This window comes from Polyodon spathula, chromosome 7 (assembly GCF_017654505.1).
Source record: "Polyodon spathula isolate WHYD16114869_AA chromosome 7, ASM1765450v1, whole genome shotgun sequence".
Classification (NCBI taxonomy): domain Eukaryota; kingdom Metazoa; phylum Chordata; class Actinopteri; order Acipenseriformes; family Polyodontidae; genus Polyodon; species Polyodon spathula.
Genome location: NC_054540.1, coordinates 27,589,353 through 27,877,710, shown reverse-complemented (window position 1 = coordinate 27,877,710; position 288,358 = coordinate 27,589,353). Strand labels below are relative to the sequence as shown.

The 288,358-nt window shown below is 38.5% G+C and overlaps 10 protein-coding genes and 3 long non-coding RNA genes across 23 annotated transcripts; 6 read left to right on the top strand and 7 right to left on the bottom strand.

Moving 5' to 3' along the window:
- Positions 1-21,837: 21,837 nt before the first annotated feature.
- Positions 21,838-27,017, bottom strand: LOC121318483 (protein BTG1-like). Its single transcript, XM_041255204.1, has 2 exons — positions 26,585-27,017; positions 21,838-22,814 (listed from the first exon to the last, which is right to left on the bottom strand). The coding sequence occupies exons 1-2, from the start codon at positions 26,727-26,729 to the stop codon at positions 22,444-22,446; spliced, it is 516 nt and encodes a 171-aa protein (XP_041111138.1). The 5' UTR covers positions 26,730-27,017; the 3' UTR covers positions 21,838-22,443.
- A 68,877-nt stretch (positions 27,018-95,894) lies between these two features.
- LOC121317803 lies at positions 95,895-99,148 on the top strand. Its single transcript, XR_005950545.1, has 2 exons — positions 95,895-95,934; positions 98,567-99,148. It is a non-coding gene; the product is annotated as an uncharacterized LOC121317803 (long non-coding RNA).
- A 14,119-nt stretch (positions 99,149-113,267) lies between these two features.
- On the top strand, positions 113,268-165,789 carry LOC121318481 (stabilin-2-like). 2 transcript variants are annotated; one of them, XM_041255202.1, is made up of 69 exons: positions 113,274-113,473; positions 114,118-114,245; positions 117,579-117,694; positions 121,033-121,118; positions 121,306-121,375; positions 121,619-121,714; positions 122,904-123,026; positions 123,281-123,477; positions 123,980-124,113; positions 125,241-125,374; positions 125,876-125,958; positions 126,091-126,240; positions 128,604-128,747; positions 128,919-128,981; positions 129,232-129,348; positions 129,941-129,994; positions 130,883-130,963; positions 131,196-131,348; positions 132,349-132,408; positions 132,576-132,671; positions 132,775-132,861; positions 133,114-133,225; positions 133,568-133,748; positions 134,228-134,321; positions 134,432-134,590; positions 134,764-134,859; positions 135,371-135,466; positions 135,826-135,873; positions 136,159-136,295; positions 136,410-136,524; positions 136,934-137,011; positions 137,220-137,318; positions 137,747-137,854; positions 138,136-138,267; positions 140,425-140,553; positions 141,251-141,307; positions 141,441-141,536; positions 141,887-142,082; positions 143,475-143,570; positions 143,714-143,759; positions 144,183-144,259; positions 144,675-144,800; positions 145,412-145,485; positions 145,965-146,036; positions 146,149-146,268; positions 146,947-146,994; positions 147,328-147,411; positions 147,787-147,933; positions 148,248-148,388; positions 148,725-148,784; positions 149,153-149,329; positions 149,980-150,069; positions 150,862-151,008; positions 151,467-151,523; positions 151,921-152,047; positions 152,348-152,497; positions 153,343-153,447; positions 153,745-153,852; positions 154,403-154,593; positions 155,389-155,530; positions 155,892-156,025; positions 156,283-156,448; positions 158,525-158,631; positions 159,838-159,957; positions 160,091-160,240; positions 160,593-160,706; positions 161,026-161,157; positions 164,933-165,040; positions 165,399-165,789. In XM_041255202.1, the coding sequence occupies exons 1-69, from the start codon at positions 113,384-113,386 to the stop codon at positions 165,450-165,452; spliced, it is 7,665 nt and encodes a 2,554-aa protein (XP_041111136.1). In that variant the 5' UTR covers positions 113,274-113,383; the 3' UTR covers positions 165,453-165,789. The 2 variants fall into 2 exon arrangements, 1 of the variants encoding a protein (XP_041111136.1); XR_005950614.1 differs by lacking the exons at positions 160,091-160,240; positions 160,593-160,706; positions 161,026-161,157; positions 164,933-165,040; positions 165,399-165,789 and having other exon boundaries at positions 113,268-113,473; positions 156,283-156,375; positions 159,838-159,925.
- A 1,176-nt stretch (positions 165,790-166,965) lies between these two features.
- On the bottom strand, positions 166,966-176,802 carry nt5dc3 (5'-nucleotidase domain containing 3). The gene is made up of 14 exons (XM_041255203.1): positions 176,144-176,802; positions 174,740-174,924; positions 174,338-174,412; positions 172,735-172,790; positions 172,516-172,606; positions 171,403-171,540; positions 170,221-170,281; positions 169,967-170,069; positions 169,766-169,867; positions 169,398-169,479; positions 168,941-169,027; positions 168,542-168,682; positions 168,041-168,105; positions 166,966-167,901 (listed from the first exon to the last, which is right to left on the bottom strand). Exons 1-14 carry the CDS (start codon positions 176,463-176,465, stop codon positions 167,640-167,642), a joined length of 1,770 nt encoding a protein of 589 aa, XP_041111137.1. The 5' UTR covers positions 176,466-176,802; the 3' UTR covers positions 166,966-167,639.
- Positions 176,803-176,980: 178 nt separating this feature from the next.
- Positions 176,981-179,183, bottom strand: LOC121317802. The gene is made up of 3 exons (XR_005950544.1): positions 178,826-179,183; positions 178,115-178,242; positions 176,981-178,028 (listed from the first exon to the last, which is right to left on the bottom strand). It is a non-coding gene; the product is annotated as an uncharacterized LOC121317802 (long non-coding RNA).
- A 6,335-nt stretch (positions 179,184-185,518) lies between these two features.
- On the bottom strand, positions 185,519-188,858 carry LOC121317934. Its single transcript, XR_005950553.1, has 3 exons — positions 188,819-188,858; positions 188,415-188,492; positions 185,519-185,711 (listed from the first exon to the last, which is right to left on the bottom strand). It is a non-coding gene; the product is annotated as an uncharacterized LOC121317934 (long non-coding RNA).
- Positions 188,859-190,058: 1,200 nt separating this feature from the next.
- LOC121318480 (endoplasmin-like) lies at positions 190,059-201,546 on the top strand. 2 transcript variants are annotated; one of them, XM_041255200.1, is made up of 18 exons: positions 190,059-190,240; positions 191,599-191,701; positions 192,017-192,158; positions 192,382-192,498; positions 195,439-195,770; positions 195,858-195,969; positions 196,147-196,275; positions 196,386-196,502; positions 197,494-197,631; positions 197,992-198,069; positions 198,195-198,260; positions 198,677-198,946; positions 199,670-199,915; positions 200,001-200,137; positions 200,294-200,372; positions 200,492-200,647; positions 200,818-200,922; positions 201,272-201,546. In XM_041255200.1, the coding sequence occupies exons 1-18, from the start codon at positions 190,192-190,194 to the stop codon at positions 201,296-201,298; spliced, it is 2,403 nt and encodes an 800-aa protein (XP_041111134.1). In that variant the 5' UTR covers positions 190,059-190,191; the 3' UTR covers positions 201,299-201,546. The 2 variants fall into 2 exon arrangements, with proteins under 2 accessions (XP_041111134.1, XP_041111133.1); XM_041255199.1 differs by having other exon boundaries at positions 190,060-190,240; positions 201,269-201,546.
- Positions 201,547-206,655: 5,109 nt separating this feature from the next.
- c7h12orf73 (chromosome 7 C12orf73 homolog) lies at positions 206,656-211,051 on the bottom strand. Of its 4 annotated transcripts, XM_041255196.1 has the most exons (4): positions 210,827-211,044; positions 210,207-210,358; positions 209,521-209,641; positions 206,656-206,678 (listed from the first exon to the last, which is right to left on the bottom strand). In XM_041255196.1, the coding sequence occupies exons 2-3, from the start codon at positions 210,312-210,314 to the stop codon at positions 209,561-209,563; spliced, it is 189 nt and encodes a 62-aa protein (XP_041111130.1). In that variant the 5' UTR covers positions 210,315-210,358; positions 210,827-211,044; the 3' UTR covers positions 206,656-206,678; positions 209,521-209,560. The 4 variants fall into 4 exon arrangements, with proteins under 4 accessions (XP_041111130.1, XP_041111132.1, XP_041111131.1 ...); XM_041255198.1 differs by lacking the exon at positions 206,656-206,678 and having other exon boundaries at positions 209,302-209,641; positions 210,207-210,346; positions 210,827-211,051; XM_041255197.1 differs by lacking the exon at positions 206,656-206,678 and having other exon boundaries at positions 209,302-209,641; positions 210,877-211,049.
- Positions 211,052-211,926: 875 nt separating this feature from the next.
- On the top strand, positions 211,927-224,635 carry LOC121318478 (G/T mismatch-specific thymine DNA glycosylase-like). 2 transcript variants are annotated; one of them, XM_041255193.1, is made up of 10 exons: positions 211,927-212,257; positions 214,312-214,460; positions 214,810-215,036; positions 216,391-216,460; positions 216,772-216,907; positions 217,245-217,327; positions 218,992-219,086; positions 219,182-219,356; positions 219,582-219,710; positions 222,264-224,635. In XM_041255193.1, the coding sequence occupies exons 1-10, from the start codon at positions 212,202-212,204 to the stop codon at positions 222,404-222,406; spliced, it is 1,263 nt and encodes a 420-aa protein (XP_041111127.1). In that variant the 5' UTR covers positions 211,927-212,201; the 3' UTR covers positions 222,407-224,635. The 2 variants fall into 2 exon arrangements, with proteins under 2 accessions (XP_041111127.1, XP_041111128.1); XM_041255194.1 differs by lacking the exons at positions 211,927-212,257; positions 214,312-214,460 and adding an exon at positions 215,618-215,705 and having other exon boundaries at positions 214,948-215,036.
- Positions 224,636-225,059: 424 nt separating this feature from the next.
- Positions 225,060-227,459, bottom strand: LOC121317825 (glycosyltransferase 8 domain-containing protein 2-like; the record flags this gene model as incomplete). Its single annotated transcript, XM_041253927.1, has 5 exons — positions 225,060-225,453; positions 225,717-225,829; positions 225,907-226,073; positions 226,548-226,660; positions 227,381-227,459. Coding segments are annotated over 5 exons (645 nt in total), but the record flags the coding sequence as incomplete, so codon positions are not given.
- Positions 227,460-235,658: 8,199 nt separating this feature from the next.
- Positions 235,659-249,117, top strand: LOC121318476 (host cell factor 2-like). The gene is made up of 17 exons (XM_041255191.1): positions 235,659-235,819; positions 237,615-237,763; positions 237,992-238,152; positions 238,537-238,745; positions 239,247-239,331; positions 239,681-239,787; positions 240,123-240,311; positions 240,560-240,799; positions 241,428-241,516; positions 242,098-242,254; positions 242,743-242,883; positions 245,660-245,730; positions 246,095-246,202; positions 246,569-246,754; positions 247,313-247,604; positions 247,699-247,774; positions 248,703-249,117. The coding sequence occupies exons 1-17, from the start codon at positions 235,660-235,662 to the stop codon at positions 248,734-248,736; spliced, it is 2,454 nt and encodes an 817-aa protein (XP_041111125.1). The 5' UTR covers position 235,659; the 3' UTR covers positions 248,737-249,117.
- A 4,807-nt stretch (positions 249,118-253,924) lies between these two features.
- LOC121318475 (nuclear transcription factor Y subunit beta) lies at positions 253,925-260,846 on the bottom strand. Of its 4 annotated transcripts, none has more exons than XM_041255187.1 (7): positions 260,760-260,846; positions 259,327-259,420; positions 257,443-257,576; positions 256,984-257,181; positions 256,639-256,720; positions 254,887-254,966; positions 253,925-254,481 (listed from the first exon to the last, which is right to left on the bottom strand). In XM_041255187.1, the coding sequence occupies exons 1-7, from the start codon at positions 260,829-260,831 to the stop codon at positions 254,449-254,451; spliced, it is 693 nt and encodes a 230-aa protein (XP_041111121.1). In that variant the 5' UTR covers positions 260,832-260,846; the 3' UTR covers positions 253,925-254,448. The 4 variants fall into 4 exon arrangements, with proteins under 4 accessions (XP_041111121.1, XP_041111123.1, XP_041111124.1 ...); XM_041255189.1 differs by having other exon boundaries at positions 260,735-260,824; XM_041255190.1 differs by lacking the exon at positions 260,760-260,846 and adding an exon at positions 260,298-260,388.
- A 1,443-nt stretch (positions 260,847-262,289) lies between these two features.
- Positions 262,290-280,982, top strand: LOC121318474 (thioredoxin reductase 1, cytoplasmic-like). Of its 2 annotated transcripts, XR_005950613.1 has the most exons (18): positions 262,290-262,590; positions 264,870-265,048; positions 266,013-266,073; positions 266,578-266,687; positions 269,976-270,098; positions 270,613-270,685; positions 272,198-272,317; positions 272,476-272,618; positions 274,255-274,370; positions 274,635-274,860; positions 275,239-275,331; positions 276,064-276,140; positions 277,190-277,346; positions 277,956-278,063; positions 278,504-278,599; positions 279,159-279,293; positions 280,472-280,611; positions 280,702-280,982. XR_005950613.1 is itself a non-coding variant. In XM_041255186.1 (17 exons), exons 1-17 carry the CDS (start codon positions 262,512-262,514, stop codon positions 280,532-280,534), a joined length of 1,959 nt encoding a protein of 652 aa, XP_041111120.1. In that variant the 5' UTR covers positions 262,290-262,511; the 3' UTR covers positions 280,535-280,982. The 2 variants fall into 2 exon arrangements, 1 of the variants encoding a protein (XP_041111120.1); XM_041255186.1 differs by having other exon boundaries at positions 280,472-280,982.
- Positions 280,983-288,358: the final 7,376 nt, after the last annotated feature.

Genomic DNA, 288,358 nt, shown 5'->3' with positions numbered 1-288,358 from the left:
ACCAGAAAAAAGAAGAAATCCATTAAAACGGCAGAGGAGATTGAAATACATTTTTTGAGTGGCAAAAATTTATCGTTTGTTAAAACATTTTGTCATTTATTATGAGCCCTTGGGGCTTAAAAAAAAAAAAAAAAAAAAAAAAAAATCTGAAGGATTGGCGTTATATACTAGGGATTATATATATCCTATATATGATATATATAATATCCTATAAATATAGTATTCTATATATAGCGTATAGGATAACTTATAATATATCTATATATATCTTATTAGAAGTTGTAGATAGGTCGAGAGTCCTTGATCGTAGTCATCAAGTGTTCTTTGATATCACTTACAGGCAATAATACTCGCAATGAGAGTTACTTGAATGAAGCTCCTTTTTTTGCATGGGCAGATTGAACAAGAACCAGGCTACGAGTTAAAAATATAATAATTGTATTAAATTTTATATAGACCCAAACATATTTACTAGTCCCCATGAAAGTGAACTAGCATTCAGTAGTCACAAGGAAACTATAGGGAACTTACAGGAATAATTACTCGCAATGATGAGTTACTTGAATGAAGCTCCTTTTTTTGCATGGCAGATTGAAAGAACAGGCTTCAGGTTAAAATATAATTTGTCTTAAATTTTAGACAGACACACACAGTTGTAGTCAAAAGTTTACATACCCCAATGGAAATGTATAATTTCTAGAACTTTCTCAAAAGCAAAATTACAGGAAATCTTTTATAGCAAAAGTTTTGCTTTTGTGGATGAGGAAAAAAAAAGTTACAAGAAATAGATTTCTACAATTATTTATTTCAGTGATTTTTGCAAAACTCCAAAAATACTAAATTCAAAAGTATTTATACCCGGACAACGTAAATGAAATAGCCAGTTGAAGCACCTCTAGCAATAATAACTGCTTTTAAACCATGTGCCTCATCTGACTTAAGTCACGAGCCACCACTGATACTGAATGGTTAGGGCTGTGATTTATTCACGTTGGTTGCAGGTGTCACGGATTTCGTGACTTGCTAGTGTCCTCGATCAGCGTGACTTGTGGGGATGTTAGTAAATTGTGTTCAATCTGTATGTGATTTTATTGGAAAGTGTTTCTCATTAATATTAAATTTCACTTTAAAAAAAAAATGCATTTATCGTTTTAATTATAAATAATTACATATGTTGAACTAGATCCAACACCGTTTTGAGAAGAAAAAAAAATTCTGACTCAGACTAAGCTCTTTGATTAAATACTTATGTTATGTTAGTTAGTTATGTTAACACTTCATAAATTCAGTGTGTGTATGTACTACACTAACTGCTAGCATTCGCTGCGGGACATACATTGAACAGTTTCTTCTTTAATTGAAATTTTTGTACGTGCTGACAGTGGGGCGAATCTCTTCTCCCGCTGTACCACTGGCAGCGGAAATGCTGCCAATGGTGCGGCAGTCAGCAGACGTGCTGACAGCTCCCAGACCGGGGCAAGTCCAGCAGTGGAAAAGCTGTTGGGGTTGGTGGTCTCCAGACCTCCCCCAAGATCTCCGGCAGCGAAACTGCTGCGGGGGAAGGTGGTCTCCTGACCTCTCCCCCCTTTTTCATAGCCAGCGGCTCCCTCTGGTGGGGTTCCGGCCACACTGACCCCTACGGCCATGCAGAGCTGACTGCAACCCCTGGCAAAGCAACGTCAACCTCAGGTGAAGCGAGGCAGGCATCCTTGGGAGAAGCATGGCAGGTATCCTTGGGCGAAGCAAGGCAGGGAGTCAGGACAAGCTGGGGTGTGGGCGTTGGCCGTCTTCTCGGCCACTGCGGCCGGGCAGTTCTTCCCCGTGCTTCCCTCAGCAGCCTATGCAACACCAGCATCTATTCCTGGTCCTTCTGGTGCAGGGAGAGGCAGCTCCTGTTCCTCTCTTTGTGATGGTGGGGGAAGTGATACCAGCAGGCATTCATCCTCTGCTGGTGGAAAGGGACCCAGCAGGCATTCACCCTCTGCTGGTGGACGGGAACCCAACGGGCATTCACCCTCTGCCAGTGGAGGTGGCGGAGGCAGAGGCAGCTCCTGCTGCTCTGCTCCTGCCAGTGGAGGTGGCGGAGGCAGAGGCAGCTCCTGTCGGTGGAGGTGGCGGAGGCTTGTAGTCTCCTGCCGGTGAAGGTGGCAGAGTTCGAGGCAGCTCCTGCTGCCCTGCTCCTGCCGATGGAGGTGGCGGAGCTGTGTAATCTCCTGGCAGCGGAGGTGGGAGCAGTGTGTAGTCTATCCTTGTTACAGGGGACTGGTGCGGCTCTCCCTCCTGCTCTGGAGACAGCGATGGGACCTCTCCCTCTGGCACTGGAGACAGCAGCAACGGCTCCTCTCCCTCTCCCTCTGGAGGCAAAACCAGCAGGCATTCTTCCTCTGGTGGTGGAGACTTGGGCAGTGGACGCTCTGCCTTCCTCTTCTCTGCCTCCTCCTCACCTTCCTCTCCTGGGCCAGTTCCTCCTCACCCTCTTGGTAGGGGCAGCGCACCGCCGGGTGCCCGAACTCCCCACAGGCAAGGCACCAGCTTTGGTCCTTTGTTGTGTTTTTTTTTTTTAATGAATTTTTGCTGTTCCTGGTCTGCGTCTAGGGGGCGCTGGTAATCCGGGTTATGATACCACATGTCACAAAGACGGCTGCAATGGGTAACGTCAGATCAGAGCCAGGAAATAAACAACAGAGAGGTGGAGTTTGGTGGAGCTGAGCGAATGGTCTTGTTCAACATTCAACATTTAGTGAACAGACAGACAGAAAATAAACGGTTGTAACAAACAAAAACACAGGACACGGCCCTCGTTGCCAAAACAAAGAGAAACAAAATGGACTATACAGACAAACATGGTGAGCAGATACTTTAACTATTCTTTTTAACTTTAACTATTCTTATCATCTTTACCTCCGTCTCCAATCCCGTACTCCACTCACCGAACACACAACCCCGAGTATGTGAAAACATGTTGTTTTTGTGCAGCTGTACCGAGACTCGACTGCTAATCAATCATTCAATTCGAGTCTCAGTACAGCTGCACGTGAATTAATAAAGTGCAATTCCCCGTGCTCACATATTACTTTTTACTTGCATGTGAAGTGCTGTGCAATCCTCGGGCCTAAATACAAATATACATTTTAAACACTCGTGTTACACAGACCTGTTTATATTCTGTGTACCAATGACTTTACACAACCATTAAAACACATCACAAAATACACACAGGGGCGGGCACTTTATACATTTATACATTTCAAAAAACCTGTTACCATTTTTATATTTGTCCTTTGCCAAAGCTTTAATCAGTTTGCAAGCCTATTGAGGAACAACACTCCCTAAACAGCATTCCTTATGGTGCCTTCTGTTACTTTTACTACAGCACTGATTATCTTCAAATGTTCACCTTCTGAGAGCACACTGAGCTAACTGCTTTTATTAACCAACAATGGCCTTTCAGCACAGAGAATCCACTATGAATGAATGGCAATGAATGATAATGATTGCAATTGCAGATGATTGAAATGTGGAGGGCACTCAGGGCCTGAGTGTAAGATAAATTTGGCCAGAGGTCTTGTCCTTGTGTGCCCAACAGCTACCTGTGTGTGGCCGGCTGGAAATACATGAACAGTTACATGCTCACCAGTGCCGCAGATAGGAAGTGGCTAAGAGTCCCTCTCCACCCAAAAAGACGAGGCCGCCAAACCATGAATGTAGAATAATAAATAGCACGCTACACAGTGGCACTCTGCCACCTATCCCCCAAATATTGAATTTAATGAAAATCAGCAGCTGAGACACGGCCCGTCCCCCAGAGCATGACTGTGCTGGAGGAGAGAGCCCAGCCTCTCCAATCTGACCACGCACCCCACAGAACTAAATACGAACCGCTCAGCGCTCAGGTAAGGAAAAACTCCCTACTCACAGATTTTTTTAGGGGGAAACTTCAGGAAATCCATGGCTGGGGGCAGCCCTTCTTCCAGGCTCTAAGCGGAAGCGCTTGGCTGAGCAGCCGAAACAAAAAGAAGTGACAAGAAAGAATAACACACAGAGCTTTTATGTACTTGCTGATGACGTTTTGGTTAGGGGCGGATTCTCCTTCCAGAAAAGCAACCAAGTTTACAATTCTGGCTTTTAAAAACATTTTGCAATGTCTCTTTTGTCAATTTTTACGCAGCTTGTCTGTATCTTCTTAGAATTGCCTGAAGTGCATGTGACCATTTAACTATTTTGCAATCGCAATCAGGCAGTGCCAACTGATAATGATAAATATGTGATTTAATGCCACACTAACAGCTGTCCTTTCAGTTTGTGCATCGTGGATACAGCCCATTTAGATTTATCAGTGTAAACAGTGGTCTAAGAATATCCCTTCTGCTCAGTCAGTGGAAAATATTGAATACAACTGGCCCCCAAAGACACAGATAAGGGCTCGATGTCTCTCATTAGGTGAATATGAAGTTGTGTAACAAAATTAGGCATGGCTGACAGTCTCCCTAAATAACAGTTAAGGGAACAAAATTAGCAGTTAAGGGAACTAAAACTCAATTTTGTTTTACTTTTGGGACTGTGGAGTTGCTGATTTGTGTGCTTTACACCCTTGATTTACACTTTACATAGATGGTAAGATAAATTATTTAAAACACTTCCATTTTCTTTTTCTAATTATTTTACCCCTGATTTTTCTCCCCAATATTTTAGAATGCCCCCTTATGTTCCCTCACCGCAGCAATTCCCCACACAGTTCGGGAGAACATTTCACAGAACTCCTGCAAAGGTGGATAGGGAATGGAGTGCTTGTGGGACTTGGGCGACAGAGTGTTGGTGACAAAGTCGAACAGCCAGGACAGGTCACCTACTGCTTGAAGATCCGCTAGCTGCTTGAGCGGTTGTGGCAAGTAAGGTCGACATGGATAGAGGAAATCCCACACACACACACACACACACCCCCTCGGTGGAGGACCTGTCCCGGCAGCTTGCCTGGTGGTAGGGAGACCCGGCTACCCCGAGGGGACAGAAAGGTACCCGGATCTGGAAAAGAAAAAGATCTGTCCGTAGAACTGACCTCCATCAGGGCTGAGCCCTGAAGTGAGGGCCGGGCACCCGCTGAATGCCTGCGTTACCTGGAGGAAAATGGGAGAGGGTTAAGAGAAAGGCGTGTAGATTAGAGCCTCACTGAGGCTAAAGCGCATGAGCAGGTGTGACTGGGGCTCCCCTCTGACCTACTAGGAACCTGGACAGCAGAGCCAGGCCCAGCCAGGGGAGTGAGAATCACTTCCCCCCCAAAAATGGACCCCTGGCTCCCCGCAAATCCGCACCCGCGGGACAGGAAAAAACTGCATGCCGCTCACTCAAATGTGAACTGGAAAACAAAAAGGACATGGAGAGGTTAGTAGGGACAGGCTATGGATTGGAGGCAGTCCGCGCTGTGGAGAGGAACACACACAGCACACACATACACACACACACACACACACACACACACACACACACACACACACACACACCCAGCAGGAGGAAACCTCTGGTGGACCTGGCGAAGAGGGGTACTTACCAAGGATTGATGGGCAGCTGCAATGTCCAAAGAAGTTGTTCTGATATAGGTCTCTACGGCAGAAGACCACGTCCCGGGTATTTAATAGTGTGTTGATTAACCCCTGCTCGTGCAGCTAAGGTGGCAGCGCCAGAAGGAATGAGGAGAATAGGACTGGGAAGGAAATTTTGCTTTTGTCAGGAGGGTGCAGAGGTGGGAAGAGAACCAACACAAAATGAAACACAAGAGCAGGAAATAGTGCACTTAAATAGGGAAGTTAAATAGGGAAGAAAGAGAGATTGACAGATGGTACAGTCAGAGGGGATCCCCGGCGCTGCACAAACCCCGCCCAGAAACCAGCGAGAGCACATTGCCAGTTATTGGGAGCAGCTGGGGTGACAGCTGCCAAGTCATCCCCCGCCTGAAAGCGAATATACCGAAAATGCGTCCGCTTCCCTTCCCCCAGCCGAATATCATCAGTAAGGACAGAACGGTGAGTGCCTTTTACAGCGTTTCCAGAACTAAGCCATAAGGCTACATTTAATTGATCATTTTATGAGGAATAAATACATACTTCGATGATATACCTGCATTTACGAATGTCTTCAGTAAATCATAAGATTAACCGGCAAATGTCTGAAAAGCAATCTATTTCTTCATAACTTCAGACATTTACCAGTAAGATTTGGTAAATCGCAAGAGTAAGTGGTAAATGTCTGAAAAGATATTTACTGTCTTTTTTGGTAAATCTTCACATTTACCGGTAAAACTTAACATTGACCAGATTCTGATTTTTACCGTTTATATATATATATATATATATATATATATATATATATATATATATATATATATATATATATATATAATATACATATATTCATAATTTCGTGTAACCTGGGGATTAAACCCTTAAACCCCTAATCACTGTCCATCTGTGATTAGGTTTTCCATTGTACATTCCAGTTTACATGTAAGGTACACTATTATATATATACTGTATATACTATATATATATATATATATATATATATATATATCTATATCTATATCATATATATATATATACTATACAAATGTCATACAGTATATATGCAGTATAATTTGTGACTGCCATACAGCAATCCACAAATGAAGTGATTCTAGGTTTCAAATATGTGGATCTATGAAGTGTATTTATTTTGCTATCTTTTCTTGTACTGGCTTCACAGGATGCTACACATACTAAGACACAGTAACAAAAATAAACCCAAGATTCAGATTATAAAGTAGCACTATGCTACACTATAAGACTTTAGATGGAAAATAAACCTAAATTGCTTTTCCTATTCCGTCATTGCAACCGAGCAATGTTCTCAATATCCGACTTAAAGTCTACAATTCAAGGCTTATACAGCAGGCACAGCGGTAATTATGAGAAATATGATGGCATGTAGCTCTGTTCCTTTATTGTTCAAAGTAAATAGGCCAATAGGAAACATACGTCTGAGAAATGTTATAAAGTAAAGCAGTGCCCAAAGATGAACAGCTGCTAATGCACCGAAACTCAAAACCATCTGGGACTGATTTGAAAGCCTGTCCTAATAGCTACTGCCCCTGTAAAAGTGTTTTAAGGTAGGACTGAGAACTACAGTTCATGGCTACTCGTATGACTAGCCACTGTTTCTGTTCATATAAAGGAGCCCTTCTGTAAAATGGCCTGATTCTTTTCAGTTTGGTTATATATATATATATATATATATATATATATATATATATATATATATATATATATATATATGTTAGGAGTTTCGCTGCCCAACTTTTTGATATGTAGTTGTGACAAAGTGGCTGATGAAGTGGAACAGGTGTAGCGGTGATGCGGTGCAGGAGTGACAGGCAGACAGCGGTAATCCAGTGAAAAAGTGTTTTATTTATAATCCAGGTCTGGTGACCATAAAATAATAAATCCCCGGCAATACACAACAATGTGTAAAGCGCAGGGATAACAAAAACAGGGCACAGTCCTGAACAGAAACAAACACACGGTCACCAGTCCTGGGTGAGTGCAGTCGTGCTGGTGGTCAGTACAAACACGGGTAGTGTGGTGTGCAGTGGTGCTCTGGACAGTGCTAACCCTTGGTGACAGCTCCGGAGGTGTGCTTTAACTGTCTAGAGGTGCAAAACACAGACAATTAACAATACAGACACAATAACACACAACATGTATTTCTTTAACACTGAGAACTCCTCTCTCGATCCTTCTCTCTCCAAACATTTACCCAAACGAAGCATTACCCTAGCCCCTATATGTAATCCTGCATGACATCTAGGTAAACAGTTGCAGCTTCCTTATTACTTGCAGCTGCCCCTCTTTTAACTTTCAGGTCAATACGGTCTTACAACAGAGTCTCGCTTCTTTCCAGGCTGACCGACTTCCCAGTCCCGGAAACGAACTGTCAGGCCAGCCCTTCCAGATACTTCTCCTTCCGTTCTTTAGCGCCCTCACATGTCGGGAGGGAGATTTATCACCAGAACTCATTATCTTTCTGTCACAGTTGTACATAGCTTTCTCAAGGGAGCCTGTGTTTAAATCAAAACATTGGCAGTATTTATAGGTGTTTGACGGCATGACAACTTTGTTACTGTTTATATTCAAATCCATGAATTATTCTTACATGATAACGATGTTCTATATATTGTGACATCATTTTTACTTATATCTTTAAATCTATATTAATTCTAATTAACATTATTTTATATAAACTTTTATATTATCATGCAATGCTGGCTCTGAGGATCAGCCTTGATTTGGCCTCCCCAGCGTATGAGCATATATATATATATATATATATATATATATATATATTATATATATATATAAAAACCTACTCATACTGCCACACTCCCTCTCAGTGTGCACTTATAACCATATTTGTATTTGTTTGTTATCATAAGAGATCAAACAAAATGGTAATACATCTCACAACTACAACTTCCACTAAGCCTGCAAAACCCAGCTTCTCTCAAAGATCGCTCCTGTACCACAGGTTTAACCATCACATGCCATTTCTGGTTGGGATCTAAAGAAAACTAAAGAAACTTATTAAGAGGAAATGAGTGTCACCACTATACAGTGCCTTGCAAAAGTATTCAGACCCCTGACCAATTCTCTCATCTTACCGAATTACGTATAGTACATTGAAATTTTGTTCTGCTTGATATTTTATTTTTAAACACTGAAACTCAGAATCAATTATTGTAAGGTGACATTTGTTTTATGTTGAGCTGTTACTCAAAAAGTACCATCTGAAAGCACGTCTGGAGTTTGCCAGAAAGCATGAGAGTGACCCAGCTGCGATGTGGGAAAAAGGTTTTGTGGTCAGATGAGACCAAGATAGAGCTTTTTGGCCAAAACTCAAAGCGCTCTGTGTGGCGCAAACCTAACACTGCCCATGCCTCAAGACACACCATCCCTACAGTGAAGTGGGGTGGTGGCAGCATCATGCTGTGGGGATGCTTCTCATCAGCAAGGACTGGGCATCTTGTTACAATTGAAGGAAGAATGGATGGAGCAAAATACAGGAAAAAACTGCAAGAGAATCTGCTTCAGTCCGCTAAAAAACTGAAGCTTGGGAGGAAATTCACCTTTCAGCGGGATAATGATCCCAAGCACAAGGCCAAAGCAACATTGGAGTGGCTCAAGAACAAAAAGGTGAATGTCCTACAGTGGCCTAGTCAAAGTCCTGGTCTCAATCCCATTGAGAATCTGTGGCACTATTTGAAAATTGCGGTCCACAAGCGTCGTCCAAACAACCTGGAGCAAATCTGCCAAGAAGAATGGGCCAAAATCATTCCGACACTGTGTGCAAAGCTGGTACATACTTACCCCAAAAGACTTAAAGCTGTTATTGCAGCGAAAGGTGGCTCTACCAAATATTAATGTGTGGGGGTTGAATACTTATGCAAGCAAGATATTTCAGTTTTTTATTTTTCTTAAAAATATTTCCCAACATAAAACCAATGTCACCTTCAAATAATTGATTTTGAGTTTAAGTGTTTTAAAACAAAATATCGAACAGAACGAAATTTCAATGTACCATTTGTAATTCAGCAATATGAGAGAATTGGTCTGGGGTCTGAATACTTTTGCAAGACATTGTATATGTGATACCCACATACCCGGATATACAACATAAAAACTGTGCTTTCCACTGCAGGCAGACAGAAGAAACAGGCAGAAGAAAAACAAGCGCAACAAAACAAAACAAAAAATTAAACCCATTATTTGAATATGTATGCTGAGCATTTTGGAATGTGTGTTCTTTCTATTGTGTTTTCTAAAATAGACATGGAGAGAATTGAACACCAGTAGCAGTAGTTAGACGATTCAATGATTCGATGAACTCCTATGTGCCCTGACTTCTTGTCTCTGCAAAGGGCTTAGTCACGTGATAGCAGCGTGGGGAGTGCTTCCAGGTCTCTGCAGGCCTCTCAGGCTCATCTTCCTCTGCAAGGGAGAAGAAACTGGAATGTGAGCTCTGGGAGAAGGCACTGACAGGCAGTGAGTGACCGTGGGTGAACATGCAGCTGCTGCTAGTGCATTAACCCAGGAAGACAAAGCCAAAAAATAACAGAGAAAAGAGTTCTGTGTGCCAGCAGATCCAGTCTCAGTACTGAAATCAGCAAAGTTTTTACAGAGAACTCGGAAAACAAACAAACTTCATCTACTACTTTTTAAGGTTCAATTAAGGTTGCAGTGTGTTTTTTTTTTTTTTTTTTTTTTTAATCTTACCTTAAAATGTAGTCCTTGTTGTCTGCTTAAAACATTCTTCCATATTTAAGCCTTCTATTCAACTTAAATTTATCTTGTAAACAGTCCTGTCCAGTACTGATACTAAGTTCATATTGAGCTGCTATTTCCAACATAAGCTTATAAGGTAACAACCAGATGTAAAACTGTTTTTAAAAATGAATGTGCCACTACATCTCCATGTTTAACAAACATATTTCATGACTTCTCAGTATATTTAATCTACTTAAAAATAAATAAACTGTCATGACAGTGAAAATGTCTTTACATAAGATTTTGTGTTTTATTTCCTAATTGAACTGGTGCTAACAGCATTTTATTTTTAATTATTAGTAAATCTATTAAAAAAAACATTCATCTTAAATATTAACATTCCTGTATACATGTAAATGGTCATTTTAAAACACATATTAGGGAAAATTTAATTTTAATATATAATATTATATATAATATATATATATATAATATATATAATATATATATATAATTATGAATATACTGTAATAAGGAATTTCATGTTGCAAAATATAATGATATTTTGTGTCATCCAGTGGTTTAGTACATTGACCCACACAAAGCACATCCTCATGGTGGGCCGTATATATGGATCCCACCACCCACCCCCAACCCACACTACCGCCTCCGCACCACCGCCCCCACCCAGTACCCCCCTACAACCACCACGTCACTTGACACACACACCACAGAAGAAACAACCCACAAACAACCCGCACCCACAGCCACGTGGTCGCCCCACCCCCCACCCACAACCCCCACCCATCGACCCGAGACAGACCAGGCCTAGACGGTGCCGGGCTGCTCTGTCTGTGCAAGTATCGACACAGGCACCTGCATGACCTGTCCTTTAAGATCACACAGTCAGTCGTCAAGAACAAGCTTAAGAATTGGTGTGACTAGAACGCAACCAAAGACAATATACACTTACGGTAATGTTTCCACTTTTTCAGCAACTCGAAGCAGCAGTCACAGTTCTTAAAAGGTTCAAGTCTAGCTATACAACTACATTAACCCTTTGGGACCTATGGCCTTTGAGGATTTTGTCTTTTAAGAGTTATATCAGGAACTACTTTTTAAAAAAGGAGAGGCTTCATATCCCCTCCCATGCCACATCACCATTCTGTCAGGACAAGATGGATACACTGAAAATCCAGATTGTCCTTTCTTTGTTTTCTGAAAATCTCCAAAATGTTACATCAAAGACATAAAAACAAATATACTAACATAAAGGGAGCTGTACTGGCCAGTACTGAAGAAAAATAATAGAAATTACAAATGCTAGACCCAGCAAAACTCCAATAAATGAAACACTTATAAACATTCCACATTATTCACAGAACCACGTCATTTTATATTCGTGACTGGACTCTGACACACAGCCTAATATATAATTCGTTTTTAGTCAAAGAATACACCAGCCATTCTATTGCTTTGTTTAGTTCATTCAGCAGGCTCATTTGTCTGGATTAACAGCATGAAGGTTTATTTTGGAGGGAATAACTACACTGGGCACAGCGAGTACATTTTTAGCCAGACCTCCCAGAACAGTCATGTACAGTAGTACAGGGCTGTGAAAGCATGCAGACCATGTGACATTACAGAGGGAGGTGGGATGATATACATTTCACTCCTAATAAGGCTGGGACAGATTCATTCATGTCTGCGCCTCAGTTTAGCCAGAGGGAATGTAATTGACTCTCACTATGCCTGTAGAAACTATTTAGTAGCTGTCAGTATAACTGCCAGTAGACCTGCTAGAACTTTTTGTTGTATAACAAATATGATAAACCAGACCTATGTACTAAAGTTTAACAGTTTATAATTTAGAGAACTGTCTGTGCTAGGCCTGGAGACCTTACAATCTGTGAAATTATGCTGAATTCTGCAAGAAATATTTTGACGTGTGTGAGTTGAAATGGGCAATAGAAAGCATTTAAAAGTCCTGGTTTGTACAAAAAAAGTCACAAACTAATACAGTATTATAAGCTTTATTGGATAATTTTGACAACTATACTTCTCAGCTCTAACTTTGCGCTGCAACACAACTTCAAAGTTATTATTAGGCTTATATTAATACTACTAATGTTTTTGATTGTGTGTATCTAATTGATTGTTATTTCTGGAGTTCAACTGTGAACCATGCCCTACATGAAATTGGTTCTGCATGAGGTTTTTTCTTTTTTTTTTTTAGATGAGCAAAATGGAGACGCAGTATGTGGTTGTTGCTGCAGTTCTGAAGAGGCTTGTGTTTTGTGCTGAAGTTCTATAAGTGTGTACTTCCTCACTGGTAGTTCAGTATCTCTGTTTATCATTTGCTATATTTTGATACTGTGAAGCAAGCACATGTGGTAACTTAAAAACCAAAAACAGGAAACAGCTGAATAGCCTTGTGCATGTGTTCGTTTTCAGTTAAAGACAAAAAAAAAACAAAAACAAAGCTGATAAATGATGCTCTGTTTAGAGACCTTCAGCTTTAAATAGGTCAGTGTTTAAACAAGAAACTGTGAAAGGTTGTCTGCCCTTTTGTATCTTTGGGACTACAAAGTGCTTCCAATTTGTGCGTGCACAATACTTGAGTCTGTCAGTTTAAAAAGAGAGAGATAGTCACAGCAGTAATGGTAATGTATAAATGCAGAACTTAATGCAGTACTGTTTGTTCTGGGAGCAAGTTGTCTTAGTGTGGGTTGAATATCGAAAGGTGTTTTGTTTACCTCGTGGAGTCAGTTTTATGATACATGGTAGTAGATAAACAATTTACAGTAGTTTCACTGAAATACCCTGGAACATTGCCAAATTACCTATACATATATATATAATTAAAATGAGTATTATTCTACCTAGCTAACCAAATAAAATAATGCACCAGGCCAATTGTAGAAAACAAATCAAACTTGACAATTACATTTTTTTTTCTCAAATTTTGCAGTGTGTGAATCATTCTGTATATAAGTGGAATAAAAGTAACAGAACATAAAGATCTATGCGTTCATTGCTAAATGTTAATATGAACTGTAAAACTTATAACAGGCTATTGTCACTAGCAGATTCAGAATCGTTTCAAACTACAACTAGGTTAAAGGCACAACAGCAAGGAAAAACATGTTTTATGAAGATCATATGAAATTTGTTTTGAATCAACCTGGATTCTTCAAAATGAGTCATAGAGCCTACTGCTAGCTTTGAGTAAGTTTTAGATTTTTGATAGACACCTAGGTGGATGAACAGATCTCAAGTGTATTGGTAAAACTCATGTGTCATCAGAAAGAATAAAGTACATACATATCTCTGTTGATTTAGAAAGTTAATAGTAAAGTAAATAACAGGTTCCAGGAAATTACAGCAATTTTCATAAACACACAAACACTATTCAAATTCTTCCCTTAATCTTCCATTTATTGGCATACACTACACGTCAACGGGCAAGGCAGTGATGACACAAAAAAGCTCTGAGACTAGAAGAAAACTAAATAAGTTTAGTCAACACAAGTTATTAAAATACAATAACTAACTAATCTGCATTTCGGTGATGAGGGGTTAGTCCTCTTCTTAAGTTTCACTGTTGAAAGTTTCCTAAATGCTGAAACTGCCCTCAATGACAGTGAGACAAGCTTTTCTCACCGTTAAACACCTCACTGTGGTCTTGTCAGTCAGGGGTGTTGTTAAAAGATGGGTAAGACTGGGTGGAGAGGTTTTTCACCATATGAGCTCATACCCATTTTGAGCCATTGCATTTAAAATGCTTAACCCCTGAAGACAAATTACTAGAATATTTTTTTTCAAAAGAGTGATGCCTGACTTAGACTTGAGTATAAAAAATATTTGAATTATTAAAGTAGGATTAAAAGTGCGGCTCAAACATATGTTCTGTTTAAGTACTGTGCAGTATGTCTCACCTGGAAGCAGCTCAATAAGTAGCACATACACGTGTGGGACTTCTGGTTGTTTGCTTCAACCTGCTTAACCTAAAGCAGTGTGAGGCTTTTGTTACTTGTTTATGGGAAATGGACACACATTTTAAGAGATACCCTCCTATGCACATCAGCAGTAAAACACATAAATCAGCACAAAGTCAAACTAATACAAATGGGTCCTCTTAAAACCTAGTCTGCATACAGTACTTACAGCCCTTCCCTTGTTTAAAGTCCCAACTTTGATATATATACATACATACAGCTGTACTAATCGAAACACCTTAGCAGCACCTCTCATTGAAGTTTATTCAGGATAAGCCAACAACTACCAATTAAAAGCTGAGGTAGGTTTGCAAAACTGGTTTAAAGCAGCACCTTTGTTTGTACAGCAAATGTTTTCCGACTTTCAAGCCAAATTAGGGGTGTATTACAGAGCTGAAGATGATAGGCTGTGGAAGTTGCAGAAGGATAAGAGAACTTAGGTTGTTTTGTTATGGAAAATTACTGTTTTTGAATACCACTATTTGTGTAAAGTTTGCAAAGTTTTTACTCTCCATTACATTTGTATTTTACACAGGTATATTTGTAGACATTACCATTCTAATATAACAAAAGCTAACAAAAGTTCAAATACATCTTTTGTTCTTTTTTCATGAATTATCGCATTCGCATACACATCTAAGAGGAAAATATTAAATGTCATATACATCAGTACAGGGCTAATATCTAACTTGCTTATAGCAAATCAGAAAGATCTGTAGTTATCCAGTCCTCTAAGGTTTTCTGATTCACTAATTAACATGAACCCTCAATTTACTTATTGGATAACTCTTGTAAGGCAGGCTGTAACATGTGATGACAAAGTGGCAGGGTCTCTGAGTCTCGAACAATTAACAGGTTTCATGATGATCCAATGAAGAAGCAGAAACTGTTAAAACAAATACATTCCTCTAAAAAGTAAATAAGACTCGGGCAGGTGAATAAACACAGCCCAGTCCTGATTATGTTACACTCTGAGAAAGGTGGAGCAGAAATTGTTCTTTAAATGCAGAATTAGGTTGTTTGCTTATGTTGGTTCCTAGATATGGAATGCATTACCACTTGACATTTATTGATTTAAAATCAGTTTTTCTGCTGTAACATAACTGGATAATGTAGGGTTTATATAGGTAAATGTATGCTGTTGTTGTCATGTTTATTTTACCAGAAGTAGTTTGTTTTTAATTTTTGTCCAAGAACTAACAATTTTCATAAAAAGCTGGATCTAGTACTTTATTTTTGAATGACACTTCGGTTTCTGTGACTAGTGTCAGCCCCAGAGTTGCCAAGCGTTACCATTTATCAATTGATGGTGCAGGGCTTTCCATAATGTTTTCTAGGCCAAGAACATATACAATCTGAATTGTGTTTTCTTTGCAGTGGACTATGTCATGCCTTAAAAGCTGGACAGAGGAGGCAAGCATATTTCACAGCAAGGGGTGTTATATGACAGCTCGGATGATTAATATAGCTGAAAGAACTGCACATCACTACAAAATATCTTAAACAAGACTATTGTTTCATAACCAGGTTCTGAAATTAATCTACAGGCCTTAAAATTTAAACACTGTGCACATTAGGACTTTCAGATGTTGGAAAGATATTTGCAAAGGTCTTTGAGAAATGTTATGGGGGATTGAGGGTTCACAATACATAATTTCAAGTGTCGTAAAAAAACAGCACACTGCCACCACAGGTATTTGTCCAAGATTCTCACACACAGGCAATTCAGTGACAGGTTCAGTAGTTTAGGTAACTGATCGGCAAGTGTTTAATTCTTTTGACAATGCAGAACAAAAAACACACTCTCAAAACAGCAAACTGCTTCTGCAGTCTAGGAAAAAGTAATTCCAGTCAACACATTAGACCAGTTAACCAGTCACAGTTTTAAGTATGGCCTTGCATAAATAGTAAATGTATGAATTCATACTCTTTAGTGATACAGGAATGTGGCTAGTATGTCTGTATTTTCAAAATTAAGACCAACCTAGAACCTCTAGAAACGAGTCTGCTTAAAAGTCTGACCTTGAGCTGCATGCAGATATCTAAACCACAAAAAAAAAAAAAAAAAAAGACACACAATAGGAAAAATTAAATAGAAAAACTGCAAATCAGGTTCATCCTGGGATTTGCCAAACATTGCAACTCACTAGCATACTCTGTCCTTTCTGGATTGTGAGCAGCCATTTCCCCACTTTTCATAAAAGGTTACTCTGGCAGTGGCTTGGTGCGCTGCTCTGGTTGCATTGTCTATCATTTCTCAGGCAGCCCAGCTGAGAAGCCACCCTTGTGATCCCTGCTTCATGTTCAGCTCAGAGTTTCTCCACTTTCTGTGCTCTTTGTTTAGTGCTGTGATTATGTGCTTTTACTGTGATAAGAGCTCAGAGGGAGGTACCCTGGCAGGAGCTTGTTTGTAATTTGTTTTGTTCTGCTGGAAACTTACCTGCATCAGCCCACCAGAAGAAAGTCAAAGAATATTTAAGTAAATGTCTAAAGATTGAAAACAAAATTCAGTGTAAACCCCTGAAGGGAAAACACTTCAGTCAAACTTCACATTTGCTGCAAACCAAAACCAGCCTGGCAGGAACACCTACAAAGCACTTAAATTAAGGCAGCTGCTTAGCTTTTGTTATAAACAAACTACCAGATTAACCAGTAAAAACTTGAATTTGATACATTGCAAAGGCATGCCTGCTTGAACAACTTTATAATGTGCAGACCGATGAAGCTGTACCCATTTAGAAAAGCAAAGAAAGAAAACATTACTGTAACCTGAAGATCTTCCTTTCCATAGAAATTAACAAAACAACATGGCATTTGAATTGTGAAAAATACAACTTCTAAAAAGATAGAGACCATCTGCAGATGATGCCAAGGATGTTTTGAGATGTGAAAAACGGAATACCATCATAAATGGAACAGATCCCAGTTGCTACCTAAACCTTATTTGATGTCACTTGAATTCAAACTTTAATAGGCCAGCTAAGTTAATTAAATGGCTATGGTATAAATGACTCTGCTAACATAATAATTATAAAGCACATTAACAAGCCAATTAAACCAAAAGCACTAATCATACCCTCATAAGATATTGCAAAATGTCAACCAAAGGAGAATATTTACAATCACAAAGGAAGAAAATGGAAATGTGCTTATTTGCAAAAATAATTTTCACGTACAAACTAACGATTGTACATGCATTTAATTGGTACTTGTCAACTAGAAGCATACTTCCCAAAACCAGGTAATTCCTATACAGAATCATCTACAACTATTGTACAGTATGTTGGTTATTATTGTACTGAGCTGCAGTTAAAGGTAGCTCAAGGTTACTGACTGTAAATGTATAATGTAATGAAAACATAGCTGAACAATGAAGTTTTAGTTGCATAATACCGCACTGCTTAAACTCATTTTTATTAATACATATTCTATATGTTAAAAACAATTATTTTTGAGAGATTGTTTAAAATATTTTAATCCATGGAAGGAGTTTAATATTTTTAGTATCCATTTTGTAGCCCCTTCCCACACAGAAGCAGGTCTTCCCTTGATCTGTGCTGAGGCACATTGCTCAGTCTCCTACTACAGCTCTTACCCTGCGGCACCTCAGATGGCAGCCATTTCCCTGGGTCTTGAAGCTGCATCCTCAAGCAGTACTTGAATTTAATCATGTGAAAAGGTTTGCTTCAGTCTTTAAGGTCCATCTACAGGTTCACTATTTGGCAGAAAACGCTCATTGTCAGAAGCCAATATTAAAGAGAATAAAAGTAATCCGTACTTTCCCAGCAGCAGAACATTGTGTAAAATATGCATACATATTTGGCCCATCGACGCTGTGGCAAGGAGTTCATGGAGTTAATATGGTCTTCTTTCTGATAAGGATAAGAACACACACTGGAACCAAGGGATTAGATATCATATTACCTTAAAAATGAGCGTTACTGTTGTATTATGCTCTCTGACCATTGGCTACACTAAAAATAGAAAATGTTATTCTTTTCAGTTTGAAAAAATAACCCATAAATGGAATGTTTGCCATTATCACTGTATTTGTAATGTCATTGTTTTTACCACCAAGACATTTCTTAGTAATTTCAATTAGGCTTTAAAAGAGAACCATTCCACTGTATTAAATTGGATGTCGCCAACTAATAGACTGCATTAGCACTGGCTTTGCTTAATCTGCAAATGCAGAGGTAATAAAAACAACAGACATACCTATGCGTTGCTTAATGAAACATGTGTGGTTTTCTGTGGTACCCAATTATTAATATAGTTCTGGTATGTTTAAATTAAGGACAGCAGGCCTAAATACAAATTTTGCATGCAAGTTCATGAAACGTATAACCATTGTGCTCACAAGCAATGAATTACTGATTCTGGAACATCCAGCTCTAGTATGTTACTTTGCAGAATTGCATTATATGCCAAGCAAAGTGTGCGAAATACAACTATTTGTTCTGGTGTCTGCTGTACAGAAGATACTGTACAGTATGTTCATCATATGAAAATAATATGGTTATCCCTGTATCCCTGGGTTTTAAAAGCCAGGAGGTCTTGACTTTGGAGAATAAAGCTAATAAATACATGAATAACAATTGCAACAAGATTATCAAAGGAATTTAAACCTACTGAGAACATCAGTCCTTACAGTTGTTAGTGTAAAAAAATAATACAGTAGAGTGGATAGCAAGGGGAGCGAACATACAGTAATGTGTTGCTGCTCCAGGCAATCTTCTCCTCTCCAAAATAGAATGCAGCAGTCCCCATTATCACTGTGTAATATTCTGAATGGCTCAGTGGATCAATGTGGCAGGATATGAACCCATTTACACTAGAGTTAAACTATGGTAAATTGTAGTTAATAAGCAAAAGCTATTAAACTGATCAGTGGTTTGTGCCCCCCCAATTTGAAATTGGTGATTAAATTGGAACAAAGGGAGGTACGGAATATAAAGGAGTACTTTATAAAGAGGGGGGTAAGGGTGGAGTAAAAACTTCCCCAGATCAAAAGGACGCCACCAAATACTATTTACAGGTACCTTTCAACAACAAACCTAAAATAGTCAAGCTACTTAAGACTGTCAATTTAGGCCTAGGAATGACAGAAGAAGCAACTGACATGCTAGTGTAGATATTTCTAGATATGTTGGGTTAGCAAATTACTTCAAGAACTTTGTTGTAAAGAATAAATTGAAAACAGACAAAAAAAATGAGAAGTTCTTTGCAAAACAATGCCAAGATAGGAAAGGTTTTATTACAGAGAGAGAAGAAAATTTCTCTTTCAAAATATAGAAATCTGTACAACTTCCTCACAATCAATTTACATGGACTGTATGCATGTACGGCAGCTCATAACTTACCCAAGGAAAAAATAAAAAGTGACCAACATTAGTTCAAGAAATAGAGAGACACTTTTTCTTGGGTATTCCAGAATTAAAAACAGCATAACCTGAAACAGAGCATGGAAATAAATCAGTCTACCCAAAGAACTTGCTTTGGTCCTTGCCAACACTCCTATGACCATGGGCCTATCTGTAGAGGGGTTAGGGGGGTTGTGCAATAGGCACTTGATACCACCCAATGCTGCAAGTTTATTAACACATCTGTTGATGTTAATGACTAACTGTGAATATCAAATACATTTCATGAGGCCTGGCCTCCACAAGGGAAATTTAAATACTTTCTCTTCATTTATATGCATTTGTAAAGCAAAAATGCATATAAAAAGTAAATTATGCATTTTAATTTGACAAATGTGCAACAAATGATTGAAGGGGTTAATTTTGCCAAATAACTGTAAAGTGTTCTTTGAATTTTAAAGCAATTATTAAATAGTTCAGGTTTTAAAAAACAATTTTGGCCAACTCTAGAATAAAAGTGTGATCAAGTGCAAATAATCAACGTGTTAAAGACAACAAAAATTCCCTGAAATTTTGGGTGAAAAACTGTATGGAAATTTCAATAAAATGTTTAGAATCTAAAGACATAAACCTAGGGCATTTTGAAATAAAGCAAAAAAATCTTGGCAGTTTGGATAAAAAGGGTTAAAAACTCATGCCATTTCCCCATGAAAAATCTCTGCAGTTTTCATCCAAAACAAAAGTGAAAATTATATTATATGATTCATGATAATGCTAGATAAGGGTATATTATGACCATTTGTAAAAGGTCTTCCAATTTCATCCTCAAACAGCAACTTGAACTAATCCTGTCTGTCTTTTCCTTCTCATTTCAAATCTTTAGATGAACTGGGTTTCATAGAAAGCATAAAAGGGTACCAGGGAAGGGACAACTCAATGGGACCTGTTTCCCATTACAATAGCTGCCATCCGTGGTCTTAGGAGCATTAACACAAATACAGGACAATCACTGGTACATACGTACACTCCAGCTGCTAAGGGCTAAGCCACAATTTAGGAAAGTACTGAAAAAGCCTGTTGCCACAGCTATCACTTTCACATTGTAATGAGACATTCAGGAACAATCTTTTAAGCGATTCAAGAAAAACAGAGAAATAAGTTCAGTGCATGCTGCTCATCTGTCAAACAAACTAAAAATGATGCATTAATTTCACAGCCAGTGTGTTTTAGCTGCCCTTATCTGATCACTGGCTGTACACATCCATATTAAAAGGAAAGCGATAGGCTGCAGTACACATTCTGCGGGGTATAATTCATAGTCAAATTAAGAGGACACTGTGGGAATAAGTAGCAAAACCATACACTGTACTAAAACATTTTATCGTTCTCATGGCAACAGGTTTTCTTAAACATTCCCTGTAAATGTCTCCTGACGCAACTGTACCCTCTGTAAAACAGTGATGGGGTGAAACTGGAATGACAGTGTTGCAATCTGTCACCCTGTCATCACATTGATGCTAGACCAAAAGACCCAAGAAGATTTACTTTAAAACACATCAGCCAAGGTTCTTCCCTTGCTTCTTCCATGCATTACACACTAATTTGCATTACCATCTCCTCCATGCCCCAGCCAGTGTGTCCCATTTAGAGCTGTATTTTTAAAACTAACAAATCACCTGAGTACAATAAACTGTTAAGTGCACAAAGTTTGGCTATACGGACATAACAATCTCCATCACAACACCCACAACAAATAAGTGATCTCGATAAAAGAGCCAGAAGCAGAGTACAGAGCACTGCAAAAGGTAAAATAAGGTCAGAAGTGGATCAGCTGGCAGTGGGAATGTGTGCTTAAAAATAAATATTTAGCACAGGAACAAATGTTTCGACATTGTGAGCCCTAAAACCCCATGTACAGCTTGCCGTTTTAAGGTCAGCAAAATATATTTAGACCAAAAGTAATCAGTACATTAGCAAACCGTGCAGTAGTGCTTGATCCTAACACCAGAGATATATGTATGTAAAGCTTCTGTGGCAACAGGCTAATTTAAAAATGTTATATATCTATATATATATTTATATATATATATCTATAATATATATATAGAGGTATATATATATATATATATAGATATATAGAGATATATATATATATATATAATATAGAGAGAGAGAGAGAGAAGAGAGAGAGAGAGAGAGAGAGAGAGAGAGGAGAGAGAGAGAGAGAGAGAGAGAGAGAGACACACACACACACATTTCTGAATGATAAGAAGTATCCTGGAACATAATGAAATTGGTCCCAGCAGTACCAGACATTAATAACTGTCAAAGGTCCAAGAAACTCACATATTGAATGGAGAGAAAATTTACAAACAACGATGAATGTCTGGTACTGATGGGACCAAGTTATGGACTTCAGGAGATGCAAGGAAATACTTCCAGGATCTTTAAACCAGTGTTCTTAAAGTGTCTTTAGCAAATGAAGACTCTAGGAAATATCCTGAAAGTAATTCCTTACTCTTAGAAAAAATATACAAAAGTGCAAAGTCTACATATATAGGCTGCCTGTATCAATTTCCAATTGTGGCAGTAGTCACTGTCATTGTTATTTCTCACATGGAAATAAGTGTCTTAGATCTTCACAGCTGCAACGTCTTGGGTTCCAGAATCCTTCCCCAAAAGGAAGCCACAAAAAAAAAAAAAAAAAAAAAAAAAAAAAAAAAAAAAAAAAAAAAGATAACCTGCAAGGTTTTCCATCCCCCAGACCACAGATTACATATCAGACTTCCATGCCTAACTGGACACAGTCATCATGTTGTATGTTTTAGAAGGGATGGTTCTGCCCAAGCGCAGTTCTTCCTTGCAGCTGAAGTGACTCTCCACCATTTGCAAGCTGCTGGACACTGGGATCTGGCTGCTGATTGCTGGCTGTGATTCGTACAGTACGCAAATGGAACCATCCTCCCCGATGCGGTAGGAGACTTCGAAGGGATCCACCCAGAGGGTGAGCTCGCTGGGGAGCAGCTGATAGAGCTGCTGGATACTTAAGCCAATTCTCTGGGCTGCCTGCCCTATCACTGGGTCCATTTTGTGGTTGATACGGATACAGCGGTAGCCTGAGCCTTTGCAGGGTCTGTCTGGGAACCAGTGATGTTTGTACTGTTCTGTAAAAAGAACACAGGAAGTTGGTTAGAAAAGTTATTGTATGAGCAACATTAATTCACCAAATGCCAGAGTTAGCAGTTTCTGGAAGAGCTGGTATTTACGTGTGAAACAAACTTTTCATCAGCTAAACAATCTGCAATGTAGGAATAGTGAAACTTCCTTCAAAAGACTGCCCTCAACAAATACAGCTTTTGGCAGAAAACACACAGTGGAGGCAACGTAAATAAATAAAAGTAAAATCACATACCCCTTTACACAGGGATGTCATGTCTAAAAGTTGTACTAAAAGACACTACCTAACACTTGCACATACAGTAGCAGGACAGGCTGCTACATTAAAGTACAGCCAGATTATCTCCAGATTGGATTTAAACCTTTGAACGTCAGGCAGACATTCTGTACCTACTCTGCTACCAATATACCCACTCATATTTTACCAGCGACAGTAGCCAACTGAATTTGCTTAGCTTCCAAATGTGACAATGCAAATTACTCATCTAGTATAAACTCAAGTGGTCATTTTTGCATTATCCTGTTAAAGCTGGACAGTAGCCACAGGCCACTAACACAAAACATATGATTACTATTTCAGCAAGCAGGTAAACTAATCTTGTAGTGGTACCTGTTTTTTATGGGCATTACATCAAAACTGAGAATGACTCTGCTATTATGTACTACAAAGTGTATATTAGTTCAGAATAAAGCGCCTGTACAGTAATTTGGAAAATGTCAGCTAAACAATTTGCACAAGGCAGAAGACTGGTAATCTATTGCTTAACTAGCTAGGCATATATTGTACATGGGTTTACTGATGGCAGTCAGAAATGTATGTTGTAGGCCAATTTGTTTTGCACATCAGATCTGACAAGTCAATACAAGTGATCTGTTTGTCTCCTCACCAACAGTCATAATTGAAAGTCAACAAAAGGTGGACATGTGAGCACAGAAAAAACAATCAACTAAATGACAGAGCAATCCAGTAAATTGTAGGGGACAAGCTCACATGCAAGTAAATGTGCCATCTTAAAAGGGCAGTCAGCTGGCTGATGAGCGTAACAAAACTTCCCCTCAAGCAAGTTTGGATCACTAATCTAAACCCCCAAAATTAAAAAATCCACCCTGGAATTTTCATATTCTTATATCCAGTCCTTCTTCCCGACTGACACCCCCCCAAAACATGTAATCGTTCATGCAGGGATCTGATAAGAACAACCATTAAAAATAGCTTTTCCTGTGACAATGCAAACTAAAACGCTAGTAATCACTCACTTTGACAATGCAAACTAAAGTGCTAGTAATCACTCATTGCCAAGCAAATGGCAGAACTGTGTGTCCCTGATCTTTCACAGAGAGGCTTATAGCTGCACACTACAGTACAGTAATCATACACCCACCATGACGAGCAGTCTCAATATATGCCCAGTAGTAGTAGGCAGTTAGTGGTACTGACTAATCGGCAACACTAGACCTAATCAAACTTGATCTATAGTACATACGGCATTTAATGCAACAAATCTGTCAAGACTTCCCAAGGATGATAGATTGGAGACTTGGTGATACTATGAAGTCTGAAGTAATCTTGCTTTGGAAACTTACTCCTCTCAAACTGTATGTAAATAGTCTTTCTCGGTCAGCTAGTTAGTTTCAAGTTCAGGAAACCTGAACATTTACCTTGGTGTCTGCTGACACGTTATAAGTGATCAAATCTACCATTCTCCCCATGTAAGCAGAAAGCTTAATTTGAGACTTACCTAAGGAGAACTGATTATGCCATCAAGCCAAGAAACAAAGAGGAAAGGGTAGTTTGTTTTTGTTTTGGCCATTTTGGTCACTGGCAGCCATGTTAAATAAACACCATTTTAGTTAGAAATTAGCAGGTTACAATCTTACCACAAAATAATATTTTTTTTGTGGCACAAACTGCTGAGGAAGTTATATATATATATATATATATATATATATATATATATATATATATATATATATATATATAGTGTGTGTTTCACATTGTAATATTATACGCTATAGGCTACATTTTTTGTAAAGTTGCGTTTATTATGTTTTGCTATTCATACAGACAAATATACACAACCAAAAAAAAAAAAAAAAAAACTATTTCTACCATCTCTATTCTAACAGAAACCTAGAATAACCAAATAAAAACAGAATTGCGTTTGCTTGCACATTACTCATGTTAAAGCTTGTGCGTAACTCACAATAAATAGGTTGCCCACAAAATAAAGGAAACTTGGAATGTTTACATGCAATGGTTGCACTGAAAGTATGTGCGCATTTCAAGATTTTACCTACGTTACAAACTACAACTGCTAACATCTAAATTCGCTTAATTGAACAGATTTTTTTAATACCTATCAGTTTCAAAATAAATGCGAATCTGTTCAAAATTGAGTTCAGTCCGAATCTAAACAAATTCAATAATTAAACTACCCACTAGGTTTCACGGTCGGCTTAAAACAGTTTTTTAAGTGTAATATTATATTATGTTAAAGCGTATATTAAAGTATGGGTTTTATATATAATATATAATCATATTAATACTATCCCAATATTCTTATATTATATATATATATATTATATAATATATTAATATATATGTATAATATACCACTGAAACTTAGTATGCATGTTTTTAGCCGCTGTTACACGGAATTCCCCTACTACTCGCGGTCGTGTAAATACAGCTATATTATAATGTAGCCTACAGAAGTAATATTTTAACACCGCTGAAAAGTTTACAGATTATGCTAAACTAAACTAATTTACTGTGGCCTCTGTGGATCTAGCGAGTTGTAAAAAGTGAACTAATCCTTCAAATAAAACAATAAATACATGTAGAAATAATTTTTAAAAAGTTATTTCAAACACAAACAAAAGTTGATCCACAGATCGTACATTAAACATAACGTAACCTGCCTGTCAAAGCCCAATGCAGCAATAGTATACTGGTCACCATGTTCATGTTTTTATTGTATACATTAAACTGCTGTGGAATCCCCCTGCTCGCTCTCCCCCCCGCCCCCATTATTTAGTATATATTTATATTGATGTAGCAATACAGGTGATATATAACATATACAACGGATTGGTCTGCAACACACAATGTAATGCGCGTAGTTTTGTCTAATTGTAGGAAAAACAATTAACTACTTCCTATTATCACTTCGCTATTATAGCATAAAAAACCCCACCAATACCAGAATCACTCACTCCTTTGTTTTCGTCTTATCAGCATTACCAAAGAATATCAAATATTTCGGTGGCTCTTGATATGAACGACAAAGCCGAGTGAATAGTGCCCTTATTAACTGTGTATACACAACATATGCATCTTTAAATACAAATCAAACAACAAAAAAAAAAAAAATATAATATAAAACACTGTCGCTATGAATCGGCAAACGTGCCTTTATAGTGAAAAACAAGTTTACAAACAAGACATGCGAAGCTTTAAACCCAAATTACCTCAAAAGTTTCTGATCCAGCTCGCAGCGAGAGAAGGTGGACATTGCGCAAGAGAAGAAGCCATTTGTGTTTACTAATCGAGTTCTCTTTCCTTCTGGTAAAATACATCACCATTTTAATATTTGTAAATTGGTTTATCCTGGGTTAAGGAAATGCTGCAGCTCCCCTATACACAAGAATTGTTCGAAACCATACTGGTCCCATTAAAATTATTATTATGTTTTTTTTTGTTTTTTTTTTTTTTTTTTTTTTGTTTGGTTGTTTTTATATTCCAACACAAACTTACCTGACAGCAGATCCTGAAGAGACTGGCTGAATGTTTGCAACTGTCGCTCATTTACGAGTCCCTTTGTCCTCAGAAATCTCGATAGAAATCCTACCGCTGCGGTGATCTCCGGTTTCATACTGGCTAGTGTATAAAGAGTATTCATTGATAAACCAAAAATAAAAGCGAGGAATAATTTTGCACAGTATCTTGCCTTTTTTTAAAGGGGGATTTGATGAGACAGGAGGTATTGGCTCCGTGGTAGGCTTGTGGGTGTTTTATTCTTGAAGAAATACGGACATTTATTATTTCATTTATTTTTGTTTAGTTCGTGAAGGGTGCTTGCCAGAAGTGAAAGATGTTAAGTACCTTAGTTGGTAAGAACTCTGTGTCACGAAAACTCATACCTACTTTTCATTCTCCGCCACCAAAGTGAACTCCAGTAACAAAAACAAGTGTTTTATACTCGGCACGCCAATCCTTCAGTGCGACGTCAGCAACAAAATGAGACCAATCATGGAATCGAACCATTGTGACGAATTTCAAGGGGAGGCGGTATTTGAAACGTCACTTATATGAATATAAACAAAGTGTGAGAGAAGGAACGCAATTTAACATTTGCACGCACTTAAATACATTTGTGGTCTAATAAATCAGTAAAAATTGTGTGAACTCACACTATTTTAATTGTGTTATAGTGATAGGGAGTGTTTTAACGGTGTATCATTCCTGTTGGAGAATATAGTATATGAAAACTATGTCTCCAAAACAGAGATGCACACATGTAGACACAGTGCATTTTAAATGTGACAGACTGGTTCTGGGGAGTGTAAAATAAATGTGTTAGTCTGGCTCCAGGTTATCAGTTATACCAATATAAATATACATATGTACATGCTATTTAAAATATATGTTTTACTACCCTACAGTAAACACATGTCTCTGAATACCTAGTGTTAGAACAGAGGAAGAAAAGGGCCTTTGTTGTACAGGGGTTAAATTAACCTTTAAAGGTCTGAAACTTTGAATATTTCTAAACCATCATGGGAGCTAAAGCAACTTTTTTGTGTCACGGTTGGTTATATTTTATATGTTTTTCTAAAAAATGTTCTGTACTGTTCTGAGGTAAAAGTTCCATTTAGCCTTACAAATCCATCCCTTACATTACCATCCCTCAGTAGTTGGGATGTTCTCGGTTTTTTAGCAAGGCCACATGCAAACAAGTATGAGGTGCCTGAGTGACAAACGCGAAATACTTGAGTACTGTAGGTCAGGGTGGTGGAGAATGTATAAAAGTGTTAGTTCAGGACTACCAAAAGTCTACCCATTAAAAAAAGTGCTCTGGTACACTTTTTTGCTGCCAGAATTTTTGGGGTAGGTAGGTCCATAATAGTCGTTTATATGGTAACTTTATATGGTACTTCAAAAAGCATTTAGTATTTACACATAATTTGACCCTCTTATTTCACCCATTGTAGATGGCTTAAAGAAAATGACCCATGTCAGGCTGTAAAAAGTGAATCTGTTGACAGGACTACACCCTGGATGGGACGCCAGTCCATTGCAGGGTACCACACACAAACAAACACTCACACAGAGGGCAATTTAGAATGACCAATCAGCCTGTCTTTGGACTGTGGGAGGAAACCGAAGTACCCGGAGAAAACCCACGCAGACACAGGGAGAAAATGCAAACATCACACAGACAGATCCCTAGGCCCGCATCAAACCTAGGACCCTGGCGCTGCAAGGCAGCAGCGCTAACCATCCTGCCACAGTGCCACCCGTAGAAATGTTCCAATCTATTATATTTATGTATATTATATAATGTGGGATTCATACTGTTAGAGGGAAATACTAGCTAAAAGTAAGTCTGTACACTGTGGATATAACAAAAGGATTTCTGTCTAAAAAATAAATAATAATAGTGCTGTGAGCATGAGGCACTGGAGCCTGAGCACAGGGAATGCTCTACGAGGGGCACTGGTATAGATGGAGGATGAGGGAGACCAAAGCTCCCAGTGCTGCGGACGGCTCTGCCAAGCTAACTGGAGAAGCCGCACCGGTGAACCTAGCGAGTATGCTGCATAGGACCTGAGGCTGGAACGCTGCACAGATCTCTCAAAAAGTTGCATCTTCCATGCCAGCGGAGGCGTGCTGCATGCCCAGGCACCAGACGGAGAGGTGCCCGTCCTCTGGAGGATGCATTCCTCCACAGTATGTGCAAGCCTGAAACTTAGGCATACTTGCTGTCAAGGTCACACCACGTGCATGAGGTGTCAAGTACCGAGGCACGAGTGAGCGAGAAAATCGATTGCTCAAGCACCGAGGGTGTCCAGAATAAGCACTGAGGCACTGATGGTGGAGAACCACCAAAAGCACGAGGGAACCGAGGCGCTGTTGTTCCTTAGGCCCCGATGGTGCAGAAAGCACCGATGGCGCTGATCAACTAGTGCATCTAACGCCAACGCCTGAGACTCTGAGGCCCAAGGGTGCAAAGCACAAAGGGTGTCTAAACATTGGAACGCTCAGGCTCTGAAAAGTGCCAAAGCACAGAGAAGCGTCTAAGTAGCGGAGTACTGAGGCACAAAGGGCGCGATGCACTAAGGGACCAGAGGCGCAGAAGCACCGGTGGCACAGAAAACCCAAGTACCGGGGCGCCGAAGCACTGAGGCTCCGAGTCACCAAGAATGTAGCGCACCGAGGTTGCAAACACTGAGGACAGGCGCCTAACCTTAACCGCATGCAGACACACAACTCGGGTAGCGTGTAACATACAGCAGGCTGGATACACAGGCTCGAGTGGCTGCGCTTAGGCAACAGAAGTGAGGTATGAAGAAGCGCACGGTGCTGCACCGGGGCGCAGCACGGGCGATAGCTTGGCTGGACCGCATGTAGTCACACAACCAGGGCAGAGCGCGACCGGAGTGGAGCACAGGCTCAAAGAGCTGCAGTAGGCATGGGCTAAACTGTTAAGAAAGAAAAAAGTTACAACCACAGAGAGATGGGTGGAGGAAGCACACATTGTCTAGTTATTATTTATTTAATTTATTTTATTTTTTTAAAAATTTAGTTGTCGCCAATTATTATTTTTATTATTTTCTCCACAATTTAGTTGTGTCCAATTATTTTTGGGGCTCAGCTCACAGCTAACACCCCTGTGCTGACTTGGGAGCGGCGAAGACGAACACACGCTGTCCTCAGAAGCATGTGCCATCAGCCGACCGCTTCTTTACACAATGCAGACCAATGATGCAGCCACCTCAGAGTTACAGCGTCGGAGGACAATGCAGCTCTGGGCAGCTTACAGGCAAGCCTGCAGGTGCCTGGCCAGACCATGGGGGTTGCTAGTGCATGGTGAGCGGAGGACCCCCTGGCCGACCTAGCTCTCCCTCTTCCTGGGTGGCGCTCGGCCAATTGGGCACCACCCCCTGGGAACTCCCGGTCATGGCCGGCAGTGATATAGCCTTGATTTGAATCTGCGATCTCCAGGCTATGGGGCACATCTGCGCGGAGCGCTTTTACTGGATGCGCCCCTCGGGAGCCCCCTATTTTTTTTTTTTTTTTAAACTGCAAGAGCAGTAGAAGAAAAAACACACAAACACACACAATAACAAAGCTGTGGGGGTAGATCAGTCATCATGTCAGACGGTTAGACTGAAAAATAGTTTTCTTTAGGCCAAGTGCACCGAGCGGACAGGCCGAGACAACTGGCGGAGTCGACTCAACAGCAGAACACGGCGGTCTCATCATTTTTTTTGCTGAAAATAGCAGGAGAAATACACACATAACAGCAGATCTGCGGGTTATAAAGCAATCTGTGACTATATAGTAGCTATATAAAATAAATGTTGATTGATTGATTGATTGATTGATATCCTAAAAGTATTGTTGGTGGTCGTCTTCGACTTGAAAGGGAACAAGAAAGTGTATAACAATTGTATGGGTGTGTAGCCCTGCTGTTTAATTGTATTGTTTGTTTATTTTTAGAACGGGGTGTCCCCCTCCGCCCCTGTGTTATTTTGTATTTGTTTATTGTATTGTGTTTTATTTTGTTTATAGATGACGGCTAACCGCAGTGTGTTTTTGTTTGTTTATTTATTGTATGACGGCGTAGCTGTGTTTAGTTTTGTTATTTTTTTGCAGCGTGGATGAGTATCCCCATCCGCATTATAAAACTCGTGCAGAAGGTAGCCATCTCCCGAATTAATTAAGTGATTAATTTGTTGCTAATCGAGAGATGGTCACCTGTATAAATACCTGCAGCTCTCCCCACCCGGGGTGGGTATATAGAGGAGGAAAGAGCGAGAGCGAAGATATTGAAAGAATTACGGACCAGTGAAGGTGATCGCTTAGCCTGACCTTAGTGTTTTGTGTTTGTTATTATTTTTGTTTAAATCTTTTATTTCTTGCTCTGTGAGCAGTGTTTATTTTTGTTTAAATATATTATTTAGTTTTGTGTTATTTAATAAAATAACGCGTCTCTCTTTGAAACTGCAGATATCTTTGTTGTTGTGCTTCCTTCTTCTGGGCTGAGTCACCACAAAGACATTTCCGGCTACAGACTTGTGCACATAACATAGTAACATTATAATGCAGGAATGAAGAATTCTATGTTTAAAACTGTACACCCAGGGAAAGCATCAACTGTATGGTACTGCAAATTGAAGGCTCAGTTCTAAAAAATAAAAAGCTTAATTCTGTAAGGTTTCCCTTCTTAAATATGTTACAGTTGGGCCATGTTGAAGCAGTTATATTTTTTAATATAGTTATCCCTGATAATTCACTTTTTACTGTGTACATTAGATTGCAAATTAGCCATGTAGTTCTGTTCAGTTATTTGTTTTGCTTATCTTTGATACAGTCTGTTTACAGACTAGTTGAATGTGTGTGTGTGTGTTTATGTGTGAAGGGTGCTTTGCAAACCTTTTCACTCAAAGTGTTTCCCACAGCACCTGCATTCTCATTGGCATTTTCAACCCATTTGTCCCCAAGCTTACATCTTTAATAATTATTCAAAATAGCAGCCTCAGAGAACATAGTGTTCCAAAAAGCAATTACAAAAACAGACTGATAAAAAGAACTGATGGGAAGTAGTGCATGGTTGCGGTGACCTATTTGCTGGGTTCTTGTTCAACATTGTAATCTAAATGTAATCTGTTTTAGTTGGTGAGAGTAACCACAACTTGTAAATACATGGTTTCCAAGAAGAGGGGTTGCTCTTAAAGGAAACAAGGCACTAAATCTATGTCCCCCATCTTACATAACCACACACATGTGGCACAAAAGCGTGTTTACCTTTTGTAACCTGGTGGAATTGCATGGACAGGTACTTTTACAAATACAAGTTATGTTTATCTGAATTAATGAAATTCTGGCACCAATGATAAGGAACCTGCGAACACTCATTGCTGTAAGCTCCCACTGCTCTGGTTATGAGTGTGCCTGGAACAGGTCGAAAAGGTATACTGACAGAAGTTCATCCTCCCGATTCTAGGAGGCACTGAAGCTAGTTGAGGGCTCTCCCTTATCAAGATCTGCCCGACTGATTCTGTCACTGTTTAGCAGCTGCCATCTTGGTAAGGAAGAAAGCAACTAGCTTCAGTGCCTCCTAGAATCGGGAGGTTGAATTTCAGTCAATACACCTTGCGACTTGATAAGAGAAGACAGGAGTGGCAGTGCTTCAGCCTCTGCCACTCCAGTTAGCCAACATTAAAAACACCTGCCCTGTGGGGATTGATGTTAGGCTGATGTTTTGAGTTTCCTAGTCTTTATTTTCACTTTGCCTCTAAGTTCATTTAACCCGCCACCATGATGCAAGAAAGTTATGCTACTACTTAATGTGAATCAGAGACACTTCAAAATAGTCACTTATGTATTGCTCTGCAATTGTTTCCAAAGCATGACCTTAACTTCTAGCATTTTGGCATCAGCAGCCCAGAAATAGGTGATGTTTTAAACTCCTGGGTCTTGATGAGGACAAGGCACCTGATCCATTAGTTGCTGAAAGGTAGCCAGAGCCCTATGTAATCACAAGCCATGCCTCAAAACCACAACATGTACCTAGAAGGAGAAGAGATCAATTTAAATGTCCTTGATTTCTGGATCGACAGAATAAATCATCTCTTTGCATCACTTCCGACTCCTCTAAAGTCAACTCTTGGCCTATACAATAGTTTGGACTATACAATGTGCCTTTATACCTGGGGGCTGTTCACATTATTAGCCTCATCAGTGCATTCATGAATCCTACAGATAGATAAAGTCATATAAATTAAAATCCTTATTACAGTTCTGAAGTGGCCATGGGGTCTATTAAACCCTTAGGTATGCTGGAATTGCTGCCTTTACAAACTAGTCATTGCTGGGTATGGTAACATTAAATGGGCTGTGTTCATTTAACTGCATGGCACTTGGCAACATGATGAATGCAGGCTATTCACAAAAAAATTCCAGTGTTTTAGTACTAACATTTCTGTGTAGGTTTTCCCCTTAATCTGCCCACACACACGGCCAATCGTGTTTAAGTACAGTGTTATTATCGTTTCAGTTTCTTTTATTTTATGAGTAATTTTTCAAAAGAGAGGAATTGACAACAGTGGAAGCGAAATTCCTCTCAGTTCTGTTTTCTGTCTAAACAAACCAAAAGCACATGTGCATATTTGTGATAGTTCATTTTTCCTTTAATAAAGTTTTATAATGTTACAATCCAGGGTTACCCAATATAGGCTTAATAAGCATTAATAATGCATTTCCACAAAAAAAAAAACATTAAATCACAGTTTTATCCCTAAACCTTTAACTCAATCCTATCCTTAAGTGTCCCAGTAGTTCAGATATTATTTTCTATTTACATATTATAGCCGAAGTCTGAATGTTCCCACAGCATCTGGTGCCAGACTAATCTACAACTAAAATAAGGGCTTAACCCTGTGTGCACTAGGACCTGTGGGTTTTTTCTGATTCTCTTATGCTTATTTCATGCAGTCTATAATATACAGTTCTCTCTATTTGGAATACATCGTGTTATCGTCTATTTGAGCAATGTTGTATTGTGCAAATGTGTTGCAATAACTAGACTACAGTGCTTGTATTGTTCTTTCTAGATTGGTCAAAGTGCTTTTCTATGCAGCAAATGTAACCAGCTGGTTTAAGATCTATTTAAATCCCTCTACATTGTCAGCCAGTTCTTGAAATGCCACTGCTGGGGACTTCAGAGCTGTTTACATTTTTTTTTTTTTTTAAATATATTTTTTAAACCAGGCAAAATATGAAACCACAAGAACATGAAGTAGAAATGTATTTACATGTCTCAGCAGATTTGTCCTTTTGCCAAACTAAATGTGTGAGAAAACTTACAATTGAAGTTATATGTTACAAAGTTGTTGTTTTTTATTGTTGTTATTTATCTTTTATTATTTGATTTGAAATACTATTAATTATGCCACAGATAGTAGGACCCCACCTGAACCCGCATAGACAGACTGTTTTTTTAAAATATGTTTGTTCAAATATCCAGGTTAAACTGGAGGCTGTAACCACAATTCTTTTCCAGACCTGAAGGCCAGGTTGGGATATTTAGGTTCAGTGTTGAGTTAGGGTTAGAGTTCAGGGTATTTCCTTATTGGTGGTTCTTAGGCCACATTGATAGTAAACTGTTATAGCTTATACTTTACTCAAAGTTTTTATGTGTTTGTCAGACTAAGAAACACTGTGTTCATGGCGGATTGTAGGGTATGGTATGAATAAGGGTAGAATATGTGTGTAGGGCAGTGAGAGGGAGGGGGTCTAATTTTTTTGCTGTTTATTTCTTCACGACAGTTCTTTATAAAGTAAGAAGCAAATGTATAATAGGTATAGTTATGGTTTGCATGTAAAATGCTCACAATTATTCAAATATGAACTAGGTGTTCAATATTTTTATAGAATAGTTAATCTACTGTACAAGGCATGTGTATTTTGACAAGTGGAGAAAATTACATTAAAAAAAAATTTTTTGCATGTTTTTGCAAAATGCAAGTTTATGGTTAACATAATTTTGGTATCCAAGTTGCTGAAATAATCTATTTACATAATTCAAAAGTTGCTTAAAAGCTACTGGTTAAATACACTACCAAAGGAATGTATTCATCTTCAAATATGACCTTATAAATCCATATAGGATCCATACTGTCCAAAATAAACACCTGAGTACAGTTTTAAAACAAGACACATCGTCTTGCAGAAACCCTGAATGAGTGTATAAGGCAAGCTGAATTCAACAGCTGAATTCAAAGCAGCCTTGAGTGAACTGAGTTCTTCTATGATTCCACTTTGCTGCTTTTCCTAGGTTACAGTTTCCCCAGGATAATAAACATTTCTATATTAGGGGTTCAATTATTAATATCCTCTGGTGGTCGAAGCTTTACATTTGGGGGAAAATCTGGAAATTAAGTAATGGACTATTTCAATAGCAGTTTTGTGAAACATGTTGGAACATGCCCAAACTGATTTCTCTGTGGACAGGTTATGTCTGGGCACACACTTTACTTGTCAAAACATGTTCTCATGCCTTCAGCTGCAGGAGGCAGACATCACTTCCTTTTGGAATTTGATGTGGTCCTCTCACAAAATATCCATCTCAAATGAAACTAAAAATAAAACCTTTTACAGCAAGTTTTGTTCATAAAGGATAGGATTCATTTACCAGTATTTATTAAGTTGAACGGGAAAAACCATAACTCGAGGTGACTGCACCGTCATGTTACACAGTCGGGCGCTTTGGTTACATCGAGGATGACAGAGTCCGCTCAGCAGGATAACTACTATGGAACACTTCACTGCAAGATGGTGCCTGTGAAGGCTTTGCCTATCCATGCCTGTCAGAAAAATCCAGTCGCCAGGAGGCCAGGACTTTGAGAGCAATAGCAGTAGCTTAAATTTATTATTCAGTGACGACCCACACAGGTAACATCCCCGTTACACAGCGTTTATCCAACTTTATATGACGAAACAAATTCTGTGGGTCTATTTTAAAGCAAGTGTAAAGTTGATGTGATTAAATCTACCATTATGTACCATACCATACCTACATTACCAATTTAATTTATATATCATCCTTAATGTACAAGCATCCCACGGTGATTTCCAAAAATATAACAAACTAAACTAAAATAAGAATACAGTTCCAAGCTGCTCGCTCAATTGCTCTAAAAGCACAAATTACAAATAAATATAGATATATGCATTCTATATTCTGTGAAATTGATTAGTGATTTGAAATAAAAAGGTGTAACTTCCATGAATATGTGTTACAAAAAAACAAAAGAACAACAAAGGATCAGGTGAATATGTTTATAAAATACCCAAGCTTTCAAAACTAGTCCAGGCCTATTTTACTCCATTATGAAATATTATTATTCTGAAGAGTCACAAGTAAACCTATCAAACCTTTCACTCCTGCCAGCCTCAAGCTTTGGAAAATAAAAACACAGAAGCCAACAGGTTCAGAGCCGTGCAGTGTGGAAGTTACTCAATTTCTTTGCAAGGCCAGCTTTGTTTAAACAGATGATAGTCTAGCTGTGTTTTCCATAATTCTGTATGTTTTATTACTATTCCATTTCAAATCTGCAGTTAATGTAATTATTCTCGAGCAGGACCTCTATTATTCTTTACCTTTGTAATTCTTTGTAATAACATCCTAATACTGTACTGGGATAAGCAACACTGTTTCAACTTCAATTCAACATATCTTCAAACATTAAATTTGTAATCCTTGAAAATATGTTACTACACCTTTTGAAATTGAGTGACTTTGAATTATGCTGAATTGGTGACTGGATCTGTTAATGGTGTTTTGTTTACGAATGCAGTTTACTGTGGATAATACCCTACCCACACTACAATAACACTGCCCAGTCAATATATTTACTTCATACACACTCCTCGTCTCAAAATATGATGATCACACATTATATAGGTAGTGTAAATAGGGGTTTATTTGCCAAATCTACAATTTTAAAATATAAGATGCATTTCAGTTAAATATTTTTATGAGGGAAGTTTATGACATTTAATAGTGTGGATCAGTTCATTGTGGTTTAGCCTGTAAATATCAAACAAGATCTGTTTAGAGGGAAATTCAACTGAAAGGTGAAAATTAAGGGAAAAAACCTCTGGCAGAGAAAAGATGAGCTTTTTTTTTTTATTAAACCCCCTTCAAATTTTGCTTCCTTTTTCTATGTTATTCTCAGCCTTGTTGTTTTTTGTCAATACAGCTCTCCTTGTAAAGTCTTGCGATTTCTGGGACAAGAATATCACCACTATTTCAGAGAGCTGGCTTTCAGAGAGGGTTGTGTTCTAGATAACAAGGTGTATTAACAGCACAGACGCCTACGATATACAGCATTAACTAGTTATTTATTAGCACGAATGAGTCATCTGCCTGTCTATTTTTTATATAACAGTATTATTTTCTGTGCCGTTCTAGGGTGAAATCATAATAAAATGTAAAAAATAAATAAACGAATATAATTTGACAAACGTAACCAAACTAAATGTGTAAAATATTAAAGCAATATAAACTATTTTCTAACAACAACTGGTATTGTTATTTTCATTTTTTGAAACAGTAAAATGTAATTTGATTTTTATACTGGGTATAAAGAGCCTCATCAATCTCTTTGAAATACCATTACATGGCAAAAACTCTTTCTAGGGCAGTTATGTAAAATAAAGAGGGTGGCTCTACAAAGAGGCTTCACATAGAGGGTAAGGGAGGGGGTACTGTGGGTGGAAGCAGCTCAGAACTTCCACTGACATGTCTAGATTAATTACAAAGCCATTCCTAGCTCGACGCCTCCACACGCTTTCCAACTGAATGTGAATTGGGCACTCAGGAAATTGGCATTGAATGGGTGGGGAAGTGGATTTGAGAAAGTACATCTCCGAGATTACATTGGAAGATTGTTTTACATACAATGTTATTGACAGTGAGTTCCTAAATCCCAAGTGATTTCTGTTGCCAATGAAAGGAGAAAGTGCTGGATGTGTACAAAACAAGAATCAATAGCAAAATACAGCTATGGCTAAAAGTTTTGCATCACCCTATAGAAAAAAAAAAATTGTTTCATAAAGTCGAATGAAACCTGCTGAATAGGCCTGATGTTACTTTAACATACTGAATTATGTAATGTTTTTTTCTTAGTTTTCCATATACTTAACGAAAAACTGACAATTTAAAAAAGTGACATTTCAAAATCTATCATAAAATACTGTACTACTATTATGGCATCTGGTAGACTTTTGCGATATCATTTGGTAGATTGCTTGATTACATGATGCTACATAAAAGATCTAAATTATGTTCAGATTTGTTTCCGTTCAGAAAAATATCTTTCCTGAATTCAGTTCACATGATTAACTATGTTTGTTTTCTATCGGCACGACACCCTCATTTTCAGTTTGTGTAAACACATGTACTTCTCTCTATTCTCCACCTTCCTAGAATCCTACTTGAAAATGACACTGCGGTGTAGTCGAGTTCACCTCTAAATTTGTGCATAATACAATCAGTACCCCAAGCCAGGGCTGACTACAAGTGTAAAATGAAATTGTCCAGAACTGCCGGCAGATACAGCTTTTAAAAATAAATTGGTGACAAATTAAAAATAACTGAGTGAATGTGTGATTCATAATTTTATTAGATGAAGAGATCAAGAAAAAAGATGAGGTGAGGATGTTATATACTGTACAGGGCATCGTGGTGATTGAAGACAGGGGGAGGATGTGATATACTATACAGGGAATGGGGTGATTGAAGTTATGCACTCGTGATGACCTTATAATCAAAAGGAATAAAAACATACATGACAGAAATAGCCCAAAAAAATAACCAAACCACCAACAACAATATTTACCCGCTAGATGCTTTCAAAACAAGACAAATTTGATTAGGAAACCATCAATCTGGCCAAGAGTATATAGCTGCAGAAGGAACACACAGGCTAGAGCACATAGGGTAGCTCACACAGAATAGCTCTCACAGGGTAGCTCATACAGGGTAGCTCTCACATGGTAGCTCTCGTAGGTTACATCACACAGGGTAGCTCACACAGGGTAGCTCTCACAGGGTAGCTCTCGCAAGGTTGCTCACACAGGGTAGCTCTCACAGGGTAGCTCACACAGGGTATCTCCCACAGGGTAGCTCACACAGGGTAGCTCTCGCAGTGTTGGTGACACAGGTTAGCTCTCACAGGGTAGCTCTCGCAGGTTAGCTCGCACATTGTAACTCTCACAGGGTAGCTCACACAGCGTAGCTCTTGCAGGGTAGCTCACAGAGGGTAGCTCTCGCAGGGTCGTTCTTGCAGGGTCACTCACACAGCGCAGCTCACACAGGGTAGCTCACACAGGGTAGCTCTTTCAGAGTAGCTCACACAGGTTAGCTCTCACAGGGTAGCTCACACAGGGTAGCTCTCGCAGGTTAGATCACACAGGGTAGCTCTCACAGGGTAGCTCACACAGTGTAGCTCTCGCAGGGTAGCTCTCACAGTGTAGCTCACACAGGGTAGCTCTCGCAGAGTAGCTCACACAGGGTAGCTCTCGCAGGGTAGCTCACGCAGGGTAGCTATTGCAGGGTAGCTCACACAGGGTAGCTCTCGCAGGGTAGCTCACACAGGGTAGCTCTCGCAGGGTAGCTCTCACAGGTTAGCTCTCACAGGGTAGCTCACACAGGGTAGCTCTCGCAGGGTAGCTCACACAGGGTCGCTCTCGTAGGGTTGGTCACATAGGTTTGCTCTAAGAGGGTATCTCAAACAGGGTAGCTCACACAGGGTAGCTCTCGCAGGGTAGCTCAAACAGGGTAGCTCACACAGGGTTGCTCTCGCAGGGTAGCTCACACAGGGTAGCTCTCATGGGGTAGCTGACACAGGGTAGCTCTCACAGGGTAGCTCACACAGGGTAGCTTACACAGGTAGCTCTCACAGAGTAGCTCACACAGGGTATCTCTCACAGGGTAGCTCACACAGGGTAGCTCTCACATGGTAGCTCTCGTAGGTTACATCACACAGGGTAGCTCTCACAGGGTAGCTCTCGCAGGGTAGCTCACACAGGGTAGGTTTCGCAAGATCGCTCACACAGCGTAACTCAGACAGGGAAGCTCATACAGAGTACTTCTCACAGGGTAGCTCACACAGTGTAGCTATCGCAGAGTAGCTCACACAGGGTAGCTCTCGCAGGGTAGCTCTCGCAGGGTAGCTCTCACAGCATAGCTCACACAGGGTAGCTCTCGCAGCATAGCTCACACATGGTAGCTCACACAGGGTAGCTCTCACAGGGTAGCTCTCGCAGGGTAGCTCACACAGGGTAGCTCTCACAGGGTCGCCCTCATAGGGTTGGTCACATAGGTTTGCTCTAAGAGGGTAGCTCTCGCAGGTTAGATCACACAGGGTAGCTTACACAGGTAGATCTCACAGCGTAGCTCTCACAGCATAGCTGACACAGGGTAGCTCTCGCAGGGTAGCTCACACAGCGTAGCTCTCACAGGGTAGCTCACACAGGGTAGGTTTCGCAAGATCGCTTACACAGCATAGCTCAGACAGGGAAGCTCATACAGGGTACTTCTCACAGGGTAGCTCACACAGTGTAGCTATCGCAGGGTAGCTCACACAGGGTAGCTCTCGCAGGGTAGCTCTCACAGCCTAGCTCACACAGGGTAGCTCTCGCAGGGTAGCTCACACAGGGTAGCTCACACAGGGTAGCTCTCACAGGGTAGCTCTCGCAGGGTAGCTCACACAGGGTAGCTCCCACAGGGTAGCTCACACAGGGTAGCTCTCACAGGGTAGCTCACACAGGGTAGCTCTCGCAGGGTAGCTCACACAGGGTAGCTCACACAGGGTAGCTCTCACAGGGTAGCTCACACAGTGTAGCTCTCACAGGGTAGCTCACACAGGGTAGCTCACACAGGGTAGCTCACACAGGGTAGCTCTCACAGGGTAGCTCACACAGGGTAGCTCTCACAGGGTAGCTCACACAGGGTAGCTCACACAGGGTAGCTCACACAGGGTAGCTCTCACAGGGTAGTAGAAGGAAGGCTTCCACAGGGTAGCTCACACAGGGTAGCTTTCGCAAGGTCGCTCACACAGCATAACTCACACAGGGTAGCTCACACAGGGTAGCTCTCACAGGGTAGCTCACACAGGGTAGCTTTCGCAAGGTCGCTCACACAGCATAACTCAGACAGGGAAGTTCATACAGAGTACTTCTCACAGGGTAGCTTACACAGGGTAGCTCACACAGGGTAGCTCTCGCAGGGTAGCTCTCATAGGTTAGCTCTCACAGCATAGCTCACACAGTGTAGCTCTCGCAGGGTAGCTCACACAGCGTAGCTCTCACAGGGTAGCTCACACAGGGTAGGTTTCGCAAGATCGCTTACACAGCATAGCTCAGACAGGGAAGCTCATACAGGGTACTTCTCACAGGGTAGCTCACACAGTGTAGCTATCGCAGGGTAGCTCTCGCAGGGTAGCTCTCACAGCCTAGCTCACACAGGGTAGCTCTCGCAGCATAGCTCACACATGGTAGCTCACACATTGTAGCTCTCACAGGGTAGCTCTCGCAGGGTAGCTCACACAGGGTAGCTCTCACAGGGTAGCTCTCACAGGGTAGCTCACACAGGGTAGCTCCCACAGGGTAGCTCACACAGGGTAGCTCTCGCAGGGTAGCTCACACATTGTAGCTCTCGCAGTCTAGTTCACACATGGTAGCTCACACAGGGTAGCTCACACAGGGTAGCTCACACAGGGTAGCTCTCACAGGGTAGCTCACACAGGGTAGCTCACACAGTGTAGCTCTCACAGGGTAGCTCTCACAGGGTAGCTCTCGCAGGGTAGCTCACACAGGGTAGCTCTCACAGGGTCGCCCTCATGGGGTTGGTCACATAGGTTTGCTCTAAGAGGGTAGCTCTCGCAGGTTAGATCACACAGGGTAGCTTACACAGGTAGATCTCACAGCGTAGCTCTCACAGCATAGCTGACACAGGGTAGCTCTCGCAGGGTAGCTCACACAGCGTAGCTCTCACAGGGTAGCTCACACAGGGTAGGTTTCGCAAGATCGCTTACACAGCATAGCTCAGACAGGGAAGCTCATACAGGGTACTTCTCACAGGGTAGCTCACACAGTGTAGTCAGGGTAGCTCACACAGGGTAGCTCACACAGCGTAGCTCTCACAGTGTAGCTCAGGGTAGCTCACACAGGGTAGCTCACACAGGGTAGCTCTCACAGGGTAGCTCTCACAGGGTAGCTCTCACAGGGTAGCTCACACAGGGTAGCTCTCACAGGGTAGCTCACACAGGGTAGCTCACACAGGGTAGCTCACACAGGGTAGCTCTCACAGGGTAGCTCACACAGGGTAGCTCACACAGGGTAGCTCACACAGGGTAGCTCACACAGGGTAGCTCACACAGGGTACAGCTCTCACAGCTCACACTCACACAGGGTAGCTCTCACAGGGTAGCTCACACAGGGTAGCTCTCACAGGGTAGCTCACACAGCATAGCTCACACAGGGTAGCTCACACAGGGTAGCTCACACAGGGTAGCTCTCACAGGGTAGCTCACACAGGGTAGCTCACACAGGGTAGCTCTCACAGGGTAGCTCACACAGGGTAGCTCACACAGGGTAGCTCACACAGGGTAGCTCAGGGTAGCTCACACAGGGTAGCTCTCACAGGGTAGCTCAGGGTAGCTCACACAGGGTAGCTCACTAGCTCACACAGGGTAGCTCTCACAGGGTAGCTCACACAGGGTAGCTCTCACAGGGTAGCTCACACAGGGTAGCTCACACAGGGTAGCTCACACAGGGTAGCTCTCACAGGGTAGCTCACACAGGGTAGCTCACACAGGGTAGCTCTCACAGGGTAGCTCTCACAGGGTAGCTCACACAGGGTAGCTCTCAGCAGCTCACACAGGGTAGCTCACACAGGGTAGCTCACACAGGGTAGCTCACACAGGGTAGCTCACACAGGGTAGCTCACACAGGGTAGCTCACACAGGGTAGCTCTCGCAGGGTAGCTCACACAGGGTAGCTCACACAGGGTAGCTCACACAGGGTAGCTCACACAGGGTAGCTCTCACAGGGTAGCTCACACAGGGTAGCTCACACAGGGTAGCTCTCACAGGGTAGCTCACACAGGGTAGCTCACACAGGGTCACACAGGGTAGCTCTCACAGGGTAGCTCAGGGGTAGCTCTCACAGGGTAGCTCACACAGGGTAGCTCACACAGGGTAGCTCACACAGGGTAGCTCTCACAGGGTAGCTCACACAGGGTAGCTCACACAGGGTAGCTCACACAGGGTAGCTCACACAGGGTAGCTCACACAGCGTAGCTCACACAGGGTAGCTCACACAGGGTAGCTCACACAGGGTAGCTCTCACAGGGTAGCTCACACAGGGTAGCTCTCACAGGGTAGCTCAGGGTAGCTCACACAGGGTAGCTCACACAGGGTAGCTCACACAGGGTAGCTCACACAGGGTAGCTCACACAGGGTAGCTCACACAGGGTAGCTCACACAGGGTAGCTCACACAGGGTAGCTCTCACAGGGTAGCTCACACAGGGTAGCTCTCACAGGGTAGCTCTCACAGGGTAGCTCACACAGGGTAGCTCTCACAGGGTAGCTCACACAGGGTAGCTCTCACAGGGTAGCTCACACAGGGTAGCTCACACAGGGTAGCTCACACAGGGTAGCTCACACAGGGTAGCTCTCACAGGGTAGCTCACACAGGGTAGCTCACACAGGGTAGCTCACACAGGATAGCTCTCACAGGGGTAGCTCACACAGGGTAGCTCACACAGGGTAGCTCACACAGGGTAGCTCTCACAGCGTAGCTCACACAGGGTAGCTCACACACGAGAGTGTGTCCCATGAAAGTACTGTCCCATATAGTGTCATCATGTCAGTGTGCTCACACATACAGGGTAGCTTCTCACGAGAGTGTCACATCGAGTGTGTCAACAGAGTAGCTCTCATCGAGTAGCTGTAGCTCTCAGTGTCCATCGAGAGGGTAGCTCCAGGGATCGAGCTGTCCCATCAGGGTGTCCATCCACAAGGTGCTCACACAGATACGAGGGTGAGCTCATCACATAGCTTTAGAGTGTCACGAGGTAGTCCACCAGTAGTGTGTCCATCGAGCTTCTCACAGGGTAGCTCACACATCGAGCTGTCCCACGGGTAGTGTCCACATCGTAGCTCAGAGAGGGTAGCTCCAGGGGTCGAGTAGCTCACACAGGGTAGCTCCCAGTGTGTCACAGCTCACACAGCTCTCACAGGGTAGCTCTCACAGGGTAGCTCTCAGGGTAGGGTAGCTCACACAGGGTAGCTCACACAGGGTAGCTCTCACAGGGTAGCTCACACAGGGTAGCTCTCACAGGGTAGCTCACACAGGGTAGCTCTCACAGGGTAGCTCACACAGGGTAGCTCTCACAGGGTAGCTCTCACAGCAGCTCACACAGGGTAGCTCAGGGTAGCTCACACAGGGTAGCTCACACAGGGTAGCTCTCGCAGGGTAGCTCTCACACAGGGTAGCAGGGTAGCTCACACAGGGTAGCTCACACAGGGTAGCTCACACAGGGTAGCTCTCACAGGGTAGCTCACACAGGGTAGCTCACAGGGTAGCTCACACAGGGTAGCTCTCACAGGGTAGCTCACACAGGGTAGCTCACACAGGGTAGCTCACACAGGGTAGCTCTCACAGGGTAGCTCTCACAGGGTAGCTCTCACAGGGTAGCTCACACAGGGTAGCTCACACAGGGTAGCTCACACAGGTAGCTCACACAGGGTAGCTCACACAGGGTAGCTGGTAGCAGGGTAGCAGGGTAGCTCACACAGGGTAGCTCACACAGGGTAGCTCACACAGGGTAGCTCTCACAGGGTAGCTCACACAGGGTAGCTCTCGCAGGGTAGCTCACACAGGGTAGCTCTCGCAGGGTAGCTCACACAGGTAGTAGCTCTCACAGGGTAGCTCACACAGGGTAGCTCACAGGGTAGCAGGGGTAGCTCTCACAGGGTAGCTCACTCATACAGCATAGCTCACACAGGGTAGCTCTCGCAGGGTAGCTCACACAGTGTAGCTCTCACAGGGTAGCTCACACAGGGTAGCTCTCACAGGGTAGCTCTCAGCGGTTATATCACACAGGGTAGCTCACACAGGGTAGCTCACACAGGGTAGCTCACACAGGGTAGCTCACACAGGGTAGCTCAGGGTAGCTCACACAGGGTAGCTCACACAGGGTAGCTCTCACAGGGTAGCTCACACAGGCTCACAGCTCTCACAGGGTAGCTCACACAGGTAGCTCTCACAGGCTCACACAGGGTAGCTCACACAGGGTAGCTCTCACAGGGTAGCTCACACAGGGTAGCTCTCACAGCATAGCTCACACAGGGTAGCTCTCGCAGCGTAGCTCACACAGGGTAGCTCCTGCAGGGTTGCTCACACAGCATAGCTCACACAGGGTAGTTCATACAGGGTAGCTCACACAGCTTCACTCACACAGGGAGGCTCACACAAGGTAGCTCACACAGGGTAGTGCTGCATGGGCAACTCATAATTTGTGGAGTGCTTTATTCACCCTCAACACCCCTACCACATGACCATAATTTTCCATGAACCTTAGGTTTAGGGTTAGCTTATTGTTATGAAACAAACTTTGTTTTAGTACTAAAATTTATCACCCTTATCATGTGATCGAGCTGTAGCATATAATGATGAAGCCTATTATGAGTTGCACACGCAGCACTACCCTATGTGAGCTACTCTGTGAGAGCTACGCTTTGGGAGCCTTCGTTCTGCAGCAATACCCCTCTGGCAGCACTGAACGTTTGAGAGATGCATCTATTAAATGATACCTCAAGTTCAATGTACAAATAAAACAGGAATTTGTATTTAGGACTACACCACGGTATACAACACTATTGAATTTGTAAACACTCCAATCAAGCATTACTGTTTAAGATCCTTTTGGCTTTAAATATTGTGTGCACCCATCGCAGCTGAGAATACACACTTGTGTTCCTCAACAGCTATGAAGTGCAATTTCAGCTGAGAATAATTATTTTCTCTTGCTTTTGTTCTGGTGCTTTGTTCTTTTTAGCCCTTTTCATTTACAGTCATAACAGCTGCATTGTCCTGACTGCAAGTCGAGCACCAAAAGTAGTTTTCAGCTAGAAAGGCTAGTGTTCACATGTCTAACTGTTCCTTTTCAAGTCGAAAATAACCATCAAGGTATGGGATATTGCCGTCAGGCAGTAGGGATTGGCTGAGCTTTATAGCAAGGCTGCCGATAGGCCTCTGCGCGACCTGCCATGTAAGCCCGCCCTCCTGGGAGCTTACTATATGCAATGCACTGAGACTCTCTTCTTCTTTTGCCTTCAGCCTTTGTAGGACAGTGAGGTGGTAAGTTTTCTCTCTGAGAGATTTACACGTGCACTCTTCGCCAGAGGGTGAGGAAAGCAGATGGGAGCCATTCCCCCTCCTCTGGGTCATCTTACCCAGACCTGTCTGTCCCACGGTCGTCTACAGCGACTCCACCTGTCAAGCTGCGGCTATCCAGGAGCCCCTCTCAGCTTACAGCTGGTCAGAGATCCCCAGACCATAGACATGCTCCGGAATGCTCACGTAGCTTGTCTATCCGACCCAGAAGCCCCTCCTCTCGCAGAGAACGCCCTCGCCGGTCACAGTCTCGTTCCTTGTCACCCCGCCATAGGGGACGCTCTCTTTCCCCTCGTCGAGGCAGGCGTTATAGGGACAAGTCAGGCCCGCCCTGGTTGTCCAACAACCCCAAGGGGTATGGGATGTAGATGCCATCTCAAGGGATGCTTCAGAAGGGGAGCCTCTCCTTGAGGAGGACAGTGTGGAAGCTGAACTAACCACCCAGCACTCAGAGCAAGACACTGAGTTGGAGGTGCTGGACACCAATGATCCCTTGTGGTCACTGGTGGAGCGAGCAACTCGCCACCTAGGGATTGAGTGGCCAGCCGTAGCATTACCTCAGCGGTCACTGTTTGAGTCGCCATCTGTACGGTCTCCACAGCCCAGGACGCTCCCAGCCTTCCCTGATTTTAGTTACAGTCCACCTGGGGGGCCCCAGCTTCTTCACCGGCAACTTCGCGGAAGGCTTCCGCTGTTTGGAAGCGAGTGATGCGGGACTGGCTTCCTTCCCACTCACAGCACAGTTATGCCGTCAAAACAATAACAAAACACACAGCGTTCCACCGTCATATATATACTAAATAAACTCAATACAATAAACAAATTAGGCAGAGGGGGAGACCCCGTTTTAAAAATAAACAAAAACTGAACAGGGCTGCTTGCCCTGTTACAATACCTTATGTTGTTTTATCACTTTCAGCATAGTGTGCTTGAGGATCTCTCATTAATGTAGTTTCCTATTCACAACACCTAAATAAATAGTTATCTGAATAATGTATTTTCAATATCTGTTTTCTTATTAATAAAATGTAGTTGAAATGCATTCATCTGTTCTAGGACGATGTTGAATGTTGTCTAGAATAGTTGCATGAATATCAAAATGTATATTCCTAAAAATGCAAAGCTTTGTGAAACGTGTCCATAATTGATAATCAACAATGCAGATAGTATGTGGGCAGGGGATTGGGTCAAAGGAAATACATTTCTGAGACAGAAGTACATTAAAATTGGAAGTAGAGCTAATACTAATACTGGATGCAGAGTACAACCTGACCACAGCCATCCTCTTGAAATGAACAATGCAGATTTGTCTTAACTCATTAGCACCCCTACCCAATAAAATAATGACTCCAGCATCTTGTCGCCGCTGCCTTGGCTCTTGGCTGGGCCTGGTCCACTGTGCGTCTCTGGAGGGAAGCAGGAGGGCACAGATGCTTGCCATGCAGGAAACCGGCATTACCTCCAGGTGCCGTCAGGAAAATCGTCCGGTCTTGATCCAGATCCAAAGAAACCACAGGGTGGCAGAACACTGAAGCAGAAATGAGTGTGACAGCAGTTAACATGAGACGAGACCGTTAGATGGCTACATGGTCTAAGGTATTGAGTACCCTGCTTTTTCTCCCTGTCTACTTTCAACAACTGCAGCCTCACTAATGCAATAGTTTTGCTTCCAATTAGTATTACATCATCAGAGTAAATTGCTAAAGAGTTAGGATTATAGCTGGTAGACTGGACAGAAACAAAAACAAAAATGCTTTAGGTAGAGGAAGTCAAATGTCTATTTGGTCAGCTTAATTACTTTTCATATAGAAAATGTAAAGCAAAATTAGTTTGTCATAGAACGGTATTTACACATTTCTTTATGAAAGCTTATGGATTACTCACATAGTTAACATTAAAATAATATATTGGAAACTAGTACTGACTGTATGTTTGTCAGTATTGCATATATAAATACACCACAAGTTAGAAAGCTACAGTATGTCATGTTAAAAAAAGCATAATCAAAAGATTAACAGGAATACACTCAACGCTAGTGCAAAATACATTTTAGGCACAGACTAGGATAACTGGGTCTACTACTAAAGAGCACTTGTATAAAAGGACCACTTTTCTTTAGAGTTGGATGAATCCCTGTTTGGTTATATTTCCCGTGTCAAATCGTTTGTAAAAACAAATCCAACACCTGTCTATAAAGACCACTCGTAGACAGTAACAATTTTGTAATTGGTATAAACTGTGTATTGCCCTGAATATCCCCTGGCAGAATAAGTTGGACAATAGCAATGCCATGAAATTTGGGAAGACATGTTTGGCAAAAACACCTTTAAGATTTCCACCTTTGCTGTTTCAAAGTGCCCTCAATGTGGTAACATTTTCACTACAGTTGCTTCCTTCTGTTTACAGAGCAAATATAAAACTGCCCTGGGGACTCTTCATGATATTTCTCTTAAGGATGTCATAGGCTGGAGCAGCAGTTTGAAAATGGCAGGATATGTTCTTTTGTGTTTCCTTGAAAATAATGAATGACCTTACATTTATAATGTTTTTTATTTATTTTTATTTTTTTTTATAAACAGATGTCACCTGTTTATAAGATATACCTCTACATCTTTTTTTGTTTTCATATATCTGAACTACCAGTGGATAAAAAAGAAAGAGCCACCCTCTTGAGCTTGCTGGTTCAAATTGGAACAATAAAATGCCACTGTACTGCTGATATCGTGCTGCTTTCTTAAAGTAATTTTCCACTAAGGTTTAGTTTAGTAGAAGAACCACAGCCTGCTTTATTTGGCCACTTTGAAAAAATATTATAAAAAAAAGCACAGCAAACAAAAGAAAAAACCCATACAGAGAGGGAATCCACCCTTCTTTTTGTGAATTTGTAGGAATTCTTCGTGGATTTTCAATTTTCATCCCAGAAATACAATTCTAGCCGTGAAAGTGCAATTTGAAGTAACGATCCAACAATTCAAATACTGTCACCTGGAAGATAATGACATTCTGGTTATTTACCACGGTCAAGACCATAGTCAAGAATAAAATGATTTTTATTATCTTTTTAAAGATGACATTGCTGCATGTAACTTCGCTTAGGGTAACTCTAAAGTGAGAATAATAGGTGCACTACTGCCTTTTATCATGTTGCATCTTCCAGGACTGTAGCCAAAAATGCTAACATACCAACAAGCTTTAGAATCGATTGTGTTGCTTGAAGAGATCATACTGCTGAAAAAGTACTTAAAGTTATTTCAAGAAGATAAGGAACATCAAAGCAAGGTCCGATACATCTTACAGTATGGTTAAAACATATATCGTCATGATAATGGCTCTTTAAATGTAACACAAAGAACATAAATGCAGAAACATTTGGTTATGACATTTTATTTAATGTGCTTTTATAGGTACAGTATGTTAGGGATGTTAATGGTGCAGACTTAATGGAAAAAAGGCTGGTCGGGGGAATTTTCTGTTTTTCGGTATGGGGAATCTATAATAATGTTGTCAGCCCTGCTGCAGAGTTGACGAAGGAGGAATGCAAAGTGAAAATGGAAACTCCTTCATAATTAAGAGATAACTGTTTAAAAATCAATACCTACTGTCCAGTACAGCATGCTTAAGTTGTTCCTTTTAGTTCCAATATGGCTAGTGCATGCATAATTGATTGTAAAGGGGTAAATAAAGAAAGAAGCACAAAAATGGGAAACCGTTCCTGTAAGTGCAATAGTTCTATAATGAGGGTAGCCTGTTTTCTGCATTTACCTGTATTATTATTATTATTATTATTATTATTATTATTATTATTATTATTATTATTATTATTATTACATAAGGTTTTGAAGTAATGCCAGGTTGCTGTTTCTTTTCTATGAATATTATACTGCATTTAAGAAGTAGGTTGTGCTGCTAGATTCCCATTAAGTGTACAATGTTGAGAAAAACATCAGACTTAATGAACTTCATAAATCTTTTTGCTCATTCACATTGGAGAAACAAAACAGTCTTTGTCACAGATGTCACAACTCTGTTATAACAAACTATGGCATAGGGGATATAAGCACAATAACATCAATTACCTGTCTACCTTTCTTAAACACTCTCAAAACAAGACTGTTGTTTTTTATGTGGTTTGCTTAGTTTATTAGTGGAATATGTTTTATTTGTTCCACAGGGTTGGTTTCCTAAACACAGGCAAATCTAATGCCTAAGCCTAGAATCCTTGAGTTTCTGTGTCTCTAAATCAGAGACTTCAGACTAACTAGTGTCGAGAGTCACCTTTTCAGATAATTTTTGATCTCAAGCATGAAAGCTTTGAAACTCATACTTGTCTGCTGGAATTATTAGTCATTTACAATTGCTAAATCAGTGAGGTTTGGGAATATCTTTAGAAAATAGCTGTTGAAGTTGGCTGTGTCACATTATTTTGGCAATACTGCCTTGTAACATTTGCTTGTGACATGTAATAATGACACTTCTGTCTACTCAAAACCAATATATTTCTATTGATTACATGTCAGCAAACTCTAATTCTCAATTAGGCCTTACTTGTTTTTTGAATATTAATCTCAGAAATATGAACAATGCTCATATGAGGCCATGTGTCTAATATTGAAGAACATCTGGGGCTGGATGGTACCAGATGATGAAATAGAAAGGAATAAAAAGGGCACAATTGGTGCTAGATCCCCTAACATTGCAGACAAACTTGTTATTTTTATTTGAAATGACCTAAAAACAACACAAGGCCTCTTTTTAAGTGCCAGCATCAGTCTCAAAGCTTCCTCAAATAATTTACAGCTAGATTATTTTTTCTGCAGTGGGTGGTTACGGTTATAGTGTGAATAGTGGAGGATCTACTATGCTTGCCATTTTTCACTGCATCATTCGGAAAATTCCTTAGAGCTGTTAGACATCCTGCTAGTGGTGCACTGTTGGTTTTGAAAGGGGTTTTGTTAATGTTATAAGCTTACATATTCAAATCTTCCAAAATGTGTGTTTTCACTTTGTTGTGTTTGACATCCGCCTTATGGTGTTCTATCGTTAAAGTATTAACAAGTTAAATAGCCAACACTTTAGACGCAGCAGACACTAGGACCATGTGACACAGTTGGAAATTAAGTGTAAACAGACTTAGGAGAGAAGGTACCGAATGGGGTTTGATGGGTCATTTTGCTTCCTCTTGTTCGTACATTTTGTCATGTTGTTATATTTATTTAAAGAATCTTGTTTTCAGTAGATTGCAAATTTTAATTATTTTTTATTGAGATATATTTACAGTCATTGCTTGCAAAGAGCGTTTCTAAAGTCAACCTTTTTGTACCTCCAAAGTTGTGTACCCCGCATAAAAAATGTTTTAAAAAAATAGCAATGAATATCAGTTCTAACTATTGTATAGACAGCCACTTAACATATTTACTTTTGACATATTTTTAGAGAAGTTTTTTTGCACATTTAAAATTAATGTTGAAATGGTCCTCAAAATAAAAAACGAGCATATTAGCTGTTCTCTCCCATGGTATTTTGAGTTGTTTTCCCAAGTATTTCTTAATCTTGTCTTCAGGGCCTTCTGGTTTTGTTAAGTAGGAAAATAAATAATAAACAGAAACCATGCAAGGGGTGACATCATCAGGATAGGAACCAAAGCAGAACATTTCCAAACCTGTTACCCTGGCTTTTTTATGTACACCAAATTTCAATTAATCTCTGAAATTAGTTTTTCAAACTGATGTTAAGCATGTTTTTGATTTGTAGTACAAAGAGAATATGTTTCCCTATTCCTGGATAAGCAATTAATCAAACCCACTGGTAGAGAAAAACTTTCCATGCCTCTAAATTCTCAAGATTTTACTCCAATGAATAACAGCATGACAGGCATGTAAAGAACGTGTGTAAAGCCACAGACTCATAACTGCACAAGGACTGACACACATCATTCAATGTGAATGGAGACAACTGCCACAGGCCTTCGTTAATTTATCTGTGATCCAGTGATATTGGTGCATGAGGAATTGTGAATACAGCAAGGGAAGCATTTGGAACATCATTTGGTTTAAGAACAGATCAAACTGCAAAGAAAAACATATTATAACGGCTTTGTTTTTTGTGATTGTTTGTGGTTAGAACATTTTTCAACTCCAAATGACCACCCCGTACATATTTAAACTAATTATCTTCTTGAAATGTCATCACTATATGAGAACTGTATTTCAAAAGTATTTTTTTTCTTGAAATTGTAGTCCTTGAACATGAACAGTCCTGGCTTTAGGGATTTTGCAATTTGATAGTAAGGATTTCCCTTACTATACTAATACTTCCGTTGTAATACCAAGAATTAAATTCAGGAAAACAGCCTACAAGCAGACTTGTTCTTTAAATACCTTAAAGAAGTGTTGCTCCTAATGGGAACAGACACTGGTATCTGCTAACACATTCTATTAAACAAAACCATGTCAGTGAAGTCAATCATCTGTATTAAAAGATATTTTATCTCCCTAAAAGGAGGTAGAAGTGAATGATTTCACAACTGTATTTTGTTGGCTCAATTTAGCTGAACAGCTGGTCGAGTCTAGAGTACTTGCCAGAAATTTAAAAGGATAATACTTTTTGCTTTTCTGTAGTGCTCCAGTTTACTCATCGTCTGTTGTTTCTCGAAACAGAAACATAGGAAAAAGGGTGCGAGCAGCAAATGAGTTGTACAGCGAATGAAGGTTTAAAATGTTTGATAATGAAAATGTTGTCATGTTATTCACATGTATTTGACATAGAGGATAAAGCTGGGTAAACCATCCATGTTGCTAAGGCTTAATACTAATAAAAGCATGTCTCCTTGTAAAGCTTATGGTACCACCAACTGAGCCACCCACCCCACCTGATGTTTCCTGGCCAACTAACCAGGCCCCTGCTTAGCTACTGAGGTCAGACAATTGGCACTCATGTAATTCTTTCAGTCCATTCCAATCTATTTCCTAATTCCAACCACAGTCATCATTAATTATTTGAAATGACAGTTTCAATTAAGCAATCGAGTTATAGAAAGTAATCACAGATAGATGAATAGTAAAGAATCAGCCAGTAGTATTCGCAAGGGTTAACTCTTAGCTTTTGAACTGTAAATGTGATTTTCCCTTGCAGTTCAGTTAACATATAATGAAGCAGATGGGAGCTGAAAAGGTTGGCTTTTTGTGTCAGTTTGTAGATTATACACTAGGCTTTTAGCATTAAATATTTAAACACAAGACATAGTTTTTTGTCAAAAATGTTTTCATAAACTATCATTTAAAGCTAGCTAAAGGCAAAAGCACTATTCTATATAGTACAGTACTGGTAGACTTTGAATGTTGTAAAAGCTGTGAACTAAATAGTGTCTGGGTTTGTCATGTTGTCATTGTTTTTAATACATACCTGCATTCATTTCCTGGTTTTAGCTATAATCCTCACTAAACCCAACGTTAGTGACTGGGTTGCAAACTGCTTTAAATAAGCAATGGCAATGTTGCCCTAATAAAAATTAAATTCAGCCTTACTACTTTAGTTTTGCACTACAAAGAGTTGCCTTATAATAAGCTAACGCTGTACTGTACATTAAGGGGCCAACACTCACTAATTATTTGAAAGCCTGTCTTTAAGTGTTCGTACAGTAGGTGTAAGGGTTTCAAAACAGGAGAACAAGCCTAAAACATTGTTTTAAAACAATTTCAAATGCACCATTAATACCACATTTTATTTAACCTATAAAAAAATAAACTGTATTTAAACATTCATGTTATTTTTATGACCTAAATAATGTTTAAATGAATGTTGTGTCTCTAAAGGGCACAGTAGGGTAGGGTTTGATAACCTTTTAATGTTTCAATTCTAAAACTCCAAATTAGTCTGAATCAGGTTATTATGGTGTTTTACAAAATGTAGTTTTTCAAGGAACAGCATGCTTGGGGGTAGATGTACTAAAGTGTTGTATCTGTTGCAATCGTTGCAAACCACATGCAAACCAGGCGGAAGTGTAGCGTAAAACGTACTAAACAAACGCAACGCTGTTAGCATCATTTTAACGAATGCTTTGCAGCCGCAGTTCTTATTTGCACTTTAGCCTTAAATTAATATGTAATTCTGGGATTTCCTGCAGAATTTTGCAAAAGCAGGGTGGAGATGAGGAGCTGAGTGGAGATGACTGCAAATGAGATGAGGAGATGATGGAGATGAGTGCAAATGAAGGATCAAAACTATTGTAATGAGATGTACTAAAGCTGCGGGCAATTGCGACACTTACAATTTTATCAGTTTGTTAAGAACTTCTGAAAGCGTGTTTTAAACAGTCGCAGTTGTTGCTGGCATTTCCCAGTCCGCTTTTTCTCATGTGTTACTAGTTGTGCTCAATGTATTTTTAGATATATATTGTAGCGCACGAATATGCTCCTTTCAAAGAAGCCACCTCTTCTGTACAGCGATATCGGCGCTATGCTTTAGTGCGAGAGGTCCCGGGTTTGCGCCCGCCCTCCGCCTGTGTGTGGATTGCCTTGCCCTCTGTGATGCGCCTGCATGCGTTAACTGAGGTCGCTACAACATATTAGTACACTATATTTTGGGAGCAACATTTTTTTTTGTAAGATTATAAGGTATTATTTTTTTTTACTTGCACTTTAAAGCCATGAAGTGAGATTCCCAAAGTTATTTACTCAAAGCCGTCCTTAAAACACATTTTTCAGAAAGGAAAAACACACTCAAAGGTTACCAAACCAGCAATAAACATTTGAGACATTTAGTTTATTGGCTTGGAAGTAGTTTTATGCAGTTTCTTATTATTTTTTATTTTTTTTAAGTATTGTATTTGGTGCTTTGTCCTTTCAGGAAACAATTCTGCTTATGACGAGATGGAGTACATTTCTTAAATGAATCTAGCCTATAGTGGTAAAAAGAAATTTTAAGTTCAGGAATTACAAAATGTTTTTCGATGTATTTATTGTTTTCTGGTTCAATCTTTTTTTTTTTTTAGATTGTACTTTGAAACTGTTGTAACTGTCGTAGATTTCAGAGTGAATCGTTTAGAAAGCACAATCTTTTATAACCTGCAGGGATTAGTCTTTTTTTAATCTCCTCAGACAAGTCACTCCAGGAACCCAACAAACAGAGCAGGTGATAGTTATTATTATTCACTTCTTTTCTACAAAATCAAGTAAAAAGAAAGCTACGACCAAAAAATAGTAATTTATTAAAGCAGCCCTCTTGTTGTAACACAACTATTTACAAATAAAAACAAACAAAATAAATAGAAATATTAATATTTGTATTGACAGGTGAACTCAACAGGGCTTTATTACCCCAACACTAATTCACCCTGAACCACAAGATACACGACTATCCCCCCTCTCTCTCTCCATACTGAGCAAAAACTTAATATTTATTTTTACAGACCCCAAATAGCTCCTTCCCTGGACTGAATTATATCAACAGGGCTTATATAAGAAAAGAAAAGGTTTTACAGGTGTACTTTATATAACAGACTCCAAAGGACAATGGAAATCAGTACTTTATAAACGAAGTACGCAGTAAACACAATTCAAAATGCTGTATAAGTGTGAACATGAGTACCCTAAATATAAACAATACAAGAAAGCTTAACTGACAAAGAACAGGAGTTTATTATTTGTACAAAACACGGCACTGTGGGCTGTACAATGTAATAAGCAGTTCAATTTTAAATATTTAAACTGTACAAAGGCTGTCCCAACAAAAACAGAACATAATAAACATGTTTTTTCTACTTGATGTCACAAATGCCACCGTGACTGTCATTTACTGTCTCGGCTGTCAGTTAATGTCTACCTGTGGAACTGAAATACTGTACATAATAATGGTATATACTTTATAAACAGGTCGGTTTTAACCAGAGAATTCCCCATTAAAACCCATGTTGTTCGGCAGGGACATGGCTCCTCAGTACGCTGTAAACAGAACTTGTTCGTTTGTTCGTAGTGTTCCTATGCTTTATAAGTTCTTATATCTTTTTTTTTTTTTTTTTTTGCTTATTTAATTTTTATTTTCTTAATTGCAAACAAAAACCAAGTTTAACAAGGTTCATTCAAATACATACATGTAAACAGCATACTTCAGTAGTCCAAATTAAATAATAATAATAAAAATAAATAAAAAATAATCCCCCCACCCTCCTTCCCAACCACCCATAAGACTGGAGAGGGTCCCCCGCTACCATCTATTATAAAATTGCCATTTGGAAGCATTCATCCAAGTCCCCATTCATTCATTCAAGTCCCCCTGTTCTTAGGCATGTCACATGTGGAGACCAAACCCTGTGAAAGTGTTCTGGTTTATGTTTGAGGTTATAGTAAATGCGGTCCAGTGGGATATAGCTAGACAACTCATTCAGCCATTGCGTTACTGTTGCGGGTTCAGCAAATCTCCACTGAACTGCTATACATTTCTTGGCTGCATACAGTGCTAAATTTACATTTTTTTTTTTTTTTCTGAAAAGAGTCACCCATCTCAAGATTACCCAATAGGCATAGCTGGGAGGAGGTTGGGAATTCTATCCCAGTATTCAGTGAAATGACCTCAATCACTCTTTCCCAAAAAGTTCTTGTTTCTTTTGATTTAAAACATATATATATATATATATATATATATATATATATATATATATATATATATATATATATATATATATTTTTTTTTTTTTTTTTTCTTTTATTAATTATTTTTACAAATATAAAATATACACATACAGAAATACACATTTCCAAATTACATATGATTGTACGGGACGGGCTCCCAATTTATATTAATGTGCTGAAGCTGATACGGAGTAGAAATATATAAATATATATAGGTCCCCCTTATAAAAGTTTCCCGTAGTAAATTCATAGCACAATGTAATAAAGCACGGTGAAAGCATGGCAAAGTTAAGGTAAGTATTGTAAAGCCCAGAAAGATATGGTAAAGCATATTAAACATGACATGACAAACCATATGTGTTGAGCTGAAGGAGTACATGAAATTTGGTCTCCCGACACTAGGAGATGCTGAACCAGCAGAGCGTTCCTTTAGCAGGATCTGCAGGACCATGATTGCTATTACACTTACAGGCTGTCATCTTGGTGAGGCAAGACAACATAAGCCACCATTAAAAACATCTATCCTCCAGGGGATTGAAGCTTGGCTGATCACAGGGACAGAGCTCTGGGTAGTAAATTAAGTGTGTTATCTCTTCTCAGATGGATAGAGGTGCAAGAGAGAGGTTAGGTGAGATGGCCTGGAAGTACCCTGGTGTATATACCCTGTGTTTTGTTACAGACTTGAGGAAAAAACCTTTTGGATGTGCTGCCAGCCTAGGAGTAGCGAAGAGAAGAACCCGGGACCACTGATTCAAAGTTTAGTTTATTTGGAGAGTCCCTGCAGCAGTCTTCACTGTGAAGCCCACCTCTGTGTTTAAATGACACTGTTTGGACTGTGTACTTGTGACAGGACAACGTCACAGCCCGGATGTTATTGGCACAGAGAGAGACTCAGAACACAGAAGTTGCAGTTTTCAAGCACTGGCGCGCACGTTTATTTACAACACAGAACAGGCAACAAACAAAAACACATTAATAAAATAAAAAGGCACAAGGGCCAAAACAAGAGGTCTATACATCAATACCGGACGAGACAGCAGGAACATGAAACACTCACCACGGACCTCCACACCAACATTGTACTAGTTTTAACTAACACCCATGATCACCCTATTCATACACCCGTGGCTGGAGTTTTAATCATTTAATCACTTATTCAATTCACAGCTCCAGCCACATTCCCACGTGTTTTGACAGGGAGAAATTTAACCCACCATGCCAACCCAATATTCCCCACCCTAATCAGCTTGTTTTTCCAATATTACAACAGCAAGAGAACATTCAAAGAGGAGATTAAATGTTTAAGAGATACAAATGGCAAAATCGTAGAGGAAGAAAAAAAAATAGCAAATATGTTAAATGATTACTTTTCACAAGTTTTTACAAAGGAAGATACTGACAACATGCCCCACATGTCATCCAGTTCCTATCCAGTTTTAAATAACTTTAGCATAACTGAGGCAGAAGTGTTAAAGGGACTAGGAGCTCTTAAAATAAACAAATCCCCTGGGCCGGATGAGATCCTCCCAGTAGTACTCAAAGAAATGAAAGAAGTAATTTACAAACCGCTAACCAAGATCATGCAGCAGTCTCTTGACACAGGGGTGGTACCGACAGACTGGAAAATTGCAAACGTAATACCGATCCACAAAAAGGGAAACAAAACTGAACCAGGTAACTACAGACCAGTAAGCCTGACTTCTATTATATGCAAACTTATGGAAACTATAATAAGAGCCAAAATGGAAAATTACCTATATGGTAACAGGGTACTGGGAGACAGTCAACATGGTTTTAGGAAAGGGAGATCGTGCCTAACTAACTTGCTTGATTTTTTTGAGGATGCAACATCGATAATGGATAATTGCAAAGCATATGACATGGTTTATTTAGATTTCCAGAAAGCTTTTGACAAAGTCCCGCACAAAAGATTAATTCTCAAACTGAACGCAGTTGGGATTCAAGGAAACACATGTACATGGATTAGGGAGTGGTTAACATGTAGAAAACAGAAAGTACTGATTAGAGGAAAAACCTCAGAATGGAGTGTGGTAACCAGCGGTGTACCACAGGGATCAGTATTAGGTCCTCTGCTATTCCTAATCTACATTAATGATTTAGATTCTGGTATAGTAAGCAAACTTGTTAAATTTGCAGACAACACAAAAGTAGGAGGAGTGGCAAACACTGTTGCAGCAGCAAAGGTCATTCAAAATGATCTAGACAAGATTCAGAACTGGGCAGACACATGGCAAATGACATTTAATAGAGAAAAGTGTAAGGTACTGCACGCAGGAAATAAAAATGTACATTATAAATATCATATGGGAGATATTGAAATTGGAGAAGGAATCTATGAAAAAGACCTAGGAGTTTTTGTTGACTCAGAAATGTCTTCATCTAGGCAATGTGGGGAAGCTATAAAAAAGGCTAACAAGATGCTCGGATACATTGTGAAAAGTGTTGAATTTAAATCAAGGGAAGTAATGTTAAAACTGTACAATGCACTTGTAAGACCTCATCTTGAATATTGTGTTCAGTTCTGGTCACCTCGCTATAAAAAAGATATTGCTGCTCTAGAAAGAGTGCAAAGAAGAGCGACCAGAATTATTCCGGGCTTAAAAGGCATGTCATATGCAGACAGGCTAAAAGAATTGAATCTGTTCAGTCTTGAACAAAGAAGACTATGTGGCGACCTAATTCAAGCATTCAAAATTCTAAAAGGTATTGACAGTGTCGACGCAAGGGACTTTTTCAGCCTGAAAAAAGAAACAAGGACCAGGGGTCACAAATGGAGTTTAGAAAAAGGGGCATTCAGAACAGAAAATAGGAGACACTTTTTTACACAGAGAATTGTGAGGGTCTGGAATCAACTCCCCAGTAATGTTGTTGAAGCTGACACCCTGGGATCCTTCAAGAAGCTGCTTGATGAGATTTTGGGATCAATAAGCTACTAACAACCAAACGAGCAAGATGGGCCGAATGGCCTCCTCTCGTTTGTAAACTTTCTTATGTTCTTATGTTCCAGATCTAGCAGACTTCTATTTTGCATAGATGCCTGCTGGAACGTTGAAGTGCTTAGCTGTGAATTATATTTTAAAATCAATCTGTGCATAAATACCGGCTTTTACCCTGAACATTCTAATCTACAACTACTCTGATAACATAAAAAACTACTTAAACAAACTTTCTGATTATGGTCTAGAGACAAGGGAAATCATGCATGAGACAGGACACCGTAATGACGGCTCATTTCACAGCTACTGGACAGCAAATCAACAGGGAAGACACGACTGGTCCACAATTCTGTCATTGGCTGGATCCAAACAACATTCTCCGTCAAAATCAGCCAGTCAGACTGCCAACTCTGTTTCAGTTCTTTCAGCACCAGCCAATCAACTCCCTTCCTGCTTATATGACGCCCCGCCTCCAACAACAAGTTTCGAGTCAGACTCAATTCAAGAATTGTGCAGATAAATTATAATAATAAAGAGTAAGACCCAAATAAATAAATGTTAGCAATAATAATAATAATAATAATAATAATAATAATAATAATAATAATAATAATAATAATAATAATAATATTACGTGCATGTCGTTGTTATATTCTAATTATGTTAGGGGCTATTTTCCTCAGCGGAATGTTAACTGACGAAATATCAGAAGTTCAAGGTAAATATAGTTTTTTTTTTTTTTTAAAAGAGAAAATAAAGAAATAAATCATTTTCTATCGTTTATCAGATGACCTTGGGCCCGTTCTTCGATCTTCGCACAATCCCCTCGCTAAATTTGTGCCTTGCAAAAAAATAGTGCTTTGGCACAAAATGAGAGATATTTCAAAACAGCATAAAGCAGTTGCGAGACATTGGAATATAGCAGTTTTTTGAGCAATTCACAAATCTTGTTTGTGCCTCGCAAAACCGTCTGCGCATTCACTACCAATATAGCAATTGCACACAACAGCCAAGCGAGAATGCAGAATGATGGACAGTCACCATCAGTAATGTGACAAGCTGCTATCATTGGTGTTGTCACAATATGTACTGATATGACAGCAGACGAGACCACACAATGTATCGTGCACACATACATACACAATTGGCTCCATAGCTAGGCAACAAGTTTTCAAATTAATGAAGTGATAAAGCCACTGTTTTATTGAATACGGACAGTATTGTATCACGAGGAAATACTATATAGGTTTCTTTAAAGGCCAGCTGATCAGACATACCTGTATGTTTTTGAAGTAAAATAAAAAAAAAGTATTTTTTTCTGAATGATTTTTTTTTTTTTTTTTTTTATAAGTCGTGCCGTGACAAAGTTTAACTGTGGTAGCACACTCTCTGATTTGTAAATGTAACGAGGTCATTAACCTACAAAGTAAACATCAATCAAGCATTTTTATATACACAATACACAGAAATGTGTTATGTTATTCATTCTACTCACCAATTTGAACATCATGATTAAGCCCAGTTTGTAAGGTTTTGAATGTCACCAGTATGGATTTTTTTCATTATGCTATTTTTTTGTAAGAATCATAATTAATTCTAAATATGCTCCCAAAATGTTAATTGTAGCCTACTATGATTTCTCAAAAAACGAACAGCCTCTGTACAATTAGCAACACCAACATTCAGCAAACTGGACAGCTGCATAAAAACGGCCAGAAATTACAGTTACAGAACTGTTTGTCCCGCCTCAGCTAACTTATGATTGGACTGCTGCAGAGAAAATACAGGCCTCTGATTGGTTGATCGTATCACTGGTCTGATTTTAGGAAAACGTTAACTGCAGCTGCCCACCCCTCACCCGTAATGCACAGCAACCTATGGAATAGCCAAATAAAGCAATGGGCCTCAAGATGGGTGTATGACATATCTATACAATTAATTTACAGATGTGCGGCAACACACAGCAAAGATAACAGACAGGACCCCCCTCCCCTCTTCATTTCTATACTTTGATGGTACACGTTGGATGCCGATATGCCTGTGGAGCAGTGAAGAACACATGTAACTGTACATGTAAACACACTACTGCTGTCCATCATATCGATACAGTGATAAAACACATAACTGATATATCATACAGCATTGAGGTACAATACAAATACATGATTTAATACTCATCATTGTCTAGTATACGTTTTGGTAGGCTGGACTTCTTTGGCTTTACACAGGTTGAAGCACTGGTATATTCTGGTATATAAGGCTATTCAATGTAAATTATATGAATATACTTTTTTAAATGAATACCTTATATGTTCCCATAGTAACTATAGCCTCAGATATCATTCTTTTTTGCATTTTAAAATCACAAATGTGCGTACTGAGGCTGGTAAAGGATCCTTTGCTTATTATGCCCCATAGTCCTGGAATGAGTTCCAGTCCAGACTAAAGCTGCAGACCCAGCTATTTTTATTGCAATTTAAGAGTAAATTGCATGATTTTGTGACTGAGAGTTGTAATTGTTTTAAAAAGTTGACTACTTTTGTGTGTTTTGATTATTGTTTTAAATGTGATTTGCCTGTGTCTTAATTGTATTTTATTGTGTATTTGTTCTTGTTGTCCGATTGACAACGTAAAAGAGGTTTTAATCTCAATGTGACTACAAGGATAATAAATAAAAATAAAATGAAAAACTTTAAGGGGAATTTAATATGTTCCTCAGCACATGCAGCAACACGGTTATGAACTGGTCGAGGTGGTGGACACAGCTGACTGGGTGATCCCCACGATATCACCTGTTACCTTCTGGAAGGTCCCGGTAGCCAGGATACACATACAGACAGACACTACTAATTGTTCAGACAAGGCACAACTGCGCAGGTTTGTTCTGGCCAGGTCATCATGCAGCATGTGGCATAGATGAGTCAAGACGATCCCTGGACATGATTTGCTCATTGCTAAGCTCCTCATATGTGTGCCGAGGCCTTTGCACCCTTTCAGCATATCTTCGCCTATGTCGGGGTTGCTGTTGCTGGGTGTGCCTTGCATCATTCACATCCACATGTAGAGGGACATGCTGCATGCTACCCACATTTCCCATTGTTGCCTATTTGTAGTCAGTGCTGGAATGGTAGTGTGCACGGAGTTAACGCAGTCCTTTTACAATCGTGTCAAAAACCTGGTTTTGTGCTTGGCGCATACCTTAGAATATACCAAAATCACGCATATTGTCAGGCATTCCCCCCATATTGCGCGATGCATACATTTTATTTCTGCACAGCGGATTGGATTGTGATGCACAAAAGGACGTTTCGAATATGGCAACTTGGCACAATTTCGGCACAACGGCCATTTGCGACGTGCCTACCCCTCTGTGCCGTGCACGAACCTTTCGAATATTGTGCCCCTTGTCTTTCGTTAGCGCCCTCGTCTATGGCTCGGGGCGCATAACTCCAGTCATGGTCATCTACGATAAGGTATAGCCCACATCGACAGGCTCGATCGCTTAATTATAACATTGGAAAACTGCAAAATTACCATAACATTTACAGTGGTAAACCTTTATAAGGGCCAGTAGAGGCATAAAACTAATATTGAGAAAGTATTGAACTTCTGGCTACAAGTCATAGTGTATGCTCTTTGGCTTAGAGTTGCTCTTTACTTGCAAAGCGAGTTTCTGACAAACACATCCCACAAGGTCACTTGAAAGGGCAATCAAGCCAGCTTCCTTTGTGACTCATTAGTCAATTTGCAAGAGACATGCATAGAAAGTTTAAGTAACCATATTACACAGTTTCTTAGCTGATAAATGCCACATTACAGTATTCTCAGATATGTAAAACATTTCTTAGTTTGCTTTTGAGAGTGGTTAACACAGCCAGTGAAGTAAAGCCAAATCAGTTGTTTCCTGTTTCCTTTTACATCGAATCTGAACCACATTTTTAATAGCATGTCAAAGACTAAGGTATTCCTCATGTCACTACAGAGGTGAACAACTGAACAAGACAAAGACTGGAAGAAATCTTAAACTAAAACATATGTAGTCCTATTTTGGCTATCAGGGCGATTGTAATAGAACAGCTGCAAGCATAATCTGCAATAAAAACTTTGGTAATGCATGAATACGGAAGCACTTTTTTGAGCATTCAAGGACATTTATTGTGAAGACATTTGCTTTGCTTTTTCAGTACACTTTGCATGTTATCCATTTAAGACAGGTTTAAACATACCTGCTTGCAAATACTCTGTAGTCACTTTTTAGTATAAAATAACTCAAATGAAAATCATTGCAGAAATGAAAGTTACATGATTTACAGTATATAAGTACTGGCTAGGACTGCAGCATAAACAGTAGTGAAATGGAATGGAATTTAAATTAGATGACCTTTCATAGTTCTATTACAATACAATGCATTAGAAGAACTGTCTAAATAATTTACCGGAGCCAAACAGAAATACTGAAGAAGTCCCCTAGTTAATAATGAAGCTCAGCAATGATTGCATTATACCAAAGCTATCTCATTAGTACAGATCTATTAAACAGATCTGTCTGTGTAAGTGATGTGATTGGGGGCATTTCCAATCCATAATAGCACAATTTTGCTATGCTTAAAATAATCACATATACAACAGATTGAGGCAAAATCTAATATACCATTATCAATATATCAACAGGCTAAATACAAAGATTTTATAATGCATGAATACATTAGGAAAATACATGTATTTATTCTGTACATGTTTTAAAGATGGTCACAGATCTGTTCATTTATTAAACAACATCCATGTATTTTTTACTAAACCTAAAAATCAATACTCAGCTACATTCTTTTTTCTATTTCAGTTTATTACTGTAAAAAGAACAGTGAATGTGGTAGGTTTAGACAGATTCTTAATTTCAACAGTAATTCCCTGTAGTCGTTTTTCCCTCGCTATCTTCTCTATACCCTATAGCCTCCAAAAACAGCTACAATGCAAATAAAACCCTGATGGGACACTACGTGCATATGAACATTAAAGGTATTAAAAATACTTCTAATCGATATGTTTGCCAAAGAGTTTTACTTAGTTTGGATAAGTGCCTGAAAAAACTCCAGCTGCCCCAAACACATACCAACAGTGGCATTATTGCTTATTACCCAATTTAGGCTTTTTATGTACCAATAGACCAGTGTAATTCAGAACTTCAGTACCCTTTCAATGTCCCACCCACATAATAGAAAAATAAACTACTTTTTGGAACAGTACTATGTATGTCAATGTCAGGATTTGTTCAGGATTATAAAAGCTCTTGCTGATGTAACCGTTTTTTATGTATGGTTTCATAATTACTGTGCTGTGTGTGTCGCACACACTGCGACCAAAACTACAGGCCCACATCCTGTTTACATTGAACTAGCCGTTACTGGTACTAGTATTCTCCTAAGGGTGGAGTTTCCCTGCAGCTCATGTTAATTTCCTGGTTAGCACATCTTTCTTTCAGTTTTGGATATTCCCATAAAGAGATATAGTATATCAGATCAAAATACGCCTAACCTTTAAGGTAAGTTGCAGTCGTGCACTGTATGAGCCATAGCTGCTGCATTGTTCCTCTGGACTTTTTTTCCTCTAATTGGAATTGAAATCTACATTAACACAAGTACTGTATGTTCCCTTTTTTATTGTTGCATCTTCTTTCCTATGTCTTGAAATTGTCATGGTCTTCATATAGCCCTACAACAGCTATCAATTTTAACTATATCAATGTTGTCCCACTTGCCTTGCATTTAAAAGGTACATTCTGTAAATGCAGTGTCCAATATTAAATACATTGCCAAAGTCTGCACTGTGATGCATCAGCTAAGCAGGGAAATTAACCATAAAAAAATCAGATATGTACCTCAGTCTGTCTCCAGGAAAACCAAAATATAAAATTTTTGTTTTACCATATTTACTTTTATATTGATGTCCTGTTTTCCATGTACAGTATGCATACACACGCATACATAACTTGCCAACGTGTTAAACAAATATTCAAGTACCAGTAGTTTTTTTAAATACTAACAACACATTAATTAGGCAAACATTATATTTAGTATTCTGGGCTTTGTTCTACCCTGCGCTCCAGGTAAGATTTTGAGTAATTGAGTAATTTACTCTCCAATTTAGACACTGTGAGTGAATGTATTTTGGGTGAGTAAAATGCATTACATTGAAGTCTTTTAATAAAACTGTATATACTTTAATGTCTAGTTATGGGGTATGCATTAACTACAACCTTACATATTAACTGTAATTGTACTTTGAGCCACTGTACAAAAACGTACAATAAAAACAAAAACAACAATCTTATTTGCTTTATTGACCACAAACAATAGGCTGTGAAGCAAATTAACAATATTTAATCAGAGTACCACAATGAATGTTTAATCTTAGGAAGAATGCAAATAACTTCTGTATGCCATACTCTGGGGTTTGCTGAAGAAAAACAGCAACTGAGTACATAGTGTGATAGATACGCAGGCAGTAATGGGGAGTAAAACCAAATCTGCTACTTCTCACAGTTCTAAGATTCAAAATTCTACCTTGCCTGAATCCTAAACATGGACATCCTCACTTCAACACAGAACCTTTGTATATGCATACTTGCCAACATTTGGAAAGCGTTCAGGGGGTGTCAAGCGCATAAAAGCACACATAGACACAAATACTCATTATCATATTATAGACCCCACCCTCCTTCAGAATCAATACATATTTTTTACTCCAGTCACTGTGAAACAAGCAGCTTCATTTTTTTTGTTGCTTTGACAGATGACGTTTTCATTTGCTGGACCCGACTTTATTTAATATATCTCTCAGAACCCTCAACACTAGGCCTCCCATGATCAATGAATGCTGTACGAAAATTAAGGGTGTGGCTAACTCCAGTCCTTCACGTTCCATTGGCTCCCACATTATACTCAAAATTATGCACATCCAATTATATTGCAGCATCAGTGATGAAACAATACACTTCTCCACTATGACTGGATATGGTATATGTCAATAAACTGAGATCTGGTCTTCTGAACACAATCCCTGCCAGCCAATGCAGTGCACAAGGGGCAGCAGCCACTAAAGAGAGAGAAAAAAAAAACAGTAGGCCTATGGCACGAGAAGAATTTCAACTGATAAATATCAGGACTTTCTTCGGGGCGCAAGACATTTGGTAGGAAATCAGGACTGTCCCGGCCATATAGGGACTGTTGGCATGTGTGGTATATGCTAAAAGAATATGGTACAAATGCTAAAAATTGCAAAAGACAAAAACAAAACATGTTTCAATTACAAGTTTCTTCAGGGGTGTAAAATACAAAATAGCACACAAGCTTTAGGATCATTAATCTTGTATGCAATACAAAAGCATAAAGTTTCCTGCTTATTTATATGGGTCACTATAGTCTGACGTGTGTTCAACAATGTGGTTTTCATTGAAAACATGGATTTTTTTGTTAAGTGTTTCTGGGAATTCTGGGCTATTATTATCAGTCCCAGCATTCTCCAGCTGCCCCATGCAGTATTCTCAAGTGCTATAAAAAACGATGCTGACAAAAAAATGTTTTTTTTTGTTGGTTTTTTTTTTTTTTTTTTTTAAAGTTCATTTGTACAACAGTCCTTGTAAATGAACATCTCCTTTCACTTTTTTTTCCCTAGATGGGTGCAGGTTCGCGTGGATGACGTCGCACCATGGAGGGCATAATATATGGTATATATAATTGGCTAGATTATTTTCCGATATTGATGTGTCACTGTCATTATCTCAAGAGAAATTATTCACAGCTCACATACTGGTCTGATTTCTCAATTGTGCTCTGCAATTGCTTCTTCTGAGATTCACGTGTGGTTCTGATCTAGCCCTGTCAGGCATTTGGCTATGAAACATTAAAGCATGTGGGTTTCAGTATCTAATTATAGTTAAATTAATAATACAAAATATTCATATATTATCAAAAAAGACAATTTAAACACATTTCCTGATTTTCAAAAGAAAGACAATTTTGCTTCCATTTTGATTCACCTGTACTGCCATAATTTCCACTTGATTTACAAAAATAATAATATTGTTTCTATTCATTCATTATAAATTGTGTCTAAATAGGCAGCGACACTTGTACTTATTAACTTAAGCACAGCCACAACAGTTGGCCAATTAAAAGCTTGATGTTGGCAGAGGGAGAGCCCAGGAGAGCAGTGCTAGTTCAGCTCCCACAAACTTCTTTGAAAACACATTACAGTTGCACAAGTCCAGAGCAGTTACATCAGGAATCCAGTCCAGATCAGAGCAGTTACATCTGGAATCCAGTCCAGAGCAGAGCAGTTACATCTGGAATCCAGTCCAGAGCAGAGCAGTTACATCTGGAATCCAGTCCAGAGCAGAGCAGTTACATCTGGAATCCAGTCCAGAGCAGAGCAGTTACATCTGGAATCCAGTCCAGAGCAGAACAGTTACATCTGGAATCCAGTCCAGAGCAGAACAGTTACATCTGGAATCCAGTCCAGAGCAGAGCAGTTACATCTGGAATCCAGTCCAGAGCAGAACAGTTACATCTGGAATCCAGTCCAGAGCAGAACAGTTACATCTGGAATCCAGTCCAGAGCAGAGCAGTTACATCTGGAATTCATACACATGCAGACATGGTTGTGGTGATCTAAAAACTAGTTGAAGGAAAAAAAATAAACTCATTTAAGATAACCTGATGCAATGGTTGCAGCAAAAGATGATAGTTGTAACGATTGCTTAATATATGTGTAATGGCAACATTGTGTAATACACTGCTGTTACAAAGTCTGTCTCCTGTTAGTGAGATGAAATGAGGTGAAAAGCTCCATATCCATGAATGCAGACAAGCCTGGCTCTTTTCCATAGTGAGACTGTACCATAGATAGACTACTCACTTTAACACAAGCCCTTATAAAAATAATACTATTATTGTGCTATAAATACATTTTGGTAATGCAGTAGTCCAATTGAATTAAGAGGAAGATCCCTAAATCCATCAAGGTACACAAAGAATTGTGCAGTTGTTCAAATGGTTTCTTCTTAAAATACATTTAAGAGGGACACAAGTATCACGTGGAAACTGACAATTTTGATGACCAGATTCAAACCTTTCAGTAAATTTTAAATATTGTTTCATGCACCTCATTGCAAAATTAAGGTTAGCTTCATTTTTATTAGTGGGATACAGATGTCCTTTGTGCCTTAACTTCAGATGCAAAACTGGATGTGCACTCCAGCTCCCAGATTTAGACATTATTGTAATTGGTATTTTTACCTCTAAATTGATATAAATTAATATTTGGAAAGAAGTTTTTTTGTTTGTTTTTTACATTTTATTTTTGTATGAACAGCAAAAAATGTATACACAGTAAAATTAACGTTTTATATACATAACAGAAATATACATTTTTTATGTAAAGTATGTACAAAATTATACACACAATGTATAAAAGAGAATACAAAAAAACATTTTTTTTTTTTTTGTAAAATGAAATACTATGTATATACTTTAGATCACTGATTGTTTCCTGTGGTATCTCCAACTCTTCTCAATGTCTTCACAGATAGATAGGGATTTTTGCATGGAACGCAATTGGTTAATAGTCATCTGATGACTTTGATCTCTCGTTCTCAACTTCAAAACGCATATGACATTACTAACACTGCCTTAGGGCATTATAACCGAGAGAAGGGATCTGAGCTGCAAATCTCAGTACAAAGGGGACGCAGCCAGAGCGCTGTGTTTTTGTTTGTTTATTTGTGTAGCAGAGGACTAGCGAGTCGGGAACTGCAGCCACGGAGCCAGCACAGACCCCACGGCATGACTAACACATAAACATAGAATAGACGGCAAACTTTGACGTACACAGATATGGCGTGGTACTGCAAGGGCTCTTTCATTTGATGTACATGTATACGTCCTGGAGCTGAAGTGGTTAAAGGATTACATGTCAATTACATGTTATTTCTGGGAAATGAGCAAATTCGTAGTACTTTGCATAAGATGTGTGCCTGGGGAAACACCCAATATCAAAGGCAATAATATAATGCAAAGTCTATCCAAATGTATAATCAATTACCTTCCTACAGATATACTGACACTTGGCTTGGTTCAGCCACCTTGAATGCCAAGTTCATACTGATGCTCACACATGTATTAGCATGTGAGCTGCAGGATAGAGTGACTTACTCTGTAGGAGATAACCACAAATCATTCCCCACAATATAGATTGGGGATGGGGTACTGTGACGGTGGAAAAGAAATTAAAGAAATACCACACCACCTCTTGTCAGAAAGCCAACTAACGACTACGCCACATAGGGAATTATGCCTTAAGAAATCGTTTTTTTGTTTTTTTTTAATAGTTTGGTCCAAGTTTAGATTTCTAGTTCTATTTGGGAGAGCAACACACTAGGAAAAAAACAGTGGAGGAATGATCGCCAGACACAGAAGCTCCACTTCCAAAATTTATTTTAAAACAGATCAAAGCAGAATAAAAAATAAAATACAAAATATTGAAGCATATAAAATACCCTGACTAGCCCCCCACCCTACTATCTGGTTTATTGGTGGTAAAGCCTGTTTCTGAAAATCACCTTTTTGTAATCAATTCTCTCCCACTAGTGGTTGCCACTAACACCACCGAACAACTGCCCAGCACTGGGGACACCACTAGCGGGAGATGGGAAACGATGTGGCAATTGCTAACCAAGGGGGTGTGGCTGAAGGTACAAAAGGGGATGTGGTCGAGCAAACTGCTCCTTTGTTATGGTTACGAGAGAACAGCTGAAGGACTGTGATATAACCGTGAGTGTTTAGTGTTTGTTTGTTTGTCGTACTAATTGTAAACATTTGTTCTTGTTAGATGGCTACCACATACCAGGAACTGTCACTTAAGGCCAGCACAAACCTGGACAACACTGCACTACTGTTCACAAATAATTCAATTTCACCACTCACACTTAAAAAGCACTCATTTTTGTCTTGTGACCGTGTTTTCGTTCTGTGTGTGTATTTACTGGGATTATTATTTCGGGACTGAACCCCGTGGGTTTTACTGAGCAGTACACATAGTTGTGTATTGCCAGTGATTATTAGTTACAGTTGTCAAGTGAGTTTGGATTATAAATAAATCATCATTGCACCATGAGCATTGTTGTTTGTCATTACTTTAGCACTGCATCACCTCTACACCGGCGCTCTGCAAACCACTTTGCCACAGGGAGTCAGCTATTTTTTTTTTCTGAGGCATGTTCCTGCCGTGGCTCTTTCCAGATGCTCCCATAGGCCCTTATGGAGACAACCCGCAGCTTGGGCACTTTAATTTATAAAAAAAAAAAAAACACAAATGATTTTAAAAAATACAAACTTAAATCAAAGTTAATTTAACTACACAGAGAAGTACCTTGTAGTTCAGTCACCTGTAACACACCTCATGTTTGTCACTTAATTTAACATATGTTTGTTGGCCAACCAATCAAGATGCTGGGTTCCCCCATTCCAGCCTTGAGAATGTGTCTGGGATGGTGGAATCCAGCACCCTGATTGGACTGGGAAGACCAATTTATTGTAGGAATAGGGAATTTCCTTAGCAAATCACTACCTAAACACAACATCTTTTGCAGATGCTTAAAAAGACTTTAGTCAACACTTTTGACTGAATTTAAGTTTCTTTTGGTATTGTTCAGCAAAAATGAATGTTTTCTTCAGCTTCCCTGCTCAAAAAGATACTAGTATAATCAGATATTCAGTTTTTTAATATTCTCATATCAGTATAATGAAACATTCAACTATAAGCTGTAAATAGACTGGAGATGGAAAAGTTGTGCATGAGCCCTTAGGCTGTTGAAAAATACATGGACTTTTTATGAGTGACTCACAACTGCTAGACCACATAAAACAATTTGATTAACTTAAATTAAAGTCAACCTGGCTGTAGCCTCCAACTATAATTCTACTGTTACATTTAGTATGTTCTCCCACAGCTTGTAACAAAACAAAAGGGAGGCCAGCTTTAGACCATTAAACACCTTGGCACTCACCCACAAAACATTAAGCATGATCTTTGCACTTTTAACAGTGGACTCTATTCAAGATTAAACTATTCTTAGCTATCCACTTTATCCTGGATAAACAAAAGCCAAATACATTTTTTCTTTTTTTCCCAAATATTGTTGATTTGTCACATTGAAGTTATTACTTACCTTATCCGCACTTCCAAAACAATTCACGAACAATACTCTTGGAAACCATGTGATTGTCATTCACCTCTTTCACAATCCTGTTTTCAACACATGATGATCATGGATTACTTAGATAGTATGAATAGAGTATGAGGGTGTCAACCGTTAGCATGTTCATGCTACAAGTTCCACTCTTAAACTGGTTACACATGTCAATTGTGAAGTCTAGTGGTGCTTTTGGCCAAAATGAACAAAGCAGGCAGAACCATTGGCAAACTCAGACCACAACATGGTGTCATTTGAAGTGCTTTTTAAAACCCCAAAAGTAATGACTAAAGCTAAGGTTTACAATTTTAGGAAGGCTAATTATGAAGGAATGAAACAGAGACTAACAGAAGTTGATTGGAGTAAAATAGAGAAAATGTCCACAGACATAGGATGGTGTTTTTTACAAATGTAGTACTAGAGGCACAAAACAATTACACCCCAAAAGTAGACAAATCTAAATCGAAAACAAAATTGCAAAAATGGTTTAATAGATCAATGTAAAAAATATATTCAGAGAAAAAAGGCACTTTACAGAGCATTTAACAGAGACCAAGAACAAAGTACACAGAAAGAGTACTTGGAACTGCAAAAAGAAGTTAGAAAGGTCAAGAGAGAGATATAAATGAGCGTTGCTAAGGGGGCTAAAATCGATGTATAAAATATACAAATGGCAAAATCATAGATGAAGAGAAAAAAATAGCAAATATATAAATGATTATGTTTCACAAGATTTTACAAAGGAGGATATTGGCAATATGCCCCACATGTCAACCTGTTCCTATCCAGTTTTAAATAACTAGCATAACAGAGTGGGGCAATGTGGCCCCACCCCTGTGAATATTTGTGTGTTATATGTTGCATGTTGTGTGTTAATGTTGGTGTATAGTCATTGGTACACGGGTTATAAATGGGTCTGTGTAACACGAGTGATTTAAAATGCATATTTGTATTTAGGCACAAGGATTGCACAGCACTTTACATGCAGGTAAAATGTAATAATATGTGAGCACGGGAAATTGCACTAGATTAATTCACGTGCAGTTGTACCGAAACTCCAACTGAATGATTGATTAGCAATTGAGTCTTGGTACAGCTGCATAAAAGCAGTATGTGTTCACTCACTCTGAGTTGAGTGTTCGGTGAGTGGAGAATGGGTGAGGGAGAGAGAGGAGATTTATATTACAATCGCTATTGCATGCTGGAAGTGACAGCACAGTACATGTGTTTTGTTCATCCACTGTTTGTCTGTCTGTCTATTAGTTTTGGCCCACGTGCTGTTTAATTTGGAACAGTGTTTGTGTTTTGTTCAACCTTTTATTTTCTGCATGTTTATTAAATACGTGCAACAGGGCATTTAATTCACCATTTCACCCCGCAGTTCTGTGTGTTTCTTTCTGGTCTGACTTCACCACTAAAGCTAGCTTGTTTACACAGAGGCAGAAGCGTTAAAAGGACTAGGAGTTTTCTTAAAATAAACAAATCCCTTGGGCCGGATGAGATCCTCCCAATAGTACTCAAGGAAATGAAAGAAGTTATTTACAAACCGCAAACCAAGATCATGCAACAGTTTCTTGACACAGGGGTTATACCTAAAAGACTGGAGAATTGCAAATGCAACAGACTCAGAAATGTCTTCATCTAGACAATGTGGGGAATGTATAGAAAAAGGCCAACAAGATGCTCAGATATATAATGAAAAGTGTTGAATTTAAATCAAGGGAAGTAATGTTAAAACTTTAAAATGCGTTAGTAAGACCTTGAATACTGTGTCCAGTTCTGGTCGCCTCACTACAAAAAGGATATTGCTGCTCTAGAAAGAATGGAAAGAAGAGCAACCAGAATTATTCCGGGTTTAAAAGGCATGTGATATGCAGACAGACTTAAATAATTAAATCTATTCAGTCTTGAACAAAAAAGATTACGTGGTGATCTAACTCAAGCATTCAAAATTCTAAAAGGTATTTACAGTGTCGACCGAAAGGACTTTTTCAACCTGGGGTCACAAATGGAGACTAGATAAAGGGGTATTCAAAACAGAAAATAGGAGGCACTTTTTTTACAGAGAACCAACTCCCCTGTAATGTTGTTTAAGTTGACACACTGGGATCCTTCAAGAAGCTGCTTGATGAGATTCTGGGATCAATAAGCTACTAACAACCAATCGAGTAAGATGAGCCAAATGGCTTCCTCTCATTTGTAAACTTTCTTAGGTTCTTAATACTTGTTGACTCTTCTTCAGGATTGGGATTTGGACAGTGTCATAAAATGCAACTCTGGCAGTCTTTAATCTTTACAATGTGCCTAGCTGATTAATTTAAAGTTCATGAAATCCAAATCCAATTCTGCTTATTTCATTCCTTTTCTGTCATTCACTTTCTGCACCAAAACCGTACATAAATATCATGGTAAATGCATAGTATAGTGTAAGAATGGTCAGCTGGAAAAAAATGTACAGGTACAAGATATAGAACAGCCAGGGCATCAAAATCGAATGCTGGAGAAACAGATTGTATTTCTGCTAGGCTAGGAGAGAAGAAAAACAGAGAACACTATGAAGAGTGGGCATTGCAGAAGAACACCCGACAAGATAAGATGAATGTCAGGTTGTAAGGTTGGATCTTATGTGTACAGAACAAAATGTTCCAAGGTAATGTCATTCAAATTTACAATTGATATCTTCTTGATACCAACACTATCCTCTGCAGTGCCAGTACCAGTCACACTCTAAATAAACACATTATTATTAATTAATGAATGCCACCTGCCTGCGATTAGTATATAACAGGGAGAAATGTTTGTTCAGGGTAGCCTCCAGTCTATGTGGACAGACGCTGTTGTTTTGTGAAGAGACCTGTATGGTTTGCGAAAAGGTAGTGTGAAAACCTTTTTGTTTGTGTATTTTGTTTATCGGTAAAACGGCTTAGTAGTCCGATAGTAGTTAGCACTGTAAAAAAAAAAAAAAAAAAAAAACTCAGTAAGTATTCCATGTGGGAGTTAGGTTTGTTTTGTTTTTTCATTTTCTTTCTGTAAATAAATTGTGTCTGGGTCTGCATTAAAAGGGCACATGAACCTGAAATGATATATATAACAAATTAGTGCACTTACCCGTCACATGCGATTTCCATTACCAGTTTTCTGATACAAAGCCCATCTCTTCAATGTTATAATGTACATGTTCACCCATCACGGCCTGCGTTTTTTTTTTTGTTTTGTTTTGTTTTTTTTCTATCATGCCAAATCAGTCTGTCTTTATTGTGCAGTTACACAGCACTTCCTCCAATTTCACATGACAAAAATACAGCAAAAACAAAGCGAACAAGACAAAGGTTATTCATAAACAGTTTTAGATACTGTGTGCAAGGGCACTGGAACTAGGCATGCTGGGGGTGCAGAAGCACCCCCTTGGCATTGCATGGCTTCCATCATGTAAAGAGGTTACAGTTTTGTTCAATGGCTTTCAGCACCCCCATTTTAAAAAGTGTTCCAGTGCCACTGCTGTGATGAATAAAAAAAAAAAAATCTGTGATCATTAATTGCTTTTGTGCATTTTTATTTGCAAGTAAGCTTTAACATTATGGCCCTATCAAGCACTATATTCTGCAATTTTGAATACTGACTTTGGATACTGTTTTTTAATTCTGGAAATTGGTGCTTTTTTAATCTTTTGCTAAATTGCATTGCCTTTTACGTTTTACGCAGTTCTGTGCATGGGTAACATTTTGATTTCATTTTGCTGTTGGGTCATTAATGGGGAATTTTACATACTACCGGATTTAAAAGTATGTATCGTATTACAGTCCATGTGCCGTCTCTTTTGGCAAGTGATATTTTCAAAATTATATCATTCTGAATTAAAATACTTCTGTTGAAAACAGTACTGTACCAACAAAGTACTAAATTTGGAGTTAGCGCGCATGTAAAGTAGTGAGCCTTTACTGCCCCCTTTACAGAGAATGCAATAAAATATGTGCACAGTATTTGGCTAGTTTACATACCATATCTTGCGATAATTTAATGTGCACGATAATGTCCGAGACTTACCTGTGATATGACTGGGCAAAAGAGAGGACTGGCTAGCAGAGTGCTGGAAAAAATTTATGAAAAAGAAATGCAGAAGTACCAATTCTGCTTCAACAGACATTATGTAGAAAAGTTGCAGAATTAGAACGCGGTGTCCGGACAGAAGTCATAAAAAGGTACTTTTCATAGCGGTTCTGCTTCTGTTTACTAAATCACATTTTCACAGCTTGCCGGTATCTTTTTTCCCCAGTTCTAGGAAAGCTGCTTCTAGTTATATCTGCCTATTTTTTATACTATAAAATACATTAAGTAATCTGTTGATTAATTGATTAAAACCATACCTGCATACTTACTGATGACTAGGAATCGTGCCGTGGGGGTAACATGTGTTGTGTAAAGTAGTATATTTCAGTATACTGGCCTACATACAATTTCTATAGATATGTTCTGGTACATTACGGTGTATAACTTTTACATTTTTACGATGTGGCCCACCAAGTGAACAGTCTTAACTTAAATGGCCCTTGCTGCCAGGTGAGTCTGACACTCCTGACCTAGACAATCAATTATCATTTCTGGACTTATTCGTTTAAACAAATTTTCATAACCAAGCAATTCAGCAAGATGTATTTATTTGTATTTAGTGAATCAGTGAATCAAACTAAGAAATCTGCTGAATTGATTCACTGAACTGAATGAATCAGACAAATCGAGTCAGTGAAAAGTAACGACCTGTACATCACTAGTTTTCAGCCCAGAAAAAGATGTTTAAATAGAGCGCCTGTCAGTGGTTAAGGCCTGGTTCCCATAGGCACTAATAAATGATCAGTTTAATGCATACACTACAATTAACATCCTTTAGTAAATATCATGTGAATACAGCTCATCTCATTATTCTGAGCTGGAAGCTCATTTAAATACATCAGCATGCATTACCATAAAAATTTTATATTCACTAATTATTTCATATTTCATTGATACTATAGTGTGAAGCATTACATTTAGTGCGCGCCATAACGTGCCAAGTATCACACGCGATAATGAATAAAATTGCAATAGTTAATACAGAAGTCATTAGCGTGCACAGTAATTGCAATCATTGTGTACCATAAGGTTTAATGCCCTTTGGTAAATGAGGCCCATAGTCTTTTCTGCTATGTATTTTTGACATTGTATCTTTTTTGTGTTCCCTGAAAAAAGACAAGGCTTAGAACTGGCCAATATGAAATAATCAGATATGTGTCACACTCATTTAACCACCACTGAAGTCAAAATTTTATAGGGTGGGATATGTGAGTGCTGACTGTATAATGTAGATTTAATAAGGTATTACAAAAAGAAATTTAGCTGGATGATCCATGTTCATTAATAGCCTACAATAGTCTTAAAACAGTTAGTTTATTAACATTAAGTCAACCCTAAGTAACAAACATTACAAAATAATGTGTGCCGTATGTTTAACACCCCTGCTCTAGAGCCTATGTTAGAAATACAAATAGTAAGTAAGAGAGCTGGTTGATAGGAATTGCTAAAATCACAGAAAATGTATTATAGAGTTTGCAAAGTGTAAATAAACTGTGTGATGTCAAAGGGGCTTCAGTTTCTAATTCAGCCTTCTGACAGCAGTGCTAGCCAAATTATTATTTAGAGATATCTCAAATTAATGTATAGATATCTCTAAATCATTCCCAGATATCTCAAAATATTTGAAGATATATTAAAATATTTAAAGAAATCTCTAAATCATTCTAAGATATCTCAAATACATTTAGATAAATATAAATGTTTTTAAATCATTTTTAGATATCTCCTAAATCGTTTAGAGATCGCAAAATACCTTCTTGTTCATTTAGAGATATCTCTAAATCAGGGGTTCCCAAACTATTTTTGCTGCACCCCCTTCAGTGATTTTTTTTTGCTGCCCCCCCCCCCCCTTTCACTAAACAGTAGTTTATTTAGAAAAGTATAATTTTCCTAAAATAACATTGTGACGTCACATGTAAAATGAAAACAGGCTCCACACAAGCAGTAGCTTTGTGCTTGAATTCAGCAGTTTATTAGTACAGGTCAAATAAACAGTTAAGGACCACGCCAAAGCAAAACAAACTAATTCACTCTAGGTCTCATTCTCACTGAGACAGCCTCTGTCACTCACATGCACAACTGCACTCAGACACACACTCCTATTTATCTCTTTGCATTAAACCACACCTTCACCAATCCTGGGCATGACATTTGAACCCCAATCTCCAGCTAGCATTCTTGGGGTGCAAATGCATGTCCAGGATTGGTGAACACAGACAGACTGGCAACTAACACTTCCCCCACCCCACCTCCCATACTAGCAAGTGGCATGGCACAGCAAAACATTGTGTAACACAGAAACATAAAAGACAAACAAATGGGACAGTTAATAAGTCCTACAGCGATGGAAATTGCAGCGTTGTTATAATATTGTAGCGTTGTGTGTGCTGTAGGTTCTACCAGGATACAATTCAGCTGGGACAGTGACACAGGTGCAACATTTAAATAAACGACTCATGTTTAATCGTTATTAATTTTGTAAGATGGATACACTTCAGTACAACCACTTTTCATAATTTAAATGAGAACGTGGAGGATTTAAAAGCCCATTTAATTGTTTCACAGCCAAACCCCATAAATTAAACTTATTGTACTATTATTATTACAGTATTGTTAGTACCTGTGTCTCTGTGGTGTTCCTTTTCCCTGATGCTCCCATTTGAGAGCTTTATTGATTCATGGTACTGAGGTTTCAGGGAAAATTGAATGGAATTAAAAACGTGTCATCCTACTCCCTATACATGTGTGTGTGTGTGGGTGTAGAGTGTGCATGGCAACGGATGATGTCATCCCGACGATCAATTGTACATTTTAGTGAGATTCCCTGAGAGCATTTTGTTCAGTTCCCTGAACTGAGCTCAAGTGATAATCACATGTCCTTTAAGACACTTGTGCCTGAGTCAGGTCAGAAGTCATTGTGATGTGAAACACCTTTTCATGGTATTCTTGATGTTATTCTTAGTATTTCATTGTTTCCCCTCCATCCCCAATAGCAGTAGCCAGTTGAGTTGTATTTCAACAATAATAACCAGAGAGTATTACTTGAGATTATGGACAGTTTGGCAGGAGTGAGAACTGGTCCATGATAATTCCTTACTGTAGGTAGAGGACATTGCGATTTATATTTTTGTGAAGATATGGAATGTATTTCAGTTAGCTTTATTTGTTAGGTATTTTAAATTTTGTATTGTTCCCGCTGGGTGAAAATAGTTCCTTAAAATTATGTCTAGTTTTTTTTTTTTTTTCGTGATGCATAAATAAATTACTTTCAGCTTCTGCAAGTTTTCTGTCCATTGACATATTATCCATTGGCTGTTTTGTCACTGAATCAATATCACAATTAGATTTTCAGTGTAACACGATTTGTGGAATACTGCAACTAATCTGCAGCATTTTGTTGATGGACACTAACGCAGGAATAATGAAGAATCGTCCTGCTCAGGTGAATTTAATAGGGTCCAGTGGCAACGATGGATCGTGGGTGACATCAGACCAGGAAATACAGAAACACACAGTACTACAGGTGAAGCGCTGATGCGTGGATTTATCAGAAAACAAAACATTTTCAAAACAAAATGGCACAATGGCCAAAACAAACAGACAGTAAATTTAAACACTAAACACACAAGTGCTAATCGATTGCTAATCATTCAATCTGACTTCGGCACAGTCTGCACGTCAACAATTTGGCAGGGAAGACAATTAATCCTTCCCTGCCAACCTAAAACCACAGTTCCCAAATACATATATACATTTTAAATCATCCATGCTGCATAACCCAAACCATACAAAATAACACAAAACATAAAATACGCACAGGGGCGGGAAGTACCCTGTCACAGGTCCATACTCTGTGTCAGCTATAATGAGAGCTATGCAGAACAAGAAATGTTATAAAAAAACATATAACATAAGTATACAAAAGAAGAGAAGCACTCTACAGTAATTTGTGTTAATGAAGTTTAATTATCATGCAGGAATTTCACATTTTACAATGCTGTATGGAAACAGATACATTATTGTACCAAGAATTGTTGCATCATTATTGAAGGAAATGAAAACAGATCCCCAGCCCTGCAGACAGATGTATAACTGACAAAAAACATGTTAAAACAGTAAAAGTAAGCCAAGGAGAAGAGCAATCAATTAATTTATGTTTCTGAAGTCTGGTTACAAAGCAGGCTTCTTTACATGTTCTGGGAAAGCCCTTAACTGCTGTTTTGGTTGTTTAGTTTACCATAATGGTCTTATTGTTTGTTTTTATTAAATGGGGAAATGAAAGAGAAGCAAATGAGTAATGAAGCTTAATATGTGTTAGGATCTATCGCATGATGAGATGTTATGGGCTAATAAGGCTCAGTTTATTTTTAATGCTGTACAACTATTATGCAACAAGTATGCATTGCTGTTATGGAGCTTAGACATTTTTTAATTGATGTAGCTTACATATCAGTTGTGATATATGGGAATTAATGACATATTTAAAATAATATTGTTGTGTTCCTGGGAAGGCGGAGGGAGGGTTCAGCGTTATGTTTGGAGTTAGGGTTTTGGTGAGAGTAGGGTGGAGGTCAGTACAGAATATTTCTGCAATAACTTGGTAGAGCATGTAAAGCAATATTTTCAGTTTGGCTCCTGCAAACAAGCATTGCGATATATATATATATATATATAATATATTTATATATATATATATCTATAATATAATATATATATATAATATATATATATAATTGGGGTTCACGATCCATTTCTGGAAGTGTTAATAAAACGGAGTCTAGACAATTATTTTACGACCGATCTGGGTTTGTGAAGTCATTTAAACACTTCAGTAAATGTAATATATATATATATATATATATATATATATATTATATATATATATATATATATAATATATATATATATATATTATTCATTGGTAGTTCATTAGACATTGCAAGTAAAAATCAGTGCTATACAAATTCATAATTATTTAATGTAAAGATTGAGTGCAGTAGGGTTAATGTCCTTGACAAAACAGCATCAACTATCACTGAAATATTAAAGATAGCATCAAGATATCTGCATCAGTTCACTGTATGTGGGCTGTTTCATAATTGCAGCTGCACTGTAATTATTACACCTCACACTGTAATTTGCATGCCAGTTAAAGTGAAAGTCAGATGTTTTATTGTTGTGTAAAAAGAGTGGGAATACAAGCTTTTATTCAACATGTTATATTAACAGAAAATAAATATTGCATCTGTAGATTTGATTTAAAGGAAACACAGCTTCCTGTAATTAGTTCTAAAGCCAGCCAGCCAGCCAGCAATGGTCATTTCAGTGGCCTTGGAATAAATATAATGTGTCAGGTAAAACAACGGCAAAGAAGTGATAGTATATTGCAATAGGTCACCAGTGTTTTTTTTTTTTTTTAATTCCTTTATGATTTGATAATGAACTAAGAACATTTTACAACTGTGGTACTATTCCACCAATGGTTCAAACCATTGTACAGGTTGCTGCTGTCAAACTGTCATCGGCACTTAGTATAGAAGCTGTAGTGACCTGGAGAGAGGCTGAAAGAGGTAAATGAGAGCAAGTGATATAGCAGGCACTGTTATAATGTTACCGTACTAGACAAATTGAGGGTTAAGTTAGATAGTTAACCACAGAAGTAGATGATTTATGTAACGGGGCAAGTTCATTAAAAAATATTGAAGTTTATCTTAATAGGCTTATAGTGTGCTTAATTAGACACCTCCTCCAAGACACCACGAGGTAGATAGCAAGATACAACAGAACCAACTAAGGCCGTTTCTTTTGAAGATCACTTGGTAAGAGACCATGGACACAATTCAGAGAAGGTCATTATGGCAGAAGTAGTTATATTATTTCACATTGGTTAATTTACTCCCAATTTAGTATTCTCAGTAGGTTGCTATTGGTATGCCTAAGATAACAAAATACTAAATGTATCACTAATGAAATGTTATTTTATATAACTTTTTCACTACCCAATGATTAGACCTAATGCATCTAATTAAGCATATTATTAGCATAATTATCCAACCAGTCTCATAAATTTGAGGTGATAGTTTACCAAAAAAAAAAAAACTATGGTTAAATAAAATAAGGAAAAGGCATATTTTAATGATTTCCTGTATAAAAGACATAAAAGAGATGTGCTTTCATCCCAAGAGCTCAGCTAAATTATTTTTTATATCAGTGCAAATGACTACATTTCCTTTTATACCAGGTGTTTATTATTTTTAAGAGGCTACAAGGTATTAGAAAGTGAGTCCCTTCATTTTAATCACTTATGGAAGGTCTTGAAATGACACACAGAGAGCTCAGGTATTCAGATGAAATGCCAAACAAAGTTTTATTTACAACCAAACAAACAAAAATACTGGTCAAAATTAAATGGGTATTGTGCCTTTAAATACAGACAACTGTACGTATTTCTTAAACCGATTTCTGTTCGGTGGCAGGATGCAGGATTCCTGCTGCCCAAAGTTATTGCTCTGCGATGTTCTGAACCAATAGGTATGTGCTTAGGCTGCAGGAGATAGAAAACAGGAAAGATTATTTCACCATTGAAGACATATGTGGTGGCACTTCCCCAATCCCAGGAACACTGTCGCGACCTGTGGAGAGGCTGCCCCTTATCCCATTGCCTGGGGATATCAACAAAAACTGGCAGTTTAGTCTTGTGGCTTATGCAAACTAATGATTTCATTTACATCTTGCACTCAGTTATTATCTTCCACCTGTTTGCTTGACCTAAATAAAAATTCTTATCAAAATAATAAGGAAATGAGTACAGTAGCTTCAGCTTGATGCATTGTATACTACAAAATAAGGCATTGCTGTATTTTTCTGTCACCCCCAACAAGGGTTCAGACATTCTTTGGTTCCTTGTTGCCATAGAACAGTTGATATCATGTAATAAATGTCAGCATGTTGGCAAGGTTTGGTGGTCTAGACATCTAACAATTTGGGGTAAGGTCATTCAAGAGTCAGTATCTCACATAGAACCACATATATGTCAGTCTTTTTAATTCTTTCAACTGCTACATACAACACCTATACAAGCAGCCCTCCTACACCTGACCCAAGTGGATCTGTCACTGAGCTTTTCAAACCCTTTACAATCTGCACAACAGTCAGACACCATACAAAACTTAGAGAATCAACCCCATTCCCTTCTTTACTGCAACCACATGTAATACAGTTCATTCTCTGTGACAGCAATGCATGGCCTTGATAACAAATAGACATTTAGAGAGTCATTAAACTAAACAGTAAACCTCATTCATGACTGTGAATGTGTGGCCCATGATTTCAACCCGCAGTTATGTGACTGAGCTTAGAGATAACTGGCTTGTGACGCACATGTTGTTATTGCTAATGGAGATTTGAGTCAGTCTGAAGAATCTTCAAGTGTAAAAAGCGGGGCACTAGGTGGGAGCAATCAGCGCTTTGTTGGAACCAGTGCCTGGGAGGCAGGCTTAGGTCTTTTTAAAGAGCACAACATTTCCATCTGAGAAAATGTTCCAAAACAAATCATGCAATTGTACTGCACTTTGCAACAAGCTTTTGAAGATAAATAACTGTGCCAGTCTTGTAAACCCAACAACTACATTGTTTGCTGCTAATTAAAAACTACTGAATGTAAAAATGTTAGTAAAAAGTAAAAATCAATAAATAAACAAAATCCTTTTCTTTGCAGTATTTCTCCTCTGGTTTAATTATTGCTGCTTATAACAGCATTTACTGTAAAGAGACCTACAATTTGAAACACTTTCTATTTGTATTTGTTTCTGTGGAGGAAGGTTTATCTGAGGGGCACTAGCCTTCTTCCTTTTTACTGACCCATTTAAAGGGTACATAAGTACCTTTTTATTTTGTTGTGTTACATGTTCCCATGTGTTGCTACAACTGTTTACGTAAGCTGTGTGTATTGTTTTAACATATTTATTTTTTATTTTTTGGAATTTTTGACCACTTTTTTAAAACTTTTAAATTGCATCCCCTGCCTCAAGATGGCTTCCCATGAACCTTTCAGAACTACATTTCCCATCATCCTCCTGCTCACATATGTAACAGATGGATTTACCAGTGAGCAAGAGGTTGATGGGAAATGTAGTTCTAAGAGGTAATTGCAGGTACATGGGAAGCCAGTAAGTGCAATTTAAAAGTTTTTAAAAAGTGATCAAAATGTAAATAAATAAATAAAACAAAACACACCCCTTATGTAAACAGTTGTATCAACACATGGGAACATGTAACACAAAAAAATAAAAAGGTCCTTATGTACCCTTTAATACCATTTAGAGCAACTTTTAATTTTTAGAACTTTGGAACTTCTCTGAAGGCATAACACTACAGATCACTCTTCTCCTTCTCACGGAGTCTCCCAGTGTTGATAACCTTAATTATTAATCAAAATAAATAGATAGACAGGAGGTTAACATAGTACCCTCTACAGTAAGTAGGCCAGGAAAACCAAAGTGTCCCTGAGTTGCTGAGATCTGTCAATGTATATATGGTTAAAGTCTACCCTGATCAAAACAAACAGATCTATATGGGTTCCTGTATACAGTTCCTGTATTGGATGGCCGCTGAAACTAAATCTACATCAAACTTTGCTGTGCAACTACTTTAGTTGCATAACCAATTTGCTACCAAAGTAAATGCTCCACTTTGGCTACTGGACAGTAACAGCAAGCAACTTGGGGAAAACAGCTTGGGAGAGAGGATTGTATTATGTTTCTCATCAGACTTGTTTAAGGATGACTGACTTGTGACTGTAATTAAACAGCTTGCCTCCTCTATTCTAAGCTTTGATGTGTTAATACATGGCAGGCATATTATTTTCAAATTCTTGGAAAATAAACTTTAACTAGCTGCACTGGCTTTATGGGTTCCTTGACACAATACAAATAAATGAATAATGAACAGAAGTGTTTTTCCTTGTATACAAATTGTTATCAATACATGTACATGCTCTAACTGTAACTCTGACATTGATTGGCTTTAACTCCCACAAAATTACTTCTTGCACTATAACACTCTCAGGTTGAGTGTGTTCTTGACACATAAGACAGGGTGTGTTAAAATAAATGCTTTTTTATGGAATAAATAGAAGCAATTACATGTTTGTGGGGATAAAGCATGTCTTAAATGTTGTTAAAGGTGCCAACCACAGTCACTTCTAATTTAAAGGCTCCTTCCTGCATCTTATATCATTACAATTTTTGTTCCTCTCAGAAAATGTCCATTTGTATTTGTACATACACCCACCCCTTGTTATATTGTCCCTTGCTATACTCCGGATTCAGATATATAGCAGTCCTGGAGTTGGCTCCCCATTTTTACTGTCTAACTGCATATGCCTTAGCTGCAATATACATAGGCACTTAGAATTACTGTTGTTTTTTTTATTTCATACTGCACATCACAAACAAAAATATACAAAACAATTAAAAACAAAGCATTAATATTGTACTGTTATCATATACACACGTATTGCACAGTAACACAAAGCAAATTAAATATCTTCTTGCTGAAGCGGTTTTTATTTTAGCCAACAAGGTGTTCACGTGTGGCAGCAATGCACTAGCAAAAGCCACAAGGCAGTGACGTCAGCTCCCTAGCAACAAGCCTCCTATGTTGGGAATGGATTATTTCAATGCAGCAGGTTTGTGCAGTTGAGAAAGGAAGACTCATTAAATTGACTGGAGACTAAAGTTGATGAGAGGCAATTACCGTCCGCTCTACGAATTAAAATGTTCTGCTGCTTTTTATACAAAAAAATGAGAAAAAAACTATTTGCGTAGAGGATTTATATTGGAGACTGACGCCTCCGATAAAACGAGGGAGTGGTTGTATAGTATTTGTTAGCCTATTTGTTTTTCTATGGGTCTCTCGCTATAGCGCGGTCCTCGATATATAGCGGATTTATATTTATACACCCGCGATATATCGAGAGGGTGATGTAGTTCAAAATAGGGCCCAGTGGAACTACATCTTAAAATACTGTGAACAGCAGTAATTAATATATGTCAACTAACAATCTCTATTATGCAGAGTCAGCTATAATGTTAAATACAGAAAAAAAGACACAATTGAAGCTAACTACTTTATACTTTTTGAGGTTCAGAACTTACCAGTACCAGTGCTAAAATGCAATCTGTCCTATAATTACCTATTAAAATATCTAACACTGACAGTTATAAATTGTACCTGTTCAATTTCCTTTCCTTTGTGTGTTTTGCAAATAAAGCCCTTAGGACAAAGACTTTGATGTCTGTACGTTATGGAGTAATGTTTGTCTTGAAGAATTGTTATATCCAACAATACCTGAAATAAGGGAACTTTGTCATCCTGAGCTTTAGAAAGTGCCTACTCCTTCCAGTACCTCAATGCAGTCCATCATTATTAGTGTTTTATCTGTTTCTCTCCAACCGTGGAAATTACCCCCTCTCCATTACCGACGGTGAATAATAACTATAGAGAAACTCAACCTTTTAGGGGCCTTCAGAAACAAGTGCAGCTTGGAGTCTATTCTAGTCTTCATTGGGTTTTTATATGTTTTACAAAAGCCAAAATAACTTGCAGCTCAGATTCCTTCTCTCCCCGTCACAAACCCTGATTAGAGGGCATTACTCTGTGCTGGTGCCCTGGAGTGGATCTTTCTGATTGGTGGATTAAAGTTCTCATACATTCTTTCTGCCACTTTAGGCATGGTCAGATGAGATATATGCCCATGGTAAGCAGACTATGGCTGGTTGAGGTGATCGACGGACTGAGACTCTGGCAACAAAAGATAAATTACTAAAAGATGGCACTTCCTAAATCCTCCAAATTCTGGTTTATCACAGAATTCTGCAATTTGCTAAATAAATAAAGATGGGGAGCCAGCTGAGCAGCTTCTGTTTCTGACAGACTGTCGGATGGCAGTTTGGTAAAGCTTGGACCAGTGTTCCTTTATCTTACTTGGCCGCGTTCATCAAGCAACAATCAGTTTATGGCCCTTTAGATTTAGAGGTATCACCTGTAGCTTTAATCACATTTTGACATCACATAACAGAGCTGGGACTGATTGACAGCAAATAAAATTTATGATAGCAGATTGAGTTTCTTGAAATTAAGGATCTATATATAAATGTAAGCCATATTGCATTGTAATGAATGATAACCTCTATGATAATCCATAAGCTACAGAACTACAGTATTTAACATGTAGTCATATATAAATATATAACAGATATGTTTGCTTGCTGTTGAAAAATGTAAGTGTTTGATAAAAGACCAACACAGTGCACACCATGATGAAGATATTATCCAATAAGACTGCTTGGTATTTCATCATTGAATACATCAATGACTAAGACAAGGTGATGATGTATTTGTTGCATATGCAGAACTGAGACATCACCACCCCCCCCATCCCCCACCCCCCACCCCCACCATGTACCATGGGTTCTGGACCTCCCTACTATAAGGGATGAGAATATTCTTGCTTATTGAGGCAAGGATATTTACAGCTATGATGAAGTTAGGATGACTGCAGAGCCTCACAGGATGAGTTTTGGAAATGAGGCAGGTGGATGATGAGTGTCCTAGTTGTTGATTGTAGAGTGTGAGAGAGCTTAGGCGACTCACTCAATAGCATTACTCGGCAATCACAGGAAGTATAGGTAGTTTGAGAGATTAGCTTTTGTTCCATAATGGGAAGACACAAGCACTTTCATGCACATCTTTAAAAAACACAACACATTTACTGCGAAGCTTTCTATGCTCATATTAATCATACAAAACAAAGTCTTTCAACAAAACATTTGTCTACTTTTCTTAGTTCCTTATAGTTTTACCTCACTACAGTAGCTTACTAGCTTCCCTCACAAAATTGCACAAGACTGGAGCAGAAACTGTTGTTTGAAATCTCAAGAGAAGATGTTTATGAAAACTTAAATGTTTAAATGCTATTAAATGCTTTCTGGTTATTATAGCATTTGTGGATTAGTGTTTAAAGTTGTGGATAATGTACACGCTTTTATACCTGACATTTTTCAGGGTTAGTTGACTATGCCAACAAAGAGGTCACTCAGACCCCATGTTCAGCTGGAAATGTGATTATTTAGTTAATGAGTTATATATTCAAGGATTAAGGGTAGAAAAAATATTGTGCCATAAATGTTTGCTCTGTTAATTCTAAATGGCTGTGAGCAAGCAAAACAAGTTATCCTTAAATTACCATTTTTAAATTAATTTAATAGCCTGCTTTTTCATTGATCGAATACATTTGGACCACACGAACAATTGTGCAAAATGTAACATGACAGATCCGCGAGTGCTGGACTATACTAAATGTTTACTGCACTAAATGTCTTTGTCGCTCTGCTGTTGGGGGTGACTAACTCAGAGGAAAGTGCATGCTATCCATAAAATGCCTTGATAGAAATACATTTCAGCTGTGTTCCAACACCTGAAATAGATAATTTCTCTTCTTTTTTTGTGTGACTTCAGTGGGTTATGATAGGGTATGGAGGTACAGCCAGAAAAAAAGCAACATATTATAGTTCCTGTCTATGTATGCTGCTTAGGAATGACCTTTTAATGTATACAGTATGTTTCCATAGAAAACAGCTGCTGAGTTTTAAAATATAATGTGTTAGTTGCCCCGTACCAAGATTTACTCTTAGAGCATTCAAGAAAGGAACATTTCTCTAAAAGTCATGCAGTTGGAACCCATGTGTGAAAGGATAATACAGTACTGTAAGAGGAAGACAAAGCATGTGAGCTGTAACAGACACACCAAGTCATACTTGTCCATGCAGGATATTGTGAACAACAGAAGGAATCACGATGACCAACAGTATCTTTGCAACTAACCTTCATACTTTTTAATAAACAATTTTACAGTTTTAGTAACCTCAGTTTTGTGGAGGTCTAAAAATGCTGTCAATCAACCTGTGGAATGTAGCATTAAGACGATTAAGAAATGTGCCCATGCCCCTAAATGTAAAATATAAGCATAAGCAAGAATTTTCAGTGACTTTATGGTTGCAAAAAAAAATGTAAAATGACTTAAACATTCTGAGGACAAACCAATGTTCTATGAGTTAGTAATACATTGAATACTTCTGAAGTATATACTGTTCTAAAAATGCCATTAGGATACCAATAAGACACCAGTGCCACTAGAAGCATTCGTTTGCCATTGAAGATCAGTCAGAACTTATTTTTTGTTTTCTTTGTTTTGTTTTCTCGGTTAAACAGATACACATTGCTCAAGTGGTGGGTTTTTATTGTTACTTGTGTTTGTATTATTTTTATTATTTCTAGCACGAATTTAACACATTTCCCAGTTGCGAGAAAACAAAAATAAATGTGCAAGCTGGCCCATAGTCTTTCCTTTGTTTCACATATTGTAAACAGATTTCACTTCGTCCAGGCTTGGTTTCAACATAGCTCAGCTGTGAATAACTAAAGTTGTTTTCTAGTTGCTCGTAGCCTTTGTGTTGTCTGAATTTGGTTGGAAAAATCCCCACAAAGTCAGCTTCCGATTTCCTCGCTTTCTATGCGGCTGTAGATATTTCTGTTTCCACTACCTGCCTGTTGTTGCTATTGCACAAGACTGCAAAGTATCAAATATTCCTCAGCTTAACTTGTCTTTGGAGCCATTAGTGTAACTAGATATGTGGGTGTTGGACCAGTGCGATTTTATTCCCTTGCTTAGCCCCCTTACACCTGTTAACTGACAAGTAAATCAGTTATTTAAATGCCTCACGGTATGCAACATTTGTAAATAGAGACTGTCTTCATGCTGCTTTCATTTTGACAGCTGCACCACAGTACTGTAAAACATTAATGTCTTGCCTGCAAACTTTTCACCAATTATGCTTTTATTAAAAATCACAAAATAAGCATGCCTCACAAATAAGTGTCCATAGTGGGACAGCTGCAAAAAACTGCTGTTTTACAGTAGGTGGTGTTGTGCTTAATCATACTGTACAAATTGTATTTTTAAATGCACTACCATGGGACTATGGGGGTTATCTGCTATATATTATATTTTCCACTGAATAACCTTTAGGCAACTGATAGGTATCATTTTCACAGGCCCCTAAAAGGACATTAAAACAAAGTGTACTGCAGAAGTGGCATTAACATTCTTGCTGAGATAACATTGTAGAGACTTTGCTCAGGAAGTCTGCAGTGTGGCCCGGGAAGGGTTCTGGAAGCTAAAAGTAAGATAATAAGAAATTCGAATGATTTACTGTAATATTTAACCAAATGTGGAACTCACAGTCTGTACTCTGTAATTGAAACACATGAGATAATTGCACATTTGTATATGCTACTTATTGAGTGTGATTGTGAATGAGAATGTACTGACTTGACGGTTCGATGTGTGATTCCTGGCAGGCAGCTTGCGTTACAAATGTACCCTTGCACTTTTTCCATATTTTCAATGAGAATCATCTCCATTTCGTTTGGAAAGCAAATACTAATAAACAGAAATGAAGGTATTGTGCATCATCTATATGCCAATACATGGTGCACAGCCAGAAGCAGTTCTAGACATTGAGGCTGTCAGTATCCTGCAGCTTCTCCGTTCTTTGAATGTACATGAAAAAGAAGGCACCAGAAACAGTCATATGGAAGGTCAGAAAATGTGGAAAATAAATTGCAAGTTCATGTCCGTCAGAATTTGTGTGCAGTTGGGGTTTGGTTAAGGTCTATGATATGGGATTAGGGATTTAGGTTCCTGTATACTTAAATACATACTTTTGAATTTCTGAAGTCATACATATAGCGACAGTATTTTTTGGCTGACATCTCAGTGTTGTTGTCAAAATGAAGCAACTTGATTTTTTTTTATAAATCATGCTTTTTACTGGCATCAAGGTTCATAATGTAATACCCTGTATGGAAAACTGTGTAAGAAATGCAGGTAGTGTAACTAAAATAAGAACAAAAATATATCAGTGTCAGTAAAACAGGTAAACCCCACTTTGTTTTCTCTCAATGCAATAGTTGTTACAACAACATCACTAGAACCGATTTCCATTACATTAGCACTTAAACTTCATGCTGATATTGGACTCGGCTCTCACCAAGATAAGCAACAACCAAGACCTAGCTTTTACTGTAAAAAAATGTGATCCATCTGCCTTTCCTTCCATCTGATGAAGATATCCTTCTGCCTGGTGTTGTTGGCTGGTCTAATGCTAGCTCCAGGGATCAGCATATTTTGCCTCTAGCACACAAGGGCTGCAATGCTGGCTCCAGAGATCAACCATAGTGCGGCCTCCCTAGCACATCAGCATGATAACCGCCTGGATTGATCCGAGTTGGGTACTACTGTGGGGTCTTCAAGTGGGTGCCTTCCATCCTTAGCGTTTCGTCGACTAGCCCACGATGCCTCAAGAGGGCTCGATGGTGAACATGGCATCCCAGTATCACCACCCTCCATCCCCCACTCAGCTAAGCCCAGCTTACTTACCTTCCTTTCCATCGACGTTGCCCTAGATGAGTTTTGGTTTTAATACTTTTTCTTGGTGGTTGCTCCCCTGGATGGAGGAATATTGTTCTTCATGTCATATCACTGGAATTGTCTTCCAATGCTAAGGCCAAAGTAAACCATCCTTGGCTAAGACCCACCTTACATCCTGTCAAAATGGAGAACATCTTAAACATAGCTTAAATTAAACAGCCATACTAAGATTCCGAAAAGAAAAGACGTATTATAAAATTAGTTTTTTGGGGAGTTTGCTGGGACTCTAGGATAGGACAGAGGAGGCAGAAACAAGCTGTTAGTGGGACAGTAGCAGGCGGAGAGAGCTAGACTTAGAGAAGCGGGCTGCCGGCCCGGACTTCTGAATAGGCAGTGGCCTGGATTGAAAGAGATCCCCGACTGGGGAGCCGTCCTACTCAGAGGAGAGGGCTCGGTCTCGCAGGCTGCTGACCCACAGGATCTGAAAACACAAGAAAGCTTGACTTGGCAGAGTCAACTCCTGGGTCAAAAGAATGTCTTGGCACTGCTGGTACCTGAAAGGAAGTGACAGTAGAGGGTTCCCTGGCCTATCTGATGCTGCCCTCGAATGAGGTGATACACTGCCACCAAAGCCGGAACAGAGTAGCATCCTGCAGGGAACCTGTAAAGAAACAGAGTTGATGGGTAGGTTGGGACTCGAGCACTGGGACAGTAAAGCAGGCCACGTCCCAAAATGTTAGGGATAGGATAGAGCCTCAATGTGATGAAGTAAGATAAGTGCATGAGCTGCGAAAGGATAGTGTGGTCGGGGCTCCCCTCTGACTCGCTTGTTAAACAACCTCTCTTTAACAAATGTTGAAGAAGCATAGCTTGACCTAAGGTCAGGGAAGTGAGGCTCACTTACTCCTTGGGAACCAAGAAAGAGATGCCATGCTTTTAAGGCGAGGGTAAAATGTCCAAGATTTTTGAAGGAATGCCGTTACTGTTCAGAAACACCTTTGCAGTATCAATGCCGCCAAGCATTTTAAACTCAATTAACTCCCATGCCTAACCTCAGGAATTAAAGAATAAGGGAGTGAGCACAAAGAGACACACCAACATGTGTTCTAGCCTGTACCTTGGAGAATACATGCAATCTCCCTAACTGTCTCCTGCAAATCAGGTTTCATGCATAGTCAATGCTTTATACTGTATGCCAAGGCTCTAAGCATTACATAAATCAGCTGCTCAATGTTAGGGTGTAAAAAGGCAATAAACAGCAGTGGGTTAGGAGGTGGAGTAGAAGGGTAGAGTTTAGAAACACTTGAAATGGGAGTCCTGAAAGTAAGGCTGTGTCCAAAGGTTCGTGCGCTAGCCAGGGATTCAAACATTGTTTTAAACCTTCGAAGGTTCGTTAGATTGGTTCACGCACTGTATGTTTTGTTTTTCTTCTTCCCGTTAACAGAAACTGTTCTGTAAATCACACATTAAGTGTCACACACATGCAAAATTCAGTCTTTTGATTCGTATAATACATATTATAAACAAAAGTACAAAATATTTTAATTTCGACAAGCCCCTCCAGCTCGTGTTAACCAGAAGCAAATTTCTTCATTCGCCAGCCCAACAGCAAAGCACTGCATAGTGTAAGCTGTATTGAAAGAAATGTCTTGAAACACTGCTGTTTGGGATTTTTCTGTTAAATGCCTAGGCAACCAAAAAAGAAATAAAAAAAAAAAAAAAATACAAACTGCGCAAGCGACTCGTATAATGGCGGCATAACCAATCTCTGGGGTCACTTGACAAGTGCAAGTTCATGTTATTTAGTATTATTAATATTTGGAGTAGTAGTAAAATGTGACCGATAAGCTTCTTGGAATGGTGACTAAAGCTTTGTCCGCTGCAGTTGGAACTGCTGAAATGCAAGCTTACTGTATAGATCGCAAGCAGCATCAATTACGTGTACATAAACAATATGTATTTTTATTTAAATGATTAAAACATGATTACTGTTCTATATAACATTTTTAAACTACATGTTAATGTTTTATTCAATTTATATGAATTACCTGTAAAATAGGCTTTGATCAAATATAAACAAGTAGCTATGATGATGTCACCAATAAATTATGCAAAAGAGTACCATCGACTGTTCAAACCTTCCCTCAGGAAGGTGTTCCGAACCTTTTGAAGGTCAAAACATACCCTTCGTTGCAGTCCTGTCTGAAAGAACAACACTTCGTAATGATTGTCTTTTTATCAATTATCAGTAACTAGGTTGATGTGCCAGAAAATCACGCTACAGTTTGTCTCTATATACAGCTCCTCTGCCCTGCTCAGTCTTGCTACCACACCAGACACATGTGGTGAAATACTTTGAAGAATGCATTATGGGCATCAACAGTTTACTCAAAGTCTCCACTAGTGTTTTCTACAATTATAACAACGTTAACTTGCATAAAGGAAAAACTGAGTTAAATAGCTTGCATCACTTGATTTTCAAGGTGTAGTATCAGAAGCATAAATCAACAAGTACAGAGAAACATCTGTAATTGACAAACTCAGGACTGGAAGACCCAAAAAGCTGTCTAATAAGGATGAGCAATACTTGAAATAATATCCTTAAGGAATAGAAAGACGACAAGCGTTGAATTGACAACAGAACTGGCAGAAGACACGTGTTGTTGTCCATCAAATCAACAGTACGAAGGTCACTCTTGAAATCAGGACTTGAATGTGTTGCAGTAAGAATACCTTTGTTATGAAAGGGGAACAAGACTAAAAGGCTAAAATATGCACAAGAACACAGAAATTGGACTATGGAACAATTGTCAAAGGTACTTTGGCGACATCCGAGTAACTAATGTTAATGAAATATTTAATCTTTAATCTCATTAACTGTGTTCCTGAAACAAATAACCATTTTCACAACTCAGAGCAAGGACAGAGCAAACATAGTGCTCATTCTTCAATAAAGAAATAGGTCTATGCCAAACAATATATTCATATCGACAATAAGGCATCAAAACAAATGAGGCCCAAAAGTTACTTTTTTCTCTGTATTCTTGAAATGCCTACAGCCCTGAAATTTCCAACATGTTTATAAGTAAACAAAAATATATTTTAAAATTAAAGTAAAAAATTGTGTGGGACTCAATACTCCTTTTTTAAAAACACATTCTTTTATGCAATATGGCATTGTGGTCTGCTTTGCAAATGGCAAGAACACCTACAGCAAGGGGGCCCAACTAGCAGGTTTTATAGGTCTCTTTAAATCTCCAGCTGCTTAGAGTAAGAAAAAATGGTTGAATGTGTCAAGTTAAGCAAATAATTAATTCAAATTAGGAAATTAAGGGCTCAGGTGGAACTAAAACTAGAAACCTCCCAGCCCTCCATGTTTGGCCTCGAGAGTACTTCTCTATACATTAACATAGGAAAGGTTACAAATGAGAGGCCATTCGGCCCATCTTGCTCATTTGGTTGTTAGTGGCTTATTAATCCCAGAATCTCAAGCAGCTGCTTGATGGATCCCAGGGTGTCAGCTTCAACAAAATATTACTAACACTATATCAGCTGCTGTACTGAACACAGTTTCTGATTCAGGTATACACAAATAGTGCTTTGCTAGCAGTGGAAGTTCCGATTCATGCATTTTTATCATTTTTAAAGCATTTCCACTTAAAGGCAGGGGTTATTTTTCTTTATTTTGCAACTTCCTCATTGGCTCTCTCACTGGATGATTTCAGTTCCTGTTTCACTATGAAGACGTCTCCAAATAGTCCACTTAGTGGCCTCGTTATTTTTGGAGGAGGGACTTAATCTGAAACTGCAAATGAGTCCACCATCTGTCTGCTATGAGGAACACACTAATGACGTAAACAACATTTCACCCAGGAGGTGAGGTAAAGTAAATAAATGGTCACGCACAGTCCCACGTCGCTTTATTTCTCAGTAAGCTATGTTGCATTATCATTGTGTTTACTTAAGTTGCAGTGCATTTGTATCGGTACGAATGATTCCTTATCGATTGAACTAAACCTAAACAGTCTGGATTGATATGTCGTCCATATCGGTGAATCGTTACAGCACTACTGCTGATTAACTTTGAACCACACGTTTTTCTTATTGTGTTGTTTGTACTTTAATTGTTTTTCTTATATATTGCTGTAATAAAAAAAAAAAAAAGAGTGTGTTCTAGAAATGCGTTCGAGTTCATCTGTGCCCTTGCCCTATAATAACCCGTATTTTATATAACTTGTTTTTGTCATAATGTTCTAGGGAAAGGGATGGTTTATTCAGAGGGCCGAGCTTCGAGGGAGTGATCTGACCAATTACTCTCTCGCACACAGAAGCCTAACTTGGTAAGTTATAAAAGGACGGAGTTCTCCCCTGCTCTGATGAGAGTCAGCCGTGAGGATTAGCGCGCAGTCCTGCTCTATTTTTTGGAGACAGCCGCTTTCTCTTACCAGGGTCGAAGGGCTCTCCCGATCTGCTTGGAAGGGTAAGAATTAGTTCAGTTGCGTCTCATGGATTGTATTGATCTGTGATTAATATAATCTTTGTATGTAACCTTGTTAGGTTGTGTCCCGTTAGGGATATTGTTATTCGCAGTATAGCATCTGTGTATGTAACCGTGTGTGTGTGTGTGTGTGTGAAATAAAGGACCTTTTGAAATTTCTCTGAAGTAATTGTCTTATTTACTTCCACATCAACTTCCTTTTAAATTTAAAGTAATTAAAATTTCACACAACAATTGCAATTGTTTTTTCTCATGACCCCCATGTAAAGGAGGCCTGGGTCTCACTGCGTAAATCTCCAGGTTAAATAAAAATATAGATTTGGCGTGGCTCTGGGTAATGCAACAATTGTCAATGTAGCTAGGGCCATCTGAAGCTGGTGCGTTTATTTGTATACTATAGAAATTCTCTTCCAAACACGTTTTATCCGAAACCCTTTCTTATCCAAACTACCAGTTACTGACACACTTGTGGTATCTCCAGACTTGCATACATGCTCTGTCAGAAAAGGAAAGAGGATGGAAATAGTTGAGTCTGTTATGATTTACAGTGTCTGTAGAACTGTTTTTACAAAGTGGCCCCCTTTATATCTGAACACCAGTTTAAACAGACAATATCAAATGTTACCAGTTTCTACTGTATATTTATATTATTGCAGGAAATCGTGACAAACTGTCCTGCAAAGTGTGAAAGATCTTCAGTGCCAAGACATTACAATCTATCAGCTGTTTCAACTGCAAACTCCTCCACACACATATATAATTAGTAAAATAGCAGGGAGAGGGTCAGATTCTTCCCTTCTAAAAAAAATTTAAACTTAATTGTGGAATGATCACCTGCACCTGGGTATAAATGTAAATTAGAGCCAGGTGTAGGGTTTAAAAAGAAATCAGCCAGTCTGTGCAAGGCTGCTGTGAGGAGAGCCCGACTGAGGGTGTATTCAGTCATACAAAACAGTAGTGTGTAAAACCATTTTAATTTGTGGTTTAAACCAAATCTGTGTATTTTGTTAGTTGGTAAACAGCTTAGCCGTCTGTCATGTTAGAATAGGTTCCTGACGTGTATAGTCAGCACTCCAAAGTTGAGCTAGATTTTTGTTAATTTTTGTGTAAATATTAAAAATAAAGCATAAGCACTCTTAAAACTTCATTTCAGGGCTAGGTCGGCCAGGGTGTCTTCTGCTTACCGTGCACCAGCGACCCCTGTGGTCTGGTCAAGCGCCTGCAGGCTTGCCTGTAAGCTGCCCAGAGCTGCATTGTCCTCCGAAGCTGTTGCTTGGGGTGGCTGCATGGTGAGTCTGCAGTGTGTAAAGATGTAGCGGGCTGACGGCACATGCTTCATCTTCGCCCCTCCCGAGTCAGCACAGGGGTAGTAGTGGTGAACTGAGCCTAAAAATAATTGGACATTAATAAATTGGGGAGAAAATAATAAAATAATTGGCGATGACTAAATTAAAAAAAATAAGCAATTCCTTAAAATAGTTACACACAAGTTAAAATACACACACGATACACATTGCCTTAACACAGAGCATGGAGGTTAGTAATAATTTGAATTTAGTACTTATCTACACAGAATACTTCAAGGCTACAAAATAGCACAACAGAGAGAACGTCTCAATGCAATTAAATGGAAGCCGGTTTTCAAGCTCTCGCCATAAAACAAACCAACAGTCCTCGCATCTCCCACTGCCGCCACACTCCGATCACAAAAAAAAAACTTCTCCCTCCTCCTGAAATGGGGGTTTACTCAGTTTAAATACTTTTTGCCTACAGAGAGAACTATTAGAACACTTAAACAGCCGGTGTTCTCAGCTGGCACTTCATCTTAAAGGTATAGTATGCACTTCATAGACATGGGTTCTGCATCTATATATTACACAGTATGTGTGGGTTCCAAGGCCTCTCTGAAATATTTTAAGTAGCAGCAACTGCTGGTACAATCAGTCATCGCCCTTTAATTATTGTCAGCAAATACCTCCATAGTCTTATTTAAAACAGCTGACATACTACAAATTCAGTTGTAGTTGCAGGAGGATTAAGGGAGTTGCTTTACTAGACTTAAGCTTCAGCTCAAGGAGAATAAAAAAGACTTTGGTGCTCCCTGTCTTTTATTAAAGGCACTGCAGGTAACTGACTTGTGTTTTTAATGTATCCATTTTCTTTGCGTGGCATAAGTATATAACTGACATGAAATTACCCATTTATTGAAGTTAAGGTATAGGGATGCTCATGTTCCATGTAAACATATCGAATGTTTATAATATATTGTTTTCTGCTACAGCAAAAATCAAATGCCCTTCTATACTATGCATTTTAACTGCACAATTGATTTCAACCAGTGTAGAATTGCTAATGGTTAGGACCCTACTTGAGAAGCACACCTGTGGTCTAATTAAACTACATTATTTATTGGGGAATACTTCTATTGTGGACTCTAATACCCAATCAAAAAGAAGCTACGTAGCAACAGTAATTAGCCATTAGGTTTTTTAATACTATTTTTTTCCTTTTCATACGATTACATTTCCTCACTGCATGATTATTATAATGTAACTACATTTCAATAAATATGTAACTGCATATAAAGCATTACCGTTTATTCTTTCTTTCTCAGGTTGAAATGAAGCTGGCAGCAGTCCATGGTTTCTGGCTCATCTTTCCCTGGAAGTATGGCAGGGCAGCAGGGGCTGGGCTGAACCAGCACAACGTGTCCACGCCTGCAAACTTGCATTTCCCAGCACAAACAAGAGCCCACCTGAGAAGACCTCAGTCATTCCCAACTGCTGCCACTGAGCTTCCAACTGGAATATGAATGTCAATTGGGGCATTCCAGCTAGAGGCTTTATAAAAGTGAAGCTGCAACAAGAACTGGAGGAAATGGTTTAGTCTGACCTAAAGCAATCAAGTTAGCATCAATGGAAAATAAAACAATGTGGTATAAATATGTCAGTTATCCGAGAGAACTGCGATTTGGCATCCCTCCTCACCATTTGTGTTGTAACACAACATTAGAGACGGTAACCTCCAATAGGTGTACGCTAAGGCACGTTGATATCTGAAGCAATGAAATCTGTCAATGAGAACAAACCATACATTTTGATCAAATGTACCTTCTGTTTAAGAAGCAAAGCCATAACATTGATGTTAAGAATGTTAACAGATAATCGGAGTTTTTTTTTTTTTTTTTTTTTTAAATCTCAGAAGCTAAAGAGTAAGAGAAAATGCAATTAGAGGAATTCACCAAACAATTGATTATAAACAGGGTATTGGGTTGTGGAGTTCCGTCGTAATTTTAAAAAGCTCAATATATAAAAAACACTCCCGACCAAGCTGACTTATCTAATTTCCATCCCATCACCAATCACAATTTCTCTCCAATCTTTCGAAAGGGCTGTAGCAATCAGCTGATGAAACATCTCACGGATAACAATCAGCTTGAATCTCTACAGTCTGGCTTCCAGCCGCATCACAGTACTGAAACTGCTCTGTTCCAGATTGTGAATCTCCTGCTTAATACTGATGCTGGTGCTCCTTCTGTGCTAGTCCTCCTTGACGTAATAGATGCTTCTGACACCATGGTATTGTTCTTGACCACCTTCAGAAGTATGCCGAGATCTCTGGTACCTGTCTCTCCTGGATGTCCTCTTACCTATCTGGACACATGCAGTCTGTTTTCTATGCTGGGCGCAGCGGTGTCGCAAACCCAGTCACTTGTGGTGTCCCCCCCCCCAAGGATCTGTTTTTGGGCCCCTTCTCCAATATTAACATGCTTCCCTTGGGTCACCTCATCCACCAACACAGCTTCATGTTTCATGCCTATGCTGACGACACACAGCTCTACTTAAAACGCGACCCTGGAAGACCCTCTATAATAGTATAGCTCTTGGCTTGCACTCAAGACAGAGGCCTGGATGTCTGCCAATTTTCATCAGCTGAACAGTAGCAAATCTGAACTCCTAGTAGGATCTAAAACCCAACTTAAGAATCTCAATATAGCTGCCCTGAACCTTGGAAACCGTATGCTGCTGCCTTCCCCCACAGTACGAAGTCTTGGGGGGAGTTCTTGACAGCAATATCTCCTTTGATACCCACATTTCCTCCATGGTCAAATCATCTTTCTACCATCTTTGAAACATCTCCAAAATCCGTCCCTACCTTTCCCTCCCAGATGCAGAAATACTATGTTATGCATTTGTCTCCTCTCGACTTGATACTGCAATTCTCTATATGGTGGTCTCGCGGCATGCACCATAAGCCGACTGCAGCTAGTTCACAATGCTGCTGCGGATCCTTAACAGATGTAAAAAACGTGATCACACCCCCCCCCCCCCATCTCATCTTGCCCAAAGTAAAGGATTACTTTCAAAATTTTCCTGCTCACCTACAATGCCCTTCATCACACAGGTCCCGAGTACCTCTTCAAATTGTTGTCCCGCTATGTCCCTGCCCACAAGCTGAGGTCCTCCAACTCTGGCCTGCTTGTTATCACCAAGCAAAAGTGCACCACACCTGGAGAACACTCATTCAGCTTCAAGGCTCCAACTCTTTGGAACTCCCTTCCATCATTGGTGCCATCATAAGAAAATAAATTCCAAGCAATATATATAGGGCTTACAGTATTTTCTTTTTAACCAAAAAAAAATTTATAAAATGCACATTAAGAGTTGTATGTAGTAAGCTGTGGCAAAATATTCCCCAGAGAGTGTAAATGACTAATGGGGTTTCATTTATTTAATCCGTGCTGTCCGTTTTTACCCACGCCAGATAATCATAAATCAGCATTTTATGTGAAGTGCATGACAAATGTACAATTTTAAATTAAGTTTACAAAAATTATATACAAAATAGATATTCGATTATTTTTGATTTCCATTTGGCTGCTGCTCGCAGGTGAGAGAGCATCCTCGCTGTTTGCTAGTAGTTTTCATATCAGCAAATTATGCTTCCATTTATTTTTCTTGATCTCGTTATCATGCAAGTTCCCCTTATCAACTCGCTGAGACAGGAAGTGATGTATGCGACCTGTGATAATTAAGCTTTGTAATGAGAAACATGTTCATTAATGACCTCATACTTAATTTCAAAGCATTAACGAATTCATTTAATGAACACATTATTTGAAAATCACTTGATGCTAAAGCTTGTTACTATACCACGAGTTCAATACAATAACACTGGTGTTTTTAAATCCTGCCAACTATGTCTTCTGTGGGCACAGGCTCCATATTTGCCTGGTTGTAAACATAAAATACAGTGCATGGTATTAAGTCATAGTCCATTGTGCTGCTAGGAACTGTAACCAAACTATTTTAACAGTGTTTGTACGCATTAAGACCGACTAAACATGAAATAGTACTTTACTGTGGACAATGAGCTGGATTAATTAAAATGTTTGAGTACGGTTCTCAAGATCAGTAGCTTCAAATTACATGTCCTTTTGTAATGCTCCCTTCCCTTTATGTAAGGTTTGTCATTCTGAGTGGTAATGAATATTGGAATTTGTTACTGTGAGAGACAAATCTAACTTATTTTAAAAAGCAGCAACCAAAATGAGTTATGGTTATGTCCTTCTCCTCTTATGTCCATGTTATGAGTTTCCTGTATGTGGTCACGTTCCTCATTTCTTTGTAGAAGATTCACTCAGGGCTGCGCTGGCAACCATTTCTTTGGGTTACAGTGGTCTCAGCAGTCTTTTTCTGTCACTCAACATGTGATAGAACAGTCCTGTATCTAAAGAAGCCTGTTCACCTGTATTTTTTTTCTTCATGGTGGCACAATTGATTATACAGAGAATTATAGGAAATTATTAAAAAAAAAAAAAAAAAAAAAAAAAAAATCCAACAATGAGTAAGGTTCAGGGTTCGGGTTTAGGATTTGTGGAATGTTATAATATTCTACCATCTGTGTATATACACATTGCTTGCTTGAGATTCATGCGGATTGTATTATGTGAATATACCCGAAATCAATAAATAGTGTCAAAACAGAGTACAATGCTTTGCATTTGTTGGAGTGCTCACACATTCATTACTGCCTCCAGACATGTGCTGCAATTCTCCCACCTGCACAGCACATTCCTGCTTCAGCAGAAGAGCGGGGGTGCATGTTAATGTTCATTATGAAATTATTCCTTTTAAATGAAAAGTATGAACATTTCTGTAGTATTCCAGAGGCACTTGCATAATCTAAACCTGGCAATACTTTCAAACAAAACAAATTTCATACAGCTAATTTGTCAGCAAACTAAAAGGCAACAAGAAAAGGTCATTTGTGGTGTGTGCTCCCTCTTTCAGAACAAAGGTACTATTATATGATGTATACCATTTGAATATTTCCATGCATACACATGCCTTTAAGTCAAATTATATATCCAATATGACAAAGTGGGGTAAGTTTTGTCATTTGCAAGGCCTTTTCAAACTGTCTTCTAGTAAACATGAAGTACTCTCACAACAAAACAGGGTGTAAACAGAACAGTGCCTGTATATTTATTCTCACACAAAAAATATAATAAAAGCCTAATTCCACCAGGTGTGCTAAACTAAACTTTGCTCCATTTTTTAACTAATACCAGACAGCTACCTGTTTACCAGTCACAAAACACATATACTTTTAAAAGTAGTCAACACTATACCTTCTCTTACTGTTTCCCACAGGTCTCCTTTCAGGCATTAGCCTTAACACAGACCCAGACCAATTATTTTGACCTGCTTATATATCCGCCTGCTTAATCACAGGCAGGTGTCCCTCATTAAATTAGAGCCAGGTGTAACTCATCCTGGCTCACTCCCATGGCATTCTAGGGGATGTAGTCCTGCACCAACCCCTGGACTACATCTTTCCTCCCCCTACTCTGCCACACCATACAGTAATAATAACTTGATGATGTTATGAGCACACCTTAAATGTACAGTAAAGTCAAGCCCATTTAATAACACTCCTGGTAATTAACAACCTCAATATATTATCACCACATTGAAATGTCACAAGCAGTGCTTTGTTGTATCAATACTTATTTTGCTTACTGTAGTTTGTAATGTTATCAATGACAGGTATCATTCAGATTGGTCCTATATTCTTTTCTCCACAGTTGCAATACAGAGGAAATACTCTGAAATACTGTTGTTAGGATTCAAGGGGTGCTGCTTTTGATTCTTTGTTCTTTTAACATAGACTTTCAGCTGTACGAAAGAAATCATCCTTCAATACTACTGCCACCTAGATTTTTTTTTTTTTCAAGTTCTTGCATTTGAAGCAGTAATTATTTGTAAAAAATCACTGGTGATATGTTTAAATTTTAGCAATACAAGTATGTCATTGTCTTTCCTCACCCCATCTTCTCCCTTTTATTAGGATTATTGTTGGTCAAATTCCAATACTGTAGATAATTAGATAAATGGTTATTAATAATGTATGTGTTGATCAGCCCCATTTTATACTACTAAAGCCTGCTTCCTGTGCTGTGTGTTTTCTGTTAAAAGTTAATACACTTCAGTAACCACTAGAGGGCAATCTATTCCAGAAACTAGACTTAAAGCTAATGTTCCATTTGAGAACTGCATGTTTTTCAAAAGCAGGTGGGTGAAAAGTTTATTTTGGTATTTTGGAAAATTGCTTTAACAGTTAGCATATTTTATAATACTGGATTTTCTTATACAGAGTCAGTATAGCCTGCAGCAACTGCTGTTTTATTAACCTAAGTACTCTGTAATGCACAGGTTCCTGGATACTTAAGAGCTAACTACAGCCATACATGAGAAGATAATAGTCTTGCAACTCGGTGAAATCTGAGACGAAGTTGAGGATGCTATAATGCTGAGGGAGTCTGTTGTCTCCATGTACACAAGATACTAAGTAAAGCGTCACTTTCCATCTGAGTTTACTTCAGCCAAATCAGTCATTCAGCTCAGCGACAGCCTGCATAATATGACGTCAATGGACCCATTATGACATTTGTTTATCCAGTCTGCACTCTATCACTGGAACAAGGTGTAAAGGATTAGGAATTCTAATGACAGTGAATGTCAAAGAGACCACTTCTCATATAATTATAACTACCGTGTATTGGCTACAGCTGGGAATCAACATTACAATATTTTGAAATAGCCTTAAACAAACCATTAGCTTAAAACCAGTGACTTAAATCTGGAAACCAAATCCAATTCCAGTCCACATTTTTGTTCCAATCATTTCTTAGATAGATGCACCTGGTGTACATACAGTAGAATAAGATGTAGGTCCTGGAATTGATCTCCCCTGTGAAAGCTCTAACATACTGTTGTACAAAAAACAGATCTTTATGGTAAAGCTCAGTACAAATAATGGAGAACCATGGTAAAGTATGACAAATACAGGGTAGGATTGTGAAATATAATACATTTTTTCACAGTTTTTGTGAAAGTAAAGTGATGTCCTTAAAGCATTTACTGTAGTTCACATTAAATCCTTAAATTGCTATATCAATCTGGAGACTCACAGGTGACATAAATAAGGCCACATATTTAGATGTCTCATCCCATCTTACTTCTAAAATGATGAAGTATCGCAGCACATATTTAGTTGCAAGAAGGATAAGTAATGGGTGCAGCAGAAGTGTAACAAACAGAAGCATGTGTAAGAGGTATTGACAGTGTCGACCCAAGGGACTTTTTCAGCCTGAAAAAAGAAACAAGGACCAGGGGTCACAAATGGAGATTAGACAAAGGGGCATTCAGAATAGAAAATAGGAGGCACTTTTTTACACAGAGAATTGTGAGGGTCTGGAATCAACTCCCCAGTAATGTTGTTGAAGCTGACACCCTGGGATCCTTCAAGAAGCTGCTTGATGAGATTTTGGGATCAATAAGCTACTAACAACCAAACGAGCAAAATGGGCCGAATGGCCTCCTCTCGTTTGTAAACTTTCTTATGTTCTTATAACTGTATGTGAGGCCCTGTGGCAAAGTGCCCCGCCCCTGGGCTATTTATTTGTGTTGTATGTTATGTGTAGTGTGTTAATGTTGGTGTATAGTCATTGGTACACAGGATATAAATGGGTCTGTATAATGCAAGTGTTTAAAATGTATATTTGTATTTAGGCACGAGGATTGCACAGCTCTTCACGTGCAAGTAAAAAGTAATAATATGTGAGCACGGGGAATTGCACTTTATTAATTCACGTGCAGTTGTACCGCGACTCCAATTGAATGATTGATTAGCAATCGAATCTCGGTACAGCTGCATAAAAGCTGCATGTTTTCACCCACTCGGGGTTGTGTGTTCGGTGAATGGAGAACGGAATTGGAGACGGAGGTAATGAGAATAAGAATAGTTAAAGTATCAGCTCAAGGTGTTTGTCTCTTTGTTTTGGCTGCCAGTGCCTTGTCCTGTTTTTTGTACTGTTTTATTTTATAATAATAAACTGTGCAGCCGCACATCCATTTATCATTCCATCTCGCAGTACTGTGTGTTTCTTCTGGTCTGACGTCCCCACTACAGCTGTCTTTGTCACAGGCCCATTCGATCCAACGCCTCAGATCCACCTGGTTGATCTTGCTGGTTGCTTTGCTCCCCCCTGTGGGCTACAAGAGTAGACCATTCCTCTTCAGGCTTCTTCATGTTTAGATGTCAACAAGTGAGGAACTGTGCAGCATACTCGCAGAACTGCAAGAGGGAGAGTGAATCTGTCAGTGCCATATAAATAGAAATAGTGTGACCTGAAATGTCAGATCCTGTTGCATATTATAAAGTAAGTCAGAAAATATCATTACTGTTATGCAAACAAATAACATGTCTTGCGTTTTATTGTGGATTGTACAAATGCAGGTACCAGAATACGCCTTCTGTCCCGCATGTGATTAATACAAAAGGTGTACTGTTTAAACGTCTGCTATTGTTTGTGCTGTGCTACTTTTATCATCTGTGAACAAGGAAATGACTTCCAGGATGTTTCAGCACTTTTCCTGAGGCCTTTCCTATCACCTAAAACCTTCATCAGCTGATTGTATCAGCACTGTGATGTGACACATGAAAGTGCTTCTGTGATTGAACTTTGCTGTTTTGTTCATTGTAGTGTGTATTACATGGGTCTACTAGAAATTACAATGGAACATTAACACTGCTAGAACGAAGAGAGCTTTTTCAAACAAACAAAGTTGAACTTTTTTCTGACCCCTATGACTGGGTTGTAGACTGGCTGGTTTTGGGGAAGTGCATGGGTAGTGTAAGATGTGCAGCGTTGGGTTTATGACAACCACCAGAGCGAAAACTGTGTAAGGAAGCCAACAAACAAGGAATGCCACAACCATAGCGAGGACCTTGATCACTGCACATGCTTCCTCCTCAGGGCTTGGCTTCCCTCCCAGATGTTTGATTTTTTTGGTTCAACAGGAAGCAGACAGTGAAGTTATATCATGCTGAGCTGTTGATAACTGTAATGTCCCCCTATTCACCATGCTGGGTGGCTGATAGATCTCTTAGTCTGGTTAACAACTGTTTGGTAGGTAGTTTTAACCTTTTCAGACAATATTATGTATGACGTATATTATTCCATTTTGATGCCTATAATAGGAAACTAACTGCTTTATAACTTATCAATGCATTTCATTAGTTTATTTACCTGTATGGCTTTATATTGAAGTGTTAACATGTTCACTGAGTTTAAGAATTTAATGTTACAATATAAGTAACATAATTAATTTGCAGTCAGTATGAAACCTCAACATGCGCTGAGCAGATTAAGATCCTTGTAGAACACACACTTGGTTGTACAGTAGTTCAAAGTAACACTGTAGCTACAATGGAAGGCTCTTTTATTAAAGATTGTGCACTATTTATCGAGATTACTCATGACTTCAAAGTAATGTTGCATTTTACCCCCTGAAAATACATTTTACTCTCTGTGTTCAAATTAGAGGGTAAGTTACTCCCAAACCCAAAACCTTATCTGGAGTGCTGTCTGGAGGCAGAACAAAATGAGGAATCCATGGGGTTTCGATATTCCAAGGGAATACGCTCCAGAGCCATTGACACAAAAACAAGATGAATTTAGGAATTTAGGAATTTTTATTTAACTTCTGGAAAATTATATGTTTGCCTTCATCAGGACCCTTGTCATTGTAGGTAATTTTAATTACAGGTATTATACAGTAGACATTTGTTGAGATTATGAACTACGTAATATCTCTGTCTGGTAGAAGCAACTACAGAAAACATGTTTCCAAACATGTTTCCGAATCAAGCTATTCATACTCTGAACTGCAAAAACCAGTAAAGTTTGATTGGGATTCACAGCTAAGTTACAGCATTATCTTCAAATAATCAAATATCCAGTGTGTTTGGCTTCACATTAACTGACTCATTTTATATTTTTATAAATTTAAAAAAAATATGCTAGAATTTTTATCTTTTTGAAGCTCAAATATAATAACCTCTTTCAATATACACTATATGTATAATACTGAAAAATGAGCATTAGCACATAAAAAAAAATACCTTGAAGAATGGATTGGAATGAAATGTTTTTAAAAGTACACTTCAGTATAAACTTTTTATTCTTTTTGTAGAAGGACTTTCCTAAGCAGACATTGAAAATGGATAAGCTCGTTGAGTATATACATTTAGTACTTAAGAAGAAGATATTGGAAATGAATGTGGCTTTGAACATTTACTGTGTGAGCTGTTCAGAAGATATTTTCCATACAGGAACTAAAGAAGAAAGATGGTCTATTGAGCAATTTAGGAATATAATAGAAGCTATCTTATTAACATAATTTAGCATAAGATGAGTCATTTTACCATGAATAATTTAATCACATATTGTTTCACTTTTGTCCTGTACACCTTTTCAGGCCTTACCATTAGAAAGGCCAAATTGCTTAATTCTTTGTGCCTTCTTTTAATATAAAATACAAGGTCTAAAATAAACTTTCTTGTGCTGTTTTCTGTTTATTATATACTGTACAATACACAATTATCACTGACTGTTTTTAGGCATCTGTGGCAGAGCAAAGCTCTGCCCTTTTTTAATTGGCAGGGATGGGGTTAATTTCCCCTACCTGCCTGGGTTTATTATGTTCAGGTGGCTGGGGTTGATTAGTTGATTAGATTAACTTAATTAATGATCAATCAGCACCCAGCCACCTGACATAAAAGAAGGCCTCTGCTTCTCATCTGGGATGAGGGAGCTGAGGAAGCAGGTTGGTGTTTGTGGGGTTTTTGTGATTTGTGAATTTTACCTCCAGTGAAGGCATTGCCCAGCCTGAAAACCTTTATTTTTGTAAGTTTGTTTTTTGTACTGTTTTTTTGTGTTTAAATCCCTTTATTTTGCCCTTGTGCACTTTTATTTTGTGTTTATTTATAATGTATATATTTTTTTGAACTGCAGTCTGTCTGGGCCGCTATCCACTCACCAGCCTGCCACAGCATCCCAAGTAAAAGCTAAAGAAAACAACCTTTTTAATTATTACAGAGCCTTTTTACACTTAAATGTGTGTGTTTTCACTGAAGATACCAGGCAATGTGTTATCCATTCAAACTGGTAAACCTGCTCATTTGGCTGTGTAGTGGCCTTCAATATATGGAGACTAATTTTGCTTTGAAAAGCCATTAAACATAATTTATGTATGGCTGAGTGAGAGAGATGCTTAGCAGGATTGGAAGTAGGTGTTTATTTGTACATACAAATGTTTTTAAAGCAGAATAAACCTTGTAAACATGGACAGGGGATTGAAAGTTCCTCAAGCCTGATTAACGCTTCTGAAATCCTGTTAACATATATTTAAAAGTTGTCATTTCAGCTGAAACTGCCCTTTTGAAGATCAGCTATCAACACTTCAGTAGATACCATCTTATGGGAAGGAAGTGAGAGCCAGAAAGCCCTTGAGCCATGAATTGTGTGGAGATCTCAGTCTCTTATCAGACAGGAATTGGGATGAGAAGAGATTTTAACACATTTTCTATGCAGATAATTCTACAATAACCCATTCTGACAGATTTGGCCTAAATGTAAATGTGGTCAACCCAGTTAACTGTATATAATTGAACGAGAAATTAGAAAGCAACTGCATCCGTGCTATCTTTTACTTCTTACCTCTTTCACATTGCTGGCACGCTATTTGAAATCCCAAATCCAACTTAGCATTGCATTGCGTCTAATATGTTTGGTCTCCCTTGGTAAACTACCTGTCAGCAATGCTAATCAGAATTCTATCACTTAAATTGGACACAAATAGACATGCATTTTTACAAAAAAGTATTTTTCCCCATATGAACTGTTAAGAGAGCTGCAATATTATGTGTAATGTTGAATAATTAGCCCTGCACATCAAATTAATTTTCCATACAGCCATCTGAAATGTCTTTGTTTCAGTAAGTTTGTATCAGATGGCCTGTAATTCTGTATTAGATAGCATGCATCAGATGGAAATGACATAACATTAAAATTAGCTGTAAAGTCTATTAATCTTATTTAACTATATATTATGAAAAATATAGTATACAGTGTTTTATAATCTACAATTTGGTTAGCCTATGGGGATAGGGGCTCAATAAATACATTTGTATATCTTGGGGGGAGGAAAAAAAAAAAGCACTTACCAAAGTACTTGATAGCAAATCCTTGGAAGGTACAGAACTTCTCGCCCAAGAAGAAATAGCCCTTGCAGTTGGTGGCTGGCACAATCAAGGACCCACAGACAGCAATTGCTAAGTTGGAAAATGACAGGATGAAGATGCTGATGGGATTGCGCAGGGGTGGGTTCTTCAAGGCGACTGCAATGATCAGCACGTTATTAAATATGGAGAAGACTGTTAGCAGAACCTTTGCGTATTTTGGGGGGCTGGAGCTGGAGTTCCTCCCTTTTGTCATCCCGCTACAATGACCTGTCAGTGTCAGTCACCCTATTTAAACTTTAGCCAACTCCCTAATTCTTGTCTGGCTTTTCAGTTTCCTCCATCCTACCTTCCTCCTCCACTTGCTGCATCACCTCTGCAACAGTCTCTGGGGGCAAGTGAAGCTCACTTCCCAAATTTAGAGGCCGACAGCATCATCTCGCCCTCTGAGAGGAAGATTTTGACTGGACAGAGGAGACCCAGGACCAAAGCCTTTTACATTCTCTTGCTTAAATCTATTAATTTGCACCCGTGCCAGTCTCCCCCTTTGGAGAGCAAAACTTGCCCCCTACTTTCGAGCCTGTCATTGACTGAACTTATTGAAGGTGGCTTTTACAGCTGAGGGGGGACAATCCTGGCCATTTCTATGTGTTTATTTCTTTATTCTCTTTTCCAGAGCTTTTGTTCTCCCTGCAAAGATCACAAGGTTCTCCATGTCACCTCGGAGCATCAGCTGAGTCTGACCTCTCTCAGTGAGCCTGGGAGACCTTAGTTTGTCTTCTATCCTTCTAGTTTCCTGACCTGGGGTAGATGGTTGGCTTCACTGTGGCCATCTCCAACATGTCCACTGGGGTACTATTGTCCTCCATGGCTGGGCAGTTGGACAGGAATTGACTGAGGGATATTTGTGTTAGAGCACAAGGCAGCTATGTATATAACTCACACGATCACTTGGTTTGAATGTTTTGACTCCACTCTTTCCTTTAATATATGTATTGGTGCTAAACCACTGGATTAATGCAGCAGCTGTTTTTCTATTATATTGAGGACAGAGTGTATTCCATAAAATAAATGAAGTTTTGATCCAGTACTTATAGGTTTAGAATCAGTATCGATTATATATTCAATTTGGTATTGCTGTGACTGTACAGTATCTGCAATACTTTTTGCCATAAAAACCCATGTATGTGATTTTCATTCCTTTTTGTTGTTTTTAAAAGAAAAAAGTACCCTCTAGTGGTCTTAGGAATAGCTACAGTTGGACTGAATTTGAAAAGTGGGGTTTATAGTTAAGTTTTCATACCCTGGCTCACTAATCAAGTTGATGTGTGCCTTCTACATTGAAATGCATGGCTGTATTAGTGTAAAAACACTTATGGAATCTGTAGTCAAAATAATTATACATAACATACCTATAATAAGTAACATTTTTTGTTTACTCACAGCTGGTGCAAGAGACATGCAAAAAAAATAACATAACAACCTTTACAAACAAGAGGAGGCAATTCAGCCCATCTAAGCTTGTTTGGTTCTTAGTAGCTGATTGATTTCAAAACTTGGTCTAGCTGGGTCTTAAATGATCCAAGTGGTTTCTGCCTCAACACCATGACTGGGTAGCCCATTCCATCCCCTTAGCACTCTGTGTAAAGAAGTGTCTCCTTCCCTCTGTCATCCTGTCCTAACACATGTGATACTAATATTACATTTTCTATTGGACTTGTTCTCGAGTTCGTTTTTTTTTTTTTTTTGGATTGATTTTCATGATTTGTTTTGTTTAATGTTAAAGAGGAACAAACTCAAAGTTTTATTAAATCAGTAGATGATGCTGCCACTCTTAGTACAGTATATCAGAGCAGGTGGGTATAAAATGAGAAAAGACTAATTTACAATATTGCTTTCCTGCTTCAGAGCTGCCAGATTTTTTATTATTTTTTTTCTACTAAAACTATTGACCTTATGGATGTATTTCAAGGACAGAGAACAATTGGAATAAAGTGTGTCTCAAGTGAAATGACTTCCTGTCCTGAGTAAAGGAGGTTGGGGGAGTGTTGTTTGTGAGCCAGTATGGGGAGAGCAGTAACTGTTGTGCAGAAATACAACTATTAATATCTGTCAGGATACAGCATCACTAACACCAGCTAGAGTTTAATTAAAATAAATAAATGCACTCCATTACATTGAACGTAAAGTACAGCGAGTTACTGTATAATACAAGACATAAGTATGGTCTTGGAGGACAAAGAGTCCATATATAATAATAGTAAAAATAGCAATAAGTAGCTATAAATCTTATAAGTATTATTAACTTCAGTAAGTCTTCATATTATTTCAATCCAGTTACATTTTCTGCTTTTTGCTTTTAAGTTTCAATGTGTGACTTTCTTTGCACCTTTTTGTGGAACTCATTTTATTACTTGTTTCAGTGGTGCCTGGGTTATTGCTCTGGTGCTGTTTGTACCACACAAACACTCAACACACAAAACCATTATTTTTTAATAGGAAAAACAACAATTATGACTCTAAAATAAATACATCAAGAAGCTGCTATAAGGATAGCTGCGCCATAATTAAAACTGAATTCTAAGGTGAGTGTTAGAAGCATGAACAAAAACTACTTCCTGCTCAAACAAATATTTTTGCAGCGAAGGTTGGCCTCATTTTGTCTCTGAAAGTAAAAATAAAATTGTCATGAAAAACCAACAATAAATCACTTATAAAAGTTCACTGTGGTGTAGCAAAACCATTATATATGACAACTCAAGTGGAAATAGACAGTTAAATTAGGTTTCTGATATGCATAAATAGTGCTCTATGACTAATGTTATTTTCTTCTTTTACTGCCCTATTCAATCAAACTTAGTCAAATGTTAATGGTATGAATATGAACTAAGCAGCTGCTAACTGGACTTACAGCATTATATATCCTCACATGTTGCTACAACTGTTTCTTTCATTGTTAACACCCTGACAACGTATTGAACATAACTTTAAAATCTGTTTCAAAGCTCTTTTCAAAATGGCAGCTCTAGTCCACTGGGTTTGAGAACTGTCCTCTAAATCACTGCAGGAAGAGTGATAAAAAAATATTTAAAAAAAACATAACAAGTGCTCTGGCTTTTCTGTTCCATACCACATCATAGAGCGTTATTGCTGTGTTACCGGTTTGACAATGTGGGCAATAATCCTTAAACTATCAGTGCACTAGAATGGCCCTTTTGAAAAGAGCTTTGAAACATACTTTAAAGTTCTAAGTCTAAAAAGTTGTCAGGATGTTAACAATAAAATGAAAAATTACAGGTAAATTATTCAAACATTTATAGCAAAACGTGAAGATGTATAACGCTATATTTTCGTAACCCCGCTACTTTTTAATTGGTTTCTTGTTCATAGTTTTATAACTACATGAGAACTGGGCCCAATAAGACTTCAAAAGAAAGAAATAAACAAAGCAAAGCACCAAAATATTCGATTTTATCCAAAAGCGAATACATGGTCAAGCCCATGACAAAGCAAAAAAAAATATCTTGAGACATGGGAGCATCTTGACAGTGCACTTTTACTAATGTGTAAGGAAATCCTGCCATTCTTTGCGTTCTGGGACCCTCTCAGGTTTGTTTAAACAGAAAACAGGCATTTTTGGGTACTTTTCCTGTCCGTTGAGAGTTTTGACCATTGAGTGTCGAAAGCGCTTTGGTTCTTTGCACAGGAAAAGAAGCAGGCTAGGAGGATGTTAAAAAGCAGCGGGAAGCAGAGTTGGTGTACTCAATATTAAGATCCACCCAAAGAAGAGCCAGCTCAGCAGCAACACGTATCTCATCAACCTGTGGCACTTACCTCAACCATGGGCAGAAACAGCTTTCAAACTTCTTTCTTTTTATTATTTATGATGTGGCATTGCAGTGATTCATTAGCATTCTCCTCCAGACAAGGGGTAAGTTCTAATTATTTTTGCACATTTTAAGAAAACTAATTATCTTAAAGCAGAAGAAAAAATAGTTTAATCAAAGGCAGTTCCTCCTTTATCCTGCTTATGTTGGAGCAAATATGTACCAGTATTGTACAAGCGCTGCCTTGCTTGCTATCAGCATAGCATGGAAATGTACAACAGCAGTGTTTTCAGAGTATGTGAAACATATTGATCAAATTTTCTAAATACATTTCTGCGTGGAGAAAATGTATGTTAATCATGTCAAACTAGGTAGAACTGGTGAATTGTTTCACATAACATAAGCATTGTTTTCCCCTTGCAAAAACTTTACAGGTGAAAACAGATTGAAAATTAGGTTAATTATCTTTTAAATATATGAAATTACAAATCTATTGCATGTGGTAAACCTCACCCTGTAAATGCCTGCCATTGTCGATTCGTATTACATGAAATCCTTGAAGAAGGAAATACGTTCATAATAAACCAATATGCAGATACTTCATTTTTTGTAAACCTGTGATTGATGAAAACAAATTGGATTCTGAGGTGACCAGATAAAGGAATACAGTACTTGTACGCTTCAAAGGGCAAAAGCGTATGGTGCTGGTAATACTGTTTATGTAATGGTTGGTGTCTTCCATTAACAGAACAGATGTGACAAGAAAACTCTTATCAATGCCAAAACTGCATGCCAATCATGTACCGTCTCTCAAGAAGTAGACTGTCTTGCTGGTTACCTCAAGCAGACACAAGGAATTGGGAACCGAGACTGCAGGTAAGGATACTAACACCAGTTTGGGTGGGGAATGGAGCAACAGGCCCCTATTGTAAAAGAAACATTTCCTCTCCTGCTTAATTTTATAGTTTTGTTCTGGCACACATTAAGATTTTAGTAATATCTTATTAGGAGTAGCACAAAGCAGGGATAGCTCAAAGTACTGTAAACAGCAGTGTTGTAAAATCCCTCCATTGCTAAATTGGCATTCGTCAAGCCTGGGTTCATGGAAGATCTTCAGTCTATATGCACAAACAGAATTGTCCTGTAATTGTGTGTGCAAGCTTGCGTCATACATAGGAGTCAATTTTAAATCACTCTTCCTGCAGTGATTTAGAGGACAGATCTCACACCCCAGTGCACTAAAATGGCCATTTTGAAAACAGCTTTGAAACAGATTTTTAAAATTATAAGTGTAACAGTATTTAATACTCACACCATTCAAATCAATTCAAAAAGCTGATCCCTCAGGTTGTATGTGTTATTACAGAAAGATAATACACCAAAGAAGCTCAGTTGCACTGTTAAAGGTGTTAGTTTCCATAAAATAGTAGTTTTATAAGGATTTCAGTGATGCTGGTATTAAGATAGGTCACTGTTAGGATCAGTGGGATACACCCATACTGTTTTATTGTGAGAATTGTTTTGATGTTTCCTTCTGTAAAAGTGTGTGATTTAGGTAAGATTTTCTGGATTTATTTGAAAATATGTAAACACAAGATTGTGATCTCAAGTGCAATGTGACATTCTGGTTGACTCAGTAAAGCCTCTGATTTGATAATGAATAGCAAAAGGATTGGGACTGCAATTCCTCATTACAATGTGGTTTTGTGAGATTCTGCCTTTGCAAAACACAATTCTCCAAAGAGAAAGCCATTCTTGTGACTATAAATTACAGTACTTTAACCGATAAATGTTTGTAGTGTTCTGCTTATAAGTATGTGTGCATTTATGTATGTATATATAGTGACCAAGATGGCCTTATTTTGGTTTCATGCCCCTATAAAAACATGACCCAGAATCTGAACATGATTTTTCAGCTCTTTATTTGCACACTTATTTTTAAACAACTAAATAATCCAAAACAAATAACTAAATAAACACCTAACTCTTCCATGCACTTACAACACATTTATCCAGGTTCCCTGACTAACATGCAGGACAGCTAAGCTGTTTACCTGGCATAAAATACAAAAACACAAAGTACCTTATTTTTCTTTATTCGACTGTCTCTCCTTCAGCCGGACTGCACAGAAGGGTTCTTCTGTTAGCCTGTGTTCAGAATTAACTAACACTGAGGTTTATGGCCCAGAGAAACAGTTATAGGCAACTGGCTCTAATTTAATAATAATGAGGCCAAATGCCAAAACAATACAACAATTACCAATTACTAATTAAACAATTAACTCAAACTAAACAATTTAGGCTGGCAGGGAGGCTTTTAACCCAGTCCCTGCCACAAAATACATATATTTACGCTTGCTATGCTCCTGTCCTGCCACAATATATAATGATAATTGATAATACCAAAGATCTTTGATATACACAAGATAGTCAACTCCGCCTTTAATTCCGTCCCTGTCGAACTGGTGCATCATGGGAATCCAAAGAGTCCCAGTAGCGATTTTCTATATAATGTAAAATCTGTCTCATTTGCTATTCCAAGCCTTCTCTTTTTAAAACGATTGTATTTTTAAACATGATTCACAATCATTGTATTCACCTGGCCTGACAAGAGCTTTTTATTGCCGAAGTTCTGTCAGAAATTGCCACTGTCATGCATATTCAGGAGCAGTCAAGATTGGGGCGTGGTTTTGTTCGGCTTGGAAACGGGTAGATTAGGCCTATTATTAGGCTTCCAGACCCATAGGACTGGGAAGCTGCTGCTGCTTCTTCTTCTTCTTCTTCTTCTTCTTCTTCTTCTTCTTCTTCTTCTTCTTCTTCTTCTTCTTCCCACCAAAAGTTGCCTGAAAACTCACGAAATTCAGAAGGATGGTAGATGCTTATGGGAAGTTGTTAAATGTTAATTGAACATATGTCGTATCACATGGTTTGGCCACCATGTTGGATTGAAAAAAAACATTTTGCCAAAATGTAAAAATGTGTTTTTCAAAAACGACTTATTGCAGTGTACTTGTTGAGGGATAGTCCAAGATTAACTGGTGTTCGTAAGAAGCAGATAGGTTGTGTGGACAGATGTCATAATCACAAACTACAAAGGTATTCTTCTCCCAAACCTCTAGTCCAATTGAACCAAAAATCTGCACAAATGATCCTAGTATGGTTGTCTTTAAGATTTGGTCAAAGGAAGTTGCTACAATAAAAAACATGATGGCCACGTTGGATGACATCATCAACATACAAAACTGGCTTACAAAAACCTTTGTCTCTGAAACCGCTAGTCCAATTGAACCAAAAAACTGCACACATAGTCCTAGTGTGGTTGTCTTTAAACACTGTTCAAGGGAAGTTGCTACAATATAAAACATGGCGGCCATGTTGGATGACATCATAAACATACAAAACTGGCTAAGAACTCCTTATAGATTGCAGATAGGACCATGGTTACTATGGAACACATAAAGTATGCTCTATAAAAAAAAGTCTTTGCCTGTGACCTTTGACCTCTCCTAAAGGTCAAATGTAAAACTGGCTTATAACTCCTGAGACAGTGCACATAGGGTCATGGTTACTATGTAATAATGGCATTCTGCATTATTTGCTAAAGTGTTTGGTACTGGTACTGTTACTGGTACTGGAAGCTGTAAAGTTGCTGGCAACTCTAGTAATTATTATTATTGCAATCACTACTACAAATAGTACTAATTAATTGTGGCAACACAGTAAAAAAAAAAAAAAAAAAAAAAAAATCTATCCCTTTTCACTTTTCCACAGGATGATCTTTTGTAAGCTTTTCAAGTCCTGAATTCAGCTTTGTATTTATATACAGTAGATGCTTCTAGATACATATATATTAGATATATATATATATATATATATATATATATATATATATATATATATATATATATATAGATAGATAGATAGATAGATAGATAGATAGATAGATAGATAGATAAAGATTGGCGTAACAGACATGGGAACCACCATGGTTAAAAATTTAAATAAATAAACCTTTAAAAAAAAAAAGTTAAACCAAATGGTAACCTTTTTATATCTCAAATAAAGTACAGAATAAAACCTGAAAATCTGAACCCCCAAATGTTGAGCAAGCAGCTAAACTGTAATTGTTTTAATAATGTGTTTCAATGCATTATCACAATTTCATTTTTGTTCTAGTGTATTTATCACAGCCTATTCGTGTGTTTCTAGGTATATATACAAAATACAGAACTTCAGCCTTTCCCTCAGTGGGTGCAGTCATGTGTGTGCTAAGGAGTTCCTGGATCCACATTGCTGTCCAGGACACTGGGGGTCAGACTGCATGGGTAAGTGTCCCAGGTGGTTTTACAGGGGGAAGAACCAAACAAGCAAGCAATCAGTCACAAAATCAATCACAAAACACTTTACAAGATAGTGAGAAACAATACATATTACATTAGAAAGTGAAAACAATGCAATACATTAAATACAATGCAATACAAGGCCTAATAACAACACATTAAATACAAGCCTAGGATGTGAGTTCTAAACATTGTGGATGCATGTGTCATACAGAGTCATAACATATAGTGAAAAATCTAAAATAGCAAGTTAGACAACAGCTAATAACTGACATCAGGCTTAAAGATCATGGAAAGCAAAAGAGAACAAGTGGGTCTTGAGAGTTGATTTGAAGCGAGCGACAGTGGGAGCTTCACACACTAAAGCTGGGAGAGAGTTCCAGAGAGTCGGAGCCATGAAGCTAAAAGAGCTCTCTCCAAGTGTGGCACACTTTTGCTTGCGTATCACAAGCAAGCCAGAGTCAAAGGACCTCAGCTTGCTGGCAGGGACATAGCGGGTCAGCAGGTTGGAGAGATACTCTGGACCTGTGTGATGAAGGGCATTGCAGGTAAGCAGGAGAATTTTGAAAGTAATCCTGAACTTAACAGGTAGCCAGTGCAGTTGGGCAAGATGGGGGGTGATGTGATAGCATTTTTTACATCTGGTAAGGATCCTAGCAGCGGCATTCTGAACATGCTGCAATTGGTTTATGGCGCATGACAGAAGATCACCATAGAGAGAGTTGCAGTAGTCAAGTCAAGAAGAGACAAATGCATGACAGAGTATCTCTGCATCTGGGAGGAAAAGATAGAGGCAGACCTTTGAGATGTTATGGAGGTGATAGAAGGAAGATTTGACCACGAGGAGATTTGGGCATCAAGGGAGAGGTTACTATCCAGAAGTAGACCAAGGCTTCGTACAGTGGGGAAGGCAGCAGCAGACAGTTTCCGAGGATCAGGGCCGTAATATTGAGATTCTTAAGTTAACTTTTCGATCCAACTAGAAGTAGTTCACATTTGTTAGTGTTGAGCTGAAGAAAATTGGCAGACATCCAGGCCTCGATGTCTTGGATGCAAGCTGAGAGCCGGACCTTGGCAAAGGGACATCCAGGGTCGAGCTTTAGGTAGAGCTGGGTGTCATCTGCGTAGGAATGAAACGTGAGGCTATGTTGGCAGATGAGGTGACCCAAGGGAAGCATGCAGATGAGAGAAGAGGCCCAAGAACAGACCCTTGAAGGACACCACAGGTGACCGGGTTTGTGTCACCACTGCTTCCATCATAGAAGACAGACAGCATGGGACCAGATAGGTAAGAGGACAGCCAGGAGAGACAGGTTCCAGAGATCCCAGCATACTTCTGAAGGTGGTCAACAAGAATGTTATGATCTATGTTATCAAAAGCAGCAGTTTTAGGTCAAGGAGGAGAAGGACAGAGGGAACAGCAGCCTTAGCATTAAGCAGAAGATCATTTACAATCCGGAGCAGAGCAGTTTCGGTACTGTGATGCGGAAGGAAGCCAGACTGCAGAGATTCAAGCAGGCATCTCTATGCAACAGTATTATCTTTGATTTAAGTTGCAATGAGTGAACTATGAATGTGTTTTATTGGATGAAGTGCAGTATGTGGAACCTGCAAGTACTCTACAATCAAAGTGCAATAAATTTGTATAAAGTGATTAGACTGCAGTTAGAATATACAGTATAATATTGTGATTGCAAATTTGATGAGCTACAGCAAATAAAAGGTTTTGCAGATCACAGATTGAAAAGATTTCACCGTGTCACAGTTTTAAAAAGACAACCACTGGAACAATAGCTGTGTCCCACAACTGGGGTATAACTGAGTTAAGAAACATTTTGTAAAAAGTGAATGGTCTGCTGAGATTTTCAGTGTTAGCTTTCACAAAAGACCTATATTGTTCGTTGTGTTGTTTTAATAATGAACACTTGTGACAATTTTTTTTAAAGGATGTGTGTCCTACAAATCATAGTCTGAGCACACTTCCTCAGCAGCAGAAAAATATAGCAGCACTTCACTTCCAGGAATGTGCTGACAGATTTGATGCATAGGGGTAACATCCATTGCTTCCTTAAAAGATAAACTTGTAGCACACCAATTATGAAGAGGTGATCTCTGTGAAAATAAATAGGTAATTGCACAGGTTATGTTTATTCTTTAAAATGTCTACAGTGATTAATGGAGTCGAATGTTAAATGTGAAGGTTTAGAAGGACTGGGAACTGAAGCTTGATTGGGTCAGTAAACTACATACTGTATAAATAATTCTCCATAGTGTACATACTCTACTGACACCATGTTGTGCAAAGGATCCTGTATTGATAGACTTGTTTTAATGTATGATGAGATGTACAGTAAATCTATTTCTGAATAGCCATTAAAGATAATATGCAAAAGACAAAAACAATATTTCCATTATTTCAAAGTGGCATGCTATTTGCTCTTGCAGTTAAGTTAGACCCCATTATTACTAGAGATGGCAGCACAATCAAATTGGAATGCATGTTGCAAGGGGGCCTTGATAGGATAGCACAATGGTACTGCAATGCAGAATATTTAAATGCTGCCATAATGGTACCATTCTACCAAAGGTCTATACCATTGACATGTGCACAAAAGTTTAAAGAAACTTCCACTGTCACTGTCCATCCTGTGACTGCTCACTGAGTATACACAAGAGTTAACTTTCCATTCCTGTTTATCATTGATCAAGCACACAGAAAACAGCGTTCTGTATCCTGATGTAAACTTGTGAAATAAATTTGGCACATTTGTCGAGCTCAAAGAACGCTAATATGCAGTTCTGGTTTTGTGTGCTTGCTCAGATCCAATTTCCTAATGGAATTCAGTGTTTAATCTACAGGAAGTTGTTTGATGACCACCCAACAGCATTGGAAGACAGGAAGTTGGTAATTGGACACACTCTAGTTTGTGAATGTGTTGCACTGCTGATAAGAGGGGGTCCTGAGAAGAAAAAAGCAACAAGAAAGAAAAGTGAAGAGTGACCCCTTAGACCTGAGACCGCTTGTGTCAGCGGTTCACCAAGTTTTTATACTTCCCTTCGGTTAAGGGTTTTTGAGTGAATAGGAAAATGGGAACGTGATTTATTATATATGGGATTTTGGTGTCACCAGATAGAAAATAAATAACAATTATATAAAAAAAAACTGTAGTAAAATTTTCTTTATGCTTGACATCATGTTTCTATTTTACCTAAGTGAAAAAAGACTATGTTCTTTGGATCGGTAGGATGCAGTCGAATTCGACCTGTAATATTTGTAGATGTAATATCATAAGAAAGCAGATCTTTTGTATATTTGCATTCAGAGTGCCCGGGTGGAGCTGCGACTCCCTGCAGTAACCGGGGGAATTGTTCTGAAGGTGTGGCAGGCAATGGTACATGCTCTTGTTCGGTGAGCCCTATTTAATTCATTAGTAACTATGAGGTGTTCAACACCACTCAATATCATGTATTTTTGTTCTTTTTTTTTTGTAAGTTATTACAGTTCATGAAATGTAGCTGTTGGTCACATGAAACTATCAGAATTAGTCAGGGCCTCTAAACTTGTATCGATCTTCGATCCTTTTTCAACTCTGCAGGCAGGGTTTGGAGGTACTGCCTGTGAAAGGTGTGCTGAAGAGAACATCTATGGGTCTGACTGCAATTCAGGTGAGGTACTAACACCAACTTAATATGAAAAAATACTTTTTTGTATACCCTGTAAGAAGTAGTTAGCTTAGCTATATTCAAGCAACACTTATATATGACTTATACTGTAAAAGAGATATTTTTTTCATACCCTTTTGTTGAAAGTTCAAGTCATAGTATACCATAGCAATATAGTATGTCCTGTGGAGTACACTGTTGATAAATCAAATATATATATATATTTGTGTGATTTTTTTTCTCCAGTCTGTGAGTGTTTGCATGGACTGTGCAACAGCGGTATCACTGGTGATGGGAAATGCACCTGTTTTTCGGGGTACAGGGGACCAAAATGTGATCAACGTAAGCATTGTCAATGACATTTATTTTTTTTATTTTTTTTTACAGTTCTCATAAAATTAATGTATTATTAATATGTAATTTTATATTGACATGCATTTATTGTTTTTCATTAGAGCAGCCAATTCTTCAGTACATTTTTATTTTTAAAGTATAATGCTGTATGTCTCAACTCACTGGTTGTATCACCGGTATTTGCACACAAATCAATACTATGCCCTGAGCTATTGGGGGGTGGGGTATTATCTTTATAGATCCCCTTTACAGTACTCAAGAAACATTTTAAACTTATATTTGTGAGGAGAGATAGCCCTCAACATATGAAAGGTTACTCTCCTAATTAATAATCAGCAGCCTACAATTACAATCTAGTTGTTTGTCGTGGTGTGCATGTCATTCTCATCCTGCTGGATCCTCCATCTCTGTCCTCTGTCTTGCCAAATGACTGGTCAATTGCCCAATTACCAAAGAAAGGTTTTCATGTATCATGCACAATCTAGTCTATGATTCATTCTCACTGTGGAGGTGTCCTTAACTATAAAAAAGATGAGTGCACTACAACTCAATATGTTTTCATTTCTGTCTACAAGATAGTAGTTACTGTAAATAGTTTTTTTTTTCACTTAATGTAAATGCAGCTCCCTTGACCTCCTCAAACTGTTGTTGCCTAGCAGCATTGCAGTGAGTTGTCAATATCAAGAGTTTCTGAGACTTCATTCCTAAGTTTTACTTATTTTAGGTGTTTCAGTGACATACCATAATAGAGATGAAGCGAAATACTCTGATAATCTAGAACAAAACTTGCCATCATTTTCAGAATATATCCCAGTGTATAATTTGCATAACAGGCTTTAGTTACTGTACATCTCTTGTATAACATGCTCCTCCAACTCTTGTATGCTTCCCAACCTCAAATAACATAATGTACCATATAGAACAGTACTAACACCTGAATATAGTGTGTAACCTGATAGAACATACAGAAACTCATAAACGGGACCAGGTTATATTCACAAAATCACCATACTAGAGCAACATTAGGCTGCCTAAAAGCCATCAATATAGTAAGAACTTTAAGACTGCAGTAATATTATGATAATTAATGTTTTATTCAGAATCTGATTTACAAGAAGAAATAAAACACACAGCTGCAAAGGACCCAACAACAATGCTGAAGTGTTTTGTTTTTTAGCCATTCCTGAGTGTGCAGACCTGGAGTGCCCTGACAAGGCCCGGTGTATTGAAGATGCAGTAAGCGGGAAGCTGGTGTGTAAATGCTTGCCTGATCATGAGGGAGATGGAAAAAACTGTAAACGTGAGTATTCTAGTCTAGAAGTGTGATTTTGTCTAAGGCATAGCTAATCATCATTTGACCATAGAAAGTAATTTTAGTAACAGTAGTACATAAAATAAACATGTTATATTTGTTACAACACCGTCTTGTTTAAGTTTAATACGAAAGTAAAATCACACCTAGTTCTAAGATATTTCCTGCTCTGTTCTCAAACATTTTATGGCTTTTTTAGTGGAAAATATATTTACTTTTTTTTAATCTTTTGTCTTTTTCAGCCATTAATCCGTGCCTGAAACAGGTCTGTCACCGAAATGCCAACTGTGCCCATCTTGGTCCAAATCAACACCAGTGTACATGCTATGAAGGTTACCAAGGTGATGGGCAGGTCTGCATGCCAGTGGATCCATGCCAAATTAGTTTTGGAAACTGTCCTCCAGACTCCTCAGTTTGCATATATGACGGCCCCGGAAAGGTTTGTTTCTTACCACTGCTATAAACTCAAAAACATATTTTATGTTGCCTATGAATCTATTAGATATACTGTATTTTAAGAATGGTATGCAAGTATTGTGGATCTTTCTTGAACGGGCACTTTGTTGTGTCTCATGGGTTTATTTACAAAGAGCTGTTTTGGTCTTTCAACGCATGGTAATGATGTGGTAATTTTCACCCTAGGTATCCATTCACATTTAGGTTTCCTCAGATGTGAAAATATAGAAAGATAACCAGGTTACAAATTGCCTTCAGCAATTAGAATATAATATAAAAAGTTTGAATAATTACATGTTGGCAATACATTGTGATGAAGATCTAAAATGAAACATTCCATTGCCATGCTGACTCCACAGTTTTCTGTTTAATTGCATCTTTTTTAATTAACTTGTCTCAAGTGACTAATTTGCATGTTGGCTCTCCATAACTCACTAGTCGTAGTAGAGTTCAAATGTTGATGTGCATATGCATTTTTCCTCCAGTCTCACTGTCAATGCAAAGAGGGTTTTGAGAATCTGGTACCAGGAATTGGATGCAGTCTTACTGACGTTTGCAAGACAAACAACCCCTGCAGTAAAAATGCAAACTGCTCAACTATTGACCCAGGAACGACTGAGTAAGTCATCCTTAGTGAATGGGAGATTTAGCTGGATTGTGCAAGGGTTGCATGTTCCCAGTTCGGTTTGGCACAGTGTGACGGGGTACACCTTGCTCCTGTGTGTTTGTGTTATTTCATATTTGTTTATTATTATTATGGTTTATGTATTATATATGACGGCGAAAAGCACTTATTGTTGTTTAAATGTAGGGTGCGGAAAAGCCGTCCGCCATTAAGAGTTATATTATAGTTTTGTGTGATTAAGCACCTCTCGTGTAAATGCGTGACTGTCGGCTAGTAATTATTGAATTAGCTGACAGTCACGCATACTTAGTAAACTCATGCAGACTATGGCCGAGGGGTTAATATAATAATTAATAGCCAGTTAACCCCTCAGCTATAGTATAAAAGACCCTCAGCTTTGGAGTGTGTAAGGCGGAACGGGTTGTGAAAACTATTACTGTCTACTGTCTACTGTCATTGCTAGTTTTTACTAGCATACTACTTGCTACTATTTGTGTTCTGTGTTTGTTTATTTTGGCGCACGTGTCGTTTATTTTGTTTATTTAAGTCTTTTTTTAATTATAATTTTGTTAAGTAAAAGCTGAGTGCCATTGCGTCTACATATATCTGTAATATAGCTTTAAATTCTGCAAACAACTCTCCGTTCCTACTATAGTAATTTTATTCTCGTTTTAAATGTTTCTTAAAATCTCGCAAGCTGAGTGGGGTGGGTTTAAAGTATTCAGATCGAATCAGTGATAAATAGGAAGGAGGTTTATTTTTTTTTAATGGAAAGGGGGTGAAGTCAACGTGAATTGAGAGACCATTTCCAATGTTTTTCCAGTGTTTATTGGCTATACACCGATTCCATTTTTTTAAAATCAGTTTTTATCAGTTAAAACCAAAATTCAGAAGCCCTATGTAAATGCATATGCATCCCATAAAATGTAAAGAAACAGGCAAATCATAATCACCTCAAAATTTGGAAGGGTGTTTTTTTTGGGTTCATACTATAGTCATTTTAGAACTTCTCATCCACCCATGTCCGAAGTGTTGCTTAAACAATATATTGTTAGATATTCTTCAGTTCTGTTGTTTTATCCACCTTTATAAAGAAATCCATTTTGCTCTTTTATTTACAGATGTACATGCAATAAGGGGTATGTGGGTAATGGTAAAACTTGCTATGGAAGCATCATTGAGAGACTAAGAGAGCTGAACACAGAACCAGAGGGGAAATGGACGGGGCAGCTGTCCAGTGCAATAACATTATTTGGTATGTTCAATACAGCTTTAGCTAAGGCTGCAGAAATTCACACTTAAGTATGAACTCAAAATGTGAATTATTAGTTAATCAAATTTCACATATTAAATCATAACCTTTCTAATGTGCCGGTATTTGAGATTTTAATGCAGTGTAATACCAACCTAAACTTTGCATTAATATGGATCTATATACTATTCAAAATTAATTCAGATCAAGCACTACCTCCACAAATATTTTGTATTCATTTCATATATATTATAAGTCTCCAGCAGGTGGTGTTGGTGTGTATACTGAGAGAATCCCATTTTCCCCAGATGTGCAGATGATGGTTATCATCAACATATGATGGTTTTGCAACTATACCCCTCTTCAATTAGTACCTGCACTATGAAGCTATACTCTTGTTATTGCCTTTGCTACCATCTTATGGTTAACTGTTCTATTTCTGTTTTTAATATTATGCGCCTTCCTGTTTTAGGTGTCCTACTAACCGGTTGCTACTCTTTTCAGATTCTTCCTTATCCTGGCCATTAAAATCACTTGGACCTTTCACCATATTCGTCCCTATAAACAAGGGATTCAAGGGAACTTCAGTAAGTTGCGGGGAGGGGTGTGGGAGTGTATATTAAACACGTCTGTATTGCGAATGTGGGTATGCTAAAATTGTCATGTATGCCTATACAGTGACAATCAATGATCAGAACCTGTCTGCTTTTTTTCTGCAGATGAAGTCTCTGATGGACAATCTGTTAAATGCTCAGTATCTCTCAAAGCTACATGTGATTGCCGGAGAGCTGAATATAGAGACGTTGAAGAAGAGTGATATCTACTACACCCTGACTGGGAAGTCTGGGGAAACAGTCTTCAGTACTGAAGTAAGAACATTAACAGTTTTTTCACCTGACCACCGCGTTGGTCTACAACTACTTGGCGATCCTATTCAGGGCCGTAACAAGAGCTGACAGTCTACCAAGGTCAAACTTAGGTTTCAAGCTATAGCTGGCAGTATTTACAATACAATTTTACGTTTCCATAGAGCCTGCGTGCTTAACAACAGAATAATATACTGTATATGAAATCTGATAAAAGCTATTGAATCCCCTAATATTCTGAGAAATAGAATTCTATAGATGAGGGGCATAGTAACTGAAAAGCCCTGGTACCATATAATATAACATACATACACTCCTGTATATGTTATTCTGAAAGCTGTTTCAAAATATAGAGCACAAAAACGACACTGCATAATATAAAACACAGGCCTTCCAGTTTTAAAATAGAGATACTGTAAGTACATTTCAGCATGCTAAGAACTCCTCAAAATACAGCAACTCAATGTACAGAAGTTATTAACCAAAAAAGGCAGTTAACATTTAATAAAACTTTTTTTAGTAACACTAATAATAATATATTTTATTTATATAGCAACTTAAATTTTGTGACTTACCTTGAGATGCACACAAGTAATAACAAAGGTTAAATCAAATACAGAAGACAACAACAAAGTCCAAAACTAACTACAAAATGAAACAGTACAATTTCTAAGTGTGAGAAAATACCTTCTGCTCTGGCTTCACCTTCTTCTTCTCTAAATCACAAAGCTGCCCTGCCACCTTACTATAAGAAAACACAGATACATATTAAGATGGATATAGACTTGCCTAAATCAGCACGTTTCCAAAGTACCTTTAGTTTTAGCTACACTAGAATTTTAGTTTTCACATATCGTCCGAAAGACTGAGCATGAACAGGAAAGCAAGTGTCTGAGTCAGGATTTGAACGGGGAAACGCCAAGGGTGCAGGCCCTTTTCTTTAGCCGCTGGGTCACGCAGCCTCATCCTTTATCGTTAAAAAAATAAATAAATGCAATATGGCACTGTAACTGGTCATTCTGAACACATTCCAAGACTAGTTGTGAGTCTAATTTGGTTTTGAAAGTGCAGCCCACTCGCCATAATATAGAAGTAAGTATTTTTATTTAAATGGTTTAAAATAAGTCATCTGATAAGATAAATAAACACATAACATAAATCAACAACACTGAAATCAATCTATATGGCCCGGCGGTACGGCATAACAGGTATATGAAAAATACAATGACCTTTACTTTTTAAACATCGCCCTCCTGACTCGGACTCTTATAGTTACTTAATCAATACAGTAAAATAACCGCCACTTCATTACTGCTCGCCGTCGAAATATGAGCATTCTCATTGGATGCTTGCGTGCTCAGCTCATCCAATCACCAAGTGAAATCAATGCTTTTTTTCAACGCTGCTTTGACTGCTTGGTATTTACTATTCAACCTCAAGATCTATCTTACACAGCAAACCAACGGAGAAACTTAAGTAGTCTTTATGTACTTTACCAGAATTTTTACATGAACATCAGCGTTTATGATACAAAAAAAATGAGGACACGACCTCTGTGTCCTAATAGCTAGTTATGGCTTGATCCTATTGATCACTAATCCTAGTCTAGACACCTTAATTAGTCTTCAGGACTAGGCTGTATTTATATTGTGCATTGTATTGAGACAACCAACAGAGCTACCCCCTCTACATTCCCTGCAGTGGCCCCATGGATAGCAGCCCTTTCTCAAGACCCCATTCTGAGGAAGGAAGCAAAGGAAACATGCTGTACTCTGCTGTGGTCCCAGATTCCTTCCTGTGTGCAATAGTTTTAAAAAATAAAAGGAAAAAGAAAACAGATTAATACTTTTGGTTTGTTAAAAATGGCAATATACATAGTCTTAACAAACTTAGCCGATCATGGCTCATGATTTCCACTTCTATCAAAAAATAACATGTACACCACGTCTCAGTGGTGTGTGTGTATATATATATATATATATATATATATATATATATATATATATATATATATATATAATTTATTCATTTATTCAAGCTGTTATACCAGTATAAACTGTGGCTTGAGGTTAAAGTGCTGTGATGCAAATTGTATCAAATTAGTATCTGGATTTTAGGTTCAGACTGAATCTTTATAAGTTTTTTAGGTTTTAGGATTCAGACTCTGGCTTCCTGCACATCTACTTTTTTTCCAGATTACGTTACTGTGCAGAATTCTGAGGGCTCGAGTATCACAGTGTTTTGAGCATTAAACAAAAAAAAGATTAAGCCCTTGTTAAGTTTTCATGGTTGACATTTCTGTGAAAGATCAAGTAATTAAGTTGCCTGGATAATCTTGTGACCTGGCCTTTGGTTTTTCTTTTAAGGACCAGCAGGTAAAAATCAGGATACACGGGAGCAAGAAGAAAGGGAATATTTTGCAAGGGGATATTGTCGCATCCAACGGGCTGATTCACATTGTCAGCAAGCTCATGGACAATGTGGAACCCACTGTGGAGAGTGAAAAGGAGGTAAGCCAGCGAGCTACATTATTTATTTCCAATTTACCGTGTTTCCTTTTAGAAATCAAACAGGTACAAATGTTGCTTATGGTCTTGAGATTTAAAAAATACATAAATTTATGTAAAGGTGGCATAAAGTTGCATATAGCAACACATTTATTTAATCTGTTTCTTTTCTAGGAGAATCTAATGACAATACTTGCAGACAATGGGAAATTCAACAGGTTCCGATCATTATTACAGGTAACCTTCTTAAAAGTGACATTACAATAATTAACAGTAATACAAAAACTGTAGAATTGTAGATTGTTATATAGACATCTCTTGTTTAAACAGACATGTGTTATTCAGTATAAAGTATATGGGAACACATCTAATTCCAAGAGTGAAATAAAGTGTTTATTATATTTGTAAAAAGAAAAAAAAAAACCAAGCATTATAGAAACTACCTTAGGACTATTGTGTTTTATTTAGACTCTTCCGTTTCTTGTAGAAAATCAATGTTGCTCACCTTCTGGAGCAGACTGGACCTTACACTGTATTTGCACCAACTAATGGAGCTTTGGAGACCATGGAGGAGAGAACTCTAGAGTACCTGCTATCATCAGAGGTATCAAGTGACATCTCTACTCTGTCTAAACAGTATGCAGTGTGGCTCAGCCTCGCTATAGTTATAAGTTATAACGCAGCTGCACTCTCGGATCCAGTTTCTTTCCTGTAATGTAAAATTCACGTTATTCTGAACTTGATTAAAGCTACTAGCTGTCCTGTCCCTTAATCTATTAAACAACAGCACACACTTTGAAAAGTGCCAGCATGTTGCTTAGCTGCTGTGTAAACATCATATCTGAGACCAGAACAAAAGTATTTCATCACTGACATGAATATGAAATGTATCTTAAGGGAATGTCACAGCATACTGTACTGTACTAGAATTCCCAAAACCTTTGACTCCTGAGAGTATTAAGGTTAGGCTGTGTATGTCCTTAGATACCTTTTTTTTATTTAAAATTGTATTAGTAGTGAGTTGGGTTTTTTTGTATTATTATTATTATTATTATTATTATTATTATTATTATTATTATTATTATTATTATTATTATTATTATTATTATTATTATACATGTTCACTAATTTAACATGGTAAGATTTGTAGTTTTCTGTGTAATTTGTAATATGAATGGGTTTCTTTTTTGTCCTAGGGTTCTAATAAACTTCTGGAACTGTTAAGAAATCACATTGTCCCATCTGTTGAGGTACATTTTATTAGTATTATATTTTTTCAATTAAATCCCTTCAACAAAATCGAATATATGTATTTGTTGCATTCAATAAACACTTTAAAAGAAATTGAAGAAAATTAGGCAATTATTTTGACATGGCCTATAGATAATGTGACCATATGGCGTCGTGTTCACCAGGACAGTTTGGGATAGCTCAGGCTTTTCAACTCACAACCCAATGCATTCTGGTAAGCGTAGTCCTGCTTCTCTTAAAGGAAAGAATGGTACCTGAAACAGGTAAAACATACCAGAATGCCGTGGATTGAAAAGCCTGAACTGTCCCAAACTGTCCTGGTGAACACAGAGCCATATGGTCACCTTACCTATAGAAATCATGTACTCCAAGCTGCACCTATATCCTCATACACACACTGGAACAAGTATTCCCAATCCACTTTATTTCTTTTCTTAGTACAAGGGTGATCGTTATGCTCATTCACCAACTTATGTATGAATTCACTTTGTGAACAAGTGTATACTGGGGAGTACTGAGATCTTGTTTCAGGTGTAGGGTTAAAGTTATTGTGCTAAGCCACGAGTAGCAAAATAGAGATTACCTCATTTTTTTTGCTTTGTTGATTCATTAGAAGTGATTGACAATGACCACCCTTGTTAAAATGTAGGTCTAAATGTATTATTACATTTCTTTAAAATACTAAAGCTGTGCACGTCTCTGTAAACTGTATCTTAGCTCATCACCATTATGCCAATGTGACTTGTTATCATTAATCTGATAATAAAATAAACTGTTACTACAGAATAGGAGGCCTTTTAATTGGACCAAGCCTGGATCTTTTAACTTGTGCTTTTCCTTTGTTTGTTTCTTCTCACATTTATAATCTTTTTCATTCCCGCTTTCAGTTGGAAGTTGTCAGCATTGTATCGTCTCCTAGATTGACCACAATGGCCAACCAAGTTTTAACATTCAACATCACTAATAATGTAAGTAGATAATGACGTTTATTAAGGGCTAATGAGATGTTGTACTGTACCTAAGTTGATATGTGCTTTCTGACTTTCTATTAATATGTAACATGTATCATTTACAATAGCTGTATGGGTACCCTAATATATGTGTCTCGTGCACAGTGATGGTACCCCAGGTATAAATACCTGTACAGCTCCTAGTGTCACCATGATAGTTGCAAATCCCCTCTTTCTGTTTTCTAAACAGGGACAAATGTTAGTGAATGGAGAGGTGGTCCTTGAGGCTGACATTCAAGCTAGAAATGGACGTCTTTACTCCTTGGATGGAGTTTTGATTCCTCCCTCCATCATCCCGGTTTTACCACACAGGTGTGATGTAACTGAGTCTCAGGTTAAAATGGTAAGTTCAGAATACAAGTGATTCATTCTGCATCTCTAATAGAAGTGGTCAAACTTGCTCCGAATAAGTTACAAATCAGTTTTGTGTTTCATGTTATCCACCATGATGGTTGGAATTTGTGATTTGCCATCTCATTTATAAATGATAACTTTTATTAACAATGCTTAGTACATTGTAGTAACATTTAGCAAAACCACATCAAAGAATAGCCAAGAATGGTAAAAACGTGGTAAAGCAAAGGGATGGAATGAGTAACATAGTATAATAGTAGATTGTGAAATTGTGATGCAGATTTACCATAACTTGTATCATCCTCTCGTTGTGAGCAGGAGTTTCATACAGATTTGGATTAGATTGCACATAAATAGCATGCTTGGTCTGAACAAGTTTAAATCTGTCACTTGTCTTATATTTTATTAGTATTTGGTCAGGACAATCTTGCATTAAATAACCACCTTTATTATAATATCAGATTTTACAGATTTCCAAAAACACTGAACCCAAACAATGGTTGAAGAAAAGTAAAAATAGTTGGAGCACAGCCTTCTTTCGGAGCCTCCCGGAGCTGCCTGCTAAAATAAAAATCAATAAAATAATAAATCTATGCGACGTGTTCATCCCAGTAAACAAAAAATATTCAGCAGAGGAACATCATACACCCCCCACACCCCCCTTCCCACTCCAAACAAGGCTGGGAGTGAGGTGGTGATGACTGGGGAGCTGGTGACAATTCGAAAGCAGTGCAGGTCTGAGTTTGCAAAGTAGGAATATATACCTATAGGATGATGGGAACATGCCAGTAATTGACTTGTAGATTGACCAATGAAATGTACTAGGCACTTGTATTAACGATACTATAGATTTCCTGCCTGAAAACTTCACAAACTTTATATTCTTAATAGTTGCTGGGCTTGAGTGATATCCAGAATACAATTTGACCTTAGTGTTTCTCATGCCCCTGTCTGTAGTTGCCTGAATGTGCTGGGATTTTATTTTACAGGGTACCTGTGTCAGTTGTTCAAGGGTCACTCGAACTTCCTGTACTTCTGGGGTGGCTACAGTAAGTGCCTTGTTCTGTTTTGCTTGCATAATTTTTCAATAATTACTCGTAAACTGAGACATACCAGCAGCGTAAACATTATTGGTTCAATACTAGGGAGGCAAAACAATAAATGATAATGTTTTTTTGAAGCTGCAGTCTCCTAATTGGGATCTTCTGTGTTACAGGACACATTCAAGAGAGGCTGTGTTTTCACTCCAAATGTATTAGGATTGAACACCCCAGCCTTGGGGTGTGCTCAGTACTGCAATGAAACCACAACAGTAAGGACATCGACAGAAGAGTCCCTTTCCAGACCAGTTGTACAGTGGACACAGTATTTTGAAGTCTGAATATCTATAATCTTATTGAATTTTTTTATATCAGGTGCCTCTTTGCTGCAAAGGTTTCTATGGGCCTGACTGTAGCCCTTGCCCTGGAGGCTTTACAAACCCCTGCTCCGGGCATGGCCAGGTAATTCAATGGGCACACACTGCTATGATAATCTCTTCTTCTGTATCCCTTCTGCTGCTATCTCTTTGTGCAATACATTTTGTAAAGGCCTGGTGCTAATAATAGTGGAAGTTACAACTTAGACCCAGCTAATCTGCTTGATCGCAAACTTTGCCCCCAAATACTTTCAAATGTGTTTTATTGTATTGTACTATCTTCATTCAACTGTAATGGCGTACACATGAAAAAACTATTTGTATATGTTTCCGGCAGTGCATGGATGGAATCAGTGGGAATGGGACTTGTATATGTGAAGAAAACTTCAGGGGATCCCGATGTCAATTGTGTTCAAGCCATGAGAAATACGGACCTAACTGTGATAAAAGTAAGCCTGGCATTTTAATAGCATCTTTTACAACTCAATTTTAAATACTTACTCTATTGAGATAACATCTTATTTCCAGCAGGTCCTGCTTATTCCAGCTGGTTCTAAATACAGTAAGGTGAAATGGGTTAATCCCCAAGTGGCCAAAGCCAACTGAGTAAAGATAAATATTTAATCACAGACTACCCCTTGGGTATTAAAGTATCCTTTTCCATCTTAAAGTTAAATGATATATTTTTAATTGAAGGCTGATTTATGACAATTTTAAAAAGGCATTGTAAAAAGATGTCCATTGTTGAAGGTACATCTCACTAGTCATCATGCCTGTTTTCTGTGCTGCAGAATGTCCTTGTATTCATGGAGAATGTGACAATCGCCCGGAGAGCAGCGGTGCTTGTAAAGAAGGCACGTGCCAGTCTGACTATACTGGTAAATTTTGTGAGAGGCACACAAGTCCATGTGGTCCTAGAGTCCAGTTTTGTCATGCGCATGCCAACTGTGACTACAGCAGTGGAACAGTCAGGTAGGACTTCAAACTTTAAGCTTATTGGTACATGATGCCAGCTTGATGGTACTTCATTATTTAGTACATGATTCCAGCTTTGGGAAGTTTTTGTTTGCTTTATAGGTAGAGTTATTCCATCTGTGCCTGAAGATCCAAGTTCTAGTCAAGTTTCAGAAATTGCCTGTTGATCAAATATCTTCTAACATCTTACCGTGTATTTCTACAATCTCCTCATTGCCTTTCACTTTGTTGGAAATTCACAAAGCTATTTACAGTACTCAACAGCACCATGTTTTCTCAATGGAAAGAACACCCACTAAAGTTATTATTAAACCTGAAATAAACAGCTTAGAATCGAGTGTTTATTTCTAGTTTAGTAATATTAACAGCTGTTTATCTTTTCAGAGAAAAAAATATGCAACTCTAGTTTAGAAAATTAGAATTGTGTGTACTTTACTCTAGCACTGCATAATAACAGCTTGCTAATTTATTCTCAGCTGTGTCTGCAAACAAGGCTATCAGGGAGATGGAACGACCTGCGAAGAGATAGATCCCTGCTCCAACCCTGAACGAGGGGGCTGCAGTGTCAATGTATGTATTCTTTTAAAAAAAATAAAGTAGTTTAGTTTTTTCACTAGCATGTGTCTGAATTATGCATACTGGTCAGTAGGGATTTTAACCCTCTTGCTGGATGTTTTCAGGCAAAGTGCATTAAAACCGGTCCCGGGACCCACATCTGCCAGTGCCTTGTGGGGTGGAGGGCTGACGGAGATGAGTGTCAGGCGATCAATAACTGCATGGAGCCAGACAGGGGCGGCTGCCATGAGAACGCCAACTGTATCTATATTGGACCTGGACAGGTAACTGAGCAAGAATATCACCCCACTTTTGCTATTTTACCTGTCTCCCGACATTTAACACCTTGCACAGAATTTTAAAAAGGTATCGCAAAAAGATTTTAGATAAGCAAAAGCTATGAATGTTTTGTAAAGTACAAAAATATTATTATTATTATTATTATTTTAATCAACAGAGTGACTGTGAGTGTAAGACTGGTTACCGTGGAAATGGGATAGAATGTGAACCAGTAAATCCATGTGTTGAAGAAAATGGGGGATGTCATTACATGGTGAGTTTCCTTTAAGTTACAATGTTATTTCAACTTCTACACTCCACTTCAGTTGTCTAGTGCAAATGTTTTCCTCTGTTGCATCATTATTTAATAAGTTAGTAAAATATTCATTTTCTTCAGAGGTTACAGCCAGTGTTTTTCTCGTGTCCTAAAATTATATTTACTGTATTTGCTTAGACATACTGCATATGAAACATACTATAGTGTGCAAAAATATTGCAACGGTGCAGCTGAAATGCAGTGCCAGCACTGTTTCTTTACAAAGCACATTACTGTCTTCATACACCACTTCATACGCCACAAATCATATACAAAAATGCATATATAAATACAGCGTACTAAAGAAATTTCTGTGATAAAATAGTTTTAAATATTAAAACATTACGGTACCCAACAAAGATACAGTTTGATCACTTCAGGTGTAAAACATGAATTGCAACCTTGTCTTTCAGTTAGATTTATGACAATTGTGATATCTGAACAATCATTGGCTGTGTTATTTTACCAGGCAACCTGTAAATATCTGTCACCTGGAACTTGGAACTGTGTCTGCCAGGAGGGCTTTGTTGGAGATGGGAAGATTTGCTACGGAAATGTGGCCACAGTAACTACAGAATTATAAGATCTAAATGAACTTTTGTTACTTCTACATCATAATGTACATTATGTGTGTGTGTGTGTGTGTGTGTGTGTGTTTCTGTGTGTGGGAGGGACTTGTTTACCACACATACTGAACTCAGAGATCTCACTCTGTAAAGGCTGACTACTACTATAGCTTTTATCTATAGCTGATAAATAATACTGCTAACAGCACACTTGAGGTGCTCATATTGATAGATAAACACTACCTGACAAATGTGATTCAAGCTAGATCTAAATACAAGGTTCACTCTCTAGGTGTAAATAATAGAGAATGTATCAAACTTTAAAATCCATTTATTTAAATATTTGTATTTCCTACAGGAGCTGTCTACTGTACCAGATGCGGTTGAGTTTAGCAAGTGGGTCAATGTAAGTACTGTAATCCCTGTCTACCAGGCTACCTGTTTTCTTGTTTTGGATAGGACTCCAAACCAAGTGACCCATCTGGGCATAACATCCTACTACATTTTACCAAGGTAAAAGCACAGCAGAGTGTATTATTAAGCATGGTATAGGACAGATAGCACAGTAAAGTGCAGATACTGTAGGCATGGTAAAGTTTTAATCAAAAAGTGCCTGGTAAAAGAAGGGTAAAACTGGTAAATGTTTATAAGGGAACTTTTGAATAATCTCTTTGTTTTCTGCATTACGGAGGCTGCCAAGATCTATGAAAAACTCTCAGAAGATACAAACCGCACAGTCTTTGTGCCCTCTGAGAGTGCCATTGAGAAAATGAACAAGGAAGATAAAGACTTTTGGACCTCAAATGAAAACCTGCCTAGTTTAATCAAGTAAGTGATACTGTATTCATTGCAAGACTTAGTGATACTATATTCTTTGTAAGACTTCCTGTGGTGTCATTTTTCATGATGTATCAATTGTATTTGAATGTGCTCTTCTCCTAGGTATCACATGGTGCTGGGTATTTACAAACTGGGGGATCTACAAAACCTGTCTTCATCCTCAATGCTGCTCACTTCACTGCATAGGAACTCTCTACATGTCTCAAAGAGAAATGAGGCAAGTCCTTTGAGACAGTGTGATGGCAATGTACTGTATAATACCTGAACAGATCTGAATAGACGTATCAGGGATATCACATAAAGGGCAACTTGAATGATCTAAACAGTGGCAGAGCTTAACACTGCCACTCTTTTTACCTCTTTCCCCAGGGATGATTAATTGACAAACATCAAGTTTGTTAATTTTAGGACCAGCCATATTACTATTGAATGAAAAATGTGTCAGCTCTTTAAAGATATGAATGAACAATTTAAACAATTTATTCTATGTTTATATATAAAGATGGACAAGCAAGCAACATTATTACATTTATTCACCCAAACTTGGAAACCTTTGACATTAAAAATGGTATTGTTTAACCCACACATTTTTTACTTTTTATAACATGTTCCATTTTTTTCAACAGAGTACTATAATTGAAGATGCTGCTATAATTGCTTCTAATATCGCAGCGACCAATGGTGTGATCCACATTATTGATAAGGTAAGGAACACCTTTTTTTGTTTCGAGCCAAGTCATTTAATGTATTTAAAGATAAACCAGTAAGTCAAGTAGTGCTGGTGTACTAATATGAACTGTATATAGTTATTTTATATCACTTAGGCAGAGGTAGCCCCTCCCTATGAGAGCTTTGTGTGAACATCGTCACATATTTTACTATTTTCCTTCCTTTTTAATGCTCTTATTTTAGGTGTTGACCCCAAATAGAGGACAGAGTGAAGCTTTACCTGATCTACTGACGCAGCTAGACCAGATGCCAGAGTGCTCCATTTTCAGAGGCTATATCATAGTGAGTTCAGTGCACTGTTTGCATGGATTATTTATTTCTCTTTGTAAGACTCACTATTTGCCTCTTGATTTACTTTGCATTGTGATGTATATTGGTGCACTTGAAAGGTGCTGATTGGCGGCGCTGGAGACAGTGGCACAGTGGCACCAATGTTCTATTAATCCACGGAACAGTGGTAGCATGAGCCGTGGCAATGCTTACTCTTCTTCTGCGGTCAAGAAGTTCAGTCTCCTATAACCATGCAATTCTTAACCTCTCTGCCAGTTACCTGAATTGTGTGAGGGTTTGTGATGTCAGCTATTGTACACCAGGGGCAAAACTGAAACCACCTTTTAAGTCTGATATGAAAAGCTTGTGCAGTAACACACTCTGCCACCTAGCCCTAACAAAACTGGCCTTGTATAATCAGGCTCACATTTTTATTGCAGCAATACAGTCTGGCAAAAGAAATAGAAGGTTCTTCAGCCTACACTGTGTTTGTCCCAAGTAATAACGTCATTGAATCTTTTCTCAAGGAGAATGGATCCATCACCCTGGTATGTATTGCTGAGCATAACTGATAGAATTCTTCTGAATGCAGGGGCATGCGACATCAACTATCCTGTCATTCATTTTTATATTAATCCGTCACATTTTATATTTATTCTGTAAGTGCTCTATACAATGAGTCACAAGTAATACATCTGTGGGAAGGGGAGGCTCCATGGTTAGATTCCATATACATTTAGAGGCCTTTTTTGGGTAAATATAACTGGAATTTTCAAAAATGTTAATTGAATGGAATGTAGATTTACACAGGGTTGCCTTTTCTTGCCAGGATGAAAGCCATATTAGGTACCATATTGTGCTGTCTGAGAAGTTAAAGAAGCAGGACTTGCAGAATGGAATCCATAAAGAGACATTGTTAGGATTTTCCTATCAACTAGGATTCTTTCTCAGAGAGAGTCAGGTAAGTTAATGAACAATTGATCATATGATTCATTATATATATATATATATAAAATGTGCAGTTTTGTCACACAACACAATGCCACAGATGTCTCAAGTTTTGAGGAAGCGTGCAATTGGCATGCAGACTGCAGGAATGTCCACCAGAGCTGTTGCCAGAGAATTGAATGTGCATTTATCTACCATAAGCCGCCTCCAACGTCGTTTTAGAGAATTTAGCAGTACCTCCAACCGGCCTCACAACAGACCACATGTAACCACGCCAGCCCAGGACCTCCACATCCGGCTTCTTTACCTGCGGGATTGCACAACCGAAGAATTTCTGCGCAAATTGTCAGAAACCGTCTCAGGGAAGCTCATCTGCGTCCTCATCGTCCTCACCAGGGTCTTGACCTGACTGCAGTTCGGCATCGTAACTGACTTCAGTGGGCAAATGCTCACCTTTGATGGCCACTGGCACGCTGGAGAAGTGTGCTCTTCACGGATGAATCCCGGTTTCAACTGTACCAGGCAGATGGCAGACAGCGTGTTTGGCGTCATGTGGGCCTGCGGTTTGCTGATGTCAATAGAGTGCCCAATGGGGTTACGGTATTGCCATTTTATCGATGGCAATTTGAACGCACAGAGATACCGTGATGAGATCCTGAGGCCCATTGTCGCGCCATTCATCCGCCGCCATCACCTCATGTTTCAGCATGATAATGCACGGCCCCATGTCACAAGGATCTGTACACAATTCCTGGAAGCTGAAAATGTCCCAGTTCTTCCATGGCCTGCATACTCACCAGACGTGTCACCCATTGAGCATATTTGGGATGCTCTGGATCGACGTGTATGACAGCGCGTTCCAGTTCCCGCCAATATCCAGCAACTTTGCACGGCCATATTTTTGTTCAATGTGTGTGTGTGTGTGTGTGTGTGTGTGTATATATATATATATATATACACACACACACACACTGCTGTGCAAAAGTCTTAGATATGTTACATTTTTCTACTCTGATGTATTATGAGCATCAGCAATTTGCTCAAAGCCTCCACTAGCATTTTCTACTGTTATAACAACCTTGACTTGCATAAAGAAGGAAAAACATTGAGTGTAATAGCTCGCATCACTCAATTTTCAAGGTGTGGTATCTGAAGCATAATCAACAAGTACAGAGAAACATCATATGTAGTTGATAAACCCAGGACTGGAAGACACAAAAAGCTGTCTAACAAGGATGAGCAATACTTGAAGATAATATGCTTAAACAATAGAAAGAAGGCACAGACACCGTTGTCCATCAAATCAACTGTATGAAGGTTACTCTTGAAATCAGAACTTAAAGGATGTGTTGCAGTAAAAATACCTCTGTTAAGAAAGGGGAACAAGACTAAAAGGCTAAAATATGCAGAAGAACACAAATTGGAATATGGAACAATGGTCAGAGGTGCTTTGGACTGTTGATGGCTCCTTTTTTTCGGGCTCTAGAGATGGCGATGCTTCTTCCACATATTCTGGAGATGGCACTGCTTCTCATGGGTTGCGGAGACAGCGGGGCATCTCCTTCCTTATCTCTTGCTGTCTGTATCAAAGCTGTCTGCAGCAGTGGCCTTATCAAAACCCTTAACTCGCTTCCTTTCTTTCTTTTTACACACAGAAAAAAAAATGAAATGTCCACATTCCCCATGCTGGAGACCTTTTTCACTGTCTAAGTAGAAATAAAGTACTTGAAAATCACATGCAGTTTCACAAATGTTCACTATATATCCCAAAGATCAGCCTGCTTCCAGTAGCAGTCATAGTTTTGGGTCAATTTCTGCTCTCAGTGAGTCTGTCAAAGCCACCACAGGTGTGGGTGACAAGTCTTTAAAAGTCTGGTACCTGCAAAAATTTAAATCTTGTTAGCAGGGCTTCCATCTGTACATTCTCATTCCCATCATCAGTGGGCAAACTTCAAATAAATTAAACTGTTTTCTATCAAAGAGCCATCCACCTCTGCCGCATACACCTTTCACTCAAAAGGGAAAACAGGTTTTAGGGTCACTCGTGACAGCCCCCAGATGTATGATATTGTTTTGATGGCTTACTTATGACATTTGTGATATGTTCAGTCCTTTTAGCCTAAAATCAATTTTAATGACGTGTTTTTTTTTCCTGCCTCATTCCCCACAGCTTTTTGTAAATGATGCTCAGGTGAACTACACAGATGTTGAGACCAGCAGGGGAGTGATCCACGGGCTGGGGAAAGTGTTGCAGGTCCAGAGAAACAGGTGTGACCAGAAAACCTCCACCAACACGCAGGTACCACTCAGCATCTTTCTGGATTTGTATTCTGGTATAAACACATAGCTGAGGGCACTCATGTAACACAGTAGCCTGAAGACAGTTTTGTCGAAGTTTGTCTGCCTAAATTTATCTTCACTGGGTCATATTTCCAAAGTGTTACTAAAAAGTAAAAAACTCCTTGTAACAGCATAGCATCAGGAATGAGACTCGGAGACCAGAAAACTGCAGTTTAAAGTGCTGAGTGCACGTTTATTAACAAACAAACAAATAAACAGGCACAAGGGCTAAAATAAAAGGTTCAACAAAACAATTTGGCTGTCAGGTTGGACATTCGCCTTCACTGACAAGTTCTCCACAGCACAGCATATAAGGGGGTGCCTGTTAAACCCTCTTTACCCCCTAAGCCGGAGTGACTGTTCCCCTTTTGGAACTCCTCTACAGAGGGTGGCCCCAATGCTGGCAGCGGTGCTAGGCCCATCCAGCGGTGGCGAAGCTGGGAGTGGCGTGGAGCACTCCAGCAGTGGCAGCACAAGCCATGGCACGGGGCATACCCACAGCAGCAGCGCAGGCCACCACAAGGGGTAGCCAGGCAGTGCAGCCTATGGCACAGGGCTCTCTGACAGCACAGCCCATTAAACAATGAAATCAGCAACATGCTAGGACTGATTCTCGGAGTAAAGGATAATGTACAGACTTTCTTTTTTTCTTGAAGGGGAAGTGTGCAGCCTGCCACTTGAAGGCAGATTGCCCTTTAGGGACAGAAGCTGTGGTAAGTTATGTCCAGATTATGTTGTGTTGTGCAACTTACTCCCTGATGTCTTGAAGCATACATCTTGGACTGACTGATAAACTTTTGTTTTTCGTACCACTTTATAACTATTTTTCTTTGTTTTGCTCAATAGGCTGGAAAGAGTACCAACTGTATTAACAGTCGCTACATCTTGGGAACAAGGTTCATGTACTTTGGCTGCAGACCTGTGTGTGTGAACACTATAATTGTAAGTGACCATTGTATTATTCTCTCTACACCACAATGTCATTTACCAATTTTTCTATACAATTTGCTGCAACCCAGTTACCAATCACTACTACTTACTGAGCTTCAAAAGGTAAAGAGCATAGAACTCATGGAAGCAATTTACATTCCCAATCATTAAGAACTGGAAACAATAAGAAAATGTATTGAACTCTTCTGTGTACTATATGACAGAAAGCATGAGCTCTACAACGTATACAACGAATGAGTGATTTAACATAAATTCCAATGAAAAAGTTATGTTATCCATATTGAAACCATGAGATGTTGACTGTAATGGTTTGAAACAGGATTCCCATGTTTGTTTTTCAGAAGAGAGACTGCTGTACTGGTTTCTTTGGGGCGCAGTGTGAGTCGTGCCCAGGGGTAGCAGGCAGGCCCTGCTTTGGAAACGGAGTCTGCCAGGATGGGGTTAATGGAACTGGGGTGTGCAATTGTAAACAGGGCTTTACCGGGACAGCCTGTGAAAACTGCGAAACAGGGAAATATGGACCCAGTTGTGACCAAGGTGCAGCCTTATTCATTCTACACCCAGGGATATGTAAAAGATGGGCGATAATAAAATCATCTCCTCTCTGACCAACATGTGTTAATATTGCTGTGTGCAAATGGCAGCTGTAGTGACTCAATCTGACCACTTCATGACTGTTGTTTTATGTTCTTTCAATTTAATGTGCAGTGTGTGTTGCATTATGAAGATACTTTGTTTATTTTGTAGTTGTTACCAGGGATAAATATAACCTTGAATTTCATAGAACAGAGGGTCACAATACCAGTGTTGGATATTTATTTTGTCTGAGAGAATTTTTTTTTTTTTTTCATAACCCAAATAAATGCAGTACATAAAGGGGGTGATGTAAGGATACACACAAAGTGAATTGCGGGTGCAAAACCCCCATAATCGTGTTTAGCAGTCGTAAAGTTTGATTTTACTGGCCGCTAAAAATGCGGGATCTGGATACTAAGTGGGCACAAACATTATAATGTAATGTAAGGATTTTGCCTTGCGCTTAGGCAATTGCTGACCCTCAAAAAACTTTACACCTCTTCTTACGAAGTGCAAACCATTGTAGAAGCGAGTAACTAAGAGCTGTATATAAGCACACATCTGCAGAGACCTGTCATTGGCTTCAGGATGCTGTGGTTCACTTCCTGATGTGGTGACACTGGCTCTTGTTGAGGAGAAACAGGAACATGTTCAGAGGAGAAGGTCAAGACGAAGAAGACCCTGCATATTCAATCCCAGGGTCACTTTGTTTGGGATGCTGGAAGATGCGGTGCTAAAGCGTTATTGTCTCGCTCCCCAGGTCATCCTTGACTTCATAGCTGAATTGAGGGATGAGCTAGACCCCAGCATCAATCTAGGCACTGTTATCCCTGCACATGTGGAAGTGTTGTGTTCTGTACACTACGCAGCCTCTGGTTCCTTTTGGAACACAGTTGGAATGTCTGGAGGGATAACCCAATCCACCTTTTCCAGAGTGCTAGGCACATTTCTGGATGCCCTGCAACAAAGGTTAGGCCAATACATATCATCCCCTAAGGATACTAGCATAACTGATGTTGGCCGAGGCTTTTCCAAGCAACTCTGTTTCATGCTGAGTGATCTCAGCCATAAGGATTCTCAGCTCCTTCTCAGAAAGCTTTTCTTTTTTGTGCGCCAAGAGGACTTTGCTGCCCTTGTGACATTTTTTTTTGGTTTGTATTTTCGTACTTCACAAAAGCCAAACGGTGTCTACGGCCCTCTGTACTCCTAACTCTGCAAGTGCGGCTGCTAAATAGACCGGTGCTATCATTGAGACCTTCATTATCAAAATTTCTGATTATTATTTGTGCGTGTTGAAAATGGTTTACTGAAATTGATGTATTTTTCTTTGTGTTTTCTTTATATCCCTTCTAGAATGTGCCTGCATTCATGGGCTTTGCAGCGACGGGCCCAGTGGGGACGGAACATGTGAATGTGATGTGGGGTGGAGAGGTGTTACCTGTGACAACAGTAAGAATCAGCCCCTGGCTGCCAATACATGATTCATTCTTATTGTTATATTGTCTCTACTGACACTTGAACTACATGGTATATTGTTTTCACTCCAGGTCTAAGCATTCTAAGATTCTTTTTTTTTTTTTTTTTTTTTTTAGAAATTACGCAAGATATATGCAACAACACCTGCCACACAAGTGCTAAGTATGTTTTTATGTTAAGTATGCACACTCTTTCTTTTATTTAAAAAAATATTGTTGTTATTGGGTGATTGAAAGCAGTACACCTTCAGTTCAGAATAGTACTGTGGGGTGAGGGAGGAAATTACATTTGCTAAGTGTATCAAATGCTTACAGTGTGCTGTGTGGTATGTATAGGGTTTAAGTATATCATCAATTGGAGTGCTTAACTGCTGGTGTGGGGTTGAATAGTGTAGTGGTGAGGCTGGTCAGTTTAGGTAGCAATATGGAATGTATAGGTTTCTTTAATCAATATAGATATTGTAGGGAACTTCACATGTCTTGAATTAAATACTGAAAGCAAAGCTTGTAATTAACAGGATAACGTATCTGAAACTGAATTCCAGTGGTAAGTCATTCCTAAACATTCTCATGTCTTTCCGCTCAGCTGCCTCATCAATTCTGATGGTACTTCTTATTGTAAGTGTGCTGCTGGATTCAAAGGGAACGGCACATCCTGTGCAGGCAAGTACCTGTTGATTTTCAGTATCCTATTTACAGACTCGAGGTTAAACTGCTGTATAAAAATTACAAGAGGGAGCCTGTTTATTTAACATTTTAATTGTGTTCCACAATCTGGATACATTACAAAGATAAGATTTGAAGAAGAAATGTTGTGCTTGTAAGGGTCTACTGGTGTAAACATTCACTTGTCCAGCTAGCTCAAACATCCAACGCATTCTTGAATTAAACAATGTATCGCAAGACTCGAAGGTACAAACCATTTTTACAAGTTCAGGGTCAGGTCTACTCTCCTGGCATGTGGCCAACCAAACCGTTGGGGTCACTAGTGACTTAAAGGGGGAACAGTAATATACAATAGAGGCAGAATTATATAACAAGGTTTATTAGATGCTGTAATGCGTTTTTCTTCTTGCAGCCTTAGATGCCTGTGAAAGCAGTAATGGAGGTTGTTCACCTAACGCACTCTGTAAGAGAACCACCCCAGGGAAACGAGTGTGTGTCTGCAATGCAGGGTACACTGGCGATGGGGTTGTTTGTCTTGGTAGGTATGGTGTGCAATGCAATACAGTCTGTTATACACCTCAAAACTTATACACTACATTGACTATATTGTTATTCTTCCTTATTCATATATAATTCTTGATCCCATATGAACTTGTGTCAGCCAAAGCTAATTTTAGAAAACACTGCTGCACACATGTTTGTATATTAAACAAGATTCATTCAGTAGAACAGCAGTTGGCACAAATGTTGGCATCAAAAAGTTGTTGTACCACAGTATGCTAAAATAACTTTTTAACATTAAAACAGTGATACAACAACATTTTAGTTTGTTTGAATTGCCATACAAAATAGCCATGTACTTTCAGCAGGGAACCACTCTTGAAGATACTTGACCAATTTAGGGTATGCCACAGTTAATAGCATTACTTATTTCTCGTATAAATCCTGACCGAATTTCAATCAGCCCTTATTGACATTTGGATACATTTATCTTACCAAATGTTTGTATATAAATCAGAGATTTTTATTATTATTATTATTATTATTATTATTATTATTATTATTATTATTATTATTATTATTATAGTAGTAGTAGTAGTAGTAGTAGTAGTAGTAGTAGTAGTATTATTATTATTTTATTTCTTAAAGAAATCAACCCTTGTTTGGTTAACAACGGAGGATGCCATTTGAATGCTGAGTGCACCCACACTGGACCAAATCAGGTTAGTGCAAACTGTTTAAACTCATTACAGCTTCACAGTCAGGGTGGTCAAAGAACCTAAGCCTTTTAAATAGCATTGTCTGCTTCTGAATCCAACATGCTCACCAATAGCATGGGTAATTACCATTTTCATCCACAGCATCATGTCTTACACAGAAACACGGTTCTCCATTGAGGCAACTACTGTGACCCTCTTATTATAATTCAGTCATTCTGTTTTCCCATCCCTTATTAAAGTTTACTATGGTATTTTTGCAGTTTTACTGTGCTTTTCCTATGGTTATACTATGCATTTACCACAGTTTACCCTGGTTTGACATGTTTATTCATATGCTTTACCATACCTCATTATTCTTTACAATGTCTTCACTATGCTTTATTAGACTTTGCTATGCTTTTACTATGGTACACTTTTAAAGGGGATTTTAAAAAGCTGCCTACTCTTCTAAAGTCTAATTGTCCCCAGTGTATTATTTGCAGTCTGCCTGCAATTGCATCAGTGGTTATTCTGGAGATGGGATAATGTGTAACTCCATCAACCCCTGTGTTAAGGTAAGTTTTTATTTACATTCTTCCAATATGTTGTATCCTTCTAGTAGGGTTATAGTAACTTGAAAAGGGAACAATTAATCAACTGCTTCTCATTGTCCGACTTACTTTATAGAAAAATGGGGGCTGTAGTGAGTTTGCCATCTGTAACCATACCGGCCCAGCTGAAAGAAACTGCACCTGCAAGTCCGAATACATTGGTGATGGATTCAAATGTAAAGGCACAGTCCACAAGGTACAGCTTCCATCCAAGTTAGGCAGTGGTCAGGGGGAGTAGAGGAGAAGGGATATTCAAGGCTACAAAAACATACAAAAATTATAAAATCCTTTTTTTTTTTTTTTTTTTTTTTTTTTAACTTTATGCTACTGTATACATGTATGACTACAGCTAAAACCCGGAACTGAATAATAAAGTTTGGAGCTGATATTAAACCTGACCTTATTCTGATAAAACAAAATAATACCTTCCTGACCTGTTTTGTACCTGTATTAGCTACACAGGCCTAGGTCATGTTACTGGCTCAAAGCATGTCAGACAGTAGGGGAAGCAGCTGATTGGTTATTGACAGGATAGGTCATTGAAGGGGTGAGGACAATTTTACCCTTCTGGTGAAATGACCAGTAAAGTGCAACACAAGATTTGAGCCCTATGTTAAAAAACAGAAACGAAGCACATAACAGGTGCGGTTTATGAAATAATTCTGTTAGCTACACTCCCTTTCAATGTCCCTAGCTACTGTACTTGAGCCATTGTAATACAGAGCAGTCAACTATGCAGAATCAAAGAACAGCCACCAGAAAATAACCCTACTTTCATGAATCTCAGTACAGTGGCTGGGTTCTAATTAGTAATTGATAAGCATATTATTTTTAAAGGATGCCTCAATTCTACTTTTTTTTATTTTTTTTACAGGAGCTGTCATTGAACCCCATCACCTCTCATTACTTTTTTCAACTACAGGTAGTTCATTTGTTTTATTTCCAATTATGAGATATTACTATGTATGTGTGTACTGGAGAATTTACCCATTTTGTTTGCTTAATGCATAGATAATATTTGGTATTGTACTGTTTTTTTTTTTTTTTTCCAAAACCTTTTTTCTTTTGCACAAAAATGTGTTTTTGTGGGTGTGTGCGTATATAATATATGGGTATATATTATATATATAATATATATATATATATATATATATATATATATATATTATATATGGCGATAGGCAGATACATACATACATGTGTGTGTATAATTTTTTGCATTCACCTAATTTGCACATTATTTTCTCTATTTCAGGCCAATGCAGTGAGAGACCTTGCTGGCCAAGGCCCCTTCACTGTCTTTGTTCCCACCTCACGCGCCTTCAAAAATGAAGCAAATGTGAGTTTATGGGAACAAAGTGAGAATGTCTGTCAGATTTGTCAACCAGTGCGCTATAGGTTTGCCATGTAATCTGTATTTAACTAAAGCGCATGAGAGAAACTTAACATTAAAATGTGGCTAAGTTAGTGGTATTTGTAAGCAATAACACAAGCATGGCAGGGTATGGTGTATTACGCAACTACTGCACACCCTGTCATTTGCCATTGCTGATGTATTTCATACCCCTATTTTTAATTGTATTTTTTGTGCAAGTGCACTGCTACTAATGGCATCTCTGGTTGGACTCTACCCACACTCACATGATAGAAGGCTCCTTAGGTAAGTGGTTACAGTCACAGCTATTTCTTTCTTCTTGTTCTTTCTGTCGTATAGATAAAGCAATGGGGTACTAGAGGATTGATGCCCCAGATTCTCCGCTATCATATGGTGGCTTGCAGTCAGTTGCAACCCAGTGAGCTGAACAAAACCAAGAATGTCACAAGCCTCCAGGGAGAACTCATTACCATCTCCTACTCCCAGGTAACCCAGTCTAAAAAATGAATACCAGTGTAGAATATAGAAACACAATATAAAATGAAATGTATAGACCTTAACATCTAACATTGCACATACAAACCATGTTATAACAATGTGATTCATTTTATTTTCCTGTGCTATGCAGTACTTTACTTAATGTTGGATAATGCATGCTCCAACTGTGTCTAAAATGTATTTTATCGTTGATCAAAGTAAGGGAATTATTTCAAGGTTAAGTCTGAATACTATATTGTACTGTATATCTATTCATAATGCCTGTAGTTACTGAATGCATAAATGCTCTTTTCTCTTCGCAGGATTCCATAGTTTTAAACAATAAAGCCAAGATATTGTCAAGCGACATATTAAGCTCCAATGGCATAATCCATACAATAGACAAAGTGCTGGTTCCTGAGAGCCTGCAAATCATTACTACAGGCGTGTCTGGTTCCAAACTGGTTTGTATTTGTTAGTTCACGTTGTACAGTACTTTGTATGACTAAATAACATTGTTTATATGGCTTTATATATGTAGCTTTTCTGTTCTGTGCGCTACATCTCAGGCTTTGCAGTTTATCTCTATTAGGTTTCTTATTATATTTGTACAAATATTTGAAATCTATTTGACCATTTCATATAAAGTTTTAGTTACTACTGTAGATTAAGCTAAATAAACTGATTCATCTTTGTTTTAAGTGACAAAGGCACCATAGCAGCACTGAAGTTACAATTTTAGCATACCTGTATTTGATTATAAATGTCTTTAATCTGCTTTAACTTCTATCTTTTTGCAGGAAAATCTGACCACAGTCGCAGAACATCAGGGATATTCAACATTCAGTAAACTACTCCAAGTTAGTATCCTTACTGATGTCTATTAAATTTAGTTTATTTTACGAGTGCAAATCATTATGTTGAGGACTATAAAGAAAAAGGTATTTGCCACCAAATGCCAATTTGATATCTTAGATTTAGGAGTGGGGGATTTAAATATCTTTAAAGGCCATCTCTCAGTCTAGAAAATGTTACAAAGGTGTTTTTTTTTGTTTTTTTTTTAAAGCTTTATCGGTGATACATCTAGACCAATGCTGTAATTACAGTCACAGCTTAATCATCTCTTAGTGGGTTTATAAAGAAATATTGATCTGTCTGAAGTCTATGTCTAAACACAGACGTGTTGTAAACTGCAGGGTCTTGATGGTTTTTTGTCCTCTTCTTTCAGGACACTGACATGCTGGGCCTTATAAACAATCCCATCCACCAGCCTGTCACCCTGTTCTGGCCTACAAACAGAGCAATGGCGGCCCTGCCCAAGGATCAGAAAGACTTCCTTTACAGCAAAGAAAACCTAAACAAACTGATTGAATACCTTAAATACCACATTATCAGAGATGGCAATGTAACATTTTATATAAATTACTAATATGTACTGCTTATGCATGCATGTTTGTCTGTCTGTCTGTCTCTACAGTGATGTCCAGAAGAATATACAGTGCTCACTCTTTATAACACTATAGTGGGGAGCCATAGTTACAAGACCGTGATATTTGTGTTCCACCTTATAACGAGTATAAAAGGCCTACTGTAATGGCATCACGACCCTACTGTTATAACCTATTCCATACTATGAGGCGCGTATAAAGGGTGAGCATTGTATGTGGAATATGAGTCAGACAAAGTAAGATTTGGTTTCATGTTAATGTAAACATTTTCACTTTCCTCCTCCTCCATAATACTGAAATCAACATAAGACACATACTTACCTCTCAGCTACAGAGTTTGCACTTTAGTTAAATATTTGTCTGCAATAATTTCAATGGGTTGAGCTGCTAATTCATTACAACTGCTGCTGCAGGTTCTCTCCCTTGGCAAATACCTGGTGGTCAAATCCTATCATTATTTCTTAAAGTTTAAGAACAGAATCCAGAAATCATTTTTTTTTTTTTTTAAACAATTTAATGCATATGCTATTATAATACAGGAACAACTGTAATAATAAAAACTGCAGTTTAGCAGTGTTACTATCATTCTGCATTTCTGTTTAAACAGATTTTAGCCTCAGACCTTCCCAATTCAGAAGCACTGAAGACCCTTCAGGGATCAGACCTACGTGTTAACTGTGGAGATGAAGACAATATTGTAAGTTGCAAATGACAGAATCTGATGTATTCATTTCACTTACTCACTATTGCAATGTAGAATGGAAATGTATTGGTAATGTTAAACCAGTTTGCTGGAGATGACTTTGGCTTAAGTAGAGTTGCTTAGGTAACAGGTTTAAAATGATTGGAAAGAAAACCATGTGCAGAAATGTATTGAAAAGGAAATAGGGTAGGATGGTTAGTGGTTGATTGTACTTGAATAAAGTAGCAGCTGAATGGCTAATTTCTATTGACAATTAGTAAGATAACAAAAACAGACTGTACTCACGTATATTCTGGGCCTACTATGATATAAATACCAGGCCTGGAGGCGACGCAAACAGAGAAACTCCAGTACCTCCAGGCATCGTGGACCATCAGTGTAGCCTCCGAGGCTATCTCTAGCATAACAAAGTAATTAATTCCATGTTTACCTTAATTCATAAACCTTACAAAAAAGTGAAAAATATTTATTAAATAGTTATAATATTTATAAAGTTTATCATTACCCAACGGAACCTGTAGAGGGATGCAAAAAAGCATATTACCAATTACATACCCCTACGTGTTGAGACAAACATCATTTTTTCATGTGTACCTTACTAAATATAATTTAGACTAAACAAAATAAAATAAGGAAGCCTTTTTCAACCATCAGTACTACATCAAAATGAACCTTTTATCATTTAACTGTTTTTTAATGATGCTGAATTGTCTCTAAATACATTTAAAACAATGTTTGCTCATATTTTTTATTACCAGTACAATGTATTGTATTATTCTTTTATAGGGAGCACTCTTCCTAAACAACAGAAAATGTAGGATCGTTCAGAGACAGCTGGAGTTCAGTGGTGGGATTGCTCATGGCATTGACTGCATGCTAACACCCCCTAGTGTTGGAGGCCGGTGTGACGTGCTAGATGCTGTTGAGATAATGGTCAGTGTTCCCAATGTCTTCGAGAAAGCTACAAAACATCTAAATTGGGTAGTGCTCTAAGCTATAGATAACATTATTATCCATTTTATGTGGAGCATACTTGTCCAGTAATAATGGTCACAAATTCATAATTAATTTCAACTGAATACCACAGGAATAACACCTGCATATTTTACGCACTTCCTCTGGGTTCTGAAATAATTCATTTTTAATTGAGCCCTGTTAATTCACGTGGATTTAATTATCCATATTAATTCCATGTTTCTTTGTAACAAAAGATGTTATAGATAAAATGGCTATCAATTTCTGGTGTGGCAAACTATCTCCATGTAACCATCATGGTGTGAAAAATGCATAGTGACTATAGAGCTACAAAATCCAGGGCTGAATTCATGAATGTTAATGAATGAAACCACTGACCATTTTAGAAAATCTAATTACATTATTTTCCATACTAGGGGGATTGTGGCCCGTGTTATAAAGTGCCACCTTGCCCCGCAGGGAGCAAACCACAGGTAAGCTACCAGAACCTTTTTTGATGTATCCTTTTAAAGTATATGTATCTTAATAACAAATTACAGTAGGTCAGACTCTTAGGATGGAAACCAAATTAGATGAAAAACATCTGGTTCTGTTATTTGAGGCTATCCTGGTATGCAAAAAATACAAATTGGGAGAATTCTAATTGCCATCACAATCAGTTAACTTGATTTGTCTTTGATTGGTATGGATTGTATGCATTCTAGTGTTTTGCCATTTCATTGGCTTTACACATTTTACTGATGGATGGTGGTTCTTACAGCGTGTTTGTTTTATCACTGTAACAGTAGATGTTTTTTTTTTTTTATCTGAGCAAAAATACTGCACTAATAATTATAATGTGGACACTTCTCTCAACATTTCACTGCACAGAAAACAACAAAGAACTGTGTCTACTCCCCACTCTTCAAGAAGAGTTTTGATGGGTGCCAGCAGATATGCTCATTCGTCATCTGGAGGTTCAAATGCTGCCCTGGCTACTTCGGCATTGACTGCCAAGGTGATAGATTTTATTTATATAATTTGCTTGAATATGGTTTCAAAGGAACCTGAGCTACACTTACCTGAAAGATGTGCTAAAGACAATAAGACATCACATGTATCTTTTTACTGTTGAGGAATTCTACTGTCTGACTTCATTTTTTAAACCAAAAAAAATAAATTAATGAACTTGTAATTTACGAGTACTAGTAAATAAATAATCCAAACACATCATCATCAAGCAGCATTATAATTATTTTAGAAAATATGCATGTAGGAATCCATGTGATATTAAGTGATACCGTTTTGTCTCGAGTAGCCTGCCCTGGGGGCCCTGAAGCCCCCTGCAACAGCCATGGAAGGTGTGATGAGGGGAAGGAAGGAAGAGGAGCATGCACCTGCAACACAGGCTTCTACGGCGTGGCCTGTGAACTCTGTGCCCCAGGGCGATATGGACCGAACTGTCAAGGTAATATTTATCAGTAATTGTGCCTCACCTTAAAAATGTGTGAAATTAGAAAACAGTAATAAAAAATAAATAAATAGTGCGTATACAGTACAATTAACTGTCAATACGGCAAAAGCTTATGGGGAAATGTCACAAGGCTGGCTGAGTGGTGATGTCACACCCGGAACAATAACACACAAGACAGACATAGATAAACAGACAGAAAATAAAAAGGTTGTAACAAAACACTGACACCAAAACAGGGCACGGCACTTGCGGCCAAAATAAATAGACAAACAAAACTCACTAACAGCAAAACAAGCGGACGAACATTAAACAAACAAGTACCGTGCTGGCCTTCCAGCACAACTTAACAATTGCTATTTCTCTCTTACAATATTTTAACTCTCTAATCATGAACACATAACCCTCAGTGAGTGAAAACATGCTGCTTTTATGCAGCTGTACCGAGACTCTATTGCTAATCAAGCATTCAGTTGGAGTCTCGGTACAACCGTACGTGAATCAATCTAGTGAATTTCCTGTGCTCACATATGATTACATTTTACCTGCACGTGAAGTGCTGTGCAGTCCTTGTGCCTACATACAAATATACATTTTAGACCCACTCATGTTACACAGACCCATGTATATCCCGCGTACCAATGACTATACATCAACATTAACATACAACATAAAACACAAACAAATAGCACAGAGGCGGGGCACTTTGCCACAGGAAACAATCCTTGGCACAGTACAGTTGAGGATATTGTGCAGTCGTGTGTAAATGCAGAATTGGTTTACAGTTTAACTGATGCTGCTTGACCCTGTAGTTTACATTATTAGTTGTGTTTCTTTCCTAGTCTGTAACTGTACAGAACATGGAACGTGTGATGAAGGGAACAAAGGAACTGGGGCATGTTTCTGTGAGAAGGGATGGACAGGACCACTCTGTGAAACCCAGCTAGGTGAAGAGCAGTTCAGAATGCTGTATGCCTGCTGAATAATCCATCTGAAAAACTTAAAATATACTGCACATGCATTTGATTATCTTTCAGATATCTTCAGAATTAACAAAAATAAGAAATTATTATTATTATTATTATTATTATTATTATTATTATTATTATTATTATTATTATTATTGATAGTCCTGATATTTTCTTCATTTTCTGTTTTATTGCTAGATTTCTGTGATCGTATCACTTTACTCAATCCCATAAATGATTGCTTATGCTAAACTGATGTCTGGCTCTGTTTCTCAGCTGTGACCCCAGTTTGCTCCCCATCCTGTTCCAACTCTGCTGTGTGCAAGGGGAACAATACCTGTGAGTGCAGGCCGTTGTACGAGGGAGATGGAAGAACATGCACAGGTTGGTCCAACTCAGGTGGAGACTTAAATGGAATGAGCTGCAGTGTACTCATGTAGTTCATTGGTTCAAGTTGAAATGAAATGCTGTATGCTGTACTGGTATTTCATTTTACGACATGCTAACATGCAACTTCATAGCAAATTCCTAATTATTTTTGTATACAGCTAGTTTTCTAGACCTTTTTTTCACTTTGACTCTGGTCCATTTTTTTACCATCATGTGATTGTTTTATTTCCTGTGCTCTTGAAATTATGGCCCCACCTCACCTGAGCTTCGCTTTCCGTGCTACACGTTAGTCTTTTGTGGGGTCCTAATTCCTTGCTGTGCAGGAAGGGAATATGTAGTGTGGTGTCAGGTTAAATGGACTTTACTTTAGTGAAAATAAATTCAGAAAAACAAAACAGAAGAATGATAAGAGATTTTCCTAAAGTTGTCCTGCCAATGAGAGGTAATACGTGTTTATTAATGCTTGGTTGGTACTCTTTTAAACTGTGAACAATCAAAGCCTGCTGATTTCTGGGAGTTCTGAGCACTGTTCTTTTATCTGTAGTTGTGAACCTGTGCCAGCAGCAGAATGGCAGGTGTGCCAAGGAGGCACACTGCACCCAGAAGGGGGTGACTGTGACCTGTAGCTGTCCCAAGGGGTACTCCGGTGATGGGTATACTTGTGTAGCTATCGACCCCTGCGTTACCGACAACGGGGAGTGCCACGAACATGCCACCTGTACCATGACAGGCCCGGTAGGTGACCGAGATGTCAGCAAAAAAGAGGGCAACTGCTACCATTTGGGACAGCTCATTTTTTCTAATTAAAGATATAAAAAAAAAACTAATCCTGGAGGTTCAGATGCTTACAATCACTTTAAAGTGGTTCTGTCAAAACTGCATATTTGAGTGCTATGTAGCCGATAACAAGGTGAAAACATGTAAGATTTATGGAACTATTTTATTTATTTACTTACTTAATTGTTGCCAGTTATTTTCTCCCAATTTGAAATGCCCAATTATTATTTCACCGTACTGAGTTCACTGCTACCCCCCTGTGCTGACTTGGGAGTGGCGAAGATGAACACATGCTGTCCTCTTCTTTACACACTGCGGATTCACCATGCAGCCACCTCAGAGCTACAGCGTTGGAGGACAGCACAGCTCTGAGTAGCTTACAGGCATGCCCGCAGGTGGCCGGCCAGACTACAGGGGTCGCTGGTGCGCAGTGAGCTGAGGACACCCTGGCCGACCTAAACCATCCTGCACTCACGCAGAGTGCCTTTACTGGATGCGCCACTTATGGAACTATTTTGTTAGCTACAATTCAATTAATGTTACAGTTGAATAGCAAAGTAAAATGTAGTGAAAAGCATGGTGAATCATAAACTGGCACTGTAAACACACAGTTTGGTTTGCATCTAATATATAAGAAAGCTGAAGCAGACTGCAGCGGGTTATTATTATTAGGAAAAAGCAACAGTGTCTTCATTATAAATTTAAAGAAGTAGAGGATTGATGTTGAATGTGCCGATGTGGTCTGTGAAACAGAACAAGAGAGTGTGTGAGTGCAAGAGCGGCTACATCGGGGACGGGGAAGACTGCGCAGTGAAAGAGCTACCCATCAACCGCTGTGCACAGAACAACGGGCAGTGCCACACTGATGCCATCTGCACTGATCTACACTTTGAAGGTAGGAAACTCAAGTAGGGTCAGATAGTCACCCAGCTACTGACTACATGCTGAACAGCTGCTTTCTAGAGCACTTTTGGGGTTTGCGTTTCTTTTTTACTGGTTTGTACATAGCTTCTGTATTCTATTAGAAATGGTTTATTGGTGTTTTATTGAATTAAGTATGATCACGATACTCAAATCTATGTTCTAGGCTATGTCAACATGTACATTTAAATAACAATAATATAACATTTCTATAAGACAAATTTATGTGGCAAACTTACTAATTTCACACGAATAACAAAAATGTCTAAGTTCATTATGATTGTCAACTCCCTATGACAGCGACAGTGCCTGCTAAACGTGTCTTCTCATTGCAGACAGCACCGTGGGAGTTTTCCTTCTCCGCTCCCCTCAAGGCCAGTACAAACTTGTGTATGAAGCAGCCCAGGAAGGCTGCAGGCAAGAGGGGGCAACAATCGCCACATACAATCAGCTCTCCTACGCTCAACAGGTTTAGTATACTTTATCCATATCTTTCACATATGAAAGTATAGCAGCATTGAAGTGATTAAACATCACTCGAAGGACTGTCATAGACTTCACAGATTAAACACCTTAAGCAAACTACAGAGTCATATATTATTTCTCAGGATAGCACCTCCCCCTAGGTTTTAATGTTCCACCTCAATTAACTACAGTACTAAAAACAAAAATTTCCACCTTACCATTCTAAGATCTATAACTGTTGTTTTTTCTTTACCTCTCTAGGCTGGATTCCACATGTGTGCAGCAGGTTGGCTGGCAGCCGAGCGGGTGGCTTACCCGACTGCCTACTCCAACCCCAAATGTGGCTTCGGCCAGGTGGGGATCGTGGACTACAAAGTTCGGTCCAACCTTAGCGAAACCTGGGATGCGTATTGCTACCGAATGAAGAGTGAGAAATGGGGTGGGGGGGGGGGGGGGGGGGGGGGGGGGTTGCTAATAAAGGGGTAGTAGACATCAGTAGGGTCTTGCTTCAGTAGAGTGAGCTGAAAGCTATGAAAACTAAATCTTGGAATAATGTAGCAAATGAGTTCCAGGTTCCAATTTGGTCACATATTATTATGTGATCCCCGATGATTTGGCCACACTAGTGCCATATTAAGGATGCAAGTGCTCTGGGGCCTGATCCCATGCCACATTGAAACACGGTTCCACTGTTCTGTAACCATATGGCATATATTTTTTTTTTTTATTTAGTAAGGTGAGAAGATCATGTTACAATGAAACTTCTTTATAATTTATTGTTAGAATATTGCATATCCCTTAAATTGGAATATACAGTTGTAGTCAAAAGTTTACATACCCTAATGGAAATGTATAATTTCTAGAAATTTAGGAATATATAGGATATAGGAATATTTGTAGCAAAGGTTTTGCCTTTGTGGATGAAGAAAACAAGTTACAAGAAATAACTTTTTTGCAAAACTCCAAAAATGCTACTTCAAAAGTGTTCATACCCTGACAATGAAAATTAAATTAATAGCTATTTGAGAAACCTTTAGCAATAATAACTTTTAAACGATTAGGATACTTGTCCACGAGATGTTGGCATGATTCTTTAGTGATTTTTGACCATTGTTCAGTGCAGAATTGTTCCAGTTCATTCAAATTCCGAGGACTTCTCTTGGGCACAGCCTTTTTCAACTCATACCAAAGACTCTCAATTGGATTTAGATCAGGACTTTGACTAGGTCATTCCAGAATGTTGATTTTAGTTCTTCTTTAACCATTCTGAAGTAGATTTTGATGTATGCTTTGGATCGTTGTTGTGCTGGAACATCCAGTTGCGCTTTAAACTGAGTTTTGTAGCGGAGGGCTTCAGATTGGTCGATATCGTTTGGTGTGCTATCGAATCCATTTTACCATGTATTGGAAAAATATTTCCTGTGCCATTAGGGGAATAACAGCCCCATAGAAGGACATTACCATCTCCATGCTGGACAGTAGGTACAGTGTTTTTTTCTTTGTACGCTTCTCTTTGACTTTCTCCAAATGTAATGACTATCAGCATGACCAAATAGCTTGATTTTTTTTCATCACTCCACAAAACCTTTGACCTGAACTCATATCCATCATTCAATTGCCGTTTTGTAAACTTTAAGCAATTGTCCTTGTGACATTTTCCTAAGAGTGGCTTTTTCCTTGGCCTGCGACCATTGAGACCTTCTCCATGCAATACTCAATCTATGGTTGAAATGGAAACTCCAGTTCCACTTCCAGCCAATTCACTTGGAATATCTTTGGCAGTCAATCTCGGATTGTCATTAACCTTCCTCACAATTCTTCTACTTGTTCTTGGTGAAAGAACCTTCTTCCAGACCGAGGGAGTTTTGTGACAGTACCATGAGTCTTCTACTACTTGATAATAGAAACAATAGTTGAAATTGGGATACTAAAATGCTTGGAAATCCTTCTCCAGCTTTATGACAATAAATCATTTTCTGCCTAGCTCTTTATTTTTTCCCATATTGACCTATCGGTAATGACAGCAATCATCCTATGCCTAACCCTTTTATACTCTCTGAGAATGCTCACCTATAAGCCAGCATTTTCTAAACTTTTTCTAGAATTAGGTCTGTATTATCATATTGAAAGTTCTAGCATCTTGTAGACAATACTATCATAGCATTAAATGGGTATACATACTTTTGAATTAGCATGTTTTAAAAAGTTTTTTTGCAAAAAGAAAATGCTTAAATAAATAACTGTAGACATTTTTTTTTTCCTCATCCACAAAAGCAAAACTTTTGCTACAAAAGATTTTTTCCTAAAATTCTTTGTTTTTCAAGAAATTTCTGAAAATTATAAATTTCCATTAGGATATGTAAACTACAACTGTATAACTTAAATAAAGGGGTGTTTTCAACACAACTTAATAAAGGCATCACCTTTGTCTTGTGGAGGTGTTCTAATATAGCTCTCTAGAGTGCACTGCTGTCCTGACCATGTGTTTCTGTCTCGTCCACAGATGTGCAGTGTGCTTGTAAGCCTGGCTACATAGGTGATGGCTACTCCTGCAGTGGGAATCTTCTTCAAGTCCTAACAGCGAACCTCATTTTCTCCAATTTCCTGAGTGTAAGTATCTGTAGCAGGTATGAGGCTGTTCCTTTATTAAAAAATAGAAGAAAATAAAGCTTGACAGGGCTTAAAGGGCTGCCAGTTATCTAAGTTGATTTGATATACACCCACCCCTCATTATACTGCCCCTCGCTATACTGCGGATTCAGATATCGCAGTCCTGGAGTTGGCTCCCCATTTTTACAGTCTTAACTGCGCATGCTTTAGCTGCAATAAACATAGGCAATTTCACTCAGAATTACTGTTAGTTTTATTTTGTACTGCACATCACAATCAAAAATATACAAAACAATTAAAAACAAAGCATTCATATTATACTGTTTTATACATACGCATTGCACAATAAGACAAAGCAAATTAAATATCTATGTTGAAGCTGTTTTTATTTTAACCAACGAGGTGTTCACTTGTGGCAGCAGTGCACTAGCAAAAGACCTGGGCAGTGACGACAGCTCCCTAGCAACAAGCCTCCTGTGTTGGGAATGGATTCTTTCAATGCAGTGGGTTTGTGTATTTGAGAAAGGAGAAGAAGACTCATGAAATTAATTGGAGACTAAAGTTGATAAGAAGCAATTAACCTCCGCAGTACGAATTAATACAGTGTGCTGCTTTTTATATAAAAAATGAGAAAACGCGGGTTGCGTAGAGGATTTATACTGGACCCTGAAACCCCCGATAAAACAAGGCGGTGATTGTAAAATATTTACTTTTTAGCCTAATTGTTTTTCTATGGGTCTCTCGCTATGTCGCGGCCCTCGATATATAGCAGATTTATACAGGACCCTGACACCCATGATATATCGAGTGGGTGCTGTACATTACAAGCTGATAATCGGAGCTCAGAGATTCCAGTGGACTTTCTGACCTCTCTGACTGTCAGCGGGGTAAAATCAGCATGTATCTTATTTCCCAGTACTGTATTTTAATACAATATATAGCTATAAAAAAAGTACAGCTAATATAATGTGACATCATTTCCAACTGATACAAATGGTCAGATACAAAGAAATTTCAGATGGCTATATCACATCAATACCAAGGTCTATTATGTATTATATTATGCACTGCACATGTAGAGTGACAGCTCTCCTCTTATGTGTATACTCTATTGCATTTGTTACTGTAAAAGTCAGGGAGTTAAGATATATGGTCAACTCAATGCGATCACCATAACGGTTCACAGTCACATATTCTCTAATTCAGCAAATTCTGACGTACTCCAACAACTCGCGGCATGGAGAAGAATTTGTAAACTGCCTCAGCAACCTGACGATCCAGGCTACCCTCTTTGTGCCTGACAACAGTGTACTGAATGAGAACGAGGTGAGTGACCAAGTCAGGATGAAAAACAAGCATCATTTTCATCAGAATTAACAACTGCAGTGTTTGAAGTATGTTGTGCTATAAATAGGCACCAGACACCACAGGATCATGTTTTTCTATTTTCTGTGAACAGACGCTCTCTGAACAGGATATTGAGTACCATCTCTCTGATGGCAATGCCATCTATTTTGGGGATCTCACTAATGGAAGCAAGATCCCTACTCGGCTTGGACACAGTCTCCTTATTTCAGGCTTCACTGACCTTCAGAACACAAGCTTGAATGTAAGTTCAGCACCGTAACGGAGGTTCTGATAAAAACTGCTTATAAATGTTTAGTCTCACACCTATTATGTTATACAGGGGATTGTTTCATCTTGCTATTGAAACATGCTTGTAAATACCTTATTAAAATCATCATTATCAGTAACCTTTTCATTATCAATTTAATAATTGAGTAACTTATTTGCAATGATTCCGGCATGTATGTCCTATGGATAGTTACATTTATCAAATTTAACCTCTGACATTTTTGTCCTGAGCATTACTAAGAATAAATCACTATATTCTAAAAGTTGAAACTATACAGATTTGTGACTTTTTTTGTTTAGTCCAACTTCTATCCTTTGTTTCCTAGAGCACCACCAGGTATGTAAATGACCGATACATAACAGACTGGGATATACTGGCCGCAAATGGAATAATCCACGTCATCCAGGAACCATTACGAGCCCCACCTCCAAAGCCTGCAGTAAGTAGTTTAGTGGGGAGCAGTATGCTAATACTAGAGATCCTGGTGCTAAAGTGATCAGAGGGGATGTACAGGAGACAGCGTAATCATCACAAATGCACACTGTATTTTCATTTTATCATCCCAGTATTGGAAAGTGGTCCTCTGGAATTGAGCAGACTCAAAACACTCGTATACATGAGAATGACGAAAGGGCCTGTTTGGGACTGTACATTAACCTTAGTAAGCTTTTATACAGGGCTACCCTTTTTAAAATGTGTGTTGTGTGATTACCTCCTCTCCCTGTATGAATTTTCAGTGCTGTTTGTTGTCCTTTCAGCTCCATGCATCTCACAAAGCCGGAATCAGTGTGGGGCTCTTCCTGACAGTGGTACTGATAGGGCTGGTCGGGTTTGCGGCCTACCACTACTACTCACGCAGAAGCAGGCCCTTCCAATTCCACTACTTCAAGGTAGGAGATTTATCAGCTATTGACTCTTTCAGCACCAAGTAACTTTATACAAATACTGCCATAAATAAAATAAAAAATAGTTTGCCCTTCAATATCTTATACAGTGCCTGTAGAAAGTCTACACCCCCTTTCAAAATGTTCACCTTTTGTTGCCTTATAGCCTGAAATTAAAATGCATTAAAATAGTTTTGTGGGTTTTTTTTTATTTACCTACACATCCTGCCCCACAACTTCCAAGTGAAAAAAATATTCTAGAAATTTGCAGAAAATTAATTAAAAAAAAAAAAAAATGAAATAGCTTGGTTGGATAAGTGTCCAGCCCCCTTGTAATAGAAATCCTAAATTAGCTCAAGTGTAACCAATCACCTTCAAAATCACACACCAAGTTACGTGGCCTCCACCAGTGTTAAATTGTAGTGATTCACATGATTTCAGGATAAATTCAGCAGTTCCTGTAGGTTCCCTCTGTTGAGTAGTGCATTTCAAAGCAAAGACTCAACCATAAGCACCAAGGATCTTTCAAAAGAACTCTGGGACAAAGTTGTTGAAAGGCACAGATCAGGGGATGGGTATAAAAAAATATCAAAGGCCTTGAATATCCCTTGGAGCATGGTCAAGACGATTATTAAGATGTAGAAGGTGTATGCTACCACCAAGACCCTGCCTAGATCAGGCTGTCCTACCAAACTGGATGACTGAGCAAGAAAGAGACTTCTAAGAGGCTACCAAGAGCAACTTTGCAAGAACTACATACTTTTATGGCCAAGACTGGTCAAAGTGTGCATGTGACAGCAATATCCCAAGCACTCCACAAATCTGGCCTGTATTTTACTCAAGAAAGCCACCTTGAATCCCGTTTGAAGTATGCAAAAAAACACACAGGAGATTCTTTAACTATGTGGCAAAAAGGTTTGTGGTCTGACGAAACTAAAATGGAACATTTTGACCTAAATGCAAAGCGTTATGTTTGGCACAAACCCAGCACAGCACATCACTCAAAGAACACCATACCTACTGTGAAGCATGGTGGTGGCAGCATCATGTTATGGGGGTGTTTCTCATCAGTAGGAACTGGGTAATTTGTTAGGATAGAAGGGAAAATGAATGGAGCAAAGTACAGAGAAGTCCTTGAGTAAAGCCTGCTGCCCTCTGCAAGAAAGCTGAAACTAGGACGGAAGTTCAGCTTTCAGCATGACAAATACCCAAAGCACACAGCCAAAGCTACACTGGAGTGGCTAAGGAAAAAAAAGGTAAATGTCCTTGAGTGGTCCAGTCAGAGCCCCGACCTAAATCCAATCGAAAATTTGTGGCATGACTTGAATATTGCTGTCCATCAACGCTCCCAAAGGAACTTGACAGAGCTTGAACAGTTTTGTAAAGAAGAATGGTCAAATATTGCCATTTAAATGCATGAAACTCTGAGGCACTGACACAACAAAATGTGAAACTAGTTCAAGGGGGTATAGACTTTCTATAGACACTGTAGATATTTAACTAATAAAAGTATGTTAGGTTACTTGTCTGTTTTGACTACTAGACCTGTCTGCAGTGTTTGAAAAGTTGAGCATCGAACATGGTAGTATAATATACCATACCATAAAAGGGGTACCAGGGTAAAATGTTGTGGTACTACTAAACATAAAATGTTACCCTGGTGTATTTATGATTTTCCATTACATGAGAGTAGATGTAAAACTTCATGCTGATTTGAACTCGGCTCTCGCCAAGATAAGCACCAAGTAAGATGTACCTTTGTAGTAAAGTAATGTGATCTATCTGCATTTCCATCCATTTGTGTTGTTTTCCATCTGATGATGTAGATATCCTTCTGTCTGGTGTTGATTGCTGAAGTGTAATGCTGCTTCCAGGGATCAGCTCATTTTGCCTCCCCATTGCATCAGCACACACAAGGGCTACGATGCTGGCTCCGGGGATCAACCACAGTGCGGTCTCCCCAGCGCATCAGCATGATAACCGTTTGGATTGAGCTAAGTAGGATACATTTCTGGGGTCTTCAAGTGGGCACCTTCCATCCTCGATGTTTCGTCAACTAGCCCATGACACCTCAAGTCTTGCCAGCCGATCTTGCGTTGTTCCACACTCTGCCATCTCATCCATTCGTCCTGCTTGGCCTGGGAAACGGCCTTTACACACCTGATCCTATCCTCCTGCTTTTGCACCTCATTGACTACCAGCTTCCTCCGTTGAGCTGGGGTTGCCTTGTGCCATGTAGAAGCAGCTGAACTGAGACCAAACCTCCTTTTCCATGTTGAACTTGCCCCATAATATCTCCGATTCGAAGGGCAGCCTTATCATCTTCCACAGCTTTCTTTGCCGCCCATTTTCTTCCAGTTTTCAACACAGGTGCTGCCTCCCTTATGCATTTGTCACGTGAATCTACTAATGTCATTTCCAGTCGGACTTTGGTGCACTTAAACTCCTCGGTTAGAGCAGAGATTGGTAGCTGCAGTATTCCTTTACCATAAAGTCCCACTCTGCTGAGGCAGTGTGGAACTCCCAACCATTTCCTGATGTATGAACTGATTAAAGCTTCCAGCTTCTCAACTGTTGTCAGTGTCTTGGCAGTAGACCAAACTGAAAGCACCAGAGTTTCAGCTTGCCCGGTAAATCGCTTCTGTCTATGCTCTTCAACCCTTCCACTGCTTGTTGTCTAACGTCTCCCACATGACCTGTGTCCTTTAGATCCCCGTCGTACCTTCTCCCTAGACTTTTCACTGGCTTCTCGGACACTGTTGGTATTGCCTCACCATTAGTATAGAACATTTTCTCTACTACTTTACCTTTAATTATAGAGATGCTCCTTGATTTAGTGGGTTTGAATTGCATTCGTGCCCATTCAATGTTATTTGGTTAATTTGCCCAATAACCGATTAATGCAGGCTACTGTTGTAGTCACTGTTGTCATGTCATCCATGTATGCTCGAATTGGTGGTAGTCGCATTCCAGAAGCCAAGTGCTCTCCTCCCGCTACCCATTTTGATGCCCTAATAATTACTTCTATTGCCTGTGGAGAAATGGTACATCCTGCCATTATTCCAACTTCTAGGCATTGCCATGTAGTGCTGAATTCTGAAGTTGAAAAACTAAATTGCAAATCTCCAAAGTAGGCTTTCACTAAATTTGTTATTGTCATCGGTACGCTTAAAAAATCAAATGCTGCCCAAAGAAGTTCATGTGGCACTGAACCATATTCATTAGCCAAATCCAGGAATGTCACATGGAACTCCTCTCCTTTTTAGCTGATTGAATTTGTTGCCAGATTACACTGATGTGTTCTAAGCATCCTGGGAAACCTGGAATGCCTGCTTTTTGTACTGAAGTGTCAATGAAGCAGTTCTTTAATAGGAAGGTTGACAATCTTTGAGTAATAATGCTGAAGAAAATCTTGCCTTTTACGTTTAATAGGGAAATAGGACGAAACTGACCGATGCTTGTAGAATCTTTTTCTTTCGGTATAAAGACTCCACCTGCTCGGCACCATGCTCTTGGTACAACCTGTTTTTCCTCAATTTCCACAGGATTTGTAGAACTCCAGAAGCACTCTTGTACACTCTGTATGGAACTACATTAGGCCCTGGAGATGATGATGCCCTTACTTTTTTAGTGCTTTGGTGCTGTGTAAAATACAAGCTGATTTTCATCCACTCAAGGTCAGAGCTTCCAGGAAGTCCACTAACGGATAGCTGCTCTGAAATCTTGTGGACATACATATTTGATACGGTAGTTATCTTTTACACTCTGCTTTTCCCTGCAGTCAGATGAAGGTGAACACGTTGCCCCAATTGATGTCGATCCAAGTATCTGCAACCCGATGTATGAGGCAGTGTTCTCCCCACACAGCAGAGACTTCAACGCAGTTACAGTGAGTTGCAGGAAGGACTGCACTGCATCTGATAATATTAGAGGGAATCAATAAGGGAATGCTTCCCCAGCCACACGTAAGGGGTAGCTATTCCCAATAAACTGGATGAAGGGCACAGTTAGTTAAGCTGGGAGCAACACTTTCCATTTGTTCATAATTAACCCATTTCATACAATATATCATTATTATGGTGATATTAAGACTGATTAAACCAGCCCAGCCAAAATGAAGTCTGTATTTCTTGGAAAACCTTAAAGTCAGTTTGGGAAAAAAAAAATATATATATTACACATACTTGGCTAAAACATTGCATGCTAACTTTCTGGTCTAATTTGCTTTGCTTATTTTTCTCTTGCAGGATAAACACCAGGTTGCAAACAGTGGTCCATATGATCTGCTTCAGGATAGTTGAACATTCAAACCTGGAACTTTGACCCTCAACTTCCCCAGCCTTCAAAGACAGCATAATGCACACCAGCTGTATCAGTTCTGCATGACTCACAATAACACTGTAACCACTTGTAGTCTGTAGAGCGTGATGTTGTAGGGTTCATCATAATACATTATGCCTGCATGGCAAGAAGGTTACTCCAGTACGAGATGGACATGTCGTTTCTGCTTGCTTGAGGAATAAGCACAGTTACACAATTAGAGTGAACCAGCTTACCTCCTTCAGTGCTGTAACAATGTAACGTACCTGTATGTCCTGGACTTTAAATCAGTCATTTCGGAATATTTTCAATGAATAAAGCATATGCTGTTTCACTTGAATATGAATTCAGACTTCACTAACTACAAATATTGAAAAAAAAAAGATTTTAATACCAAGCACTGTTTGTCTTTTACTTCAATTTCAATGGTTGTCACGGGGCTACTAAATATAACAAAAGCAGACACACAGATCAGTCACACTGTAAATAATGATCGCAAATTAATTTAAATTATGAACATGGTCAATATTTTAGCAGTATAACTAGGGAATAGAAGATTTCCATGGGTTAACCATGTACATTTAAAGTCATATTTATTTGTAGCCATTATTTTAAAAACCAACAGAAAATTCCCACAATGTAATGAGGCGTCTACTTTTATTTACATCAGCTACTTGAATGTTAAGCTTTGCGTTTGTTTTTTCAAGATTACAAATACACTGAAGTTACAGATATATACAACAGTGCAAAACAGTACAAGTCTAGTCGCACTTCTCTCATCATCCACAAACACACAAAAACTTTTCTTTTGGTATATTTATGCATGTGGCAGGTGTGTCGGCGTCAACACCAGCACTCTGTGGCTCATGGCAGTACAATCTTGTTAACCATTACCTTCTAAACGCACACTCGCAGAGTGGCCCGATTTCCACAAAATAGCATGGTGCAAATCTATGAACAGATCCCAACAAAACTACAGTAATAGTGATAAAAGACAAGAAATGTTTCACTATAGACTTTGAACACTGCAAGATAAAATTGTACCTTACAATTTATAGTGTATATCTCTTCAAATGAAGCTCATGAAATGAGTTCAGCAAACTGGATCACTTTAAAATAGTACATATCTCCACAGCCAAGACAAACACTTAAAAACTGTTATCTGTTTATATGTAACATTGCTTCATGTCCTTGTGCCAAAAGCACCTCACTCAAACACATTTTAAATACAAAACACTCCACAATAAGTAAACTAATCAATAAAATACACTTTTTATCTGTCATATCTTCAAGGTGCCATCATATACAGTATGTTATGGAACTGAATAACAGTACACCAAAAAACAGAGTAAAAAAAAATACTTTTACATACAATTTAAGCTCTAATAGACACTGATTTCAATAAACAATTTATCATTTTTAAACTATGTAGTATTTAGTAGTATTTTATTATATTTAATAGAAGTGTTACAGAACACCCTGAAAAGTTTGTAAGAAACATTGTTACCTTTGCTGTGTCCCGTGTTGTCCATTCTGCATCGTTATATTTTTAAACATATTGCTGACTCTTGAAATTTGTAATCACACACCAGGGTTAAAAATCAAGTGGGCAATACATTTCTCAACATTTACTCAGTAGCATTCACCAGGAGAAAAAAAGATCTCTAAGGATCGCAGTGTATCCAGATCACACTCCCTCCTGCAACAATGCTGGTTTCCTGTTCCCACAAATATGCCACTCATTTCCATCAGAGCACCAGCATTATTGCAGAAAGGAGCATATGCCAGTGTTTGCAAGACTAATTCTCTTTCTCCTGATAAACATTCCTGAGTAAATTTAATCTTAAATTTCCTAGTTGATTTACTAGGGAATAAGTAAAATAAATAAATAAATAAATAAATGCTGTGATTAGACAAAATGGGATACTGCAAGGGTAAAGCAATGTGTTTATTGTAAACACTGCAGGGTGTTCTGTAACACTAAACCAACTAATCAATTAAAGCTCATTTCTGTTTTTAATTGACTTAAAACCTTAAATCATTTACTTACTTTTTAAGTGCCTAAAAGACAGGTTTACCTGGGCTTCCCTTGAAATCTATTTATAGAATCTCCTTTTAAATGGTTCCAGTAAAACCACTGAAGCCACTTCCTAGGTCACTTAAATTGTTTATTTGATCTGAGCCATTTCGGTAAGGAAAGGGGTTTTAGACGTCCCGGCACACACCTGGTCGGACCAGACCGAAGCCTCGTGCTGCAAGGGGTTGCGCCGGGGGAAGAAGGTGTGGTGCAGGTCATAGTTGAGCAGGCAGCTGAGAGATGCCATGTATATATCGGCAAATCTGGAGAGGCGGCGAGAGAAGTAGGTGGGGTTGTGGTACGTCCTAAAGAGGCTCCCAAACTGACTGTTAAAGATATTCTTCGTCCTCAATCTGCGGTCAAGAAAACAAGTCTGTAAAATTGTACATAATAGATTGGATTTGCCTAATTGCCCCCAGATGCACAATGTTTCCGTTTCATTCAACATGCCAACAGTTGACATTTCTATTGATTACTTCCAACAGCACTCACCTCATGACTTCTCTTTCCTGGATCCATTGCTTCAAAACCATTTGGGATTCTGCGTCTCTGTGCACCTTGAGAGCAGAAACACAATAACGAAGTTTAAATATTAACGACAAAGGAGCTTCATTTTAAATGAAGGTGGCTGTCGCTATTTGCCAATCTGGGATTCTTGTGAAACAACACTGCTGTATCTTGTCCACTACATACCAGAGTTACTAAGTCACAAAACAAATTACATTTTCCCCCCATTAAGGTGACAATATTTCTGTTATCCATAACACATTATAAAGATCACTACTGCTCTTACCAAAATTTATACTATGAAATTTATACTCAGCTGGTTTGAACTACTACTCTGCAATGCAGTGCAGCAAGTGTTGGGTTTCAGTATTTCCAAGTCACACTGACACACAGGGTACAGCAATTCCTGAGCCGCTGTGAATTAGCAGCGTGGTATAGCTTTCTAGAAAGTAAAACAGGACACACATCCCTCCCTCCCAGACTGACCTGCATACGCTCCAGGAGCCCAGTGAGTCCCTGCAGCCAGGTCATGAGGTGTACGTACTCCTTTGTGTTCATGATCTTGATCTCTGACCTGAGCTCGGGAATAATGGCACCAGTCCGCCAGCCATGCTTCAGAGTCAGGTCCTGTTTAGCAAGGAGGCAGTCAGATATCAGGGCACCGGTGCTACCCAGCTGTGAATCTGGGACTCAAAACTAGAACAGCAGCTTGATGGCATTAAAAAATAAAATAAAAATACAAAAATAAAAAACAAAAATAAAATAAAAAAAACTGGCACAACATAACTAATGCCAAACTTAATGTGGCCATAGAAGAGGGTCATAAAGATGTGCTGTATTTTAATTCGATAATAGCCACAATCAGATCGGGTTTGGACTACTCACTGCTAGATCACTGTAGATGTGATCTCCGAAATAAAGCACTTTGGAACCTCTCCAGCCTGTCAGCCTCAGGAATTCATACAGATTGCCCTGTAGGAAACACAGTGTCTCAGTAACAACCCTCCTGTTGATGTATGATAATATGGCTCTTATCAGCTGTTATATAAAGCAATAAGGACAGCCTGGTATTCTGTACTGTTAAGTTGTATATGTTAAGGTCTGTTGTCTGCAGCATTAGGGTCATTACCTTGAGTTTGGCTCGCAACCTTTGACATAAAAAAACATGCATGTGAGTGCACTGTAATAGCATTATAGGCATTGCTAGAACACATACTTTCCTATACCATTAGATACTAAAGTAGTTGGTTTTAAAGTAAATCAGATATTCTTCCAATTAATTTGTAAATCAAGCCAAAAATAAAATTGCAAGAGGCCACAAGGTTGAGAACTGCGATTCTACCTGCTTGTAAATCTGTCCTTTTTCTAATCGATGAATCCTGTCCCACAACAGCATCCCTTTGTGATTTACTCTTCGAAACGGTCTGCAAAAGGAAAGTTTCAACACTACAAATCAAAAAACCATCAACAAGCATTAAAGACTGGGATCGATTTGTGCAATCCAAACACCACTCCCCTTTAACTTCATTCAGGTGTTTTTCTTCAGAAGCCACAGACAAACACAGAAGAGGTCTATGTTTACAAGGGTTTAAGAATAACAGGATCTTCTGCTGATGAATTATCATTAAATTGTTCTATTAAACTTTAAAGAATGCCAAGTACCTTTAACAGAGTAATCAGATTATTATACAAACAGACTTGTAAACTGACTTGCGCTTGTCGTTGAAAAAACCAGGCTTGTCCGCCTGCACTATGACAACATCAAAAAGGTCTCTCCAGTCCTTTCCTACAATGTAGTTCATCCCTCGGTCCCTGGAAAAACAACAGTGTGGAAATGAGTGGTAGATACCATGACAGTAAAGAGCACTCAGAAGACAAACAGAAAGGTTAGTAAAATAGAGTCTCACTTACACAAAATCAAAGGGGCTGTTCGTAATGAGAAACATCTTCTTCTTGTTTTCTGCTAGCTTCCTCAGCACAGCATGGGTCTGCTCACCATAGCAGATATACTTTTCTAGAGAAGGGAGAAGTTAGGTTATTCAGCTTTACACCATGGCATATAGGTTAGCATTAAGAACCTAAGCATCATAAAACTAAAGAAGAAGAAGAAGAAGAAGAATACATATTATTTACACTAGATACAGACGGAGGAATAAACCACTTACCAATATCTGCTTCCACAGCTCGGTACATTATTCCCTTCACGTGGACGTCCCCAATGGCCTCCTGGTGGGTTTAAAAGATAGAAATTCATTATACGTACACTTACATGCATTTGTCACATATAAACAGTCTCTGCACCGGAACAAACAAAAAGGTGAAATTTACAACACCAGGGAATCCTTGTGGACTGCATAAACCACGTATTTCCGGGGGTAATTCCAGAACAACTAGGTAGGTGGTTTATCAAGCAAGTAACAAAAAATATATTACAGGGGAATGTATTAACACCACAGACAGTGGAGCTATTGACGACTGGTTTTTGGATTTGGAATTCCGCAAACTTAACCAAAATTCAGATCAATGGAATCACACTTTTCAGAAGTCAATCAAACCTGTAGTTCAGGTTGGACTGTTACCAGCTCACAGCTGTTCTGAAACCTGAGAAAGTCTCGGTGTTTCTCATTTCAAGAGTGAAGAGGTTAGCAGTTAAGCAAGGGTCAGTTTTCCCTCAGGGCTGGTGTTTTGCTGCTTTGCCACTTTGAACAGCGAAATGGAAGTTTATAAGGGAGCTTGGATTCAAAAGATAGAGAAGCCCAGCTGGAAACTGCTTAACTTCATTACATAACACATATAGCCCTAAAACAGTATCAAATAGGAGTGTAAACAAGGCCTTTTGTTGACCCCAACTGGCTTGAAAAAATTTAATTTCTAGAAAACTCTAAATTTGTCAACTCATTGAGGACACAGTTCTCAAAGCTTTTCTGTGTTAAAGTGTCTGTAAAATCCCTTATTGGTCTCATCCTTTTAAAAGCAAACCCTGTCTGGAGAGGTTACCATGCCAGTACAAGCTCATATAAGCAGTGCCGATTGTAATGCATATTCCCCAGGGAACAGGACCGAGATCCATATTTTCCAAACGTTTACTCCCCTCTTTAATTAACTCCTATTTTTTGAAAGAGATAAAATGTCTGTTATTTTACAAAACTACATCCAGACAAGTAAATAACAGAACTCTCAAAGTGTTTGCATCTCATGTTGTAACACTGACATGATTTTTTCTATTTTTTTTTTTTTTTTTTTTTAAATAAGAGTTAATTAAAAATGGAAGAAACACATTGAAAATATGGCCCAGAGACCCTGAGCATTTCACACTGCACCTCAAAGCAGACTGAACAACAATGCACCTTGACATCTTTGTAGAGGTGAACAGGTTCGTAGTCAATGTTGTGTTTCATGAAGTAATCGTTGACACAGGACAGCAAGGTCATTTCTGGCAAGGAGAAGATATCCATGAACTGTTTCATTGTGTGTCCATGGGAACTCTGCATGAAAAAGACAAATACAATGGACTTTAAATATTAGCATTGAAAAAAGCTTGTCCTAAAGAACACCAGTAGTTTTTGTTCTTGATTAATTTGGTTCTAATCTGTCATTTTTCAATGGACAATCAAAATTAAAATGACTCTGGTACTGTATATCTCTGCCAAGTCCCCTCTATTATCTTCACTCCCTTGAATATTTAAAGGTCCTAATATGGTACTGAAACCAAGTGTTGATATAATTGCTTTCACGGTCACACAATCCATGGGAGTCTTCATCTCCCACTGACTGCTTCAGCTGTTGCAGACTCACATCCTGCTTTTCCAGGTCTCTGCTTAGCATACCAAAACTTAAAAGTCAGCTGCTACAAGTCTTAATAAACTGTCCATATGACCTTTCAGCCTGACAGACAGAAATAATGTTTGCCCCAGTTTTTTCATTAATGTTACAAGAGACAATAAGTCTCCCCCATTCCACTTTATCAAAACTATGACCTAGTTTTCTTTCCCCATTTGTGCAAAATCACAGAAAAATTGCACAATCCAGAGTAAATGTATTTGCCCGGTATGCTTAATTCTCAATCTTTTTGTAAAATACTACACTCACCATGACTAGGATTCATAACACTCTGAACACTGTATTACTTTGCTGAAATAATCAACGTATTCATTTTAAGGAATAATGCACAAGTCACTATACTTAATAAACCTGCAATTATATCACTCTCATGGTTTGTCATCAGACGGTTTGTCTATTTGGTGTTTATAAAATGGCCCCTGAGAAGTATATGAAAGAAAAGACTACAGAGATTCAACTGATTGATGTTATCTAACAAAAGCACTGTTTGGAAAATTGTCAAGCCAATCTGAGTGCTCTGCTCATCCAAGCCATTTTAAAATTTGGATATACTGTAGCTCAGACATGGCAGAGAGAGAGATAAGAACCAAACACAAACTGTGTCATTCAAAAGGGCTTACCTTGCCATAAAAGTCACTCATTTGTTCCAAGGGTACATGTGAGCCTTCATACATAGCAATGACTTCTTTATCTGAAACTGGGTGCAGCCCCCTGGTAAAAAAAAAAAAAAATCATGTCCGTGTTCCTATTTTTGCTTTTTTATTTATTTATTTTTTTTTTAAGACTGTGAACAGGAATAGATAAATTAACTTTTAATTAAAAAAAACACCTGTACATACCTATATACAGTTCCCAACTGAATGTAATGAAAGGCATCAATCTTCATCAGTAAAGCCTTAAGACAAACAGACAACACTCAAGTTGAGTATAATTGCTCATACATTATGATTCTGGTCCTGCTGTCCCAAGTATTTATCAATAGTAGACATTATTCCACACGCAGCATCTAGTACCACCACATTGATGAGTTTGGTAATAGGGTAGCTTCATTTTACTTTCACAACATGGCTTATTTTGGGGCTATTTCATCATGGCAATATAGTAAAGGTCAATTTAATAAACCTAAAACTGTGCCTTTTCCCAAAAACTATTAATTGTACAAAATATTTTATTTGGTTATCGGTTTCAGTACTACACAATTCCGACCCTTCGGTTATTTTCTTTAGCCTTTCCCAAATGCATTATCCTCTCAGTGGTGTCTCACTGTTTATCTTTCCTTGTGTGTTGCTATGGCATCTTGGAACAGGTTCTGTTTTCTTTCATTTCCTTCTCTGCTCACCATGTTCTTTGAAGAATCTGACTATTCCTTTTTTCTTCTCCTGTTTGCCTCCAAAAAAAGAATAATACTGGAACACACCCTTTTACCTTTTGGCATATTTGGCATGTTTCTTTAACTATTTTTAACGACTTAGTATGTCCTGGAAAGTTTACAGTGTATGCAAATCAATGCTGAAGTGGCTAACGGACATTAACTTGGGGTCTCCCAAGTGCCGCATCCGGTAAAGGCACTCCGCCCGGAGTGCAGGATGTGATCTATAGACTGGAGATCGCCAGTTCGAATGCTACTACTGACTGTGGACAGGAGTTCCCAGGGGGGCAGCACACAATTGGCCAAGCCCTGCCGTGCGGGGAAGCGGTTAGGTTGGCTGGGGAGTCCTTGGCTCACAGCATACCAGCGACCCCTGTGGCTGGCCGGGCGTCTGCAGACCAGCCTGTACACAATTCAGAGCTGCATGGTCCTCCAGAGTTCTGAATACGGCTGCACGGCGGGCTTGCAGAGCGAAAAAAAGTGGACGGCTGACGGCACTCGTTTCGGAAGATGTGGGTTCTCATCTTCATTTCGCCCAAGTTAATTAGGGTGTTGCAGCAGTGAGCCAGGTTGACTAATAATTGGACATTCCAAAAATTGGGGAGAAATGGAAAATTAATAAAAATAATTGTTAAAAAAAAAAAAAAAAAAACTTGAACCCATTGTTCAGGATAAGCCAGCACATCAGGAAAGATTTTCATGCACCCAAGACCGACTATAGATTTAGAACCCATAGAACAGTCACACGCCTAAAGTTTAATTCCATTCTATTTTACATGCCTGTCTTGAACAAAGAGAAAAGGCATGCTGGTTTATATTTACCTCTGCAGGCTATGCTAGCAGCTTAAAAATGAGCTGGCTGTCCTTTGACTATAGCCCACTGTAAAACCTGCATTACAACTTGACAGTGTAACCACGTGAAAGATCCCGATTTGTTGATACAACTAGAAAACAGTACAGGGGCAAGTCAGTCACCATATGGCACATTTGAAAATCATGCACTATTTAGCAATAAAGTCCATAAACTATTTTGATGAAACGGAAAGACTTTGGAGGGTTAATACTATACTCACCTTTTGTACATCATAATGAAGTCCCCGGATTGCAAAATCAGGAATATACTCATAAGCTCTAAGGCCTTCTGGGTACTAAAACCACAATAAGAAAAAACAAGTAACACAAATAATTCAGTAATATAAGAGAGTTCAAAGTAACCTTCACTGATTGTACTCTTTACATGGCTGTATAATCCATGCGTTAAACATACATTAAACAACAGAATGACCAATAGGGTTAGAAACAGATAATGCTGATATTTATAGTTATTCAAATTAGCACTTTTCTAAGGTAATTTGCCCTGAATATTACCCAAAAGGACAAATGTATTACCTATATAAAGATATGATATTTTAGGTTAATTAAACTGTAACACAGACCAAAAACCCTGTATTTAATTTCACACACAAAGCCCTTACCCTGTGCTCTTCAATAAGAATGTCTCGTGCTATGTTGAATATCAAGGTGTGGAGGTGGTTGGAGTAGAAAGCCAAAGTGTAGTCATAGTCAAAGCCGTAGATCTCTGTATCTTCAAGGCTCATTTCATTATTTGCAAAGATGGCATCTGGATTCAGCAAATTGCATGTAACAGACGATACTACATCTGAAAAGAAACGGAATGTTTAGCAGGATGCACACGTTAAATACAAAAAGACATATAGTATCTCATACCAAAGGATGACACAATCAGCCTGCATCATCGCTCTACACAACAGGATCACAGAGTCAGCTTCAGATGAAGAATGTTCAGATGGAGAATGGTTGTCAGGTGCTAGGTTCACGAAGTCAGATTCAGATGAAGAATGGTTGTCAGGTGCTAGGGTCACGGAGTCAGATTCAGATGGAGGAGAATGGTCAGATGAAGAATGTTCAGATGGAGAATGGTTGTCAGGTGCTAGGGTCACGAAGTCAGATTCAGATGAAGAATGGTTGTCAGGTGCTAGAGTCACGGAGTCAGATTCAAATGGAGGAGAATGGTCAGATGAAGAATGGTTGTCAGGTGCTTCTTTCTCCAGAGCCCCACAAACTACTGATGTTTCTCAAAATTCCATGGGTTATTTTGAGAATAGAAATGAAAGCAGGCCTCCAAGCCCAATTTTCCTGATGGAATTATTGACAATTATGTCAGTTTTTTTTTTTTTTTTTTTTGTCCAATTCTGCATTACTCAGCAGCATGGTGACTGGAAACTTTTCTTGACATTCATTTGATTATTTTAAGACAAACTTAATTAGCACACTTACCTCTTTTAAACCTTGCTGTTAATGTTTAATAAAACCTCATTACGCTCTTCACAAATAATGAAAGGAGGTTCTAAACATAGAAAGGGTCTCTTAACAACAGGTAGTGATGGATGTGGACAGACCCATGCCAGGGCTTTGAGTCCTAGTTGGGCAACTGTGCAGAACTGTGACGATAGGGAACACTGGTTAAAAAAACTACCCTGCCAATTGCAATAAAGTACAACCCTTGCCAGTGTAGTAGGATATATGCCAGGTCCCATCCCTTTTTGGCACTTAACTGATTTCTTATTTATAATCTAACAGGCTTATTGATAATCTATCATTTGGATGCATTACTACAATAAACCCATACAGTATTGTAGGCAATACGTCAAGCTAATGTTTCTACATTAACTTGGTATGCCTGTTTTACAAATCTGATTCGATTTCAAAGCAACTTTAACATTCTACATGCTTAATACATATTTTTCTTCCCATTAAATGTGCTTTTCAGTGCTTGAATGTATTCTGTCACTATTTAAAATACATGGCTTTTTTTAAGTTGTACAGCATGCAGGCTGGGTGCCTAGTATACAACTCACCTTCTGTCTGTTTTTTGGTCTCATTGTAAAGCGCCCAGAGCGAACTAGTCATATCCCGACCGCTGTGTGAACTGGTGCACAGGGGAGCAGTTCTGTGCTGGGGACCGTGACAAGTCGCCGGGATCTGTGCTACTCTCCCTGTCGCTGCAAGCGCACCGAACCCCCGGCGCCACAATCGAGTTCTTTTCGGCCATGACAAAGATCGGCTGCCGCAATTCCCGATGCTTGTGCCGCTGTGCAAAGCTTTACAAACGAGCAGTGCTTTCTGTAAACTCTCCTTAGTTCCCAGTCTGCTTGGAAAGAACAAGACCAAGGCCGACATGGCTCTAAATGCAGTGCCTTGGTTGGGCACAAGGAGCAAGCTATGTGTGTGTTTTGTTTTTTTTGTTTTTTTTTTTTTTTTTTTTAACCCCAGAAAGACCCGGTTACTATATCTGCAGCAGGCGCGGTTCCTTCTCACTAGAAAAAAAATACGAGGCACGTTTCTGCAGGCGGGCACAGTGATAATAACGTCACTTCCTTATTTTGAAACATGTTTGGGTTTCTTGATCCTGCAGTGCAAGTAATGCCTGTCGGAGTTTGTGGTTTTCTACTTTGTTCCTTAATGCAGAAGCCAGGAGACAGATGGTGTTTTTCGACCTTGTACATTAAATCTGCCTAATGTAAAAATGTAGCACTGGCACTAAACATTATTAAATAAAACCATGGTTCTGATGTCTATTTTGATACTATCTGCAGAACTAATATTTCAAGGTATATTAATTTTGTTTGCTTATTCAGCATGGACACACTGAAAAAAAAAGAGTGGGACAAAAACCCTTGGGTTATGTTCCCAACATCAACATTGTATTTTCATAACGTTCTTTAAAAGAAAAAATAACCATTGATGTAAGAAAACTAGTAACATTTCCATGTCTATATAAATTATACTGTATAATCACAAGCAATCACAAACTCTCAGCAAAATGTGGTGTAGCTATTAAAATACAATTATGTAACATTCCTGAAAGCATTTTTGATGCAACTGTTATGAATGGTATATGTTACTGAGTATGGTGAAATGATTTCTGAAATTAATGTATAGTAGAAAGCCGTCTAGTAATATCAAGAGATATAAAGAATATAAAGTGATTAATCACTTAGCATGAGAACGTAGAACAGTGGCATGAGCTGCATACCAGAGACCATGTTACAGCAAAAACTCAGTCACACCTATCTGTTTGCCTGACAGCTACTTCTCAGCAGATTCCATTTGGGAGGAAATGGTTTATGAAGAGTGATGTACCTGCCTGGTACATGGTACCAAGCCATTCGGTGGAGGACTCTGTTTCTGTCTGACACATCCAGTGTAAGTGATGGCATCAAATCTCTAATGGTACTGTAGGGTGCTGATATGGAGGTCTGGCAAACAGTCTGAGGCCTGTAGACTGAGCATTTTTGGAGCTGATACCACACCCCTTCTGGATAACATAGGTCATGCACCATCACTTTTGGCAGACACAATATCCCTTAATGAATCATGTTGGGTGTCTTGTGAAGACACAGAGATGTCTGTTTTGATCCTTACATTGTCACTCCCTAGTCCTTTACTTTACTTATACTGACACTGCAGGGACTTTGGTTGGTAAAGTGGTTTTGAACAGAACTTTTCCTTGGAGGTTCCTCCAGATAGGATTGAAGGTTGACTTTCACTTGGAGTCTGTTACTGACGGTACTGGTACAGGATCTCAGTTGAATGCAGCTTTTGGATCTCTGCCTCATCTTCATGTTCGTCTGTGGTCGGGAGTCTGGTGGGGTGCTCCTTCCAGATTCTCTTGCTCTGGTAACATGCTAGTTTGCCTATGAAGTGTTAAGTCAGGGGCTTCAGTCTTATTTTTTCAAAATCCTGTGGGAAAGAATTAATTTAAACAAAACTACCATGGAATAAAGATATTTGTAGTCAATAAATACTAAGATAAAAGTAGCTCTTACCACAACATTTCTTTAGACAAACCATGACTGGGAACTGAGCAAGATGACCCAAGGATCCATTGCTTTTTGTAGAAGCTCCACTGCTTCTTGTTTCTCCTGCAGACTGGAGCAACTAAGTAACAGTTTACCTGTTAAAATAAAAATTGAGATTCCAAAAATGTTTAATGGATCAGTATTAATGTACATCCAGGTGTCAAGTGACCTTTTCTTATCCTTCTAAGCAGATTTTCTATTAGGTTTTGTTTAACATTGCTTTAGTTTCATAGAAGTGCTAAAAGACACTAGTTAAAAAACTGTGTGTAATGTAGTCAAGAATATTCTTTGCATAGCCAAGATAACATTGGGTCATGATATGAATGCACAAAAAAAACCTTAAAAGTGATATAATGACAAAATGTATACTGGCATAGAATAATAGGAGAAATGTATGTATACGTATCAGAAACCCATTAAGTACTGTTCTTAGTTGTGTTGTACGTTGTTTTATTTTGTAAAACAATAAACCAGGTGTATGCAACTACAGGCCAACCTATTTGTCCAAATGGTAATTCATTTTTTTATTATTATTTCCATATACATATGTGGGCTTGATCACCTTACCTATTATCCATTCAGTTATCTATAATCTCTCTTTATGCATATGTGTATGTTGATTGATCTAGTAGACCATACAAATCAGTTAATGAAGGGAAGTTTTAGAACAGCATATACCTAATTTATAAAGAGTGCTGGCCAGGCTACACCCTAAAGGCTTTGTGATGTGGAGATAATGCCTGCCGCTTTGCTGCTTCTTTAAGCACCAGTACATGATGATAAAGTTCTAGCGCTCTTCTTCTGCTGGACCTGGAAATAGTAGCAATGCAAAAAGTACAGAACAATAAAATACAGAGATTCTGTGCACTGTATGTACTTCACTGTTCAATTAAATGTATTAATTGGTATTGCATATGTGCCAGCCTAAAACATTGCATATTTCAAATATTCATTGCATTTTTCTTTATGTTTTTTGATACAAATTATAGTTATATGAATATAATTTGATAAGAATCCCAATATAGCTGCCCAGAACCTCGGAAACTGTCTGCTGTTGCCTTCTCCCACAGTACAAAGCCTTGGTGTACTTCTTGACAGCAACATCTCCTTTGATGCCCACATCTCCTCCATGGTCAAATCTTCCTTGTACCATCTTCGAAACATCTCCAAAGTCCGTCCCTACCTTTCCCTCCCAGATGCGGAAATACTTTGTCATGCATTTGTCTCCTCTCGACTCAACTACTGCAACTCACTATATCAGTGGTGAAAAACTCGGTCCTGGAGGGCCGGTGTCCCTGCAGGTTTTTATTCCAACTGCACCCTAAAGTACTTTATTGGACCTTATTAGAAGCCTAATTGGTCCAATAAACTAATTTAGGGTATGGTTTGAACAAAAACCAGGAGGGACACCGGCCCCCATGGCCTGAGTTGTGGACCACTGTTCTATATAGCTAATCCAGAATGCCGCTGCCAGGATCCTTACCAGATGTAAAAAAAAAAAAAAACATGACCACATCACCCCCTGCTTTGCCCAGCTGCACTGGCTACCTATAAAGTTCAGGATTATTTTCAAAACTCTCCTGCTCACCTACAATGCCTTTCATCATAGAGGTCCTCCTACTGTGGACTGCTTTTTATCCCCAAGCATAAGTGCACTACACTTGGAGGACGCTCGTTCAGTTTCATGGCTCCGACTCTTTGGAACTGTCCCCTAGCTTTTGTGTGTGATGCTCCCACCATCACTTGCTTTAAATCAACTCTCAAGACCCACCTGTTCTCTCTTGCTTTCCATGCTCTTTAAGCCTGATATCTGCTATTAGTTGCTGTGTTGCTGCTACCATTTCTTGTGATATGTTACTATCATGTATTATGCACTTTCCACTGTATTTGATGTAGTTTTTCATGCGTTATGCTACTATCATGTATTGTGCACTTTCCACTGTATTTAATGTATTATACTTTTGATTGTAGATCATGTATTATGCATTTCTCTGTATTTAAAGTTTTATGGATTTTCTTGTGCATCTTGTAAAGCACTTTGTGATGGTTGTCCGCTATGAAAGACGCTATATAAAATAAAGACCGATTGATTGATTGATTAATTGATATAAGGAAGACCTGAAAATCAGACCAATTGGTAAAGTTCACAATCAAAGAAACATTGTGTGGATCGCGGCAACCAGGCAAACAATAGGCCACAACAAAACTCAGGTAGTCATTCGCCCCTGTTGTTAAGAGACACGATCCCATGTGGTTTGTACATGTAGCACCAAAACTGCATACAAATATATCCACTGAAATTGAGATATAGCCACTAGATCATGCAGAATGCATAGTTCAGGTGGGACAATATCAGTGGTGCATAGTATCTAATCATACCACTATGTTATATGATGACACAATGCCAAGTGCACCAAGGGTTCTGCTTTGCCACAACATACAGCACGACTAGGTAATATATACATACCAGTGCCCGTCAGTCTCGACTTCCAGATAACAGCCTGGTGGAATGGCATGTATGAGGAACCAGAGAAAATCATAGTTGCAAAAATACATAGACAAGTAAGTGAGCTATTGAGTAAGGCATCAATGAAAATAGAAAATACAAAAATAGGAGGTAAAATTGGCTCAGAAAGAGGCCACTATTTTAAAGAATTATGCGTGGTTTGGTGGTGACAACTTCATCTTGGTGGACATATGTTTTTATTGCTATTTTGACACTAACTTCTTTGATTTTATTATGGAACTGTGTACAGTGCTTCTGGTGGCAAAAGGTGAAGAAAATTAAACACAGTACTCGAAGTTGGTGTGTGACATATCTCTACTTACAGTTCTCTTTGTGAATTACCCAGGGACAGCCATTTTTACTCACGACATACAGATTTTTTTCCACTTTGGGCAGCCCTTCAAGTCTGGTTACAGAAACTGGCAAAAGCTTGGAGGTTTCTGGATGAAACTCTCCAAATTGGTGGCCCAACATGCAAATGAAAAATGGAAAGAAGCTATTAATGTAATCCAGGTTGATCTTCAGCTGCTGGGAGGAGAACTGCTGGTGGTGGGCGTGATAGTGACAATGGGTTTTTGGCTCAACATGGGAACTGCTCTGGATTTCTCCTGTGTCCCATCTGAGGTCTACAGCTTTGAAGTAGGTTCCCCTTACCCTATTAAATGTGAAGCTGTGGGAAGATGTCACTTGACAAGTAATCCCTTTCTTTGTGGAAATCATTCAGGGTTGAGCAGAGGAATGGCTGAATGGGTGTCTTCTGGGTGAAATGGAAGCAACTGTGAATTTCACTATCTTCTCTGGAGCAATGTAAATCTACCATGCTTACTTTTTAAATATTTTACTTGCTTATGCCTGTGGCTTTTCATTCTTCTTTGTTATATTTTATACAGAAACATTAAATGTGGTATCCTGCTAAATGTACAACACCAAGTGTATACCAGTAAATAATGCAATTGTTTGTGCATATATCCAGAATGTACTGCTTTGTAAAATCTGGAACTCAGAGGCACCTAAAAGAGATAATAATTTAAATGTGCATTCTATTCATATGTGTGTCAAATGAAAATTAAGCAAAACTTTAGTGTTGTGGGTGAATTTACTTGTGCAATAAATCATACTGGAAACAGGTTATTCCCTCTATAAGATTGCAGAATGTCTTCAGCATGTCTGTTTATCTTGTCCTTTAAGAGCAATTTCATACTCAACACTTGTTTTGGGGCATCTAGTTAGCTCACTGGGATCCACATTACACTAATATGGCACTCATATATATCATTTGTAATCTGAAGTGCTCGCCTTCAAGACATGGTATCAAACTTGGCCATATCAACTGTGGCTCCACCTTTATACCCGAAGGTCATCAAACTTTATAAGGCTTAAGCCCCGGTCACACCTGGAACGATAACGATAACGATTTTTCAAAATCGTTCCAGTTCAAATGAATGGAAGTGGTCACACCAGAACGATAACGATAGCTATCATTCCGATCGCTTTCAGAGCAATTTTTTCCTGCTACAACAATAACAATAAATGTTCCTGGCCAATCAGGGCTGTATTAAATGTGACATCGTCACCTGCCTGCTGTTATTTTATATATTTTAAACATGACAAACAGTAAATACAGTCATTGCAATGATTTACGACAGAGAAGACTGCCCTCCACTTTTCCACCGCAGAACATGTCAGAAAACTGGTTCTAGTATACAGAATCTTTTTTTTTTTTTTTTTAATTATGTTATAAATTATTTGATAAACAGCCATTAATGTATAATTATAGCACAAGCAAGACATATGATCCTATATGCTCCAACATGTCAGTCTGCATATTGTAGTGCTTTTTTTTTTGCTTTAAATAATAATAATAATAATAATAATAATAATAATAATAATAATAATAATAATAATAATAATATTAATTTATGGAGTATCGTCTATCATCGTATTAAGTAAGGTGTAATCAACGACACATATCATGTTCTTATTTTATGTTATATTTTAATGGGAAGTGGTTGTACCCAAGGCAGCTGTCCAAACTTCCTTGAGGCAAAGCTGCCCTATTAGGGCCCTGCTGTGAGGAGGAAGTCCCTCCCACCTCCTGTTGAAGAGGGTCTTCCTCACAGTAGCATATTGCCATCTTCTCTCTAAGTCAACTGAGTCAGGTCGCAGATTGCCTCGTGCATCTTTGTTCTGGAAATTGTCTGATTTGTTTGTTTCTTCAAGCCTACAAATCCATATACATTGTAAGTTACACTTTCGAGTGTTTTTTGAGATTGCTCTTGCCTGAGTCTCATGTCTGTATTATACTGATTAGACTTGGTTTCAACCCCTCTATTGAGATTGGCAAGCAACCATTATTCTCTGTTACTAGCTTGTGTAGTTTAAATTACTGTTGTTTGAGCTGTTGTGGTGCTGTAAGATGACCCCGTGGGCTCGCGGCACTGTCCTCTACGCCGATTTACTCGGCTTCAGCTATCCTTGCAGCTCAGGCCTTCATGCCCCTCTGAAGCCTCGGGCTTTCCCAGCCCGGCTGCGCTTCACATTGACGCCGACACCAACTGACTCAGCTACATCAGCACGGCATCAACCGCGCTCTCCTCTGCACCGACCCCGACGCGGAATTAACTCGGCACTGGCTTGAACATCTCCTCGACGCCGACCCCAACATCAATTGATCGGCACTGGTTGGAAACATCTTTAGCGCCGCTCCCGACGCCGATTAAACTCGGCACCTGTCAGAACACCGACCTCAACGCCGACAGACTTGGCACTGACTGCTCGGCACTGACCGTGGTCTCCCCCAGCACCAATTGCTACAAGCTCTGCACTGTCGCATTGCTCCCCACCGACGCCCCGCGCCATGTCAGTATGCTCCACAGGGTCCTCTGCTGGTTTTCACCAGTGCGACCAGTGTGCGGCAAAGCTCCCCAGGCAGGACAAACACTCCTCCTGCATCAGATGACTAGGGCCAGACCACGCGGCCAGGACACTGGCAATTGAGTTGGACTGCTCTCCCTGTCGTAAGTTCTCTAAAGGAACTATGCGCAGGAGGGCAGCCCTCTCCCCAGCAGAGTCGGGGCAGGAGAGAATGAGATCAGTGATCCAAGGCACTTCCCAAAGGTCCATACTGCCCCTTCCTTATATATCGCAAAGGGAGGAGTTCCGGGCCTTTATGCAGTGCGCAGCTGCTGCCACGGACATTCCCTGGGGGGCAGAACAGGAGGGGAAGGGGAACTGCTTTTTAAAGCAAAAAGGGCACCCACAACAAGCTCTCCCCTTGTGCCTCGTCCGCTCCCTCAAGCTCCAGAATGGCAGAGTCCTTGCTACACACCGCAGGAGCCCAAGAAGCTGGCCTAGGCATATTTCCTACCATCTGGGACATGGTCATGGTGCTGATGCAAGGTTTCACCTTCATCAGAGGGGACAAAGACCCCACTTGCCTGTCCAAGCCTTGCAGGACTACTGACGCCATGTCCAAGAAAGCACATGCATCAGCGGCGTTATCAGTCCGGGTGGCTAATGTAATGGCCATACTGGTGCTGTACCAGTTGCAGCTGGCGGAGAGGCTGCAGGAAATGGCAACTGAGGCGGATGCAGAGGGCTCCAGGTGGTGACAAGGGCAATGACTGACCTAATGGGGGAGTTAGGTCAGGCATCAGGCAGGTCTCTAGCGGCGCTGGTAGCTGCTCGCAAACACCTCTGGCTAACCCAGGCCAAGGTCGTGGAGACAGAGAAAGTGGCGCTGTTAGATGCCCATTTACACCGGGGCAGACATTCGGAGCGACCATTGATATGAGCCTTGAGAGGTCCCACAAGGCCACAGAGGTCACTTCGAAATTCTTGTGCCTCCCTGCCTACCGCCAGCGCCCTAGGTGGCCTTCACAGCCTGCAGGGGCAACAGGACCTGAACGCCACCCTCCACCCCAGACCAAGCAAGCAGGCAGAGGAAGAGCCAGTGGTAAGGGACCACTGCTTGCCAGGGGAACCAGTTCTCCAGCTGGAGACAGAGGCCGGGGGCTAAGAAAGACATGCCCCCTCCTTAGCCACCTTCCCCATCTACAATGAGACAGGGTTATGCTCTGCAATTCCGTTTAGGCCCGCCACCCTTCAAGGTTGTGCTCCTTACCATCTTCGAACCAGTATGAGCAATTCTCCTTCAACAGGAGATCGCCAATCTTCAACAGGAGAATGCTGTGCACTTGATAAACCCAAGCGATGCCCTCAGCAGCTTCTACACCAGGTACTTCCTGGTGTCCATTTCAGACCTATTCTGGAACTCAAGGTCCTCAACATGTTTCTCAAAGGAAGTTCACCATACAGCGTATCCTCCAGTCCGTCCAGCCGGGCGACTGGTTCACATCAATCGACCTGCAAGACGCCTACTTCCATATCCTGATCCATCCCGAGCACAGAAAATATCTGCGCTTCGCCTTTCAACGCAACGCGAACGAATTCTGCGTGCTGCCATTTGGCTGGAGCACCGCACATTTTCAAAGTGCATGGATGCAGCACGGCTCCACGGCTTCGGGGTATTTAGATCCTGAACTATCTGGACGATTGGTTAGTTAGCGTGCGTTCCAAAGCATGAGCTGAGGCACACACCAGACAGGTCATAGATCACGTGACGAAGTTAAGGCTCTCCATACATCAACAGAAGAGCAACTTCGTACCGTCTCAGTCCACAGTGTTCCTGGGGATCAAACTGAACTCTGTGAGCATGCTTGCCTAACTGTCGGAAGACAGGATTCAGTCGTTGGAAGTCACACTCTCCCAATTTAGAGAGGATGCTCTTCTACAGGTCAGAATTTTTTAAAGGTTGTTGGAGCTGATGGCAGCCACCTAGAGAACCCTTCCCTTAGGGCTGCTGAGAATGTGCCTGCTTCAAGCCTGGGTAAATACATTCAAGTTGCACCCGATCTGTGATCCATACCCGCTGATCCAGACAATGCCAGAGGAGTGGTGGCTCTGTCCCGGCAATTTGCGCCTCTGATCTCCCCTCGGCTCCCCTCACAGAATGGAAGTTGTCACTACGGATGCCTCCAGCCAGGGCTGGGGAGTAGTCTGAAATGGGAGGGGAATAAGAGGTCAGTGGAAGGGACATTGGCAGCAAACGCATATAAATGCCCAAGAGCTGCAAGCAGTAGCCCTGGCGTTATCTCATTTTCGCCAGCAGTTAGCACACAAACATGTGCTGGTTCGGACGGACAACCCTACAGTGGTTGCCTACATAAACCACCAAGGCGGCCTGCGGTCGCCAGGCCTTCACCACACAGCGCACAGACTCCTGTCCTGGAGGCACAGAAACTTGCGTTCCATCAGGGCGGTTCACCTCCCCGGTGTGGACAACAAGGCAGCAGACCTCCTGTCCAGAGGACCTCCAGAGCTCGGAATGGAGACTACACCCTCAGGTGGTGAAACAGATTTGGGAGAGGTTTTGTACTGCGAAAGTCGACCTCTTTGCCACTCATTGCCCCCTATGGTTCTCTATGGAGAGAGACGGGGGCCCCCTGGGAGTAGACGCGCTAGCTCACCCCTGGCCACAGGGACTCTTGTATGTGTTCCCTCCGCTACCTCTATTACCCCTGACACTAGAGAGGATCAGGGTGGAGAGAGCACAGGTTTTGCTGATTTCACCCAGATGGCCGAGGCACCCCTGGTTTGCTCTCCTCTCCAACATGTTGTTGGGTCAACTGTGGCAGCTCCCACTATGCAAGGACCTCCTGAGCCAAACAGAGGGGTTATTATGGCACCAGAACCCAGCCCAGCTCCAACTCTGGGTCTGGCCGTTGAACGGAACCGTCTATCGAGACGAGGTTTGCCAGATGCAGTGGTAGAGACACTATAGTCTGCTACGGTGCCTAGCAGTAGAGCCCAGTATTCATAAAAATGGAAAGTTTTCCAAGACTGGTGCATTGCTGAGGGTCATGATCCGGTGAACTGCCCTATTGAGGCAATACTAACCTTCTTACAACACCTGTTTGATGTGCGAAAATCTGCGTCCACTCTGTAGGTATACCTGGCAGAAATATCTGTGTGCCACAATAAAACTGACTCTGTGTCCCCTGGGGGACGCTTCCTGGCAGTGCAATTTCTGAAAGGAGCTCAGAGTCTCCGTCCTCCACTGAAAAGCATGGTCCATAAGTGAGATCTGGAACAGGTGTTGCGGGCGCTTACGGGTCCGCCATTTGAGCCCATGGCATCAGCAGAGCTGCGCCCTGTTTCCATTATGTCTGCCAGAAGAGTAAGTGAGCTTCATGCACTGCCATCGATGACACATATATGGCTTTCACTGGAAATGACTTGCAGGTAACATTAACAAACCCAGCCTTTTTGCCAACCAGTGGTTTTGGAAACTTTCAGACCTCCCCCACACCAGTCAGAGGAGGACTGTAGACAGCATATGCTTTGCCCTGTTCCGGGCTCTGCACTCTTACCTGGATAGGACAGCATCCTGGAGACAGTCCAGCCAGCTGTTTGTCTGCTATGGGTCCCACTCTAGAGGTCAGGCCCTATCGAAGCAACGTCTAGCGCACTGGGTGACAGATGCGATACGCTTGGCGTATGAACAGACGGACTCCCCCTTGCCGGGGAACTTTACGGCCCATTCTACCAGGGGACAAGCAACTTCGTGGGCTCCCTTTCACGATGATTTATGCAATGCTGCTACATGGACAGGTAGTCAGACATTTGCGAGTTTTAACTGCCTTGATGTTGCAAACCAAGCAAGGCCCTCTCTGGGCTCTAAGGTGTTGCAAGCGGCATGCCTTTAGGCGTCATGAGGGCTTTGAGGATATCACGTGAGGCTGTACTTTAAGGTAATCTGGAGCCACGACACCATTGGTACAGCTTCCCATTCAGTAACGGTTGTCATTCCACTTGAAAGGGAACGTTAGGTTATTACCATAACCGTGGTTCCCTGAAAGAGAATCACAACCATTACCCTTTGAGGTCATGTCCCCAGCTGACCTCCGATTTCGAAAGAAAATGGAGATATGCTACTGTGAGGATGACCCTCTTCAACAGGAGGTGGGAGGGACTTCCTCCTCACAGCAGGGCCCTGATAGGGCAGCTTTTTTATATATTTTCAGTGATTGACGGTTAGAGAGGACTCTTCCCATTCGGTGATGGTTGTCATTCTTTTCAGGGAACCAGGGTTATGGTAATAACCTAATGTTTTCAGCACTTGACTATACCTGTACAATATATCTGGGCCATTTTTCATTCTGGTGTGACCGCTCCATAAACGATTTATGGTTATCGTTATCGTTCCAGGTGTGATCGGGGCTTTAAAGTTAAAGTAAACAGTACAAGAACAAAAAATATTAACTTGAAATATAGAGTTGTTCAACATATTTGTTGTATTAGTTAGTATTACGTTGTGAACATAATTATATTGCTGTTAATACAGAAGATAACTTGTATGTTGGTAGAGTATTGCTGCCTTCTTGACTGAGTCTCCCTTAAGAAAATAATAATTGGAATTACATTTTTAACTTTATACACAGGTAATTCCACCTGGTTTCACTGTTTTCAGTTTATTATGTATATCTTAGGGGGCAACAAAACTAACTTTAGAATGGTATAAGAGACAGTGATGAACATAGCATTCAATGACCATTTACAGTAACCGTACTCATTGTTATGATTATTACAGTGTTTGAAATGAAGATCTATATGAAACAGTTTGATAGTTACTACGTTAAAAAAAAAAAAATAAATAAATAAATAAAAACTTCATTTATTAGCTATAGGCCTACAACTTACTTCTCCGACCACCGTCATCAATCCCAGCTGTACGACTGCACGGCGACGATGGCTCTCCTACGGATTGCAGACCCGATCCTCCGTTGGTCATTAATTAATACAAAAAAAAAAGCGATGGCTATTGCGGCTGCAACAAGTGTCTCCATTTTATTTTATTTTTTTTTTCCTCTCAGTCTTGGCGTTCAAAATGTAACTTGCTACCAATGATTTGTTTGTATTTGTGCTAATAAACAACTCCACCCCCCAAATAATACATAAATATAAAAAATGACAGGCACGCATATAATGACAACACTAGAAACAAATGTTTTATTATTGCTGTATTATGAATAGCTACTTCAAGCATAACAATATTTAAAAGAGTAGAATATCTTACACATACAAACAAATCTGTCAACACCTACCCCGAGTTTTCAACATGGCATTTCAGACAGACAAGCTACATACTACAAGCGCTAACTAATGACAACGCCTTTTCTTGGCCGTGAGTGATGACGCTACAGTGTGTTCCCATTGAATCACTTTTGCGCCCCCTACATCCTACATCCCTTCAAATTGTCCACTTCCAGAAGTGATCACTTTGGAGGAAGTATGGCGTAGGGGGCAAGGTTTTGTATTGGAACACTGACTCAGATATCTTGCGAGGCTGGAGTTTCACGGGTCGGGTCGATATAGTGCAGGTGGACAGTAATCCCCAAGTATACCCAGTTGATTCCCATTTAGACCCGAAGGCTTCTGGGACCTGCAGTATTTTAGCCCTACGGCCATGACACCTCTGCCGTGCGCTACACACAGTGAATCGCCAACAAACACACAGGCAGGGCTCTCGCCATATATATATATATATATATATATATATATATAGAGAGAGAGAGAGAGAGAGAGAGAGAGAGAGAGAGAGAGAGAGAGAGAGAGAAAATAAAGCGATGACAAATCAAGTTAAGTTTTGGGGTCATGCTTTTGATAGGGGCATGGAACCAAAATAAGACCATCTCGTTCACTATATATGTTTGTATGTGTGTGTGTATGAAAAATGCAAGGTTTACTGCACTATTTACTTTTCTTTACACGACTGAAGAAGGGCTTGTGTCTGAAACGTCCTGAAATAAAATATGTTTTAATCGTCTGAACGTTTTGTGTACATCCACAATCGTGTGCTGTTGTGGGCTGAAGCGTAACATTTTCATTGGTTTGCATGATTTCATGTTCACCTAACCTGCTCCTAAAAACAACGTGTGCTGCAGATTTCCTTCGGGAGTTTAGCCTGCAATATTAATACTGTATATAGCAACAGCGACAGTCCTGGTTGCCAAGGGAAATCTTCTAAATAGGTTTTACTAATTTCTTATCATGATAACAAGAACCTTGAAATTAATGGAGATATATATATATATATATATATATATATATATATATATATATATATATATTTTTTTTTTTTTTTTTTTTCTGGAATGTTTAACAATTGCGTTCAGCAGCCAATCAGAAGAAGACACGCTCCCGACGTATTAAGTTGGACTTGGAAGGCTCTGATTGGGCGACGTAGGCTTCTGCTTGCTGTGTAATTGGCTACTTGTTGTGCGTGGTGAGCCACGGTTGGCCAGATTGTGTTTTCCACCTCTTTTCGCGTGAGGTCTTTCATAAATGAGACGCAGGAGGGCTACATCCGATCTGAGTTTAGAAGTCTTGCCGTAGGAAGGTAGAGGGATTATTTGGTAAAGATTGTTTTTGTGTCAGAAGTTTATATCTAAACATTTCCTGGAAGTGTCACGTAAACATGAGGAAGCTGTGGCTTATAGGTCTCTTTTGTGCGCTTCTAGCATTTAGTAAGTATTATTTAATTTCTGGTTTTTGGTTGTCAATTGATTTAACCTGATGCGTAAAGACCTAACCATTTCAGAGAATTCGATTTAACTGTATGTCTTGTATAAAAATACAAATTTCTGTTTGTAATAAAACGCTCTCTAAAAATGTGTGTTAAAATGTTAGTTTTGCTGTGCTTTTGTTATTTGTAGTCTGGTTCTTGTCGGTGTAGTTTCACATGTTTCTGGAAGTTTCTATTTAATCTCTGTTACCCAAGAGAACGCTCCTTGCAGACTGATTTGTTATATATATTATAGATTATATATATATATTATAAATATATATATATATATATATATATATATATATATATGCGCTATTGTATACCAAAACCAGGTCGTGCATATACTTTATAAATAAGCGATACGTGCTTACTATAATATATATTTCATAAAACGTGCAGACATGAACGTCTGTATATATATATATCTATATATATTATATATATATATATTTCAGGAATACAGTAGATTAAAAATAATTGTGCCAAGGCTCAAGACAAAATCTAGAGCTAGGTTTGTATGAAGTGTATTCCTGCACCAGTCAAAAACTAGTTTCGCACACCTGTGTTGGGTAGCACTCGGGGCAGTCCTCTAGATTCTTGAATATCAAACTGTCAATGTGACCAGTCGTAGACTCTACTAAACTTGTGAGCAAGTCCATGTAATGTGGCTTGGTAAGACTGAAGTTGTCAAGACAAGGTAACTATTTAGTTTCATTGTCGCTGAAGACATGTATTCATTTTGGGCATGTGTGCCCTTTTAAGTTTTAAAATGCTGTAGTTTAAAGTGACAGATGGTGGTCTTTGTCCTGTCCCAGCTTAACTACTGACATGCACTGATGAAAGTCGTTGTGCCTCCTTGTGTACACTGCTTGCTGTAGGTCTGCAACCAGCACTGACTGCCTGACAAAGGATAGGGTTAGTCCCACTTGTGAAACAAAAACGTGTTAATCAATTTTCATGTACGATGCTGCTTAGACATGCAGAGTGGTTGGTGGTGATTAACGGTAATGGCAGTTGAATTGTTTTTTTTCATGGTAATCTACTTGCAAGACTTTGTAAAGCTGAACTCCAGAAGTAGTGTAAAGAATGAGGCGGATATCCAGTCTAGGTTGTACCTCCCCTTATTTAACATCCATGTTGAACAATTCATCTTTTTATGTTTCATACCTAAAATGATCAACCAGTAAATATACTGTTACCTCATGTCCAGCTTTGGAAAGGAAACATTTAGTGCCTAGTCCTAAACACTGCACTGGCACCTAAAACACTTTTTTTTTTTTTTTTTTTTTTTTTTTTTTTTTTTTTTTGCCATTAAAGCATCAGTTCGAGCAGAAGATGAAGTGGATGTAGATGGAACTGTGGAAGATGATTTAGGAAAAAGCAGGGATGGGTCCAGGACAGACGATGAAGTAGTTCAAAGGTTTGTATTCTGATTTACTTTTCAGTAGTTCCTTTTGTATGTCAGTATGTATCAGATGAAGGGCACCTAAGCCATGCTGTGCGAATGCTGTATAGTTTGAAGTTGCTGTTCAAAGTTCTGTCAGACATTGCATGTAATTGCTAGTAGACTTGTTTCCTTACCATGTAAAGACACTGGGCCATAGTCCTTTTTACGCAAACTGCCTAAACTTCTTGGTAAATATACACTGTCACACTATGTCAACCGGGATTGTCAATAACTCTTAAATGCCAGTGTTTCTATATGCCTTAATTGGTATGACCTGCCTGTCTGCAGAGAGGAAGAGGCTATCCAGTTAGATGGGCTAAATGCTGCTCAGATAAAAGAGCTACGAGAGAAATCTGAGAAGCATGTCTTTCAGGCTGAGGTGAACAGGATGATGAAGCTGATCATTAACTCCCTGTACAAGAACAAGGAGGTGACTATTTTCTAATTTCTGGGGATAGTATCTGTCTTAGCTTGCTACACAATAAAATTGAACTTGGATGCACAAATAAAAGCTGTCTTATAAACTTTGTAGATAGCTGATGGTGTCTGAGAACTAATTAGCAGCCATACAAGTAAATGCAATAGTTTGGGTATCTAAAATTATGCAGTTAAACATACTTCCAAATCTTCCCCCATTCTTTGTCTACCTTAAGATTTTCCTGAGGGAGTTAATCTCCAATGCCTCTGATGCCCTGGATAAGATTCGTCTGATGTCTCTGACCAACGATGATGCATTGGCTGGCAATGAGGAGCTGACCATTAAAATTAAGGTTTGTAAAGTCAATTAAGCATGAACAAGAGCACTGACAATCGTGGAATCCAGGGCAGAGCGGGGGATAATGGTAAAATGTATATGGCAGAGCATTAAGATTGGAATTATATTTGAATTTGTGCACATTTTGTACAGGGAGAACCACATTGGTCGTTAAGATGCAAAGACCATAGATATTGTATATGCAAAGATACAACGCCCCTTCCGTCAAATGGAAAAATCAGAAAAATAAACCTGAAAATACCAAAATGTTTAGGGCTCCTACCTATACAATTTCCTCACAGGTTTTGCTAATAATACTGTATTTGCAGACTTGTAGGCACAAAGATGAACAAACTTAAATCACTGTGTGTTTGTCAGAGCAATCATAAGATTGAGTTAGCCTAACTTAATTTTTCTGAACTTTGTTTAATCAGTTTAGTTAGAAGCAAGTTGTCCCAGTAGTGCTAGAATGGATGAGTGGGGCAATTGGTGTGTGTTTATACAGGGCCTATAGAAAGTCTACACCCTCCAACTTTTTCACATTTTGTTCTTCATGCCTCTTTCATGCATTTGAATGAAGATTTTTTTTTTTTCCCACTTCTCTACACGCCATACTCCACACTGTTGAGGGAAATAGTTTTTATTGAGAAATTATATATACAATACAAAACTGAAAGACCTTAATTGGATAAGTATCCACCCCCTGAGTTAATACTTGGTGGAAGCACCTTTGACAGCAATTACAGCTGTGAGTCTGGGATAGGTCTCTACCAACTTTGCACACCTAGATTTGGCAATATTTGACCATTCTTTACAAAACTGTTCACGCTCTGTCAAGTTCCTTGGAGTGTTGATGGACAGCAATCTTCAAGTCATGCCACAAATTTGATTGGATTTAGGTCGGGGCTCTGACTGGGCCACTCAAGGACATTTACATTTTTGTTCCTTGGCTATTCCAGTGTAGCTTTGGCTGTGTGCTTTGGGTCGTTGTCATGCTGAAAGGTGAGCTTCCGTCCCAGTTTCAGCTTTCTTGCGGAGGGCCACAGGTTTTCCTCATTGACTTCTCTGTACTTTGCTCCATTCATTTTCCCTTCTATCCAAACAAGTGCCCCAGTCCCTGTCTGAGAAACATCCCAATAACATGATGCTGCCACCACCATGCTTTAGTGTGGATAGTGTTCTTTGTGTTGGGTTTGCTCCAAACATAATGCTTTGCATTTAGGCCCAAAAGTTCCATTTTAGTTTCATCAGACCACAACTTTTAGCCACATGGCTACAGAATCTCTCAATTTTTTCTTTTGCATGCTTCAAACGAGATTCATTTCTTTGAGTAATGGCTTCCTTCTTGCTACCCTACCATACAGGCCAGACCTGTGGAGTGCTTGGGATATTGTTGTCACATGCACACTTTGACCAGTCTTGGACATAAAAAATTGTAAAGTTGCCATTGGCCTCTTGGTAGCCTCTCTGATCAGTTTCCTTTGCTCTGTCATCCAGTTTGGAGGGACGGCCTGCTCTAGACAGGGCCTTGGTGGTGCCATACACTTTTCATTTCTTAAGTCTTGACCGTGCTCCCTTATACCCATCCCCTGATCTGTGCCTTTCGGCCACTTTGTCCCGGAGTTCTTTTGAAAGCGCCTTGGTGCTCATGGTTTTCTTTGCTTTGAAATGCACTACCCAGCAGAGGGAACCTACAGGAACTGCTACATTTATCCTGAAATCATGTGAATTGACTACAATTTAACACAGGTGGAGGCCACTTGTGTGATTTTGAAGGTGATTGGTTACACCTGAGCTAATTTAGGGTTGCTGTTACAAGGGATGCTTATCCAACCGGGCTATTTCAGTTTTTATTAATTTTCTAGAAATGTATTTCACTTGTTGTGGGGTAGGATGTGTAGATAAACTATTTTAATGCATTTTTTTTCCAGGCTATAAGGTAACAAAAGGTGAACATTTTGAGAAGGTGTGTAGACTTTCTGTAGGCACTGTATATGCTTGTGACTTTGATTTTTAATCCATGAAGAGTGTTCAACATCGAATTCCCCAAACGTGAGTTTAACAAATATCCTTAGATAGGAAACATTGTTAAAACCACTCGTTAGTTTATTTTCTTACCAAAAATAATTTTAGAAAGTCTAGTTTTGTGTAGTTTTTCTTTACTTGCTGTCTGTCCTGTGTCCGTTCCACTCTGAATGGCTAGGGGTTGCTGTCGGTAGTCTCGGTGGTCCCTTAAGCTACAGTAGTTTCACTGTCAGTCATTTCATCCTGTTTTGACTGTTCTCTGACTAAAGCAGTGCTAGAATGACAGTCATTTAAACAAATGAACAATGTTCATGACCTGCACAGACTTAACTTTCATTTTCCAGCTACAGCGCCTGTCATTCTAAGCACCTACTTTGGAATTTGCGGGTTAAGGTGTAGGTAAGCTTTTGCTGTAGGTATACAGTGGGGCACAAGAGGAAAACACTTCAGTCTGCCTTCAGTGAGTCCAGCTGCACTGAAGCAGTAGTGGGGGTGGAACTCAGACTCAAGTGCAAGTTAGTCCTGTTCAACTGTTCTGTGCATATTCTAAATTTGTTGTGTGCGATACACTTTTATATGCTGTGTTTTGTATAGTTTGAGACCTTTTTTAAATGTGTAGGGTATTTCTTTACAAGGTATCTCAACTGTAACCAAAAGTTATTTCAATTGGAATGATGGTAACCATGGTTAAATGTGAGAGGCTTTACTAAATGAGATGTTTCTCAATGGCATAGTCTGGATGTGTGGCTTTTTTTAAGCATGTCTATTTTCACCCATTCTCTATTTGAACTGATAGATTGAAAAAACAGTAAATTATTTCTAAAAAACTTCTATAAATTGTCTAGTAGCAAGCATATGTAGAAATTTATTTTATACATAAATACAATTTGTTCATAAGTGTAATTCCTGTATCCTCTGGTTTGTCTTTTAGTCTGACAAAGAAAAGAACATGCTACATATAACTGACACTGGAATTGGAATGACACAGGAGGAGCTTGTAAAGAATTTGGGCACCATCGCCAAGTCTGGGACCAGCGAGTTCTTAAACAAAATGACAGAAATGCAGGCTGATGATCAGTCCACATCGGAACTCATTGGACAATTCGGTGTTGGTTTCTACTCCGCCTTCCTTGTGGCGGACAAGGTCATTGTAACATCCAAGCACAACAACGACACGCAGCAGATCTGGGAATCTGACTCCAACGCATTCTCTGTCATTGAAGATCCCAGGGGAAACACCTTGGGCCGTGGCTCAACAATTACGTGAGTTATTGTCTTAAATTGATAAGAGTACCGTTCTATGTCATTCTAAATATCTCAAATTTTATTCTTAACTCCTGATTTTTTCAGGTTGGTGATGAAAGAGGAGGCATCTGACTACCTGGAACTTGAGACCATCAAGAACCTTGTGAAGAAATACTCCCAGTTTATCAACTTTCCCATCTACGTTTGGAGTAGCAAGGTGAGTGTATTGTTAATTGAGCTATTTTGCCAGCCAATGTGTTTTATACAAAAATACATAAATCATATGATTCAAATAGCTTTGTTATAAGTACAGGTTAATTCAGAAGCCATTTGAAATGTACTGCTAAAACATGTCTACTTGGGGTAAATGTATTTAATGTTGTGCTTTGTTCAGACTGAGACTGTGGAGGAGCCCCTTGATGAAGCAGAGGCTGAAGCAGAAAAAGATGAGACTGATGCTGATGAAGAGGCTGAAGTTGAGGAGGAGGATGAAGAGAAAGAAAAGAAACCGAAGACTAAAAAGGTAAGGACATTTTAATTGCAACTTAATGTACATGTCTGTAGTGCTATTGTAAGACCCTAATGCAACCATTAACCATTCAAGCCACCTCCATGACTATTTTGATCTTCTAGGTGGAGAAGACAGTATGGGACTGGGAACTGATGAATGACATCAAACCCATCTGGCAAAGACAAGCAAAAGAAGTGGAGGAAGATGAATACACTGCTTTTTACAAAACCTTCTCCAAGGTAAATAGACCTTGTGGATTTAGTTGTACACAAGCTTATACTTGTCCCATGCATCTGAAGAGCTGAACAGGTATTTCACTGGTTAATTTAAGGGTATGCTCTGGCGCCCCTTTTTGGCGTATAAACATTAATTTCTAGAGTTCAGTTGACTATTCTCACTGTTTCAGGGTTAAAGGTTTTCTTTTCTGATTGTCCCATGGACAAGATAGAAAAGTAGTTGTCTGCAAATAGTAACAGTATATGTAGTGTTTAAAATTAATTTCTAGTGAGCAGCTCTACAAATTGTATGTTTCACAGTAAGACCCTTAACTAGGGATGCACTGATTCAGTAAATGGCTGATTCAAATACAGGTTTTTGCATTAATACAATTATGATTTGGCACTTGATTATTTAAGCTTTAACCTGGGGTCCATTCAGACACCACAGTGCTTTGTTAGGTGGATCTAGTGGCTTGATTTCAGTTTCCTTTTAGGTAGTCAGGCACCCATCCTGTTACAATATGCAAAAGATAATTCTAGTCCAGGTAGCCTGGTTAAATTTACCAAATTATTTTCAGTTTTGGGTCTGTATGGATCCCAGACATAGTGTATCGGTGGGCAATACCTTCTCATGAATATCTACAGCAAACATATTCCTAAGCAAATACAGCAAACCGAAACTAAGGCTCGAGTCAGCTGACAGGTCTGCTCCTATGTTTCATTTGTTGCCTGTTACTCTGTTGCTTCAACAGAAAGCGCTCCAGTTTCAATGTAACTTTTAAAAGCACAGGCTTTGCGCTTTTCCATTGATGTCAGGCATGCCCAATACAGGAAGGGTTGGCTTTCATTATAAAAGATGTTATTAAAATATATTTGCTAGGCTCTTGTCCTACAGTCTACCGAATACCTTGGAAGCCCTAGTCTGTCTAAATTTGACTGTCCCGGGCAAACGGACAAGCCTAAAAATTGAACCCAGAGTTTGTGCCACAGTGTTTCAATCTCTTACCTGTAGGATACAGAGGATCCAATGTGTTATATTCACTTCACTGCTGAAGGAGAGGTCACCTTCAAATCCATCCTGTTTGTGCCTGGTGCTGCTCCACGAGGGATCTTTGACGAGTACGGATCAAAGAAAAATGACTTCATCAAGGTATGCATTTACTCTTCACATAATGAGGGTATTAACTAATTTGTGGTTGTGTTTTTATTGGATATTTCCCTTTAGATGGTTATTATGAATTCTCAAACCCAAGGTTTAGTGGACTACTTTAATGTGTATATTAACTAGTGCTGGGACAAATTACTAATGTCTTGCTGTAAAAGGGCACATGTGGGCCATGTCCCATGCCCCTGCTGCAATATAATGGCTTATTACTTTTTTGAGAACTAACAAATATCAGTGAATATTTAAATTGAGCTAATATCCAAACAAATTCTGTGTTTTTGTACAAGCACAATAGTTTGAGCTTTTATTTTAAGTGGTTTAGATGAATATTGCTTTTCTCTACAGCTGTTTGTCCGTCGTGTATTCATCACTGATGATTTCAATGACATGATGCCCAAATACCTGAACTTTGTCAAAGGAGTGGTGAGTGATATTGGATTACATTGTTTACATTTGGTGGGGTAATACTTGCTCTACATAATCCCACTGTTGGACTGGTTGATCATTTAATTTTGTATTCATTAATACTAATCAAACCACTTGTTCAGGTTGACTCGGATGACCTTCCTCTGAATGTGTCCAGAGAAACCCTGCAGCAACACAAACTTCTCAAGGTGAGTTTCGTTCTGATCTTAAAGTAGTCACACTGGTTTTAGCACAATGTAATAGAGCCAATGATCAATAAAGTAGAAGCATTTATTTAATGATGAAATTGGTCTGCATGGTACACTAACATTCTTACTTTTGCACAAACTACCATTTATCCTATTGTGAAATTGTGATACAACTTGGTAGTAGAAAAACTAGTTGTATGTTTGTGTAATGCATTTACATTAACTACAGTTGGATGTGTTGGTCTACCTTTTCATGATCCTGGTGGGCCTATTTTTGGCAGGGTACGCTTCTGTAATTCCTTGACGGGAATGATTTGTTACTGCTGCCAGTTGGACCGTTCTTGAATTCTAAACATGTTGATTAAGCAGAACCAGTGGCTGTTGTGACTCCTTTTTATGTTTTTCGTAAACCTCAGGTTATTCGTAAGAAGCTGGTGCGCAAGACCCTGGACATGATTAAGAAGATTGGTGATGAGAAGTACAATGAGAAGTTCTGGAAGGAGTTTGGAACAAACATCAAGCTGGGTGTGATTGAGGACCACTCAAACAGGACACGTCTGGCGAAACTGCTGCGCTTCCACACCTCTCACAGCGAAACCGAGCTCAGCAGCCTTGAGCAGTATGTGGAGAGAATGAAAGAGAAGCAGGACAAAATCTACTTCATGGCTGGAACCAGCAGGAAGGAGGTATGGATAGCAGGGCCTTGCATTCCATTCCTACCAGGGATTTTGTATAGTCAAATGTAAGGGTTGTATGGTGTGTTTTTTTTTTTTTTTTTTTTTTTGGAAACTGGGTTTGCACAATTCCAGTCAACGTTGAGCCCCTTTCACATTGGCACTTATACCTGGGTTCTGGCTATCCAGGTAACAATCCTGCGTAGTGTGAAACCATATACCTGGGTGTTACCCGGGTCAGACCGACCCACCTCAGGATATGGGTTGACATGCTTTGACCCAGGTTGAGAGAGACAAATGTTTGGCGGATGAAATAACAGCCACGCCTGCATGAAGGTATTACTTCTGCAAGGAATGTTTGTTTATTCTGTTTAGCCATTTATGTTGCTTGAGACACAGCATGAGACAGATTGCAACAGGGATGATGAAACGTTTCTCTAATCATTTGGGCTGACTGCTCAGTCCAGAGAAGCTTGGAAGGAAGCGTTTTAACAAACTTCTGGGGCATTGGTATGCATATTGTTTACTTGCGTCTATCACAAAGTCAAAGTCTCGTAGCTAACCTGCATGACACCGGGTCCTGACCCGGGTAGAGCATGCTAGTGTGAAAAGGGCTTTATATTGCTGCTTATTTTCCATGGCATTTAACAATTAAGCATAAACCAGATTTTTTTATTTTATACTTCACATCAGTTTTGTCTAAGTGCATTAACGGTATGTGATTTCTCTGAACAGGCACAGTCCTCCCCCTTTGTAGAGACTCTGTTGAAAAAGGGGTATGAGGTAATCTACCTGACTGAGCCAGTGGACGAGTACTGCATCCAGGCCCTGCCTGAGTTTGATGGCAAACGCTTCCAGAATGTGGCCAAGGAGGGAGTTAAGTTTGAAGAGAGTGACAAAGCGAAAGAGAGGAGGGAGGCAATGGTGAAGGATTTTGAGCCCCTCACCAACTGGTTGAAGGAGAAGTCCCTGAAAGACAAGGTGAAGAGAACAGTGTGTGGTTTGAGGGGATTTATTGGGTAATTTGTTTGAAAAGATGTGTGAATATTTGTCCTTTCCTTTCCAGGTTGAGAAGGTTGTTCTATCCCAGAGGCTCACAGACTCCCCTTGTGCTTTGGTTGCCAGTCAGTATGGCTGGTCTGGAAATATGGAGAGGATTATGAAGGCACAAGCATACCAGACAGGAAAAGATATTTCAACAAAGTGAGTGTTACTGTTTTAATAAACCATTTGTGCTATTAGTGGCTGTTATGGGCTTGAGCAGTGGACAATAAGAATATTTTCCATTGCAATTGTTAATTGGTAGTGATGAGATGCTGTATTAGGTATATGTTTTTTAATATTGATTTCTCCCCACAGTTACTATGCTAGTCAGAAAAAAACCTTGGAAATTAACCCTCGACACCCCCTTATCAAGGAGATGCTGAAACGTATAACTGTAAGCTGTGTTTCTAAAATTGTTCTTGCATTTCAGTACAAGATAAATGATCCTAGTTATTTCTGTGAAATTAGTTGGTACTGAAAGTTAACCAACTTGTACTTTAATTCTCCCTTAAGGAAAATGAGGATGACCAGACCGCAGCTGACCTAGCGGTGGTTCTGTTTGAGACGGCCACCCTCCGTTCAGGGTATCAGCTGGCAGACACCAAGGAGTATGGAGACAGGATAGAAAGGATGTTGCGTCTCAGCATGAATGTTGACCTTGCTGAAAAGGTAACTAAAATGCTTTTAGTTAGTGTTTTTTTTTTTAATCTAAAATTGGCTTATGCAAGGAAGCTTTGTTTTATTTCTTCGTGGTTACATTTTTTTTCTTGCCACAATTATTGGGTGTTTGTGGGAGGTGAACAATAATCAACACTTCTGACTACTTCTTCTTTACTCAGGTTGAGGAGGAACCAGAAGATGTGACTGAAGAAACTGCAGAAGAGGAAGATGAGGAAATAAAAGCAGAAGAGGAGGAGGATGAAGCAACAGAAGATACTGAGCAGGTCAGTTTCTCAAAAGTGCGCAACAGTGATATTACTGCCACAATTCTAACTTTAGATTCTGGCAGGTGTGGGTTTTTTTTTTTTTTTTTTTAATTGGGACCTTTTTGTCTAAGGTGGGTCCTTCCACCCAGGAAGGTGTTTTCCCCCCCACCCCCGTTGGGGCGGGGGGGTGGGGGGGGGCGCCACCCGCCACCCGCCACCCATACCACAATCCATGTTTAACTTGAAGCCTAATTTCACTACTCGGACAATCCTTGATTCGTACGGAAGGGGAAATGGGAACATAACCAGAAAATCAGCTTCTGAAAAGTGTGTGAAATGCCCTGCTTAATTTCTGTTTTTTCAGCAGTCCTCCAGTGACAAGGATGAGCTGTAAAGTACTAAAGAGGGCTGGGCTGCACGTGATCAGGAGCAGAACTCCATCTGGATCGGTCTGGACTCTGCATTTGGGGGGGGTGGGGGACTGGAAATGAAGGGGCATAAGAGGTTTTTTTTTTTTTTTAAAAGGTGTTTGTTTTTGTTTTTTTACATTCCTCATGATTGTAAATGTGTTAATATTTAACTGAATGTTTCTTGAGTAAAAACCATTCTGTCAAGTGAACCATTAAATGTTTCTGAAAAACCTGTGTGTCTTTACAACAGAATTTAATTTGCACAGGTAAAATTTGTTTTTGTAGACTCTGATATATATGCGCAACACCCCTTAATCCTGAGGGTGCATTGGTTAGACCGCCTATCTTGACTGAATTCGGAGGTGTTATCCAAGGATTTAAATTGACAGGTTTTTTACAAATCTATGCCCCCAAAAAGACTTAATGTGTTAACATTTTAATTAAGTTGTTTTTTGTATTTTACAATTTAAGTAATTGGCTCTTGATTGAAGTAATTGATGCTGGTGTTTGAGTTGTGATTTGGCAGAGTACAGCTTTCAAGGAGAAAGAGTACCCACTTTAGTGGCAGTGAAGTAAGAAAATGTATATTTAGGACGCATTGTACTCAAAGGTGACTTGGCAACATATGGAAAATTGTCTAGTGACATTGGTCCATTTCAGTAAGCCTGTAACGGCAAGTTTTAACTTCCTCAATAACAAAGTAACATAACTAAAGCCAGAGTTGCAATGACTAGTACCAGCCCAAAACTCTCCACTCCATCCATAGTCTATGACAAATTAAATTGCATTGTTAGTTTTGCTTTCAGTAACCACAGCCCTTTTTATGATGCATACAAACACTGCCTCTGAGTGAAGAACACATGAGAGACCGATAGCAGTGTGTCAGCAGCATGGAAGGTAAATCGAGAATAGCGGTGGTTGTGGAGTTTGCAAGAACTATGGTATCGAGTAGACAGGGAGAGAAATAAGTCTGCGTCCTGCCAGCACTGATAAACGTCAAACAAAAATTAAATGGTCTAAAATAACTGATTGTTTTTGCTGTTGTTTCTTGCCAAGAATCAAAATTACTTTGGGTCAAGCAATTTTTATTTTTATTTAAGCTTACTACTTAAATGCAGTAGAAAAGTGGTTTGGTGTTTTGAAGTTATGCTCATTTTTTTAAAATTTAAAATCCAAATTCTAAATGAAACTTAATGTAATGCACTGTTCAAGAAATGAATGCACAAACAACCGTCTGGAGCTTTATTTTTACATTCCCATAGCCTTCTGACCACTTGCAGCACACGGATGATCACAGAAGCTGTTGGATGGTCATCTTTGTTTTCCAGAATTCCTGAATTAATTTAATAAGCTCTAGATGTGTAATTTAATAAATTGGGATTTTCATACTGAATAGATGTTTGGTTAAACATTTTGTTTTTTTTTTTTTGTTTTTTTTAAGAATACATTCATACAGCACACAGCAGCATGATTTTGGGAGTAGGCACAATCAACATTACCAGCCTAAAGGAGGTTGCGTATGGGACTGCATTGCTTTCAATGAATTTAAGAAATGGTCTGGATTTTGTCATAACTGGAGAACAGATCAATTATTACACAACTAAAAAAAAATGTTTGTTTGCACTGCTGGGGTATTTTGCATGTGTTTATGAAACAGCAGTTTCTTTTACATTTGTAGGGTTATTCAAAATGCAATTGACTTCTTAATTACTGTGTTTGCTCATTTTAAACTACATTGATTTCATTGTCCTAAGTGGTTAAAGGGTTTATGGTGCGATGGCTGTAATTAGCTGTGTTTGCATCATCAATGTGAGGCTTGTGTAAAAATTCTGGTAAAGTGCAAGAGACTCCGTGGTTTGCTGTGTAACAGATTTGGAAGTTGAGTAGTAAATACCAAGCAGTCATCTCAATCATGCAGTTATAGCTTGAAACCTAAGTTTGACCTTGGTGGAATGTCAGCTCTGGTTAAGATGCTGGGTGCGATGTGTTCTGTGTGTATTAGTTGACAACCTTTTTTTTTTTTTTTTTTTTTTTTTTTTCTGAAAATAACTATTTATAACCTGCATTATAATGCTAAACTCTCGGCCTTTCAAGAAACATCTTTCTGTAATAAAAGCAAATTGAGTTTATTGATTTTGAACTGGAACATACAGTGCCTATAAAAAGTCTACACCCCCTTGAACTTTTAACATTGAAGTGTTAGTGCCTCAGTTTCATGCATTTCAAATATAGATTTTTATCTATACACCATACTCCACACTGTTAAGGGGGGGGGGGGTTATTGAAAAAAAGATTAAAGTACAAAACTGAAAGATCATAATTGAATAAGTCTTGATCACCCTGAGTTAATACTTGGTGGAAGCACCTTTGACAGCAATTACAGCTGTGGGTCTGTTGGGATAGGTCTCTACCAACTTTGCATACCTAGATTTGACCATTCTTTACAAAACTGTTCAAGCTCTGTCAAGTTCCTTGAGGAGCGTAGATGGACAAAAGTCTTCAAGAAATGCCATACATTTTCGATTGGATTTAGGTCGGGGCTCTGACTGGGCCACTCAAGGACATTTACTTTTTTTGTTCCTTAGCCACTCCAGTGTAGCTTTGCCTGTGTGCTTTGGGTCATTGTCATGCTGAAAACTGAACTTCTGTTCCAGTTTCAGCTTTTCTTGTAGATGGCAGCAGGTTTTCCTCAAGGACTTCTCTATACTTTGCTCCATTCATTTTCCCTTCTATCCTGACAAGTGCCCCAGTCCCTGCCGATGAGAAACATCCCCATACCATGCTTCACAGTAGGTATGTGTTCTTTGGGTGATGCACCGTGTTGGGTTTGCATTTAGGCCAAGAAGTTCCATTTTAGTTTTGTCAGACTACAAAACTTTTTGCTACATGACTACAGAATCTCCTGTGTGTTTTTCTGCATAATTCAAACATGATTCAAAGTGAGCTTTTTTGAGTAATGGCTTCCTTCTTGTCATCTTACCATACAGACCAGATTTGTGGAGTGCTTGGGATATTGCTGTCATGTCCACACTTTGACCAGTCTTGGCCATAAAAGCCTGTAGCTTTTGCAAAGTTGCCTCTTGGTAGCCTCTTTGATCAGTCTCCTTGCTCTGTCATCCAGTTTGGAGGGACAGCCTGATCTAGGCAGGGTCTAAACCTTCCACTTCTTAATTGTCTTGACTGTGCTCCAAGGAATATTCAAGGCCTTTATTTTTTTTATACTTTTGCCCTGATCTGTGCCTTTCAACAACTTTGTCGAAGAGTTCTTGTGAAAGCGCCTTGGTGCTCATGGTTGAGTCTTTGCTTTGAAATGCACTACCCAGCAGAGGGAATCTACAAGAACTACTGAATTTATCCTGAAATCATGTGAATCACTACAATTTAACACAGCTGGAGGCCACTTAACTTGTTATGTGATTTTGAAGTCAATTGGTTACACCTCAGCTAATTTAGGATTGCTATTACGAGGGGGGTGGACACTTATCCAACCAAGCTATTTCAGTTTTTATTTTTAATTAATTTTCTACAAATTTCTAAACTTTTTTTCACTTGGAAGTTGTAGATAAAAAAAGATATATTAATGCATTTTAATTACAGGCTATAAGGCAACAAAAGGTGAAAAATTTGAAAAGGGGCACTCTATAGGCACTGTACATGTGCAAATATGAAATGGCTTCTGATTTTGCCTCAATTGCATTACTTGGGCTGTTTTTTTTTTTTTAACTGTAATGGTTTAAGGTCTAGAAGCAAGATCTCTATCAAATTAAATGCCACAAAATGTCACTTCATAATCAATCTTTATTTTGTATAGCACCTTTCATAGTGGACCACCATCACAAAGCGCTTTACAAGAAGTAGTAAGAAGAAGAAAACCCATATACTTAAAATAGTGGAAAGTGCATAATATATGAAATAGTAGCAGCAACACAGCAGCTAATAGCAGATATCAATCTTAAAGTACATGGAAAGCAAGAGAGAACACGTGGGTCTTGATTTAAAGCGAGCGATGGTCGAAAAGAGTTCCAAAACAATTGTTCTCCAAGTGTGGTGCACTTTTGCTTGGGGATAACAAGCAGGCCAGTCGGAGGATCTCAGCTTGCAGGCAGGGACGTAGCAGGTCAGCAGGTACTTGGGACCGGCGTGATTATTGAAAATAATCCTGAACTTTACAGGTAGCCAGTGCAGCTGGAACCTGGCAGAGCGACATTCTGAACTAATTGCAGTCGGTTTATGGTGTGTGGCGGGAGACCACCATAGAGTTGCAGTAATCGAGTCGAGAGGAGACAAGTGCATGACAAAGTATCTCTGCATCCAGGAGGGAAAGGTAGGGATGGACTTTGAAGATGGTAGAAGGAAGATTTGACCACAGAGGAGATGTGAGCATCAAAAGACGGGTTGTTGTCAAGAAGCACACCAAGACTTCATACTGTAGGGGAAGGCAGCAGCAGACAGTTTCTGAGGTTCAGGGCAGCTATATTGAGATTCTTAAGTAGAATTTTATATCCTACTAGAAGGATTTCAGATTCGCTAGTGTTCAGCTGAAGAAAATTAGCAGACGTCCAGGCCTCGATGTCTTGAATGCAAGCCGTGACAGAGGGGCTTCCAGGTTCAAGTTTTAAGCTGGTTGTCACCATAGGAGTGAAACATGAGGCTGTGTTCAATATAATTGAAGAGAAGGGGCACAAGAACAGGTCCTTGGGGTCACCACAAGTAACTGGGTTTGCACCACCACTGCGTCCAGATAGGTAATATAACATCCAGGAGAGACAGTTTCAAAGATCCCACCATACTTCTGAAAGCAGTCAAGAACACCACCATGATCCATGGTGTCAAAAGCAGCTATTATGTCAAGGAGGACAAGCACCAAGGAAGCACCAGCATCAGCATTGTGTAGATCATTCACAATCCGGAGCAGAGCGGTTTCAGTACTGTGATGCGGCAAGAAACTAGACTGTAGAGATTCAAGCACTGGCTGGCTACAGCCTTTTCAAGAGTTTTTGAGAGAAAAGGGAGATTGGAGATGGGACGGAAATTAGGTAAGTCAGCTGGATCGAGGGAGGGTTTTTGAGTACCAGTGTAACTCGGGCAAGCTTAAGGGCAGCAGGAACCGAGCCAGAGTCCAGAGACTGATTGAGAGTGTGCATAATGGAAGGAGCAAGATCAGAAGCACAGAAAAGGACAAGGTTAGTCGTCCAGGGCTCCAGGGGGCATGTGGCAGTAGTTGATTTCAACAGTAAGCCAGAAACATCAGCAATGGAGAGAAGAGAGAAGGAGGAGAGGGCAGGAGGGGTGTCAAGGTGGTCAAGTAGTAAACTGGGTGTGTGGTGTGAGAGCGTAGAATAGATGTCAATTTGGTTAAAGTATCTGAAAAAAAAAAAAAAAAAAAAATCTGAGTTTCACTGTTAAATTGTAAACAAAAGGTTAAATGCATTATTTTATTTTGTGGTATCCATTACTGAACATCAAACCCAATTGGGCATAGGTAAAAGGGGCCTCTGATGGTCAATAACAAAATCTGCTTATACATAGTCCAAGGAATCATGAATTCACTGAAATGGAGAGGTAGAAACCATTGACTTGAATTGACTCGAACCAGGTAGTTGACTCAACTCAAGCAAACTATGACTTGACTCAAGTTTGGCATATCAAAGACTCAACTCAAATCTTTACCCCCTGTGACTCAACACAAGTCGAGTCCCAATCTTTGTGACTCGATTACAACACTGCCTAAAGCTACAAAAACCTAAACTGGAGACTTCCAATTGCCTCTGACTAAGACGGCGGCTTAGATTTTTTCCCAGGACACTTAACCTCACTAACCTTTTTTTTTTTTTTTTTTTTTTTTTTTTTTTTTTTTAAAAAGAGTTGCCAGATTATTTTGACTTATTTTAAAAATGACAACTCCGGAGAAACGGCCTCTATCAAAAATGGAACCAGATACTCACTCCCCATCCTTTTGAACAATTGAAAAAACATCTTACCTTCTCAGATACTGTCATGGCAAGAAAGAATAACCTCGATTTTCTGATGTCCAGCATCGAGAGCTGAAAGCCTTCCTTGCCGAAGCAGTGGCTGAAATGAAGGACGCGCTGGCAGCTGTCTTCACTAATATTAAAGTTTTGCGGGACGAACTAGCCCAGATGAAGCAGCATTGTGCAGATTGACACAAAAATGGCAGCTATATCGGCAGAGATCCCTAAGCTGGTTAAACGTATCAATATTATCCAGGTAGCCCAGCGGCAAAATTGTAACTCTGTATAAGACAACTCTACAGATATAAAGTGTTTTTTTTTCTTGTCTTCAAGATCTACAGGACAGGAATCAGAGAAACAATCTGAGGCTGGTGGGACTACCAGAATGGATTGAGGGGGACAACATGCTCTTTTTTCTTCAAGCTAGCATCCCCAAATGGCTTCCATCTCTTGGTTTTTCAACATCTAAAACTTTAGAGATCAAACGCGGCCATAGGATACACAGCCCAGGGAATTCACTACAGTGTCTATATATAGTGTGTGTATGTATGTATGTATGTATGTATGTATGTATGTATGTATATATATATATATATATATATATATATATATATATATATATATATATATATATAAAACCTTATGAGTAATTCTAATATAATGTCTTGGAATGTCCACAGACTCAACTGCCCAATTAGTGTCGTATCTGATCTTTTTAAATAAAAAGGGGTGGATATTGCGCTATTAGAAGTGTCACACCAAAAATTGTGTGGTGTAAATAGGTTTCAAGATAAGCATTATACTTTTACTGGTCATTCCTGTTTCATAACAAAATCAAAAGGGGTTATAATTGTATCAAAAAGAAAGTCAAATATAACTGTAAATTCTAAAGGCAAGGATAAGGAAGGAAGGTGTTGCTATGTTGTAATTGTAAATGGCATAGATTGTGTCTAGCAAATATATATGCACCTAATGTTTTTGACCCCAGTTTTTTCGATAGTTAAACTTACTCTTTTGAACATTCTTTATTGCACTTTATTGAACATTCCAGTTATCATGAGTGGGGATTTTAACATGCCTTTTGACCCTGAGAAAGACTTGTCTCACAATAATGCTAATTCTTTACGTCTGGCCTTTAAAGCATTTCAGATGTTTGCACATGATTTAAATATAATAGATGTTTGGCGCTTGAATAACTCAAATGTTAAAGACTTCACTTTGTTTCTCACAGACACAAAACATTCTCTAGGATTGATTACATATTTATTTCTCCAGTTTTTTTGCCCTCATTAACCCTCATTCAATGTTGGAGGTAACTAAGTGTTTTATTAGAAGCAGCTGCACTTCTTTTGCATCCAACCTTAGGAGATCACGAAATAAATACATTTCTCAAATAGAGACAGAAGTACTGAAATCAGAAACAGAACTAAAAATATGTTTTTCTGAAAACAAAGCTAAAAACCTTGCTGCATTAAAGGTGGAATTTGAGAATTTGACTAGAACCAAAGCAGATTTTTACATTCAGAAGTCTAGCTAGTTATATTATGGAGCATACAGAAAGGCCTAGTAGATTGCTGGTGTTGAGATTAAAACAATCTGAACATCTAGCCTCTGGCCTCCATTAATATGATTAAAGATTATAATGGTACTATTATTTCACAGCCAAAGCAGGTTAATGAGGTCCTGAAAACATTTTATTCTAGTCTGTATAAATCAGAGGTTACTGACACTGCAAATAATATTTCAGAATTTTCCCCCGGTGTAGATGGCATCTCCCCAGAATTGTTACTAGTATCTACAAGTGCAAGTGTGATGAGTCCAGAGTAATCATAACAATTTTATTGCCTAGTTATGGCTGACAAATAGCCTATAAACCAACTTTTAGTCTGGATACTTCTTAGAAGTTCTAAGGATATTAAGTTGTTAAAGTTAATTAAACTGACACTTGTTATTTGGTGACTAGGCAGGTACATATTCCACAATATGATGACCTACACAAAACACAGATACTGGAATTTTCACAAATCCATAACTGATTTGTTTATTTAATTTTACATGATTTGCAATTAACAGTAGCAACACTTGAGGTAACCTCCATGGCATTAAAACAAATCAAACATAACTACAACACACTATTTTATTTTACCAGCTTTGCATTTAATAATGACTCCTATTTTCAAGTCACAAACTTCTATCCATAAAACACAATTCAATAAGAATTTTTTTATACATACTAATAGAATGTCCAAAATGTACAAAGACTTGTGTTAAACATCAGGACTGCTTGTCTGTTTTTTTTACTCCGAGAAGTTCTGTTCTCAGTTCACCAGGCTTGGGGGGAACATCAGGAATAGACTTGAAAATAATAAATAACAATCTGCATTAGCAAACAGTGTGTTGAGGACAAATACATATATTTCTTCAATTGGAATACTGTATAGTTAAACTAACTAGATAAGTGTTTGTACAGACAGAACCCTCTAAAATGTAGAATCTCATTTTTAGACGTTAACAGCAACAAATAGAGTGTCCTTTGCAAAAAATAACAAGGATTAGTGTGGTGTTGGTTCTACAGAAAAATAGAAATATATATTTTCAAAATCATCCTTGTCCCATCAATCAAGAAACATAAAAACCTCTCTGCATCACCCAGAATCATAATCTGTAATAGTCTTGTTATTTTTCAACAAATTCATGTTAGGAAAACTTATTTTTCAGTGCTTTATAATACACAGCAGTGTGTGTCATGGTGCAAACAAAAAACAAAAAAGCTAGTTACAGGTTAACAAATACTTTAAAGTATTTATAAAATGTATACGTAAATGTTGTACTACTTAAATATTAGAAAAAGATTCAAAACCAGTCCCTCAAGTGTAAACAATAATTATTCAAACAGATTCATATAAGTGCATTTTCTTACCAGGTCGGGTCTGTAGTATTGATGAACCACTTCTGCACCAGCAAACATGGTTAAAATACTCGCCCCAAACATTTTGAGGTAGCGAGGCCAGGACACACCAGCAGGCATTTCCAACTCCACGTATGGGATACCTCGTGAATCTGTTATTTACCCTGGGGGGGAATAGTTATTAATGTATCCAAGCAAACGCTGTATTTTGTTCAATATAAGAAAAGGGCAGGATACATACTCCACCTATAAAACCGGTTAATGTACATAGAGGGCTAGACTGTTGGACACCTTAGCTTGCTGTTGCAGTCCCCAGCTCAAGGTTAGGTTCCCGTGGTTTTCAAAAACAAGTTTCCTGTCCATCAGTAAGACTAACAATTAGGGTCTATTTTTAAACTTTTTTTTTTTTTTTTTTTCAAAGGTTGTAGAAAATGATACTCGGTAAGTGGATCAATTCAAAAGCGTTCATGTTTATGTGTACTCGAAAATAATTAATTAAAAAAGAACTACTGAAATTGATTTCAAACATGCGATCACTGTCTACGCAATACTTCTTACAGGATGCATATTCATTTGTCAGGGTTATCCAAAACACTTATTCAAGTTAGTATTTTAAAACAAAGACAAACTACCTTTAAGTTTCTCCCGGGTCACTGTCTTTGACAACAACTTACAACATTACCTGGTCTGCTACGAACATGTAATGGGACCGAATAAGTCCCGCTATATATATAATTCCGTACTGCAATTTAACGGCAACATTTTTGTTCCGTACGGAGGAAACACGAATTAGATGTCCACACATTTAATGAACAACTCAAATAATAGATTTGCCAGTTAAACTTGAATGCAAAATCACGTGTAATGCAGAGTATCTACATTGTTTTGTTTATTTATTTATTTATTTATTTATTGCTTTTGTTCAGTTATTGCCGTATTAACATCAGACCTTAGGAGCATTAGAATGTATGACAGCTAAGCGTAAGAAAGCTGCCTGGCCTTGTTCCTGTACATTTATTTTAATAAATATGGATGCTACTTTGACGTTGATTTAAAAAATAAAATTAATGAGGTTAAATTATGTTTGTTTGCAGTTAACTTACAAACCCCAATTCAATGTGCAGTGAACTTAGATATTTCCTTCAAAATCATTAGACAATAAAAACTTTGCCACCTCATCGTGGGGCTTTAATCGACATTTGTGTACTGCAGTTCCTTATCATGTGGCTCAGCCTCAGCCAATCAAATATGGGTTCCGGAGTTCAAATATTTAAAGCAAGGAAACAACGCTACTCTAGGGGAGTCCAATAACTTCAGTATGTTTTCAGATATATTTTTCATATCAACTTTAACTTATTTTTAATGTGTGAATATATCGATTCTATTATATAATATCCTTAATTGTCCTTACGTTAGTTATTGTTATATTGCGGCAGTTAGCAATGTGCTCGAGGACCGTTTTTACCCTATTTCAGATTTGGTTGTGTCCCCGTGTGTCAGCGTTGACTGGTTGTCTTGGTTTAAAGCTCCTCTTTGTTGTATCCCAACCCTGGAATTGGAAGATCGTTTATTTGTTTGGTTTTTATGGCAAGCAATGCTCAGTTTTAATTAATAAAACCGTATTCAGAAGGCTTTTGTGATAAGTATGTTCGTCATCAATTCTTTACAGTGATTACATTTGTAGTGAAGTCTTATTTTAGATAGCATTTGTCGACACCCGTTTTTTTTTTTTTTTTTTTTTTTTTTTTGGCTAGGCCGATTGGAGCCAGATTCTCTCTTGTCTAGTAGTAAGTATAGTCAGTATTTATTACCTGGGTGATTTAAAAATGGTGGGAAGTTTAAAGCGTTTATAAAGCGTGTTGGGGTTTTCTGTGGTGAAGCTGAATTAATCCGAGGAGAAAAAAAAGTCCATTACAACAACAGTAAAAAGACATTTGGACAACAAAGGAGAGTTTTTAAAAATTAGTCAGATTATTTAATCTGTTCAAAGTAAATCCACAACTAACGATGGAAGAAAAGCAGTACACTTCTTTGACGGTTCCCACGGATTACCTTCAGCATTGGTGAGTTAAATCTAAATCACTAGGCCGGCCGGTTGTTTTATTATTTATTTATTTATTTTTTTTATTATTTATTATTATTATTATTATTATTATTATTATTTTTAAATCATTTTAGTGTCTGTAAACCCATGTAATAAACCTTCATGATGAACCGAAGTCGTTTTAATTCAAGTAAACTCTCAAGTTTGCCTCCTTTTTCGTAATGAAACGAAAAAAAAAAAGCGACCCAATTTATCATTGTTTATAGGTTTATTTATTTATTTTTTCATTTTGTGTGTGTGTGTGTGTGTTTTTGGCGAAGGAGCTAAAAACTACTTTTTAAATCCAATTGAAACATTGTTGGTAATATAAAAACTGTATTACATCGGCTTGAAATGTAGTGTATTTATATTAATATTTAATACTTAACGTTTTTATTTATTTATTTTTTTATCCTACTCAACATCAACATCTAATCAAATTTAGCTATCTTTATTTTTATTTCTTAGCAGACGCCCTTACCCAGGGCGACTTAAAGTTGTATACAAAAATGCATCAAGAATTATAGTACAATTAAGGTCAAGATACAAAATACGATGATTTTGGGACTAATAAGAACAAATACAAAACAGTACGGTTTGATAACGGGGCAGTTCAAGAGCAGATGTGTTGATAGTTATATAAGGGTTAAGTACGACGAGTGCAAGTGAAATACAAGATACCACAGATTGGGTTGAGTGCAGGATTAAATGCAGTAAAATAAGGAGCAGATAAGTGCAAGTTAAAATGCTTTAAAGGCAGAGTGCTATATTGTCCAGAAGGGAAGAGCTGAGTTTTACAGGTGCCGTCTGAAGAGGTGTGTCTTGAGTGAGCGCCGGAAGGTAGTCGGACCGGGCAGTCCTGACATCCATAGAAAGCTATTGAGCTGGTTTTTCGATTCTAAAAAAGCTCGGTATCTCTTAAACATAATTCATTATTTATTTTTGAATGAATGGAATTAATCAGTTTTCATCCGATTATTTTGCATCTAATTCTGGTTTGAGATCATGTCCTGCTGGTGTGAGTAAACAGTTGGTTTTCCCGTCATTGCTGCTTTAAGAAAAGTAGTGTATTCCTCATTGATTGTTTAACAATCATAGATGAACCCTTTAAACACACACACACACAGAACACAAGTTATTTCATCGATCAATTTTACTGAAGAAATATTACGTTTGAGAACTATACAGTAGAAGCTGATATCCGATTTAATTGGTTCCAGTAGTCCATCGGATATGTGCATTGTACTTTAACATCGGGGCATTATAAATTAAGTGTCCTGCGCATATACTGATCAAAGGGAATTGGTGAAAATGAGTATTGCAAAACAAATCACAGTAATGCAGCATTTGGCAGTTTGCAAGACTGCATTCCAAAAACAGTTATTACTGTGCATTCAGTCTTTGCCAAAGCAATCCTATTACAGAAGCACTAAATTTACTGACATAATTACACATAATAATGTGCCTTGGTATGTTTCCATCAGTATGGTTGGTAACAGCATGTGTAAATGATACAATCCAGAGGGCTTTGGGTAAATATTTGGGAACTGTTTATTTCCTTGGTGATTATTCTTCTAAAATCACAACTTGAACATAAAAATGAGTATACTTTGAATTATTCACTTGGGAGTCTCATTCAACCATGAACCCTTTGTCTGGGTTTAGGGTACACCTGCACTGCAGCGTTGTCATGCCGACTTATTGCTTTGAGCCAGTGTATTGTTTACTTGTTCCATATGGTTTTTATTAACATTATTAAGGGCAGAACTGCAACCAGTCACACACTGAAATGCTCCATGCATGCTGCTTTGTGGTGAATTTCTTTCCCAGTGTCTTTCTCTGTGATGGCTCCTTGCTAAAGGCTGTAACTCTTTGGGTAGAGAGGTACAGATTTTAATAACTTTCTACTGGTCTTATACTTCAATTTCTAAGGAAGACCAGTCCACACGCAGGATAGTGTGTTTTTTTTTTCTTTTTTTAATGTTGGTCCTAAGGTTGATAGGCTTATTTTATGCACTTTTAAAATGTTTATAGGTTTCAGTCAACTCAGCAGTTCCAAGCCCTTCAAGCTACGCAATACCACCAGATGTCAACTGTTTCTCCATACATGGACAGGTCAGGAGAAGGCACAGAGATGACGGAGCTTTCTGTCCATCAGGAGCCTGCACCTGTTGCAGAACCAGGTACCTACCTCTGTGCTGCTCTTGTAAGCTGACTGATTTCTTCCTCGAAATACATTAACTTGCCTTTCAGGACATTGTGGTGAAATATATTTGGATACAAATAAATGTGCATTTCCTTCTAGATTACAATAGATTGACTTTAAAAGGTACATAGTCATCAATTCAGAGTTTAAGAATATGATGATGTAAGAAACTGAAGCAACAGTGCAGTATGGCTCAAAAATAATTGGCATAATTCAATGTACTGCAAAAGCCATTCAGGGGTATACACATGTAAGAAATTCTGTGAGGTGTTATATAGGTTGTGATGGAGAAAGAAGACTTAAACTGTTATCTTGTCCACAATAAGCTCCTACAAAGGGAAAGCGAGGCAGACCTCCTGCAAAAGAGCCAAAGAAACCTGGTCCCAAAAAAGCAAAGGCAGCTGATGGAGCTGCCGGAGGGAAGCAGGAGAAGATTTCGGATGCCTTCAAGAAAGTAAAGAGGAAAATGAATCGCTTCAACGGTGTGTCTGAGGCTGAACTCATGATGAAAACTCTGCCTGATATTCTTACGTTCAATCTGGACATTGTGATTGTAAGTAACCGATGTTGAGGTGCATGTAAATGTAATGCCATTGAGTGCAGGAAGCATTGTATGCATTCTTTTAATGTTTGTCCTATACAGTTTGCTTGGCGACACATTAACCCTTCCGCTACGGCTCCGCTAGAAATTGTTCATATATGACAACAACCAGTCAGGGATGGTTTTATATATTTTCCAAACGAAAGTAAAGTTAGACAGACAGAAATCTAGATGAGTGTGTTTTATTTTTATGTACAATCACAAGTACAAGCTTATCAAAAATCATATTAAATCGTCCACAATCTTTATAAACCCAAAAATAAATTAACAAAGTATTAACTGTAGTGAAATATTCACAGGATAAACTTCATGGATGGCTCTTCAGTCAAAATGCAATTCACTAAAGCCCCAGGCCAATAGAGATGCATTTTATTATGAGACAGCATTTCAGGATCTTTGGTTTTAGTTTTGATTACTATATATATATATATACTATGATTTTAAAGCACAGCATTACTGGAGAGCGCACTAAATTGCTTTACATCACCAAAAATGCTTACCGACCCGAAAGAGTTTTTTTTTTTTTTTTACAGAATATGTTGAGTTGACAGATCTATCTGATGGCGAACTTCTTCACATTACGCAAGTCAAAAATTTGGTGTAAAATGAAAACCAGACACGGTATTTGTACAATTATTTCTGATCCTACTTCCTGAGTTGTGGCTACCACTGACACTTCTACAGTTTGTAGGTAGGAGACCACTAAATTACAATTATGGAGACATTTTAAAAGATAACTTAATTTGAATACATTTTAAAACATTTTTTACATTCAAACTAGGTAATAGTAGGGTATAGTTCACCATGGAGTGAAAGTGTTATTCTCAATAATCTTCAGCTGTTTAGAAAGGTACAATACTACATGCTTTCGGTGGATATTTGTCCTGATACACAACCTGAAAGGCACGTTCTGTCAGTCAGACCTCAAACAGGTAGACTGTTCACCGGAGCGGAAGGGTTAAACTAATCATTAACACATGACTGGTTTGTTTCTCTGTATTTAAAAGCACATGGACATTAGAATTGGTCTGACAACCAATAGAGAGCACTAATAAAAGATTGTCAAGACACAGAGCAATCTGTAACTTTTTTTACAATTATTTTAACAACCAGTCATTCTTTTTCAAACATTTTGCTAAAAAATACTGTTATCCAATATAGTAGCTGACCAGCTTTACTATCTTTTTAAGGTAAAAGATAGAACAATGTAGTTTTAAAAAGGCCTGCTTGAGGTTTCAGTGGGGATAAATGCTTTCTGCATCTGTAACCAAATGACATTCAGTTTAAACACATCTGGCTTTTGTAGGTTGGTATTAATCCAGGACTGATGGCAGCTCACAAAGGACATCATTATCCTGGGCCAGGGAACCACTTCTGTAAGTCTAAACGTCTGACTTCATTTAAATAAATAAATAAATATTGGCTAGAATATCACTTTGCATACACTTGCCATAAATAACGTACACAAAGCGTGTAGATACATACCTTTTATTGCTGAAATACTAATGCAGTATAATCAAGTTTATTTTATATTGAGGTACAATAAACCCTATACATACTAATCATTGTCAGCCTCGTAGGCAAACGCCACTATTACCTAAAGCAAGTGAAATAGTGTGTTTTTCCAGGAAATCCCACACTTTGCAGTAATATGTTAATGAAAACATATTGCCTCGTTTCTCTGTAGGGAAGTGCCTCTTTTTGTCTGGCCTCAGCGATACTCAGTTAAATCATGTGGATGACCAGCTATTGCCAGAAAAGTATGGTATTGGGTTTACAAACATGGTGGAGAGGACAACTCCAGGAAGCAAAGACCTTTCCAGGTACGATTTAAAATGAAGGGTGGTGATAAAACAAAGATCAAGAAGTGTGGTACTTGTCAATCTGTTTTTTCCAATCCCTGATCCTTAATTGAGTTACGGAATTGAACACCTAGGTTCGATTTAAACTATTAATTGTCTAGGCTGGAATAGCTTGAAATAGCCACAGGTGAAGGTAAAATGTTTGTCATACAGTTTGTCATACATTATGTGTGTACACAAAGCTCATGGCTTCACTTGTTTTTTTTTTTTTTTTTATCCCTTGTAAAATTAATCCCATGCCCAATGCTTAGAGTGCAACCATTGACTTAAAATTTGCTTGATTTTGTTTTTATTGCAGCAAAGAGTTTCGAGAAGGAGGCAGAATTCTAGTAGAGAAGCTAAAGAAGTATAAACCAGTTGTAGCAGCTTTTAATGGAAAATGTGAGTAATTGTTATATCTGAACACAATATGGTATATTAAACCAATCATTTCATCGAAGTTAATAGGAATCAACTACACTGAACAAAAATATAAATGCAACATGCAGCAATTTCAAAGATTTTACTGAGTTGCAGTTCATATAAGGAAATCAGTCAATTGAACTAAATTCATTAGGCCCTAATCTATGGATTTCACATGACTGGGAATACAGATATGCATCTGTTGGTCACAGATACCTTAAAAAAAAAAAAAAAAAAAAAAAAAAAAAAAAAAAGGTAGGAGCGTGGATCAGAAAACCAGTCAATATCTGGTGTGACCACCATTTGCCTCATGCAGCGCGACACATCTCCTTCACATAGTTGATCAGGCTGTTGATTGTGGCCTGTGGAATGTTGTCCCACTCCTCTTCAATGGCTGTGCGAAGTTGCTGGATATTGGCGGGAACTGGAACACGCTGTTGTACACGTCGATCCAGAGCATCCCAAACATGCTCAATGGGTGACATGTCTGGTGAGTATGCAGGCCATGGAAGAACAGGGACATTTTCAGCTTCCAGGAATTGTGTACAGATCCTTGCGACATGGGGCCGTGCATTATCATGCTGAAACATGAAGTGGTGGCTGTGGATGAATGGCACGACACTGGGCATCAGGATCTTGTCACAGTATCTCTGTGCATTCAAATTGCCATCGATTAAAATGCAATTGTGTTCGTTGTCTGTAGCTTATGCCTGCCCATACCATAACCCCACCGCCACCACGGGGCTCTCTGTTCACAACGTTGACATCAACAAACCGCTCGCCCACACGACTCCATACACGCAGTCTGCCGTCTGCTTGGTACAGTTGAAACCAGGATTCATCCGTGAAGAGCACATTTCTCCAGCATGCCAGTGGCCATCAAAAGTGAGTATTTGCCCACTGAATTCGGTTACGACGCCGAACTGCAGTCAGGTCAAGACCCTGTTGAGGACGACGAGCACGCAGATGAGCTTCCTTGAGACGGTTTCTGACAGTTTGTGCAGAAATTCTTCGGTTGTGCAAACCCACAGTTTCATCAGCTGCCCGAGTGGCTGGTCTCAGACGATCCCTCAGGTGAAGAAGCCGGATGTGGAGGTCCTGGGCTGGCGTGGTTACACGTGGTCTGTGGTTGTGAGGCCGGTTGGAGGTACTGCCAAATTCTCTAAAACGACGTTGGAGACGGCTTATGGTAGAGAAATGAACATTCAATTCTCTGGCAACAGTACTGGTGGACATTCCTGCAGTCAGCATGCCAATTGCACGTTCCCTCAAAACTTGACATCTGTGACATTTGTGTGACAAAACTGCACATTTTAGAGTGGCTTTTTATTATCGCAAAATTTGAGAGAAATAAGCTTTTTGTGCGTATGGAAAATTTCTGGCATCTTTTATTTCAGCTCATGAAACATGGGACCAACACTTTACATGTTGCGTTTTAGTTCAGTGTAATTTCCTTTGTGTTCACTGATGTTGCTTTATATGGTAAGGATCTCCAATACCAAACTAAAATCTCTGCTTGTAATAATTACCTGGCATCTTTTGAAATATAAATCTGTATATAAATAATGTGTATAAATCTTCAATTTGGGGTATGTTCTTGTACTTCATTGATGACTTGCTAATGCTTCTCATGTTCTTTCCAGGCATTTACGAAATTTTTAGCAAAGAAATCTTTGGCGTCAAGATTAAGAAATTTGAATTTGGTGTGCAGCCTCACAGGATTCCAGAAACCGAAACGGTATGTGTGTTCTCCAGACAACTGTTTCAAGATCTTTCTGTCCAAACACATGTCTACACTCTCACTAAAATCTATTCCTCTTTCCCACTCTGAAGGCATGCTATGTGATGCCCTCATCAAGTGCACGCTGTGCCCAGTTTCCCCGAGCCCAAGATAAAGTCCACTACTACATCAAGCTGAAAGAGCTGCGTGACCAGCTGAAGGGTAAACCATCAGTCACCAGTGATGTGCAAGAGCTGGAATACAGTTTCGATCTGAAGTTGGCAAAGGGTAAGAAGTTCTGAATTTCAAAACACTGCTGGGAACACAAACCCCATTCATTCTAAACACTTTGATCATTCTACTTTCCAGTTTTAGCCAGATCTTTAATGCTAGCTAAATTCCTTTGTTTAGTCAGTTTCTGTGGCTTACTATATTGCATTGTAACACTCTAAATTCCAATATTAAGATACCACAACCTGAAGCATCTCCTTATATTTTGGTTCTTGTTTTCAGAGGATGCAAAGAGGATGGCTATTAAGGAGGAGAAGTATGATCCAGGTTACGAAGCTGCTTTCGGTGGTGCTTACAGCGAGTCTGGACCAGAGGGCAATGGCCCCTGTAATTTCTCTGCCACTGAGCCAGGTAAGTGTGTCAAAGGAAATCCTGAATACTTTATTTATAAATGCCACAACATCACGCTTGATTTCAAACTATTCTAGAAGATGGTGGTTCTCAAACTTTTTGGCATCACCCCCCTTTCCTCTTGTGTCTGGTACTTAACGCACCCCCCACATATACTGGTTTAAAAAAAAAAAAAAAAAAAAAAAAAAAAGCCTCCGATATAGGGTTGGACGATAATGACATTTTCAGCTATCGATTATCATCTGTAAAATTATTGTCTTTTTATTACATTTATACTTGAGCATCATGACAACTGCCAGTCTAAGTCGCTGAATTTAGAAGAAAAAAAACTAGACACTATGTGGGCCAAGTTTTTACATTTCTGGTGTTGCCCATAACAAAAGTGAGTATAAAAATACACCTATTGATGTAGTTTTCCTATAATATATTTATTATTTTGTATTATTTAAACATTTGTTATTTTGAGAACATTTATTTTCATTAAAAAAAAGTGCCACCAAATGTATTAATATAACGAAACTAAATTGCTAACGTTACCTGGAAGTATGTTTTCTACACGTGTTTGGCGAATCTGCCATTTAAGAGTCAAACTAGCCTTTTGTGTGTGTCTGTATGTAGAGTTGTATACTGTTAGGAACATACTGAGTTTTTTTTGCACATCACTGCTTGTATGCAGACAGTTTAATAAAATAAGCCACCTATCCTTCCATTAAAAGTGAACTCTTCTGTTTATGCAACTACCCTTTCTTACAATAGCAACGCCATGGGAACAAATGTATGTACTGAGCATCAAAAGAAACATCACTATTATAACACATTTATTTAAAAAAAAAAAGTATATAAATTATTTGGTTTCTTTTTAGTCACTCGATCATTCATCCTTCAACATGATAAGCTTGAGTGACTGACTGAAGCATATGCACTTAATCACCTAATTAGTGAGGGTTGATTGGACACTGGATATGGAGTGATTTCAGCTGTTGAATTGCAAGCTTAAATAAAAGCAATAAAGAAAATTGCAGAAGAAAAATAGGCCAAGAAAGCCATCTAAAAACAGTTACAGTATTTATCTTTCTTATGTGACCCTTAATTTTAAGGTACTAGTATACTTTTACAATAAGCATTTGTTATCTCTGTTTTATAACTTCGCTATGGTTCACCGTATCATGTAGTTGTAACAGGGTGACCCACGTCACTTTCTTTAGGCACTTCTTATTAACAGTTTTAAATTATGGTAATCACGTTTTAATTGATCACCTTTTGTAAAGCACGTTTCATTTAATTTTTTTTATGGCATGGAGTGAATAGTTAATTATAATTAAAGAACAAAGTGCAGTGCTGCTCAATACAATCGCAGAGACGGGGCTTACTAAAAACAATGAAACGAATACTTTAAAGCACCTCGCCTCCACCACTCCTCCAAAATCCCCAATGCCTTTTTAAAAAAAAATAAAAAATACTAAATCTGAAATGGTAAAAACACACACACACAGAAGAAGACAGGAAGCACAGCAGGAGCCTCACCCTAAATGTCGGCAGCTGTTTCATTCTTTTTTTTTTTTTTTTTTTCCCAACCCACCACCCTGGGGGGGGGTTTGCAGCAGTGAACCGGGATAAAAATAATAATTGGGCATTCCAAATTAGGGAGAAAACTGAGGTAAAAACCATTGGCGACGACTACATTTAAGGGAAAAAAAAAAGTGATTGCTATAATTTTAAAATTAATAAGTGCCTAAATAATGTGACTTGGGTCACCCCGCTACACAGTAATTGTAGGGACAGATTGTCACGTGTGAAAACTAACAATAAAGCCAAAACAAAAGTGCTTTTAATTTGCTTCTCCATAATTTCAAACTGGTTAGACAAGCAATCGCTGGCAAAATCGGCTCAATTTTATATGGTGCAGAAATCATTTATTAACGTTTTTGTTTGTTATGGACTTTGCCATACCTGCACGCTGGGTGTCTTCGGTAGTTGTATCTACAACTTATCGACAATAATAATCAACCATGTTGTTACAAACTTTCTAAAGTCTGACACAAATGCTTAACATAAAAAACAGTCCTACTGCAATAGCAGTAGGAGTTTCTGATCGCATCCGACCAATTCCAGATTCTTTTTTTTTTTAATCCTTGATGTAAATGTCCAGTCTACTTTTTAATGTTTTCAAGCAAATTTGGCTTCATCACTGTCATTCTCATATCCACTCTGACTCATTTATTTCCCTTGTCCAGCGCTTCTTTAACCTGTTGTGTATACCAGTCTGTCAGAGGGCGGGATCACTGTGAGCACTATGTGCAACCCTCTGATTGGAAGTATTATCGGCGATCCAATCAAAACTGCCAATACAGCTAAAATAAATTATATACCTGTTCTACTGTTTAGGTTAATATGTGCGCTGTAATAAATCCTCAACTGTCTAGTGCCCCCCAAGATAGTCTGTGCCCCCCAGTTTGAGAACCACTGCCCCAAGAGATGCCATTCCACTTTTTTGTTCACAAACACAGATTTCTAGTTTGGTATCTAACTTTTTTTTTCCCTCCTTCCTTTTAGAAGCTGGCAGTAAGGAGGTGGGTACACCACCTGCTTTTGGACAGGTTCCAGAAGGACAATGGATGATGCAATCGTTTGCAGATCAGATTCCACACATTGGCAGCTGTAGCACGCAACCTCGAGAGGCAACAGGAGCTGAGTAAACAGTTCAAACTCGGGAACTGCATGATCGCTGCAGTTTTAGTGCAGTCACCAAGACACCAAACCTCAGTTCCTAAACTGAAGTCTTTAATTCCTCCTCTCTTTGTTTTTTTTTAACCGTATCAGGTATTTTATAAACCGGAGAATTACATAGTGAATTGCATTTTAAGTAGGTTAGTTTATCATATGAAAGCTATTTAAAGATGATAGATCTTTTTTAAGTATTTAATGTAATTCATACATTATGTTTTCTGGGGTTTTTTTATGCACATTTTAAAGATAGGGACATTTTACAAAGTGCTATTTTGGTATTTGGTCTGAAAATGCAATAGTACTCCCATTTTTTATTTTGTAATGGATATTTCTTAACTACAACACATCTGGATGTTACACTAATACTTGATCATATTGTGTTTTAAAATGAAGGTGCTTCAGTAATGTCTAGTGATTTATTTTAGGCTAATTTCGTTTTACTTGAGTCTAGAATCTAGGTCCTATTGCAGTTGAATCCAATAAGTAACTACACACTGCTTTTCAAGAAACTATCCTACCTGAACTGGCCAATTTGGTAATTAATACCTGGTTTTACAGCTTGGATGGGATAAAACCCAGAACTGCCTCTTGACTTTAACCACTTTACCATACTGAACAGTACCGATTAGTATTGTTGCTCTTAATGCTCAACCATATATTGAGATTAAGCAAAACAGATAAAGGGGTCCACATAGTAGCTGTTAGAGCAGGCTGGTAATCCTAGTTCAGAATGCTGGTTGGTACTACTGATCTTATCTACTCTAGCATTTAAAACTAGCGAGTGACTTTTACCAAGTTGCTGTTGCATATGTATCTATTTTAAGTGCATATTTCAGAACCTTCAGTTTTTCCTCAGGTGAGGGAATAGTGTGAGGATGCCTCATTTTCATTGCTTACCAGACTGACTCCCATCAAGAGTAGATGCATTTAAGTATGGGCATTATAAACCTTGTTGCATATACAGTGCCTTTTTGGCAGATTGGCAGGTTACAGCAAACTAATGTCAAAAACCTGTTGTGTGGGAGCTGCTTAGTGGATTATGGATTGTTATAAATCACTGTCATGGGTTGGGGGAGAGTGATTAAATATAAGTTTACATCTTCACTTTGTGTCTCCAGCTACTGTAAAGTTTTGTCTGTTGTAAATCTATGAGTTTCATTGAACTTGTAAAAATTAATTGTGTGCTTAGATTTTGTATAAAAAAACAAAAAAAAAAACAAAATGAGAATTTTTTTTTTTTTTTTTCACCAGTCGAGAACAGTCTCTCAAAGAGAAGGTTTTGACGTGTTTGAGAGTCTAGGCACCAGGGTTCAGTGATTGCTGGCAGGTTATAGACACCTTTTGTCTGGATCTTCCATCCCCCCCCCCCCCCTTTTTTTTTTTTTTTTTTTTTTTTTTGAATAATGGTTGGTTAAAGAAAAATAAATGCACATACCATGTCTATAAGGGCTTTGCTGAGGTTCTGTGAATGAGTGGGACCGAAAACACTAGCTTGACCATGATGGACTCGCTTATTTGATTGCTTCTCACATAAATAAGGCTTGTGTACTACTTTTAGCAAGATTTTGAATCTACACTTTTGGGACTATTTTAAACATATGTATTAAGCACTCCTAACTTGCTTATTCTCTTCAGTGCTGTAAAGTTGTTTTTTTTTTTTTTTTTTTTTTTTTTTTTTTTAAATTGGTGCTCTGACATCAAGTATATTCTGAATTGTCTCTGCTGAAAATTAGGAATTTTTTCAGCTTTTTACTCTAGGGTGACAAGCCAATTTCCTTACTTTTGAGAATGCAATCAACTTGTAGATTTATGTGCTGCAGACTCTGAGAAGTTGGGGTGATCTTCCTTCATTTTTAGTTATTATCCTGATAGCAGTAATTCTTTGACTGTTTTAGCCAGGCCTATGTGAAGAAGGAGGCTAAGTGCAAAATAGTACTTATTTCTCTGACTGGTATTTTAATGTTTTAACCAATGAATTAAGAGCTCAATCACAAGTGATGTAGGTGCTCTTAATACAATGGCAGCTATTTGAAATGCCTTGAGCTGTAGTGTGTTTTGTATTTATTATACAAATATGAGTGTGTCTTTAACATTTGGTAGCTGATTTTATTGCACAGGAAAGAGAGAGGTGTATTTTAAGTATGACCAACCTGACCTTGCACAATAAAGATTTTGCAACCTCTATGTATGTCAAGTCTAATTTTCTTCTTCCTGATCTTGCCTTACTATGAGTAGTGCTGAAATAAAGCTCCTTCATTGCACTAATGGAGTACTTTTTCACACACTAAGTAGACCACTACTAGTCTAGCACATGCTTAAACCATGCAAAATTGCTTCAGAATGCACCATTTGAAACCCTCCCACTCTTCTCCCCTCTGCGCCTCAATGAGATTGTTGTCCGCTTCTACCTTGTAATTGCCACATACCTTACAACTAATTGAAAACCCTGTGGATCTGTCTGCAACAGAGTAAGGATTAAAAAGCCAAAAGGAATAGAAGTTGGTATTTGTTAAATATTTTGTGATGAATACACTGTTGTGAAACACATGCAGTCTTAATACAACACTACTTCAAGGAAGAACACAATAAAGTTTGCAGTTTTGCCACTGCTGCAGCCATTTATTTTTCTTCTCCCCTCTCTTTAATTCATCTACCAACTGCACAAATAGAAGTCAATGAGTTTTAGTGCTAAGGTTGGTTGCCATGATCCCAGTTGAGTGTCATTTGGTATGTAAAACCAAGACAAAATAACATTTATAGTCAAGATGAGCAAGGATAATTCCTGTACCAGAATTTTCTACACTTGCATGCTGCTTTGGAGGAAAGTCAATTCAGTATCTCTTTCAGCTGTTTGGCCTGATCGGCACAAATGTCCCTGTGGTGTCTGGGATGTACCACCTCTCCCAGAGCTCAATGTGGGCACATGGGTAATCCCAGGGTTTGAATCGGCCGTTCCAGTGCAGCAGCCGGGCCTCCTGAAGAAACTGCTCTGAGTACCGAGTGTCTGGGCTCCAGCCTGAAATGCAACATATGTTTATTAATTTACAACGTGTGTCAAATAAATATTTTTTATTGAATGTACTGGGTTTCTTTCAGTATTTCTAAAGCTCCACATGCAGAAAGTATATGGATCTGCAAGTGCCATTTGAAAGCTGTTAGGTATCTTGGTGTATTTTTGCTAAAGATTTTTTTTTAGCTGTCTTCTGTAGCTATAGTGTTACAGGCTGGCAACGCTTTGTAAAATGCTGTTCTACATTTTCATTGAACATATACACTCGCCCAGATGCCGCACATGCCACAATGGATTAATGTTGGAGTATTTCCCATGAAAGACAATCAGCACTGGAGGAGTGGCCACCCCTCCTGCCATTGCGCTGCTGTATAGATTCTCCCTGGAAACAAAACAAGATTAGCTTAGTCTTCTATAAACCAAAACAAAACAAAAAGAACCACTGAAAACTGTACTTACTGGACAATCTGTTGCATCAACTTTTCCAGCTGTTTGGTGATTCTCTGGTGCTTCCATTCTGTAATATTGGCCACAAACACCCCTGGATTGAAGGAGCATGTGCTGGGGTTGATGCCAAGTTCCCTTACTGCTTGCTTTCTGTAGTCCAAGAACCCCATATATGTGGTCTATGGGAAATAGTATGGCTTGTTTATGTATATCATTTCATTCACAAGGTTACCTGCATGGCAAAAAAACCCTAAAACAAACCAAGCCACGATGTCCAAAAATCATGTTCAATTTATATTAAAATATGATTCCTGAGTGTCTCTTTGCTACTTTTAAATATAAACATCAATCTCTCTTTCCTACTTTCACTTGAAGAAGAGACCTTTGAGGTCTTGAAAGCTTGTGATAAATTTGTTTAGTTAGTCCAATAAAAGGTATCACATCTCCTTCTCTTTGCCTATATTATAATTTACCATTCTGTGCACCTTAGTCTCCAACAGTTCCTCAACATGTCAAATGTTTTATTATTTGTAATTGTTTTAAATATTTATCACCGCTAACATTAGTTTTCAATAGTTGTGCAACTGGGGACCGGTAGAAAAATGTTTCTGAGTATGATTTCTCCTATTAATTCTAAAGACAATGAACCTCACCTGCATTCCAACGCTTCGCACCATTTCGTGAGTGGAAGGAAGGTCGCAGTCTGCTGCAAAAGCTGCAGCATGACCTGGCTTCAAGTTTGTATTATACAGGTCTTGGATATCACCTGAGTTTAGTATAAAACAGAAAGAGGCGTTCAAACTGGATTGCACTGTAATCTGTGGAACTCTGAGTGCATGATAGAGTACACATTAGATCCACCTCTCTTACACTGTATTTATTTCTATAATGGACGGAATTCTGGAAGAATGCAATTACTTATTAAAATCTATCAGGATATATACTGCATGTATATATAGTGGTCAGGCAATATTAAATGAGTATTTCTATATTTTATAAGCAGTACTCCTCCATATGAAGTCCGAACACAGAATAGCCAGTCACAGCAATGATGATTTAAAACGTTATTTTCATTTACTGATTAAAAACAGAGACGAAGAAACTATGCAAAAGACATGTTTCGGCTCGCAGTCGGCTGGCCATTCTGTGTGCAGACTTTATGTGGAGTACTGATTTCGAGTTAACGCACCAGGTATAAATTTAAAAAATAATTAATTTTAGCAAGAGGGATCTAATGTTGGATTCTATTTGATAAGGAAATGCAGGAATATTGGCATTACATAAGCTACATATCTTAATGTTCTGGTCTTCTTTGAATAGCTGCTACTTTACCCCATAAAAGATAACTGTTAATTGGCATGCATTATTTCAACTATCCAATGTGTAAAAACAGCACTGTAAAACACACATATACGAATACTGTTTGTACATTTGTGGGCTGCCATTTGTCCATCGAGTTTCACAGGGTGAGGATAATTTTACGTACCTTGTACGATGACGTCATCGTCCATATAGATCACTTTTTCGTGATTGTGAATAAGAAGTGGGAGATAGAAGGACAAAGTTCAGCTGCCAGAAAGAACAAAAGGTAGATTTAAAAAAAATATATAAGGATTTAACCGTGTTTTCAATTTTCCAAACTGTACATAGATACACTTATTGGCTGTAAAAGTTCTGGTCTTGAGGATAAGGAGCAGCATCAGAATGTGGTTAACTAGAAGAACACAAAACAACTAGGTTTAGATGGGCTGAGGACAAATGTGACAGAGACAGCATCATAGGGGGGTTTGGTATTTACATTCGATGTGCTACAGAACACTAGCAAGGTTACAGGAAATGCATTGGGTTTCCTTTGCTGTGTCCCGTGTTGTCTGGCAGTTTATTTTTTTAACATACTGCAGACTTTTGACATTTTTACTCACCACAGATAAATCAACTGGTAATACATTTCTTAACATTTATTTGGGAGCGTTCGTGAGAAAATTTTTTAAAAAAAAAACTGGATGTTTTGAACTGCATGAACTGGATACACTGTGATGTGCGAAGGAAACATCTCTCTTTTGGAGAAAGTTCCCAAATAAAAGTTTGAAAAAGTAATTTAAAAAATATGGACCACACAAAGTTAAAGTAGCATGCTTCTTGTTAACACTGCAGGGGGTTCTTTAACAATTTAGGGTAGTATATTGGATGTATGAAGTGTATTATTATAATTGTACACAAATATAGAACTAGCTTTGCTTTTTGATTATGTCGGAAATTTGTTGCCATTTCAGGGCGAACCCTGTTTTTTTTTGACCCACCTCCCATTTTACCTGCAAATTTTAAATCAGTAGAATGCTTGCATCTCACAGTGTTGCATCTCTTTCACTCAGGTGTGCTTTGAGTTGTTTTAAATGAGTCACAGTTGTTGCAATGGGGAGTAAAAGTTTTTTTTTTTAATTTTTTATTAAGAATAGCCGGGTTTGTGTGAAAATGTGTTAATGACGGTAACCCAAGTGTGTTAAGTTTGTAACTAATGACAGCATTTGTGATTTTGACATAATCTGTACTTAAACACAAACATAAGCATGGCTAGAGCTATTTGGAATTGTGAAACAAACATGGCATTAAGTCTTCTATAGTTTAGAATGCTTGAGGAGAGAAGGAGAAGGGGAAGGAGAAGGAGGAGATACATTTCAAATAGAGTAGCCTAATGTTCCACACAATATTACAAACTTAAATACAAAGTCTGCTTCCCTCATTAACAGGGGGATGTTTTACATGTGTGTGTCGTCACTGAATAATAATAAGTCAGACACAGAGCATTGGGTATTAACATGCCACACAGGCGTGCAGATTTATTAACAACACAAGTGCTGCCACTGGGGTACCAGCAATGGTAGCCCTAGTGTCAGATTTAATAAACAAAACAAAGCTACAAATAAAATATTGCCACACAAGGCAAGTGCTAGCCTCATTAAAAGATACATCCGGCTACAGGAACCTACTCCATTACCCTCTCTATACTGGTTGGGACCAACACACCCTAAACTAACCCACTGCTGTTGCTCCTGAAGTCCCGGCCTCCCAGCAACTTTGTAAACAAAGCGCCCGTCTGTGTAACATGGCGGTGCAGTCACCTCGAGCTGTGGCGCAGATGCTTTCTGAGCTGCGTGCAGCCTCTCCGGACATGCCCCCCAGCCAATCCAGACCTCCCGATCAGCTCAGTGCTGGGCGATCCTACATGCTCAATTGATTGCACAGGGTCCTCCCTGTCACACCCTCATTAAAAACATTTTCACACAAACCTGGCTATTCTTAATAAAAAAAATAAAATTAAAACTTTTAGGGCTCACAGGACCGAAACGCCATTAATCATTTTTCAAACAGTTTTTTTTTTTGTTGTTGTTGTTTTTTAAAAAATTGTCATCTTATCTACCTAGGTGTAAAGTAAATTCATGTTTAATTTATTTTTATCTTTAGGCTATCAATCGCACCGTTTATTCATTTTTTTTTTTTTTCATTTTTTAACAAATGGCTGTATTTGAATATATAATTAAATTTGTTTTAGTAACAAAAATATATGTATACAATTAAAAAAAAAAAATTGTTATAATTTAGATTTGTGTGTGGTTGAAATCACTCCTTGGCAAACGTTAATATGCTGTACCATACCTTCAATGTGCAGCATTAAGTTTGCAATGCATTTTTCTGTGGTAAACGTTTATAAGAGCTGTACTAACTGTTATCGTGATTGGATTAGGGTTCAGTGAGTAATAATTCAGCAGGAGTGAGTAGCACTGCAGATTAAACATTTTATATTGCATGCATGTTTGTTTTAAATCCACGATAACAATAAGCTAATTTGATTGTCATACAATACGTGTAATGCATATATTAACTAAAATAGTTCCTACACTTTCAATATTGTTATATATTACAACAACAATAGAGATCACTTCCACTCAGTTGTATTAAGAAGGGGTCATAAAAATTCCTGTTCAATTTTTATAAAATGATAACAGATTTTAATGTGAATACGTTCATATAAGAATGATACCTTTAATGTCTTTAAAACTCAAAAGTTTGACAGCCAATTTCACCATTCTACACCTAATCCTACACTATGAGCTCCAAGTTCAAATAAATTCATTTTTCCACATATAGTCTAGAATATCTGTTTGAGAGTAAGCATGTTTTACTTTGGATTGATCAATAATTAATCTATGTTACCCTTTAGGCAATATACAGTTTTTAATTAATGCTGTTTTAGCAATAAAGAGTATCTTGCCTCATTGATCATTTATACTGCATTGCCAAATGTCCCTGAAAAAATACATAAAAGTTTGGAGAAATGCAAACTACTTATTTCCATTAAGGGTTATAATAATGTCACCAAAGGTTTCTATAGTGTGTCATTAAAGGTGTTATTCCTATATGAATGTATTCATGTTAAAATGTGTTATCTTTGTACAAAAATGGAATAGGAATTTGTATGGCCCCTTCTCAATACAACTGAGTGGAAATTATTTATTTTAATTTTTTCCTCGGATGGCCCTAGGGCTTTTCCGTAGTATTGTGATTAGAGTTTATTGAAGCGTATAGTTTTTTTTAAATATGATTTGTTACTAAAAGTCAGTGCTTTAACCGTCAGTGTATAACCAGAAACATGAACGTTTATTAAAGCATCCTATAATAAATGTGACATGCTACGTATAATTCTGCTCCGGAGACTGTCCTTAATGAATTCAGTATCTCTGCTGATGATGTGTTGCTTTGATTCTGTTGGCTTTGACAGAGAGGCATGTTAAACATGACTTTCTTAAACCCATTATTAAAACTACTGTATGTGTGAATTTGTGTGGGACTTTATTGACTACATTCACCTGCCATTTTGGGGTTAAAATATTTTCTTTGAAGATAGTTTCTATGGCCATGCATGATCGTGACATCTCCTAAATACTTTGAAATACCTGGAATGCCATAGGCTACTAATATCCTAAACTAGTTTTGCAGTTGGAGAAATATAATTATGAAAAGTAGACACCCTGATAAATCCAGGATACTAACCTAAAATCTACTGTTTATTTAAAGTAAGTATTTGCAGTTTTATTTAAGGGAAATATACTAGTCTATAACAGTATAATATATTTAAAAAAATGTATTAATGGGTAACTACAGTATTATGTAACATATATGAAGTATAAAAAGAGGTAACATTGTCTAACTATTTGGCCATTCCCAATTATCCCCTATTCTGGGTGCATGAAAAGCCCTACCCCACAACCTAACAGCAAAGCCACCGTCAGGGCAATACTATGCCCTGGGGAGAATGTTGGTTCACCCCTGTTCCCCTTTGTTCATGGTATACAGAAGACATTCAAGCCAGTGTGAATGAGCATGGGTGACATTAAACCTTTAGCTGGAACTTGGACTCACTCAGAAGAAAGCAAAAGGATATCAACTATGCCTCATTCCATTGGCATTAATAATAATCTATTTTTAGTATGACAGTATCACAGCACTCGGTGCCAGAAACGGTATTACATACAATTGGATCTCAGATAACAATCCAATTTAACAGAAAAACAAAAAATCCAGCAGCCTCTATAATTAAGAACAGTGTTACTCACTTTTTCTCAACAAAGCCATTTCTTCTTTCTCTTAAAAATACCTAAAAAAGAAGAAAAAAATGGCCGATATTAAACTGCAATTATTTTGAAATGATGGATAAAACAGTTCTGCATTTCAGTTTAAAAGACATTGTCATTTGGCCGTGTGCATCACACCTCAAAATGGGTAAGGTAAAATAAGCAAGTGCCAGTATTGGTACATGGGCAGAGTGTATATGTTGTACAGGGTCTACTCAAAACAATTGCAACATCTAGCCATAAGTATTGATCTTACAATTTCAAAATCTTCAGATTAGATAAACCTAGATTTATGTTAACATATTGACCACTATGTTCAAGGTCTTATTGAATATAATTATAGAATATAGGTATTATTGTAATGCTAGGTACAGTAAATTCATAGTCCCTTCATTCTTTCTGCACCATGATAGTGTTAAAATAACCCTTGAATATCTGCATGAGTGCATATAAAGGAAAATAAATAATGGTCAAGCATTCAACAGCAGCAAGATACATTGGTTTACCATGTAAGACCACTAATTGTGATTTATGTGTGTTTAAGTGTTTGACTGTCACATGCAGAACCCTGCTTGAAATCTGCCATGCCACCTGCAATATTGTAAGGTTTCTGTCCTCTGCGCACACATGGATGTGATTTTAAAGCGTCACAATCATTTCTGATTGAATTAATGCGCCTGTTTTTGGCAACTCATATTCTCTAGACAACTTTACAAAGACCAAAAGCCTTAAGTTACATGTAAGCTATCACGCCAAAACCAACATACCCCTCATAACACTGAAGAAGAATATTAAAATAAAAAGCACTGCTGTCATTTATTTGGATTAAAGACACAGCTCTGGTCAAAATCGTACCCTTTTCTCTGTTTCAATACAGGAGACTCCACAAGATCACAGGTTAGCAATTATACGAAACCGAGCCTGCTAGTTCAGAATAAGTAAGGAGCTAAACCAAGTTTGTGCAACATATCTCATTTCTTTTGACAGCCTTCCAATATTTGAAACTATATTTTACTCGGTTTAAACATGGAGAATTAAAACAATGTGTTTCATTTAAAAACATATTTTGTTCAGTCAGAAATTTTTATTTGGCTTTTTGATCTTCTTGTGTGTTTCTGTATTTATCACATGTGAAAACGTAACTGTTTTGCACATTTTTTTAAAGATATTTATGCAAGGCAGTGGAAGCTTGTCACGGTGCAGGCTACTTCGTCAATAGAATTCTAATACGGTCATAAACGTGTCCTTCAGTGGCTTGTGGTCTTTATTTAGTCATCACCATGTGTCATCAAAAAGCTCTTTAATAACATGCGTTGGATCGTGTCTGGAAGGGAAAAGAACACGAGCGAGCCTGTGTGGTATTAAGAATTAATTTTTACGCCATCTGGGTTTACGGGACTAAAAGTAAATGTTGCTTGACTTGTCCCTCATAAACTGTCTCATAACAGACACTTCCGTTAAGCCCTGTATTTGGTGGTCGTAATGCTATCTAAATAATTATAAGCAATGTTTTTTTTTTTATGTATTTGTTTATTTTTAAATATGAAGACCGATACGTTATACGGCACTCAAAGAACTTCAGTTCTGCATACCTGCTACAAAACGCTCCTAAATTCCTGTGAGTCCAGACAATAGTTCATGCAAAACCAATTAGAAAAGCAAGCCACATACCAAAAGAGAATACGTTTATGCCAATGGATCTTTGCAGGCTCCCATATGAAGGTGAAAACTTCATATAACAACCAAGATGGCACATACACACACTACCACGTAACCTTGATTTTTCCGGTGCACCAACCTGTACTTTTAATAAATTGTTATGTTAGATTTCTAACAAGAGCGTCACGAGCTTGCCACATGTTGGATAAACTATTTCCAGATGTCTTCAGTCATCCTCAGGCAGCCCCTGGTTTTCAGAGTCGATCTGTAGCCTAAGATCCAGCTGCAGTCAGAAGAAGAAATCTACAGAAAACGAAACAGATTTCTAGGCAGTTTTAGAAATATATAGAAGTAGTAACTCTCTATATCAGCAGATATAATTAAAGAGTATGTGCCATCAAATAAAAAAAAAAAAAAACTAAACATGTCTGAGTTATTGCAGTATCTCAGAAAAAGATTGCAAACTTAAGGGGCAGTAAAAAAACAAATCCACATCTAGTATACCCTAATATATAAGTCCATAGTAACCAGACAGATGTCTAAATTGTCTACATTATCTGGTGATAATTCTAGTGCTGATTTGAATTATGGGTACCATTGGTGCTCGATATTTTGGTTCAGTGGTTGGTGAAATGTTAACCAACCTCCCCAAGACTTGGTAGGAATAATTGCGATTCTACCTCACATTTTATATAACTGTAAATAAAAGGCTGATGCTAGCGAAATGTTTTAGCGCCCCAACAGTCCCTGTAGGGGTTAATTTAATAAAATATCTGAAGTGCTTTAGGGCCGTACAGTCTGGCTTAAAGTATATATTTATTTCAGTATAATAACCAAAATATTACATTTACTGTTAAAAAATAAAACACAGAAAATAACTTATCAACTTGACTATGGACTTTAAAGAATAGACATTCCTAAATATTTCTACAGAAATGCAATATTGTACAGTAAACTATAAAAAGACTATAGGGGAGTAGACAGAGCACAGTCAATAAAGGATGTTAACATGTATACATCAAACCTTTGCAAATAAAATGTAGGGTGACAGTAGTAATTATTTGCCTTAGTACCACAACCTGTAGGTGTAAACACAGAAAAGCCAACAAGTTCTGATTTGCAGCAAAGGTGAACAGGGTTTACACTTCCAGATCACAATATGCCCACAAGGTAGCGCTGAAACACCAGTGTTTAATTTTGATTTCCATGTTCATTAAGAATTTATTCAAATTCATCAAATAACAAAAAACAAACATTATATTTTTTAATTAGTAGATCCATTTCTTCAGCTCTGTGGTACACGTCATGCTTCTGCTGTCCAGGAAGCCTGATTCAATTGCCCATCACTTTCCCTCCTGCACTTAACATATAAAAATAAGCAGCAGTGACCCTTTCTGTTGTGAATGCGTACAGAGCAGGAGGCACATGCACAGTATTTGTCAGGAAGTTGTGTATTATAAGAACTTCAGCCCACTGATCCAAACTTTAAAATCACCCATGAGGCATTTACACCGCTATTTACAATTTTTCTTTTTATCTTAAAATCTCTAAAACAGAGAAGATACAGATTATTTTCCCAGAAATGTTTCGCATATAAACATATATAGCCTTGTTTACAGATATTACATCAGTGCAGGTATAGATATTTAATATTTCAATACCATCTGACACAATCCTGACAAGAGTTGTCAGAAAAATACTGCATGAAACTGCAATAATACTGCAGCACATTTTTTAAACTATACTAGTTAGGGCAATTGGATTCATTTAGACCAGGGCTACTCAACCTTGGTCCTGGAGGGCCGCTGTCCCTCCTGGTTTTCGCTCCAACTGTACCCTACATTACTTAATTGGACCAATTAAGTGCTTATTAGAAGCTTAACTGGTCCAATTAATCAGTTTAGTGTATAGTTAGAACAAAAACCAGGAGGAACAGCTGCCCTCCAGGACCAGGATTGAGTAGCCCTGATTTAGCCTAGGCATCAATCTTTGAAAAACAGTTCAAAGTTCACATTAAACAAAATTTAAATCACCATGACCACGTTAAAACAAAATAAACAACCAGCAATGGAGTGAAGTAGCATTGCTGTTAATTATAAGCACGGTTTTGTTGTGTCTCAGAACACCTGGGGCCGGTGCTTGTTTACAGAATTATTTAGTAAAGCATTTAAGTCATTAGGCCTACTCTTCTACCTTCAAGACCGATTTTCTGTGTAACGCATTCATCAGCACCAGGTTTTTCGTGTAAAACCCTAAGTGGTGTCTGGGAAACGTGACAAAAAACAGTAAATAAAACCGAATAAATCGATTCTTCATAATTATATACGGCGTAAGTATTTCACAATCACAAAGTAGAAAATATTCATTGATGTTAACCATAGATGCCCTGCCCCGTTGCAATGTGGGATAGAGACGGACCAGGGCTCCAAATACCCCCTCCGCCCCTACCACCCCTGAGTTGATTAACAACGGGACTATGGCTGCTGAAAGTCCCATCTGGAGGAAGGTAAACACCTTCAGCGGCCCGGTTCCACGGTCGCGACACGGGCACCGTGCAGCCGCTATCCGGGAGCTACTCATAGTCTTCGGGGGAGGGAACGAGGGGATAGCCGAGGAGCTGCATGTTTACAACACCGGTAAGGGGGTGTGGGAAGTCGTGGAGCATTTCAAATCAAACCTATACCAACATGAGGCGCCTCCAGCCCGAAACAAAAGTTGCTTAAGAAGGTGTACAGCAACTTTATTTCGATGTTCAGTAAAATATGTAAAGGCAAAAAATGAGCCTCACAAAAACATTGTCACACACAAAATATGCACCATTACAATAAATAACAAAATCTAAACTTATATAATAACGAGTATGCTACATAATTTCATTTAATTACTCGATTAATTGGTTTATATAATTTTTTTGTTTTTTAAAAGCTAAAATAAATTTCCGACTTAATGACATTGCTGAATTTAAAAAAAAAAAAAAAAAAAAGCCATATAGATTATAATTACAATACATACAGTGAAAACACAAACATCTAGTAAGAGTGCCGCAGATAAACAAAAGCTGATGTACCGTATCGTAGCGGTTCGAAATATATTTTAAATAAGTACTTTTTTTACGCAGAATCCTTATGTTTTTTAAGCATTTATTTTGGCATGATGAAAAACAATCGCTAGCTATGTCGATGGCGGCGTCCATCTCGGTTCACGAACAAAACAATGGGTTAACCGTGACTCCTTGGCGTGCTTTTTAGCAAAAGAGTTCCAACTTGAGTCGTGCAATTCCTGCAACGTGGAACGTTTAGTTTAACATGCAGTCTGCAGCCTTTGTCGGAATTTAATTGCAAATGGTTATTTACAAATTGCTTTAGTTTTCTTCGTCAGACGTGTTTGTATTGAAGGACATAGTCGATTGCCATTTCATTTACTTGATTGCAAATTGCTTTTTTTCATTTACTTGGTTGCCGGTTGCTTTTTCTTTCACAAACATTTCAGAATACAATGAGAAATGAATCGATTACAAATTTACCAATTGTTATTTCAGACGTTACAGTATACACGAACAGAGCAGATCAAATCGGCTTTAGTTTTAGGAAGCCTGCAAACATATTTGCATCATGTCGCGTGTACAGTGATGGCATTTCTTAACCTTTGTTGTAGCTTTTGCCACCTCAGGAACGCGAATAATGAAACGGCAGTCGGCAACCGTCAAGTCACTTTGTTACTGTACTTGTTTTGTTTTTTTTTTATTTTGGGGGGGGGGGGGGGGTAATTAAGTAAAAAACATTTTATGGTAAAACATTTTGTTCGTAAATTAGCTACATTTTTTTGTACACGTTATACTTCAAGTCATTTGAGCCCAGACAGTGACTGTGCAATGACCCATTCAAATGTACCACTTTGTGAGTTTATCTCATTTTAGCGTTTCTTTCTCCCACTCCCCTATAGTAAAATGAAGTGCCTGCACAAGGTAATCAAATCCAGTGTACAAAGGGTATAGCTATAGATACAGTAAGTTAAAACAGAATTTTTCCTGGCACAGTTTATTTAAATGTGTCTGGGTTTTTTTCTGTGTGGCTTTAAGAGAAGTGAACATTTTAGCAATGGGATGTTTTTCCAGATCCCAGGTGTTTTTAGGATTATTTTGCATAATAGTAAAAACAACAAAAAAATAAATAATTGCATGTGAAGATTCCCAGCTGCCCAGTTTCTTATTATAATATCTAAATTACCCTGTCACTAAATTAGACTCAACAGTCTGCTTATACAAGGTCCCCCTCTCCTGTACCAGATATACAAGTCCTTTTTATAATAAATAGCAGTCCCTCTAAGATGCAATGAAAGGGTTTAACCTAATTAAAATATTTCCTCAGTGTCATGTGATTTAGATATGCTCCAGTGGCTCAGATTCTCATCTTTTGTTGCTGTCGTTTTTAGTTTCGAAACAGTGGTTCCTGCCTGCAGTGCGAGGAGACATCCCACCTGGGTGTGCAGCACATGGCTTTGCCTGTGAAGGGACCAGGATCCTGGTATTTGGTGGGATGGTGGAATTTGGGAAATACAGCAACAGCCTTTATGAGTTACAGGCAAGTACAAAACACCTCTACAGTACCTTCATATCAGAATATACTTAATAGAGCTAGGTATAGATGAGTGTTACAATGTTCCCTGGAATGTCTTGTTTTAAGTGGAGGGTACCAACAACTATAGTTGTGTACCTTCTGACTGTTTTTTTTTTTTTGTAGATTTTGTATTGTGACCTGTAACGTTAAAGGAATTTGAATGAAAGAAATGAACCAGGTAACTGTTTGCAGGCAAGCCGATGGCTTTGGAAGAAGCTGAAACCCAAACCCCCGAGGAACGGCGTGCTCCCCTGTCCTCGACTCGGTCACAGCTTCACACTTTTTGGCAACAAATGCTATCTGTTTGGGGGCCTGGCGAACGACAGCGATGATCCCAATAGCAATGTCCCAAGGTAGGAGCACCTTTTCATTTATTCTTTTTTCACGAAGGCAAAGGGTTAGTAAATTGTGACCAAAAAGAACTTGGTAACTCCTATTACATCACTGCCTGTCAAGTCAGGTGTACTGGTGGCTTCAGTTGGTGGTGTTGTAGTTTGCTATGGTGTTGACTAGCATGTGTGAGGACACCACAAGACAGTTCCTGGTATTTTGTCCATTCAGAAATCAAGCACAGCTGAACTAGGAGAAAATAGCCCCAAGAACATCTTTTAGCTTCTAAAGGCTCCAAAAGGTGTCATTTTAGGCTTAGTTGTTCAGTCGTAGGGTTGTGTTTAATAACTGTGGAGGGGGTGATCACACTGGCCATCAATACTGAATGATCACTTGGTCTTGTGCAGGTACCTGAATGACTTTTACGAGCTGGAGCTGCAGGCAGTTTCGGGTGTGAAAGGCTGGAATATTCCTGAGACAAAGGGGACGGCTCCCTCCGCGCGGGAGTCGCACACAGCCATCATCTATAGCAGCAAGGGCTCTTACTCCCCCAAGCTCTACATCTTTGGGGGCATGCGGGGGTACAGGCTGGGGGACCTCTGGCAGCTTGACCTAGGTAACTTCAAACAGTGGATTCCTAGCTAGTTAGCCTTCATGAATTAAATGAACACTGAGAAAAAACTGCACCATCTGAGGACAGTGTAGTAGAAGTTGATCTGTACAGTGTACTGGTTATTCATGCTTCATTATGACCTATTTCAGTATAAACAAGATCAATCCTGGAATGAAGATGGGATATCAATGACTATTTGGACTAGAACTATGGAAACTGCGTAGGGAGACTCAGGATTGGATTTTGAGAGAATGCTCACAAATAACTTTTAAACTTAGTTGGTCTGTTATGGTTGAACAATGTTAAATGCATGAATAATCAGACTAATTTGACAAAACTTCCAGTTTCCCTTGTTTAATAAAATTTGAAATGCAGAACAAGAATGTATATGGGGGCTTATATACTTGTATGTGTAACATTGCTGCTCAAGGAGAAGCGATCTATACAGTAGTGAAGAAAGTAACTGTAGTCTGACAGGCTTTTCCTTGTATTTGTCTCTTAAAGAAACCATGACGTGGACACTGCCGGAAACCAAAGGCCCATCTCCTATACCCAGGAGTCTCCACTCCTCTAATGTCATTGGAAATAAGTAATACAAATATGTGCCTTGATTTTTAAAATTTTTTTTATTTGATTGAATGTAGTTAAACTCTTCGTTTCAGCTAAAAGCAAATGCTATGTTAAACTCCTTTCAGTAACCAGGTATTTACAGATTTCTTAGGATTTTTCAAATTTTGTAATAGTCAGTTTTTATAATCAGCGATTACCTAAAAGGCTTTTTGCTTAAAGAAATGTTTGTAAACATTTTGGCACTCTGTGTGTCTGCCAGTGTGAGTGCTATGGTAACATCTTGCTTGGATTCAATTTTGAAATCTTTTCAAGTAGAATGTGATTTTTGTGAGCTGTTTCAGCAATTTTTGCTTGATTTGTGTCTGCAGGATGTACATATTTGGTGGCTGGATTCCAATATTGATGAATGAAGACAAATCAAGTGCCTTTGATAATGAGTGGTCCTGCACCAATTCAATGTCTTGCCTGAACCTAGGTCAGTTCTGTTTACAGATTTGCTGATTTTTGTTTTTAAATTTATAATTATGGATCTAAGAAGTAAGGAATAAAATAAGCAAAGTTAGGGTAATGTTTTAAAGGTTATTTGTCTGAATACTGCAAATGTATGCAAAATATAAAAAAAAAAAATAATTTACATGTTATTTGTCAACAGATGGATTATAAAAATAAATCAACGTGGTGAATTTATTTGATTTTATTTTATTTGGGCTTTTTACATTTTTTTTAAAAGCCTTAACGCCCCCAAAATGTAATGGTTAAGTTAGCAAGCTTACAGTATGTTATGTGACACAGTCTATCTGTTATTGCCAGACACCATGATGTGGAATAGCCTGGTATGGGAGAGGCAGGAGGATGGGAAGGCGAGCAGCCCACGGCCCCGCGCTGGACACTGTGCCGCTGTCATTGGCTCCCGCCTCTATATCTGGAGTGGGAGGGATGGCTACAGGAAAGCCTGGAACTATCAGGTGTGCTGTAAGGACCTCTGGTACCTGGAGACCGGTAAGCAGTGGCAACAGTTGACTGTTTTTAATAATTGATTTAACCAGTAAAAAAAGCACTAACGTTAAATGTGATGGATTTGTTGATTGTGCTTTTCTAATTATTTTGAAAAGGTCCTTTCAACTTGAATCAGTCCTGTATTTAGTCCTCCCTCTGATTTGAATGGAACAATTACATTTATTGCCATCCCTGTTGACACTGCTGTTCAGGATAAAGGAAATTGAATGACATTTTTTTCTTGTTTTCAGAGAAGCCTTCAACTCCATCGCCAGTGTTTTTAGTAAAAGCTACCCTCCAGTCCCTTCACGTGGCCTGGCACCCACTCCCAGCAGCAGAGTCCTATCTACTCCAACTGCAGCCTGAGCCCACAGCACCAGCTTCCCCAACAACCCTTTCCTTTAACCAGCTCTCATCGACCTATCCACCTGCCACAGTGCCACTAAAAGAGCTGCAACAAGGAGCAGCAGCCACCTTGCTGGAACTATCAGGCAGGTCTTTCTCTTCCTCGCTGTCCATCCTACCACCTCTCTGTCTTCTGCTTTTCCTTTCTTGCATTCCTCATTTCTGTGTCTCCCTCCCGTGATGTTATAACAAAGTTTCACATTCACAACTGAATTGAACTGAACTGACCTGGACTGAGTAGAGTTTGTTCATGAGGATCTCGTCTTGGCTCTGACCTGACGCATAATCTCATTCTCCCAAGCATTGTCACCGGTTTGGGTCCAGATGGACCTGACGGCAAGATCTGTGGTTGTCCTGTTATAGACCATTCATTGCAAGATCAAGTCATCATGAGTAAACATACTCTGAATAAATCATTTGAATAAACCCTCTTTACACTTAATGCAAGGGTAGCTTAGACCTTCTGCCACAATAAGAGAATCCCTTCTGCGGTAACAGAAGTCTTGTAACAGGCGAAATCAAAATCTCACAAATGAGTTATTATTATTATTATTTGTTTAGCAGATGCCTTTATCCAAGGCGACTTTACAGAGACTTAAATATTTATCCAAGATAAAATTGTATTGTCATTCATACACTATATGCTGAGAATTTTGTAATGTATGCATAGGAAGTCATTTTTTGAAGTGTTCCCATGACTGTCTTACTGTTCAGGTACCACAGGAGCACAAGCAGCTCAGAGCACAGGCAGCACTGCCATCTCTCAGCCACAGTCAGGAAAAGAGGCTGCACACACCCACAAGGTGAGAAAGCATTAACATGGTAGCATATAACCCAGGGCACTGCACCAGTAATCCCATCCGTAACCTGTGAAACACTCAATCATAGATTCCAAGATAAAACCAAGTGAAGTAGGCAAGTACCTTTATCTGTGTAACAGTCTTTTATTATAATTTAGAAATGTGATTCTGGACATTCATAAATGCTTTAATAACTTTCACAGGTGTGATGTTCTATCTAGTACATGTTCACGTGTCGGGTGGTTAATTCCTGCAGATTCACTTACTATTTAGACACTGACCTTTTTCAGGAACGTTGACTTGGAGGCAGATTCAGTGTTGCTTCTTATCAAGTTTCCATCTAAATGCATACAGTGAGCCTCAGTAGACGGGTATTGTGTGTCAGCGGTGAAATGCCAGGGACAGTATTAGAATATAGAGCTGCAGTATATAGCACCTTATATTGGCGGCTTTGTAAGAACGTGCCTTGTAGTTCAGTGTTTCAGGTAGGGTTTTATATCAGCAATCAAAGGGTACACATTTCACCTTTTGTCAAGAAACAAATACAAAATAAATGCATTTACAGGATTCCTTTTTTTATTCAGGTAACTTCCCATGTGCCATCACATATTGAAAGGGAGGACACTTCACTGAAAAAGCTGGGATGCCATGAATCAAGTATTGAGAATAGTGTGGATCAAAATGCAGCCTGTGCAGCTGAAAGTAACCACTTTCCTGTAACAGGGCCTCATAGTGCTACAGGTGAGATACCAGAATTATACCTGCTTAGGTTTAACCCAGTTTGTGATTACAGGAATGGTACTGTGGCACTTGATATTCATATAAAGGGTGTAACATGGCCTGTATTTAGTGTTGAGGATAAATATACTTGCTTGATGCAATTTGGATGTTGCAGTCTTCTGCAAACGTCTTCCTGCGTCAGTCTTCCTCCATCGTCGATCAGTACTTCTCTTCTGAGCTGCCACTTCTTAAACATGTCTAACACCGTAGACCAGTTGCTGTCTAGGTTAGACTGCTCTGACTGGTTGATTAAGACTATCAAACTCAAACCATGAATTTGTTTTTCGTGCACATTTTATATTTATCTATTTTAAAGCTAATTTTAATATTTTATTACAAAGTCAATAAAGATTCAAGTAATTTGCGTAACACTGGGTCTCAGGCAGGTTATCAGGAGTTACATCTTGCAAGTCCAATGACGTATAATTTCTCTTTTGCTGTATCTGCAGGCCTTGTTCTTACAGAGCAGGACGCCACAGCAAATCTTGCCCCACCCAATCAAATGACAGTTCCCGAGTCCATTGTTAAATCAGAGCCCATGGAAACCGAACTTAGTAATGATGCTGCACCGCTACCTCCAAAGTCTCAAAGTAAGTGGTTTACTTACCCCTTTTTTATATTGTGTCTCTTAAATGGTTATGATGATAACCAAAATGTTGCTAATGAGTGTCTTGTTAATACATGCTTTAAAACATGAATGTTCCAGCTGAAGATCCTCCAGGTATACGCATATATAATATATATATATATATATATATATATATATATATATATATATATATATATATATATATATTTTACACACACACACATACATACAGTACTGTGCAAAAGTTTTAGGCAGGTGTGAAAAAATGCTGTAAAGTAAGAATGCTTTCAAAAATAGACATGTTGATAGATTATATTTATCAATTAACTAAATGCAAAGTGAGTGAACAGAAGAAATCTACATCAAATCAGTATTTGGTGTGACCACCCTTTGCCTTCAAAACAGTATCAATTCTTCTAGGTACACTTGCACACAGTTTTTGAAGGAACTCAGCAGGTAGGTTGGCCCAAACATCTTGGAGAACTAACCACAGTTCTTCTGTGGATTTAGGCAGCCTCAGTTGCTTCTCTCTCTTCATGTAATCCCAGACAGACTCAATGATGTTGAGATCAGGGCTCTGTGGGGGCCATACCATCACTTCCAGGACTCCTTGTTCTTCTTTACACTGAAGATAGTTCTTAATGACTTTCGCTGTATGTTTGGGGTCGTTGTCATGCTGCAGAATAAATTTGGGGCCGATCGGATGCCTGCGTGATGGATAAGTATCTGCCTGTGCTTCTCAGCATTGAGGAGACCATTAATTCTGACCAAATCCCCAACTCCATTTGCAGAAATACAGCCCCAAACTTGCAAGGAACCTCCACCATGCTTCACTGTTGCCTGCAGACACTCATTCGTGTACCGCTCTCCAGGCCTTCGGCAAACAAACCGCCTTCTGCTACAGCCAAATATTTCAAATTTTGACTCATCAGTCCAGAGCACCTGCTGCCATTTTTCTGCACCCCAGTTGCTGTGTTTTCGTGCATAGTTGAGTCGCTTGGCCTTGTTTTCATGTCGGAGGTATGGCTTTTTGGCCGCAAGTCTTCCATGAAGGCCACTTCTGACCGGACTTCTCCAGACAGTAGATGGGTGTACCAGGGTCCCACTGTTTTCTGCCAATTCTGAGCTGATGGCATTGCTGGACATCTTCTGATTGTGAAGGGAAGTAAGCATGATGTGTCTTTCATCTGCTGCAGTAAGTTTCCTTGGCTGACCACTGCGTCTACGGTTCTTAACGTTGCCCATTTTCTTTGTGCTTCTTCAAAAGAGCTTGGACAGCACATCTGGAAACCCCTGTCTGCCTGGGGGAGACCTTGCTAATGCAGTATAACTACCTTGTGTCTTGTTGCTGTGCTCAGTCTTGCCATGGTGTATGACTTTTGACAGTAAACTGTCTTCAGCAACCTCACCTTGTTAGCTGAGTTTGGCTGTTCCTCACCCAGTTTTATTCCTCCTACACAGCTGTTTCTGTTTCAGTTAATGATTGTGTTTCAACCTACATATTGAATTGATGATCATTAGCATCTGTTTGGCATAATTGTTTAATCATACACCTGACTATATGCCTACAAAATCCCTGACTTTGTGCAAGTGTACCTAGAAGAATTGATGATGTTTTGAAGGCAAAAGGTGGTCACACCAAATATGGATTTGATTTTGATTTTTTCTTCTGTTCACTCACTTTGCATTTTGTTAATTGATAAATATAATCTATTAACATGTCTTTTTGAAAGCACTTACTTTACAGCATTTTTTCACACCTGCCTAAAACTTTTGCACAGTACTGTGTGTGTGTGTGTGTGTGTGTGTGTGTGTGTATATAGATATATCTATATATATCTATACACACACACACACACACTGAGTGTACAAAACATTAGGAACACCTTCTTAATATTGAGTGCACCCCCTTCTGCCCTCGGAATAGCCTCAATGGACTCTACAAGGTGTTAAAAGCGTTAAAGTGGCTCCAGTGCTTCCCACAGTTGTCTAGTTGGCTGATAGTGGATCTCTACTCCTGAATAGCTCCTTCCATCTCATCCCACAGATGCTCAATTGGATTGAGATCTGGTGACTGGGCAGGCCACTGCAGTAAGCTGAATTCACTATCATGTTTGTGGAACCATTCCTGGACAGTCCTAGCCTTGTGGCATGGGGTATTATCCTGCTGAAAAAATCCATTAGCAGATGGATACACTGCTGCCATGAAGGGATGCAGCTGATTGGCAGTGATGTTCAGATATCCTGTGGCATTCAAACGTTGCTCCACTTTTATCAAGGGGCCCAATGTGTGTCATGAAAACTCATCTCACACCACCATCACCACCAGCCTGCAATGTTGACACACGGCATGATGGATGCATGTACTCTTGTGGTTTTCTCCATACCCTAGTCCTCCCATCAGCGTGGAACAGGAGGAACTGGGATTTATCAGACCAGTGACCAGTGCTTTTGTTCCTTAGCCCACTGCAACTGCAGTTTCTTGTGTTTTGCTGAAATAAGTGGCTGGATGTCCTTTGGGTGGTGGATCATCCTTGATACACACGGGAAACTTGAGCCTGAAAAACCCAGACTCTCTCAAACTGGTGCGCCTGGCACCTACTACCATACCCCATTCAAAGGCACTTAAATTTTTTGTCTTCAGTCTATTTCATGGAAAGAGCAGGTGTTCATAATGTTGAGAGAGAGAGAGAGAGAGAGAGAGAGAGAATTTTATGGACATCCAATTACCTCAAGTAAACGAATTTAAAGTAACATCGTCCTATTTCTTCCTCCAGACCAAGACAATACTACACCAGCCAATTTGACAACTACCTCAGTAGCTTCCACTAAGAGCATCATTCAAATGGTAAGCACACAGACCACTGTTATTGCAGTCCTGCTTTCTAACTTGAGGTTGCTAAGAGTTCAAGTAAATACACGGGACTCCTTAAGCATTAACTTCAGTACTGTCCGAGAGAGTACTGCAAATAACATTTGAGTCGGAATACTTTTAAGTCTACCACCCCTGTCTCAATCTCGGGGTTCAAAGCTGACCACCAGAAACATTGAAACAACTTGCATACATTGATAGCAGAATTTAGAACATGCATTACAAATGCAGTTTAGGTGGAGTTTGAAAGATGCACATTCTGAAGAATTATAATACTAGGCAGTGTGAAGTTCTAACCCTACTTGGCATGCATCTAAATTAAACCTTTTAAAACCAACAGGGAAACACAGAACTGGCAGATAACCAGTGGTATGATGTGGGGATCTTTAAAACACTTTTCTCTGAAGTGACACACTATTACCTACCACCAGTGGACCGTAAAGGGAATGTAAGTATTTCGTTTTTGCCCTGCATATCTTCCTAAGAAGCATTAGCCCTTTTTATAAAGAGGTGTGTCTTTTCAGTTACAAGTACTAACGGATAATATGTATACATCTGTATATGTTGAAATTTAGGCCTAACAATTCACACATTAAAATTCTGTAGTATATGCTTGTTTACAGGCAAGTGTGTGAAAGTTGTATTGTTCTTTCTTTAGTGTTCAGCTTTGGTACTGTAGGTCCCATTGTGATCACTGGCAATAATGTTGGTGCAGTGTAAAAAGTGAGCACAAAATTCAGTAGGCCCAGGTTAGACCTTCTACCCTAGAAAATTATTGCATTTTCACTTGGCCCTGCTTTTCCTGCATTTCTAGCTGGAGCCTACTAATTCGCCTGATTATGAGGACCTGAAGCAGCGAGCTTTGACACCGGGTGCTGCGTACCGCTTCAGGGTGGCTGGGATAAACAGCTGTGGACAAGGCCAGTTTAGTCAAGTCAGTGAATACAAGACCTGCCAGCCTGGCTTTCCTGGAGCACCATCGTCTGTCAAGATAACAAAGGTTAACTCTCACTGTTTGTGTACAGACCTTTTTTCACTTTCCTTTACTGTTTTAAAGGACAGATTTAGTCTGTTTCATCACAATGTTTGTAGCATTTCTAGTCTTAAAATAGTTCAGACAGGTTAAATAAAGCACACAGTGGAAACCTTAGAGTTAAGTAGCAGGGTTCTGAAAAATATAACGTTCTGCGTCCCCACATGTTGCTACAACTGTAAGTAATGTACCTGTTTCAAAGCTTGTTATAAGTGTAAAAAGTTGTCGGGATGTTAACAATGAAAGAAAAATTACAGGCACGTCATTAGCAACAAGTGGGGACGTGTCATGCTATATTTTTTGGAACACCCACTACTTACTCTTCAAATTCCTATTTATGGCTATTCCTAGTTTTGAACCAGACGCAGTTTCCTAATTCATTTGGAATAAAGTGATTCAGACTTTTCATGGTGCACAAGCACAGTAAATCTGGCCTCTTCTCTTTTTCTAACTGGAACACCTCGTCTTTTCTGCAATCATCTCTCTTAAATATATAGGATTAACTTCTCATTTTTCCCTCGCCAGGCAGCAGATTGTATTCATATCACTTGGGAGCCTCCAACTTCACCCTCTGGTAAAATCCTGGAGTATTCCATGTACCTGGCAGTGCGGAAAAGCCGTTCAAGCACAGTAGTGAGCTCCAGCCAGCTAGCCTTCATCAGGATCTACAGGGGCACCAAGATCCACTGCACAGTGACTTCCTCCCAGCTGAGCAACGCACTCATCGATTGCACGTCGAGACCTGCTGTGGTGTTCCGCATCGCAGCCAAGAACGAGCAGGGCTACGGGCCAGCTACGCAGATCCGATGGCTACAAGGTACCAAGCTGCTGCTTTAGACAATAGTACAGTTTGTAGTTCCTTCAAGACGTAAACAAGGATTATAACATTATGATCCATTTCTATTTTTTAGATACATTTAAACCCAGACTACCTCCAGTAGCAGCTCCACAGAGCACAGACAAGCAGCCACTCGAACTGCCAGACAGGTAAGAGGGCCAGTTATGAAGATTATATGGATACTATAATTGGTTTGTAGATGCCCATACAAAATAAACGGCAAGTAATCTCAATCGAATGGAATTAAAAGAAAAAGAAGTGGTGCCTTTACTGGCACATCCAGTAAAGGCGCTCCGCGTGAAGTGCAGGATGCGCGCTATAGCTTGGATGTCGCAGGTTCGAATCCAGGCTGTCATTTTCGTAACCGGGGTTTCCAAGGGAGCGCCGTACAATTGGCCGAGCGCCACACGGGTAGGGAGGGCTTAGGTCGGCAGGGCAATCCACAGTTCACCGCGCACCAGTGACCCCTGTGGCTGATAGGGTGCCTGCGGGTCTGCAGAGGAGCCATTCAGATCTGTGTTGTCCTCTAGCGCTGTACGTCTGGTTGCTTCGCTGTGGATCCGCAGTGTGAAAAATGACGGATTCGCAGGAACGCATTTTGGAGCACGCGTGTTTCAGCTTCCGTTTCCCAGGTCATTGGGGGGTTGCAGTGGTGAACCGGGATAAAAAATAATAATTGGGCATTCCAAATTGGGGAGAAAAACATTGGCGATGACTGACCAAAATTTTACAAAAGAAAAAGTAGTTCTAACACACACAATAGTTAGTGCAGCACATTGGAAGTGGTGGAGGTTAAATTATAATGCAAATGTATTATTCTGTTTTATCACTTTTACAAACCTCAGTTTCTGCTTTTAAGAATTGTTTTAAAAAAAAAAAAAAAAAAAAAAAAGACCTTTTCACTACTGGAATGCTGAAGTGTGGTGGAGACTGACCTAAGCAGAAACAACAATATGGAATGATAGATAACACTGCAGGATATTAAGCAGTTAAGTAGAAATTAAATAGAATGAAAATGTACCTGTAGATATGATGCATTCATAAAAATGATAAAATAACTGTACTTTTGTGTTGTAGCACTGGAACATTGGACACCAAAACTGAGACCTGAAACGACAAACCACTTGTATTCTTAAATGATTTCAGACATAGTAAATGCAGTTTTGTTTTGTATGTAATTATATATACAATATATATTTTAAGCAACTTTGGATCAGTATTGTATTTCATTTTTTTAATTCATTTTCTTATATGTAAAAAAATATACAAGTGTAAACAATAATGCTAACATGCATTTATAGCTGGATCCTTTAGGGAAAAAACTGTCATTTTTGTAGAAATGTTGAACTGCTGGTATGTCTTGGTCAAGGTGGGTAATCCCAGTATTACAAAGGATCCAGGTTGCTGGAGGATTATTGTATGTTTTTTTGTGAATGTAAATCGTTCTAATTCTGCACATTGTTGGGTGAAGTTATCCTTCAGTATCAGTGTAGCCGGGTGGGTGGGGGGGGGGGGGGGGGTGTTCTTATCCTCAGGACCTGGTTTTCTGTAGTGATGACTAGAAGAAAAAAAAAATCCATTCTATTTATCAGTTTGTACTGTGCAGTGTGTCTTGTAAAATGTGGTTTGTTTGTGTGTACAGTATAAGCACTTGCTTATATGCCATGCACAATATAGGTTAGAACCAGGGGTTAATTTCTAAACAAAATGGTACCGGATCTAATAGTGAGGAAGATGGATACAATGTATTTTTGTTTCTAGACTTAATGTATTATCATTGATTTACAGTTGCTTCCACATATGTTTCAAGTTCTCATTGGCTTGAGGGTCAGGGTTTTACGCCTTATTGTTGGTGGCAGTAGCTGCATGCTGACCTTTGCCTAGCAACGTTTTAACAACCTTCAGGTTTGAGCAATACCAGTGGCGGGCCGACTAATGTAATGAGCAACAGCCATGACATTGCTGTTCAGAACAGTATTTTTTGGGTGGTTGTAATTAAATTTTCATACTCAGATGTTGCATCCTAAAACATATGGTTACAGTACACTTGTCAGTTAATGTCGGTGCAGGAATTTATACAGTACTTTTATTTTTTCAACAACAGTTCATTTGCAAGCTATATAATTCTTGCCCGTCTGACAATAACGTATCAGATCTAGGATCCTGTGTTGTCTGGTACATTTATCCCCTGATTAGAACCACTCCTTGCCATAAGTCTAGGCAAACTATTTTATAATTCTTTCTGTAGTGTCTGAAGTAACTCGTCGTAAGTGCCAGGGCAGTGCACAGTGATTGTCTACATATCCTCCGTTTTTAGTTTGCCACGCAGGTATAGTCAAGTTTAGGTCTCCTAACAGTCCAATTTGCTGCAGTGCATCTTGGGCTGTTGTCAGGCTTCATGGATAATGTCTATCTGTTCAGTCCCCTAAATGTTTATCTTTTATAACCCAGGCTAGTACAGCGAGAGGCATAGGCTGCTTTCACAAAGGAGGTGAATTATGAGGAGTTGGTGGACTAATGTCACAATCCGTTCCTTGACACATTCATTTTCAATATTATTTGTTTGTTTTGAGCTATTTTGTGCAAGAAGGACACTAAAAATTGAGCAACAATATTTACTTTTTGTTAGAAAAGTACAAGGATAAAATATACAGCCTAGGAAGACACATCAAGCTGGTGTAAGACCAGCAAGGCAGGCAACATTACTTATACCTAAAATGTCTATAAAAGCCAGTGTCCCATGCGCATGTATAATTTCATACTAAAATATTATTTCTTGATACATGTTTATTACATTACTTAAGGCCTAGCATTCCCTAAATTAGGGTCTTAGTGTGAGGATACAAACTCTGCCAATAAATAGGTGAACCATATAAAAAAACTAAGTCAGTTAGAGGAACATCTCTGCTAGTGCCTTCATAAATTACTTTACAATTCTGAACGTTTGGAAGTTGTAGATTACAGTGATGAAGGCACTAGCTGAAATGTTTGTCTACTTCACTTCCTTTCTTACACGTTTTTAACTTAGAACTATGATTTGAGCATTTTGAAGTTATGGATAATTTACCTACTCCAGTGAAAAGTGCTAAAACGTCACTGAGCCAAATAAACGCTTTTATCAGTTAAGCAAGCGAATCATGCATTTTTAAAGTTTTTTTGTTCTACTGGTTACCTTTTTACTTCAATTGCCTACAATACTGTCATACTTAATGGTTTTTAATTTAAAAACTATTTAAGACACTTTTTTTGTGACATTTATCGGCGTATAATAAAACAAGAAAAAAAACTTGCAGAAACTGGTAGTTTTGATTATTTTTGAGTAGTTTCTTGCCAGTTTTTTTTTTACTTTGAACTGTTATTGTGTTGCTCCTTTTGCTTTACGTCCTTCAAAACAGGACCTAAAATAATTACATTTTATGTTCTCAAAAAAGATCCCTTTGTAAACATATCTATTGTCCTTAATATTTCTGCCAATGTTGTCTTAGTAACTGTGCTCTAAGTACAAGCTAATAATTGTTTAATTCTGTTATGTGTGTATAGTGTTATAATATACTGGTGATTTTGTTTTATTGGTCAGAGAAGGGATACTGGGTTCATACTTTTTTGCCAAGTTTGAAATGTTTATGTTTTTACTTTGATACAAGTCACTACTTTCTGGGACTACAAAAAAAAAAAAAACTGCCTTTTTGATATACTGTAGTAGATCATATATATTCCAGTATCCACTATATACTGTATATGAAGTGCTTTGTAAAACAGTGGTGCAGAAATACTTTTCTCTTTGGCAGTTTCATTTTTATTTCTCATGCACTTGATCATGAAACAAATGGTCAGATAAACCAGTAAACACTGGAATTGCTAACCACCATCTACAACCCCTTTGACAGTGGCATACTCTACCTACCAGCAGTTTCACACAGCTTTTGGGTGACAGACTCAAGTACACAATCAATGCCCCAGAGCTTCTTGTAACAGACATTTCCATCCAAGCTTCTTTGGATTGAACCATTGGCTCAAATGTTGATTGGACAAATGTTGATTGGACAAATGTTTCTACATCCCTGCTGCACTCTGGCGCATGGTGCATCTCAATCAACAAAAATATGGCTGAACAGAAATGTTCCTTGCGGAAGTGAAACTTTCATGCAGGCATGGCAGTACTATGGGCGGCATGCATTTTGTCTCTCGGCTCAAGTCTAAGCTTGTCGCGCACATCCTTAGGTGGGTCGCTGTGACCCAGGTACGTGGTTTCACACTTGCGTGGGATTGTGACCCAGGTAGGCGTGCCAGTGTGAAAGGGGCTTACTTTTTTGTGTAACAAGACAGATGTGGATGGAGTAAGAAACCAACTTTTCAGACAAACACCCCTGCTGTTTGAATGTTCTTAATGTGGTAAATGACACAGTATTAATTTCATTGTATCATTTATTTCATTGTATCAATTTAGGGAGCATTGTTCTAAATGCCAAACAAAAGTAACTAATTTAGCATAACTTGTGAGCCATTCTTTCAGTGAATAGACTGTAAATAATGCATCTGCTTTGTGAATTGTGTGCAGTTTTATTATGAACAGTATATGTCAGTATATATCATTGCATATGTTTACAGCATAAATAATAATTCATATGGTGGTTTAATCACATGAAGGGTACTTTTTCTAAGTTTAAGCCAAGCATGGTGCTAGAAACGTTCAAAGTAATCTTGTTTGCCGACTGAAAATCAAGTAGTGAAACTGCAATTTTACTAGAAGTGTTTTTGTATTGCAGCAATGTCAAGTTCAAGCTGGTGCAATCGTAGAAAATATATGCATTGTAGTTGATGTAAAAGAACTTCACTTCAGAATTTTCAGCCATTTGAAAGGCACCTCAAACTGGTGCATTGGTAAACTTAAATGTGGTTTAGTTCTCCATTTTTCTAACAGAAAAGCCAAAATGAGGAACTCTTGATAGAATTGTATGTTAAACATCTAGATTATTTAAATTGATAAAATGCATGTTCTTGCTTTTCCTTTTTATTTAGACTCAACCTTGGCACCAGGCCTTATTTAAATTGAAGTTGATAGTATCTCTGTAATTTAGCATTAGGCCTCAGAAGCATCATCACAATCATGAATCAGAATGTAGCATTTTAACTACTTTTACAACTTATTTCAGTCTGAAATACATATTAAAATGTCATCTGGAAAACCTGTAACATGAATTGTATAGGTTATACTTGGTTACTGTTGTTATTAAAAGTGTATCTAAAATTCTGTATCCTTTTTTGCCATCCATGAACTCGTACTGTTCTGTCTACAGCAAGGGAAAATTGCACCATATTCCCCCCCTTCCTGGAAGTATAGGCTCAGTGGGGGTTTGTCTCTGAAATATACACCCAAACACTAGAGTATTGTATTTGGACATTTACACAGAATGTAATTCACATAAAAAATTCTTAAACGATGGGGTACACTTGTGTGACCTTGGGGTGGTCACCAATGATTTTTATATTGATACTGTGCACGTAAAAACAGAAATACGATCACACAATTACAAATATATAAGAAATTAACAGATTTACACATGAAAAGCAATAACTTACTTAGACTTAGTGATTCTTTGCTTCATAATATCCATGCAATAAAACATGTCGTTTATATTTTACGATTCCATCATCCACATCAAACCAAAATATTTCCATACTTCACTTCGCAGAGTTCAGGGTTAATTTTGAAGCCATTCTGTAAGTAATTTAATCTTAAACTGACTCGCGGCCCCTCAACGTATTATGTACGGTGTGTTGCTGAATTTTATTTTGAGATTGTGCTTTGATGTCTAAAAAGTACATCTCATTTACAATACTGAAAGTTCACATTTAGACCACAGCGATGAATAAATTATTAGCAGAAGTAATCGCACAAGACGAAAATCCAATGAAACGCTGACGCATCTCTCAAAATAATGCAAAATTCAGCACCACACCAGCAATAGTCGTGACAAACTTAATGCAGCATGCAAACAGCATCTGGTACTAAAATGACAATCGGTGGAATACAATGGTTAAATATTAACTTTAATGTGTGGTGTTTCTTGGTCTACAAGACAGACAGTGATTGGTATGTATAGGGTTTATTGTATCTTGATATAAAACAAACTTGATTATTCTGTGTTTGTGTTTTAGCAGTATTAGCAATAAAAAAAAGTATGTCTTCGAGTGTACAAGAATTTATTAAATTTCTCAAATCGATTAAAACAGCAAAATAAGAAACTAAAGTCCACCAGCTGAAGCAAGGGATAGAAAATGAAACACGGCAAGACAACTTTCAAAAAGCAATTTCACCTTTGAATTTTATTAAAAGGACTAACATGAAAGCACATGAGATTCTTACTCAATATTACAAAAAGAGTAACATGATTCAGTATGAAAAGAATCTGCCCCCTAATGTGCAGACAGGGATAAATCCTTTTTTTTTTTTTTTTTTTTTTTTTTACATAAAAGGAGACAACACCACCCCTTTCTGCATGCTTTGCTTTTTCCAATTTTAAACTTGGACAAATCTCCAAACAACTAATATACAAAAAAAAAAAAAAAAAAACCAAGAAAACCCCCCACAATTTAATACCTTTAAGTGAGTTCCTAAAAATGTATCTGACAGATCTGCCCAGACTCAGTCCTGAGTACAACTACTCGTAATATGTTTTATTATGTTTTATTATTTTGCACTGAAAAGGTTACAGCAGCTGGCCTGTCTGTCTTCCACTGATGTTGCACTCCAGCTTTGTTAACACTGCTGTTCTTCCTCAGCCAGGCAAGGATTCTTGGTCCAAAGGGAAAGGGGGTTAGGTCATGAAAACTGGATCTGCTGCACGCCGGATATCTAGAGTAAAGCAAAATTACTTCATCTCCAAAACTGCCTACATTACAGCAGTTTCACTCACATGCAGGACTGTCCAAGAGGACACAAATAATTTCAAAAGCAATCTAAAAAGTTATCAGAAAACACATCAGAATAACATAGAAGTGTAAATTACTATTTTTTATTACCAAGTTTCCAAGTACTATTTTATGTGAAGACTGGGTTTACTTTCATGGACCAAAAAATAGCAGAGTAAAGGCTTCCTTTCCTTGAGTTCTTGCTTTATATTCTTAGATCTGATTACGTACAGTATGAAGCTTCATGTCAACTGCAATACTTGCAAATATTTCTATATTATTACAGTTCAGTGCAATCTTTAGAAGGTCTGACCAGATTCCTGTAAGTGTAGTGTTTTAAGATCCTTACCTGTTGATATGAGGTTGTATATACCATTACATTTTGTTGCTGGCCATCTGCAGTTATCAATCCAGCAGGCAACTGGTTAGCTGAAGTACAAAGACAAAAATCAACTGCTTTAAATCAGGAAAAAACTAAAACTAAAACTACTATTACCCTACTTAAAAGTAATACAATAAATGTGTGCATAAGACAGACCTCCTGCTGTGTCCTTAATTCTTAATTTGTTAGAAAATTAATTAAATCGAGACAGATTCTTATTAATCCTCAATTATTTTTTTTTACTTTTTTAATTATTGACTTGTTTTAATAATATATCGAATGATATTGGGAGTGCAGTGCTTTGCATGTCCGACAAAATTTATTCTGGCCCTTCATTTCAAAAGGACCCAGCAAAGTAAGCTTACATTATTAGTGTAATTGAAATTAGATTTTTTTGCAAACATTCAGGACCCCGTTTCATAAAAGCGATTTGCATGGAATCGCAGTCGCAGGTACCTCAGATTTTATATTTTCACCTGAAACTGGCAACAGCCAGACAGCAACCGTAAGTATCGGCTCATACTACCAGCTGGCTGTCAATATGGCAGACAAATCAGAAGCGAAAGAGTATATAGGGACCTGTCAAATCCTTTTGATGCAGACAGAATCAGAATAAAGTACAGATTGCTAATAAAGGAGATAACTAGAATAATCAAGAATAGGTTAATCTCAAATACCAATATTGTCCCCAGCTGTGAATGAGCACCTGTACATATACAGGAAAGGTTTTCATTCCATTAATATTTAAGCCATCTCAGGTGCCAAAATGTATGTGTTAGATGCTGTCATTAGATACCCTAGGAGTACAAATGGCAGTTTCATTTGGACAAATTGTGATATTGCCAATTGCTTTGCCAGTGTACATATTGGTAATGGATGGCTTTTGGGAGACAGTGGGTAAGATGATGACAATAATAATAATAATAATAATAATAACAATAATAATAATAATAATACATTTTATTAACAAGTTGCGTAACATAACTATTGATCTATTTTAATTATTGCTTAATTAGATGGATAACAAAAGATGTGTTTACTTACACTATCTGCTTTTGGCTTATATCCAATCCTCTCACAATACCAGCGAAAACTACTTGACCAATTATATTTACATTTTATTCTTACTCCTAAGTGAGATCTTTTTCATCTCTGTTCTTTTCCCTTCTTAATTATATTCTGCTCGCTAGATCTATCCATTTCTTTCTTATTTCGGCTGCTGTTCTCTGCCCAACCCAAGTGTTTACTGCATCTGTCATCTGCCACTTTATTTTGTGACTAAACTTCCCTACAACAAATTTGTAGCTGACCAACCATTAAAATAACTGTATCAAATTTCTTGTTTTGAAAAATGTGCTTTCCTTGGCACATCTGTCATTACATGTAATTACGTAATCTGTCACTGTGCTATAAAAGTCGATTACCATACTGATTTCTCAATGCAGAACGTTTATGAAACAGGTCCCTGAAGTGCTGCTTGATGCTTAGCTACAGTGCAAAACAATATTTTATATTCAATATTTATGCAAGTACCAGTTCAGTGGATGCTGTGTGTGTAGTCATGCCAATGTACAGCAGTGGACTCTATGGCAATGATAAGAGGAATTCCTGATGAGACTTCTCTTTTTCCTTGAAATCAGTCTTAAGGAGAATTGGCTGTATTTTTTTTTTTAACCAGTATGTGAAAAGTAGTACTGGTTTGCTTTGGCTTATACTTACTGAAGGACTCATCGGCCAATTCGTCCCCAAGGCCATCTGTAACTGTAACTGACGTCACAATCCCTTTCTCTCCTTTCATTGCCTAAAGAAAAATAGAACAGAGAACCAATCTTACATGGTACTATACAAGTATCCCAAAATATAGTAAACTTACTGTCTGATTTTAGTGTCTTTAAAACCAAGGCAACTAAGGCCCCAGACAAAGGTGTTGGAATCTGCAGCACATACTGACAGAAAAATAAATGTGAAGGAAAACAAATATGTTCTAAAACTCTTGCACGGGTATTTTGACTGCTGGGATGGGTCTTTAACTGATGTTAACAAAAGGACTCAAATATACAGTACCTCTCTGAACTTCTGCAGGTACAGTTTGAGGGGTTCCACATAGCTGTCAAAGCCGAGGGTGGACATGGCAAACAGAATATCCTCCCCGTTGATGGTTTTGCGTTTTTCCTGGTGGCATCGCTCACTGGCCTCTGACGTAATGAAGCTGATGAACTCGCTCACACACTCCTGCACACACTCCTTAGCATCTTTAGCAATCTAAATATCCAAAATAAAAATAAAAAAACTGTGCATTAGATACTCATTTTAACATTTAGACTACATTATGACTAAATCAACTTATGTTTGTGGATTTATTATGTACCCTGTACAAAAGGTGCACTTACAAACAAGATCCCACATTTTCTCTTGTGGAAATGCATTTACTGGGTTAACAAAATGTCTTTAAACATCTACTATGATTTGGAAGATATGCACACTTGTAATTGAAAAAAGTAGCATGATACACGGTTAGGTTACCTTCCCAGTAGGGGGTATGGCGTTCTTCATTATCCTTGCAACGTTGGCAATTGGAAGATAAATATCTTGCTCACGGAAGCCATCTTTGCTGCCAATGCCATCTTCATTGTCATTCATTCCATCATCTCCATCATCTTAAAAAAGCAACCAGGATAATCCCTCTAAATATCTTTCATACCATCTCTGCAAACTTGTCTGTCTTTCCACAGCAGACTCATGTTCCACACTGGACAATTAAATATAAATATATAAAACTACTGAACACTAACAGCTAATTTCACAGACCCAGATTAGCACCAGTCTTGGACTTCTTTACTTAAATTAGGTAGGTAGTCAAAGGTTAGTTCTAATCTGGGGCTGTAAAATCAGCCATAAATACAACTGAATTTAGAAATACTAAAAAGAAACTTAAAGGACTTGAAGACATTTAAAAAGACGTAGTCAAATGGCTTGTCACTGAATTGAAGGGTCTTTTAGTAATTCTGAACATAAATTTCTATCACAAAGCACACACACAAATATATAATGTGTATGTGTATGAATCAAAACATTGAAGGCATTTATAGTTTTTTGACAGCATGATAACTACACCACCCACTCGATATATTGCGGGTGTCGGAGTCCAATAAAAATTTGTAACTTTTTTGCTAGTACATTGCTGCCACACATGAACACCTTGTTGGTTAAAATAAAAAACGCTTCAACAAATATTTAATTTGCTTTGTGTTATTGTGCAATACACGTGTATATAAGAACAGTACGCTATTAATGCTTTGTTTTTAATTGTTTTGTATATTGTTGTTTGTGATGTGCAGTACGAAATAAACAAACAGTAATTCTAAGTGCGTATGTATATTGCAGCTAATGCATACGCAGTTACAGTAAAAATGGGGAGCCAGCTCCAGGACCGCGATATATGCGAATCTGCAGTATAGCGAGGGGCGATATAACAAGGGGGTGGGTGTATTTATTTATATTCAAATCCATGATTTATTCTTATATGATGTAATGGTGTTCTACATGTTGTGACATCCTTTTTTCTTATATCTTTAAATCTGTATTAATTCTAATTAACATTAGTTTATATAAACATATTTATATTATCATGCAATGCTGGCTCTGAGGATTAGCCTTGATTTGGCCTCCCCAGCGCATTAGCATGCACAACTTTAATAAATTTTGTTTATTTATTTAAATGTTATATATTTATTGGAGTTAATAAGTTTCTGTTAAGTCCCACTGGCATAATCATGTTCAGTCTACTTATCCATTTACTTTCTTTTATTCTTCTATATGTCGCATTGTCTAATTTTAGATGATCTAATACTACAAAATTTACATCATTTATGTCATGTCCTTGACTGGTAAACTGCTGTACTATTGGTTCATTATTTATTTTATTTTTTTTCTAATTAACAAAAGGTGGTTCTGAATTATTTTATATAAAGTTGTTCCAGTCTCTAACATATTTTATTTCATCACATTTTTCACAGACTATTCCATAAACATTACTATTTTTACAGTAGGTATTAGTTTTTAATGGATATGTGTTGTTCTTATGTTTAATTATATTTTTACTTTTGCCCATGTATTTACACACTTTACATGTACTAGTTTATGTTTACTGTGAACTAAAATATCACCTAAATTAGCTTCTCTTTTGAATGCTACAACAGGGGCCTTAAGAAAGCAATAGTCTGTATGTATGTATTATTATATATATATATATATATATATATATATATATATATATATATATATATATATATAAAAAATCACACACACCCCTCCTGCAAAGGAAGACACAACTTTTGCAACAAATGCTATCTAACACACAACTAATACAGAAGCATACTAACACCAGATAAGGACAATCATTTTTACCTTCTTGAGACTGCAGCACATAATGACTTCCACCGATATAATCACCAGCGATTCCTAACTGGGAGGCATCTGTTGTTGAATTATCACCATCCATCTAAGTGGGTAAATGGGTGATAACAATTAGAAACACACTACAAGAGAACAACTAAACTCTGCTGTGAATACAGTCACATATTGCAGGCAAGTGGCCAGAAGAAACATTTATACATTTCGATAATTAACAGCTGTATACTGTTGCACAACAATCTTTAATTTGTTTATGCAAAATGGTGAGCACTTATTTTAGGTCGATTTGTACGTGTCTTCTCTCACTTTTTTTCTCATGATGCAGTGTATTTGGATTGATACACCTTTGCCTATGGTCATCTTTGTAATCGTCCTTAAGCGTACCTGTGTGTGTGTGTCTTTCTTTAATACAGTATGGTAAAGGCCCACTTAGCATACCGTCTCTTTTTTGCTTGTAACGGATTTGAGGCATAACCCCAGCCCAGCATTGTGCTTACAAGTCGGTATGATAATAAACTTGAATTCCCCCTATTAACAGTATTTAAAGCATAACATTAGCAGTTCACAATAAATTAACTCCCCACCCCCACACATTACCACAACACTTTAGCGTTACAGTATCTAAAAAGAAGGCCTAAAAACTGTTTAAAGAAACAAAGGACCGAGTGTTTTTGCTTTGTTAAAATGAAGCAATAACACATACAAAACTAGCGTTTTTCCTGAGAAATGTTTTTTTAGCTAAATTAAAACATGCGTCACGAATTATTTTGAATCGTTTTAGGTTTTAAAAAAGGAAGGTTTTACTGAAAAGCGGGAAATCTTAAAAAAAAAAAAAAAACGCTTTGAAGAAATAAAAAAATAAGCAGAGCACAATAACTACAAACATCTACATACGACGGAATATTATTTAAATACAATTCGATCAAAAACACAGCAAAACGAAGTTCAAGTGAGGAATACAGTACCGTAATACGAGTAAGAAAGGGGAGAGAACATCGACTCCAGGCATTTTCTCGCAACGCAACAAATATGGAGACGAAACAACAAACAATTCATAACTCACAATTTTTCAAATATGCTTCTTTTTAAACATTTTGGCGATATATATATATATATATATATATATTTTTTTTGGCTAGTATCTGTCTCCTGATTGCATGTTTTCTATAACACGATTGCAACACGAAGAGATTCTGAGACCTACAACACGGGCCTGTTAATAGCGGAAACCTAAACAGCAGAATTTTAAATAAAAACTCTCGTTCTCGCTTATTCTATTACTTCCTGCTCCGAATGTCATTGTGAGAGACAACAAATTAAAAAAAAAATGTCAGAGACGGACACTTCCATTCGAGCTAAACCGAAATCGGCTAGCAACCATTGGCCGGAGCCAGGCACAAACCTCCAATGCAGCCCTGGTTGGTTACCTTCTCAAAACGGCCGTTTGGTTGGACAGAAAATGGCTGCGAAGGAACCAGTCCCAGCGCTGAGCTTGGCATCCTTGAGTAGTTCCTCCTCCTTCCGCCAGGGGGACGGTTCCATCAATATTCACACCCTCCCACTGCTAAGGGGCCCAGAGAACGGCGCTACGTGAACGTTTGTCTGCTATACGGCCTCAGCGCAGAGCTCCACGCCTGTGACTACAGTATCACCATTCACTCACCATTTGACAAGGAAGCTGTTCTGTGACTCTCTTCACACTCCCACCGCGCACCAAATTACTTCTAGTTGTCTACGGCGGTTTTCCAGTGAAGGTGTGTGATCTTTGTTTCAACCCACCGTCGCATAAGAGTTTAAATTACCCGCCTATGCTACATGCAGTGGATGTACTCAAATGATATGCTTATATTATTATTCTCGTCAACCAAGAAACTTTTAAACATAAATTATCTCTCTCTTTTTTTTTTTTTTTATCTCACTTTGTTGCAACCTCCATGTGTTGTGTCTCAACTTAACATTTATCATTATCCACGTGGTAATATGAGCCCTTTACAGGAGAGCATTGCGCATGCGCATACTTTTCTTTCTTTTTACCTTCTTTTTCCGGGATCAGAGGTCAATAGGTAACCGCTGCACTTTTTAAATTTAGCTTAGAGTCCGTCGATAGGAGGTTGGTGCAGGTAATTGGCGTTGTATTCCCCCCTACAAAAATAAGATTTTTGTGAACAAAATCTACCGACACGTGTTTTCAACAAAGCTTGGCTTTAGCCAATGCAAGTTAGAGTTATATATTACTTCTTCCACTCATTCTTCTCTGTACAATGTCGAGAAACTGGACACTGTTTTCAACTCTGCAGTGTGACATAATGGCTTTTTACACAACAGTAGTAGGGGTTGGTTCATAGCACAAAACAGCATTATTTTTTAATCTGTCGTTTTGAAAGACCAAGCACCGTTGTAGAGTTGCCATAATTTATAGGTCCTTTTCGTTTTTCCATTCATTTAAACTGACCAGTGATCCCTGACCTCACTTCTATAAATCTACGATAAGGTTCCCACCTCTGATTTACAAAAAACCGGGACACCAGAGTCATTTTGTACAAAAACAAAAAAAGACATTTAATGTCCCGGAAAGTCTTACAGATTTCCCAGGACAGTGGTCTCAAAGAGAGAACAATCCAGGCAAAACCAGAACGGGTGGCAACACTAATCTGCGACCAGTTTTGTTTACGTTTCTACCTTTCATTATTTTTACACACACACACACACACATATATATATATATATATATATATATATATATATATATATATATATATATATATATATATATATAATTTGTTTAAACCCAGGTGCATTCGGTTAAAAGTAACTTGGTCTAAAGCATATAGTTAAAACATTTTTTTATTAACAAAATGTATAGTTTGGCATTCAGGGAAAATATAAGCTTTATTATCAACAGCAGAGGTCGCAAGAGGTCTGCAAAGTATACAGAGTGAATATTTTTGAGTATGTACAGGTCACGGTGATTACCAACATGGGCAACATCCCAAGTACGGGACATGTCCTAGATGTGCAAGAATCAGCAGGGAAGATGTCGACCTTTTGATCCGAGTGTACAGTTTAATTTTTGTTAAGGCTGTGTAATATTTTGGGACGGCTTACTGTAAAGGTCCTGAATTAAAAGGCGACGATTCCTGAAGGCGACTCAGTCATTATGAAGTTTGCTGAGCTGAGGGATGGGCAGTTCAGTTTGCAAAGGGAAAACGGTTTTTATGGACACAACTCGAATCACAAGTCTACAGAACTCCAGTACAGGTAAGAGAAATATGAAGCAACGAGAATGCGGAATATTTCCAGATTGTAGAGCTCCCCATAGCTTGACGTTAACATGGCTTGGTTTATAGTATTCTGGAATGTTTGTATGGCTCTGAACCATGAAGAAACTATTGAGGGGGAAAATATTGAGGGGGAAAACAATTCAGAACCATGGCCAACCCCTACCGCAAGGCACTTACCTCAGTAAGTGCACTGTGCAATATTACAATTTGTAGATTTCTGACCAATGTCAGTAGCTAAATAAATAACATTATTCCTGAAGTACAACGACCAGATCCGACTTTCATATCCCCCCCCACCGTTTAAAAGTATTACTTATATCATAAATCTTGATATGGACATATTTTACTACTAGACCATGTCGCTTACTCACCAGAAAACCCAACGTTGGCAGGTTTCAGATGTAAAGTGCCAGAAAATCTACTTTTCACATTAGCAAAGTCTGTCCAGAGTTTGTTCTTGCTTGCATGTGTTTGTTGAATAATTTTGAAAAATAAAATGCTGACTTGTACAGAACAGATTCAGTGGTCTGCGTAGTTACCAATCCGCCAGTCATACTTTGGTTTAAGGTTTGAGCACTGTTTTTTCTTCCTACAGGACATAGCTGTTAGTTTTTTTTTTTTTTTTTTTTTTTTTTAACAAAAAAAATTACTTTTAATTATAATGTCTATACATCTCTCTCTCTTTCTCTCTCGTTTGTTTGCTTGTTTTATGTTAAAAAACAGATGGATATCAATAAAGATTAAGATGTGAGTGTGTGTGTATATATATATACACACACACTGACATCTTAATCTATTGATATCCATCAGTTTTTTAACATAAAAAATGTCTGTGTGTGTGTGTACATATATATAAAGTGCCCGTTCCATACATATGTTTTTGTATTAGTAAATCACATTCGGTTGTTTATTTAATGTATGCCTGTGTGGTTTAGGGCATTCATTTTCTGCAGTGCCCTCAGTGTTATATTTTTATGATTTTTTTCATGTGTCTTAAAAAGATATCGTGTGATGTGTTTGTTATGGGAAGTATTCTTAACAGGAAGTTATGTTAAGGGAATACAATACAAAACCTGGTCACAATGACACAGCCATTTGTGCCTGTTTCCCATAAGATCTGCTTACACTATCTACTCATATATCTAGTTAGAATAGAGTTGTACTGAATGAAGTGACTGTCTTACCTGAGTTTACCCAACACTGGTAAGCTGGCCCAGGATTTAAACCCCAGATTTCTTGCCTTGCTGTTTTTAATTACATGATGTTTGCCAACATAATATTAATACAGTATACAGGCATTAATCAAACAGGTCATTATCATAACCAGTCCTAGGTGACAGGTGAAATGATCATTGCAGGTTGATGAGTCGTTATGACAGTGTTATCCCCAACCAAAAGTGCACCACATTTGGAGAACGCTGATTTAGCTCCATGGCTCCGACTCTTTGGAACTCTCTCTCAGCTTTGGTGTGTGTTGCTCTCACCCTCGTTTGCTTTAAATCAGCTCTCAAAACCCACCTGTTCTCTCTTGCTTTCCATGCTCTTTGAGCCTGATATCTGCTATTAGCTGCTGTGTTGCTCCTACTATTTCACGTATTATGTTATTATCATGTATTATCCACTTTCCACTGTATTTAATTTACTATTTCGTGCATTATGCTACTATCATGCATTATGCACTTTCCACTATATTTAATGTATTAGCATGTTTATTTTTAAACTGTATATCATGTATTATGCATTTCTCTGTATTTAAAGTATTGTGGATTTTCTTATTGTTACTGTAAAGCTCTTTGTGATGGTGGTCCACTATGAAAGGTGCTATATAAAATAAAGATTGATTGATTGACAAGTACTTTATATACACGATGTAGAATACTAGTTGTTTGCTATATCTCGTGAACAAAGACGTGAACAGGGTAAATACGACTGCTTTCGATCCCCATTGGATGTCCTACTTTAGCCAGTGTGTTGTAGGGTAACGAAGTTGCAGCTACTTGAACTGTGAATGCATATCATTTGTTGTATAAATGCACATTATTAGTTTAAATCAAATTATTTTGACCTTCTACCAAATGCCTACAAGTAATTGTATATTTTATTCATGATTTAAGCAGTCCATCAGGGTTGTCACATATGTCACTATATATTACAAATTATGGCCTGTGTTTCATGATATTTATTCTATGGAGCATTATGAAGAAACCTTATTAAATACCGAATATGTTTTCTTGTATTGTTTTCTATGTACTAAAGGTGTAATAAAAGCTGGAGAACACAAACTTAAGAGCCATCTGTCAACAGAAAGCCAAGGTCTCTCCTGCTTCACTCAAGATCACTCAGATCAGAGAGATGGGAGGGAGATTGTCCAAGGCTTCCTTGGCCAAAACAAGGTCATGATCTTTAGTGTCACAACATGCCACCTTTCAGCACAGGTATGATGTGATAAATCCACAAAGCCTAGTTTATTGTCTTTTTTCCATCTGCCACTGGAGTACCGTTGAAAGCAATTTGAAATCAGTCTGAACACTGATGGAGAAAGTGAGATAATGAGCATCCTCATCTGAGAAGACATCCAGTCACGTAGGGCTAGACTGAACAAAAAAGTATATGGGGTGATGAAAACAATGAATGCTTAAAAGGGCATTTTTAAGTATTGAGGAATATGAGAAAAGCTTTCTTTTCCTCACAGTGCTTTGTGAGAAGCTGGGCCTGGCAGGGTTTCCCCCTGTAGACTCCACCATTGTAGCCTTGGTGAAGGCTCCACTGGTGGGAGTTCTGCCCATGGATCCTATCTGCCAGAACCTGTAATGCAGGATTACAGAGACACATGTCCGTAGGACGTACATATAGGGGGCTCAGAGTACCAGTCTGGCGAATACATCCAGTATGCTGGTCGCTTACATAGATGGCATATTGCGTGACGCCTCGCTCCTAGAGCCGGTGGCCACGGAGTTGCGCTTGTTGTCGCACATGTTGCTCCCGATCTCCGGCCTGCAGGGGAAGACCCTGGGCCGGAGCCGGGCTGGTCTAGTGGTTGTGCGCAGACAGCTGTGGCTGTTGCAGGCGCAGGTGCCTGATGCGGATAAGGTTGTGCTTTTGGATGCACCTATATCGCCAGGCCATACCTTCGGTCCAGCAGTGGAGGAGATCCTGCAATGGTCTCTCCGGGCCCTGTTTACAAAGCTTAAACTCAGTAGTTAATTAAAACCTAGTGTGTGTGTGCGTGTTTTGGGTGTGCGTGTGCGTGTGTTTGGGTGGGGGGTATATGTTAAAAGGAAACTAAATGTTATGTTGTTCGAATACTTCTGCATGATCTTCATTCACTCCATATAATACGATTTATGTATCCAGTGGGGTGATGCCCACTGTGCGTTAACCTCACTTTCTTATGCACAGGTAAAGGAGCTATTCAGATCCATGGAGGTCCCATACTGTGTGCTGGAGCTCGACCAGAGAGGTAAAGAAATGAGTTTGTGTTCTAGATGACTCATTTTCTAATGCACTTTTTACAGTATCGTTTTGGTAGATTTTCTATAAAATATTTTTGTTTTTGTTCAGATTCTAGATACAATGCTGTTTGTTTACTTTCTCAGCTAGTATAGTTATAAAATAACGTCATTATCATTCACAGCTCACAGCCTATAAGTGCTTGAGCTGCAAAGCAGTTTTGTTAAACACAACAAAGTTAATACCAAAGAGTCTTTCCTGTAATTCTTTTTATTAAAAATGTACTACTCACACTAGCTATTACTGGTTGATGATTTTTCTTGATGACCCATGGTTCAGCTCTTCCCAAAAAGGAGATGATGTGAGAGAAGCCCTTTTAGAAGCAGAATAAAATTGTGATGTGTCACACCTCGAGGCCACACAAGCAAAACAGATCCTCCCACCGTGTCATCTCCCTGGCTGTGTTGTAAAGAACAGCGAGTCCATAACTGGGTTCCTCTTTTTGTTGCTATAGAGGATAGGCAAGAGATACAGCAGGCACTGTGGGAGCTGACTGAACAGAGGGAGCTACCCAGTGTGTTTGTGAACAGGCAGCATATAGGAGACTGGGAGAAGACCTCACAGGTAAAAACCTTTGTATTCTGTATTTTTTAAAACTTTTTTTTTTTACTGCACTTAAACATCATTGATTGTTAATGTTGTTATTTGTAAACAGGGACTTCTCTCTAGGATATAAAATCTGCTTTTAATTTCAAATTTAACTTGAATTAATTCGATTTTTTTACATTTTTTTTGAACTGTAGTTTTTTAGGGAACATCATCACAGTTGTCCTTCCTGTTAAATAGGAAGATGAACTTCCATATCTGTACACCAGCTTATAGTTATTAAAACATGCTTCAGTATTACTCATTGAAACTGGGTATGATACACTTTTGATTTGAGCCCAGAGATACTTTAATTCAGCCAGAGGGACAACTACCATATGTGTGAACTGTACAAATAACTTTGAGAAATGGTGCTGTTACCTGCCAAGTTTCAGTGATCTATGTTGCATATTTTCCATCCAGCATATCCCTAAACTACTTAAATCAATTGACCACCCTGTCCTTATGATGAAATGCATTTGGTAAGATGCCTAAGGAAGCAGCAGGGTCAGTTTCACAAAGCACTGATAGCAAGAGAAAACTACACCTGATCAATAAAACAAAATTTTAACACAGAATGTTTTTTGGTTTTTTTTTTTCTCCCGGTAGTTCAAATAATTATAAGATAAATGTTTTCTTTTCTTTCAGTTAATTTTATTTTATTGCTGACTGCTAGTATAGTGACACTAACAGCATGAACTGTAAAAACTATAGGTACAGTGAAGCATTTATAGTCACTGCCCACGAAGAATATGCCACATTTGAAGGAACCTGCTCTAAATACAGGTCAACAGTATAGGTGAAGTTTCTCATTTATGTTACAAGACTGCCAAATGTAAAAGTTTACCCACTGTATTTATGAATGTCTTTTGTGATGCTGTGGTATTGTAGCCCAGTGACTGTGCATGTTTCACAGTGTCATGACTACTGTACATAAAAGGGGGGGGGGGGGGGGGGGGGGGGGGGGGGGGGGGGGGGCAACAGAATGACTTTGCATTTTACATTTTCCTACTGGAGCCAGGTTGATTCACAAGTCAAAAAATTCATTCTTTTACTTCCTTACTTCACCTCAGAATATGAAAGGCCAGTTATATTGTTTTTACTCTCTGCTTTACCCCATTATTTTTGTATTTTCTATCACGGATTCACTGCTGTATAACCAGGAAAATCCCAACCCCCCAAAGACATGAGTTTGTAAAGAGTTAATGCATCAAAAGCATTAATGATTAGGGTGATAGTGATGACAAATGGTAAATATTTATTGCATCTTTTGTGTGGATGATAAAAATGCCCCTGTGAAGCATGCCTAAAGTAGTGCTATAGATAAGGAACGGTAATTAATTGGACGATTGAGCTATGTTTGGATGTGCCAATCTGAGAAAAAAACAAAAAAACATTATACTGGGCACTTGGTAATGGCTGAGCTAATTTGTTAATGGCTTCAGGGTGCTGAGGTCTTGGCTTCATGTTCTGAATATTCTCCAGCAGCTCACTCACTCTTCAAAACATTTATTTGTATCTGTCAACCCAGTCACAGTCATGGACATTGTTACAGCATACAACTTATCACCTTAAAGAGTAGGCCTAAGTAACAGGATTCCAGAAAATATAGCGTTATACGTACCCAGGTGTTGCTACAACTGTTTGTATAACGTACCTGTAATCTTTCTTTTCATTGCTAACATCCTGACAACTTTTTACAGTTATAACTTACAGTATGTTTCAAAGCTCTTTTCAAAATTTAATTTAAAATTCTTTTCATCATTAGAAGTCTGGGTTCAGTGTGAAGTAAATAAATTGTTGGAGCAAGGGGGAGTTATGCCCTGTTTTTATGTACTTTTCCTTCCCCAAATTGTTCAGATTACAAACAATCATGGTCCAAATAGTAAATATAAGTCATACATCTGGAAGTAAACTAGTTTCAGAACTACAAAATCCCACCTGGCTGGGAGCTTTACTGTATGTGTAACAGGGAGGAGACTGGGCACGAACCGACATCCATTCACACCACAAGCGAGTGACTTAACCACTGTGGACAGACACATGTCAGAAACAGGGTGAGAAATAATAGCCACAGCTGTATTGTGGTGATATGAGTTCATTGTTTTAGGGTGGCATACATGCTAGTTGTGATAGGTAAGCATGACTAAGCTTTTTAATTGCTGCTGCCTAATTATAAAATGACTGTTGATTTAGAGCCCAGCTGTTCCTGTCTCTCACTGCAACCTTGAATAAACCTTGAAGCTGAAGCAATGCCCATAATTTATATATTTAATTATAATATATAATAGTAGTGGAAGGCTCATTTATGGAAACATACTCCTGTGGTACAGTAATACATCTCATAATGTCAATATTGGCCTTTACTATTTTCTCAGTGTGTTGCTTTTGTTTCTCAGAAGATTGAACTAAAATAACTGCAACAAATCAATTAATTGATTGTGGAATGAATGGTAGAAAATCTGTCCCTTAAAAAATACTTTTGGGATAAAATAGCAAGAAAGAAACTTTAGCAGAACCCTAAGTATCCCTCATCTTTGTAAGGTAAACATATTGGAGACAGTTTAGGTGATCGTGGAAGCCAAGCTCCTCTGTTTGATTTGCTAAACAAGGGAGCATCAAAAATAGCAGCCTTATTCAAAGCTGTCTTAAGCTTGTTCTTTCCAGAGTAATGCTGATGGTAATAGCTAAGCATTGCAAAGCTCTTTAATAGCTGTCTAATTACAAAGTAAGCTTTTTTGATTCAGGGCCACACTCCCTCTTTCATCCAGTGTGCCCTTGGATGGATACACCTCACTGCTACAGCACAGCCCACATCAAACCTAACACCTCTCTGTTCATATGCTGTGTCAGCCCAGAAATTCAACACGCATGGGGAAAAATGCATTACTTTTTAATGTGTCTACATTGAATGTAAGACAATGTCTATTCACAACATTATTTTATAGCACAGCTCAAGTCCTGCACTTAGAGACACCTGCACTGTCAGTAAGCTGTTGGACCACCATGGTCAGACAGGATGACACTGATTAAATTATACAAGTCTCCAAAGCCAATACTTTTGTGACCTGAAAATGTAACCAAGCTTACACAAAATCAGGTTGTCATTTTGACATGTAGAATAATAGAAATTCCAAGAATTTCCAAATGGAAACTTAATTTTTAATTAAATGACTTGAATTAATAAACATCATAATTTAACACGTGTACCTGTTCTAAATGGTACCATTGACTTGGAGTGATATTGCTTTTGTGTAAATACCACAGGCGCACAGAGAGGGAAGGTTGCAGGCACTGCTGGAGATGCAGGTGGTTAACTTCAGCCCAGACTTGTACGACTATGACCTGGTGGTTATCGGAGGGGGATCTGGAGGACTGGCTGCTGCAAAGGTGCACCTTTTCTCTCCCTCATCTTTCCTCACCTTCTCTGTTCTTCTAACCAGGAATTTACAGACGAAAGCTGCAAATTAGAGAAATGGTGATAGTTGAGAGTCTTGAGAGTCAAGTATAACTAGGAACCATGTGGAAGAGCATGGGGAAGGTGAAAACCCATTGCCATGGAATAGAATCGCAAGCTTTACAAACTGTATTGTCCTGGGCACTTCAGAACACATGGAAATAGCAACATAACATGTACAAAATTTAAAAAGCCAAGTGATATAGATGTGATACCTACAAAAAGATTATTTCATGATACAAATAGTTAAACTAGACACAGCTGGAACTAACTTGGTCCAGCATTTTTAATATGTGCATACATGCAGGTTTTTTTGCTTGTGATGTTGCATTTTAAATCTGTTCATAAACAGGTCCTCTGTAGAGTCACAGCAGTTTTCTCCTTTTTGCAGTATTGCATCATGAGTGTAAATTTGTGGATTTCTTATGGTGATTGTTTTCCATGCAGGAAGCTGCCACGTATGGGAAGAAAGTTGTGGTCCTGGACTATGTAACCCCAACTCCCAAGGGAACAACATGGGGTAAAACTTAACCTTAAGCATTATGCCCGGTAGAGGTCACAGTGGTGGCTTTAGATCACATCTGTGTTAAGAACATAAGAAAGTTTACAAATGAGAGGAGGCCATTCGGCCCATCTTGCTCGTTTGGTTGTTAGTAGCTTATTGATCCCGGAATGTCATCCAGCTGCCTCTTGAAGGATCCCAGGATGTCAGCTTCAACAGCATTACTGGGGAGTTGGTTCCAGACCCTCACAATTCTCTGATTAAAAAAGGGCCTCATATTTTCTGTTCTGAATGCCCCTTTGTTTCTTTTTTCGGTCGAAAAAGTCCCTTGGGTCGACATTGTCAATACCTTGTAGAATTTTGAATGCTTGAATCAGGTCGCTGCATAGTTTTCTTTGTTCAAGACTGAATAGATTCAATTATTTTAGCCTGTCTGCATATGACATGCCTTTTGAACCTGGAATAATTCTGGTCACTCTTCTTTGCACTCCTTCATGAGCAGCAATATCCTTTTTGTAGCGAGGTGACCAGAACTGAACACAATATTCCAGATGAGGTCTTACTAATGCATTGTGCAGTTTTAACATTACTTCTCTTGATTTAAATTCAGCACTTTTCCATGTGTTCATGATGTGACTTGTTTTATGTAACGTTTGTAGGCAATTGAATAGTTCAAGCAGTAATATCTTATGTATTTTTAATTTCTCAATCTTGTTTTGAGTAATTTTGTAAAAAAAAAGAAAATAATAATAATAAAAATTATCTTGAAATGTTTCCAGAACGTTGCATTTCAGTTTTCAGAGAACTGGAACTGAGGAAATAAATACAGAAATTACATCCCAGAAATTAAACACCTCTGATACCATTTTCAGCAAGGCCTTGAAACCTGCCTAGTTGTGAGTAGGTGGAGATGTGAAATTTAAATGAAAGGGAAAAGGAGACAAAAATAGATTCAAAGAATGTGAAGAAAGCCTTGTTAAAAGCAGCGATGTAATGAAATAGAAAAAACCCCACAAAAAACAGCTGGAAATATTTTATATTAATGAACAGCTAAAGTGCATTGATAATTGCATCGCATAATAAAGCTTGTAAGAGTGTGTAATTGAGTTCCTCAAATGAGTGTGCACATACACTGACAGTAAAGTAAGTGTTGTGCCACAGACCAACACATCTGGAAAATAAACTCATAAAAAATCTTTGTGTAAAATTAATACTTTTTATTCACTAATCTAAACAGAAATATATATTTTTTTCTTTTTGGCCATTAAAACAGAAGTGTTTGTGATGTGTTTTTCTTGTACAAGCTGGCCATAGATTCATGGAAATTAATTTAGCTTTGGAACACCTAAGCATGTTGTATAGAAGGACCTCTAGTTTTATTGTGATATGAGCTTTTTGTAATATCATTGGCCAGGCCCCAACATGCAAAAGAATATAAAACGCTGAATACTTTATTAGTATGACAAGAAGATCTGCTAAAAGGATTGGATCTGATGCTTTCCTGTAATGTTAACTTATTGTACACCTCAGGTCTCGGTGGGACTTGTGTCAATGTGGGCTGTATTCCCAAGAAACTGATGCACCAGGCGGCCATTTTGGGACAAGCCATTCGTGACTCGCAGAGATATGGCTGGGAGCTTCAAGAAAAAGGTAAGAAAGGTTAGGTAAACTATTCGTTTTACAAACGACCATTAAATAAGCTAACCTGTGTGATTAATGTGTTGTAATTGATTTATTTAGTATTCTAATTTCCTCCATTTAATGTACAAGGACATAAATGTAATTCAGAGCCCCCTTCTGTTAATTAGTATCCCACAACTGGAGCAGCATGAGGCAGGCGGTTCAGGATCACATTGGCTCACTGCGCTTTGGCTACAGCAAGGCTCTGAGAGACAGCAAGGTTACCTACATGAACGCCTATGGGGAGTTTGTTGGGCCTCACCAGATCAAGGTAACAGTGAAGTGAGGGCTCAGCTCATATAAGAACATAAGAAAGGTTTGAGAATGAGAAAAGGCCATTCGGCCCATCAAGGGTCATCCCTTGTTAGCACATAATTTTCCCTTACTAGGGGAACTAATTTAAAAGCACATAATCTAGTCTTTTTTTAAATGTTCCCAGTGTTTTAGATCCTACTACTTCAGCTGGCAGGCTATTCCATGCATTTACAACTGTGTAAAAAAGTCCTACCTTCTGTTCTAAGCTTACTTTTACTCAGCTTCCACTTATGCCCTCTACAGTCTACGCTAAATTTGAAGTAGTGTCTTGAGTTAACTTTCTCTAGACCATTTATGATTTTAAACACTTTAATCAAGTCCCCTCTTTCCCTTCTTTTTCTAGGCAAAGAGATTTAATTCTTTTAACTTTTCCTCACAGCTCATGTCATTAAGTCCTGGGATCAGCCTAGTTGCCCTTCTGTACCTTCTCAAGTGCAAAGAGGTATTCAAAACTGCACACAGTATTCTAGGTGGGGTCTATCTAGGGCATTATATAATCTTACCATAACCGCCCTAGATTTGTAATCTATGCTTTTTACAGTATAGCTTAACATTCTATTTGCCTTTTTAATGACCTCACTACATTGGCGAGATGCTTTTAATGATGACTGCATTATAATCCCAATTTTTTTTCAAAATGTTCACATTATTTCACAAATGCATTTTTCCATAAAGCTTGTCTCAAAAGAGTAAACAAATTATATCTATCACCATTTAGATCAATTGAGTATACCCACAGACTGTTGACCATTCATACACAGAAAGAATGCGATGCAACATTAAAAAATGTGCACAGCTGATAACATGCATGATGGGGAACTCATCTCTGTAATGTAGCTTGTGTCTCCTTTCATTTGTCGAAAGCATTTCAAGCCAGATTGAGCCTAACAATGCTTCTGCTTTAACACACTAGAACATTGTGAATTCTGATTATTGTCAATGTACTGTCTAGAGAGACAAACTTAAATTTTAGGCTTATTACCAAATCAGTTAGATTATCTTTTTTGGCATTTGCAAATTGAATATAAAGCAAAGCAGCTGACTGACTAAATTGGTCTACATGACAGGAAATGTTAGATGCTTACTGGTAAGTGGAACTAATACTTCAAGCTTTATTTGAATATTTATGAAACAAAATTACTGGGAAAGTATGATGAGGTATCCTTTGTAGCAGGTCTCTTATGGAAAGATCACAGAGAACATTGCACAACACATACTTAGGTACTGAAGAATGTTGACAAAGAACAATATTCTCTAAGCTTTTGTGTTCAGCTTGTTGTCAGTGAAAATAAAATACAGAAATTACAATTCCAAAAGTGAGAAGAAACAACTGGAAACTAGTTTTCATTGTTGCTTTGTTGTACTACATTTGGCAAGGAGGCATAGCTTGGCAGTAAATGGAGAACTCCCACAGTCTAGTCATGTGGTCACTGGTTTGATGAGCTGGGACTTTTACATAAGTTATAGTTGTTGTTTAATAATTTTTAAAGAAACTATTTCAAAAAGAGAGAAACATATATATTTGGCAGAGGTTTTGATACCCCTTTAAAAACGACTGGTTTCACTCAATAGTTTCCTGATTTTGTTCTCAGGCGACAAACAGTAAAGGAAAGGAGACTTTTTACACAGCTGCAGCCTTTATCATAGCCACAGGAGAGAGGCCGAGATATTTAGGCATCCCTGGAGACAAGGAATATTGCATTACCAGGTGAGCAGACTGTTTTTCTTCTTATGATGTTGTATTAAAAAATATGTACATTACTTTGAAGGAACAGTGTTCATAAAAGTTTCGGGACTGGCAGAATGGGAGACTGAAGTACTCTGTCCATCGAACATGGATGCAATGGTATATCATTGGTAACAGTTTGAGATTTTGATGTACCAGTTGTATCACAATGGTGTGAACAAGTACACTCTGGTAGTGATGATTTGTTATTTTTGTTTTTAAATAACTCCCTTGATCTGCGGCCAGCGATGACCTGTTCTCCCTGCCTCAGAGTCCTGGTAGGACGCTGGTTGTTGGTGCCTCTTATGTGGCACTGGAGTGTGCTGGCTTCCTGGCGGGGCTCGGCCTGGACATCTCGGTGATGGTGCGCTCCATCCTGCTCAGGGGGTTTGACCAGCAGATGGCCGACAAGATCGGGGAGCACATGGAGCAGCACGGGGTCACCTTCATCCGGCAGTTTGTACCCACCAAGGTAAGAGAGACGGGTTAGAGTATAAGAATTAAATATTACAATCCGTTTGTATATTTTTTAATGGGTATGTATAAACTCCACGCTATGATTAAAGACACCCATGGCGCCAACATTAAGTGTACTGCATACTAAGTACAGAACATGCATTCTGTCTGATGACCCTGCCCCTAGTAACATGGTAAACCTTGAATTATTTCCCATACAGACACAGAACCCCACCTTGTATATACAGTGAAGGAATGTATTAATAAAATAGTATTTCTTCCAAAGAGTTCTGTTTTTGTTTATCCATGTTTGCACTGATAGTCTGTGCTGCGTATTCTTCCAATATGTTTTGGGTGCGTAGGTGTTCTCCTAATGTGAAGTTCCTACCTGCAGATTGAACGGCTTGAAGAAGGCAGCCCAGGCAAACTGAAAGTGACAGCCAAATCTACAGATGGAAAAGAGGCTTTTGAAGGAGAGTATAATACAGTGAGTACATAATGACAAGTTATTGTTTTTATATATATATATATATATATATATATATATATATATATATATATAGATATAGATATAATCAGTAGCATTTGGGGAATTCTGAGACGTGGGGCTTTAGAAATTTCAGCAGAGTACATTTCTTTTTCACGTACAGTAGCTACAAATTGGGGGGGGGTGGGGTATTGAAGTATTGAAGTAACACGATAACGTTACTCTCACACCCACACGGACATTATATATCACAATTAACATTATACAGTCAGGAATTTTTATATAGGACAATATGTAACTGACAAGTCTGTGTACGAGCATCATCTTCTAGCTGAAAAATCTAACTGTACTCACCTTCTGATTGCTGCAATTAAGTAACTGAGAGTTCGGTTGAAATGAAAACCAATTAAAAAAAAAAAAAAAAAAAAAAAAAAAGAGCCAGTAGCTGTCCAGGATGCAGTAGGCAAAGTATTACTGTTATGATCTCCGTAATGATGTTACTAACGGCTAGCGACAAAATAACTAATTATTATTGAATTCAAACTAACACCCCTTATACACCAGCCATGCCTGATAGATAGGTTATATATGTTTAGTCACATGTTTTATAATATAGTTAGATTACATTTGGTTTGTGAGTCAGGACCAGGACTACATTGTAGTATGTCACTGCTGGCTGTTCAGCTGAGGAAACAGTAGGGGTGGATTTACTTGTGTATTCATCTCTTGCAGGTGTTACTTGCAATTGGTAGGGATGCCTGCACCCGTACTATTGGTCTGGACACTGCGGGTGTGAAGATCAATGTAAAGTAAGTCAGGATTAGGATACAGTTGTACTGTTAGAAACATCCAGAAGTTGGACAAAAAATCTGAAACACACACCACGAGTCTGCAATGTGTTTAAATTGAAAGTGCGGTGAAGTTTGTTGTGCCTGAGTAAATCAGAGCTACAATTTAACAAAGGAATCAGCACATTTACAAAGAAGTGTGAGCTACATATCACCTGGGTTTTTGTTTTTCAGTGCAAGCCCTGTTTATCCAGTTATTGTCATAGTAACATTTCAGCACATTCATCTAAAATGCAGAATTGTCAAAAATAGAGGTTAAGAAAGCTGGTCCTAACATTAGCATAAAAAAGATTTACAAATATGTAATCCCAGCTCAAAGCGACAGATGCAATTTGGAGTTGAGAAGCAGGCAAAGTAGCTGGGTTTGCATGATAAGCGAGGGTCCTAATTCAGCCTGTTACATTTTCTTGCAAACACCTCAGATTGTGTTGAAACAGGCAAAGTGCAGAGTAAAAAGTAAAACACAGACATCAGTGCTGCTCAAACATAGCTGGAGATGCAACATATTTGGGGACAGATGTTTGCCAGACATATCAAAAATAGTTGTATGAATTTGTATTCCAAAAAATATAATATAAAAAACAAACTTGTACTTCTGAAGCAGGCCTCCCCACCTCCAGTTTTGTGCTAACGCATGCCTTAAATACACAAACAGAAATTATTTTTAATGTAATTGGGTTATGAAAATGTACTCACAAAATATGACTCTACAGCAATGAATTTCCTTTTACAATAAAACAATAGTTCACAATACTATAAATGCATGTTATACCAAATATAGTTGTTATTGAAAAAAAACAGACAATTGAATAAAAATAAAAACTTCTACGGTAATCTGTAGATGCTGGAGATTATTTCCATTAATATCTGGCAAATTTGTCTTTGCTTTATACCTGATCTACACTCATAGCTAGTGGCTACACTCCATGAGATTGGTTCCAAAACCCCATGGCATTACTCATGTTTCTACCCATAGGTCTAGTTGAAAAAGTTAGAATGTTATTTTGCAGGACTGGTAAGATCCCGGTAAACGATGAAGAGCAGACGAACGTACCCCATATCTACGCAATCGGCGATGTGCTGGAGGGCAAGCTTGAGCTGACCCCTGTGGCAATCCAAGCAGGGCGACTTCTGGCCAGGAGGTTGTATGCAGAGCACAGCACTAAGGTAACGAGATCACACTGACTGTTCGAATGTGGAAGTCAGTGATTCATTACAGTTTCCCAGTACTACATATTGTGTCTTATCACATCATTAGAGGCACAGACACACACACATTCACACACATAGCTTTTTTGACCCGAAGGTCCTTTTGCATTCTCCTTGTCTCCACTTGTGAGGTGGATCAACTGGGCACGTGGTTTATTGCAAGGTAGATGACTTTCCTGTGTTAACTGCAGACAAATCTTCTGCATAGTCTGTCTGGGAAAATGTAAGCTAGTCCTGGAGAGGAAAGCCACAACTTCTGGGCAAAGTATACCAGTAATAAATATAGGAAGTACAGGTTTTGTAACATTTCATTTAGTGACACATTTTGCCAAAGAGGTAGCGTGTTTAGGATCTGCAACACTCTTTTGCCTTGGGCAGGAGTAATGTGTCAGTCAGATCCAGGACCACATTGTGAGTATGTGATGTCATGGACCAGTCTGCATTAATGTCAATAAAAGCCACCACCATTACCCAGTAGAGCCACAGCCAGCTGGGCAAATTCAGAGCTGCAATAGTGTTGTCTCGTGTATCATAAATAGATTCATGCAGTGACCTATTCTTTTACAGTGTGACTACACCAATGTTCCAACCACTGTATTCACTCCACTAGAGTATGGGGCTTGTGGCTTGTCAGAAGAGGACTCCATTCAGAAGTATGGGGAGGACAACATTGAGGTAAGCTTATTTAAATATACTTATGCATACTTTAGTTCTCGTGAAAAGTGCTGTAATGACACCAATAGAAGTTAAAGTTATCTTCTTGTTCACATACAGTACTAGCAACTACCAGTAGCGGCTCCTGACCTTAATCGCCGATATACTATATATATATATAATATAATATATATATATAGTATAATAGTAGGTGTAGTCATAATTTTAAACCTCATATACAAATGTACTGTACATTTGTGTAGACATTTCTTTTTTAATATCCACTTTATAGCAAAAGTAAACATGAGCGTTTTCAAAACGAAAAACCACAATATTTTATAGCAAAAGTTTTGCTTTTGTGGATGAGGAAAAAAAGTTACAAGAAATAGATGTCTACAATTATTTATTTCAGCATTTTTTTTTTTGCAAAACTCCAGTACAGCTGTTTCTTTTGCTTGCAGGTGTTTCACAGTAACTTCTGGCCACTAGAATGGACTGTGCCAGCCAGGGATAATAACACATGCTATGCAAAGATTATCTGCCACAAGCAAGACAGTGTAAGTTGAAATGAAATAAAGCACAACTTACAGTGCCTATAGAAAGTGTACACCCCCTTTCAAAATGTTCACCTTTTGTTGCCTTATAGCCTGGTAATCCTAGCATGTTATTTTTCCTTTTAGTAAAAAATGGTTCAAACTTTTTGGTGTCATCCCTTGCATTTATTTATATGACAGTTGTTACTACTGCCCCCCCCCCCCCCCCCCCCCCACTGTCTACTTCCAGAACGACATCACAGTGTCATTAAATATCATGTTTTATAAATAGTATGCACAGCAGTTCCAACTGCATTGTTTCACAGCATGACATTACTTCAGCAGTTTTTATCTATAAAACTGAAGCCTATGAAGTACGTTAGAATGTAATCGTTATGTCTTTTGATCATGCCAAAAAAAATGCTGTTTGTCTATTTCACTACTTATCAGACTAGGCTCACATTTTATATTTAAAAAAGCTGGTTAATTGCTTCTGAGTTTTATAAGGGAATGCATGGATTTAATAATGTACTGTTGTGAGTTTGTTGTCTAATTATATCTGTTCGTTTTCTGTGTTCTGCAGGAACGAGTTGTAGGTTTCCATGTCCTGGGACCAAACGCTGGAGAAATGACCCAGGGCTTTGCAGCAGCGATGAAATGCGGAATGACAAAGGAACAGCTTGACAACACAATAGGGATTCACCCTGTCTGTGCTGAGGTGTGTAAACGTTACCTCACAGCACACCAGCTTCCAGACAGGCACGGAGATAATCGGCTTGTTTGAAAATATGTACCCATAAATGAAAATGTTAGATAATAGCACAAACAACTTCAAATAGGTTCATAATTTGTGTTTCTGAATGGAAAAGCCTCTGTAGTCAGTCACTTGAAACAAGCAGCTGTTTTAAATAAAAAAATGGCATGTATATTCCCACATATATTCCATAGTTGATTGTTAGTGGTTACAGCTGAAGAATAGCAGTGCGATTGTGGTACACTGCAGGTTACTATTTAGATACAGTAGTGGGTTAAAGGAGCACTGAGGTTTTAAAATCCTTTTTCTTCTCCTGTGTGGAAGATTCTTTGGTTTAGAATACACAGTTCTTTCATGTACAACACTGTACAGTTGACCTAATCACTTCCTGTGTGATAAGTCATAGATTGCAGGTTAACCAGTGAAGTGAAACAGAGCCACAAGAGGAGCAACATTAACGTCTGTTTCCATGGTTGTTATTTCTTGGAAAAAAACATTTCTTCCACCAGAAAAGTAGGTCTTTTAACTTCCCCTGTACTGTGCCATTTTATATGAAAGCATGGTGTACATTTCCACAGGGTGAGCCTGCCCTTGGTTGGTGTAGTTACTTGAAAGAAAAATTGAATTTGTTGTTAGCCAATTAGAAGAGAAACATTAAGTAGAGTGTTGCTTTAAAGCCATACTGCTTTTGGTCTGTGAGGGGAGGAATCCAAGTGTTCACACCTGCAGCTTCTAACACAGGATTTGCATATCATGAACACTGGTTGTATTGTAGCACTGCACATTTCTATGCTAATTTATTCTCTGTATCCGCAGGGCTCTGTTTAGTTTGGGGGTTGGGTTGTGTAGTAATTAGAGGTGGTAGTCTTGGGTAATTATGTCTGAATGTGCTTCTCCACCCTGCAAACTGAACACCACAATTTAGTAGCAGGCATACTGTGTTTCATGGAAACAAATCCCTTTGAAAAATTGTTTTGAGACAAGGCTCGGACACTACCATTGATGGGAAGAAAGGCCTTTTGATTGCTGTGATTAGCCGGAGTGATTAGAACACAGTGTGGCTGACATTCAAGGTAAGAACTTAAGAGTCTCATGAACACTTTTCTAATATACATGCATATTTTGTCCGTTTCATGTTTTAGGTTTTCACCACATTGTCAGTAACAAGACGCTCAGGAGGGGATATAGCTAAGGGTGGCTGCTGAGGTTAGACCCTGCTGTTGACACGTGCTGCCATTTCTGATAAACTCTGGCTGCCACAATGGAATCCCTAAGATAATAGGTATGAATCAGTAAAAAAGCACACCTTTTGCAGTTTTTAGTTTTTGCAATTTAGCTTCTACTTTGACCCCTTTCTAAACATGCTCAAAAGGGACTACCTGGGATTGGGAGTGGCTTGAGTTTTGTCATGGCAACCTGTTCAGCAGCAGGGGACCCCTGTTGAAGATTCCAAGTGAACTGCTGTGCTGCTGGGCCCCCTGGAGTGCTCCCATGACGTCTCAGCCTGGAACCGACCACAAGAGGTGGGCTGGGACTGAAAAACTGCTGGCACAGTATGGAAACACTTGGTTGTTTGTGAAGAATGCTTAATGTATATTTAGATTTCAATTTTAAAAAGTGTATGTAATACTGAATATTTTAGCTGGTCTTATAGGAATTTCACAATTTTACACCGCTCAACCTTTCTTTTATAAACCAGGCAATTTACTTTTCCCCCAAAACTGAGGCAGTCCCTGTTTAGATAAATTCACACATGCTCCTAGCAGGATCTGTCTACAAATAAGCAGGGGAAACAAAGTGTTGAAATACTCATGACAGTAAAAGCATCATTGTTGATACATGGATCTACTGTGTGTATGGGACTAGCATTACATTTTTTTTTTGAGAGCTCTAGTCTTGAAAGCTTGTGATTACTTATTGTTTGGTCAGTCCACTAAAAGGTATCACCTCTCCTCTTTGTTTAATGCTTAAGAAATTAATGTCTAATAAATACAGTTCATAGAGCTCAGAACCTAATACAAAGGTAAATAGATAATGAACTGTATGTAGACTTATTAGGGAACAGTGATGAAATGTAGTTTAATAAATCAAGTTGTTTTCGATATTTATATTTTACATCATTGTTTGTTGTTGTTTTACCAGCCTATAACCTTGTCTTCAGATTTCATTTCCAGAATGTATTAAGCCTTGGTTTTTATTAAAATGTATACCAGTTACTCCAATGTGCTATTGTAATGATATCTCATGTTTGCGGACCAGGTATGTCTCACATTTAACAGATGGGGAATTTAATCATTACACCATACAGCAACAGCTATTTAAAAAATGTGGAGCATTTAGTCAGGCATTAAAGTAGCTCTGTGTGGTTGATTTTGTGTTTACACTGTGCAGCACAGCCATGGCACAATAAACACCACCACTGCCAACCTGGGAGTTCCTCATTTTGGAATGTCTTTACCAGTGAGATTCTGTTGCAATACTGACTGAGAAAATTAGGCTCTGCCTTGTAGATATATAGTGTTTGTTTTTTTTGTTTATAAATATCTCCAGACAGGTGCAGCCATTTCCAGAGATAATAATACAAATATAATAATAATTAAATAAGTTTGTTTTATGCCTGCACACAAATCTACATAGATAAATGCCTCGGGTCACAGTGACTTGAAACATCTTATTTGTATACAATAAACATCTCAAAGGTTCTGTTTTCTGTGTATAAGTTTATGACCCTAACTTAGGAAAAGTCATAAAATATTATACAGAAAATGAAAAGAAAAATAGCATTTGAACTAATTGGAAACTAGAGTCGGGTCAAATAGACCCGAAACCTAATAGGAGGGTTTACCATGTATACTGTACATCAGAAATAAATCAAGAACAAAAATGATAAGACTTCAGTATATTCTATTTTTGTGTAAATATCAAACACATGAGCCTGGATACGATATGAAATACAGGATATTTGTCATACCTCATATTTATCATGGGGATGCAAGTACTGGATCTCTGGAACTTTGATTGTGGAACCTATTTGACCCCTTTCTCTGTGGCGCTTCACTTGTATGTCTCAGTGAGTTTATTCTACAGGCAGCTTCCATCCTCTCTTCATAATGACCTACTCTGTGTATTCGTCAGCGCCGGCTCCCATAATCTTTCGAATAGGCTTTCACTGTCATTGAAGTGAACTTCTCAAACAGCCATTCGTTTTCACAATTGCTACGGAAGTGTCCTGCTTTTATTTATTGCTGGACTAGCAAGCAAAACAACATCTGTGAAGCCCTAAAAAAACCAAGCAGCAGCTGCCCTCAGGGGCTTTAACTCTATTTCCATGCAACACTTGTGTGGAAGAGGTGTTGTGTCTAGACCTTCTATCCAACTTCTCCAGCAAAAGTAAGTGATGTGGAAAGGTTAACTGGTTAATGGTAACTGGAAAGAAACCTTTGTTTGCTATTTAAAGGTAACTCCAAATTGTATCTTATAATTCTCCTCTGGGATGGTTTGAGCAACGTCTCAGCACCGTTGGGCTGTGCCGTCTACCTGTGTCCTGGCCTGACTGATTTGATTCTTAGTCTTCAATTTTTAAATCCCCCAAAAGGGACAAATTACAATCTTAGGAACAACGTGTGTCTAGATAATAATAGTGTTACCATGCTCTGGTGGACAATTAAACGAGGTTGAGCACCATGCCACACCCTCAGAACTCATGAAAGAGGAATTCTGTGGGAAGGCAAAAAGGCTTAACCAGAACTAGAATAGGTGTATTCATTTCACTCCTGTGGTGTTTGAGTATCCTTGACAACCCATTCCCAGTGTGACCTCAGGGTGGCATGCAACATGCCCCTAGAGAAGATAGACACTAATCAAATTAAGGCTCGTTTCTGTGAACTGCTTCTTGCCAACCTAAACCTTTGTCAGGCGTAGGGCTGAGTGTCATAATGCAATAATTGAAATTCATAGTCATAATTAAAAAGTATAAAATGCTAATGGTGACAGTAACACGAACAAAAGACATGCAATGTATTACCATTTCAATTATAGCACCGTTTTGCGCCACCTTATTAGTAACGTTGTCTGCGTGTTAATATATTCCGCATGACATTACTGTGGCGCCGTCGGTTGAGATTTCACGCTCACTTTGATGGGCGAAAGGAGATTGTCCCTGACTGACCTGACTTCACTTTGCTGATAGCAACGAGCCGACAACATATTATGAATTCTTTTCAAAAAGCGGCAGAGCCTGAAGCACAGACGTCACTGTTTGTTCTCCTATAAAATAACACACTAAAGTAACCCAAGTACAAACCCTTCCCCTCTTTATCAACTGCAACCCATAACAACGGCTAATAACCACGAGTGAGTTCATGCCGCTACAAAGCAAACCACAAAGCGGTGGTTAGAAACAAGACAATGGGACAAGATTGTTGAGGTCCTTCTAGACTGTCATCCAAGATGTTCTTAAAAGAAAAGCTTATTAAAAAAAACAAAAAAAGCTATTTCATATCCTATTGATAGAACAATAATAATTCGATATTTTTTAATTGAGACTAGAGACTTAAAAGAGACTAATATATATTCACTGTATTTTATTTCTTTAAAAGGGAAATTGTTGTATCGGCCAACTTGTAAATATACAACAGCGCCCTCTATTGACCTAAATTGTATCCACCAAGTTCGTATATAAACCACTGCATACTGAAGTTATTTTTAATCAGCTTCAGCGACCTATTTAATAATAAAGTCTATATAATTACACCTTGTATTTCCCACTAGTATTGTGCAAACTAAATTTACAGAAGAGCATCTGCAGTGTTTCATTTGCCATTCACGGAGTACAATAGTGATGAATAATGTTCCAGCTTCATGATTAAGATTTACCAGTCGATTGCCACTCATGTTTAGCATTACGGTGAATAATGGCGAGCTAAGGGTTCAGATTTTCTATTGTCCTTGTAATTCATTGTTTATTTTTTTCAGTCAAATGCATTTTTTAATAAAAAATAAAAAAATAACTGGGTATCTTAAGCCTCAGGTCATGAAAATGCATTGTAAAGCGATTGCTGAGCATCCTAGTTGTTTATTTTGTGCTATACTGTATATATGCACAACATTTTTCTATAAAATCTGAAATTACCGATTAAAATTTCACCGCAACACTGTTGCACTTGATCAGGAGGACTGAAAATCAACAAGCAACAGCTCTTAATCCAATTACCAATTCGCTCACCAAAACTAAGCAACTGAGGTGACCAAAATACTGAACCTTCCCCACACAATTTTTCTCTCTAACATTTTTGCAACAGAAAGACCAATGCAGAAGTCCCTGTGGGTCTCCTGCCAAGACAAGCCCCAAGCGAAATTTAAATAATTTTTTGTACCGTATAGAAAATATTAAACAAACACACACACACACACACACACACACACACACACACACACACACACACACATATACAGCCATCAACAAAAAACAAGCAAAATTATATTAAAAAAATGATTAAACATACATAAATTAAATTAAAATAAACACAAACAATTAGCCTCATTAAAAAAAATAATAAATAAATAAAAATAAATAAATAAATCTGAACTGCACAATCTAAAGCTACCTATAGTATACATCTGGTTTTGGTTTTTGTGGCTGTTCTGGATTAGATGGCTCTTGTATGTCAGTAGTAAGTTTTCTGTATTTAAGTTCTTGTTTTTTCAATCCTCAGCACATACATTCGTTAGGTGCTGAATTTGATGGCTCCAGAATGAAAGTATTTAATTAGTTGGTAATGAGATCTCTTTAATGCGTTTTCTGTATTAATTTTGTCAGGTTTGAGATCTACGTTCGACCGAGCGTAATTATGCAACGCTATTGATATATATTTGCATAAATAACGTATATATATATATATATATATATATATATATAGAGATTGTAGAATCAAGATGGCACTCTGATATACTGTATAAAATGCAATATGCGGAAACCCATTACAGAATATTAAACTATTACGTTTTTAATTATTTTATGATACTTCTATTGCGCTTGAACTTAACCCAGCACTGGACCCTTGGAGTGTATTTGGAAGAGGATGGTGCACAGAGGAAACATTTGTATGAAAAGCTGGTCAAATTTCCAAAAGGCATCTGAAACATATGGGTTGCAGATTGATTAAAAATGTGCACTAAAATAAAAGGTATATTTAAAAAACAAATAAATAAAAAAAAAACTTTTGTTTATTTCTAGACAAGTGCATTAATTATTTGCAGTTATATGCACTGTCCTGTTTAAACATGAAAAGAAAACACTCATGTGAATACTGCCAGCAAACAGCAATAAACATAACTGCTTTGGGCACAATAAACTGTACCAATAATACACCTTTATGACACTTGGCTTACATACCATGCAGCACCAATGCAGATAATTTTAGGATTGAGACATAATAATGAAAAAAATATGATATGAACATAATGTAGATATGTTATTTAACATCATGTAATCAAAGAAACTACACAATGATATTGCAAAAGTCTACCAGAAGCCATAACAATAGTACAATATTTCATGTTAGATTTTGAAATATCGCATTTTTCCATTTTTTGGCAGTTTTTCATTAGTATTCAATATGTTGACATAACATTATTCAGCAGGACTCGTTTCGACTTTATGAAGTAAAATTAGTTAATTCTATAGGGTGATGGCGATAGCTGTATGTTTTAATAGTACAATAACATAACACACCCTGCAAGGCATCTTGAGGTTTTAACATATTCAAATAATATTAAACCAACCCTTAAGCAGATACAAAGTATGATGGATGGAAATTAATATTAACAGAATGCAATAAAATCTGGTTGAAGTCAACATATTTCTGAAGCACTTTCTCCTTCAAGTGCATGACTTCAATCTATGTTGCATGTAGTGCGTTAGGATAAACAATGGATATGGTTGCAGTGGCCTGAATTATGGTGGGGCACAAGTCAACGAGGACAAATGAAATGTTTTTATATCAAGAAATGCTGGAAATGTGACTTCTTACATGTCATTGGTTACAACAGACACACAACATGCTAGCAGCATATTGATCCCATTGCAGTAGGATTGTTTTGTTGTTATTACTTCTTATTAAAAAACAATAAACGTCTTTGAACATGAAATCTCTTTGACACTGTCTGAGCAGAAAGACCATGGTGCCTGGTGGCTCATTATGTTAATCCATCATTATTTCAGTTCTGAAGACCAGGGTCCAAACAAGCTTTTGTCATTCTGCATCACCAAACCACCACACCATTTTACACAGGACAGGTAGTATTAACCAGAAAGGTTAAGGATTGAGGGGACATACAGAGTGACTGCTCCCTCCAGATGGCAGGCTTGAAGCATGCCTGCTCAGCAGTGTGGGGACACTCTCTATGGCACTGCTCTGTGTCCTTCCATCTGTATAGATGAACCAAGGACCTCAGCCTGATGCTGCACATTCAGCACTTTTTTTTTTTAATGAACACCAAAATGCATCAATACAACATGCCCTGTTGCTATAGATATAGTGTGCCTGTCTATACACAAGGACTGTTCTTCTGCAGCATGTAGTCTTTGCATAGCTTAGTCTTTTATAAGTAGCATATAATTAGGTGGCCAGCAAAAAAATGACTTTAAAATGACTCAGCTAGTAGAACCCCATGCTTGCCTTTAAGAGCAGCTTCTTGCATTCTTCTCATTAGAGTGCCCTTGTGTCAGTTTTCTGTTTCAGTTATCACATTTTAAAACTCAGAAGTGCAAAGAAACTTTGTAGCCTCAATAGATCTATCAGAATGTTGTCCAACCTCCAAGTGCATGTGGTATACCACAGTGGGATTATTAACTTCTGCACTGCCTTCAGTGGATGTCAGAAATGTTGCTCTAAACGTTTTAAAGAGTTGAAGAAAATTACACAAAGCGAATTTGAACAAGAACAAGATGTTTGTTAAGCTAACCCAGATCATATTGTACCCATATTAAATTGATCTTTAATCTAGTTCTCTACGATATTGGCTTTGTAAAAAATAAAAGGTCTCTCACTTTCTACACAGGACCAGTTCATAAGGAATTTATTTCCCCTTTATCACTTACAGTAGGTGTAAATTAGCTGTGATTTGACTACATGTGGGAACTGCATGTACATTTCTGACTGTGGTTTTGATAAGCATTACTGTACTAAATTGTAAATATTTGTTGGCTTTTGAAAACCACATGTTGAAATTGTGCTCATTTAGACGAATATAACATTCAGCACTTAGAGATTATGACATAGTCCCATGTGACGCAAATGCCAAATTACAAGAATAGAACTATTCCCTACTGTCTGTTGTTGCTACCTATAAAGTTGTATATCTCTCTAAGGCAGCTATATATTAAACTGTTGTGTGTTTTACAGGATATTGGTCTTGATATAGCATTTGACATTTGGAGTGTTGGCATTAGAGTTGATAAAATGTCCTTATAAAAATGGCCCAGGCACATATGAAATTAAATTAAAGGGTAGTGGTTGAGAACACTGAAAGAAAATGTAATGGAAGATACTGGTACTTTTTTTTTTCTTTTAATCTTCCAATTGCCAATTGCCTTGGGATTTTTCAAAAAATTCAAAAGTTGTTTTCATGTTTGTTTCACAAACAGAAATAACCTGTATAGGTTTCCTTTCCCTGTACGTAGCTATCAAAGTGAGAAAATGAAGAATTCCTGAAGGTATCCTAACACTGAAATCAGCACTGACATACTTTGCATTCATAAAACCCTAACTGTTAATGGTTTGGTGTATTTATCAGATGATACATGTGAAGTGTCTTATTTACATAACAGTGTTTACACATTTAAGAAGGTTGTTACCTAATCATTTTATTGATAATATGGGGTCTATATCAGTTTGACTGAAAAAAATAATAATCTGGAGGCTAGTTTTCTAAATAAACAAATAAATCGTTTCCCCCTAGCTTCGATCCAGAGATTTGCAGTCCCAAGCTCAGTGATTCTCAAACACTTTTTTTCGGACCCCTATTAA

Excerpts from the sequence above, each read along its gene's own strand:
- LOC121318483 (XM_041255204.1), bottom strand. The coding sequence starts at position 26,729 with ATGAATACTCTTTATACACTAGCCAGTATGAAACCGGAGATCACCGCA. Across the intron at positions 22,815-26,584 it reads TCTTCAGGATCTGCTGTCAG|AACAGTACAAACATCACTGG; the intron begins GTAAGTTTGTGT and ends TTCTTTTTACAG.
- LOC121318481 (XM_041255202.1), top strand. The coding sequence starts at position 113,384 with ATGGGCAGAAACAGCTTTCAAACTTCTTTCTTTTTATTATTTATGATG. Across the intron at positions 146,995-147,327 it reads ATTACTTTTTTCAACTACAG|GCCAATGCAGTGAGAGACCT; the intron begins GTAGTTCATTTG and ends TCTCTATTTCAG. Across the intron at positions 154,594-155,388 it reads CCTGTACCATGACAGGCCCG|AACAAGAGAGTGTGTGAGTG; the intron begins GTAGGTGACCGA and ends TCTGTGAAACAG.
- nt5dc3 (XM_041255203.1), bottom strand. The coding sequence starts at position 176,465 with ATGTCGGCCTTGGTCTTGTTCTTTCCAAGCAGACTGGGAACTAAGGAG. Across the intron at positions 170,282-171,402 it reads ACCTCTACAAAGATGTCAAG|GAGGCCATTGGGGACGTCCA; the intron begins GTGCATTGTTGT and ends TAAACCCACCAG. Across the intron at positions 167,902-168,040 it reads CAGGAAAGAGAAGTCATGAG|ATTGAGGACGAAGAATATCT; the intron begins GTGAGTGCTGTT and ends TCTTGACCGCAG.
- LOC121318480 (XM_041255199.1), top strand. The coding sequence starts at position 190,192 with ATGAGGAAGCTGTGGCTTATAGGTCTCTTTTGTGCGCTTCTAGCATTT. Across the intron at positions 191,702-192,016 it reads GACGATGAAGTAGTTCAAAG|AGAGGAAGAGGCTATCCAGT; the intron begins GTTTGTATTCTG and ends GCCTGTCTGCAG. Across the intron at positions 195,970-196,146 it reads TCTACGTTTGGAGTAGCAAG|ACTGAGACTGTGGAGGAGCC; the intron begins GTGAGTGTATTG and ends TGCTTTGTTCAG.
- c7h12orf73 (XM_041255198.1), bottom strand. The coding sequence starts at position 210,314 with ATGCCTGCTGGTGTGTCCTGGCCTCGCTACCTCAAAATGTTTGGGGCG. Across the intron at positions 209,642-210,206 it reads AATACTACAGACCCGACCTG|TCTATTCCTGATGTTCCCCC; the intron begins GTAAGAAAATGC and ends ATTATTTTCAAG.
- LOC121318478 (XM_041255193.1), top strand. The coding sequence starts at position 212,202 with ATGGAAGAAAAGCAGTACACTTCTTTGACGGTTCCCACGGATTACCTT. Across the intron at positions 214,461-214,809 it reads TGCACCTGTTGCAGAACCAG|CTCCTACAAAGGGAAAGCGA; the intron begins GTACCTACCTCT and ends GTCCACAATAAG. Across the intron at positions 219,357-219,581 it reads CGATCTGAAGTTGGCAAAGG|AGGATGCAAAGAGGATGGCT; the intron begins GTAAGAAGTTCT and ends TCTTGTTTTCAG.
- LOC121318476 (XM_041255191.1), top strand. The coding sequence starts at position 235,660 with ATGGCTGCTGAAAGTCCCATCTGGAGGAAGGTAAACACCTTCAGCGGC. Across the intron at positions 240,800-241,427 it reads CACCTTGCTGGAACTATCAG|GTACCACAGGAGCACAAGCA; the intron begins GCAGGTCTTTCT and ends CTTACTGTTCAG. Across the intron at positions 247,775-248,702 it reads CCACTCGAACTGCCAGACAG|CACTGGAACATTGGACACCA; the intron begins GTAAGAGGGCCA and ends TTTGTGTTGTAG.
- LOC121318475 (XM_041255187.1), bottom strand. The coding sequence starts at position 260,831 with ATGCCAAGCTCAGCGCTGGGACTGGTTCCTTCGCAGCCATTTTCTGTC. Across the intron at positions 254,967-256,638 it reads ATTGGCCGATGAGTCCTTCA|CTAACCAGTTGCCTGCTGGA; the intron begins GTAAGTATAAGC and ends TTTGTACTTCAG. Across the intron at positions 254,482-254,886 it reads ATACAACCTCATATCAACAG|ATATCCGGCGTGCAGCAGAT; the intron begins GTAAGGATCTTA and ends GCTTTACTCTAG.
- LOC121318474 (XM_041255186.1), top strand. The coding sequence starts at position 262,512 with ATGGGCAGTTCAGTTTGCAAAGGGAAAACGGTTTTTATGGACACAACT. Across the intron at positions 274,861-275,238 it reads GGCAGTTTGTACCCACCAAG|ATTGAACGGCTTGAAGAAGG; the intron begins GTAAGAGAGACG and ends TCCTACCTGCAG. Across the intron at positions 279,294-280,471 it reads TTCACCCTGTCTGTGCTGAG|GTTTTCACCACATTGTCAGT; the intron begins GTGTGTAAACGT and ends TTCATGTTTTAG.